Genomic DNA, 243,793 nt, shown 5'->3' with positions numbered 1-243,793 from the left:
GGCTTGTGTCCTTTTTTACTATTTGAAAAATACTTGGCATGTTTAATGTTTCCTCCTACTTTTATTAGGCCAGTTATAATGTAACCTAATGATACTTATCACGGGTTGGGTTTTCCAGAAGCAGACGCTGAAACAAAGTTTGGGGTGTGAGATCTTTATAGATATCAATACCTGTGAAAGCATGTGGGAAGAACTGGCAGAGGAAGAAGATGAACTGTAATGCCTGATACAGCCCCTGGACCAGTGGGGAGCTCTAGAGCAAATACTGCCTAATCATGTTGTCCCCCTTTGGACTGAAATGGCTGGTCCTTTATACCCCAACTCTAGAAGCGGGCTGCCCCAGGACGGGCATGGTCTCAGACCCAGCTGTTGTTTGCAACCCAGGCAGACCCTGAAGGAGCCATCAGCTGACCACACTCCCCACAGCTGAGCAGTGAACCTGCCCTGAGGGGAATCTGGGTTGCACATCTCTGTATCTACATCACCACTGACCTGTGATAGTTAAATGCAAAAAGCATCTACCTCATTACGGAGAAACATGTCTGGTAAGCTGAGCCTGTGGTTAGCTGTGCTGCGTCCCACAGCGGCTATGGGAAATGGCTTTGTAGGGTACTTCAGCCGTCCTTACTTTTGCTCAAAAATTATCTTAGGATCCACAGCTCCAAGATCTTGGAAACGTCCTCTTTTCATCTTCTGCTGACTCTGCCTTCCATGGCTTTGCATCTTGACTCTCCCTCCGTACTGAGCCTCACGTGATTCACAGCCTGACTTTGTTACAACACTGCCTGCGGGAACCTCACAGGTAGAGAGAGTAGGTAGGCAGAAACCTGCAGATCACCAGACAGTTCCGTAGCACCCCACCTTATTTGTCAGGAGCAGGGTGTCACACATGCATGACACCAAACGCCGGGCAGGTCAGAGAATGCAGCAAAGACAAAGCAAGTCTGCCCCCAGTTGGAAGTGGTTTGAGAGGTCTTTGAGCCCACCACCCGTTCATCAGTTGTTTCTGCCTGCAACCCTGATTTTCCTTAGGGGAACACCACTCCCTTGCTCAGGTCACGTGGGTTGAGGCTGACCCAACCCCTGTGTGCTTGAGGAGGTCCTGTGGTCCAGGTCTGGCCAATCAGCCAATCTGGATAGAGCGACTGTGTCAGAAATGGACACTCGACCCAACCATGGCAATAAAACTCTACTCCAAGGCTTCAGACACATTATTGACAGGGTGCTTTCTCTCTGTGGCAAATGCTCTGTGTAAGGCTATTTTAAACCTCAGTTCAGCCATGCCTGAAATGGGCCTGTCAGCCACGGCGGCCAATAAGTTCCTTTCTATGTCTCAACTCATTTGAAATAGGTTTTTCCATGTACCCCCCGCAAAAAAGCCTGGGCTAATACAAATCCTCTCATCACCTCCTTACTAAGTGCTGGTCCGGTTAATTTGATGGGGAACTCACCACTCCTGCTTACACCAAATCAAAAGCCCCTTCGTAAGCGTGCCCTTTATTGGGGCCCGTGGAGCTTCGTGGGCACAGGTGTTCATCCAAGTGTTTTGTCTACATCAGTGCTTCTCACACTTGGCAGCACATGAGAATCAACGGGGAGACTTGAAAATTGGAGATTCCCGGGCCTCATCCTAGGTCTACAGAATCAGCATTTCTGAGTTTGTGGCCAAGGAAAGTGTGTATTTTACAAAGCTATGCAGACAGTTTTAATCTAGTGCCAGACGTAAACGTCACTGATCCACGTGATGCCAAGTAATTGTTCTATTAAAAGCAATAAACGGGTCAGCTGGGAAACAGTCATATACATGCCCCCTGTTTGCTTGCCTTATATTTTTTACAGGTCTGGTCCTTAAGTTCAAGAAGCAAACACACATCCTTCCTAAAGAAACAGCAGCAGCTCTGGTGAAAGCAAATTTGCGTGGAAGAAAATTGAGAGGTGGATTTGCCATGAGACTCATAAAGCTTAAGTTTCAGGGCTCCACACTTGAACTTGTAGTGCTTCCACGGCCATATGTTCTCGTAAAATTTAAGGAGTACAATATTTTAACTACAAATGGTTGAGAGCACTGTCTCTTTCAACTTCTCCTCAGTCGTATTTCCCTTGTGTTGGTGGCATGGAAGGAGGAGCCACGGGTATTTCTGGACCCTGACTAAGGAAGCTGATGAGGTTGCATGTAGTTCTTGTTTAGTGTAATATTTATGTGGTCCACAGCCTCTTCCATGTATAGTTTAGTTACTGCTAGCTGCCCGAGTGCAAGAACAAATTTTAGGAATGATCCTACCACTCACTATACCATCCTATTCTACCTTGTAAAATGAAAGTTCAGGGTCCAACATGACCCTCATAATATGGTACAACATCAGGGACACCAAAGACATTTGGGTGAATTTTTCCTAAAATTGACAACAATCCTAAAAATGTACATGCCAATACCAATAATAAGTGGTGAAGCCAAAAGAAAGCTTTCCACATTATCAATCATAAAAAACAGCATTCGACCCATCATGCTACAGGGGAGTCTGATTCCTCCCGTTCTCATAGTAGAAAGTATGACAAAATCATTGGTGCAAGAAGAGGTAATCAAACACATGCAGACAATAATCTTATTTGGTGTATCAGATAGCTAATTATCAAAAAATGATATTTTCTAAATTTTGAGATCTTCCCAGAATTTGTCAGCTTTAAATATTTTGCTGTTACGGTGCTGGTTTATATTATAATTCTAAATAAATATTTAATTTCTTATCTGATAATTTGAATTACTTTTCTTAAAAAGGGCCTCCAAAACTGTATGAGCTTCAGACCCATAGATTTGCCCCTGGGTTGAAGTGAGCACCCTGCCCCTGCATGCTGGTAGTGGATGTGATAAAACCTAATGGATTTGTCCTTTAAGCTGCCTCAGTCTCCTAAATGTCAAATCTGCTTTTTATTAAGTCAGTGAATGTGCTATTGATGGATTTAATGACTCGGTAGGAATGAGTCAATAATGACTCTGAAGGAATGAAGCTGTGTGGCCAGACAGATAAATAATACATCATTTAAAGGTTTTTGAACTCTTACCATGTTTTGGAAGAATCTATTCTTCAAATAAATTATGAAGAAGGATGTATCATGGACACGGAGAAAAATATATAAACAACCAATTATGAGTAACCAAGCTAGAGGAAGGGTGATTTATCTCTTATTTCCCTTTATAGGAAATACTACAAAATCATCGTCATGGCAAGATGTGATTAAGCAGATCTTGCCTAATAGTGCAGGTCTGGCTTGGCTCAGTATAACCTCAGAATCCATTTCTTCTTTTTCAGCAAGGGCATTGCTGCAAATAGGATGGTACATGGTTTCATGTAGATGATATAAATAGCATACGGAAGTTATTACAAACACACCCAGGTCTCTGTGCGTGCTGAATCTCACTCCCAGCTTTAGCTCCTTATAGGCATTAGGGAGAAATCAGTTCCTATGATGACAGATATGCTCCCTTGCCCTATGCATCCTATTTCCTGTACCACTTTGAATAATCTCAGTGTTTACAAAGCAGCATTTAAAAACTGTTCATTTAAATTCTCTGCTCCAAGTATTTTTAGTCATACCTTAGATTCATGGGATATTAATAGGTTTACTAAGAAGAAAACTGCAGCCATATAAGTTTGGTAAACAGTGGTTTATACAACATTGAACTGATTTCTTTACTATTTGCAGCAGGACTTCTTGGAGCTTTTAATAATGAATCTCTCAGTGCAGAGTATAGAAGAATGTAGTTTGCAATGCTTCCCAAATTATATGATCACAAAACCTTTTTTTTTTTTTTTTAATGAGGAAAATGAGCTATAACATTGGGAAATGCTGCTTGGGACTAAAATAAAGGGAGATAATGGAAAGTAAATGCTTTTTACAACATAAAAGCTAAATAAATTATATGATACTTTTATAATCTCTATTATTATTATTATTATTATGACCACTATGCTCAAAGGAATCAGTTGATTCTCTCATTTCTTTCTACGGGACCATTTAAGCTATCTATTTAGATGTGAGGAAAAGACAAACTAAGACAAATGTATTTACTTGCATAATCTTCCACTGTGACAGTTTTATTTTACAAAGAGGCTGAGAAAAATTATATAAGCTTCTAGTTATCAAGCTTCTGTCTGCTGCTTCTGTAGCTTTCACTACTTTTTTGAGATTTGCCATTACATTTATTAAAGAACAGTGACTGTCAATGCAATCCCTATCAAAATCCCAATGGAATTTTTCAAGAAATAAGTTCATTCTAAAATTCATATGGGGGGCTTCCCTGGTGGTGGAGTGGTTGAGAGTCTGCCTGCTGATGCAGGGGACACGGGTTTGTGCCCCGGTCCGGGAGGATCCCACATGCCGCGGAGCAGCTAGGCTCGTGAGCCATGGCCGCTAAGCCTGTGCGTCCGGAGCCTGTGCTCCCACAATGGGAGAGGCCACAGCAGTGAGAGGCCCATGCACTGCAAAAAAAAAAAAAAAAAAATTCATATGGGATCTAAAAGCACCCTGAATAACCAAAACAATTTTGAAAAATAAGAGCAAAGTTGGAGGTCCACATGTCTTGATTTCAAAATATATTACAAAGCTACAGTATTAAAAGCAGTGTGGTATTGGCATAAAGACAGACAAGTAGACCAATGGAATAGAATAAAGAGCCCAGGAATAAATCCTCTTATATGGCCAAATGATCTTTGTGAAAGGTGCCAAGACCAGCCAGGGGGTAGAGGACAGTCTCTTCAACAAATGGTGTTGGGAGAACTGGATATGCACATACAAAAGATAGAAGTTGGACCCTTATATTGCACCATATACAAAATTAAATCAAAATGGATTAAAGTCTTAAACGTAAGACCTAAAACTGTAAAAATCCTAGAAGAAGAAAGGGGAAACCTTCATGACATTGGATGTAGCAATGATTTCTTGGATATGACACCAAAGCACAGGCAACAAAAGCATAATAGGCAAATGAAACTACATCAAACTTAAACTACGTCAAGCTATTGTGTATCAAATGACACAACCATAGCATGAAAAGGCAACCTATAATGAGAGTAAATACTTGCAAATCATATATCTGAAAAGGGATTAATATCCAGAATATATAAAGAACTTCTACAACTTAACAATAAAAATCAAATAATCCAGTTTAAAAATGGACAAATGACTTGAATAGACATTTCTGCAAAGATGATATACAAATGGGCAACAAGTATATGAAAAGATGCTTAACATCACTAATTATCAGTGAAATGCAAATCAAAACCACAATAATATATCACCTCATACCCATTAGAATGGCTACCATAAAAAAAAAAGCAAAAACAGAAATTTCTATCATTAAAAAAAAGCAATAACAAGTACTGGTTATTATGTGGATGTGGAGAAATTGGAATTTTTGTGCACTGTTGGTGGGTAAAGTGGAACAACTATGGAACACAAATTGTTTCCTCAAAAATTTTTAAAAAAACCTACCATATGAGCCAGCAATTCTACTTCTGGGTATATATCTAAAGAATTGAAAGCAGAATCTTGAAGAGATGTTGTATCCCCATGTTCATAGAAGCACTATTCACAATGGTCAAGATGTAGAAGCAGCCCAAATGACTATTGACAGATGAATAGATATACAAAATGTGGTTCGTACATATAACAGAATATTATACAACCTTAAAATGGAAAGAAATCCTGACACATGCTACAATAAGGATGAACCCTGAGGACATTATGCTAAGTGAAATAGGTCAGTCACAAAAAGACATATACTATATGATTCCACTTGTATGAGGTATCTAAAGTTGTTAAATTCATAGAAATTAAAAGTACAATAGGGACTTCCTTGGTGATCCAATGGTTAAGACTCCAGGCTCCCAATGCAGGAGGTCCTGGTTCAATCCCTGGTTAGGGAACTAGATCCCGCATGCCATAACTAAAAGATCCCACACACCACAGTGAAGATCCTGAGTGCTGCAACTAAGACCCAGTGCAGCAAAATAAATAAATAAATATTTTTTTTAAAAGTACAATAGAATGGTGGTTGCAAATGAAAATCAAAAGAAAGCCGGGGTAGTGATACTTATACTAGACAAAATAGATTTTTAAATAAAGACTGTTACAGGAGACAAGAAGGACACTACATAATGATCAAGGGATCAATCCAAGAAGAAGATATAACAATTATAAATATATATGCACCCAACACAGAAGCACCTAAGTACATAAAGCAAATATTAACGGACATAAAGGGAGAAATTGACAGTAACACAATAATAGCGGGAGATTTTAACACCTCACTTACATCAATGGACAGATTATCCAGACAGAGAAATCAATAAAGAAACACTGGCCTTAAATGACACATTAGACCAGGTGAACTTAACTGATATATAGAGAGCATTCCATCCAAAAGCAACAGAATACACATTCTTTTCAAATGCACATGGAATATTCTCCAGGATAGATCACATGCTAGGCTGCAAAACAAACTCAGTAAGTGTAAGATAATTGAAATCATATCAAGCGTCTTTTCCAACCACAATGCTGTAAGACTAGAAATCAACTACAAGGTAAAAATGTGCAAAAAACAAACATGTGGAGGCTAAACAATATGCTACTAAGCAACTGATGGATCACTGAAGAAATCAAAGAGGAAATTAAAAAAATACTTAGAGACAAATGAAAATGAAAACACGACAAGCCAAAACCTATGGGATGCAGCAAAAGCAGTTCTAAGAGGGAAGTTTATAGTGATACAAGCTTACGTCAGGAAACAAGGAAAGTCTCAAATAAGTGACCTAAACTTACACCTGAAGGAACTAGAGAAAGAAGAACAAACAAAATCCAAAGTTAGTAGAAGGAAAGAAATCATAAAGATCAGAGCAGAAATAAATAAAATAGAGACTAAAAAGAAAAAAAGAAAAGAAAAGCTCAATGAAACTAAAAGCTGGTTCCTTGAAAAAATAAATAAAATTGATAAACCTTTAGCCACACTTACCAAGAAAAATAAGGAGAGGGCCAAAATCAATAAAATCAGAAATGGAAAAGGAGAAATTACAGTCAACGTGACAGAAATACAAAAGATCATAAGAAACTACTATGAACAACTATATGCCAATAATATGGACAACCTAGAAGAAGTGGAAAAATTCTTAGAAATGTATAATCTCCTAAAACTGGACTAAATAGAAAATATAAACAGACAAACTACCAGTAATGGAATTTAATCTGTAATTTAAAAACTCTCCTCCCAACAAACAAAAGTCCAGGACCAGATGGCTTAACAGGTGAATTCTACCAAACATTTAGAAAAAAGTAGATACCTATTCTTCTCAAACTATTCCAAAAATTGCAGAGGAAGGAATGCTTCTGAACTCATTCTACTCATTCCAGGGTGACACCAGCACCACACTGATACCCAAACCAGACAAAGATATCACAAAAAAAGAAAATTACAGCCCAATATCACAGATGAATAGAAATGCAAAAATCCTCAACAAAATACTAGCAAACCAAATCCAACAATAAACTAAAAGGATCATACATCATGATCAAGTGGGATTTATCCCAGGGATGCAAGGATTTTTCAATATCTGCAAATCAATCAATGTGATACGCCATATTAACAAACTGAAGAATAAAAACCATATGATCATCTCAATAGATGCAGAAAAAGCTTTAGACAATATTCAATATCCATTTATGATAAAAACTCTCCAGAAAGTGGGCACAGAGGGAACCTACCTCAACATAATAAAGGCCATGTATATAACAAGCCCACAGCTAACATCATACTCAATGGTGAAAAGCTGAAAGCATATCCTCTAAGATCAGGAACAAGACAATGACACCCACTCTCACCACTTTTATTCAACATAGTGTTGGAAGTCCTAGCCACAACCATCAGAGAAGAAAAAGAAACAAAAGGAATCCAAATTGGAAAAGAAGAAGTAAAACTGTCACTGTTTGCAGATGACATGATACTTACTACACATAGAAAATCCTAAAGACACCACCAGAAAACTACTAGAGCTCATCAATGAAATCAGTAAAGTTGCAGGACACAAAATTAATATACAGAAATTGGCTGTATTTCTATACACTAAAAATGAACTATCAAAAGAGAAATTAAGGACACAATTCCATTTACTATCACATCAAAAATAATAAGATACCTAGGAATAAACCTACCTAATGAGGTAAAAGACCTGTATTTGAAAAACCATAAGACACTGATGAAAGAAATTGAAGATGACACAAACAGCTGGAAAGATATACCATGTTCTTGGGTTGGAAAAATTATTATTGTTAAAATGGCCATACTACCCAAGGCAATCTACAGATTTAGTGCAATCCCTATCAAAATACAAATGGAGTATTTCATAGAACTAGAACAAATCATCTTAAAATTTGTATGGAAACACAAAAGACCCCAAATAGCCAAAACAACCTTGAGAAAGAAGAAGAGAGCTGGAGGAATCACGCTCCCTGACTTTGGACTATACTACAAACTACAGTCATCAAAACAGTATGGTACTGGCACACACACAGACACATAGATTAATGGAACAAAAGAGAGAGCCCACAAATAACCCATGCACTTATGGTCAATTAATCTATAACAAAGGAGGCAAGAATATACAATGGAGAAAAGACAGTCTCTTCAATAAGTGGTGCTGAAAAAAAAAAAAAACCCAGATAGCTGTATGTAAAAGAATGAAATTAGAACATTCTCTAACACCAAATACAAAAATAAACTCAAAATGGATTAAAGACCTAAATGAAAGACTGGAAACCATAAAACTCCTAGAAGAAAACATAGGCAGAATACTCTTTGATATAAATTGTAGCAATATTCTTTTGGATTTGTCTCCTAAAGCAGTGAAAATAAAAGTGAAAAGAAACAAATGGGATCTAATTAAATTTAAAAGCTTTTGCACAGGGCTTCCCTGGTGGCACAGTGGTTGAGAGTCTGCCTGTTGATGCAGGGGACATGGGTTCGTGCCCCGGTCTGGGAAGATCCCGCATGCCGCGGAGCAGCTAGGCCCGTGACCCATGGCTGCTGAGCCTGCGCGTCCAGAGCCTGTGCTCCACAACGGGAGAGGCCACAACAGTGAGAGGCCCGCGTACCGCAAAAAAAAAAAAAAAAGCTTTTGCACAGCAAAGGAAACCACTGATGAAACAAAAAGACAACCTATTGAATGGGAGAAAATATTTGCAAATGATATGACCAACAAGGGCTTAATATCCAAAATATGTAAACAGCTCATACAACTCAACATAAAAAAAAAACCCAATTAAAAATGGGCAGAAGACCTGAGTAGACATTTCTCCAAAGAGGACATGCAGACGTCAACAGGCACATGAAAAGATGCTCAGCATTGCTAATCATCAGGGAAATGCAAATCAAAACCACAAAGAGAAATCACCTCACACCTGTCAGAATGGATATCATCAACAAGAAGACAAATAAGAAACGTTGGCAAGGATGTGGAGAAAAGGGAACCCTTGTGCACTGTTGGTGAGAATGTAAACTGGTGCAGTTAATGTGGAAAACAGTGTGAAGGTTTCTCAAAAAACTAAAAATAGAACTACCATATGACTCAGTTTTCCAGTCCTGGGTATGTATCCCCCCCACAAAAAAAACCCACTAATTCAAAAAGATACATGCACCCCAATGTCCATAGCAGCATTATTTACAATTGCCAAGATATGGAAACAACGTAAGTGTTCATCAACAGATGAACGGATAAAGAAAGTATTGTATATATACACAATGGACTACTACTCAGCCATAAAAAGGACAAAAATTTGCTATTTGGAACAACATGGATGGACTTGGAGGGTATTATTCTAAGTGAAATAAGTCAGACAGAGAAAGACAAACACTGTATGAAAGCACTTATACTATGTGGAATCTAAAAAATACAACAAACTAATGAATACTAAAAAAGGAATAGACTTGCAGATACAGAGAACAAACTAGTGGTTACCAGTGGGGAGATGAAAGGGGGCGAGGAGCTATAGGGGTAGAGGATTAAGAGGTACAATGTACAAAATAAACTATAAGGATATATTGTACATGGGGAATATAGCCAATGTTTCATAATAACTATTAATGGAGTATACCTTTAAAAATTGTGAATCACTATATTGTGCACCTGTAACATATAATTTTGTATGTCAAGTATACTTCAAAAAAAAAAGTAAAATCGTGGTTACCAGGGGCGGAGGGGTGGGGAAGAGGAGTTGGTTATGGGTATAGAGTTTCAGTTTTGCAAGATGAAAAAGTTCTGGAGATCTGTTTCACAACAATACTTAAAACTACTGAACTATACGCTTAAAAATGGTTAAGATGCTAAATTTTATATTATGTATTTTTTATCATAAATAAAAACAGTGAATGTCCTGGAGCTACTCAAAGATGAGTTGAAGTCATTTACATCTAGACCTTCTAGTACTACTTCTGTTCACCTTTGTTCTGATCAAATGTAGTTCTTTTAAAAAATTCCCCTTGGAGCCAGAATACTTAAGAGATTATAAAACCAGAGAGCTAAAGAGTGAGAATTTCACGATGGGTCTGAAATGTTCTTATTTGAAATTCCTTTCAAATTTCGCAATTGGTGATTAAACACATCAAGGACTTGCTTGGCCCATATAGGTCTGGGAAGCCTTTCATTACAAAGATCTTTGCAAAGTATCAAAAGAGTTTCAGGGGCTGGGCCATCTCCTCACGCCCCACAGTCCATGGGCACCTGTAATACCTCTTCTTTCAGTCAAAGGGGTGGTTACTGTGTGTATAGACTTATACCATCTTTGGCCTTTATTCTCCCTAGAGGTTAAGACAGTCCTGCTGTTAGGTTGGGAACTCAAATGCCCTTAATATTTCACAACGTTCACAACTCAGGCAGTCTTTAGAGTTTGGGGATTCATTGCTGTGTTAGAAGCGTCAGAACAAACCATAGTAAGAAATGCAACATGACTGCAGTTTCATTTACTCCTATTTGTGGCATCCAAGAAGCTGCTTTTCTTTTTATTAAAAATACTGTACCTTACTTTTGTTCTTCAAAGAGAAGATTCATAGCCTAAAGAGAAAGAGCTTTTATTTAACACATTTTCTACCTAGGTATTTTTTATAACATCTAATCAAAGGGCAGACTTGTCAGAGGAGAAATTTTTTTTACTCTATCAACCGTACAGACTTGATTAAAAGGGTCCCAGGCTGCAAAGACATTTTGAAGAAAAGGAGTCCAGTTTACCTTGCCTTTGTCATACAAAGGTTGCCAAATGATAGGAGGGGGAAGAAGTTGTTTTAGAAGTGAGCCTGCAGCAGGTTGCCTGGAAGGCACAATCTCTTGAATGGCTTCCACTGGGGGCAATTTTAGCCTCATCAACTTCCCCAGGTGACGAGAGGCCCCATCTCCAAGACCTACATCTCTTTGAAAAGATCTGAGTCACAAAAAGCTTCACAGACCATGTATGGAGGAGAAGCAGGTCTTTAAATCCACTGCAAAGGACGCTCCTGTTTTTCCATTTTGCTCATAGAGCATTAATTGATAATCTCCTACCTCTGCTCTTCATCTCCCTTGATCCACTCATTCTGGGTTTTGAGGCAATGACTCACAGATGTCTGGAATGAGAAGGATAGGGCTCTGGGCTCTGACTTCTGAGCAGCGCCTGGAAAGAAAGACAGGAGAGAAGGACTCCTAGGACTCAAACTGAAAGCTTTTTCCTCCCTGTTTCCGAAGGAACCCCCTGGGCTCCTGCCCCCCCCCTTAGCTGTTCCTTGATTTTTAAAAGAAGTCTGCGAAGAAGAAAAGAGTAAAGAAAAAATAATGCATAAAAGAGCTGCATTCAAGATCATTTTATCCAATCCCTCAAAACTAAAGTGCTTAATGAGACCTTCAAAAATATAAGCAGTATTAGTGCTATTTTTATAAGAATGATGCCAATATGGAGTCTGTCTCTAGATTAACAACTGAAACGAACGTTTTCAAAGATCACAAAGGAAAGCAGCATAACAAACAGCTGAGTTCCTATCACTGAGCTTCAACAATTTTCATATATGTGACAAACTTATTTCTTCTCTCCCCCACTTTTGAATGTATTTACTTATCTTTATGTTTGCTTGAGTATATTAAAGCAAATTCAATATATCACGCTCTTTTCCTATAATAATTCAGGATACATTTATAGCAGATAAGAACATTTTCCCTGACCCCACTGCTATTAGTATAACAAATAAAATCAACAATAATTCCTTCATATTGCCTAATAAGTTCTGGAGCGCCACCTCACCTGCACAGGTTCATTGGTCGGTGAAGGAACGGAGGAAGCCAGGACACAACACAGCTGTGTGACACCCTACTCTTCCGTACCCCTTCTCCCTTCAGACCCTTCCCAGGTAGGGCTAGTTTTACCTGCACTCCTCATGAGTCCATCTCTTTTCCAGGGTGGTACTCACCCTCCCATTTCCTTAGAGCCATGAAAGCACAGAGGCTCAGGGGAACGTTTGCACGCACGCACATGAGCACGCCTGCACACACACGTGTGAAGACTGGAAAATACATTGGTTTTGGTTTAACAGGTGTATGTTACTCCACATTATCCAATTAACCTATTGTTCCCTAGAGCTATATTCATGGCTCCATGTGAATGAATGGTGGACCAGTTAAAACAAATAATGGGAAATGAAATACCTTCTCTAATGGTAGGTGCAATATTTTATGCTACCAATTTATAAGCATCCTCCTCCCCATTTTTCTTGATTAACAGCAAAAGAACAAACTTAATTTTGCCAACAACTCAGTCACCTCTCTTGCACTTTAAAAATCACCTTTTATGGGGGCAACCGCTCAGTCACGTCGGGACTGTGGTTCTCTTCCTCTTCCGCTTCCTTTCACCCTGAATGGAATCCGGGTTCAAGGAAGGCAGAGGCAGGAGGTGGGGAGGAGCAAGTGGGTCCTTCGTGGCCCCTGCTCAGATGACTGTCATCCTTCCTTGCTCCCTGCTGCACTTAATGCCGTGATGCTGGGACTTCCGCTCTCGGGTCCACCTGCCCCCTCCCCCTCCCAACCAGGATCTGCCTCTGAACTCTCTCGGACACTTCCGCTCCCCCCTCAGGGCTTTGCAAGTTTCACGTGCTGTCCTGGAGCGCTCTGGAGCAACACGGAACTGGGTGGTGGGATGAGCTGTGTGAATCTCTCTGCACCGATCTGCCCTACCACCGTTGTTACTCCCTTCTCTGGGCCTTTAGGGTCTGGAATCTCCCCAGGATACATTCTGAACATGAGACACAAACCTTCATGCCCTGGAATCCCCTGAAGTATATCTATGAGTTCCTATTACCTCCCCCTCCAGTTTGCACTTCAAGAGGAGTTCAACAAGAAAAGCTTTTGCAAATGTGTCTGAACATTCTTTTTCTGCTCTCCCTCCCTTTCAGAGCTCATCCCCACATCTTAACTTGGGTTCCCCCAGAAGCAGACCCTGAGGTAAGAGGTGATCCCAAGGAAACACCAGTAAGGGAGTAGGAACAGGAAGCAGGGAAGGAAACACACCCACTAAGGGGTGCACTGCCAATCCGGCCATCACTGAGAGCAAAGAGAGAACACGTGCCTCAGAATTAACTCACCAGAGCGGGGAGGGAGCTGGGACACACCGACCCCCATTAGTCAGTGGTGGAGGGCTGCTGCAGGAGAAAATTGTCAGGAAAATAAATACAGGTGCCAGCAGTCCCTGTGACAAGAAATCTTCTTTTACATTATTTTAAATTTTTTTTTTTTTTTTTTTTTTTTTTTGCGTTACGCGGGCCTCTCACTGTTGTGGCCTCTCCCGTTGTGGAGCACAGGCTCCGGACGCGCAGGCTCAGTGGCCATGGCTCACGGACCCAGCCGCTCCGCGGCATGTGGGATCTTCCCGGACCGGGGCACGAACCCGTGTCCCCTGCATCGGCAGGTGGACTCTCAACCACTGCGCCACCAGGGAAGCCCCTATTTTACATTTTATGGTAAAGTTTCCGAACTGGTGTACTGCAGCCCACTGGAGGACCATAAAGGACCGGGAGATACTGACCTCTCAGCCGTCTTGGCAGCTAAGTGGGGCCTGGGACAGCTGCAATCTAAGGGCCAGTCACCAACTGCGAGCAGCCTTTTGGGGGCTGCAGAGCTGCTGTGGTCAAGAGAATAATGGCCCCTAAAGATGTTCACATCCTCATCCCAAGATTAGTGTCCTTACAAGGGAGACAGGAGGGTCAGAGTCAGAGTGAAGGGGATGTGATCTCAGAGTGATGTGGCCACGAGCCAAGGAATGCAGGCAGCATCTAGAAGCTGGAAAAGGCAAGGAAACACATTTCCCCCTAGAGGCTTCAGAAGGAACACAGCTTTTGATAATAGCTAAATTTGCCAGATGGTCCTGGGTAAGCAAGTTGGACCTTTGTATTCTGTATTAGCACCTTCATCATAAAATGGGAGTAGAAAAACAAAGGCACTGCAAAATACTGCTGCAAGATCTGCAAATCTAAGAGCATAAAAGCCATTTTCAAATTTCTTATATAAAAAATGTTGACACAAGAGTTTGTGAGTTTCTCACCTGTCTCCCATCTTGTTTAGACTTGATTCTGTTTAGCTCTGGTATGTAGACACTTGATCGGCCTTAGTGACTGTCAGCTGACACAAAATCCAACCGTAGTACCAATCAATCTTCCAGCTGGTATAAGCTCTGGGGCATTAAACACTTCACAGGTCCGCATAAGTAATGACAAATACACAGGATTATGAACAACTGGAGCCTCCGGCTTTTCTCTTCTGGTGGTACCTCTAATAATTACACGTACAAAGAGCTGAAAATTTTAAAATGCAACTTCTAATAGTCCCTGGGAGGAGCAACAGACATGTATTTTCTTGCATAAACTACAGTTTAAGCAGCAAAACACAAAGTAGTCACAAAGTATTGAAACATCAAAAGTCCAGTGAAACAAGAAAACCTTTGAGGAAATGCAATGAATTTATTTTATGAAGTATAAAATTGACCTAATTATTCTTTTTTTAACTGATATCTCACTGAAACAAAATTAAAACAAGCAATAGGTAGAGGAATGGTTTCAATACTTACAATGACATTCTTGAGGAGAAAAAAATTCTTTTTTAAAAAATTTATGCATTCATAAACATGAAAGTTAACAGACCAAAAGCACTCTCCTGGGTGATAAAATGTGTTCTTAAATAAAAAACGCAAATTGTCAAAGGCTAAGTAATGCTTAATATGATGTGAAGTCATCAGCTAATAGTATTTTGTAAATTATATTTTTTGAGGACAATGGCCTACAAAAATTCTGAGAACTGGCTTTGTGGAATTAATCCAAAATATAGAAAAGGCTATATGATGAATTTTTTTTTTTTTTTTTTTTTTTGCGGTACGCGGGCCTCTCACTGTTGTGGCCTCTCCCGTTGCGGAGCACAGGCTCCGGATGCGCAGGCTCAGCGGCCATGGCTCACGGGCCCAGCCGCTCCGCGGCATGTGGGATCTTCCCGGACCGGGGCACGAACCCGTGTCCCCTGCATTGGCAGGCGGACCCTCAACCACTGCGCCACCAGGGATGCCCTATATGATGAAAATTTTAATTGCCACATGATTTGTAGTAGCCAAATATTTTACCCAAACATCCATTGATGGAAGAATGCTTAAGGAAATTATGGTAGAGTCGTTGGATAAAAAGTTAATCAGCCGTTAAAAATCATTTCTTTATCCGAAAATATTTATTGAGTGTCTACTATAGGCTGGGTACTATTCTAGGTGTTGGGGATATGCAAGGGAAGAAAACACAAAACTCCCTACCTCCACAGGCTTACATGAAGATGAGGAGGGATACACAGTAACTAAATCGATGAATTTAGTACATGGCATGTACAGGCAGGGCTGGCTTCATGGGCTTGCGACAGGGCCCTGTTCTTATCAGGGCCTCCCTCTTGTTTTAATGCTCTGCTGGCAACCTTCTTAAAATTCTTAATAAGTTTTTTTTTTTTTTTTTGGCGGTACGCGGGCCTCTCACTGTTGTGGCCTCTCCCGTTGCGGAGCACAGGCTCCGGACGCGCAGGCTCAGTGGCCATGGCTCAAGGGCCCAGACGCTCAGCGGCATGTGGGATCCTCCCGGACCGTGGCACGAACCCGCGTCCCCTGCATTGGCAGGCGGACTCTCAACCACTGCGCCACCAGGGAAGCCCTCTTAATAAGTTTTAAACAAGTTTCCCACATTTTCAATTTGCACTGGACCCCACCAATTAAGCATAAGTGGGACATCAGGTGGGGAGGAGACTGAAATTTTTTAGATCAGATGGTCAGAAGAAGCATCCCTGATGTGATATTTGAGCAAGAAAATGAAAGGTGTCATGGTTACAAAAAATTATTATAATTATGGGAAAATGCTTATTATATATTTGTTAAATTAATGATTGTTACTGAGTAAAAAATATAAGCTTGGGGTTTTTGGATTCAGGACAAAAGCCTTGGAACATGCTTCCTCACCCTCTCTCCCCACACCATAAAATCCTGTCAGCCTCAACTTCACATATGGAATCCAACCAGTCTCATCCAATCCAAGCACCTTTCTCTCTGTGGTTTGTTAACTGGAGCCACCTACCCAGGTTTCCTGCTTCTAAACGTGTCCCCTCTAAGCTATTCTTCACACAGCACTAACAGTGATTCTTTTCAGACCTAAATCGATTATGTACCTCTCTGCTCTAAACCCTTCAATGGCTTCTCAGTTTACTCTAATTAAAAATTTAAAAAACCATTAAAATGATCTTCAAGTCCCTATATGATCATCCCTGCCCTGACCCCCTCTGTGGCCCCATCTCCTGTCGTTTCCCCTAGCTCACTCTGCTTCTGCCATTGGCTTCCTTGCTGTTCCTGGAACACATCGACTATGCTCCCACCTCAGGACCTTTGCACAGGTTGTTCACTTTGCTTAGGGCATTCTTCCCTTGAAGAGCCACATGGCTCTGTCCCTCACTTCCTTAAGGTCTTTGCTCACATGTTACTTTATTAGATGGGCCTTCCTGGCCACCTTATTTAAAAAAGCAAACCATCCGTTCACACCCCAGTACTCCCTGTCTTCCTATCCTACTATATTTTTCTTCGTAGGACTTTAGACTTATTATCATATTATATATTCATTAGTTTTTTTATATCACTCACATACACATACACTTGAATATAAGCTTCACGAGGACAAGCATTTTGTTTTGTCATTGTCTGTTTAATATCACCAACCTCAAAAACAGTCTGGCACAGAGTAGACACCATAAATAGTAATTTGAATGAATAAATCAAATTAAAGTGAAGCAAGTACATGCATTATTATTACAACTATGTAAAAACATTTGCTAATAAGAATAAATTCAGTGATGGTAATAGCTATGCCCAAGTGTTGGGTTATAGGAGATTTAAAAATTCTCTTTTCTGAATTTTCTTTAAAGTAGTTGCACTGTTTCTATACACATTTAAAAATCACCATGATCTGCACATTGTAATAAGTATTAATGCAATATCCTAATGCAATAACTACTAAATGAGATGTCTTTGGAAGGTTTTTTCAGCTTTGCTTAATGGATTTTACTTGAAGTGATTTTACTTGAAGTGATACAAATGTATAGTGAGCAGATATGTCTTTTTTTAAATTTTTATTTATTTATTTATTTATGTTTGGCTGCACTGGGTCTTCGGTGCTGCGTGCAGGCTTTCTCTAGTTGCCTCGAGGCGGGGCTACTCTTCGTTGCGGTGCGCAGGCTTCTCATTGCGGTGGCTTCTCTTGTTGCGGAGCACGGGCTCTAGGTGCGCAGGCTTCAGGAGCTGTGGCTCACGGGCTCTAGAGCGCAGGCTCAGTAGTTGTGGTGCACCGGCTTAGTTGCTCCGCGGCATGTGGGATCTTCCCGGACCAGGGCTCGAACCCGTGTCCCCTGCATTGGCAGGGGGATTCTTAACCACTGAGCCACCAGGGAAGCCCAGACCAGATACATCTTAATCCAGGGAATTTTAGTGGCCTGTGATTGCAAATCCCCATGTTAAAAAAAAAAAAAACTTTAATTCTAGAAGAGTTTTAGATTTACAGAAAAATTGCAAAGATAGCACAGAGAATTCCCATCTCCTCCACCCTGTTCTGCCTATTAATAACATATTTCATTAATATGCCCCATTTATCGTAGCTTATGAACCAACATTGATACATGATTATTCACTCAAGTCCATGCCTTATTCAGATTTCCTCAGTCTTTACCTAATGTCTCTTTTTTGGTTCCAGTCTCCCCTCCGGGATGTCATAACACATTTAGTCATCCTATCTACTTAGGCTGTGACAGTTTCTCAGACTTTCCCTCTTTGATGATGTTGACAGTTTTGAGGGGTACTTGTTAGCTATTTTGTAGAATGTCCTTCTATTGGGATTTGCCTTGTGTTTTATCCCATGATTAGATGGCTATGGGATTTTGAGAGGAGTATCACAGAAAGTGTCATTCTCAACACATCATATCAAGGGTATGTGTGATCAACTGGAGTTACGGAGTTATCACTGTTGATGTTAACTTTGATCATCTGGTCAGGATAGGTTTTGTTCTGAATTATTTTTATTTACCAGTAAAGAAATAATAATCTCCGTAGAATAAGCATCTTTTGAATCACTGCAATTTAGGCCTGTTTGGGTAGCTTCTTTTTTAACATTTTTATGGTACTTACCATGCACTAAGAACTGTTTGAAGCTTAACATCTATCAACTCATTTTAACTCCACAACAACCCTATGAAGTAGATACTACTCTCCCATTTCACAGAGGAGAAAACTGAGGCAACAGAAAAGTTAAGCAACTTGTCCAGGTATTGCACAGCTAGTGTCACAGGCAGCGTGGCAGCAGAGTACTTGTTAACCATTAGACCGCACTGCCTCTACACGATGAGCCAGAACTTATTGCCATAAACAGAGAACATTCATTCTTTTTTCATTTGCTCTTTATTTATTTTACTGAAGTATATTTGATGTACAGTATCATAAGTTACAGATGTTCAATAGTGATTCACAATTTTTAAAGTTTACACCTTTTATAATATTTACAGTTTTATTGTAAAATAGTGGCTATATTCCCCATGTTATACGATATATTCTTGTAGCTTATTTTATACATAATAGTTTATACCTCTTAATTCCCTACCCCTACCTTGCCTCATTGTTAACCACTAGTTTGTTTTCTATATCTGTGAGTCTGTTCCTTTTTTGTTATATTCATTTGTTTGTTGTATTTTTTGTGTGTGTGTGTGGTATGCGGGCCTCTCACTGTTGTGGCCTCTCCCGTTGCGGAGCACAGGCTCCGGACGCGCAGGCTCAACGGCCATGGCTCACGGGCCCAGCCGCTCCGCGGCATGTGGGATCTTCCCGGACCGGGGCATGAACCCGTGTCCCCACATCGGCAGGCGGACTCTCAACCACTGCGCCACCAGGGAAGCCCTGTTTGTTGTATTTTTTAGATTCCACATAGTATAAGTGATATCGTACAGTATTTGTCTTTTTCTGACTTATTTCACTTGGAATAGTACCCTCCACGTCCATCCATGTTGTTGCAAATGGCAAAATTTCATCCTTTTTATGGCTGAGTAGTATTCCATCATATATATATATATATATATATATATATATATATATATATATATATATATATCTCACAGCTCCTTTCTCCATTCACCTGTTGATGAACTTAGGTTGCTCCCATAGCTTGACAATTATGAATAATGCTGCTATGAACATTGGGGTACAAGTACCTTTTTGAAATAGTGTTTTTGTTTTTTTGGATATATACCCAGGAGTGGAATTCCTGGGTCATATGGTAGTTCTATTGCATTAATTCTTTAAAAAGTTTTATCTTTGCAGTATATAGTAGTGAGATCCAGCTCCTAAAGTAACCTCTTAATTGCCATGCTTTCTCTTGATGAAGACAATTCCAATCCCAGCCAACCCAGCACTCCCACAGGCCCTCCTGCCACGGCCCTGACGTGGAGCGTCCAGTTGTCTACAGAATTAAGCCCAGCCCTGCTACCGTGGTTCTGAGCTTTCCTGGACGGCAAGTCACTGCTGAAGCAGGCTACTTACCACGTCCTCCACACACCTGCTTTCCCTGCTGCTGCCCTGAACGTCTTTCTCTCATCATCTTCCTAAATCCCCAATACACTGTCTGTGAATCTGTGCAAACTTCCCACATTCCATGGCAGAAATAACTTCTCTCTCTTCTTTATTCCCACCAGAGCCTTATCCCTGGACTATAGACTTGCTTCCTTCCGCCTCCCAGTTTTGCACACATGATTAATATCCTCTACTAAATTCTTGGTTTCTGGAGGCCAGGTTACCTTATCACACAGCAATAATGCCTTCCAGAATAGGACCTGAATAAATGTCAGACTGAATCAACCCAGTTTCTATTTGAAAATGTCAGCTGTTTGACTGACTCATTTACTACCTGCTTCTGAGTGGCGTTATCTGTCTATACAACTATTCTTTCAACATTACCAATGAGATTTCACTTTATCCTCATGTTTTATACAGAGCTTTATTACAGCTGACAGATCAATAATGTGTGGTGAGGTTCATAGGTCAGGCCTCCTCCTGGCCTTTCTGGGGAGATGCTACCTGTATCTCTATCTTTGAAATAATGGAAGAGTTTGACCACTCTGTCACTATCAGCTGTGTCACCTTGGGCTGGTTACAAGAACCCTCTGGGCCTCTCTCACAGGGCGTTAGAGAGGATTATTGAGATCAGAAATAGAAAATCCTAACATAAACAGTAATGAGTGTTAACAGGGGCTGGGGACTCTTCTGTGTGTGTTATATGTACAGCATGTTCACTCTTCACAACAGACTTACGAGGTAACTATTCTTATCCCCATTTTACAGTTTGGGAAACTGAGGTACAGAGAAGCTAACTAGCAATCCAATGCTACAGAGAGGGTAAGGAGCAGATCTCGAACTCAGACTCAGAGCAGTCAATCCCCCCTCTCTGTGAACATCTGTTCCCTACTAAGTCCTTTGTGAAACAGCTGTCTCCAAAACTTAAACATTCATTTTATTTAGATGGTAGATGGAGGGAATGTATACAAGAGATTACCTGAAACCTCTGCTGTCTCCCATTTACTCAGGTCCTCAAAAAGAAAACGATTCAGCAAATATTGAGTGTCTAACATATTCAAGGCATGAGCAGGATTCTTGCAAAGTCAATTCAAATCCTAACGTAAATATTGAGTTCCTTGTTACTGACTTAAGATCTCTTTCAACACACCCTTCACCACAGTAGAAACCTAATTCCTACTTGAATGACCAAACTTCACTACACACTGTTAAGGGCAATACTACGAGCACCAGGCCTTACAGTCTGTTAAGGTAGATGCCTGTGGCCTGCGTCACGCAAACTCACACTCTTCACGAACGGCCCCTCCTTCCACTGATGGAAACTCCACATGACACCTTGTGAGTCCTAAAAGTGAGGGACTGGTCCTAGGATATAAAGTAATTGGAGATGCTGGCTAACGTACTAGCCAGACACAGAGTAAATTCCAGCATTGTTAACCAAATTTTGGTAATTGTTTAAGACCCCATCAACAGAATGTGTTGTATTATCAACAGAAACCAAACCTGGACCTCTCAAAGGGTCCATGGTATCTAAGTGACCGTGAGCCATGGAAGAAATGCCCGTAACTACTAAATAATTACTTTGACTGGTAACGCTCACTTTGTGCCGTTAAGAGTTGGGAGATGTTTCTGCTGTTGGTTTCACGTTAGCCAAACCAGTGACTTTGGTGTAGATCCTCAACCAGGGGTGATTGTGCCCCGAGGGGACATTTTTGGCTGTCACCGCTAGGGAGGGCTGCTACTAACATCAAGTTCGTGGAGGCAAGGGATGCCGCAGAACACCTGACAATGCACATGACAGCACCTCCAGCAAAGAATTCTCCAGCTCAAAAGGTCAACAGGGCTGAGGTTTTGAGAAACCCTGGTGTGGCCCGGTGTTCCATCTCTCAATTCCTCCATTCAACGGTGAGAATGCATACTAGAGTGAAATTTCAAAATCTTAAATGTTTTGCCCAAACGCACACCACATGCAAATACGCAGACCTTCAGAACACTTTCAGTCCTCTTTGGCATGGAGGTTGCACATGTCCTAGGAACTGGGTGGGTGGGATATAAATGCACACCAGCCCTTCCTGTCTCTGAACTTCTGTCCTCTCCATGCCCTGCTTAAAATTTTTTCCTATATCAGCAGTATCTCTCTTCTCAGCACAGAGTTACTCAGGACTTAAAGTAGAAGAACCAGTTTCAAATTTTGCCTAAAATGCAGTTCCAGGCTCTTCACAATCAAACAGCTAAAGGAGGGAAAGAGAAGGGAGGACAGGAAGAGAAGGAAAGGAACTTAACTCCCTCCAGGTTAGTTTGGTTTGTGAAACTTTGTAATACTCCAAGGCCAGACTAGGGCCTTCTTCTGATGTCCCATCACCCTGCCCTCTGCTCATCACAGTCTCTGCACAAAATGATATACTACCCTAAACCACATTTATAAAATGTGAAACAAGGAAATGGAAAGCTCGTGGTTTTTAATGAGCTTCACCTAAGGTCCCTCAAACTTAAGACATCAATCACATTCACTGTTCACATACAGTAAAAAGTACATGTATTTTCAAATGTCATAGAAACCTAATAGTTATTTATGACAATTCCTCCTCTGGTCTGTACATTGGTGGTTTACTGGTATCTTTCTTTCCTTCTTTCTCTTCCTTCAGCTTGATTCCCATTCACTCACCCTTTCCACCAATATCCCCTGGGTTATCTTGCTGTCTTCTGCAGAGAATCCAGATAGAAAGTGGGAACATTCCCATCTCATGGGGACCCAGAAAGCCATCCTCTTTCTCTTCCTTTTTGGGGCTGGGGAGGCTCATCTCTTCCTAGGGTGAGGACCAACCTGGAGAAACAGGGGAACAGAACTTTCTTACTAGGAATATCTAAACATCACCTCTCAGATAGTCCCCAAACACACCACTCCTGTACCCTACTGAGTGTTCCTTCAAGAAGTGCTACTTCTTGCTAAGCTGCTCACACGGCTTCTCTTGGTTTTAATAAAATCAAGAAGATCTGTCTCATGTTCCTCATGGAGCTTCCAGCTCTCTACATTTGTGTATTAAAAGTTTAAGTGGACCAAGGGGGTGAGTGATGCCAGGGACTAGATGTAAGCTGGACTGAAATTCTGTGAACCGCTTTGACAACATTTCCCCTCTCTGGCTCTGGAACCGCATGCGCACCCACGAAGTACTGAGAGCTACCACCATCCCGTACAGTCAGCGTCGGGAAATCAGCAAGATCTGGCTATGAGTTTGCGTTTTCATGCCTCCTTAAGGCTCAGGAAGCAATATTTCGGGAGGTGGGGGCAAACACACCGTTCAGCTCGAAAATTTCCTCTAGATGGTGAAAGGAAAATGCCATCCGTCGGCTTCCACCCCGAGAAGAACGAGGCAGGGCTGCCTGGGCTTTGCTAATAAAAGCGGAAAGCGTAAATGGTTTGGTGGTGACTGGCTTTAGCCCTTGGCCGGAGAAATGACATCACGATTTTCACAAAGGACAAGAACCGCCGCTGCCGCCACCGCTGAGGCTGCTGCTTCCCCTCCCTGCGCGGGTCCCGCATTACATCACCGGTGAGCTCCTGCGGGTGGGGGGAGAGAAGGCTTTGCCAGGGACTCAGCCCCAGACCAAGGAGGATAAACACGGAATAACAAGGATACGGGGCGGGGCGGGGGGGGGGGGAAGGGAGAAGGAGAAGGAAAAAGCAGGACCAGGTTTCCTACCACGACCCTGAACGTGTGTATGGGGTGGGGTGTTGCACGGGCACCGACTCCTTAAAGCAGCCGCACCCCAAATTCCGTTCCCGCATCGCACACCCCACCCTCCTTCAACTCCCAATTCCAAGTCCAACAAAAACCGACATCCAAAGCGGCCTGGGAAGTCGCGTTGAGAGGCCCAAGGGGGACGGCAGAGAGGCTCCCGGGGACTGGGAGGGACCACGACGCCCGCGCCTCCTTGGGGGAGTGGGGGGAAGGCGGTCGCCGCTGCGCCCCCGCCCGGCCCAGCCAGCGGTGCCTCCCCCGCCAGGCAACAGCGGCCAGAGGGGGAGGCAGAAGCGCCTCCTCCGTGCCAGGAGCCGAGACGGCGGCGCAGGGGGAGGAAGGCGCCTCTCCTTACCCCCGATGAGGGGCGGGTCATGCCATGGCAGCGCCGGCGAGCCACAGCGGCGGCGGCGAGCGGAGCCCAACCAGCAGCCCCCGGAGCTCGACAGTGGCCCGGGACGCCGCGGCGGGAGCCCGGGACGGCCGGGACGTGGGAGCCAGGAGCGCATCGGTGACGGTCCCCGGCCTCCCTCCGCTTGAGGACTACGAGTGCAAAATCTGCTACAACTACTTCGACGCAGACCGGCGCGCGCCCAAGCTGCTGGCGTGCCTGCACACCTTCTGCCAGGAGTGCCTGAGCCGGCTGCAGCTCCGCGCCGCCGCTGCCGCCACCGCCGCGTCCGAGCGCCCGCTGCGCCCGCCGCCCTGGCACGGGCCGCCCAGCGCCATCGCTTGCCCCGTGTGCCGCCACCGCACGCCGCTGCCCGACAGCCGCGTGTACGGCCTTCCCAATAACACCAAGCTCGCCGAGGCCTTCCCGCTGGCCCTACGCGCCGCGCACGACCCGCTGCCCCAGGACCGCCTCCTGCCGCTGCCCGCACGCCACCCAGCGCCCGCCGCGGCCCCGTCGCCCGCCCCGGCCCCGCCGCGGCCGCCGGCCGCCGGGGACGCGGCCCGAGGACCAAGCTCCAGCGCCGGCCTGCGCGCCCCGGGCTCCTACGAGAGCTGCCAGAACTGCAAGCGCGCCGCGCTCACCGCGGGCTGCGTGTGCGTCGTCTTCTCCTTCCTCTCCATGGTGGTGCTGCTCTTCACCGGCCTCATCTTCGTCAACCACTACGGCGGCGGCGGGCCTCCCCCGGGGGGCGGGACGTCCCCTGATGCGGCCCCGGCAGCCGGTTTGCCCTTGCCTTCGCCCGTGGGGCCCATCTGCCTGTCGGTGGCCAGCATCCTGGCGCTCTTCTCGGTCGTCGTCACTTGGGTTATCTGCTGGCTCAAGTACCGGCCCGAGGGCGCGGCCACGGGCTCGGCTGGGGGCGGCGGCGGCGGCCCGAGGGCGCGGGCGGCGGCGGAGGCGGGCGGCGCGCGGAGAAGCGACACGTAGTGGGGACACACGCCTGGCCTCCCTCGCATACCTCCACCGCGGTCCGAGAGGAGGGGGCCTCTGGCCCGGTGCTCTTGAGCTTCTCCGCCCTCTGCGGAGGGCGGCCCCCGGCCGCTCACCCCCTCACCGCCCGGTCACGGCAGAGCTTCGGTTTTCCGCGTCTCTGGCCTTTCAAGTCCACGCTTCCGCGCTGGGCCAGAGAAGGAAACCGAGGAGGCGGGGATGCTGGTGGCAGTCCCATCTCCCTGGACTGTGCAAGGTCAACTTCCGCTTCATGCACCACCCTCATCCTCGCCAGAGTGCACAGCCATCCCTCCCTGGGGTCCGAGGATTTGCAAGAAGACGAGGAAGGAGCAGTGGGATGCCCGCTGCCCCGCCTGGAAGATGGTTTTCTGGATGCTGTGACTTGCGAGTTTCTTTAAGGGTATAGGTGCTAGCTCACGTCTGCAGCAGTTGTGAATGGACCTAAATTGTCCAGAGGAAGCATGAATGAGATGTAAACGTGAACGGTTTCCCTGCTTCCTGGAGGCCATGGCGAGTGAGTGAGCCGGAGCGCTGAGAGTGACGTTCAACCCCCGGGGGCACGGCGCTGGCCTGAGTTGGGAGGCTGCAGCGACCAACAGTCCGCATTAAGTGAGCGATTGGGCAGGTGCTCAGCGCGCGTGCGCGCTCACATCTGCCGCTGGAGTCTTCGGAGCACAGCAAGGGTGGCGCGCACAGGGCGGTGGATCCGTCTGCTAGCGGCCCGACAGAGTCCAGAAGTTACATCTCCTGGAAACTTGTGATTGTTTTATTCACGGTGTTGCTACCAGGAAGTCATTTCATCTTCTGTAACTGGGCTCAGGGAGCTTAACGAGCCCGTTCTCTCTTCGCTTCTCAAAGCTGACTTACTGTTGCCCCCACCTGGAAGATATTGAAAGCTATTCACGCGGAATAGAAACTGTAGGCTTCCCCTGCCTTTTTTCTTAATTTCATTTTTAAAATAATTTATTTTAGAATATATAAATCTGGAAATTTTGTGCATTAAGATTTATGGAAAAGTTGTTTGATAAGCAGTAATATTTCTCCCGTACCTCTAGTCCAAATACATTCCAAAAGTAGGGGCGGCAGTAAAGGCGTGTTGGTAATTGATTCAAGATTTTATACTGTAAAACAACTGACTTTCAATTATCTGATCAAATAGAAAATACTGCTCAAAAAACGAAACTGACAAATCAACTGACAGGTCTTTCATCCTTTGATTACAAATATATATTATACTTATCAGAAAAATATTATTTTGAATTCAGCTGTTTGATATTATTAGAAATCACTGAAATGTTCACATCTGATCACATTAGATGAAAAAGAACACGTACCTATCCGATTTTGTAACTAAAAAGACGAATTGAGAGTGTATGTTGCAGGTGGATTAGATGTTTTAGAAAGAAAAAAACCCTGAATTGTTCCAAATGTATTTTATATGAAAACATTCTTTATTCCATCTTCTGAAATTTGGAATAAGACAAAGTTTTCATGCCTAAAAATCACAGAAGCTACTGAGGGTATGCTGTTATTCCTCATGTATTTATGCAAGCTGTCTGCATGATATCTTGACACTATTAACCGAACTTGAATGGAGCACTTGTATCTATCATAGAGTGAAGTAATTTATGGGCCGCTGATAAGTGGTATGGCTGCAATTTAGGAATTGCAATATAGTATGTTGTGTGTCTGCACTGTCAATAAAAACAAGAAGCATTTATAGAAAAAATCTGTTTTCATGAAACTTATTTCATGGGGAAATTGCTCTGAGTTATTTTGGTGGTGCTTCTTTTCCTGAAATACACAACCTCATCCAAATTCTATCAAAAATTTCACATTTTGAATAGGGCTGAGAGAGCAATAACTCACATGTGGGAGTACACTGCAAAGGCATTTCATGGAATTACTTCTAGGGTTTAACGGAACTCCTGAAGGCCAGGTGAGATCTGTTGTATTTTAAAGACTTACCCAATCCACTACTATAACGTTCCCCTAAAACTAAACTCTGTTGTCAGATTTTGTTCTCAGTTTCTGCAAAATGTTTTCAGTTTCCTAATACTAAGACTCACACTTCAGAGACTGGTTTTAATTTACTTTTACCTCCAACAAATAACTTGTGTTATTTTTATTTCTGTATTCATTTTAACCTTGTATCCTTTGTTTACCTCCAGTGCCGAGATTCTGCTAGTATTCACAACTGTTTAGTTGTACAAGTGCAGTTACACATATATATGTGTAGTTACTAGAATGTACATGCTAGTAACAGAACTTGGCTTTGTGGATGTAACCATGTGTACCTGTGGGCACACACATGTGTTTGCTATTTCATTCCCTTAAATTGGCAACCTAGAAGTTTGTCTAAAGTTACCTGGGGACCAGCTTCTTATAGAGTTTATTTATGTTCCACAGAGGAAGGTACAACAATGACATAAACTGAATTATTCCTCATAAATGAGAAAGAGATCTTTGAATTGCCTGAGTCACGACACAAGCCACATTTTGCTTCTTTCATAGGTTGCAGATGTAAATCTCTTGTAATGAGAAATTTGAATAGTTTAAAATCAAATATATATAATTAATAGCTCAGTACCTGACCATAGAGAGATTATTTTTTTCTTGGCTAACTTTGTTTTATTGCTAATTTCTGACTTCTTTATCAGGAATTGAGTGGCAGGATGAGGCGATGGAAAACATTTTTCCAATTTCTAGTGGTTTTCTGGCATTCAGCTGTTCCCCCATTTTGCAGATGTGATTTCACCATTCCTGCATCACATGGAAAGTCCTGGTATACCAGCATCTTAGAGCATGAATTTAGCAGACATTGTTTAAATGACCAGTGAATTGTCTGAAGGGCTCCTGTGACAGTGGAGTACTTTTGTCTCTTCTCATGGAAATTCTCATCTCCTGGGAAGAGCTTGACTCAACCCTGGGCACATCTCCAGCTCTTGAGTATGAACTACTACTAAAATCACTGCAAAAAGCCCGACCTTGTCTGGCCTGAATACCTGCTCAAGAACTCATGGTTTCCATGGCCCAGGTTCTGCTTGGGTTCTGAGACTGCTGGTTAGAATTATCTTGAGGCTTCTATAGAATCTAAATTTCCAGTGAAAGAAACTCATCTTGTCGGTGATTGATAGATTAAATACTTGGCCTCTAAATGTAATATGTTTTGCTGAACAGTGTCCACATCCATAAAGAACCTTGGTTTGGGTTCTAAAGACCAGTAATCTCACCCAGGAGATATGAGTCTGAATAATGGCTCTTTCCTTTCTTGGAAGGACCTTGGCAAGTTATTTAACCTCTTTGAGCCTCAGGCTTCTCAGCTGCAAAATGGGAACAAAAGGAATCAGCCCTGCTTTCCTTTTGGGGTTGGCATAAGGATTTGTATGCATAGGAGGGTATATGGGTGAAAATGCTTTGGAAACAAGCCCTATGTGGATCTTTAGTTTTGTTTTCATTCAGGTTTGCAAGGGTCTAATATCACCTCCTCAGAGAGGTTTGCCCTCACCACTCTATCTCCAAGGGAATATCTACTGAAGTTTTATTTTCTTCTTAACACTACTATCTGCAGTGGTCTTATTTATTTGTTATATGCTTTATCTCAATCTCCTGCAACCAGGATGTAAAAACAAGGGCAGAAACCTTGTCTGGTCACCCACTCTATCCACAAAGCCTTAGCCAGTTCTTGGCATATGGTAAGTGGCAGATAACTAGACTGCTGACTGGGCTTAATGGGAAACCCTGGACTGAATGTTAAGTGACTTGGCTCCCTTTTCTCACACTTCCCCTCAATAACTCCTGAGACCCTGGGGGACTTAGGTAAACAATTGCTTCCCCCCGACTTCATAAGGAATTTTGAAAGGTGAAAAAATATACCAAAAAGCACCTTGAGTTATGAGAAAAAGCAGTTCTATTACAGCAAAACTCGAACTGCAATGTAGTCAGTGACAGGAGACAGTGGAGAGACTAAAAGACATCTGGCCTCCATTTCCGATCATTTTCTGCACTTTAAGATTTCAAGGTATGAATCCTTTTGGCTACCTTCTTTATAAGCACGTCTGCCCCATCCCCTCCAAAGCTGGCAGCACCTACGTAGTTGGGATAAGCTTACAATGCAGTGAAATTTCCCCACAACATTGAGAGCAAGAGCTATTAAATTTCTCATTATGTGTTACTCCCTGTTTTACTAATTCTTCAATCTTTGCCACTTTAAATAAATTATCCTTCATAGACTTGCTAAATTTATCATCTCAGTAGCTGAGTAATCCCCTGTTAATCTGTGATCCAACTCACCCTCTTTAATCATTTAATTCCCATTAGCTAATATTCGTATTTTAAATTTCTGTTATGATACAAAGATGATTACCTTCATGCCATGGGCATTGAACTGCAACCCTGTTAAAGATAACTAGCATACTTCTTCCTCTGAAACAATATGTTTTTATCATATATGTTATAGAGTAAGTTTGTGGAATGTCAAATATTTACTAAATATTTATGAAATGAGTATTAGAAATGACCGTAGCCGGAGCTTGGTTCCAAGTTATGTGAATGAAGAAATTACGAGAGAGATTTTATCTATCTTTTGCTAGATCTCTTTTCATCGTGCATTTAAGAAAAGCTTTGTAATACATACCATTAGTATTGTTCCTATCCATTGATCAAACTTGCAGCTTCCTTTCTCTTACACAAAACTAAAACATGCCAAAGAGAGGCAAGTTTGCTTCTGTGATAAATTCACCATCATGCTTGATTATAAAATACATTCAGGGAAGTAAGAGTGTTCAATCTCCAAGAATATTCCTAGGAGCTCAGGAAGAATGTGCACACTTCCTTTAGAAAAAATTGTCTTTGCATGTAAAATTGGATTATCTTTGGCTTAGAAATACCACATCTCCATGGGGTGGAAGAGGGGGTAGTGCTGAAGTAGGAAGAAAGAAGGTAGAGAAGATGTGCAAAAAAGTTCTCCTAACCCCTAGTATTACAAACACACATTCCGAAATAAACGGGAGAGAAAGTGTTTAATCGCTGCAAGAAGAGAACACTTTTATTTCAGCAGTTATTTCAAGAACCATGGTAATAATTGAGTGGCTCAGCTATCTCTTACCACAATGACAGTACTCTCTATCACATGGAAATGATACTTTGATAAGATTTATATGTCTACTGTGTGTGCATTTAAAACTAGTTTCTAGTCAAACTTGGGAGGTGGAGAGCAATTGCACCTGACTTGCAGCTTGGGGCTGGGGAGGTGGGTGGGGTGGGGAGGGGAAGGATTAACTTCAAGTTGTCAAGCAGACAGTTTTTGCTTGGAAGAAAATTTGGGACTGAACTCTGCAAGGAAAAGATTTGTCCCTAGAGTCAATTTCTTATTAAATTCACACACAGCAAACTTATTTCCTGATTGGAGCCTTAGCAGAGATTCTCAACTCTGGCTGCAGTTTAGAATTACCTGGAGCGCTTAAGAAACAAAACAAAACAAAACAAAACAAAACAAAACAAAACGCGGAAGCACCCGTCCCGCCCCCGGGTCGAGACATTTATTTAATTGGTCTGGGAGTAGGGGTGGGGGTGGGGAGGGGAGGTGCAGCAGCAGTTTTTAAAAGGCGCCCCAGGTGATTCTACTGAGCAGCAAGATTTGAAAGCCATTATACTTCACAACGTTGTTTATTGAAATGCTACGTTCTCCCCAATCCCAGTTTAATGAACTAAACGCCGCCAGGTTTCTTAGAAAATGGGAGATTGTGGACTATGCTTGGATTTTGGAAACGGCCATAATTTGGATAACTATTTGTTGCTCTGACTGTTCCCTCTGTCTCTACACACACACACACACACACACACACACACACACACGCACAGTTAGGTAAATATTTGCCTCCTAATTGCGGGCGCTCGTGATCTTTCCTAATGTGGCGGGGATGACGGCTGCGCCTCCGCACATTACAGGGCTTTTCCGTGGGCTCCCCTCGGTCCCTCAAAATAGGGGTGTGCTTTCCAAGTCAAAATTCAGTGACAACGTGGGGATTTGAGGGTGGATTATATGGCTAACCAAGAAAGTCTAGAGGTTAAATTAACAAAACCTCGCCAGTTGACAGCTGTGGGTGTCATCGCCCATGACAACTGAAGGGGAAGCTGCTGGTCACCAACAGGTGTGGACATGCGAGCAGATCCAGAGCAGAGAGTAGTGTTTTAAGATATTCGCTAGGAGAGTTATTACATTCTTTCAAAAGACCCTTCCGAGTAGCCGTTCAGCGTACAAATTACTTCCACACTCTTGGATCCAGGTGTAAAGGGATTGTGCGCTGAGACCCAGCGGCCAGCGATGGGAGGAGGGGGATCACCTCGATTTCTGTGCGTTTTAACGCGGACGCCCGAGGTAGCTCGTAGCTGAGCGCAAGGACTATCAGGGGGGGAAAGTGCGGGCGCGGGGACCGCCGAGGGCAGCCACCGCGACAGGTCCCCGGGGAGGCTCCTGGGGCGGGCGGGGTGGAATCCGCATCCTGGGGCTGGCCTGTGCCCGCTCCCGCGGAGTCTCCCGGGCTGGAGAGAACTCGAGGCCGCCCAGGGCGACAGGCTAGTCCCCGCACAACTGGGCCAACGACAACGACTTAAGCGTGTCCCTTTCGCAGCCCCCGACCCCAAACCCCAGCCCAGTAATCTCCAAGCTTGCGATCCCGAAGGGCAGGCCGGGGAGAAGTCGAAGACACAAGGACGCCGTCACCAGCGCATTCGTCGCGCGCGGCGGAACCAGCTGGCACGGTGCCTTACAAACTCAGCCACTCGACATCGCTGCTTAGCTTGTTTATTTGTTTTGTCTTCGTATGCAAACTGGTCTTCAGCCCCTAACTCTCCGGATTCTGTGACGTCCCGATTTCAGGGTCTGAAGGTCTATGATCCAGTGGTGTCCTTACCATCTTTGGATGTCCACGGGCCCTCCCAGCGCCCGCCCCATAGCTCTCGGTTCGCATCTATCTTCCTTCCTCCCTCCCTCCCTTCCTCTTGGCCCCGCTGCGGGGCTTGAGGGATCTTAGCTCCCCCACTGGGGACTCAACCCGTCCCCGCAGTGAAAGCGCGGAGTCCTAACCACTGGACCGCCAGGGAATTTCCCGCATCTATTCTTAAAAAGAGCAGAGAAGCCCCAAATATGTAGGTTAAGAAGAAAGACACCGAGTGCGGTGGCTGCGGGGCGCGGAGTCGCTTGTCTGTCTCGTCATTTCTCTGCTGCTTTTTGGTCCGCAAGCCGGCTTCTCCCCGAATCCCAGCCCCGCGGGGCTCCGAAACCCTCTCCCACCTCCCGCCCCCTTCCGCATTGTCCCCACGGCTTTCAAAGACGCAAAAGGTGTCCTGACAAACCTTCCCATTGTCGGGCGGGCGGGTCAGCGGGACGTGGACGCGAAGGGTTGGGGTTGGAAATACCTTAGGCATCTTCGGGTTTCCTCTTGGAAATTCCTCGCAGTTCCCCGCAGGGGCGGCGCTGGCATCCGACCCCAGACCTTCCACCACCACGAGGCGGTCCTTAAGGAGGAGAGGTTCGCCACACGGCTAGGGGCCTAGGAGGACTTCAAGAAGCCCGGCCCACGCCACGTTCCAAATATAGCGCTGATCCGCAGGGGGCAGGAAGATTTGGATTCTTTCTGCCAACACTCACCAGCTGCCTGCCACGTGCCCGGCCCGAAGCAGGGGCGGCTGAATGATGCTAAGTGTCTCAGGTTCTTCTCTGCACGGAAATACAGGCTAATAAACTCTGGGAGTAAGAAAACGGGGTGTTTAAAATAAGCAAAATTTTAAAGTGGGATTGTTTCATTGGAAGGTTTTAAAAAGGGAACTGAAAGGGAGTAAATTTCCAAATTATTTTCAATCGAGATAAGATAGATCAGTGCCTCCCGGAGGCATTAAAGGTAACTTTTGTTGACATTTATTTACAAGTAGAACAAGGCAAACAATGAGAGGTAAAGTATTTAACCAGCTCCCAGATTCCATCCCTTTGGGGTTCGATGCCAGCGTTAGAAACCTGTAGGGCTTTCTAACTGAACAGGAGTGGCAACACCACATTGTGGGGGGTTTAAATCTTAGTTTTGTTGCTTCCTAGCTGTGTAACCTAGAGCAAGTTAAGTAATGTCTCTGGTCCTTTGTTTTTTCTCATTTTAATTGGGTACAATCTAGGTTTTTTTAAGCAGTAAGTAAATTAATCTTTGTAAATGGCTGAGGATAATGCCAGTACCTATGAAGTGCTCAATACATATACGCTATTACTCTTATATAATGTTTTATTACTATTATTATACAATGATAATGTGCCAGTACGATTAAGTGCCGTTGTTGCCACACAATTTCCCCAGTTCTCCCAAGATGGGGAACCCAAGCCTCTAGACCAAGGAGTGCCGGGCTTTCTGAGGACTCATGCTGCCAACCCCAGGACACCGGGCATGTTCTGAGAAGTCTCCTGGAACGTGTGGTCTGATTCCTGGGAGGGAGCCTGGGACAGGTGATGGAGAGATGGCTCAGCAGCCTGTAGTGGTGGGGAGAGGTTGGTGGCACCAGAAAAGCCTGACCTCCCTACGCTGGTACTTTGATAAGTGGTATCTTAAAAGCGTTTGTTCCAAGTGTTGATTTTATCCATGCTTTCTCCCATCACCCTGCACTTCTGTAACGTGTGAGTGGGCAAAGTCCTGTCCCTATTTCTTGTTTTTAACATAAATGAATTCTAAAACCTTGGGAGCAAACTAAATGACTTATTCTTAAGTCAACTCTCTGCATCCTGGTAGCCCCTAGTATACAAGTATGTCCCCCATGACCACATATTCTGGAACAGTGAAATTGGAGATTCACTTTTCCCAGTGCAAATGTGTCCTTCAAATTAGAAAAAGTCATTTCTTGTTGTCTACAATGAACCCACCTTGACTAACATCAATTAGGTTTTTTTTTTAATCAGCAATATCTTAGTCATAATGTTTCTTCAGTATTTCGTTATTCTCTCTCCCCCTCCCCTTTTCAGTCTTCAAGCAAAATCCTCTTTTCTTCCAGGACTTTTCATTTTCTTCTCTTTTTGTCTGTCTCTGAAAACTTCTATTTTTAGGGTACTTTCCTGCTTTTTGAGCTCAGGAATCTTCTTTGATTTCTCCCTCCTGGAGTGACTTGCCAATCTCTCCACAGAGTCCACCATGCTCCAGGATCTAGCTCCTGCCTTCCTGGGTCATCCTGCCCAAATGAAACCACACCATTTGCTCCTTTCTGAAACTGGGGCTACCTCACCAATCAGAGGAGGAGAGTGTATGCCTCCTCCCCTACTTGGAAATGTGACCTTGTTTGGGGGGACCCTTGATTATCCTTTCTATTACAGGGATGACTCTTATGATCTCATTGTAACAGGACAGCCTGGGCTTTCTGAGAACCTCTTCAGCCTGCTTTGGAGACAGAAAACATAGGTCTGAGGTGCTACAGGGATTCCCTTTCCACGTGCACCTTCTTACCTCTGCTGCAGGTACACACTGTTTCTCTTTTTCTCCCTTACTAAGTAGCTCCAAAATCTAGTAAGACTTTATCAGTAGTTTTCTGACAAGTAAGAACTGCTCCCTTTTGTTGAGTAGTGTTTCTGCTACCATTCTGAGAAAGCCACGGCCTCCTTTCAAGCCCCCACTGCAGGGCTGCATGCGGTTGTCTCTACTTTATCTGCTGGTTCCCTTGATCCCAGACTTTCACAGGGAAAGGTGTTTTCAAAGCCTTCCTATTAATAACATGTGAAGCCTTGTGAAGACATTCTCTCCTGAATGGTCCTGCTTGTTTCCTTCGCGTTTACCTCACAAGGCCGTTAGCTGGGGAAGGATGATTGGTTTCGCTAGGGTCTAGGGCTCCTCTGGAGGAGTCCTTCCTTTCCCCTTCCCCTCAGAGTGGTGGCAGCTGCCGGGAATCATTCAGGAGGGACACGCACATCAGCCCCGCCCTGTGGAGCAGCGCATTTCTAGTCTGCCCAACTTTTCTCCTGCCTGGAAGGACTTTTCTCCAGTTTGGGGAATGGGAATGACAGGTCCCGGTGACTGGGGGTAGACTCCCAGGCTCCTGCTGGACTTTTGAGCCACAGACGTGGGAAGGGAGGCGACAGGGAAATCTCGATCTCCTGACCCTCAGAGGTGACATTACCCCCAGAGGTGGGGTGAGGGATGGCTCCAAGGAAGCCTCTGTCTGTCGCTGGGAAGATTCATCCCCCTGTCACCCCCTTTAGGAGCCTGAATGAAGTGTCTTCAAAAAGAGGACAGTGGGAAACATCTGGAGAGACTTCAAGCCCAAGAGGACCCAACAGCTGCCTCTTTCCAGGCAGAGCACCTCTGCAGGTTTGGCTGCCCAGGCCCGGCCCCGAGTATTGCCAGGACTTCAGAATGCTCCACCCACTGGCAGTAATAACTCCGTAAGGTGTTTTCTATCTACACGTGTTTTTCACTTTCTCCCTTCACCCTTTTCCTTCCTTCAGCAATCACTCCTTCCTACCTCCCTTCTCTGCAGGAATCTACCTCTACGGAACCTGCCCAGGCCTTTTCTGCTGACGTAGCAATGCCCCCGCCCCACTCCACCCCACTCCAAGGTTGAATACCCCCTCTCCCCCTAGGTCCTGCGGGCTTCGCCAGAGCTGAGCTGCACCCTTACAATCAATCTCCTGACAAGTTACATTTATATTCTCTTTGGTTATTTTCTGGAACATCGGCTCTGCCAGGTTGAGGACTGTGGTTTGTTTTCCTCACAAGGGTAGCCCCAGCCCTCGGAAAAGCACGTAGTAGACGCTCAAGAAGTATATGTGGAATCAATGCGAAGCTCTGAGACAGCTCTGGGAACACAGCCAGAAGACAGGCCGACCAATGGGGGGGGGCAGGGGGAGAGTAAGGTAATCAAAACCGCCCCAGGGAAAGGCTTCAAAGGCCAGGCTTGCAAGTGTCTCAGGCCCTGGAGATGACCAGTGAGTAAAGGAGCCTGAACATTTCATGAAAAATTTCAGAGGGGGAATGAATGATTGAGAGAGTGTCGGACACGGAGTATGCCCAGCCCCCGCACGGAGGAAGCCCCAGGGAAAAGGGCGACGCTCCAGGCGCTGCCAAAGCCAGGAGGATGGTGCTGGCCGGCCGCCGCCTCGCTCACCTCTGGGCTCCGCCCGCGCGGCCCAAAGCAGGACAGCAGGTCCCGCTTCTCCTCGGGCCATCGGGTCCCCAGGGCGTGCGCCAAAGCAGGCTGCTCCGGGCACCGCGCTCATGAGAGAAGCTCAAATTGCGCGTTGAGACTTTCCGCCTCCTGGGAAGGCTACGAAAAGCCCGCCCGCCAAGGACGCGGAAGGATGCAAGGGCGGGCAGACCAGTCCTTTAGGGTACAGTAGGCTGAAGGCCCAACCTCCGACGCCAGGCTGGAGGTTGCAAAACCGAGAGAGGCACCTAGGAGCGCACCCTACGTGCTTCGGGGTCGGATCCTCGCTGTCCAATCTCAGAGAGGCCACGAAGAGGGCTTGCGCAGCACCCACCTCTTCCGCTATGGCCTCGGAAATAATTACCCTATTAGGTTTGTGCCCTGAATTGCCCCCCCCTTTTCTAAATCCGGCAGAATCTCTTTATGGGGCTCCAGCGGAAGCATCTCGGCTCCGATGTTCCAGGTTCAAGGTGCAGAGAGGACGGGACCTGCTAGGATGGCGTAGGAGGGGTGGGGGGAGGGTGAGAAGGAGCTCAGGCCGAGGGAATAATGCTGGCCAGGTTGAGAAGGGTGGTCTCACAGACACCCTACCGCAGGACGCTTTCCGGAGTGAGCTCAAGTGTCCCTGCCCTCAGCGGACAGAGTGCAGTGGGGCTGCCTGGAAGGAAACTGAATTTGGCGGCCCCCATCTCCAGCCAGCTTTCCCACACGGGACCTGGAGGCTTCGAGCTTTTCTGGGTTTCTCTGCCAAGAACTAGAGCCCCACCCCTCCCACGCTCTCCTGCCCAATGCAGGCGTCCTCTTGCACCCTCCAGCGCCTGGGAGGGTTTGGCCTCCTGGACAGCTTCTAAGGTCCTCCCCGCCCCGCCCCCCAGGGCAGCTCTCAGGGGCGTCCTCGGGGCGACAGGACTGGGTTTTCTTCTCTCCACCCCTGTCTCCTCGCTCCAGGAGTAAATGAGCCCCTCCCAGGAACGCTGCTCAGCCCGGATTCGGGCCCCGCAGAATCGAGTTTTGTCCGGCTCCTTCTAAGAGCATCCGAGGGAAGAGGAGGGTGGGGAACTGGCTGGGGGGCAGGGGGCTGAAGAAACTGGCCGTGGGGTGTGTTCGAACGAGTCTGCCTGTGAGTTGCTGTGTGAGTAAACGAGCGAGTGACCAGATGCGGGAGGGACCTAAGTGGGGGACACCGGGCTCTGTCGGGGCTCCGGGAACCGTCGGGCGCGCGCGCAGCAGGCTCTAGGCTCGGGGAGAGGCCTGGCGTGGCCCGGAGGGCCGCGTCTCCCCCGGCCGCCACTGCAGCGCCAGCCGGGAAGGGTGCACACGATGCGGACACCGCTGGCTTCTCGGCTCCTTCCCCAAAGGCGCTCCGGGAAGGGATTAGGCGCCCGCTGTACTTTCGCTTTGGGCCTGATTGATGCGCCCCGCGCACTGAGGGCTGCGTAATTAATAAAGATTACGCCCGTTTTGTCGAAACGTCCCTCTTAATTAATGGAGAGGAGGACGCGAAGGGTGATTTATTTGCATGTGGAAAATTCGCTCTGCGGTGCGGGCTTTGCCCTGTGGAGGCGGCCGCTGGGTCCCAGGCCACCACCGGACTGAGGCGTTCTCGTTCCGGATCGAGGTGTCCCCCATCCTGTTCCCAGCGCCTCGTTGTCTCGGGGATCTACTCCCTGGCACTCAACACCCCCTCCCCCCAGTCTGCCATCCCTCTAGCTCGGGGTGGCCCTCCCTTTCCTCAAACGACAATGGGAGACCTGGCGGGCACTCCCCTCTCTCGCTCCTCCCGGCTCGCTCCCCTCTGCACCTCCTTACCGCTCCCCCTCCTGTCCAGAGGGGGCTTCCTTGGGCACGGATCACTGATCCAGGGCTCGGCCGGGGCTCCCGTCGGTGCTCTCAGGGAGGGGCCTGCGGGAAGAAGAGGCCAGCTCCACATCCCTAAGGCCAAAGGCGCGCAGGAAAGGCTGGGAAGCCACCCCCGCGTGGGCATGTGCGTGTGTGAACCCATCTCGGGATGGATGTTTGTGTGTCTGTATGGCTATGTATGCCTGTGCGTGGATTTCTACGTGCCTGTGCGTGTGCGAACACGTGTGTGAACGTGTGTGACTGTGTATGTCCCCGTGTGGGTCTTCTGTGTCTGTTTCTAAGCATCTTAGCGGTGCGTTTTGCTAAAATACCACTCTCTCTCCCGCCTTACTGTCCACCTGCTACAGCCTAGGAAAAAAGGGCCGGCTCTCTCTTGAGCTTCGCTGCATCAAAACACTCCCGCTCTAGCCGGAAACATTTCCTCCGGGTGTGGGGACCGAGTGCTTCCCACCCAGCAGGGGCTGGGGGCGGGCGGGCGGGTGGGGGACGCCGCGAGTGGCCGGCAGCGTGGAGGGCCCAGGAGCCGGGAAGCGGCTTCAAAGGTTTTCGTAACGACTCTTCGGCCTTTATTTATGCCCCTATTAATACAATATCCATCATGTAGATATTGATCTTTATCCTTTAAACTGATGCACTGGGAATCAATTAGCCATGCAGATTACATTTCCTACACATCCAAATGTTAATCTTTCAGACTCTGGTCCAGTGACATATATTTTTGCAGCCAGATAGTATTAGATTTCGTTTAGAAATGAAAAGAAGAAGAAAGGCTTTCTGAAGCCCATTCCTCTCGGGGCTACTTGTCCTAACTCTTGGCCGGGGCTGGGCGTTGGGGGTCTGGGACCAGCATGCCTCTCGCGGGGTTTTCTGGGGGGGGGGGAAGAAAGGCCACGAGGGTGACCTGCACCTGGGACCACCGAAGGGACCCGGGACAGCTTTCTGTGGCAGGGCTCTGGGCAGCCGGTTAGGGCCGGGTCTGCACTTCTGTCCAACGCTCGCTCCAGCTCAGACTTCTCCTGGCCGCCCCTTCCCATCACTTTGAGTTCGAGATGGTCAGTTTTCATCGTTTCAGGGTTTTTCCCTTAGGGTTCTCCTTACTCTAAACTTCTAAATCAAAAATTTTCTTCCACTCCTCGTCCGCAAACCCAAGGTTGGATTAAAGGTTCATCCCCCAAAAGAGAAACTTTGTTTAGATGAGGAAATAGGTGTTTTCCTGGGAGAAGGGAGATGGAGAAAAAGTTTAAGACCTAAGAAGGAACTTAGTGTAAGTCCTATCTAGAGACTGGAAGGGCTGAGGCAGCCTATTTTGGTTGTGGTGACTTCTTTTCTTCTTTCCCTTCTTTCTTTCCCTTCCTTCCTCCTTTCTTTCTTTCTTTGTTTCTTTCTTTCTTCCTTCCTTCCTTCCCTCCTTTCTTTCTTTCTTTCCCTTCCTTCCTTCCTTTCTTTCTCCCTCCTCCTTTCCTCCTCCCCTCCACCTTTGAAAGGGTGGAGGGGGTCAGGAAATGACGTATCCCAGGGCAAGGGACCCCTCCTCTCCTCGTACCAGGTGAGCTCCCAGGGGCCGCCCCGAAGTGGGTGGGCGTGGCCGGGAGGCGGACTGCGCACAACACTTCCTAATCATCTTCTTCCGTCCCTGCCAGTCCTCCTCAGGCTTTAGCCAAATCGCGCCCGGACTCCGCTCACGGAAACCTGGTCTCCTCCAGCTCCCCGCACCTGTTGCGTTTACTCCTCCGACTTGGCTGTGCAGTCCCCGCTCCCGACCCGCTTTTAAAACCTGGGAACCGCAGGCCAGGGACTCACTCACAGCTCTGCCGCCTTAGGCTCCCGGGACCTCACTGTGGCTCAGCTAGATACCCTGAGTTTGAACAGCCTCCCAGATCTTTCTTGCTCCTTGTGTCACCCGCCTCCCGTTTCTCCCTCTAAAATCCACCTGGCAGAGAAACTTGCTGCGGGGGTTGAAGGGATTCAGGCCGAGAGGCGATGGCGGCTCATGGCGCTGGCTCCGTCACCGGGGCCGCGGCGGAGTCCGAGAGAGACCTGGCCTGATCAAAGCGAAAGGCCTGTCAGTCCACCCCCTCCACTGCTTCCCCTTCCGCCCCCTCCACGTGTCTCCCGCCCCACACCAGCGGAACACACAGTCCGGGCACTTCGTGTCCAGAAGCGCCCCCAGGCACCCTGGGGCAGGAGTTCCTGGCGTGGTCACTTGCTCTTCGTTCTGCTCCAGACGTCAAGGAAACCCAGGAGACCTCCCACTTCCCCAGCCCTCACATCCACGTCCACAGCTCTGCTTCCACCCCACTTCAGATCTGGCCTGTGCACTTCCTCTCCTCCTCAAGGCCCAGACAGCCCCCAATGCCAGCCAGCACCCCCTTTCCAAGACCCCTAAATCTTTACCTCCCCTCTCCCACCCCAGGATCCCTTCAAACGCGGCCCTGTGTGCTGGCATCTCATACACACACCAGCAGAGCAGTTACCAAATTTCTCTTGTAAACTTCAACACCCACCCCCCAACACACACACACACACACACACACACTCTTTCCGAGTTGGGCAAAACACTTTTTGAAGGTTAGAGAGTATGTATTCTATTTTTTATGAGACACCTCTCTCCCCTCTCCCAGATTCTGGCATCTTGTCTTCCTTATTTGCATAAAAATAATTTTTGCAGAACCAAATGAACATCTTGTAGGAGACAAGCTGCTGTGAGATTCATTCTCTCCCTCCCTCACTGCCTTTCAAAAACTATATTTTTACACCTCACTTCTTCCTCTCCCTTCTGTTTCCTTTCCTCTTTTTCCTTCTTCCTTCTTTTCTCACAAACCATATGTTCTTTATTGAGAACCCACTCACACGTTCTGGGGCCGCTTCCCTAGCTACAGGGGCACCGCGGGGACAAAACCACTGCGGCTGGCCCACACCACGTTTCAGTGCGATGCGCAGATCCCCATCCAGTCCCTAAATCCGACCCCATCCCGACTAATTTTCCAGTGGGGGAGAATAGCGGCGCCAAAGCTTTTGACAAACAACAGCTGGGGGCCTGATCACGGTCGCTGAGCCAGGCGCTGTGATGGGCCACGGGTTTAACCCCAGCAATCACCAATCTGGTATCCGGCCAAGAAGCGCGTGGTCAGGGTCTGGCGTTTTGATTTCCTCCCGGTGAACGCGGGAAAACCTTTCCGCGGAATTGAGGGTTTCCCGTCGCGTTTGCTCGAACCTCGGACTCCATCCTGAGTGATGCCTGCAACCCTGGGACGCATCCCCGCGAGGCTACACCCTCCAGATAAGGCACCCCCGCCTCCAGTTCAGGGACATTATTTTACACAGCTCATAATTTCCTCCTAAGGCCTGTGTCCGGCTAGAATGAAGTGGTCTCTCTCCTCTCGGAGGCCCAAGAAGTCCGTGGGCCATGAAACTCTTGTGGCCTGGGGTCCACAAGTGCGGGGCTGTGGGCTGAAGGGTGTCACTTGGCCCAAAGCAGATTCCACTCAACCTGACTGGACTGCAGATCCACGCATCCAAGCTGGCCGGGACGGAGGGATTCTAGTGAACCGGGCATTCTCGCCACAGGCTTGGAGGGGCGGCCGCTATCTATTTCACCTGAAGTGCCTCTGTAACCGGGGGCAGAGGAAGCAGCTGCAAGTTATTTTCCTTTTGGGGTCGAATTATCCTACTATTGTCCTCAGGGCTCCAGTTTCATTTTGCACGTGCACGTGCGGGTGGACACTACAGTTCCTTCACAGAACGGTGCTGGAGACCCTCCTGGCTGCTCTCTGGGTAATTTGTCAGTCTGAGGAAATGATACTGCCTCCCAAACCTGGGCTCAGGGCTGCAGGGCCAGGCGCCTGCCTTCCAAACCCCACTGCAGGGTTACTCCTTTGCCCGCGAGTGGAATGGGGACTCGGGGGCCCACAGGTTCCCGGCAGGGGAGGTGCCCTGGTGGAGATCCCCTTCCTGCTCCGGGGAGTCAGGTGTGGGTGTAGCTCCGGCTTCCAGAGAGACTTTGGAAAGAAGTAAGGGGAGGCCCAAGCTCCCGAGATAGGGAAGGAGTGGCTGGAGTGTAGAATCGGGTGCTTTCTTTAGAAACCGGTCTGGGAAACCGGGAACTACCCCGCCCTCCGGTGACCTGTTGGTCACCCCGCCTCCCCTCCCCGCCCCGCCTCCCCCTCCCCTCCCCGCCTGGTCTGGCCTGACTACGAGTGGGCACCACCGGCCGGGGAGTCTCAGCCAGCATCGCTGTCCTGGCCCTCCCAAGTCAGACCTCGGGGATACCAACCTCAGGGAATTTGGGGAATTCGGAAGTGACCCCACAGCCCGACCGGCCCAGCTGCCAGGAGCCTGAGGATGCCCTCCCACCCGTCTCTGGGTCTCCCGGGTCGTCCGGCTGCTGCCAGGCTGAGGAAGAGCTGAGTTAATCTTCTGGCTACATATGTACCTCAGAGCGGTCTGGCAGGGGAGAGGCCAGCAAAGAGACTCCCGGGCTGCAGGCCGCCAGTCCCCCCTCCCCGCCCCCCCACCCCGTCTCCATTTGTACATTTTTATAGCAAGTGGTGGTCGGTTTAGGGATGCGCCTACTGGACGGGCACCTATGGGCCCTCCAAAGAAATCCAGTTCAACCTGCAGCACCTCCATTCAAAGGTCCTCCCGGCTCTACAACTGGGAGGACGCGAAACCCGGGAGAGCGAGTCTGCGGCAAGCGCATCCCTTCCCGGATCCGCGGGCTCTCGAGAGAGAGAACGCCCCGCGGGAGAGCCCCGGGTCCACGGCGAGGGCTTGAAGACGTAGCCCTCGGCTTCCAAACAAATGAGACTCAGTCCTGGACGTTCTTTAAGCCCTCGTTGCCGCGGGTCCCAGGGTTCCTTTGAACTGTGAGTTGAGTCTGCGTTTGCCCTCTGGAAACGCACTTTCGGGTCTCCCTCCTCCAACACGGACGGGTGACCCTAGAAAGTGCTCTGGCCGCTCCACTCAACCTTTGGAGACAGAAAACTTGGAAAAAGTCTAGCTCGAGAAGTAGCTTAGGAAACAGGACACAGACTTTTGTGGCCCCCAAGTGTGCAAAAAGGAACTGAGAAAGTTGTTCCGTTGACAAATTGAATCATTTTATGTAAAACCAGGTTAAACAGGGCTGCATTCTAAGCAGCGTCCCTCCTGTGTACTATGAATGCACGTGGGGCCCTCCCCACTTGGGTGGCTGAGGGCATGTCCAGACTTTTTCTGGTGTCTCCAGAGGCTGGTCTCCCCTTGCTCAGAGGGTCAACCAAACCTTTTGACTTTGGGCAGAGCCGAAAGCTGCCTGCTTTTCCCACTTGCGAGTGGATTTTTGAAGAGCCCACTCGCAGTCGGTTGAGCAGCTATACTCCCCCCTCCATCTTGCCTTCTTAGTTTGCCTTAATTAGGGGTTGGGGAGTTGGGTTTGGGGGCCCGAGTTCATGTAAAAACTGTCAAGTGAGTTAAGGGAAACGGGAAGGAGAGAGAGGGTGGAGAACTCCAGTGCAGAAAAAATTCAAAAATCGTAAAAGGAAAAGGGGGAACTTGAAGTCCAGAAGTCATTGTTTCCTTTATTTCAAAGGGAAAAACCTGCCCGATTCTCATCCTTTTGATTGATTAAGGCCCTGAATACCTCGCAGGCCCCGAGTGACAGTCCTTGAATAGACTCGAGCGAATAAAGCGCGGTGCTGAGCGCGGGGCTGGCACTCGGGGGTGTAAAGGAGGCGAGTTCGCTGGCACTTACCAAGTTATAAATAAAAGACTATGCACAATAGCACCTTCTCTAAGGACAGACAGTCTTTACAACACTCCTGGCGTCATATCCTGCTGGGGACACTTCAGCTCCTAGCCAAGACTTTGCTCCTTTTATTTTTCCAGCACTTTAGTCTGAATACCATAATAAATTCCTGAGAACAAATGCAGCAGCCGGGCAAAACTTTAACATATAGATGCATCTCTGCCAAAGCATTGGGGAATCTATGCCTCCAGACTTAGAGCTGGGGCTTCCTAGAGACGGTTTTTTAATCAAGAAGAGGAGACCTTTTTCTTTCTCCTCCCTTCCCCAGCCTTCAACCAACCAGTACTGGGGCCTCCAGCCACTACCTAAGCTTCACACTATCCCTGCCCCCAGACTGAAGACAAAAGAACTTATCAGCACCCTCTGGACTCTTCCTGAGAGGAACCCCATAGGGAAGACCCTCCTAATAAGCCTATGCCAAGGGGCATGGACCAGAGGAAGGAAGACTAAAGATGTCTGGGGGCTCCAATGCCTTCTTATTGTAATTGCACCCCCTTCATTGGCAAGGAAGCCAAGAAAAGTGGGCGCGAGGCAGAGCCGCAGGGAGAAGAACAGAGACATAGAGACACACAGAGAGATAGAATGAGAGGAAGAGTCAGAGACAGAGAAAGACACACAGAGATACACACCGAGAGATAAGGAGACGGAGAAATAGAAAGTCAAGGAGAGAGACACACATAGAATGACAGACAGACAGACGCGGACCCCTCTCCAGTCTCAGCAGGGACTGTCTCTCCCTGTTTCCGTGGGTGTATCCTTCTCTTTCCGGGGAAGAGGCGCAGCGCAGGTTCCTCTCCGGGCCTGCCGAGGCTTCGGCGCCGCCGGGGATGGGAAGAGAAAGTGGCCGCTGTCGCCCAATCAGCGCGTGTCTCCGCCACCCGAGACGGTCTCCCCGTCGGCCAATCGCAGCTCAGGGCTCCTGACCAAGCTTTGGGTGAAAGAACTAATAAATGCTCCCGAGCCCGGATCCCCGCACTCGGTGTAACGACGGGAGGAGACTCAGGCCGGCCGCGCACCGCCCCCGGCCCCCCCCTCGGCTCGTCGCGGCGCTCAGAGCCCCCTCCCCAGCGCTCCCAGCTGCGGGGCCGCTCGCCCAGCTTCGCACCAAACTTTTCCGCCCTGGGCTCGGGATCCTGGACTCTGGGCCCTCCCTGCCCGCCCCTTTCCCCGGTTCCACCTCGAGCCTCTCTTTGGACTAGGAGCGAGCAACCCCCTCCCCGTGTCCCTCCTCTCGCTCCAGTCTTTTTGGGGAGGGGCTCTCCACGTTCGGGGGAGTTGCCGAGGGTCACCAGCGCCTCTCTCGTCCTTCTATTTCGCCTTCACCTGGATATAATTTCCAAGCGGCGCTGTCCCCAGGATGACCACACTGGCCGGAGCTGTGCCCAGGATGATGCGGCCGGGCCCGGGGCAGAACTACCCGCGCAGCGGGTTCCCGCTGGAAGGTAAGAAAGGGCCTCAGCGCCGCCCAAAACCCCGGGGCCGCGGCGGGGCTGCTCCGCCCAGCCCCGGGTCTCCACAGGCGCGTCCAGGAGCCCATTCCCGGGGTACCCCCGCCCCAGGAGGGAACAGTCGGGCGAGATCCCGACTCGATTTTCTCTGGGCAAACGAAGCGCCTTTCTCTCAAGTCCTCGCGGAGCTTGGCCGTCAGGCCTGCTCCTGGGCCGTTGCGCTTTCCTCTGTTGTTTTGGAAATGCCGTGGTGGGGAGAGGATCAGGCGGCTTCTGAGCACCAGAAAGCGACTTCTCAGCATTTTGTCCACCCGAAGGCATCTCAAAAGTGTCCCGGCTGCTCCCGTGTTTGCTAAACTTTTGTTAATTCCGGAAGGAATTTCTTGCCGCGGCAAAGTTTGGAAAATTTAGTATTAATTGATTTATTAATTAGAATTCCATTCATCTCCAGCGGCATCTCGAAGTTTCCACAACCTGTTTGGGGAACTGCCTTTCAGTTAGCCTGAAGGTTCTGGAATCCCAGGGAGGCAAGAGGATTTGCAAGCCCGAAACTTTCTAGGCAATTTGCGAGGTTGAGGCGCCCGAGCCGGGATGCTGACTGGGTGGCGCCTAGCCTTGGCCCTCAGTCCAGAGTAGGATGTAATATCCAGGGCACCAGCGGAGGCGAGGGGACCTGCGAGCAGACCCGTCTGTCGCCTCTGTCCCGAGGTGTAACAGGTGACACGCACTGACACCTGCGGCTTGCTTTCAGGACCCTCTTTGACCTTTGGCTGCGGCCCTCTTAGCCAGAAACCTGAAGGGCTGTCAGCTTCTCCAAGTGCCTTAGAAAGAAAGCTGCCTCAGTTAGATAGGGTTTCGTGTGACTTCGAGAAGGCCTGGGTGAACACCTTTCTGTCAGGAGGCTGTCCCAGCCTCAGAGTCTCCCCCCACAAGTTGTCCCCTTTCCTGGGCCCAAAGGGAAGACAGTTTCACTGGAGTGAGTTAGTTTGCCCTGGTTGTTCCCTTCACACAAGATTATGTGCCCCTGAATTGCTTAATAATTTGAACAAGTGTAGTTGAAACAGGGTCTGGGGCTGGGAGCCTGAATGGAACAGTTTCAGTGTTGAGGCTGTAACATGGCGATGGGCCAGAGAAGTGAGAAATTAGGTGGGTTCATCTTTTGGGCTGCTCTCTGGTCTCCCGAAGTGACGTTCTGTGCGTCTCTCTCTCTTCGCCTTCTGCTCTCAGTGTCCACCCCCCTCGGCCAGGGCCGGGTCAACCAACTTGGCGGTGTATTTATCAACGGCAGGCCACTACCCAACCACATCCGTCACAAGATCGTGGAGATGGCCCACCACGGCATCCGGCCCTGTGTCATCTCCCGCCAGCTGCGTGTGTCCCACGGCTGCGTCTCTAAGATCCTGTGCAGATATCAGGAGACGGGCTCCATCCGTCCCGGCGCCATCGGTGGCAGCAAGCCCAAGGTGAGCGCGTGGTCCTGGCCCTGGAGGCCTCCTGCCTGCAGTGTCCCAAGTTAGGGAAGAATGGGCAGGGGGCAAGGACTGCCATCTGGGGCTTTCTGAGGAGTTTTTCCAAATCTGAGAAGGTGTGTGTGTGTGTGTGTGTGTGTGTGTGTGTGTGTGTGTGTGTGTATTGGGGGTTGAAGGGAAGTGGCTATAGTGCTGTCTTAGCTGGCGCTCCTTGATGAATGCTAAGGAAAAACTCCAGCCTTTTTGCAAGGGTGATAAGGCATTTGTTTTTTATGCCTCAGAGTCCTGGAATCCCCATCAAATTATTTTAATAGGCAAACACCCAAAGTGTGCAAGCTGCATGTGCCCACCTGTTGCTGGTTTATTCCCCAAGTATCATCCCAGCTCCCAGCCACTGCACTGCCTTTTCCAAAACTAATCCAAGGAGCCACTTTTGGCTTTTAATGGTTTCTCTCCCAGCTCCCATCCCCAGTCGCCTCCAGTCCAAATTGTCTTCAAGGAGTCAAAAGCCAGGGTGATTTGTTTTCTTTGTAATGAGCCAATGACTTGGCTTTTAAAAGGTACTTTGGTGCTATCCTCAAATTATTTTGGTTCTCCTTAAAAAAGGAAAGAGAATCACACTGGCTACGGCTGAGTGGGAGGGGATTGTATACGGTCTGCCTTTTCTTCTGGATGTGGGGAAAATCCAATATAATTTTCTAGTTGCCACAGGGCAAAACCCAAAGGAGGGTTCTGGTAAACTGAAGACTTCCAGACAACCGCCTCTCCTCCTGCCATGCCAGCCCCCTTTGCAACCTCTCTAAGAATCTCTGGAAACTCTTATTGGGAAAAAAAGAGTCAGTCTCTAAAATTATCCATATTTGCTATCCTCTCTAATTTTAAAAAAATCTGGATACTCACGTTTTGCATTTCATTTTGGTCTTCACCTTAGCTAAAATCTTGTGCTCCTTTGGAAAGGCCCAAGTCGCAGATCTAACTTGAGTTTTCTGCTACTCTTTCAAGCATTCCTTTTTTAGTTTCGTTTTCGTGTTGATTCAGTGTAAGGGGTTGCCTTTCTTTATTTCCATGGATCAGAAAGTACACCCCTTCCAATATGTCATACCTCTTCTTATTTTAAGCCGATTGAGGGGCTGAGCTGGGGAGACGAGTACACAGGCTGCTTCCGGGTGGGATGGTTTCCTCTCTGCCCCTTTCTAAAGTACACAGCCTCAGAGAGCAAGGGTCCTTTTGCTAAGCAGAGGGACCTTCCCAGGGGGCGCAAGAAGGAGCGTCCCTCCAGGCCCGAGGCGGTGTGGTCGCCACGTCTGGCCCAGAGGACTGGGTACCAACGCCTGCCTGCCTGTTCTCTTAAAGCAGGTGACAACGCCTGACGTGGAGAAGAAAATTGAGGAATACAAAAGAGAGAACCCAGGCATGTTCAGCTGGGAAATTCGAGACAAATTACTCAAGGACGCGGTCTGTGACCGAAACACCGTACCCTCAGGTACCAGGCTCATTAACGTCTTCCTGGGGCGAGGCGTCAGTCGCTATTATCCGGGCAGGCCATCTGAACCATCATCACCCCAATGATCGATCTGGGCGATCGGAAGACGGCCCCTCCCAGGGCTCTGAAATATTTACGAGCTAGACGTTTTTGGCGTTTTATGGAGGGAGTGATGAGCTGCTTGTCCTGGGGTTGAGAGACCGCCGCTGAGGGCTCCCCAAAGAGGATTTCTGTCGAAGAGGCAGGGCAGGAAACGCGAGGCGGAGGCCAAGCGTTTATTAATATTGATGTTCCCTTTTAAAGAGAAACAAATGTTTTGGTAATCCTAACCGAAGGGAGATGGGGCCGCGCCAACCGAGACTTCACCGTGCGCGCCAAGGAGGGGAGGCTTCGGCAACGGCCGGGATTTTTTCCCGAGAGTCCCAGGGCCCATCCGGCGCCCCCGGCGGCCAGGGGGAGGCGGAGGGAGAAGAGGGGCGAGCGCAGGCGAGGGCGAGGGCGCGCGGGTTTGTTTTTAATTAAAAGGAAACTCCCTTTTCCCCCCTGCGAGAACGAGATATTTCGGAGCATGGATTTGTTTACCAGACTGGAATCTGGAAAAAATAAATGGGAGAGAGTGCATTTTCTTTTGACTTTTACAATAGGAAACGATCCTGCAGTTGAAATTTAAACCCTTTATGGCCTCAAAAAAAAAAAAAAAGAAAAGAAAAAAGAAAAAAGTTGAATTGCAGGGGACGGGTCCGCTCTGGTTCTTCCTGCCTTTACCGCGAACCGCGGGGCGCAATGCCTTCAGGTTGAGGCGGTGCAGTGTGGCTGGCGGGAGAAATCTCTTAGATTGGAGATCTAGAGACCCGTCTGTGGAGTCTAGGGAGGGAAACTTCCTACTGGGGAGAGCGGACCGAGACCGCGGTTCCCGGCCGTAACCTGGAGGTGCGAGCTTTCCAGGCTCCCGGCTCGCTGTTCCTAGAGGCCGATTATGCGATGGGGGGTATGAGTGGGAGGGTGAGAGGGGGTGTAGAAGGACGAGGATGCCCAAAGACGCTGGAGGAGGCAGAAGCAAGCTGTTTAGGGCAGGCCTTCTAGGCCCCCCCACCCATACCCCGACTGGGGGCCGGGGGGCCCCTTGCAGCGCGGCCCTGCACGTCTCAGTCGTAAGCGCCCCCTTCCTCCTTCCGCCCCCAGTGAGTTCCATCAGCCGCATCCTGAGGAGTAAATTCGGGAAAGGCGAGGAGGAGGAGGCCGACCTGGAAAGGAAGGAGGCGGAGGAGAGTGAGAAGAAGGCGAAACACAGCATCGACGGCATCCTGAGCGAACGAGGTAAGCGGCGGCGCGCTGGGCGGCGCCCTGGGGGCCGGCGCCTCCCCGGACTCCGCGCTCTGACGTTGGGGTCCTGAGGGCGGCGCGGCCCCACTCGTGTCAAGGCCCCTTCTCGCTCATATCCCCTGCACCCGGGTAAGAGCGTTCAAGTGAAAGACCAGAGACGGACTTACAGTGAACACAAAAATCTTTTTTCTTTTTCTTCTATTTTTAAACCTTTCCTCCACACCACTCGCAGCCCCACGGAAGGCAGAACTGCAAATTGCAGTCTGGGTGCGGGGCCACCCAGCTGCCCTCTGGGGTACGGGACTGGGCGTCTCTGAGCTGTTGTGAGGCAGGGGGCAGTCCGTGAGCCTCCGGAGGTTAAAGGAACTTTTTCCGCCCTTTAGGAAAGGCCCGGGTCTCCAAAGGGGTTTCCACATCAGAGGAGGGATGCGCAGAGAGGGAGAGGGACGGGAACGAGGACAAGAGAGAGAGAGACTCAAAACTCTTTAAGGCAGTGGGGTCCCACCACACTGATTGCCTTATAAATGTATATCTGTAAGTTGGCTGTTTTTTTGTTTGTTTTAAATCGGTTTTCAAATGCGGTAGGGTTTGAGCTGTGCGTGTCTGGGAAGTAAAACAAGCCTAAGCTCTGGGTTACAAACCGAGGGGGTCTGGGTTCTTGGGCTCGCAGTGCTGGCACCCTTTCTCCGCCCAGGGGTGCGGACCATTGTCTTCTTGTTGGCTGCGATCTGTCAGCCTCAAGAGGAGATCTCCCCCGCGGAGTCATAAGTGCAGCCGGCGGGTTGTCTTCAGACTCCAAAGGTACGCCCACTCCCACAAAAGAAAGCCAGCCCCGTAGGAGTTGAACCTGGAAGGGTTCACGGCAGCAGGAGAGTCTCAGCCGTTTTGCGTCTCAGCACTTTTGGCCTTGGGGATGGTTGCACCTCCTCCAAAGCGCAAAGGGCCGGGAGTTGCCAGGTGCCCCCCTCCCCCATGCGTGGCCTTCCCTCGCCCGGGGCCGGGACTTCGTTGGGCTGAGTTGACTTTTGAGCTGCCCTAGAAGGGCAGGCGGCTCTCCAGGTGGGCTTGGAGCGATCACCCACTTCGACCGGCTGGGTCTGAGCCCTCAGCCGGTGGCATCCAGGGTAGGACTGTGGGTCGGGAAAGTGGTCGCTTCTTTTACCTCCATTGCTCAACTCCGGGGCGGACCGCTGGCCCTCCGGAGCGGCAGCTTTCCAAATCAATGCAAACTCTGTACACAACCTCGAAGGGACCCAGATTGCAATGTTATGTATCCGAACCACAGATTTCAGCGATAAACAGGTGCCTAGATGCCCCGGCGCACACAGACAATCAAGAAAAGACACCAAAACCCACGGCGGGTTGGGCAGGGGAGATACATGTGCTGTTGCTGCCCTCCTTCTAAAGCAGGGGCCTCACGTGGACTCAGTTTAAGCCCTTCCTTTTGGAGAAGTGCGTTTCTGCCCTGGTCTCTGAGAAGAGACCGCAGCTTTTATTCTAGGTCCAGATGCATCACGGAGGTGCTGGGGAGGGAGGAGGGCGAGAAACCAGCCAACCCCAAACCTAACGGGCCCCTGCAGGCAGCGGGGCAATGAGCCCAGGGGTAGGAGAGGCTTGGGAAGGGGGGGTGAAGGGTGGCAAGGCTTTGCTACTTGTTGCTGGTGGCGTCTGCTCCGCAGCTCGACAGCTCCCTCGCAGCACCGGCAACCGAGGCCCAGGAGACAAAACGCCCCAAATGAGCTGGTCAAACATTTGTACAACTTTTCCAGCTTTTACAAAGAAGGCCTTCTCTACACAATCTACACTTGGAGATGAACTTGGGAGACAAAGCCTGGAGAGTCCATTGAAACTCACACTTTAGCTCGGCCCAGACAAAGCTCCGGCCCGCAGCAGCTTGATGTGAACAAAGGAAGGCAACCTTTTTATAATTCAAGGAGAAAAGAAGAGAAAACAGCCCCACAAAGGCCCGAGAATAGACATTATGGGCTTGCAATGAGGGATGAATTATTCAATGAGCCCCAATAGCTGCTGCGCCAGGAAGTTTTATGGACTTTCCAGCGTGGAGAAAGTGGCCATTTCACCTACAAAATGTTTCTAGTCTTTTGGGCCGTCTAGCTGGGCCCGCTGCCATTCAAGGGCAATTGCTACCATTTTCAAAATCAGAGTATTCTCCCCAGAGGGGGCTGAACCGCTGAAAACACACACATACACACAACTCGGGGGCTGAAGTCTAATTTAATTTGGGGCTGTCAGGGAAGATGCAGTGCCAGTCACTTCAGTGCCTCTAGCTCCCTTTCCAGATGAGCCCTGGAGGACAAGAGGGGCCCAGAGAAAGGACAGAGTGGAGTGGAGTTTGAAGGGAAGTTTAGAAACCTCAAAAAAAAAATAAAATTCCCTCTATCCTTTTGTCTGCAAAAGTCCCAGGCTGCCCCGCTTGGAAAATAGACTGTTGATAAACGGCTCTGAGCTCCCAGGCCGGGCAGGAGGAGCCCGGCTGAGGAGGGACGTGTAGGTGTCATGATCAGGGCCGCTCGCTCTCTCTGGAGGTTCCAGCTTCCTTTCCGGCCTGCCGGATGTTTCTGAGACTGGCTTTCCCGAGTACCCCTCTCTACTTGTCAGAGACTGGGACACAGGGAAAGAGGTACCCTGAAAGAGGTCAGAACGGCCCTCGTTTTTCTCTCCAGGGTCTTGTCCTTTCTTCTGGATGGCCTCTTTCACCTTCCCAACTTTGCCGTGTCCCTCGCCCAGTGCAAGAGCAGCGCTTCGGGTCGACGCGGGGCGCTCAGGCCCGTGCGCCCTAGGCGCGCAACAGACGCTGTGCGCCACTTCTGGATCTTTGCTTCCAGCTCTTTTGCCAGGGTGGAAGGAGAGGGTAGGGCAGCCAGGAACATCCCCCAGCACCCTCCTCATCTCCCCACACCCCCACCCCCCTCCCCACACACCATTCCTCTCCCCAAGAGTCGAGCAGGAGCAGCGGTAGGAACCTAGCCCCGGTCGCAGCAACTGGGGCTGTGGGCACTGCCCGCGCTGCGGCCACTCAATAGGCGTCTCTGTTCCTCCCCCGGCGCTGCGGAGCCGGCCCGCGGGCGCCGCCACAATGGGCCGGCCCCCACTCCTGCGCCCTGCGCCAAAGCGCCGCGCCGCCCCCTCCCCTGAGCTCCGGCCGGCTCGAAGTTTAGCTCGCCGGGCTGCAGCCGACTCAATTGCCTCCTTTATGTCCTTCTCACTTTCATCTAGACACAGCCCGCCTCCCCCGCCCTCTTCTTCTCCTCTTTTTTCCCCCTTCCTTGCCTGAGGCTCACATTAGTGAAATTTCTGCAACCTCCCCCATTTTTTTTCTTATTTTAAAGAAAGCCCTTAACACAAAAGCAGTGACTAATCAATAGAAACTGCTCCTTCATCAACTCCTCCTCCAGCGGCAGCAGCAGCAGGGTGACGCTTTTCCTGTTTGTGAGTTTTGGGAAACATTTTTGCTTTGTGCCGTAATGGAATTAGAGCACAGATGAGGACTGTAAATGGACACGCGACTGCAAGACTCTCGCTTAAATATTTAGATGCAAAGTTACAATTACTGACTTGTTGCTGCGGCTTTGAAGTGGCAGCTCGGGAGTGCAGGGGGAGAGAGGCCAGATTGCCAAATTGATGTTTTGATTGGGGCTGGAGATACACTTTCATAGGACTTTACCCCTTTTAAGAATCACCAGTGAGCGTGGGAGCTTTGCAACAATTTCAAAGATTGAGCCAAGAGACCCCAAGCATAGGTAGGTTGGAGCTTACCCTCCTTTTTTTTTTTTAACGCTCCCTTTCAATTTGATGTTTTTGAAAAACAGTGATTTTTTTCTTTTTTTAATTTGAGAAAGTAAAGGTGACCAAAGTTTTGCTTGAGTTTGTAAACTTAGGAGCTTTTCTAAAATTAACGAGGACGACATCAACTTTTCAGCGGGACATAAGATAAAGCAATTTAAAACGTACAGAAGTTTTAAAAGTCCTGGAACTATTTCGTTTCCAGTGGAATCATGAAAAGAACATTTTATCATTAACTGGAGTGCAACTGACATCGAGGGGAGCGGAAGGCCGTTTCTTCCCTCACCCGCCCTCCCCCCCGGACCCCCCCAGCCTTCAAGTTAGCAGGGAAGGACGTTTTGGCGCGAGGCAAAGGGCGGGGGGGGGGGCGGGCGGGGAACAGGCGGGGGCGGGGGAGGGAGGAACTTTCCCACAGATTAAAATCACGGGCTATAAGATCTTAGGTTTGTGGCATCGGAACCTTCATTAAAGTGGACGGCCCACTCTCCGAGTCCATTTGTCAGAATCACGAATTTGACCCCAATGTCGTCTCTGGTCTTTGGGGTAAATTTCATGTTATCTGAAGCCCTTAGAATACTCAACAAGGAAATATCACCCGTTTAGAAATGTATTGGAAATATCAAAACTTGAATTAAATTACAACACCTCGCTGTGTTCTTTTCAAGGAGATAACGGTAACGACTTTCCTGTTGGCCCGATTTGAAAGGAAAGACCCGAGTTCGGATCGTGGTTTTATTTTTCGAGGGTTTGTTCTGTTTGGTTGACTGCTGTGGGCTCACTTTCTAGCCTTATTGGAAACATGCAGATTTTCTAACTAATGCTTGAAATTGTATGTTTATTTTGAAGTTTGATTTGCTTGTTGATAGCACCGGAGCGGGGACGTAGGGGCTTCACGTGGGTAATAATTACTGAAGGGTCATTTAAGAGTCCCCAGGGCTGTGCAGTAAAAGCCATCGGCGCGGTGAGGTGGAACCAGCAAGTGCGCGTCAGTTCAGGGAGTGGAATATGCGGAAATTAATCAGATGAATACGAGCGTTGCCACCGAACTCAGGTTCAACATTCATGAATACATATATTTTAAGGGGAAAAAAATTCCTTCCTAACTATGAGGTTATATGCTCACATTGTACGTAAATAAGTAGCCAATGAATATTAAAAGCCTCAACAGCAGAAATAAACGGTGAGAGAGTTTGGCCAGGGCTGGGGCAGAGAAGGTTGGTTCAGTTCGGTGGAGTCCTATGGCAGGTAACTTATTTATGTGGGTAAATAAAGATTAAAGAACCATTAAGAATGTACATATATAACTAACAAGACAGTAAAAGGCAATTAAGCAGTCAGTTTAATGCCTTATCTCACTGGCTGCTCTGGGGTTGTTTTACAACTAGGAATTAAAATCTGAAAAGGAAGTTTTCAGCAGCTCTGGCCAAATATTGATTAAGTAGCTGTTTGTTGATACCATTGTTACGCATTAAAAGGCCGGGATCCCGGCCTCTCAGTGGCCATCTTCCATTGTGAGGGATTCTTAACCACTGAGATCAAAGCGGGATCATTTCAACTTATCTGTCTTGGAAAATCCTTCTTTTCCTCTGAAACCTCTAAGGAGGATTGACTGAATTCTTTTTAAGAAATAGGAACCGAAACCAGTTACGTGTCCTAAGTTTGCAGAGAAGAGATTCATGGGGTGTTTTTAATTATCCTATGGTGATTTCTTGTTTAGAACTTAGGCTAAGATGGTGAACTTATCATCAAATAAGTTCTCATTTGGGGGAGGTGATGAGAGGCATGGAAGCTAAGATCCTGAATGTCACTAAATTTCTAAATATGGAAGTTTTACTGAAGTTACCTGCCAAGCTGGAATGACGTAAAGGCAAGATGTCAGAGTTTTGTGTAAAACTAGCTGGAGAACAATTAAATACACAGGAAACTGGGAGTTAGATTGACTGCATTTCTCTGCATATGTTTTCACAATTTCTGTGTTTATGGATGGTTAGATGAGTCCCATGTATATTTTTAAACCTCCTACAATGTAGGAGCAGATATGTGTTTGTGTGTATAGTTAAAGTTTATTTATAAGTCGGTCACTATGAGTTATGTTGGCAGTAAACTATACCCAGTTGCGCGCACACACACACACACACACACACACACACACGGATTTATTTCTCCTGTAGGTTACGCTTTCTAGAGTCATGAGAATTTGAGGTAACAGCACAGCTTACCAATTCATATTCAGCACTGCTGTTGAATGCTAGGAAAAATATTTCTTTGAATAATTTTGTGACTTTTTTGGCTGTTGATTTTTCGATGAACTGTTAGGCTTTTTTTGTTTTGTTTTGTTTAAGAATTCAATATATTTGGATAGATTTTTCTTTTATTATGATAGCTAAAATGCATGCAAAGACTCTTTTGGAAATACCATCTCTGTGCTTAATTTGCAAATTCCAACAAGTCACTCTGAGGTTGTGAAATTTATGCCAGATTCAGTTTTGAATATTCAACTGAGCATCATAGATCTGCCTGTGTGCGGGATTTTCTGAATCCCTTTCTCTGTGTTCATTTCACTACTAAATAACTGTGCTTAGGGTTTTATTTTTATTTCATTTATTTTATTTTACTCTTATTCACTCTTTTTTATATAAATTTATTTATTTTATGTATTTATTTTTGGCTGCATTGGGTCTTCTCTGCTGTGCACGGGCTTTCTCTAGTTGCGGCGAGCGGGGTCTACTCTTCGTCGCGGTGCGCGGGCTTCTCACTGCCGTGGCTTCTCTTGTTGCAGAGCACGGGCTCTAGGCACGCGGGCTTCAGTAGTTGCGGCATGTGGGCTCAGTAGTTGTGGCTCGCGGGCTCTAGAGCGCAGGCTCAGTAGTTGTGGCGCACGGGCTTAGTTGCTCCGCGGCATGTGGGATCTTCCCGGACCAGGGTTTGAACCCGTGTCCCCTGCATTGGCAGGCGGATTCTTAACCCCTGCGCCACCAGGCAAGTCCCCTTATTCACTCTTGAACAAGATGAATCTTGACATACAGAGTCAGAATCATTAGTGGGTATTTTCTAACATTTTGTATTATAATCTCCCAATTAGTTAATAATCTATCTGTGCTCAAATGTCCTTTGAAATAGTCCCAGTCATTGCAGTGTGGGACAACTGCCTGAAACAGATTAAGCTGGAAGTGTGAGTCAGTGCAGATCTATTATGACTACCTTGCCCTGGGTCCAGATGCAGTGCTAGAGAGTTCTTTGCTGCATTTTCCATGTATATGTATATTTCATGTTTCATTTACATGTGGAGTTAAAGTGACTTTCCCCCCTTAGATATCAGGCTATGTATTCATATACTGCCAGGGGGACAGCAGAGTCATACTCTGAGTGGGGTCTGATGTCAGTACCAAGGCAGAATTACTGACTCAATAACGGGCTATGTCAATTATATCTCAATAAGGCTGGAAAAAATAAATACTTGATATTATTGTTAAAAAAAAAAAAAAAAGGACTGGCTGCCTCAGTGGGGAACTGTGATCAGAGAAAGTGAAAAGGAGTTTCAGAAGTTGCCACTCTCTTGGAAGATGCACACCAAAGTGAGAACAGAGGACCATCCTCTGCTCCGTTGGGAAAGGTTTTCTCGCCCCGTTCATGCCAGTCTTGGGTAGAGAGTGGCACAGCTCAGCTTTCAGCTCTATCTTGCAGTGTTGGGACAAATGCTGAGCTCCAACAGTGTTGAACTTTTGCTGGAATCGGGACGTCTCTCCTTTTAGAAAACTTCCCCCACATTTCTGTGATGGTCTCAAAGGAATAGAATATATGTACTTCCCAGTTTGTAACTGGAAAATGAGCAGTTATCGAAATGGCCGTTCACGTTATAAAACGTTTATTTAAGAGAGATGAGTTAGAGCTTCACCATTGTCAAAGGGAGCTATGAAAACCATGGAAAATAGTTGTTGAAGACACTTGAGCAGCAAAAGGCCTTATGAATTCATATCTTCAATGTCTGTTTTCCTTCCTTCCTGATAAAAACTGAGAAGAGACTAACGGATAATTTCTGCCCTGGAAATGGCCACTTTTCTTTAAAGGACTAGTTGTATTTTAATAAAGAACAATGGTGTAACATTTCAAATTTGATTTGGTGCACATTTCTCCTGGAAAAAAAAATCCTGAGAAAGAGTTTTACCTTGCACATTGCATATAACAAAGTTCGTAGCATTTAAATTTTAGCTGCAGGATTTTAAGTTGAAAAAATCCCAAACAACAAAGAACCCCTTCTCTTTGCAGTGAAGCAACTCAATCAAAGTAAGTAGTCTGAGTTTTTATGTCCGCCTTCTTACTGCAGTGATTGGGAAATGAATCTTCCCCAGTAATACAAACTAGAACTCATGACAGGCAATAACAAACTAGCCATGTATTTGTCTCCTTAAACCCATTTAGTGATTTGATTTTTATGTATTTTTATTTGGCCAGCTTTACTGTATCTACAATAGCATATTAATATAAACTCTTGATTCGAGGAGCAATTTCCCACTCATTCTGGATCCGATTCCATTGGATTCTATTTTAAAATAGCTGATCAAAATGCTTTGTGACAAGGATGGGAGACTCTTCTTGGCTGACTAACATAGGACTGAGGGAGAGGAAATACCACTGATTTTTCAGCATTAAAAATTTCCAGGATCATATTGAGAATTCAAATAGTATAGTTTTAAGGAGGCTTAAATGTAAATTTTAAAAAATTTATAATCAGATGGTAGGCATATTTCTGGAAACAACTACAGAATTAAATGTACTTGGCTTTATGTCATTACATGCAAACAATAAGTAAGTTAGGGTAGAATAGCTAAGAAAGGAAAGTTAATGGCTGTGTGCAATTTATCTAGCAACATGGAGTTGGTTTTTGTATACTTTCATAGTCAATACTTGTATGGTCACATACAAATTTACATTTTTAACAGAAAGCCTACATTTGTAGGCTTGTGATTTTTATAGGTACACAGGTAAACTAAGAGTACAGCCACTATACCCCTCATATCTTTTATCTTTTTTTTTTTTTGCAAACCCTAATATAGGCATTAACTTACTTCGGCATTGTCTGGGGGTATTAACATCATTTTTGTTTCCTTTATAGGGTCTATCTTCTTTTTGAAAAAAATCTTGGTTTTAAACAATTATAGACTCATAGAGTCTGTCTTCAAACACATATTTTAAAATTCTTCCAGTATTCAAACATATTATCAAGATTAAGAAAATCTTGGCCACAGGGTAGGGGTGTGTGTGTGTGTGTGTGTGTGTGTGTGTGTGTGTGTGTCCGTCCCAATTACCATGGTTGAGCTTAACCTGAACTAAAGAAAATTAATTGGTCCAATTCATTTTATTATAAGAAAAGCAACAGGTTCCTTCTTTATGAATCCCCACTTGGCTGGTTTCCTGACTGAAGTTCACTAATACAAATGAATGTTTCTTGTCTGACTTAAACACACCCCAAAGTCCTTTTTCATGTCTTTGCTTGCCTTATAAGAGCATAGCACCCAAGGTAAAAGTAGTCTGTCTTGCATCACTGATTTTGCTCTAAAATTGAGAACAGCACATTTTGGGTGTGAGCCCCTTGAGTTCTGATGTCTGGTAAGATGGGAGCACATGATACCAATTTCCCAGGGTGATATGAGAATAAAATGAGAAGATGCAAGTTATGTGCAAGTTACACCTATCTCACAGGAAAACTCAAAATCTTGTGTGGAAAAAAGCCCTCTGAACATGCAGAAAGTGACTAGCCTACTGGCAGATGGGCTCTGCCCAAGGGCAAATAAAAGCTTAATTCAGGCTTAGGAGCAACAATGAAGACCAACACACATACATGCACACACCAAAAAATTCACTTTCACTGATTCCAGAAAATTGAGTTTATAAGAAACTCTTTAATGTAATAGACTATATTGATTTAATAGTTTGAAAAATAATAAAATTTGAAAACCATTTGCCGAGATGTCAAAAGATATTTCTTAATTACTTTTTCTCCCGTTCTGTAGTTTACTTTTCTCTCTTAGACTAACTTGGCTGTTTAAAACTCTTCCAAATCAAACTTTGTTTTGTTTGTGTATTTGCACAAGATTTTTTTCCTCCACTGGACTGACAAATAAGTTGCTTTTTGAAAATGGATCTCACACATGCGTTCTTATTCCTGAAATCCTGGTGCAGTCCTTCATTTTGTGGAATTGTGTTTGTGTAATTTCTCATTGCGTCCCTTCTCCAGCCTGCTTCCTTGTTCTTAAATGTCTTTATGGCTCCGCACGTGATATCGTGTGCATTCTTCTTTCTTTCTGCATGATTCTTCTTAATCCCTCTCCTTTAAAATTGGAGTTTAGAAATATTAAGGAAACTTTCCAAAATAGCGTTTGTTAAGCTGGAGGATACATTTCAATGACCTCTCTATTCAGGTTCCCTCTCTATCCAGCCCCCAAAGCTTGGGACTTCTGTATGAGTAGGGTGCAATGCGAGGGTAAAAAAAAAAGTAGCCTGGCTTGTAAGACTCGCGGGGGGCTGGAGAGCTCCTGCCCTGTGGTTCTCCTGCTGGAGTGCAGCCACTGGAGAGAAGGAAGGTTGTTTTCTTATCCCTGCATGCACTGGGCTGACCTGTCTCTGAAATAGGTCAGGCTGGGGCACCGCCAGTTTACGCAGCTGTCACGGCTTAGGCGTCTCAGCGGGCAGCCCGGCTCCTTGGCCGGTCGACCCCCAGTGAATTGATAAAAATTCGCTGGTGAGCCCTGGGCCTTCCTTCTGGACTGTGCTAGCCCCCTGAAGGCTTTTAGAGGCAAGGGGACTCCTGGATTATGGGGGCCAGCTCTTAGCCTAAAAAACGAAAGCGTTCTTTTATTCCGAGGATTGCCCTCCTGTCCACCCCCTCTAGTGAAAAATACATGTGTTGTCAGATTGTATTTTTAAATCGTATTTATTTTTGACCAGGTAAAACCTACACTCTGTGCATAATTCAAAATATAGAAAAGAGCGTACAGTGACAAGTCTTCTTCCCACTCAGGACCCTCAGTATCTTGGCTGTCTTTCTAGAGAGTCTGCATAAACAAGCAATTGTATTTCTCTCTTAAAAATATTCTCTCCTCTTTGTTTGCACAAATGGTAGCCCACTGTAGAAACTGTTCTGTGCTTTGCTTTTTTTTTTTCCACCTTAGAATATATCTCTGCAATCACTCCTCATCAGACTGAGGGTCTCCTCAGCCTGTTTATATAGCTGCATAGTATTCCATCCTATTGGCAAGTGATGATTTACTTAACAGCATTTAGAGTGTTTCCAATCCAACAGCACCATTTGGCACATGTGTGACTTTATTTGTAAAATAATTCCTCTGTGGTAGAGACAAAGGGAACGGCATTTGTGATTTTGATAGCTTTGGTGGAATTTGGGTTCTGCATTGAGAACAAATGGTGAAGGAATGCTCACTAAACATGGAGTGTGTGTGTGTTTGCCTGTGGCCACTTGTACAAGAAAAAAGAGACACTTCCTTCTACCACTGTACATAGGTAGGAGCATAGGTTTTGAAATTTCTGCTTAGGAAATTCCTCCAATATTTTGATATTTCTCCAAATGTAACGTTCTCTAAATTCAAGGAAAGCTTTTTGCTTTGACTTATTGGTTCCCCTTTTTATTCTCTTTTTCTTATCTACTATTTATTTCACTTCGCCTCCATCAAAAATGGTACACTTATGTTAAGCATTCTTATTTTTCTTTCTGTGCTGGAAAAATTATGGATAGTTTTTAGAACAATTCAGAGACAACTTATTCTGATTGTTTAGTTACAAAAGGGAAATTGTCTTTCAGGGTTACCAAATTAGGTTTGAACTAGTAAGAAAGCAGATTATGTCTAATAGAACATGGTCTTGTATTTCTAATATTTGAAAAGTGCTGGCCTGATTCTCTAGGGGTTTCTTGAGTTTGGTAAAGGTTAGTTTTTGATTTTATGAACTTTTAAGGGGTATGTATCCATTCCCTTCTAGGCACAGAAGACTTTTTATGTCTTTGCACATAGCTTGCCTCCCTCAAATCATTTCAGCCCATTTTCCCGTGTATCTGGTGCTCAGGAATTCAGTTGTTGATGCTGCTGTGTAAGCTGGAAGTTCAAGTCCTAAGCTGGAAGTTCAAGTCTGTGGAATGAACCAGAAAGAACTGGGCTCCAACTATATGAGAAAACAACACTCTCCAAAGCCTCCTGAGAAAACTGGAGATGTGAACACCAATACACACACACACACACACACACACACACACACATATTTTTTTTGCGGTACGCGGGCCTCTCAGTGTTGTGGCCTCTTCCGTTGTGGAGCAAGGCTCCAGACGCGCAGGCTCAGCGGCCATGGCTCACGGGCCCAGCCGCTCCGCGGCATGTGGGATCTTCCTGGACCGGGGCACGAACCCGTGTCCCCTGCATGGGCAGGCGGACTCTCAACCACTGCGCCACCAGGGCAGCCCACCAATACATATTTTAAAGTCAGTATTTCAAGTCATTCCTTCTTAGGACTGGGCCTTTTGGAAACAGGAGAACAAGTTAGGGGCTAGGGATTTATTTTTGAAAATCAAAATCTTGATTCTTTTTTTTCAAAATAACAGGAAAACAAAAACAAGTCTTCTTTCTTGACTGTTCCTGCAGCCAGCCCCACAGCATGTAGCACTATTCAGCCAGACACAAGGCAGGAAGGTGTGTTTTCCTAATGCTAGAACTTTTGTCTGTGCTTCGATAGAAACAGCCAGCTGGGAACCCTGGTTCTCTTTCTGTTTCCCCTCTGACTGCCTTACGGAACTCCAGAGGAGTCAGTGGGGATGTAAACAGGCCTGGCATTTAGAGCATCTGCAAAGAGCTGAGAAGAATGAAAAGCAGCTTTTTTTTTCCCCTCTCCTGGCTCTGTGCATAATTTGGATTGAATCAGGCCCATAATTTGTGACATCTGATTACTACCTGCAAAAGTATGCAGCTCTCCACGTAGGAAGGAGGGTCTTGGGAGGATTAATCCCAATGAGGAAGATTGTGATTTGTCAGGTTGCTGTGAGGTTCTCAACAGAAATTTCGACCACATAAAATCAGTGGTTTTCAGGTCCACATCAGCAGAACAACCACTCTTTAGATTCTCAACACATCCTCACATTGTTCTCATCACACAGGTGAAGGAGGAAGCAGGCTGAGGCGTTCTCTGGGGAACTGGCTCAGCGTCAGGGAGCAGGGGTTCCGGTGGGAGAGCTGCCCCTTCTCTTCTGATTTTTAGATTTGTAACTTTTTAAAATAAAAAGAGACCCATGAATTCATCTGGGGAAACACTTCAACTTTCCGTTGTATGATTCCCAAGTGAATGGGATCTCAGTGTCTGGAATCATTGGTTATATGTTGGAAATTTTTAAGACATAAAATCCTCTCAGACCATTTCTAAAGGGGGCTGGGAGTCCATTTCAGGAGGTCGAGCGAATAAATTGGGTCTCCTCACAGAGCAGCCAGGGAACCTGCAATATGCCAGGGCAGAATATGATTTGGGAAGCTCTCCAGGGTGGAAACTTTCCAGGTGGTCGATTTGCTTGACTTTTATGCAGATGGGACACATCCGGCACTTGTACGCATGCAAGACACTTTTATCAGAGGGCAGTAGAAAGGCAACTTCTGTAGCTTCTTCCCAGAAGCCAATGTCTGCTTGTGGTCACTGGCCCTGCCAAGCTCTGAATACTGCTGAAGTTTTGTCTGAAAGAAGAAGGCAAACGGAGCACTAAGTTCCCATTTAGCAACAGGTTAGAAACTACAAGGAGCCTGGCTTAAGAGTGCAGGGGCAAGAGGGGTGCCTGGGTAGTGGAATGTCCCCCATTCTACAGGGAATCAGCTCCAGGTAGAAGGCCAGGGTGCAAACTCAAGGCCTGGCTTGTTTTGAATTAGCTTCCGGGCTTTTGTCAGTGAACTTTTTGGGCCTCAACTTCTGTCTGTCTTCTTCCTGCCTGTGGAAAGTGTCAGCTAGGGTTTCTCGGGGCGTCCTGAGTACAAAGCCAGCTGGGGGCTGGGAAGGCCACCTCGTCTCGTTTTCATCAGAGGCTCAAGAAGTGGGTGTGGAGACAAACAGATCTTGTGTAGGTCAAGTACTCATTCCCTGGCACAGCTCTGTGTCAAGTGGTTTGTCCTTTTTAGACAAATTGAAACCAATGGCCACTATACAGGCTTGCCTTCCCGGTGGAGTACTAGCACATACCTGGGGCAGATAAGGAGAGCAACACTCTCCTTACTACAAAATACAAATGACATAGAGAGCCGAATTTGGTCTGAATCTTTGCTGGCTGGCGAACTTTCATCGTTTTATTGAATTACTATAATTTAATGTTATTTGTTTAAAGTAATGATTTTTTCCCCTGAAATGAATCCTTTTTACTTATTTATTTTTAAAATTGAAAGCTCAAATTAAATTCATTAGGGAAGACAATGATTATCTTTCACATCGATATTTCTGGTACTTGGAAAATCCTTTTGGAAAAACTTTAGGAGACGGTCACTCAGACTGTAGTAGTTTATAGGAAATGATGTTACCGGAACAAGTTTGGGTTTTGTACAGGGATGTTTGATCATCTCCTTGCCCCCAATCTTCGTTCCCAAACCCTGTGAAAATGTTTCTCTCACTTTCTTTTCACAAAGGACTCTATGGGCTGACCTTGGGTGAAAAGAGGGCAGTCTCAGCTGCTGTTCTCTCTTCTTTCCTGTCTCCCCAACCCCCGTCCTGCTTCTACCTGGCTTACCCTCCCCTTGTGCACTCCAGCTCCACACACACATACCATTGCTTCCACCGAGCTCTACCTCATTCACATTGACTCGACCAATTGTCCTTCCTAAGGATGCAGTTTCCAAAAGGGCCCTGGGAGAAATTGCCTGGCATGGAGGAATGACTCCCCAATGGCAGAATTCCAGGTACCCATGTAGGAAAGCTTTTTGGTTGGGGCAAGGTATAGGTTTCTGTTGCCCCGCAAATCGTACTCCAGCAGATCCCAACTTCGCCGTGAATGGGCAGGACTAGTTCTGCTATGAGGAAGCTCTTTGTTGGTGAGCACGGCCTTCCAGGGCGTGGTACCCCATTGAGCTATCTGGGGGAGGCAGAGGCAGGTGGGCACCAAGAGCATTTCTCCTGTAGGTAGATTTTCCACACTTCCTGGATGCCAGGGAAGGAACTTGGCTTGTGTCCTTTGGGTTTCTTGGCAAAAAGCAGGGCCAGAGGAAGGACATACAGCGTCTGTTCTGGCTTAGAGCCATAGACAGGGAGGGCACTTTGGGGCCCATCTTGCCTCTGATTCTAAGGAGCAGATATCTGATCTGAATATTCATGCTTCTAATGGTGCCTGGACCATTGTCAGAAGTCAGAAGAAGTGAGGTTCTCCTCTTCAGAAAGAGTAGGGCCCAAGGGGCATCCATGATGGGTCTACTGGCTAGGAGAGCTTCTGGAAGGCCAGAGCTCCTGGACTCTCAGCGCGAGGGTCCTGGAGAGCCTCAGAAACACATTGCTTTGGAGAATGTAAGCCACGAGGGTCCCAGAGGGACAGCTGGCATTTATCCCACCTGTGATATATGGGCTTCAGAAACAGCCCGCTGTGTTTGTGGACTCTCATGATCTTGAATTCCTGCTGAGCCCCCATAGTTGGCAGTTAGACTTGATGGATGTTTTGTAAGTATTAGGTAATGACAGTAGATACAAGCATCTAGAAACAGCCCACATCTCCCCCAGGCCCTCTCAAGTGGAGGATGAAAGAGGAGTCCTGGGCAGAGGTGGGTTTACCATAGAGCTGAGGAACCTTCAGTTCCAGGGCCCCTCACCTGTGTGTATCCCTTGCAGGGGACCCCTAAACGATAAAAGCTTCAGGTCCCACAGAAATGCATCTACCCTTGTCCTCATTCAGTTTAGGGTGGGGAAGGTAGAGGCTAAGACACATGGGCTCCCTGTGCATGGAGTATGGGCCTGGCACAGCTGTGTGTGAGAGCATAAGGATATAATAATAATACTGATACTCAGTTACCCTCCACTTGTATCTTGGACTTTAGAGTTTCTAGGATACCTCCTCGTTTCTTATGCCTTATCTTGTTTACTTATGGAGCCAAAGCCTGGGTCTGGCAATCCAGAGCTGCTGAGAATTTACCCACGTGACCCTCAGTCCTTGCAAGGAGCCCCTTAGAGGGATCATGGACCAACTCCTCACAAGAAGCTGAGGAACCTCCATCCACTCACTGGTTACAGGCAGGTGGGTAAGACCCTAATTCTGGGGGGCCTTGGTCCCCTCAGCTGTAAAGGTTGTATTAGGCAATTTTTAGATGTTTCTTGTAGGTCTCTGAAACTATCATTGTGACCAGGTTGCTTTCCCTCTCCGGACCTCATTCTCTCTTCCTTTGAAAAATGGAAGCGTTGGCCAGGTGAAGGCAACAGTCTCTCCCAGCTCTGGCAGGTTGTGGCAGCTGCGGCCAGGTCCAGCTCTTGGTAGACATTGGGAAGCCCCAGGCAGCTGTTTGAGGAAACAGTGGGGCCTCCAGGCAGTTGGGGAATCGGGGCAAGAATGGAGAGGCCCCTGGTGGCCCCTCGATGTCTCAGGAGGTGAGCAACTCTTACTTGTCTTATCTCTGGCGGGAAGGATGCCCTTAGGTGCCGGAAGAGTGAGGGTGGGGACTTGCTGCGCCATTGAACAGGTAGGCACCCTGGCTTTTCCCCATCCACACAGGGGAAATGCATGCTTTTTTGTACCTCTTGTCATAGCTGTGGCTTCCAGATGAGGCTGGAAAGGCCTGGGGGTACTGGTTAGAGAACTTCTCCTTAAGTTGGAGTTGCTTAAGCAGGACGGTAACATTCCTTCTTTCAAATCATCTGTGCCTAGACATTTTTTCCTGTGCCCAGAGAGGAACACACGAGATTTCTGGCAACTGATGAAGTCAAAGCTAGGAACTGTCTGGGCTTGAGGAGAGAGAGAATCAGACAATGGTGCATTCACTTAATCGGATTCTGCTGTCATATCTTAAACTTAAATTAGCTCCCTCACTAGTAGTTCTCAGAAACCCAATTGGATAAACAAGATTTGCTTTTTTTTTGCCTCTGAGTTAAAATACATGCAATATACACTTACAAATAAAAAAATCATATTTGAATCAATCAAAAATTTCCACTCAAAACAGAGTTTGTGAGAAAACTTGTAAAGATTAAATGGGAGATATTTTCAAATCTGAAAACTTTTATTGTTTTTTCAAGGACTTTTTTATGAAGAATTTTAGAAACTTGAGGAGAATGTAAGAAATATTTTTCGTTACATTGGAAACAACTCAAAGCAAGATGTCGTAGCCTAACAAGGGAAGATTTTAATAAAGTTTTCCCCTCGCTTATTTAGTTTTGTGGCGGAAAATTATTTCAGAAGTCAACATCTACTACATATCAAGTTTTTAATATATATTCTGAGAATAGAGAATGGTTCAAATGCTACAGTCCTTAATTACAAAGACTAAACGATAAAATTAACAATGTAAAATGTATTGTGAAGTCATTTTTTGTTTGAGGAATTTTTAGAGCATCTAAAATACCCAATCTAATATATGCATGCATAATTTTTCTTATGTATCTGGTATCTGTGGCTTAAATTTTGTTGTAGTTTTCTTTATCTTAAACAAACAGATTTTGTAAGCAAATTCTGAAAAAATATCTACCAATCTTTAAAAATAGAAGCAGAACATTATAAAATGAGAACATCAGGAAGAGAAACTATACCCCTTTATACATTCAGAATAATAAGTACTACTGTTTACCATATGAAAGAGTTTGTTTCTATTTTTTTTAGTGATTATCCTGTACTCAGATCAAATGTATTGCAATTTTGAACTTTGAATGGCAAATTAAAATTTTTATTTGATAAGATTGAGAAAGTCACTACTTGACCTATAGATTAAAGAAGAAATCTGATCTCAGCTACTTTTGGTCAACATTAGAATTTTTGTTGAGTAACTCCACACAAATCAAAACAATTTAAGTTATTGACTCCCTTTCCGTATCCATAAACAGACGGCTGACTTATACTCCACATGAATTGGGTTCCAACAGGTATGAAGAAGTCGAATTTGTGAGAGTTATGGCATTCATTTGTTTAATATAGTTTGAATAGCAAGATAACAGTGTAACTTTTAAAATGGCAGGCATTTATAACGCTTTGCCAAGTTTGGGGTGGTGAGCAGTAGTTGATCTGAGTATTTGATTTCCTTTGCTTATTTTTTTTTCATGTTTTCTTAGGGAAGTGCTAGTTGAGATTTGAAGAAGAGTTGTTATTCTGTTTAACTATATAAAAACATTAAAATATTTTAGGGAATGCAAAAATACATATGCTTCAGGTTAAAATAGTGAGACATCTTGGACATTTTAATAACATTTCCACTATAGAGTAGCAAAAGTAGACTTTTTAAAGCTTTATTCATGAGGTTACATTTGCTGATTAAAGTAATTTGAACACTTTGGAAGGGCACTAACTTTCTAGTGGTAAGACATTTACTGTTTTCCATGCTACTATTAAAAGAAGTGTTTTTTTATTTATAGGTAGAGTACCATTATGATTATTTTTGTAATTGTTCAATTACAAAACAGTTTTGTAATTGTTTCTAAAAAATCAGTGTTAATGTAAATTTATACAAATTAAAGAAAATGAAATCAACAAACGCTAAAACTAAACTGTAGAATGACATTCTATAATATAAAGTAAATATACATTCCACTAAAAGTATTTATATTAATAATACTTAAAGACTTTGTTGTACAATTCAGTTTGGATGTTTGAGATTAAAAATATCCCTTTAGAATCTGGAGAAATTGAAACTGTTGCTCTTTGCCAGGAGAGGAACCAGCAGAGCAGAACATGTTCTAGAGAGTACTTATTCCAAACATTCTTCAAACGCTAAGGATTCTGTATATTTTATTTCATAAGTCCTTTGTGACGTCTCTTTCTCACATTAAGATTACAAAGGTAATTTCCCTGGAAACCAAACCAAAGCAAACCCCACCAAACTCCAAATTCACTTGCAGAGCACATGGCAATTTAGACGTGCTTTTGTTAGAATGATGGGAATTTTCTAATGAAGGAAGTTGAACTGAGGAACAAATTCAAGAAATTACAGCACCTACTTTGTTATACTGTGGTTGAATTTTTATTCTATTATAGTCCCAAGAGCTGTCAAATTACCTAAAGGGAACAATGAGTTTCTGAACAGAAAAAAAAAAAAAGAAGAAAAAAGAAATTACCCAGAGATGCTGCAACTTACAAAACAATCTTTCCTGCTAGGCTTCGTGCAGTTTTAAATACAATTGAATGTTAATTCTATCAGACCTAGTTGATTTAAAAGCTAGGATGGATCAGTAGCTGATTTTTGGCATTCATTCATTTTTCCACTCTTTTGTTCACTTGACACACAGCTTTTATACACTGGCTTTGCAGGAACCACTGGCGTGATCTCTGAACAATCTGTTGGAGGAGGAAAGGGCTCCTCCAACCAGCAGCCAGGGATTTAATTAAATACTGTGCATCCTGTCTATCTCAAACAGCTGAAGAAATAGCTGTTGGCGTAAAGGTACCAATGAACTTATGTTCTCTGGTGTTAATAGGGCAAGGAACCGTCTTGGTGGTTAAAAAAAAAAACCCCTCCAAAATACCCCCAATCACGTGATTATTATTTTTTAAGTTAAGAAGAATCACATGGAAGCAACAGTCCCGTTCTGTGGAGCTAGACTCAGTATCATGTTGAAAGGGACATGCAGGTTGAAGAAATTATTTTGTTTATTAATTCAGGTTACATGTCCCGCCAGGCTGGCTGGAAGAGAAAGGAAAGAGAGGTGTAACTTTTAAGCACACACTGATTTGTTCTTATTACATAACAAAAGTCTATTTCTTTATCATGTTATCATTCAGTTAATAAAAATTAGCTACAATAACAGCATCAACTTAAAAACCCCTCAAAGTCCAGGGGATTTTCTTTCACAATGAACATGAATACTGTTCAGAAATACAAACAGTCAAAGGATAACTTTAGGTCTGAAAGAGAAACCTGGCAAGGGTAATTGAATAAGCCTGGGTCCCTTGACTGTGTCATGGTGAGGGCAGTCAACATGTCATAATTAGGTTTATTGAGGGCCATTCCAACAATCTGCTTCTATTCTTCCTGCCTTATTGTCCACAGCTAGGCAAATAGCCAAGGGACAAAAGGAATCAAGTGCTGACAAAACATGAAAGAGGAAAAAGATTTAGCTGCTTTTATCAAAGAAACTGAGAGGGACTTTGTGTAAATAAAATAAGTGACTGGCCATCCTGCATTTAGGCAATGCCGTTTTCATTAGAATTAATTCTTGACATATTGGAAGAGTTCCAAGGGAAGGATTTCTACTTCTGACAAGTTTAATTTGTAAATTAAAAACAGTTGGTTAAACATGGGCCTCCATCAACAACACTTAACCAAAGCCACACACGGCAAAGGGCTGAGCAGGTGAAAAATAGAATTACTTTGAAAACAAAGTCTTCCCCCAAATTATGCAAATTCTTATTACTTCATAACAAATGTTTCCCATTGAAGCCTACAGCAGGATGTCTGCTCAGGGAGGTTTGTTTAGATCACATTTTCTTCCCCTTTAAGCCTCTTTAGTTGACATAACACTTACGCCCGTGCTTGGGCACCGTGCTGGTTCTTGGGAGGAGTGGCAGCAAGAACAGAAGAGGTAGACTGACATTTTTAAAGAAGTCAAGCTATTACCGCTTTTGTAAGTCTACGAATTTCAGGACGGCTTGTTCTGCTTTTTTCTTCATGGAAGGTGAGAGATTCTTGCAAGTGTGCTTTCGCTTCCTAACGGGGATAAACAGTGGAGGCTACTAGGCAGTGTTTCCTAAACTAAATAATCATCAGATCCCAGGTCAATGTTGTCTGCTTGAAGGGTTGCATGCAACGCCGGCTGCGTTGCTGGTTATGACTTGGTGACACAGAGAAAGTGAAAACCTACAGGAGAGAGATTTAGCCAGCATCTGGACAAAGCTTTCGTCTAAGTCTAGAAAGCCCCTTAATAAAACAGCTATTTGTAAAGTTGCAATACCTTTCCTGTTGCATGTTTTCAGCTTGCAAATTAAGCTTCAGATAGGGGTTTTTCACAGGGGCCTGAATTTCAGAAGCTGCAAGTGAGAAGGTGTCTAGAAAAGAGAATGCTATCATGAAAGATTTGTCCCTTGGGAATACAAATTTTACTTGGGTATCAAGTGCCCCTTAGTTTCATTGAGAGTTACACAGGCAGTAAGAAACCTATTACTTGGGTAGCTTCAGTGACTAGCTGTTTAGATTTTAAAAATTCACATTGCTTTACTTCGCCTGGCATCAAGCATGTTAGAGACTTACATCGCTGTATTCCTTGGCACTTGAAAATTAAAGTGAAAAAAATTCTTTTCTCATCTGAAGGAATCCTTTAATTCCATCGGTTAGTGGCTATGAAAAACACTCCGAGAAGAGTAACGCCCTAGAGAAATGCAAGATATAATCGTTAATCATCAGCAGTACCATTATCATCGGTACCAACACGATTGCTGTCTTTGAATGGAGCTTATCAATGGTTGTATTTATATGACTGTAGCATCCTGGGGAAGCATTGAAATATATATGGTCCGAACAATTTTCTTGTGGCTCATTAAGCTGGATCTGCAGCATCTTGAAGTTTATTTCACTTGAGTATTTTGGTTAAAAACACCCAAAGAAACAAAAACCAACCCCACAGCACGCTGGACTGCTGATCTAGCTCTGCACCAGATGTAACTGTGGACTTGAGAAGGGTGTTTTGGTGAAAAGATTTTGCTTTCGGTCCCAGTTCAATGTCTAGCTAGCTGTGTGATGAAGGGAAACTCACCAGCCGTTCTGAGCTGGATTCCTCCAAAGCGGGGGGGTGACAATAACATGCTCCACTATCTCAAAGGATTGCTGTGATGTGTTAGTGGCCCTGAACACATCTGAAGTTCTGAACGAGTATAAAGTATGATTTACTTATAATCTGCCCATTGCTTTTGTACTCAGTGAAATAAGATCTGGTAGCTGATTCGCCTTAGTGCTTTCCTAGAGTACAGTTTAACGAGAATTAAGTGCGTCTTCCTGTGGTCAGCTCAGAATACCCTGAAATAATTCTGTATCCAGGACATATGGGACTTGGTTGCTGGAATAACATTGCTTTATTGCCGAGCGGCACACTGGTGCACATCTAGTGGAAAAGTCGTTTGGGAGAAACTGCTTTTAAGGGTTTGGATTTGTGCAAAATAGGTCTTTTGATTTCCACATTGTTCCAATGCCTGTTGGCTCATGTCACAAAATTGGAAGGCCCAGCAGGCCAGGAAGGAGTTTCTCTGGAAGGAGTTGGAGATTTATGCAGATTGGCTGCCTCTCTGACATTTATTTGCTGCCCTTTTCTCACTCTGTTTTGGCAACTCTGAACCAGATGGACAAGCTCATGGAAAATAAGGCCAGTGAAGAGAAGATGCTTTTGATTTCTTCAAAGATAAGGGAGAACGCTTTCTTTCCCTCTTTCTTTTAACACAGCAGTGGCAATTGTTTTGTGCACGAATTCAAAACTGGCAAGTCACTTCTGGCGACTGATTAAAACATTTGAACAAGGACTTTCCTTGTTACGTCACTGAGAGTAACATAAACTCTGTTTACCAAGGCATCCACTGAAGAGAAATGTCCAGGCGCTGGTCCAAATATTATGTCTACCAGAAGCCAACCATCTACTTTGTAGCTGCGCACCAAGAATGTTGTCTGAGCTTTAGCTAAGATGATAATTCACCAGGACTGAAATCCTTCCCTAATCACCAACCTCTCGGAAAGGAGAATGATGCAGAGGGGAAGCACGGCTTACTGTTTCACTCTGCAATCATTTATGATTTGAGCTGTATTTTACCTTACAATGACCTCTGGTGCTGTTAGTGTATCACTCTATACTTGCAGCTACCACGGAGACATTGGGCACTAAATGGTGACTTCTCTGGGAGAAATGGAAAATATGGCTTTGGTGAATAAAAAGATACACAGACGTGTTTTACTATTTTAGATTCAAACGACATTCTCTGTACTGAGAGAGTTAGTGAAGACAATAATTTAAGCACAAATGTTCATATCAAAAGTAATTATGTCCTGAGCACTGGGACATTTATTTTGCAAGTTCCATTTCTTTCCTGCATTTTAAAGTCATAATATTGTCCCTCGGTGTTACCCACGGTACAGAATTTCAGACTGAAAATACTTTATCTCAGGCGTGTTGCTGAACCCCATCCTTGGAATTTCAGTGTTGAAATATGGGATTAAAAATGGTGAATGAATTTGCTAATTAGGTGCAGCTTTTCTTTCTTTCCTTTTTTTTTTTTTAAAGGGAAGTATGTGGGGATGGGGATGTGCAGCTCCCGATTTTCGTCTTATTATTTATTGTATGTTGTCGCTGTCTGTAGACTTTTTCTTTTATTTGTTTACTCTTGTTTGTTTGAACTAATCACTACTTAAGGAAAAGTCCTCTCCGGGACTGTCCCCTCTTCCCGAAGCCTGTAGCCGAGGTGACCGTTCAGGCATAAAAACGTGCTTATCTGCAAATGAATGGTAGCTCTTTGCTTCATTAAAGCCCCTTTCTCTTTTGGCACTCGCATTGTGACCCTTTGATATTAATTCAAAGGGCAATTAAAGAATGCGGCCCATCTTTGAAGTAAGGCATTCAGGGCAAGGGTAGGGATGAACCTGGGCCTCTGATGGACTGTGTGTATTCAACAGGCCTTTTCAAGACAGTTTGAAGTGAGTCAAAGAAAATGGGCAGGAGAAGGTCAAAGAGAAAAAAAGGGCTAAAGAAACAGTCTGTATTTGTTCGGAGTATTAGCCAAGCAAACTGCAAATAGCAACAAAATGAAACAGTTAATAGAGCAGCCAGACAGAGCCATGTCAATCACTTAACTTGAACAGCATTAGGCTTGCGGAGCTCCCTCCACTGTGTTACCTAATTATCTTGGGAAAGGCAGTAACTGGAAGTAATGGTATTGTATTTCTTTCTGCTTACTGCCCAGAAAAAGGTGATAAATACTCACTGCTCCATAATTATGCAACATATATACATAAAGGAGTAGGAAGGGGTGGGAGGGAGCTGGACGGGGGCGGAGGCTGATGGAAGTTGCTCTTCCTGGTGAAAGGCCCAAATAGGGCCCAAATATAGCATTTTCAAACATTACATGCTGGAGAATCACTTAACACATTTCATCTGGAGCTGGCTGAAAGGTGCACGATTTCTCCTTTAACAGCCCTTAAAGACAAACACGTTTAGCCATCCAAGAAAGTTCCTCAGGGAAAAAAAAAAATTAACCTGCAAAAGCTGTGCTCAAATAATACGACGGATTGGGCGAAGAGTCCCTGCTGCCTCCGTGGAAAATGAGTGAAGCCGGCACTCGGATCCTAGCTTTCCCCATCGCGCCCGGCTGTTGACACACCCTTGCGGGGAGGTGGCCAGAAAATCCTCAACAGCGAGGGAAGGAGGAAGGACTGGGAGACTGATTGGAGGCAGGATGGGCTTTTATTCTTGCGGTTAGGACGGATATTTTTGGATTCCACTTTTATCGGTCATTATAAAAAAAAAGAACAGCGTCAACCACACGCTTCTTTGAACGCCGAGCAAACTGATTTTAAAAAGATTTCTAACTCTCTCAGGGGTGTATGGGTAAAAGAGGAGGAAACCCCAAGCACCCGCTGGAATGTCTGCAGATAGGTCGAACTTGTCCCTGAATTGCAAAACGTGGCCGCCTTTTAAAGGGCCCCTGAGGACTCTATATAGATCATTTGCAACATGGGCTGTTGCAGATTGTTGTTTGATGTTGGGTTTGTGCATAATGGGTTTTGTTTGGAGGGACTGTAATGGATGTGAAGGATCTGTTATGCAGCTTTTGGACATACTGTTAGAATAGAATGTATCTATTAATTTAAAAGTTTTTGCCTTTGTAAAAAGTCCATTATTGAACTAAGTACTCAATTGCTCTGCATTTTAACACACCATTCATTCACTGGCACTTGAAAACTTCCTTCTTTAAAAAAAAACCCAAACCTGATTTGAGGGTCACCCAGGGTGAATTGTATACAAAGCTAGGAAAACAAATTATATGGTTAATTTTTTTTTTTTTTTTTTTTGGTGCGCGGGCGTCTCACTGTTGTAGCCTCTCCGTTGCGGAGCACAGGCTCCAGACGCGCAGGCCCAGCGGCCATGGCTCACGGACCCAGCCGCTCTGCGGCATGTGGGATCTTCCCGGACCGGGGCACGAACCTGTGTCCCCTGCATCGGCAGGCGGACTCTCAACCACTGCACCACCAGGGAAGCCCTATGGTTAATTTTTGAACATATAAATTGCTTCAGCTATTTAGTAGAGCCAACGCATAAATTCTCTCCTGTCCTGTTTAATGCTACATATGACAGAACAATGTTTGAGGGACTAGGAGGCATTTCCACTTGGAAACAAAGTTAGCAGAGAGTAGTAGCTGCTTAAGGAACTGGAATTCAGTGAAATTTACAAATTTCCTTAGGTGTCCTGGGAGAAAAGTACCATGAAATACCCTAAATAATAATAAAAACATAGTTAAATAGTAATTGTCAAATAAGGGGAAACTCAGGGAATAGAAATAGAATAATCTAGGACATTTTCATCAATAATAACTATGGAAACTTTACCACTTTTAGAAAGAGGACTTTTTTTCAGACTATTTTTGAAAACTTGTTTTATTTTAGTTTTAAAATTACAGAGCTCATTTTTATGTTCTTTTTCAGGATGACTAAAAATCATAGTATCTGGAAATATTAGGAAATGTCCATGGTCTTAGAATACGGAAACATTGACATAACTTTCCGATCAAAATCAGCTCGAAGTCGAAAGAAAGACTGGGAGCATTTTCGTTATTCTTTGTGTTTTTCCTAATCCTGGGTGATTTTGCAAATTTCCACCAACTTTTACCTTTTTAGCCTTTTTTTCCCCACACAAACCCCTGATTTTTGCTGCCAGAAATGAAGGCTGTGGAACAGTGGAGGGGAAGAACAATTTGGGTTCCCTTTTGTCTCCTGTGTTAACTTTGCTTCCTTCCTGAACTCAGAATCGTGTGCAATCTCTAGGGGAGACTGGTTCTGAAGTCAAGATACATTTTATCATTTGCTCTGCCTGTACCTTGGAGAATTTGAATCCAAATGGCTGAATCTAGAACAGTGTTGCAGTTATTACACTTGTAGCTCCTGCTATATTCAGGTTCAATGCCATATCCTTTCATAGGCTTACAATGCAAAGGACCCCATTCTGTCATCCCCTCAGCTGCTTCTTAGAGGTACACAAAGAATTCCTGGAATCTGTATGATCTTTGGGATGTTACGATTTTAATGATTCCCCCAAATCAGAATGTATCCTTGGATCAACCATCAGTCCTTCAAGGGCCAGACAGATTACAACAAAGCAACAATATAACGTACTTCCTATTTTCTATCTAAGGATGCAGGAGTAACACAGCTTGTAAAGGCTAAGCTGGGCTTGGAATCCAGGTTTGTTGGATTCCAGAACATGCACTTGTAACTGCCACACTATGTAACTGGCTTGTGGCTTCTGGGAAGGCAAGTGACATTAAGAAAGTATTGAGAAGGGTGTCTGTTCTCAGGGACTGTGCCAGGCAACTCTGCAGCTAGTAGGTCTATGAAATGGGGCCAAAAATAGTATTTGCCTTATAAAATTGTAATAAAAGTTATATGAGAGAATACACGGGGGCACAAGTGACCCTCAATAAACATCAAGTATTGTCTTTGTTAATCTTATTTTTGGGGCGTGACTCAGTGGTGGATTTCCCAGGAAGGTGATAAAGCTTCAACTTTAGGACTTTTTCATGCATGAACCCTTGGGAGTTTGCTGGGTGCTGTAGAGTGTTCTGGGTGGGCAGAGGAAATCAGGATGTGTTTCCCTGTACGAATTCCTACTAAATTGCCTTGAGAGATAAACACAAAAGTTAGCTCCAGTAACTTACTTTTACATTTTTTTTACATTTTCCCCATTCTAAACAAATATTCACTTTGTACCTGGCTTTTGTAATTGTAAATTTATATTCTTCTTAAGAAGGTCCCCCCAAACCTGGACCAGCTACTGGCTGCTGCCACACTATTGGGTTGGCTCTGCTTTAAAACCCTTGGAGAGATACCCTCTCCAGGCACTGGTGAGCCAGGTTCTGGCGTGAGGTAGGAGATGGTTGCTTTACTGATTGGTTAGTTGAGAGTCTGATTCATTCATAGGCATTAACTGAAAATTCTATCTGATCCTTCAGATTCTATGTGCATGAACTAGAGAAGTCAAAACCACCGTCCTATTCTGGTATTGTTTGAAATCTGGTTTGCTTAACGTTGTAATTGCCAGTAGCCTGAGAGGGTTGGAGGAAAAATCTTGCTCCAAGTATGAAGAATCCACAGGAGACTAACTTAGAACAACTGGGAAAGTATACAACGTAGGGAATTATAATTCATTTTAAAACAAGGGTGACAGAACCTGTATGAATAAGGAGAGACCAGCACTTGCTCAGAAACCAATTCAGACTATTTTGTGAGAAACATACAACAACCAACAAATCAGCTACACTCATCGAATGCCTACTATATGCTAAGTTACTGGAGAGAATAATGATTAATAAGATGCCCCTCGCCTCTCCACGAGCCTATAGCCTGGAAGGGAAGACAGTCGCATGAGCAGATCATGCCAATCTAAGATGTCGAAGTGCTTTTAAAGTCCAGGGCACCGAAGGAATGCAGGGAAATTCGTCTGGCCATCTCCAGGTTCAGAGGTGCTTCCTGGAGGAGAAGATCTCAGAGCTAAGCGTTAGAGGGTGACTAGGAGTTGATCAGCACAAGAAGGGCTAGAGGAAAGGCATTACAGGTAGAGGGAAAAGCACGGGCAGCAAAGGCATGGAACAATCAAACACATGTTGTATGTGGGGACTGCCAAGCAGCTGAGGACAACCAGGGGTCCTGTCACCTCAGTCTTTAAAGGAAGAATAAGCACTCCCTTTTCATCTTTCTTCTGTTGTAAATGAACAAGCGATATACTCTACAACATAATCATATTTTCAAAAGGCTAGGTAGGCTGCTTTCCCCCACCCCCAGCTTTATTGAGATATAATTCCCATATAACATGATGTGAGTTTAAGGTGGTCAATGTGTTGATCTGATACACTTGTATATTGCAAAGTGATTACCACCAAAGCGTTAGCTAACACCTGCGTCACATCACATAATGAATATTTCTTTTTTGTGGTGAGAACATTGAAGATCTACTCTGTTGGCAACTTTCAAGTATATAATACAGTATTATTAACTATAATCACTGTGCTGTACATTTGACCTCCAGAACTTATTCTTATAAATGGAAGTTTGTACCCTTTGACCAAGATCTCCCCTTTCCCCCGCCCCCCTCCCCTACAGCTCCTGGTAACTACCATTTGGGTCTCTGTTTGTATGAGTTTGGCTTTTTTTAGATTCCACATATAAGGGAGATCATACAGTATTTGCTTTCTCTATCTCACTCAGCATAACCCTTTCAAGCCTCCATCCATGTCAAAATAGGTCTCTTTAATATTTGTTGTTAAGTAATTGTTGTTTGAAAAGAAATCGGATTCCATACACTTGAGTTCTTTTTTTAAATGGGACAAAAATTCTCCCACTATGAGTGACCATCTTGCAGGAGCATTTTGGGGAAGAACAGAGCCTGATACACGGAAGTGGGAAGCTCTTGGGAATGTAACAACCTAACTCTAACTCTTCCTTTATGCTGTGTTCAAGGAGGTGATCTGAGCATGCAGTTACAGACTCTTACTATTTTTTTCTAGATTCCTTCATTTTGTGACTTAAATTTGTATCTTGAAATTATCATATAGTAAAATAGACTTAATTTTTGTTTTGTGTATTGAGGTGCAGTTCGTACGAACCACTTTAAAGTGAACAATTCAGCGGCATTTAGTACATCCTCAAAGTGATGCAACCACCAGCTCTACCTAGTTCTAAGGTATTTAGAACTATTTCATAACCCTGAAAGGAAACCCTGTACCCATTAAGCAACCCCCAATCTGTGTTCTGTCTCTATAGATTTAAATATTCTGGTCATTTCATAGAAATAGAATCATACAATATGTGACCTTTTCTGTTTGTCTCGTCACTTAGCATAATGTTTTAGAGGTTCATTCGCGTTGTAACATGTATCAGAGCTTCATTCCTTTTTACGACTGGATAATACTCCATTGTATACCCACTGTTTGTTTATCTCTTCATCCACTGGTGGACCTTTGGGTTGTTTCCACCTTTTGGCTATTACGAATAGTGCTGCTATGAACATGTGTGTACATACATTTGTTCTTTCTTGAAATTTTAACACGTGTATGGGTTCATGTAACGACCATCACGATCAGGATACAGTATAGTTCCATCACCCCCCCCAGATCTCTTCATGCTGCCCCTTTGAACGGACACCCTCCTCCCACTCCCAGCTCCTGGCAGCCACTGGTATGTTCTCCAGTTTTGTTCTTTTAAGAATATCGTATAGGGCTTTCCTGGTGGCGCAGTGGTTGAGAGTTCGCCTGCCGATGCAGGGGACGTGGGTTCGTGTCCTGGTCCGGGAAGATCCCACATGCCACGGAGCGGCTGGGCCCATGAGCCATGGCCGCTGAGCCTGCGCGTCTGGAGCCTGTGCTCCGCAAAGGGAGAGGCCACAACAGTGAGAGGCCCGCGTACCGCAAAAAAAAAAAAAAAAAAGAATATCGTATAAATTGAATCATACGGTATGTAACGCTTTGAGACTGGCTTCATTTACCCCGTATAGTTACTCTGAGATTCGTCTGTGCCATTGAACGTGTCAATATTTCTTTCCTTTTTAAAAACTGGATGTATTTATTTATTTTAATTTAAATTTTATATTGGAGCATAGTTGATTAACAATGTTGTGTTAGTTTCAGGTGTACAGCAAAGTGATACAGTTATACCTGTATCTATTTTTTTCAAATTCTTTTCCCTTTTAGGTTATTACAGAATACTGAGCAGAGTTCCCTGTGCTATACAGTGGGTCCTTGTTGGTTATCTTTTTTTTTTTTTTTTTTTTTTTTTTCCGGTACGCAGGCCTCTCACTGTTGTGGCCTCTCCCTTTGCGGAGCACAGGCTCCAGACATGCAGGCTCAGCGGCCATGGCTCATGGGCCCAGCCGCTCCGCGGCATGTGGGATCTTCCCAGACCGGGGCACAAACCCATGTCCCCTGCATCGGCAGGCGGACTCTCAACCACTGGCCCACCAGGGAAGCCCCGGTTATCTATTTTAAATATAGTAGTGTGTACACGTCAATCCCAAATTCCTAATCTATCCCTCCCCTCCCCTTCTCCCCTGGTAACTATAAGTTCGTCTGTTTATGTTTTATAAATAAGTTCACTTGTGTCGTTTTTTTAAGGGTCTGTGTAGAAGCAATATCATATGGTATTTGTCTTTCTCTGTGTGGCTTACTTCACCTAATGTGATAATCTCCAGGTTCATCCATGTTGCTGCAAATGGCATTATTTCATTCTTTTCTCATGGCTGAGTAATATTCCACTGTATAGATGTACCACATCTTCTTTATTCGTTCATCTGTCAATGGACATTTAGGTTGTTTCCATGTGTTGGCTCTCATAAACAGCGCTGCAGTGAACATTGGGGTGCATGTATCATTTCAAGCCATATTGATGAATACTGTTCTATCGAATGGATGTGCTACAGTTTGTATATTCATTCACCTGCTGAGGAACATTTAGGTTATATCTAGTTTTTGTTCATTGTGAATAGAGCTGGCATAGACATTTATGTAAAATTTTTGTTGCAACACAAAATTTCATTTCTCTAGAGTAAATGCCTGGGAGTGGGATTGCTAGGTCATATGTTAAATGTATGTTTAAGTTTATAAGAGACTGCCAAACTATTTTCCATAATGGCTATACCATTCTGCATTCCACCAGCGATGGATGAGAGCTCTGGTTGCTCCGCATTGGTGCTAGCCTTGATATTGTCAGTGTTTTAAATTGTTTCCTATTCTTAATAGATGTGTAGAGATATCTAATCATGGTTTAATTCACATTTCCCTAATGACTAATGATATTGAACATCCTCTTATGTGTTTATTTATCATCCGTATATCCTCCACATATCCATGTATAACTGAAATATCTGTTCAGTTGTTTTGCTCATTTTAAAATTATTTATATTGTTTTCTTATTGTTGAATTTTGAGAGTTCTTTTTATCTTCTGGATTCAACTCCTTTGTCAAATATGTGATTTGCAAATATTTGCTCTCAATCATTAGCTTGTCTTTTCATTCTTCTAACAGTCTCTTGCAGAACAAAAGACTTTGATTTCAATGAAGTCCAATTTATTGATTTGTTTTTTTATGGTTGTGCTTTTTAGTATCATGTCTAAGAACTTTGTGCATAGCCCCAGTCATGAGGATTTTCTCCTATAAAAGATAGATTTTACATTTAGGTCTGTGGTCCATTTTCAGTTAATTTTTGTACCTGGGTTTACGTTTAGGGCAAGGTTTATTTATTTTTGTGTATGGATGTCCAATTGTTTCAGCACCATTTGTTGAAAAGGTTATCCTTTCTCTGTTGAAAAACATTTGCACTTTTGTCAAAATCAACTGGTGGTGTTTGTGTGGGTCTGTTTCTGAACTCCCTATTCTGTTCCATTGATTTATAAGCCAATTCCTTTGCCAATACCACATCTCCATCACCATAGTTTTGTGGTTATTCTTAAAATCCAGTAATGTGATTCCTCCAAACTTCTTTTTCAAAATTGTTTTTGGCTATTCTAATGGTTTTCCACATACATTTTAGAATCAGCCTATATCTACAAAAATTCCTGCTGGGAACAGTTTATTTTCTGAAAGATGTTTTGTTTTGGTTTTGAAGAGTTTTGGAAATCAGAGAGTGATAATAAGATGAATTTATTTCTATTACATGCAAAATTAATGAAATCATCTACCAAACTGGGGATGCCATTCTATTACAAATTCTTCCTCTATATAAGTACTCGGTTTTAGTGAAATGGTTGGCAATAAGTCAGAGAGATTGAGCAAAGTCATGTCTACACCAGAGATAAAAACTTTGAATCACCACACGTGTTTAACCTGCTTTCTGAATTGGTCACACAGCACTCAAAATCAGTCTCAGAGAACAAGGAAGGCATACATAAAATATTTAATGTATATTCATGAAAAACAGGTCAACCTGTCCTTGACTTGTGTATAATTTATTTAATTTATACAGATTTAGGCCTTTGGGTCCTTTCAGAAACATTTGCAAATGTGCCGTATTATAGGGTTTCCAGACCAATGTTCTGTGCCATGAATTAAAAACTAGAACATCAGGAACTCAGGGAGGAAAATAGAAAGTAGGAAGCTTTGCTTTCTTTTTCTGCTTTGAGGGAAGAAAGAAATTCATCCCCTGCTCTGCTTCAGAAGAGGATACTTAGAAAGATGTTACGATCTTCTTGGTACCTTCTCTGAGCCTAAAATTTCATTGCAAAGTTCCAATGAACTTTGACTGCCATGTTCTAATATTTTATACAAATTGACATGTATGCCAGGTATTTAGCGTGTTTTTCCTACCCATTTTCTAACATTTAGAATAGAATAACATTTAACGCTTACAAAGTCAAGGTGAGCATTATGACAATGAGCTTAAGCTATAATTAAGGATGCAACAAGTAAATCTCAAATCTCGCAGAGGTTGCCTATGAAACTCTTGGTTTTTTGAAGGATGCTGTTAAAATTGGTCATCTTGGACCTCTTGGCACCTTGTTATGTGCATACCAGGTCTGCCAGAATAGTTCAGTTTGTTGATCTAAATTTTGGAAACTTTGGGTTAGATAAAGTCAGCTTATCTCAGGTTACTCTTTAAAAACTGTATATTGAGATGAATATCCAACGTTAAAGTTTGTCAGTTAAGTAATTTTAGGAATTTTGCATTGAGACTGCACTGCGTTGAAGGATGTGATGCTGAACGATTGTGGCTACTTGAATTCATTTTAATTATATGAAGTCTAGGTGGCCCTAGGTTCTATGGTTACAAGGAGAGCATTATTTTTTAAATTTTGTGTTTTCAGAAATACTTTTTTCATTCCTCAACCAAGACCTTATGGTGTTGAAACATAGCCATATATAAATGAAAGTAAGTTCTCTGATTTCTTAGTTAAAGAACAGGTACAAATATAGTCCAGTAAAACTAACACAATTCAGTAAAGGATAATTATAATGCTTTATTTTTACATGGTTCTTTTATATGTAGTTTTTATTTGCTACTTCATGTGGTGATGTGCTGCAGATTGGCATGGCTTTCCTCACCTCAGAGATGAAAGCAAGCCTCAGAGAAGTTAAGTGGCCGATCCAAGGCCACTGAGCTGGTAATAAATAGCAGAATCAGCATGAGAACCTCATTCTCCTGAGAGCGCTTTACTTTTAGATAAAATAAATTCCTACCATATATCTGTGAAAAAAGGTAAAGGATGACTCCAAAGTACTGAATTTCAGATTCTATGGCAAAAGTTATTTGATATTTTTTGATTTTTTCCATTAAAACAAAAAGAAAAAAGACAAAAATGCTGAATTCTGTAGCACCAGCTCTGGCTTTGAAATATTTCAAAAAACATAGGCGTTTGTATTTTTCTTTCTCTAAACACAATCAGTGTTATTTCACAGAGTAATTTCTCTGTTTGGACCAGTAGTTATAAACCCTTGTATTTTGATGTTCTTAATAGATGCTGATTGGTATAATGCTATACCTAGTCTTTATATTTGATATATCATAGAGTACCTGCAAAGTGATTTGCTTTGTACAATCTTTTGGTCTTACCTTTTGATCTAGATATAAAACAGGCAGAAGCAATGTGATTCCTGCCTTTAATGTAATATGGTTTCAGGAATTAGGAATTTCCATTTCAGAATGTATCAGGAAGCGGGGAGTGGGCTTATTCAGCAGTGATGTTCTGTTGGATACATTGTGTTCGGTTGCTTCAGTGTGTGTGTGTGTGTGTGTGTGTGTGTGTGTGTGTGTGTGTGTGCACATGTGCATGTTCATTGAAAAGCAGTAACAGTAGGTTTTTCCTCTCCCAACAAACCACTCTTGGAAGGTAGATCTCAGCAGCTGTAGATGAGGTAAAAGATAAAATAAATTTGGTTTAGGAAAATTTAAATTTTAAGATGATGATGATGATTATTTTTTTAAAAGGAAGCCGCAGAGGTGGAAATCTGCAGGAAGAAGTTTTCTTATTCTAGTTCCCTGGTCAAGGCCATTTTAGCGGCTCACTTCACAGTATGCCTCAGGGTTTGAGATTTTTATAGTGTGTATAAAATCAGTGCCATGCAGTCAATCCCAGATGTGACCCAAGAGAATAAGACTCAGAGAAAAATAATCTCAGCATTACCAATAAGAATTCCTCTCTCTCTTTTTTTTTTTAAGAACTAAATTTCAGATCCACATTTTAGAAAGATATAGTCAGCATCCAATAAAACTCAGATTAAAAAGAATCCTCCATCTGCCCCAAATATTCACTAATTGCAAACAATATGCAAGGGTTAGGAATCAAGTCCAAAGGTTAAAGGTTCTTGCTGGCAAGTGAAAGAGGGAGGAAAGAGGTATATTGATGCATGTCAGTTTCCAGATTCTGGGGTCAAGCTGTTGTGCCTAAAAGGAACAAGGCATCTTCAGAAAAAGTGTGATTATCAAACAACAGGTCAAAGTTTATCTCTAGGTCAGTGAAAAGGGTGGGGGGAGGGTCATCATTCAGGTTCTGAATATAAGCTTTGTATTTAAATAAATTTGTGGCAAGATATTCAGCTTTTTAAAAAAAATTACCCTATTAGGTTTATTAAATATTATTTAATAATGAAATCAGAAAATAGTTCTCACTTATAATTAATATGAAATAATAATGATAATACAGCCTCACATACAGTATATAATTTAATCCTTAAAACAATGCTGTGAGATATATATTATTATTATATTATATATTATTATTCCCACTTTGCAGATGAAATAATTGAAGCTTAGATACACAGACGCCTTTTCTAAGTTCAGAGTAAGGGGCAGATAAATATACTGTTCTTTCCACCACTATAGTTCTCCCCTCGCCCTCCCCCGCCCCCACCCCCCCCACCCCCGCCAACCGGCCCCGTCCCCCCGCAAATTGGATGGTGTGATAGGAATTAGTCCTAATTTGATTCAGCATGAAATAGAAATGTTCTTGAGAGCAGTCCAGAAAATCACTTTGGTTTTAGGATGGAAGGTTGTCTCTCGAATATTCCTCTTCCTTGAAGCGGTTCTTTTTTTCTTCCCTTTTTCCCAGAAGGGTTTGCCGTCCATACCATTACAAAGCCCCTTCTGTCCCCCGCCTGGACGTTGCCCGGCCGGCCGTGGTGGTGGTGGTGCGGGGACTCCGAGCCAGGACCGGACGGGGACGCGGTCAGCAGCGGCGGTCGGGCGACGCGGGGAGACCCCGTGGACACAAAAGCCTCAGCAGGCCCCGAAGTCTGCGCTGCTCTCAGATGCTTACGGCCCTCCACTCTCCAGCATCCCTCGTTGTTTGTTTTAGGAAAATATTGCGGGAGGGCATTTGGACCAGTGACTGCAGGCATTCTGATCAGCATTCAAAAAGATGAACCGAGACAGGTAGTTAATATGATTATTTTTTCTACACAAATGGAAGGATGTTTTTGAAACAATGTCTGGAAAATAGGCAGTTTCCCAGGGTAAGTCGTTGAGAAGTCTCTATAATTAGGGTGATAAAACCTCCAATAATAATTTAAAAAAATTCACAAGCTGTGCTGGTTTTAATTTTTCTGGTACCTGCGGAAAAATACTTGTTCGAGCATATTGCTAATGCTTAAAACGTGAAAGTCTATTATTAATCGGCTGTTTAGCTGTATAAGTTAAAAGCAAAGGAAAACAATATACACCTTGAATTACCATGACGTCATAACTTCAATAGTCAGGCAAAGAGTGTGAGGAATTAGATATTATCTGAGGCCTAAAAGTGCTGAGCCCTTTAGTCAGCAAATATTTTTTGTGTCCTTGTTAATGGACGGCACGCGGAGACATTGAAGCAAAATGTAGGCAGTTTGGGTTTTTTTTTTTTTTCCCATTTAGTAGTTTTTCCTCACAAAAAAAGAGCCTATGGCATGGTGTGTCTGTGTGTGCCCATTCTGTGAATATTTTCCTGATTTTACCAGCAGGCTCTACAGCCTGTTATAACTATTAATAGTTATATTTACTGTCTCCAATTTGCCTTATTAAGCAAAACTGTCTCAGAATTGCAGGGTCCACTTCCCTGATGCAGGCTGAGCTGAAGTTTAATACCTTTAGAAGTAGTGTCGGTCTAGGGACAGCGTAAAATTTCAAAATGGAGAGGAGAACCAATACATCAAATTCGACGCCTGCTTTCCGAGATGGAGTCAGGTTACCGTTCCCTGAAACAAGTTGCGTAGTTGAGGCATAACATTAAGGATACCGTATTGGTATTCACTTTCTGAATTTTTGGAAAAGGAAATTTAAAAGATGATTAGTTTAAACATCGCCGTTACATACAATATTTAATTTTGTATTCATGAGAAAATGAGACTTCCAGGCTACTAGTAAAGAAAAGCTAATTCCTTGCAGTAGAGAAATCAAAGCGCAGTTTCCGAGTCTCCCGGGCCGAGGGCCTGGAGGAGGTTAGGGGGTCTTTGTACCTGGGGGATTGTCTCGGTGGGAGCGGAGAGGGGGAGGTAAAGATCAGGAAGTGCCTGCCTCGGTGTGAGCCCGAGGGATCAAGGAGGGACCGCAGGGGGCTCTGAGAGGGAGGGATGGTATTAGCGGCCGAGAGGAGGTCCTGCTCGGATCAAGGCATCTTCCAGGCGATGGTGAGCAGAGTCCTCGGGTCCTCGGGGCTGGTCGGAGGGAAAGAATGGTTTTCTGTGAGCAGAGAAAGTCCTTCGTGGAAACTCTGAAAACGCTTAAGAGCTCTGTCTCCACTCTGTTTGCCCCCCTGGAATGTGATTGATTACCGCACACTCCCGATCCCGGAAGAAAGAAAAGAGTCCAGGGGCTCTGAGGCTTCCAAGGACAGGGTCCGGCACAAGCCATAGGGAAGGAGCTCCTCATTCTCAAGGGAGGATCTCACAACTGCGAGTAAAGAATGCTACCGGGTTTGTCATTAGTGCTCAAGGGTGGACTTTTCCTTAAGGGCACTTGAGCGCCCCCTGGAAGATAGTGTGCCCTGCGTCAGCTCTCGGCGGAGAGTTCTAGTGCGCTTCTGTGGGGTACTTTATGTGTATAAGAAATGCCATCGTCACAACACCATGCAAAATAGGAATTATTATCCCTGTTTTGAACATGAGTTCCCTGGGGTTGGGGGAGGTTTAATAACCTGCCGGCAACCACACTGCTGGAAAAATGGCAGATCTAGGATTTGACTCCACGTGCATCTTACTCCGAAATCTAGCCCAGTGGTCCAACTTCACAGAACCTAAGAGTCATACATAGAGAACCTGAATTAGTATGCAAAAAATTCTCAGAACTTTGACTGATATGGTAAGTGCTAGGTAAGTGTAGATATTACTACCATTAATTTCTGGGCTTCTTGCATAAGAGAATATTTCTGGGATCATCTTCAAGTGATTTCGACTTTGCAGATCTGGAGTGGAGCTCAGCAATCATCATTTTTAACAAACACCGCAGGTGATTCTGATGTGGATGCTGGTAGGTGATTTGCATGATATCCCCGTGTAATAGTGGTGCTAACTTCACCACCTGATGAGGCCTCTCTAGCTAGGAGGTCCTGCTACTCCTCCCCCCATCTCCTCGAGACTGTGACCATATTTAGGCAGGGCAGACATTTCCTATCACAAAACCTCAAGAGTGGGACTGCCTCACTCATTTTCAGTATTAAAATCAGATCCCATGACTCATGTTTTTGAAGACTACACATTCCCTCTTTCCCCAGTGAAATCTGTAAATGAGTTTGGCTACTGAACAAAACAAAATCTCTATTTCTCTTCAGTTGGATGCGTTGCAACTCGTCCAACTGACTGAGTTGAGAATAGAAAGTTTAGTAGTAAATCTTAAGTACATGAGGGTTTATGACAAATGCATGTTGATATTAACTGAGATGTTTGACATGCTTGCACTGTAAAGTGATACGAAAATAATATGAACAAAAATCTCAGAGATCTTCAAGTGGTCTCAGACAGCGACGATACTTTCTTGCATCCTGGCCTTGATGGAGACATCAGTTTAGGGGCAGACCCTGAGATGGGTCTCAGAGATGACTTTGTGATAAAATAATACTCAGAGACTCTGGGAAACCCAGATTTCCAAAGGTTTTTCTGGGTATCTAAGAGACCCTGACTTTCAGACCTTCAGAGCAACCATATATGTCTGAAGCATTGGACAATGCTTATGGCAGGAGGAAGCATGTCAGAGCAGACAAACGTATTTCAGTACAACAAAGACAATCTAAATGTAAGGTGAGAAAACACTGACAACATGTAAAGTGAAAAAAGACTGTGACAGCTCCCCACCACTACCCGCCCCGCAGGCAAATAATATATCCACTGAACACAAAATGGGATTAGAAGTCCAACTATTATCTGGTAAACCATCTAATATGTCTGACTGAAAACTTAAAGTGAAACTATGCATTAAGAAAAAAAACCTTTGCAATTGGCATTTCCTGGAGACTGGATGTCAGATGTTTTTTTAATTTGATATTTGTTAAAGTGTGAGCTCTGTTCTGTTCACCCTTTTGCGTGTACTGCTTTGCACAGACCTGGACGTAGAGTAGGCACTAAATAAACATTTGGTGAAGAAATAAATGAGGAATTAGAGAAAAATTTTGTGATGAGGTTATTAAAAACTTTGATCCCTTTTTTTTTTTCCTGGGAAAAAAAGTATGTCTAAACCTATGTATGGTACAGGTTATGTCCTGTTATCTGGACTCTGGTTATATCTTTGACAACTTGTTTTATTGCTATTTCTGGTGGTGCATCATCTAGGGTTACTCGTATAAATAGGGTCTTGGCTGGCATGAAGTTTTAGATTCTGAGTCACACCCTAGAATGTCTTCAGTGTTTGAGAAAGCATACTAATGTCAAATGAGGATACATATTTTATACTTCAAAACTATAACTTACTTTTATTTTACCTTTCTGCAGCTCTCCACATTTTTCAAAGTCTATTCGTGCTCCTGTAAATCTGTTCCTTACCATCACCTATGGATTCTTTTTTTTTTTTTTTTTTTTTTTTGCGGTACGCGGGCCTCTCACTGTTGTGGTCTCTCCCGTTGCGGAGCACAGGCTCCGGATGCGCAGGCTCAGCGGCCATGGCTCACGGGCCCAGCCGCTCCGCGGCTTGGGGGATCTTCCCGGACCGGGGCATGAACCCGTGTCCCCTGCATCGGCAGGCGGACTCTCAACCACTGCGCCAACAGGGAAGCCCCGCCTATGGATTCTTATTACCCCTAAACAGATGGTGAATACAATTTAGGCAACTGTTTGCCCAGCTGAAGGGCTGGGTTGAGAATAGAATCCTGGGAGTAAAATACCAGTTCTTTTTTTGTGTGTGTGTGCTGCCTCTAGCTTCCTTGTGTAACAGATAGGTAAATTTGCTGCCCCGGTGGTGGCCACTTAGATAAAAAGGATGCCAGTTGTGTATGGGGCATCAGGACATAGGAGTGGGGAGTCAGGTGACAACTATGGTTCTAGCATTTCTGTGGGTGTAGCTAGTGGCTTGCGTCAGAGGTCACTGAGTTCATGTGGAGATCCAAGACAATCCAATAGTCTGAAGTCAAAGCCAAGGTCAACATTAAGCTAAAGTAACCATAGGTGCAAGACTTCAAACCATCTGGGAAAGCTGATCAATTAAAAGAGTTTCCTGGTTCTCTATCTGCTTGTGAACTGAGTAATAACTTTGGTTCTTGGGTGTGATTAATTCATGAATGAAGTTTGGCACTTGTTCTGTAAAGCTGAGTAACAATACAGGGACATGGGTCCTCACGGGAAAAAATCCCCCACAACTCTGGCTTCATTCATCCCTGGAGATAGGATAAGGCATCCCTCCATGCATACTGCAGAGGGATTGGGACTTGCATCATGCTAGGGAAAAATGAGAGTTTGTGTTTTATATTTTGCTTACCCCTGGGTGATGCAAGTGGTGGTGGGCTTTGGGAGTGACAGGGAATGTGAGGATGAAATTTGGCACAGAATTCATAAACACAAGCATCTACCTGAGAAAGTTATTATGTCAAATCTACTTCCACTTCATTCTAGTTAAGTAACTCTTTCTGTGCCTCAGTTTTTTCATCCATAAAATGGGGAATAGTGTTAATTTGCAGATTAGATGAACAGAAGCAAGTAAAAATGTTTGACATGGTACCTGATGCGTAATAAGTACCCATAAGATGTTGGTTATTGTATAGACCAGGTACTATCGTATAGACCTTTTTCTATAAAGGACTGTATAGTGAATAGTTTTGGTTTTGTGGACCACTGGTCTCTGTCACAACTACTCCTTTGTAGCATGTGGCCATACATAAATGAATAGGCATGGCTATGTTCCAATAAACTTTATTTATGGACACTAATATTTCATTTCGTTTTCATGCATTGATGTTTTTCTTCTTTTAATCTTTTTCAACTCTTTAAGGATGTAAAAACCATCCTTAGATCACAGGGCATGCAAAGACAGGTAAGGTAGTAGGTCGTGTTTGGCTGACCCCTGCTATAGACCATTACGTCTCCAATTTGGAAGTATTATTTTATCTCCTATTGCCACATCTATGTTTGTGGAGAGTCCCATTATTAGAGTTCTGTTGGCAACATCTGGTTCTGTTGCAAAGCATGTGATGGGGTGTCGACAGTCCTTCCTCATTCATCCGAGACTGGTTATACCCTCAAAGTGGAACACTTCTAGTAGACAACTGAAGTCATGGGGTAGATGGTCCTTTAAATGCAAAGTGCATTTTCAATTTCGTGGAGTCTTGGCAAAATTTCATCTTTAAGAAATCTTTCTCAGATGGTAATGTATTAGAACTACTGAGGTCAGTGAAAATTAGTGCTTGATCTAAAGTGAAGAAATATAAAGAAATTTAGTCTTGAATGCGTTATTTGGGGTAAAACTGTGTGAGGTCCTATAACGTATTCAGAATTCAGAAACCTCAGGTGAGAATGAAGCCATATCTTCAGATGCAATTAAAGAAGAAATGCAAGGTAATATTTAAGTGAAATTATAAGGCACCTGTGCCTGAAACAGCCAACCGGTTTTTTTTCCTTGTAACTTTGTAATAGCCCCATTTCTTCCACTTCAATTTCTAGGGTATTATATCTGGCCTAAATCTGATGCAAGTACCTCTTTCTTTTTTTAAAAAAAATTTTAATTTTTTCTATTTTTGGACCGTACCGTGCAGCATGTGGGATCTTAGTTCCCCAAGCAGGGATCAGACCCACACTCCCTGCAGTGGAAGCGTGTAGTCTTAACCACTGAACCAGCAGGGAAGTCCTCCCTCTTCCTTATCATAATAATTTTTTCCAGTTTCTGTGGTGCCAACGTTTCCCATGCAAGATGTGACCATATTAATTAACATGCATAGAATTTTCAGTTGTGTTTATGATTATTTTTCTGATTTTTTTCAAGTTTAAGAGGGTGCTAGTAGCGTCACCTTTTAGGTACCAAAAGATTTCACGTGCTGGTTAAAGTATTGAATTGACTTAAGGTTGTTTGCAAATTCTCATAAAAATACCCAAGTGTTTTTGGGTTACCTCTCAATACTGGAACTATCTCCATTACTATAAAAGTAACACATACTCATTGCAGAAAAAATATTTAAATAATAATTCACAAGTCATTTGAATTGTATTCCCTTTGAGGCTAATGAGTGTAAGGAATAAGCACATGGAAGAACCACACTCATGGTGGTGATTTCATGAGGGTGTCAGCAGCCTCATGAGATCCCTCCCCAGGACATGCCCCGGATTCCTAAGACGTTTCTTTAAGGTTTGAAAACAAAGCAAAATGGCTTTCTGTACTTATCATGAGGTTCTCTGTATTATCCATGACCGTATGGCTCTGTTATAGTTTATGGAATGGGCTTTGCTCACAGGCTGATGAAGTGGCTGCCCCTGAAGGCTGATTTCACTGGAATTGAGGAAGAAACCCCATGTCCCCGTGAAAGAAGTTTACAATCATGAGTATTGATTGACTTGTCTGTCCCTGCTATTTGGGGGGTAAGCTGGGCTTCATTGCTGTTGTTTAGGGATGTTTACACTATGTTCATGGCAAGAAGTGTGGATGTAGAAAAAGTGTCCTTCTCTTGTGCACTGCACTTAGGGCCCCTCTGCTTTTACCAGAGGTTTATGAGCAAAAGTGGATTCACAGTGAAGCTAACTTCAGAGCCCTTACTGGCAAGGAGTCCTTCCAAATCCTTGCAGAGGGCCCTCAAAATGTGTCCCATGGTCATGTGATTTTGTAAAATAGGCAAAAATAAGCTAGTTTTGTGGGTTATTTTTAAAGAACTCTGTCCCCCCAAATTGTAAAAGCTTCAGACCCCACAAAGCCTGGATCTGTTTCTGGCTCTGTATTTGCAGGCTGGGACTTAACTTGAACCTTTTCGGAAGGGGAAAAGAAAAACACCTTTGTTGGGAGATATGTAGAATTCTGGGATTTGAGAGTAAAGGCCTAAGACTGAAGAAGACATTGTGAAAGGAAAGATTTTTCTCAGGGAAAGGGGCATGAAGCTGAGACAGGAATGACATTGCTGTTGTCTTCCTGTATTAAAAAAAATCAGGATATTTGAGAAATCTTGAAGGGCAGATATCGTAAGCTATCAGAAGAGAACCTCATACACTCATATTTTTTATTTTCTGTAGAAGGTGAAAGGCTTAATATAACGCCTCTTTAATTTAATATTGGCTAATAAAGTTTGGTGCTGCGTTATCTATTAAAATAATAACGATGATATGGTGGTAATGACGAAGACAAAAATACATATGTTACATGAATGTTACAGTTTACAAAACACTTTCATATACTTGCTCTCACTGGTAACCACTGAAGCCAAGAAAGAGTCTCTTTATTTCTGGCCTTTGGATGCCTCCAAAATGAACTGGAATTCTGTGAAAAATTGAGATAGAGTGGTCTCCATGCTTCTCTTAATTATTCTTTCCTTATTTTGTGATAAAGCCATGACACCATCTGTCAATTTCTCTTCTTTTGTGAATTCCTCAGCATCAGAGCAGTCTAAATAACCATTGAACTTTGACACACAAAGCAGTTTCCCTTCAGATGGCCTCTCATTTTTCGCTTGCACAACTACTCAACTGGCAAGCAAAGAACCAAGTTCCCTCAAAACCTGCTCTTCGTAAGGCGGTGTTTGCATTGGTTAGATTTGTCTGTATAAACTTACTAGTTGGTTTGCTGACCTCTGACTGCTTGACCCTTTAAATGAAAAGGCACCACTGGGACATACAACTAAATTTATACACATTCGAGGAAGTGGTCAGAGAAATGTGTGGTTGCAAAAGAGTTGACCTGAAAGTTTAGTCAATAGTTCAATTAGGAAGGAAAAGTGTCGATGGAATGGAAAAGATGAAGTGCTCCTGCAGTACAGAGAAAGGAGGGGTATTTAGGATTGGGAGGTTCAGGGAAGGTTTTGTGGAACTGGGTTTTGAGACCTGACATTGTGTAAAGATGGGCAGAAAGGTGGTAGAACAGACAGTGGGTTAAGGTGGCAAAGTCAAGATATGGCCAATCCTTGGTCCATTTTGGTAAGCACAAGGGATTCTGGGAAGTAGATTTGTTTCAGTCCAATGAAAACTTTAAACTCCACTTGGTGAACTCTTTGTAGATATTCGTGTACATGTTCATTAATAGTTTTCTACATTTTGAAGCTGATTTATTCAGGAATATATTAGTCATTATTTCTTGTAAGAATTGGTTATTAGTGCTTGGTATTTGAATATACATGTTACTTGAGCAAAAAATTTGTGAATGATACTAAGAAATAGATGATCTAGAAATCATTCCTATGCATTTTAGAGTGAAGATTGGTGATTATCTCCTTAATTCTGGAACCTTATTGGCTTGCTGAGACTTTGGGCAAGTCCTTTTAAACCCTCTGAGTATCAACTTCATTTGAAAAACAAGGATAGTAATTTCTAACTCACAGAATTGTTACAAAGATATAATGAGGTAAAGAACTTTAATAATCAGAAAAAAACAGAATCATATAATGGTTAAATGTACATATAATGGTTGAGATGCTAGATATTTTTTTCCATCTGAGCCCAATTTGAGCCCAAAGTGCTTCATCTCATTTCATTAATTCTTGGATTCAGTGCATCTGGGAGAAGTTTTCTACCTACCATAGTTGATCAGAAAATAGAAGTCACTTCACCCACAGATCCACAGAAAATTATGAGTTGATAGTGTGATACAGAGAAAAGAACCAGAATTTAGAATTTGAAGACCTAGGTTTGAGATTTAACTCTGTCACTAACAAGCCAGATGATGATAGAGGTACCATTTCATTCATTTGAGACTCAGTTATTATTTTTTTATCAGTAAGGTAAATCATGATGATTTTTAAAGTAATTTCCAGTTTTTAAAATTCTGTGCTAGGCAGCGCATTTAATACAAAACATGAACATCTCTAGCAAATAGTGGAAAAAATATTTTAATATTCCTAATTTTTCCCCTGCAATTTACATTGTTAGTTACCTGGAACGTCATCTTCCTGTTTCAGTTGGTTTTCTCCTGTTGGTTTTCTTTTCTAGCCACTGTCTCTCTTTATGCCCATCTTATGCTCAGACATTCACACACTGATCCTGCTCTGGCTTCTTCTACCAGGAAGAAGAAAGCATTTTAAGGGCCCCCTCTTACTCAATTGCATCATGGTTGGAAATGGGGATGAGGATTTGAGAGGAGTGGTCAGTAAGGACAACCACCTCTGATGACTCAGGCCTTTGACAAGCCTTCTTAAAACTGTGGCTTATTTACTGTGAGAGTGGAGAGAGAGATGTATGACAGTGGCTTCAGTGCTTGTTTGAATGAATTGCATAACTGCATTCACATGTGAACGCAGTGTGAATACACGTCATTTATCTCGGTCCTCATGGGCAAATGCTTATATTTGTACATTCAAATGTATCTACAAGTTTCGATGAGCAAATTGGAAGCACCCTACATAACCTCAGAACTCAAGTGAAATTTTTACATATCAACAATACTACCAACCAAACAATTTTGTTGTTATTCTAAAACAACAAATTCATTTGAATACTTGCTGGAGGAAAAAAATTTATTTACTTTTTAATTGTGTAGCTAATCAAGAGAGGGTTTTTTTTTTTTTTTTGCGGTACGCGGGCCTCTCACTGTTGTGGCCTCTCCCGTTGTGGAGCACAGGCTCCGGACACGCAGGCTCAGCGGCCATGGCTCACGCGCCCAGCTGCTCCGTGGCATGTGGGATCTTCCTGGACCAGGGCACGAACCCATGTCCCCTGCATCGGCAGGCAGACTCTCAACCACTGCGCCACCAGGGAAGCCCAAGAGAGGGTTTTTATTAAAAACTTATATTTCGTTAATAATATACATGGAACAAAAGAATGGAAAGAAATACGGTAAAGGAGATTGGCCAATCTATATCTCTGTCTTGATCCATCTACACATTCACGCATCCATCTATCCATCGATCTATGCATCCGTCCACCCATCCATTTACACAATCTGATCTCTAATTTTAGACACTGCTCAAATTTTATTTTATAATGTAATTTACCTTTATAATGTAAAGTCAAAAATCCACAACAAAATAAGAAATGTATTTTGTCCAAGAAACTCTTCTTAGGAATAAACTTACAATTGGGTGACGAAGAGTAGGGCTTCACTTTGAACTAAATTGGCAACATAGTCTTTAAATGCTGGCATTATCCTTACATATTGATGGGGTGATTTCCAGTTAAAATTACTGGCTGGTGTGGGTGGGAAGGATGAGTAGGACTACATTTGGTCAGCATCCAGGAGGGTCCTTAATTTATTCAAAGCTGCCGAAGATCAGGACACATTTTCAGACCCTTACCCTCTGCCCGCCCCATTCTGTCCGAGCAGGCATTCCTAACTCAACAAGACTTGTCATCAGAGCCTTTTGGAGAAAGGAGTGCCTGGGGTCAACCCACTAACTCTGAAATCACTTATTGTGTTATTACTCTTCTTCATGAGGAAGGAAAGTTGACCCTCTTCTCTTCTGTTCTTTCCTCTTCTGTCCTCCCCTCCCTTACTCTCTCCTACCTAAAACTTCCTTATTCATTTCCTTCCAGCTCTGCAAAATAGTTCCTGGAAAGCTAATGTGGAGAGGAAAGGCAATTGCCCAACAATTCACATAGAAGCCTGCTTTTGAAGGAGTTCTTGATTTTTTTTTCTTTCTTTTCTAGAGTTGGGTACCTGACCTATTCACATTGGTTGTGGCCACTAATCAAAATGAGAAGATAGTGAATTGGTCAAAACTATGCTTCATTTTGCCTGTATAGATTCATATCAGTAGACAAAATTGAAGATGAGAATTTGCCTCCAAGCAAACATACTCAAAGTTCTTCCCCATGGAAATCGAAATGAATGTTGGCATAAAGCAGAGGTCAAGTATACTTAATTTCTTTTAGGCTGTTTGCCTGACTTTTGTTAAGCTCAGCCTTCTCGTTTAAGTCTTGAGGTATCTGGGAGCACAGGATTTATTTACTTTCATAGCTACCATAACCATTGATCCCACAGCACAGACACGTGCCCTGGGCCAGGAGGAGTAGAGTATCCTGGGCTACGTTGTAGATTTTTAAGGGAATTGGAAATGGAGCAAGAACTGAGTATCCTTTGTAGGTGGATATGTATATACTGGCTGATTATGGGCAGGATCTTCAGAAGAGGAAGCAGATGAGAGACAGGATAATGCTCTTATTTCACAAAATCCGGAAATGCTACATACATCTTCAAAGTTTTGTTGATTGTTTTTCTCTCTGAGTCTTAGAACTTAGAGAGCATTTTTATCATGGTATTTTTTTTTTAATGCCCGGTGGGGTTGGATAATATGAAGGTGAAGGGATGCAGAGGGCCACATTTTCGGAGGAGATATTGTACATCAGGAGCTGTTCTGTGCTTCACAAACTCTTCTTTCCTTAAAACCAGTCTTTGAAGCATATGTTTTAAACCACATTTTACTAATGAGAGAACCGAGTCAGAGGGTTAAGCAGCTTGCCCCAAATCAGAGAGGAAGTGGCCAGGTGGGCATTTGAAGTAGATTGGCTTGTCTCTAGAGCCGGGGGTCTTCTACCATGGCTTACTGCTTTGTTTGTCCAAACCTTTGGTATCATCTCTTCCGAATTCAACGATGACTGTTGCTTATGTGCAAAGAGAAGAAAACAAAATTTCAAAAATCGGCCATCCCTATCTGACTAAGGACAGTGATGTATCATTTACCATTATCTGCTTAGTCATCTCGACTGGTTTGCCAGTTCCTCCTGGGGTCCTCTGGTGGGATATGACACTAATTTGGAAGCCAGCCTTCCAAGTCTGAGCATCATACCTCTGCAGGATGGAGAGAAATCCCACTCTCCTCTTCATTATCCCTTTCCTCCCGGCCTCTATCAAAGTACTACTTGCACAGTAGGTCTCCCATGAGTGATTTCTGATGATGACCTTGATGTTGCTACTAATGCGTTTGCCAGGGAGAATTAAGCTCAGCCTTCTCTTTTGCCTCCAGGAAAAGTTTCCTCTTTCATTTATGTTCAGTTATTACCTCTTTCTATCTTCCAACAAGCAATAATTGACCCAGATAAGATTTGGATTTTCAAAACAAGCTTCCCATACTGCCTCTTTTCTTCCTTTTGGAACCCAAGAGAAAACGAAAAGCAAAGAAACAATCTTGAAATACCATATGGGAGGTGTCAGTTAAAGCATTTATGTATTAATTTGATCTCTGTATTAAAGATCACAGGCGCACAGAATCTATGGCTCTGTTATTTAGTAAATAATGTATCTAGGTTTTTCAGCCTTGAGAGACCACTTAATCTTCCTGTTGCTGCAGGGCATGGCTGGATTATCTTCCGTATATAGTGATACTTTACTTTGATTCACTGGAAAGAGCACTGGAGAGGGAGTTAGGTGATTTGAGTTTTACTTTCTTAGTTTAAGCGCCATACATTATTCATATTTGCATGCCTGGTGCCAAGGACAATACCAGCCAAATCTTAGGCACTCAGTAAATGTTTACTGAAAGATGTGTGATTTGGGGCAACCCTACTTGCTCTTTCTGACCTTCAACTGCAAAATGAAGGGACTGGCCAAAAGTTGCTTCCTTTGATTCTGAAATTCTGTAAATGTTTTGCTTTGGTATTTCAGGTCTCTTAGTCATTTTTCTTCTTAACTCCTTTGGTTGGTTTCTGGCACAAAAAGTGTAGTATTTAACTTTCTTCTTTAATCTGCCTTTCTTCTCCTTTCCAAACATCTCCCAGTCATGCTAATCCTGACAAAGTTTAGTTGTTTAGGTTTTGTGTGTCTTGGGTTATCTTGTCTTCATAAGGGTGGCAAAAGCATTCTTTTGTTTTCTACCTGCTGAAAGGCTCTTTGTGTAACTGGTCACCTCTTTTATATATTCAGCCTTAGTTTATTTGTTGACTTTTAAATGACTGATGCACACAATAGCAGAAATATTCGATAGTGGAAAATAAAGGCAGGGTGGTTCTTTGTCAACTGTGTCTTATTTAAAGCTCTGTAAATATAGTTAAGGTTTGGGTTTCATAGCCAGAATTCTTTCTTAGTAACTGTATGTAACATAATTTCACATACACCAACCACCATGGAAAATATCACTCACCTTTTATGGTCATGTTTTTGCAACGGATTTATAGGGTTGACTGTGACTTGGAAGAAAAATGTGACGATACTGGCCTTTTTTTTTCAACCCACATCAATGGTTTAACCGACCTGTTCCTCAAATAACAATGTTACTCATTGATCTTATATTTGGGTAGCCTCTCTTAGTTCTCATTGATCAGGTAGGTTACATTACTCTTGAGACCTCATTTTTTTCTCATCTGTAAAATGGGGATGACAATACTCCAATAGGGTTTTGGTAACGATGAAAGAAAATGCACATCAAGAACGCTGGAAGCAGTGGTTGGCTATAGTAAGCTGTCAGTAAATCAGTGAATAGCAGCTTTTCTTATATCATTATTACTGTTATGGAGGTGATTTTGCCAGAATGTTGAAGGAACCATCACAAGAAGGGCTTTGAGAGATCCATGTTCTGCCTCTAGTTAACCAGTTTACATAAAAATGATTTCAGAATTAAGTTGTTCTACATGGCAGTGGATGAACACTTGGACCAAAAAATATGGTATCAATTCAGATGCAGTAACAAAAACATAAGCTAAATCTCCTCATAAAGTGGGTGTTTTGCAACATGGTTTTTCTTTCCCTATTAGAGAAATATTTTCCCAAAGGAGGAAAAGAAGGTATGTTTGGGAAAGTAAAATGGCTAGCCACAATTATTTCTTAAACTGATATCATTGGTGATATTAGTGGTAAGCCACCCAGAACGAGAGCATTTCCAATATTCTACAGTTGTGCATAAATAAGGTGTAAATGGAAGAAAGATACATAATTACTATATGGAACATGATCTTATGTTCTATTTCATGCATTTTTTTTTCATTCATAACATTTTAGAAATGCATATTTAATCCTGAGAGATTAAAAATGCCTATTGTTCTTTCAACTTGTTTGCTGTGTCCTGATTTTCTTTCCTGACTCAATTCCATTGAATGTCTATGAGTTGTCACACTTTTAGTAAGTAATAACTGTGTCAAGCTGTGCTGACAAAATATCCCAGCATAACTGTTAATAAGCATTGTCATTTTCATTGTCATGAAACAGTTTAGCTGATGATTTATCTCTTATAATGCAGCACTTGGGGCAGATGTATGACTTGTCTCTTTAGCAAGTCAAGTAATTTCTCTAACAAAATGTTAAGCACAGATGGGCCATAAGCTGTCAGTTAACTATTATTGTGTCTGCATCTGCTTGCTCTCAATGCACTGTTTTATGTATTCAGTCAGTTACTTAGCTGCAGCTCCCTGAAAAGCTGAACCTACTCTGATTGGCAAATAAAATGTTCATTTGTCTCTTCTTCCTATTGTTTTGTTTTGGTAACACATGTCAGCAGCTCAATTACCCAGTTCATTAACAGCTCCCAAAGGACATGATGGCCAGCCTGTGATAAGAGGGCAATTGTGGCACATATGGTCAATAATGGCCTCTCTCTTGGCAATTGTAAATAAAAGTCACTTGGCCCTTTTCCTTTCACAAGAACTACTGTTTTCCTGTTCCCCTTCAGTGTGCAAATTACCTTTCTTTGCTCCCTGCAATCCAGTCCCAGTAAACCAAAACCTAGCTTACTGCTTTTAGAGACACGGAGACTTCAGCACTGAGAGAGCTCTGGCTCTTAATTTTAATTATGACTGACTTTTAAGCTCTTGAGGGAGGAAAGTTCTTATCAGGGGAGACTATTCTTAGAATGCTGTTAGCTGACTAATTAGTTAACTAATCGGTTTTCCTAATTGAATAGCAACACATTTTCTTTTTTTCTCTTTGAAACACGCTGGTGGTGGTTACCACGAAGTTTCAAAAAGCCATTGAAAACAAATATTTGCGAGTAGAAATCATTTGCCGGGGTCGGGTAGGGAAGTGTGGCTTCATCTTTGCTTGATGAGAGAGATTCATTTCGTTAAAAGGATTCTTGTTACACACACGTAGATCTCAAAATAAAGGGTTTAAGAAGCCACTGGGTTAATCTGGGTCACTGTCAGGGTCCCCAAAAGTAGTAACGATTCCTTCTTCACTTTATGCCTTTGGAAGGAGGTGCTGAAACAGCAGTTTGGTTGGGATTTTGTGGCTCCTTTAAGCAACATGTTGCTTGTGTCGGGGAAAAGAAAGGGCACAAACATGTTTTTACTTAAACACATCAACGAATACAGCTACTAAAAATAATCACTAGCGGGGCTGCAATAAGTGAAGGAGAAATAGCCTCTTTCTAGCTGTGTTGTTACAAAGGAGGCCTTTTAAGTGACTAATGGTCAGGTAGTGGCTGTTAGGAGGGAACTCCACCGGATTACATTTCCTCAGCGTAACGTGGATTGAGATCCAACACACACCTGAAATTCAATGTTATTAGAACCTCAGGATCCGGGGTCTTTAGGGCCACGCAGCTCATTGCCTCGGAGGCAGCTTGGCCGTTCAGCCAGGCTCTGCTTGTCAGCCCTTATCTTAAATAAACACCCAATGGTCCATGTTGTGCATTTCAAGTCACTCTCGGGCCCCGGAGCACACGCGGCCCTCCTGGACTGCCCCCGCGGCCGGCCATATTCATAACCAATCTGTACTCTCCTCCCAGGGCAGCAGGGACTCGGGGAGTTGTTGAGTGTCAGGGTTTATTTGCGCTATTTTGATTAGCACCAACCTGGCAGGAGCTTATTTTCCTTCTAATGACCCCGTGCTGTGAGAAGGCGGCTTCCGAGGGAAGGGCTTGGGTCAGAGGGGAGGGGACCGGCGTTACATTTCTGCAGCCCCCAGATGGGGACTGCTGGGCGGGAACGAGAGTAGGTGAATGGCTGGAGGGTCTTAATTAGATTTAGAGTTCTTAAAAGAACCTTTCCGAGAGAGAGCCCAGAATATTCTTGCCATACACTGTCCTGCTTTTTTTTTTTTTTTTTTGCACTTGCTAAAGATTTTTGGACTGGCAAATTGGGGGAGAAGTTGTAGAGGCAATAAAAGCAAAACAAGACCCCCTGACCCCCCCCCCCCCCGCCACCCGCCAAGAGGCCACTGATCAGGTTATAAACTATCTCTCCTAGTTTATCAATGATCATGGTCACAATTACTCAAATCCTAGTTCTGAGTTAGGAATTCTGGAAAGTTCCTTAGATAGCTTGAGTTTGTTAGGTCACACCCGCTTTCTAGATCTACTTTAGGGTTTTGTTGTAAATCTTTGGTTTGTTCCTTTCAGCGGGGTCTCTTCTTGTTTCCTTCTCTTGACGTATATACAATTTAAAAACATTAAAAAAAAATAATGTTGCCGATTACTTCTTAGCTTGTGAATTAATGTGGCAGAGAAGCTTCCAGGTGCTGAAGTCTCTCAACTGGCTTGGATTAACCCCTACTGTGCTTCCATTTCAACCTCCCCCTCCTCCCTCCTCTGGAAAAAAAAAAACACCCAACCTCCCCTTTCTCATCCACTCCGGCTTTCTTTGTGTCTGCTGCTCCCTGCCAGGCAGGTGTCAGAGCCCTGAATGAGGGTAAACGCTCCATTGATGGATTCCACAGATGGAGCGTGGAAATCGGTAGAATAGGCCTCGGCCACAGGCCATTTCTTGGGATCCAACAAAAGCCTCCAAATAAGTCAACAAAAATCCCAAAGATCACAAAGGGAAAGTGTCATTTGTCATTTACTCTGGGTCTGTGAGGGAATATCAGACTCTTCCTGATTTTCACCCGAGTAAACACGAGAGAGGTCATTCACATCTCTCTCAGTGTAAAAGGGCTATTTCAGATCAGAAAACAGTTAGTTGTCCCATTGTCCCCTTGGTGTTGAATGGTAAAACTCACAAACACAGGAGACATTCTACAATTAGCCAAGTAAGTACATCCAACTTCAAGTTGACCCGTTAAAGACCTCATGGGATATACTTCTGAAATACCTTCATGCTGTCTGACACAGGGTGAAACCACCTTGTGGGGCTCTTAGGCACGATTTTTATCTGTATCTTGTTCTTTCATCGGTGAAACATAGCTTCGAGTGCCGACGCTGACAGGTTTTGCTTGGAAAGGTTAGTACAGATGGGACGACCATCTGATTTGGTCTGAGGCTGTCTTAGAATAAATGACAGTTGACCAAGGAAGTTCAGCCTCAAAACCTGCAGAGAGAGATTCCCCCCACCTCCTCCCATGTCTGTAAATTGCATTGTGTTATATCTGGGGAAAACATAGAGTTTAAATGGTTGTCATGTTTTGATTCTTTAATTATTCAGATGAAAAGTCTTGCTGAGAAGAAAGACAGTGTGCCAAGTGCATGCTTGTGAATAATTTTGGCTCTCCATTTTTTGCCTGTCTCCCATCTCTGAATTATACTGGTCTGGAAACCAATAATTATAGAATTCCACGTGACTAAATCCCTATAAAATTGAGGTAAGATCTCATGTATAATAGCATTAACTAGGATGAAATATTTCCTGAGGCTATAGAAGAGGTCACAAGGGGTTAACGGACAAAGACATACTCTCTAATTCTGTAATTCCTTCTTTAATTAAACTTCATGGTTGGTCCGCTGGTGGTAATACTTCTGCCTTCTCCTCCCAGTTTGATTTGTTTCCGAAAGAAGAATTTGTAATCCTATGGGGTATGATTGTTGCCTATGCTTGATCTTTTTTTTTTTTTCTTTAAGCAGAAAATGTCCATTTTCCCAAGGTTGATTTGGGGAGTTAATGTGAGATGATTGGGATAACTAAAAATTTTGCTCCTAAGACCTAGAATTAGCTTAACATAGAAAAAGAAGAAATGAGCTTCTTTTAAAATTAAGAATAAAGCACAGAGTTGAAACACTCAGGCACCTGGGTGAGAGGTGACATTTTCCTGGTGATCACGCTGAGGTTTCTGCTGAATAACTTGTGAATATCCCAACAGATTTCAAGTTTTTATTCCTACGCTTTTGCCTAAAAAGAATTTGAGGTTACTTTACAGCTCTTGATATCCTTTCACTAAGGTGCCTTTAATATCAAAAAAGAAGACTTTAATAAAGATATAAACAGAGTGATCAGTTCAACTGCTTGTGAACAGTAGTATTTTCCCTATTGACCCTGGATCTTAGAACTAAGCGTCTGTGATGATTATTAATGGAGACTGCACATGGTCAGACTGACTGCTTTAATTTCTTAAATTCATTCAATATCTTGGAAAATTGATCCATTTCTTAGTGCTTTATTGTCGTTAAACATCTATACTTTGAATATATAAAGAATTCAATAAATATTTGTTGAATTAAATTCAATTGGGAAATTGATTTGGCATATACTATTGATTAAACTGTTGTATTTCTGTCAATTTCATTTGGTTCTAAGAAGTTTTGAAAATTTGGGACAAATAAGAATAGTAGTGGCAATCAGCTAAATGATTTACATTGGGATTCCTGTTTTGGTGTGTTTCCGGTATTCCTCTTCAAAAGGGGACTGTTTGTGTGTGTGTGTGTGTGATAAAGAAACTCAACACCTATTTAGAACACTCCAGGCTAGATGAGAGAGAGTTCTCCGAAGTCCCATAAACCTGGGTCAAATCCCAGTTTCCAAGTTGTGTGACCTGAATAACCTCTCTGAATCTTTCCTTTTTCTGGGGTGAGTATTTACTTCACGGGTTTTTGTGTAGTTACGTAAGGAAAGGAGAGAAATTCTCCACCTCTTGGGAAGGTTTGCTTCAGGTTCATTGGTGACATTGAGTTAAACAAATGTATAAGTCAGAGAATGGATTGTGAAGGGGTTTTGGTAATAGAGTCAAAACTTTCAAAGTCTGATAAGAATATGGATTAGGATAAAATCTGAGAATTTTTATGCAATTAAAACAATAAAATCTCCACTTAAAGGACCATGTATTATGTATTGATATGGATTTTCTTATGAGAACTATTCTGGAATTTCAAATTAGGGGACAATGTCTCTAAAGAACAGTAAAGCAAACTTTGTGAAGGCAGGTGTAGAATGTGACTGAGCAACTTAAATGTATGAAAGTCTCCCTTTAATATTAAGGCCAGGGCTTCCCTGATGGCGCAGTGGTTGAGAGTCCGCCTGCCGATGCAGGAGACACGGGTTCGTGCCCCGGTCCGGGAAGATCCCACATGCCGTGGAGCGACTGGGCCCGTGAGCCATGGCCGCTGAGCCTGTGCGTCCGGGGCCTGTGCTCCACAGCGGGAGAGGCCACAGCAGTGAGAGGCCCGCGTACCGAAAAAAAAAAAAAAAAAATTAAGGCCAGACAGTATAAATAGACTGAAGAAATTATATTTAATCTAGTTGCTATATCCTGGCAATTTATTAGCATTTAGATAACTGTCTTGCTAACACTGCTTGTAGTTTTCAAGTCATAGCTTAAATATTATTCACAGAAAAAAAATAATTTCTTTCTGTCAAGCTGTCTGAAAGAAAGGCCTTGTTTTTACTTTGCTGAAATATTTAGCAAGATTAGATACTTGGTATCTAGTATCGAATTTGTTCCAGTATCTTGAGTAAAGTTAAATATGTAAAATAGAACTTCAACGGATTGATTTAATTTGTGCTATTAAAATGGGATTTAAGTTTTAGACTTGTTTTTGGTAAAAACTGAATGATTCAAATTTAGGACATTATTGTGAACCATGTTCTGTGTAAATAATACATTTTAGGGCTTCCCTGGTGGTGCAGTGGTTAAGAATCCACCTGCCAATGCAGGGAACACGGGTTCAAGCCCTGGTCCAGGAAGATCCCACATGCCGCGGAGCAACCAAGCCCGTGCACCACAACTACTGAGCCTGCGCTCTAGAGCCCGTGAGCCACAACTACTGAAGCCCACCTGCCTAGAGCACGTGCTCCGCAACAAGAGAAGCCACCGCAATGAGAAGCCTGTGCACTGCAATGAAGAGTAGACCCTGCTCACCGCAACTAGGGAAAGCCTGCTCGCGGCAATGAAGACCCAGCGCAGCCAAAAATAAAATAAATTAAAAAAAAAACACAAAAAACATTTTAATTCTATTGAGTAGTATAAGAAATGGTAGTGTTTCCATCTTTAGAAAGAGCTAGTATTTCCTAGCTGGTAGATTAATCTAGGGTTGCTGACTGAACATTTTTTAAAGCCCACATCCTTTCGGAGTTTACAGATGGGGAAAAGTTAGAATTGACTTGTAAGGTTGTGGCTTCATCGTGTCAAAAATGATCAGCTGGTTCAGATAATTTTCTAGCAGAAAAATCAGGCAAATCGTTTCCTCAGTGTCTTTAAAATGATGCTATTTGGAGTTTTTCCTAGTTAGATGGAACCTTTGGATTGCTTTTGAATAAACAGTCTAGGAATAAAAGTAGTAATTTGCTAGCTTGTTAAAGAAAAATTTATTTTTGGTGGTAAAGGCTGTGCTATTGAACTCAGATAGTCTTGAGTCTTGTTTATCACTGACTGTTGGTGGTTCTTCATCTTTTTTTAAAAATCACAATCCTCTTTGAAAAAATTGGTAATTATTTCCTAGAAAAATTCAGGCATGCAAGTACTTGCAAGAATTTCCAAGTAATTTTCAAGGACTCACAACCCCCGCCCCAAAGCTCATCTATAAGTGGTAGTTGGGTGACTCAAAAGAGCAGAATTTCCATTTTAAAGATGTAAAATTGTGACAGAAAAGTGAGTTTTGGTTCAAAACTTAATTTTTCTCCTGTACTTCTAGTCATTCAGCATGTATTTATTGAGCACCTATTATGTTCCAGCAGTAATTCTAGCAATGAACAAGGCAAAGGAAGGGTCTTGAGCTCATAGAGCTTCTATTCTGGGGGATGTTAATTGTTAAGGTGAAACAGTGGTCTTGACCCTCAGAATTAACTCTGGTTGGTACTTGTACATCTAAGCAGCCCTCTTTCTCCAGAAACCAGCGATGATTTTGATTAATTGACCTGACAGTGCATGGCACATCATATTTACTTGGGAGGATTTACTAGCCCCAGAGACTCCCAAAGGAAACATGAAAATTTCCACATACTATTATCCTAATGGGATCATAGTAAGAGAAAGTGCAAGCAAAGATTTAAGGTTCTCACAGGCAGAGGAGAGATTTTGGTCAGTTCTTAAATGCTGTTGAGTTTTTCACCTGAATTCACTTTAGACAGAAGAGTCAGGGCAACAGAAACTGGAAGCATGGAAGGAAAACATTTTATAAAAATTTATTTTCTTCTTAGGGGAATGAGTAATCTGTTTCTTGGGGAGTATATTATTTATAACGGAAAAAAATACAGGTGGGAGCAATTTTTTGGATAAATTGTGGCAGAAAATATTTTATATACTTGGGAATTTTGAGGGGGAAGTGAATAATTAATCTGAAATGTTCTGCAGAGCGTTCTCAAAGTGTCTGTCCAGGATCAGTAACATCAGCGTCAATCGCCAGGGAATGTGTTAAAAATGTGAATTCTCAGAGCCCACCCCAGACGTATGGAATAAGGAGAGGGGACAGCCATCTGGTTTTTAATAGGTTCTTCCAGGGATTCTGATGCTCCAGAGGTTTGAGAACCGCTGCCCTACAATTAGGCACAAATTATTGTTCTTTTAATTTGGTTCACGTTTATTAAAGGTATACACATGTAAGTTGTATTGGCTGCTTTTGAAGTTTATAATGCAATGAATGACATATTTCTTAGCATGTTAATACTCCTGTAAAGTGTTAGCATACTTAAAGTCTATTTTTCTTTCTTTCAGTTAATACTAACATTTCCTAAAATAAGATTTATATTAAATTAGACCATTTTACATTAAATTAGATAACAATTGAAAAACCAAGCTTGATGGCTAGCATACAGTAGAGCATCACATATTATATAATTCCCTTTTGCTTTTATGTGCCAGTATCGGTTTTCTTTGATTTGTCATACATATTATTAATTTACGCTCTTAATTTCACAGTATTTGAATGTGAATAAAATGTAGAAGGACTAAAATATTAGAAAACTTAAAATTATATTTGTGGGTTATTTTGGATGTGTACCTTTTGGGGCAGCTTATAATTTATACTGAAGTAAAATGAAATTTTAAATTTCTATAGGGCAGAACTAAGTTTGAGCTTAAGAGAAAAGAGAATTAGTAGTATAGGAGATACTTCATTTTAGGATCCTTCTTGCACTTCCGGCATTTCCCCAGGTTCTACCAGCCTGGGGGGCGGAGATGAGTTACCTTGACGTTGACATTAGTCATCTACAATTTTCTGGCTTTCTCTCCTCATTTGCTGACAGCACACCTCAGCCTCTTCCCCAGAGGATCCTCCAGTTATTTGGGAAGTTTTGAGAGCATTTGCATGTGTTCAGGGGCAAGGCTGCTCTGGCTCCCACGCTACACTCAAGAGTCTGTGGCCTGGTAGCCCTCTGACAACCTCTGCCACTGTCCTGAGGGCCAGGCCTCTGGGAGGGGGCTGCTCTCCTACCGAGAGCCCTATGTCTGGTGCATCCTCAAGCTGAAGAACCTGCTGTTGGCCAACAGGTACTCTACTGTCACAACTCACAGACGCTAAATTGCATCATTAATGCCAATTTCGACTTAATTTCCCAACTCCTCCTCCGGTTTCTTGGGCGCCTGCATACTAAAACTGGAAGGTCTCCTTCCTGATGCGTGCTCATACAGGCAAATTCAAGCTTTGGTGAGGAGGGGGCCTGTAGCAAGGCTGGCTTCAGGGACGTGTGGCCTATGCAGTCGCTCAGGGCCCCATGTGCAGAAGGCCCCGTGCTTAGTTTTATGCGCTGTAGTTGCCATCTTGAAATTCGTGATAACTTGTGAACACGGGGGTCCTGCGTTTTTATTTTGCACTGAGCTCCTCAAACTAGGCAGCGGTCCTAAGCAGCTGCCTTATCAGACCCAGACTCTGAACTTCTGTTTAGAAACAGTTTAGTAGACTATGCCTGCTTCTTCCTGAGTCTGTTCTTGAGATTTGCATTAACAATGTCTAAACTCTCCTTAAAGCATTTCCTAATATCTGGCAATGAGAGAGTAAATTTAACACGGTGTTTCTTATAGGAGCGGTACAGTCTGCAAATTTATAGGAATCCTGCACTAGTTTACGATTATTGCCTTTTTAGATACGAAGTCAGTTTTGGAATATTAATTTAAAAAATCACTTTTTAACAAATTTTTTCCTGGTCTAAAGGCTGGTGAAGATTGATCAGGAACCAGATTAAATGTGATTCATTTATTAGACAAGAACGGAGTACCCATTAAAGGCTAAGGACATGGGCCAGAAACATGGAGTAAGGCCTGTCTCTGCTTTCTAAGAGTTCATAATGGGCTTAGAATGACAGGTGCAGAGAGCAATTATTTCTGCCTGGGGGCCTTGGAGATGGGATAGGGGAAGAGATTAAATACCATTTAATAATGTAATACTGCAAGGAGGGGCTTTGTGTCAGTGGGAGGACATTGGGAATGTACTTTAGACTAGGATTTGAATCATTATAGCTTGGTCAGACTGTTTTTTTTTTTTTTTTCATATTTTGGCACTCCAAGAAGCTTGTGGCATCTCAGTTCCTTGACCAGGTATCGAACCCGGGCCATGGCAGTGACAGTGCTGAATCCTCACCGCTCAGCCACCAGTGAACTCCCCAGACTTGTTTTTTGATTCACATTTGATCACTTTTGTTCTCCTGTGCTTTTAGCCTCGGCACCCCAATCAGATGAAGGCTCTGACATCGACTCTGAACCAGATTTACCGCTCAAGAGGAAACAGCGCAGGAGCCGAACCACTTTCACAGCAGAGCAGCTTGAAGAACTGGAACGGGCTTTTGAAAGAACTCACTATCCTGATATTTACACTAGGGAGGAACTGGCCCAGAGGGCAAAGCTCACCGAGGCCCGAGTACAGGTACTGACATCCAAACATCCCCTTCCTGCTTAAACCCACACGGGAAACAAGAGTGTCTTCTCCTCTAAAGCATATTTCAGACCAAGAAAGTAAATATATCAGGAATGATCCTTCATTGTGAATGGCAGCCTCTCACATTATAAAGTTCTTCCTTTCTCTCTCATTTCTTTCCTTCATATTTCGCCGTGTCGTGATAATGACGTCATGACCTCCGTTTCCATTTTATTGCATGTGCTTGGTCCAAGCACCTCCTGCCAACACCCCCCCCTCGCCCCCTGCCCCGCCATCTCCCCCAACGTATGTCTGTGGTATACAGCAACATATTACTTTGCTAACCAGTCAGAAAGTTTTCCTTTTCCTCTGAATAGGTTGATAAGTCCAATTAAATTTATTGATGTGATGGCTATATTTGGCTTCTTTTCTATCACATTATTTGATACAAGTATTTTATATGTATAGATTTAAAACTGTGATCCATTTAATTAGCTTTCTTTGTATTCTTAGTATTTTTTTTTGTATTTATGAAAGTAGACATTCTTATTTTAGACTTTGGTTGTCATTATGAGGAGAATGTAATTATATCAGATGTATCACAGAGAAGGGTGTCAATTCACATTATTTATTCACCATTTCAGGAATCCTTGTTATGTACCAAGCACTGTATAGACTTTGGGGGTGGTACATAGATAATAGCAAAATTTTGAGTGGTTACTCTGTGCCAGGCACTGTTCTAAATGCTTTATAAGAATCAGTTCATTTACTCACCGTTAAAACCCTAGGTTGGTGCTATTAATATCCCCAATTTATAGATGAGGAAGCTGAGACTCAGACTATTTAAGTAGCTACCCAAAGTCATGTAGCTAGTAAGTGATGGAGGTAATTGGATTCCATACACTTCCTCCCTATGGCCTTTCAATTCTGAAGATGTGCAACGTTATATAAGGTAAAATCCCTTCCTTTAAGTCTAGAAGCATTGCAAGTAACTATATTATTTAAAGAACATTTAAAATTATCTTTTCAACTCAGAAGTGTTCTGAACCCTCTGGAAAGGCTACTTTGGTGTAATATGTTTCTATTGAGTGATAGAATAATGTTTCATTATGAGTAATGAACTTTCTTCTCAAGGCAGTAAAGCATGGTTGGAAAGGTTACAAATGCCTCAGGGTATCCTGGAACCCCTTACTGCCCCAGGAGTGAAGTTACCTTGTCTGGAAACGTCATGTTATTGCCAGATACTTGACGTTCATAGTTAGAGTGAGGCTGGGGACTCAGCAGCGAACTAGGCAGTTGATGTGGTCTCCAGATTGATCGACACTTTCCCATAAGCATCTAACTACCTCTCCTATCACAGACTATTTTGGAATAGCCTCTCGTAGCCTGCAGAGCCAAGTCAGAGGGATTGTTTTCTTCAACTTGACTTTCTTTCTGATCATCACAGTGCTAGGAAGGCCAAGGAACACTAAGATGAATTAAGACAAATTTCTCAAGGAACTAGTATTTAATGGGTAATAAAGTAAACGCATGAATAATTTAAAAACAAAGCCGAGATGATAAGTGCGTTAGAGAGAGCTGAAGTGCAGTGAGAGTCGAGAAGAGGAAAGGGTGAGATTTTATTGGAGTAAGCAAGAGGGGATCATGAAGAAGGGAGGGTTCCGATGGCCTTTTGAGTTTAGATAGATATTCATTGGACAGGGAGGTTGGGAGAGTATTTTGGTAATACAGAATAATGAGCAAAAGCACAGAGTCGGAAGCACATGAGTTGCATATCAGATGACCTTTCATTTTTCACTCTAGTCGTGTTGAGAACACAGTGAATAGTTCAATTTAGTTAAGGGTAGGGAGTGCTAGGGTGGCAGGAAGGAATATGATTGCTTGAAAATCTATTTGCTCTCTTTGTATTCTTAGTGTTTATTTTTTGGTACTTGTGAAAATGTTCATTCTTAACTTTGGTTATCATTATGGGGAGAATATGATTATGTCAGATATAACATACAGAAGTGTGTCAACTCAGGTTATTCACTCGTCATTTCAGGAATCCTTGTTATGTACCAGGCACTCTGTGGAGTTTAGGGGTGGTACATGGACAACGGCAAACTTTTCAGTGGTTTCTGAAGTAGGTCAGTGGCAGTGAGGATGGAAGGGAGAGAACTGCCTTGAAAGGTGGAAGGTAGGCAGCTGATCGTGTGAGCTGGAGGTGGGTGCAAAGGTGAGTGTAGGGAAGAGTCACAGATACGCTGGGGTTTGCAACACAAGTGTTTTACAGCTGGAGCTATTCGATCCCTCTGCCTATTCCATTGTGATATAGCGCTCCTTCCCAGAAATGACCACCGCTGACCACAAATCATGATATTTATAGACGTATATATAAATATCACATTATTTTATGGTAATATATACAGTGTATGTATTATAATATATATAATAATGCTACAAATATTACATATATCAAATCTATTTGTTTTTATTATAGTTATGTGATCACCTGGTTTAAATGTAAAGTGAGGTCCATTCATTCTTCCATTCTTTTGGCAAACCTTTACTGAGTGCCCACTATATTCCAGGATCTGGTCCTTATCCTCTCTGGCTGGCCAAGCCCACATACTGGGTCTGTCCTTAAGATAGATTGAAGATCAGTTCTGAACTCAGACTCAAAAAATAAACATTGGCTGTAAAGAAATCAAACAAAGAGAGTGACGGAAAATTGAAAAGAGCGTGCTGTGTTGCTCTCCCTCGTTCATTGTTGCTTTTGCCAAAGACAAGGATGGGGGGACAGAGTTAATCTCAACCGCATGCAGCTTGTACAGTGCCCGGCACTCGCATCTGGCTCAGTGAACGTCAAAGGAGAATAAGAATGGCCCATTAACTTCCAGAGGACATGGGAGCAAACCAATAAAGAGTGGTTCATATTTTTCTATACAGTGACCTCCTCTCCGAAGCGGGGCCCTCATTAACCTAACAGCTGTCCTAATGTGGCTTTAACCCGGTGACTCTTTGCATTCCTTATGGCTTCATTAGTTCCCTTGAGACACATCACATCTTGCACCACAGCTATGATCTACAGCCTAACAAATTCCCTACAACACCCGGCATATGGATCTTTTACTTAACCCAGCAGGAAAAAGAAGGGAGTAGTTAATCACTGATTAAAATGCCAGAACAAAATCCTTTAGTTTTTAGAAGGATCTGGGAAAGCAGTAGCAAAGTCAACTCAGTTTGAGTGATAGCCAGAGAGTGTGAGTTATTTTAATTTGGGGCACCTGGGAAAACCCAACACCAAACACCGCACACCCCCCCCCCCACAAAAAACCCAAATGTGTCTACATTCCTTTTTTTTTCCTCCCAGAGGGGGGAAAAAAAAAACACCTTCTAAACCCTTCTGGATAAAAATGAGACTAAAGCTTTAATAAATTAGACCTATGTCAGTATTCCATAAAAATTTGTTTAGACAGTAGCTATGTTATATTTATCAGAGTCAAATCTGAGTACACAATCTAAGAATTATTGTACAGCAAAGACTAATTTGCCTAATTCACCTCCTGGGCAGCTGTTACTATGCAAATAATGGCGAGCACTAAAGTTTTGTAAGGAAGGGTGACTTGCAGACATTTATGATGTGTAAAAGTTTTAGTAAACATTCCATCTAAAACTCCAGGAAGTAGGCAAGCATTGTTCTCTTACCACCCAGGTAATGGAAGACAGGAAAGGAAGCTGCTTGTGGAAAAGCATTTAACTAGGAGTCAGAAGATGTGGGTTTTGGTTTCAGCTTTGCCAAAAATGTTTTGTTGGGCAAGTCACAATTTTGCTGTAATCCTGCTGGACTTCAGGTTTTTCAAAATTTAAATACAAATTTGAAAATATGGGGTTTAGATCAGATGATCTTAGTCTGGGTCCATGGATGACCAGGATAATCATGGATGGACTTCAGGAGATCTGGGAAACTTGAGATTTGTGCACAAATGTTGTGCCTTTGCCTGTGTGTGTGTGTGTGTGTGTGTGTGTGTGTGTGTGTGTGCGCGCGCGCACAAGTGTTAAATAGGGAGAGGACCCCTAGCTCTCATCATATTCCCAAAAATCACCACCTCCTGTTCTTTCTTTCTTTCTTTTTTTTTTTTTTTGGCAGCACCACACAGCTTATGGGATTTTAGTTCCCCGACCAGGGATTGAACCCAGGCTCTCAGCAGTGAGAGCGCGAAGTCCTAACCACTGGACTGCCAGGGAAATCCCCCCCCGTTCTTTCCTTTAATTAAAACCCCCTAGGATGCATGATCTCTCAGGACCCTTATAGCATCAGTAATTTGTGATCCTCAGGGAAGCCCAATGGTGGTTTAAAGCCATCTAACAGATCTGTATAGTTTATTTTTATTTTATTTTTTGCGGTACGCGGGCCTCTCACTGTCATGGCCTCTCCCGTTGCGGAGCACAGGCTCCGGACGCGCAGGCTCAGTGGCCATGGCTCATGGACGCAGCCGCTCCGCGGCATGTGGGATCTTCCCAGACAGGGGCACGAACCCGCGTCTCCTGCATCAGCAGGCGGACTCTCAACCACTGCACCACCAGGGAAGCCCCAGATCTGTATAGTTTAAAGATAGGTACAGAATATTGGTCCTGAAGTCCATAATAAAGCAAAAATGTGGTCATCCTACAATTCTCTGCAGGAGTTTGCCCTTGGGATACATAAAGATGCAGTTAAGTACGCTTTCATGTGTGTCGTGATCCTCTGACATTCACAGGAGCGTGGCATTTCTCCTCATCAGCCTTGCTCATCCTTTCCCCAACCTGCTCTCCATACGGTGGTCAAGGCTGGGTAGCAGCAATGGGAAGAGGGCTGGGCGTGTGAGATATGGGAGAGAGGGAGTGGAGTGAGTGGGAAGGTCCAGGGAACAAGCAGCTTGTCCTGAATTTACCTACTTGGAAAGTACTGTAATTGGCACTTTAGTTTCAGCTCTAGTATTTTTTTTAAATCATTTTTTTTTAGATGTTGGGGGTAGGAGTTTATTAATTAATTAATTAATTATTGCTGTGTTGGGCCTTCGTTTCTACGCGAGGGATTTCTCTAGTTGTGGCAAGCGGGGGCCACTCTTCATCGCGGTGCGCGGGCCTTTCACTATCGCAGCCTCTCTTGTTGCGGAGCACAGGCTCCAGACGCGCAGGCTCAGTAGTTGTGGCTCACGGGCCTAGTTGCTTCGCGGCATGTGGGATCCTCCCAGACCAGGGCTCGAACCCGTGTCCCCTGCATTAGCAGGCAGATTCTCAACCACTGCGCCAGCGGGGAAGCCCCTAAGCTCTAGTATTTAATGAAACATTTTATAATCTTGTTGTGAATTCTCTTTCTAAGGATTAATGATTACATTCTCTTCCCATTTTTTAAATGGCATTTGAAATAACCCATCTGGAACAATGTAGGTTAGATTGCCTTTGAGGACCACGCCAAAAATGTGAACCAGTAATTTATTGACGGGCAAAATTAGGCTTACACCGTGGGACAATTAACACTAATCCATGAACCTTGGAAGCAATTTGGACCTAAGTCTCCATTCAAGCCAAACTGGCGTTCAATTATTTGAGGTGTTATTTGGGTACTTTCCTGTTTGCTCAGGGGCACAAAAGGCTTTGGCTGTAGACCAGAGAGCTTAGAAAACAAAGCAAGTCTCTTAATTCTTGGATTTCTCAGTGTGGTTTGTATTTAATAACTAACATTTACTGAACACAGTATCTCTTAGGTGTTTTGCAAGCTTTGATTGTATTGTCTCATTTAACTGATTATATTGTCTCAATCTTGTGAGGGAGCTTTTTTTTTTTTTTTTTGTGGTACGTGGGCCTCTCACTGTTGTGGCCTCTCCTGTTGCGGAGCACAGGCTCCGGACGCGCAGGCTCAGCGGCCATGGCTCACGGGCCCAGCCGCTCCACGGCATGTGGGATCTTCCCGGACCGGGGCACGAACCTGTGTCCCCTGCATCGGCAGGCGGACTCTTAACCACTGTGCCACCAGGGAAGCCCTGCAGGAGTTTTTTATTTCTCCCATTTAGCAGATGAGAAAACAGAGACCCACAGATATTATGCAAATTGTTCAAGATCACAGAGGTAGTGAGGGGTGGGGAAAGGTGGGATTCAACTATTGCCTGGTCTGCACTGCTTCCATGTGAATGAAAAGTATTACCGTATTTCTTAAAATATTAAGTTTTTTTTACAACTTTCATTGTTGAGAACAAATTGGTACTTTTTTTACTCTTGAAGAGAAAAATTTATAAAGACCTGTTCTTTTGTGATTCATTACCTTTTTTCCCTAGTTATCATGATGTTATATTTTAAATTTTGCTTCAAAAAATCATTTGATATTATATTACTCCAGAATGGATCTAAATATCATGTCCAAAAGCGTGAATATGACTTTGTAGAAGGGCTCTGAAGAGAGACGTACAAGTAGGGAAAGATCCAGGAGCAGATGAAAATGAACCAGGCTGCAGTTCATCAAATGAAATAAAAACTTGGTGCGAGGGAAGGTTCTGATGTAGTGTGATATTATACAGGCAATTGTAAGCAATTACCCACGCCTGGGAGTAGTTATCCACCAATGTATGTCTCCCGCCCCACTTTCTTACCATGCTAAGTGTGATGTGTAAGGCCAGGTAATGCTGCGTGGGGAGAGTGAAATCACATTGAATTAGAGATCGTAGAATGACATTTAATAGGTAGATAGCTTAGTAAAACTTGTTCTTCCTGCCCTTCTGGCTAAGAAATTGGTGGAACACTCATATTCTCCTCCAGAACATCAAAGGCCAGTTTGTCTCTGTTGCAATTGCTACTCTTTTCAAAACAAAGTTTCTCGTGATAGTAACAACTGAATCATAGATGCCTTCCACCCATTTTAGATGAACGTATTCAGTATTCTGCACTTACAGAAGCCATTCAGTAGATTATTCCTTGATTGTCTGTTAGGAATTAGACAGACAATATTGGAAGAGTTGGGTAGGACTTCTGAGGGCAAGGGAATGTCTTTCAGTCAAAGATGGGCTAATAACAGTACCCCAGGATCACTGTGCATAGCCAGTTTGGGTACTTAAAATGAAGGTGATTTCAAGGGCATTTTTTTTTCCTATTAAAAATAGATGTTTATGAGTTTCAAAGCATAAAGAAGGCAAGGGCCGTTTCCCATTTTGCAACTTCAGTATATTTTTCCTTTAGTGCTTCTTTTGGCAGTGTCAGCTGGTTCTAGGAGATGCAGAGGCTGGCAGGGGCAAGATGATAGAAAAATCTGGTTAAGGGCTTCCCTGGTGGCGCAGTGGTTGAGAGTCCGCCTGCCGATGCAAGGGACATGGGTTCGTGCCCCGGTCTGGGAAGATCCCACATGCCGCGGAGTGGCTGGGCCCGTGAGCCATGGCTGCTGAGCCTGCGTGTCCGGAGCCTGTGCTCCGCAGCGGGAGAGGCCACAACAGTGAGAGGCCCGCGTACCGCAAAAAAAAAAAGAAAAAAAAGAAAATTCTGGTTAAATGGCCAGAGACAGGCAGCTCAGTCTTCAGTAAGCCCTGCTTCCCTCAGGAATAGCCCTCTGGATTTATTTAGCCTAAATTTAAACAACATTTAAATTCCTCCCTTTGGGAAACTCTGAAACCTCCTGTTGAAGGTTTGTTTTTCAGTAAAGATTTGCTTCCCAACTATTTCCTCTTCATCTTATATTGTAGTTATAATATATGCTGTATTGTAACTATAAGAATTTTTATCCAACTCCTGGTAGGTTTATTCCATGTCATCAATATTTACTTGTATCATTTTGGAAAAATGGAAATAAAATCCCCAAAACTTTACCCCTAGCCTTTTGGATTTAATGTTTTGAAGGGATTTGTAGTTATGATGTTTCTTCTAATTTATTATCTGAGCAAAGACATTTTTGATTTAAAAAATTGGATTATGGAGGCGTTAGCATGAATGTAGATCAAAAGTAGGTTAAGACTGATCAACTAACCAGGCAGAGCCCACCCACTGGAAAAATCACATTTGGTTTGCTTATCTAAAAGTTACAGCAGGAAGTTGGCACAGAGAGATTGGCAACATGCTCTGATAATGTCAGAAGTGGCAAGCTTCTGAGTTCTTCATAAGGGATCTCACCAGTAGATTTGAAGACAGTAAGTCTGAATGAGTGAAGTCACATCAGAACTTTTGGAAATTCAACTCTCCTCCCAGCCTAGTACATAAAGTTGAAGGTGCACTGCCCATGGGCTGGTCTAGATAAGTGTGGGGAGGAAAAAAAAAAAAAGCAACCCATCACCTGAGCCAGGTGTGCCTCATTAATCTGGAGGTTTTATACTATAAAATATGACACAGTGCGTGGTATGGGACAGTGCATTCAGGCATGAAAACAACCCTAATTTCTCACCCCCAGCCTCCTCAGGCTAACCAGCTTGTTCCAAGCACTTCCCTGAAAACAGTTTTCTTACCCTGATGCCTTTGGGAGTCCCGGTAACAGACGCTTAGACTTGCACTGAGAAAACACAATTGACGCAGACCTGAAATTGAGTGCTGTCAATGGTTCTGTTATCCCAGGTGGCAATTTCTTAAGTTAAGTAAAACTCTAATTCAATTATGTATCAACATGGGAAAATATTGACTTCCCTTCTTTTCCTGTTGGAAACTTAAGGAGTATTAAATGTTAGCGTTCTGAGGAAGTTCAAATAGCTTTCCTTACAACTGTCTTGCATCATGGTTAGAGATGACCAAACTCTTTTCCAGATAAATGCTTGGGTGATTGGCAAAAGTTTAAGCAGATACCTTGGCAAAGTATCTGTTAAACTGGGCTTTCTTGCTACAGAAGGGAGACATTCCTCTCTCCACTCTTTTAAAAATTTTAGGGCTTCCCTGGTGGCGCAGTGGTTGAGAGTCCGCCTGCCGATGCAGGGGACACGGGTTTGTGCCCCGGTCCGGGAGGATCCCACATGCCTTGGAGCGGCTGGGCCCGTGAGCCATGGCCGCTGAGCCTGCACGTCCGGAGCCTGTGCTCCGCAACAGGAGAGGCCACAACAGTGAGAGGCCCGCATACCGCAAAAAATAAAAATAAAAAAAAGTTTTGTGACTTGAAATTTACATTTAAGTTGTATAATTGTTAACTTTGTTCTATAAGGAAATCAAGTCTCAACTTTTCTTAGACATGCTTGTCTCTTGTATCTCTTCCAACTGGCGTGACCACTTTTCGAAATCATATCCAAGTTTTAAAAGGAGTTGAAACTTTGTCTCCACTCTAAACTTCTCCTAATTTCTCTGCATTTTCACACATGGAGTTTCTACCTCCTGTGAGCAGTTATTTTGGTGACCTTGGTTACTCCGTGAGTTCCTAGAGGAGGAGACAGTAAGCTACTGGAGCGCAGGGATCCTATCTTATCCACCCCTTTAGCCCTCTGTTGAAAAGATAGGTGCTTACAGCTGCTGTTGAAAGAAATAATAAATAAACCCACTATTTAAAAGAGCTTCATAGATAAAATGCTTTCATTTCTTGAAATACTTACCTCTTCAGCATCTATTTCCATGAAGACCAGCACAATGTCTCACACTTTGGAAGGGATGGTAGAATAGCTCCATTTATCCTTCTGGTTAATTTATATGACTTTCCAGGAATCGTGCACATAATGTCCATAGAGATACAAACACATTGATAAGACTATAAAAAACAAGGGTTAGTGTGATAGGTAAGACCAAGTTAGGACACGTGTCACGCGGGGGCCAAACAGACTCCTGGATCCTCCCCGTTACGCTGCGGTACATGAAGGTGGGAGGGTGCTCATGGTGATGGCAGGGAGTTCCCGTTGTTCCCATCCCTGCTTAGCCATCCCTTCCCATGGTCACCCCCCGGGCTCGTGGGGGCTCTGCAGGACCATTGAAGGCCCTCGAAGTCCCTCTACTGACCCCTGACCTCTAACTCTCCTTTCTTCCCTGACAATACAACCCAGAAGGTGGACGGCTCTTGTGTCTATTTGCCCTGTCAGTAAGGGGCCTTTAATCTGTTTTAGCATGAAAAATTCATTAAGACTGTACTATTATTTCATCAGTGAAATCCTCAAATTTTAAATTAAATCCATAGGTCTGGTTTAGCAACCGCCGTGCAAGATGGAGGAAGCAGGCTGGGGCCAATCAACTGATGGCTTTCAACCATCTCATTCCGGGGGGATTCCCTCCCACGGCCATGCCGACTCTGCCAACATACCAGCTGTCCGAGACCTCTTACCAGCCCACAGCTATTCCACAAGGTATGGAGGAATGGAGTCGGGGGTTAAGATGCAACGCCCAATCTTGTTCCTTGCTGCTTAATTTATGCAGTGAAATCTTCTGCGGTGTCCTTGTGGCTGTTTGTATGTTCATTACATTACATCAGGTTGTCCTGAAAGTACTGATACCTGTCACATTTCAGAAACATAGTTTGTCCTGTGACCTGTCTGAATCTCTCTAGATAAACTGTGTTGTAATATAATACTGTTTCAGTATTTTAAAACAAAACAAAACAGCATCCCTAAATAAGCATGCAGTTTGCTTTTCATTTGTTAAAACTTTACATTTATACTCCAGTCTGCCATTAACTGAAGTTCTGTGACGGCTCCTAACTGCAGTAGGAATAGAGGGAAGGTAAGCTTTAATAAAAAGTCCCTCTGTCTTAGTGCATAGAGGTGAATGGGATAAATGATAAAACTAAATTAGTTTGCATTATGAAAGATAGCATTGCAGGCATTCGAAACTATACTATGACACTAGTGTTCAGATGCTTTGGAAGTATATTTGATAAGAAGCTTGAGACTTGCAGTTCTTACATGGGTTAATCCTCGTGTTGATGAATAACATTCACTACCAAAATAGGTTTGTTCGCACTGTCGATGTGATTTCTGAATTTCTGTTCTGGGTGAGTGTGCGTTGAAACTATGTAGATAAATTATGTACTTGCACATACGTGCAGAGATGTGGCTGTATTAGTTAGGAGTGGTTCTAGACCTGAGTGTCAAGAAGGACAGTTTGAAATTTACATGTGGCTGACCAGGATATACTGCTGATGGCTTGGTGACTGTGAACTTTTGTACTGAACTTTCTCTCCTGGCCTCCAAAGGAGATTTATGGCTGATGACCTTCTTCCTTGCAGCCGTGTCGGATCCCAGCAGCACGGTCCACAGACCTCAGCCGCTTCCTCCAAGCACTGTACACCAAAGCACTATTCCTTCCACCCCGGACAGCAGCTCTGCCTACTGCCTCTCCAGCACCAGGCATGGATTTTCCAGCTATACAGACAGCTTTGTGCCTCCGTCCGGGCCCTCCAACCCCATGAACCCCGCCATTGGCAATGGCCTTTCACCTCAGGTCAGTCCCGTGTTTCCAGACAGACGATTTGCTGTATACCAGAACCAAATAGTCAATTCCCCGAGGCAGTCATATAATGAATTGCCAAATTTAAACCATAATGTATTCTTTATACAAGCCACATGATTTCAGTTTTCTGGTTTCCTTTCTCTCCACCCTTCCTACGGGCTGTATCAAAAGTTGTAGCTTAGACTTAAAATCCAAGTGACTTTTAATGTAATCACAGAGATTGTGTGTTATACTTAGCTGTCAAGGCGTTCATCTTCTGCACTCCTTGTTCAGGGTTTTGGGTAAGAGGTTCACACACATTTCTTTTTTTAATGGTATTTGGTCAGCTGATAGGGTTGTGAGCAAAAACACTTAATTAGAAAACACCAAAGCTTTTATACAGTATTTGGAGAGGAGGTTCACAAGTTGTGTGGAGAGAGACCCAGCTGATGACTACAGAACTCTAGGATAAATGAGTTATAAACGCACAAATTAGGAGAATTACTGCTCTTTGGGAATATATAGATATTTGAATGTTGTAATTGTTTTTCTAATTTGCATTGAACTATGAGCTTTTCTTGAGAGATTATATTAATAAATTGCCTTGATAATTGCATGTCAGAGGGTTGGTTAAATTTCCTACATGTGGCATCTGTCTGAGGTTGACATTATTAGCAGTTGTTTAAATACAGATCACTTGATTTTATTAGAGAGCACTTGGCCCAGGTGGCGAGGAGAGCTGCCCGCTGAATTTGGAGAAATGTCACGAAGGGGTTGCAATCTATAATTGCAATCGAGAATCTCTTCAGGGCCGAGAGTGAGAGTTTTAACAGCTTTATCTTTTCTTAACCCCCTTTTTCCTCTTGGTGGTTAGAAAAACAGAGAGAAGCTCAGAATGACACAAATGAAAAGTGAAAAGACAATTATACTCAATTACACACTAATCACTGACTATCACTGCTGCCTAAACACCAAGAGGGCATTCTAATAGGCAGAAAATGAGATTTTAATGGCACAAAGGGTGGCCAAAATAACGACTCATATATCTTTGCCTTCTTCGTTTTCTTCAACTTGTGGTCTGCGTCTTGGGAGTGGAGTTCCTGGGCTCTGCACAACGGTGATAACTCCGAGCAGCTGAAAAGTTCAAAGCCGTTGGAGTTGAAAAGAATGAATAGCAAAGGCAATGAAATAAACATTTCTGCCTAAAGGCAAAAGTTCATAAATCCTTTTTTGTAACAGTGAATGTAATTAAGTTTCATAGATTCCTATAGCACATCCTGGGATAAAAAATAAGGGGTGGCTTTAAGCCTCAGCTGAAAAATAACAACATGAAAACAATGGACATGCTTCCTACAGGACTTTAATACATTTAATTTCCAAGTGCTCGCCTCTGTGAATGTGATTTTGCATGAAAATCATGGATTTATATTAATAGATTCATCTTTAAATGTCTGGATCTATAGCATAGAAGCTTCTTCCACAGTTTAGAAGTAACATCAGAAGTAGTTATCTCTGTAGTTTTATAAGTCATTTGGGGCCATAGAAGAGCTTTCTATGAACATGACTTAGTTGAAAGTTTGCATAAAAGTAAACTTCAACTCGAACCACTTCTGTAAGGTGAGACCCAGGATTCTTTTGGCATTTCTTAGTGTTCGAGCATAATAAAAATAATGACACGAACATGTATTCTCTCAGTGAAGCTCCTAGTTTCTTGTATTATAGATGTCTGCTCTTGTATGTTATAGGAAGTATAAGTGTATTATACTGTGTTATATAAGTGGAGGTACTAGCACTTGACCTTGAAACTGTTAATCCTTGATTTCAAGAAGCCTGGCTATGATTCCAGAGTTGGCGGTAGGGTGGGAATCATTCCAATATCAAGCCATGGAAAATTCCACAGGCAACTTCTCCTGTATTTCTTTACTATGCTCTTACACATTATGTTAACTCCTCACTTATTAAATTGCAAATATCCAGGACATCTTGCATTTCTACCATATATTTCCTCCTCAACCCACCACTAGGAACCCATGTTGTCTTAGTTCTCGTAGCATCTCCAGTGAGTTAGAAAAGAAATGAAGAATATGAAGCTCCTCCTTGTTTCCTTAGGCAAAGTTGGAGGAAAAAAGGCTGAGTGAATCAATATCTTGCCAGACATATTTACAGAAAGATGGAATAGGGACATTAGGAGAGTTGGGAATTAAAACAGATTTCTATAGCCTTTCAGATTTACCATTTCTCAGGAATGCCTCTATTTAAGCAAGGTGGGGAGGTGTGCACTACCCTGTTTGTGATTGTTTGGCTTTATTAAAAATATTGTAAAGAAAATTTGAAGAAAAGAGTCCACGTCTAACAGCTGGTTTACCTGTTAACGAAAGAAGAGAGTAAAGAAAGTGTGCTCATGGCTTAGTCTTTTTCCTTGCTATAGAGAAGTGCTTATTAATATACTGGATCATATTACATTAAAAACAGAACTAAACCTGCGACTGCCATTTCTCCTCTTCTCCTCCAACTTTTCCATTTCCTCTGTCTCTATCTGGACGTCTAATATACAGACAAATCAACTGCGGCTCGGAGAGCTTGTGGTCACAGCGCTGAGTGAGAGAGCTGGGGCTGGACAGAGGATTCCCAGCTCCTACTCTCGAATCTCATTCATGATAGCACCCAGTTGGGTGAAAAGGAGACAGGTTTCATAAAAAATAGAGGTGGGGGTCTTATTCATATTTTAAAATCATTTTATAGAAACTAGTTTTCTAAACTTTGGATTTGGCTTAATTAACACTCTTTTTGCTAATGCACTCTTTACATGCTTTTTAAAAAATGTTTATAAATTTATTTATTTATTTTTGGCTACATTGGGTCTTCGTTGCTGCTCGCGGGCTTTCTCTAGTTGCGGCGAGCAGGGGCTACTCTTGATTGTGGTGCGCAGGCTTCTCATTGCGGTGGCTTCTCTTGTTGCGGAGCAAGGGCTCTAGACACTCGGGCTTCCGTAGTTGTGGTACGTGGGCTCTAGAGCACAGGCTCTGTAGTTGTGGCACACAGGCTTAGTTGCTCCACGGCATGTGGGATCTTCCCGGACCAGGGCTCGAACCTGTTTTCCCCTGCGTTGGCAGGCAGGTTCTTAACCACTGTGCCACTAGGGAAGCCCTACATGCTTTTTTGCTTTACACATTTTTCTTATCAATCTTTTAACTTCCCCCAATAATAAAAAGTACTTCATGGTTATTGTAGAAAATGGAAAAAAAATTTAAAAAGGTATCTCTAGAGTAGGAAAAAAATTCCCCTGGGGAGTCACTATTAATATTCTTGCATATTGCCTTTCAGCTCTTTCTGGGTCTTATGCTTAAAAAAAAAAAAATATATATATATATATATATATATATATATATATATATATATACACACACACACACATAATTGAGATAGTATGCATGTTCTATGTTATATAATATGTAACTTTGCATCTTACCTATTCCCTGCCTTTACTCTTCATCATAGGTCTTTACCTACCTATTCATTTAAACTGAATTGGAGCTAAAGTTTTTTGAGTCATTATGATCAATTCATTGTAAATCTCTTTAGTGGATGCTATTTTATTTGATTCTTTTCTTAGTGTCATCGAAATTGATGTGTTGTTTGCCATTCAGACTTGGAAATCATGAGTTAGAAAGTATGTGAACCATTGTGAAATCGGCTTTCTAGTTTCTTGTCAAAGAATTAATAGACACCATTATGATAAGCAAATTGTTTCTCTGTTGGTGTGAGGGATGTAGTTGATTTTCCCTTGGGGTCTCTAACATATCAGCTCCCTTGAGCAAAGATTCTTTTAAAGCTTGGAATCAGGGACTTCCTTTTTGGTCCAGTGGGCAAGACTCCGTGCTTCACTGCCCGGGCCGCGGGTTCAGGAAACTAAGATCTCTCATGACCTGCGGCCTAAAAAAAAAAAAAAAAAAAAAAAAAAATGCTTGGAATCAGAGCCATTAGTCAAATGGTGTTTCTTAGATTCCCTCAGTGCTTTTCCCAGAGAAATTCTCAGCTTCGGGAGGGATGGGTGTGAAGCAGTGAATCAGGAAAAGGTTCCACTGTCCAGCTGGTGGGATTAGAGTAGTAGTAGACTGACAGGCATCTATGACATTCCAAATCTCAGAATCCTGATGAAAACTTTTAGAAGCTTTGGTCGTATCCTTCCTCAAGTTGCTAAAAGTGTCTGTGTGTTACTGAATCATTGGAAAAGTGTGTCTTGTTCTGAGGGAATCCATAACTGTATCTGGGGAATATTCCCATTTTATTTATGCAAAAGCTGAGGCCAGTGCAACACAGTTAGAGTCACTGGCAGAGTTAAAAGCCAAGTCTACCTCTCTTGCAGTTATTACTAGTTCTTTAATAAACGAAATTACACATTTCACTTGCTGAAGGAGCATAATGCTGTAGAAAGTTTTCCATGGGCTCCAGCACTGATATTCAACTTGATTTTCCTGCAGGAACCGTCAAAAGCCTTCACAGATGGAGGGCTGGGCTTCACACTCCCTCAAAAGCTGGATTTGTCAGGGAACTTGAGATTCTCAGGGATAGGTGGGTTGGGAATAGGCTAATTCCCTTGAAATTTTCTACTGTCTCTGAATTTCTAGGACCATTTGAACTATATAACCCTTTCAGGAGATGAGGCTTTTATGATGAATGACAAAACACGATCTGAGAAGGAAACCATTCAACTCCCTCTACCCTGCAGTAGCACCCTCTTTTGAAAAGTTGTGTTTTCTTGGTGTGGGAACACCACAGAAAGAGCAAAGGGAAATAGAGACCACGTATTTCCCCTCCAAACCCAGCTGGTGTGTTCCCAGCACCTTCCTGCATGTGCAGGAGAAAAAAAGGAATGCCGACTTGGACTACGGAGTGCCAAGGAAATACTACCATATTCTCATGCTCAAGACGTGAGACTAATTAACGTTTGGCCCATGTTCTTCTAATTAACTTTCCTTTGCAAGAAACATTACCCTCACTGCTCCCCCCACCTCCCAAACACGCAGAGCCAAACCCCCAAAACAAGGCCAATTAAATGAACACACTTATATCGTTTCAGGCACTCCCCTACTCCTACAAACGCCACGGTTTCTGGTGACAGCTTCTAATGATTTCTTGAGTGAAATACAGTATCAGTGGGTTACACTAGGAAGTTATCTAGGAAGCTTTTTTTTATTGTTATGTAGTATACAAAAATGGGCCAAGTTGGCTGCATTTAGGGTTCATCAACCATTGCAAATGATTCTTTGAATGTTTTGGGTTTGGTAAAACCTAAAACACATTTTGCCAAGCACTTTTCCTCCTTAATTTTTCAAACTGTATATTTTAGGGAAAATTTGATCCATATGGTTTTGATTCATTTACTCTTATATCATTGACATTTTTTTTTCCTACGGAGCCATTTGATATCCAAGAAGCTTTCTGAGCCTTTCCTACGTTCATTTTAAGCGTTTTCCTCCTTAAAAAGAGGAAGTCCTCTTTGTAACCTCAGAGGCTATAAATTTTGAGTACTCTCTCAATTCAGCAATACTTAAAAATACATTTGGTATAAATCTGGATTATTATGAACACATTTTATGTTTAGAACAGATGGGCAGATTTTCGTTTCTGGTTTATGAGTGAAACCAATGATAAAATAAGAAAATCGGCTTAAATTACAAAAGAAAGTTTTGTTATAGACAACTTTTAACTGTTATTAATAAATCCCCACAGTAAGATCTATGCGCAGAGGCCTCATTTCAAATTTTGGCTGGGTTTGTGTAAGATGTAATTGAATAACCAGTACACCTGTCCTATTTCATGGATAATGTACTGAGGAAAGAAAAAATTCTCATAAAGATTTGTGTACCAGGCTTAAACATGCTTGAATGTTTGCTCACCACTCAGCACCTCAGGAACAAAGAGTAGGTCTGCAGATCTCATCAAGTTTATCGACCATTCATCTGTTAAGTCTGGTTGAATCATCACAGCTCTGTGGGGATGAGATACTGCCTCTGAAACAGACCCAAGAAAGAGCAGATACATCTTTCTTTACACTAAGGAGGCTGTAGTTAATGGTGGAAGACGTCAGGATACACTTTTGTTCTTATTCACATTTTATAAAAGAAAAATTTTAACTCCACCACCCATCCAGTTACTTTTAAAGAATAATATTAAAATTGAGATTATCAGTGTGTAATGTATGTAAATTGCATATTTGGTGTCAGCTACGCTTATTAGGCAGCTTCTCCATTTCATGCATATATGTATTAGACTGTTGTGGTTCCATTTCAAATCAGATTTCAATTGCTCAGCACCGTTTCTTTTGACAAACATTTGTTACTCCTGAAACTTACTAGGGAGAAGCATTTAAGCATTAATATGTGTACACAGAACTCAAGACTGCTTTTGATTTTGCTTGTCATTTCCTGGACCACAGTGTTCACAATTATCTCAAATTCCTTAGCTGCAAGGCAAGATGAAGGATTTTTGTCCATCGAAGGTGTGCGATTTACTACACATCAGTTTGTTATGCGAATGGGGTATAGTCATTAAGAATGGTTGTGATGGGTACTTTTCTGTTTCGTATAGAGAGAATATCCTTTTCACTGTGGTATAGCAATTCCTTGGTCTTCTTTAGTACTGTTGATACATGTAAAAGCAGTAAGATTTACCCTGATGGCGGGGCCAGCTCCTGTTTCAGGAGAGCTATTTTTCTGGACATTTTGGGCACACATCCGGAAGCTGCTTGATGCCAGGCCATTTGTTTTGTCCATTTCACACACAGGTTGCAGATCCTGTGCCCTCAACCTACCTTTATCATCATGAAGAACCAGACAAACAGGTGGCCTGCCACCAACTCATTTCCAAACAAAGGCACTCCCTTTTTACAATTTCCAGAAATTCATCTGTGGAAGAAAAAGGAGTGCTTTTGATTAAAGAGATTGATTGGGTGTCAAACAAAGCTTGGACAGAGAGACGTTCTGCAAGAGTGGCAGCCTCTCCGAAGCTTCAGCCTCTTTCTGTTTCATTTCTCAAGCAACTCATGAGCTCACAGCCAGGGCTGCAGAAGCCTTTTACATGTTTATGAAGGCTCAAGGATGTTTATGATCATAAATAAGCCCATTTCAGCTACACCAGAGTAACCACTGGCCATTTGCATGTTTCCATTCCGCCATATTAGGTTTTCAAGATATTCTGCTTCGTGGTGAAAACGTTGTTGCTAATCCATTTGTTGAATCAATGCAGGCTGTAACTGACCTGGTGCCTTTGGTTTTTCTCCAAAGGCTGTGGTTGCTACCCTTAAAGAGCGCGAGGAGAGCCCTGGTTTATGTCAGCTCTAGCTACAGCCTCTTGAGTTAGTTGGAGAATTGTGAGAGAAGCAAGTACCTGGCCAAAATCTCTTTTTAAAAGAAAGGAAGGGAGCAGCAGCCACCAGTGACTGAATCTTACGTCATGTCACTGAAATGAGCCACAAGAAAACCTTTCTTGCTGAATTAAAATTGTTTTGTGAATTGATTTACGTAGAAATTCCATCAGCTACTTTCTCTTGTACATTGGACAAAAAATGTAACAACCCCAAGGTATTTAGGCCCGTTTGAATTCCTTTAGCCATTGAAGAGAAAAAATTGAGTGTGATCGCTTGGTCCATAACTAAGCTACTGGAATAAAAAGGTTTTCTTTTCCGTCAGTAAAACATAGGAAAGCCGTGCTGAATTCTAGTGTGAGGCCAATGGTCTGAATCAACCCTTTATATGTGGTTGGAATGCAATGTAAAGCTTTTAATTTATTACTGCATTTGCAAAATGGCAATATCTATAGAAATCTCAATACTTGCATATTTATTCAATTAGAGGCTGAATGTGTGCTTTGTACTGCAGACACAGAAGACTGGATTCAGTCATTCGTTGTATACTATTTTTTTTTTTTTTTTTTAAAGAATCTGTCTCTGCAAAACAGTCTGGGTTTCATCAGAGGTGTATATTTTTCAATGTATAGTGTCATATTTAAAAATTCCTCTCGACATTTAGCTAGAGTTCAGTAAACTAGAGTTTCTGAGATTAGTGATTGTATTGTCTCCACTGATCAATGGAAAAGATGGTAAATTGGGAGACCCTTTGAGATAGTGCATTTTGTGGAATCAAAGGGTTGTGTTTCTACCTTGCGGGGAATATTTTGGAGCTGTGAGATGACTGGGCAGGCTGTCCTCAGCACTGAACTAATGAAGGATGCAGGCATTATTTAAAGAAATAACCATCTTTTCCCTCCACAAAATGCTGATGTCTCATTCTGGGTAGCTTGCATTACAAAAGCTAATTAAACAGTTGTCGATTCAAAAAGCCTTTATATCACTTCTCGGCCTTTGGGCTAAGATCAAGTGTAAAAACCCTCTAAAGAGCCGACCCTCTATATATAAGATTCCAAGGGAAAATTTCTAGTTCAGTATGAACCCTTCTGTGACACTTGTAGGCAGAATTTCTTACTTTAGTCTCCGTTGATGCTACATTAGTGTGTTTATACCTTGTTAAAATACATACCACACTGTATTATAACATATCCATCCCCCTTTGGACCATGAGCTTCTAGAAGCATGATACTAGGTCATAATCATCTTTGAACACCCAGAAACCAAACAGTGTCTCATAATAAAGGCTTGTTCCCCAAAGTGGGCTCTTTGAAATAGTGGTTTGGGGAAAAAGGATTTTGAGCCAACGATTTGGTAAATATTTCAAATTATATCCCTTTACCTTTCAGAGTGCCAGTGCACATTAGCCTACTAAAGGCTCTGACGAGCCTTGCAGTATAGAAACATGTTTGTTTAACTCAGTGTTCTCTAATTTAACTGGGGATCCCTTTTGTTGAGTATCAGACTACCAAGTTTTGAGGAACATTTCCTAGGAAGTGCTGAATGAAAAAAATGGGTAGAGACCCAACTCATGATTTGTCCATTTCTAGAACTGTTCTTTAATTTTTTTTTGCTAGTGAATGTTTCTTCTATTTAATGTCTGATGTTATCTCCTGCTTCAATACATTGTCACCCTCTGCAAGTGACCTTAGCAGGAAAAAGAGTAATTTTAAAGAAGAAGCTATTAACTGCTTAATAATGTTAAGACAGGCAGAAAAAGGGAGTAAAAACAGAGAGAATTCCTGTTTAGTGAACTGTCGGCCGTGTGGGTATAACTCATTGATCTAAGCAGGAGCCCCAAAGTCAAAAGCACTAGATTCCAGTACTTAACAGCCACTCACTAGCTGTGTGTCTTCAGGCAAGTTGCTTAAACTATCTCAGCTTCTGTTTCATCCTCCTGTTAAACTTGGGAGATATTGAAAAAGAGTCACCCTATAGAGCTACGCTGAGAAACACAGTACTTAAAAGGATTAAATGCATTTTGATAAAGTGATAATACCGTTTGTTGCAACAGAGCTCTCATTATTGTTTGCTGAAAAATATCACGCAGGCCTCTGACAAAAAGACATACTTTTCTTTGTCCCTGATGAATAAGACAAATGTGGAAGCTGACTACCATCAAAGGAAAAGCAGTTTCTTGGTGGACTGGAGTATTTTAAGGTATTCTACTCAGACATTTTAAAGACCTAAGGACACATATTGGTGTCCATTCAGAATGCAGTCATTGTAATGCTACTGGGATATGATACTCCCCAGAAATACAATGTACAAAAATTGGTTTTGTTTGAGTAATTCAGATCACAATAACATGAGAACCCACTACAATGAAAAGAAGAGGCAACCATCCTTCATTCCATGGGGCTAAGAGTAGGGAGGGGACAGGGTTGTCCTGTTGTTTCCTATTCTTATTTTGATTTATTGACATGTAATTTTAAAAAATTATTTATTTATTTATTTTTGGCTACATTGGGTCTTCGTTGCTGCACACGGGCTTTCTCTAGTTGTGGTGAGCGAGGGGCTACTCTTCGTTGCGGTGCGTGGGCTTCTCACTGCAGTGGCTTCTCTTGTTGCAGAGCACGGGCTCTAGGCGCACGGGCTTCAGCAGTGTGGCTCACAGGCTTCAGTACTGTGGCACACAGGCTTCAGTAGTTGTGGCTCACGGGCTTAGTTGCTCCACGGCATGTGGGATCTTCCCGGACCAGGGCTCAAACCCATGTCCCCTGCATTGGCAGGCAGATTCTTAATCAGTGTACCACCAGGGAAGCCCCTTGAAATATAATATTGACATGAACTCATTTTTTAAAAATCTACAGTCTAGCTTTTATGATACTAGATACCTCAAAGGCAGGAGAATCTTATGAACGCTATACTTCTCTCTCACCAGCAAAAGAGAAAGGTAGCTAAAACAACAGGTGCAAGGTTTTAGAAAGTAAGGGGCAATCTAAGTAATTTTGATTTAACTGATTGGGGAGTATTCCTTTTATCACTAAATTACAAAGACTCTATTTTGTCAAGATCTGTGGGAGCAGATTTAATTTCTGTAGGTCAAAGAACTATGTATATGGCCTCACTGTGGGTCCTGGATGTTGCCAGCTACTTCAAGTTGCCTGGGAATAGGAGACATAGCCACTGCCCAATTTATGATCAAGAACACAAGTAAGTTTTCAGGTAGAAAAGCACTGCAACATCTTTATTGGTCCAGTGTCCCTGGAGTCGGGAAGGTGGAGAATTAAAGTAGGTAGGACTTTAGCTTACCGGAATAGTAGCTTCTGGTCCTTAGAAGGTTGTATTCTCAGATGTTGTCCCATATGTATAGAGCTGTTACACATTTCCATGCATCTTAAATGAAAGCTTATTCTGCCTTAACACAAAACCTGTGAAACAGGGCAGAAAACACCTCCCGAACGGTAAGTTCATTCTCAGACTTTTGCAGGGCTGTGCACTGATTTCCCATAGTTAATAGAAACAACTTTCCTGATATCTACTCATTAAATCAGTATCACTTGATCTTTTCAGTTGGCTCTTTGTCCTAAGGACTTATCTTCCTTCACATGAACAGAAGTGTAGGGAAGTTTCTCTTCTGTAATCTTCAGGCGTTTAGAAGATGGAGTCTTATGACATGGACTTTGGGCAGCCACAGAAACATTTGCCTGTATCACACATGATCTGGAAGAGAGAAGAAATTTCACTGTTGAGCGGGGCAAATTTTTTCCTCCCTCAGTAGGCTGGAATGTCTGCCCTACACACAGTTGTAGTATTGGGTGGAAGGGGAAGTTTTTGGGGAGTGAAGATACAGTGTAGCCCAGCACCCCTATGCTTCAGAGGGGCAGTGTGGAGGTCCTTCTTTCGAAAAGGTAATGTGGACACCTAGGTTATTGTAAAGTTCTGTGTGAATCTCAGACAGAACTGGGCAGTTAAGATTCAGCAAGGTGTGCTTTTAGGAATGGTTATTAGGTGAATCAGCCCTGCATTTTCTTGAATGCAGGCTTAGCTTATGGGCAGTTAGAGGTAAAGTTTTAAGCACCATCTCACTGAAGTAGTGGGATGCCCAAGTGTAGAGCTTTTCCCTTTCTGTATTTGGAATCCTAGGTCTCAAGAGGTCAATTAATATTTAGCAAACCTGTCCAGAAGTAGTCATAAAATTAAACCAAGATATATGCTTAATTGTCTACAGTCATGTTTTTGAAATGGTGAAGTCTTTAGAAGGCTGCTGTTGTTTCTTGAAATGAGAAGAGTTAACAGCAGGTAATGTCATTCCTCTCAGAAAGAGTTTGAGACTCTCTGTGTTAAGTGATGAATGAGGGTATCTGACCCACATCTGTTTTACATTAGAATGGAACATTGCCCTGACATAGTTAGGAGCATTTGTCAAGATTCCCTGGACAGAGCTTCTGTAAATTACATGCTGCAAATGTGTCAGGGTCAGATAAGAGGATATCATTAACTCCCCCAAGTTTACTCAGGGCTCTGTCAGTCCATCTTAATATGCTAACGGCCAACAATTTTCCTTGAGCCGTTTTGCTATATTTTTCATTCATAGAAGAAAAAATATGTATGCTACACCCTACCCCCCCCAATATCACACATGTTCTTTTCTCATAAATCATATTAATTATAGACATGGTCACAAAGCATATTAAATGCAGGCATGCGTAAATGAATTAAAACATATGAGAATTTTATTACAGCCCATGGTGGGTCTAACATAGTCAGATACCAACTGTATGAACCATACTTTTTCATTTAGGTGAAAAGAGCTTTTTCTTAATGGGCTTTATTTTATTGATAATAGATGGACACGATATGATTGTTCATCATTGTCTAGAAGTAAACTCTGTATGTGTATATGTGTCTCTTGCAAGCCATTTCTATGCTAATTTTTTTGCCTAGGTTTATATTTTAGTCATCAGTCTCTAAAGAATAGTGCTACCATTTGACAGCTTAGGTCTATTGAGAAAGAGGTATTCTAAAGAATCAATAAAGTAAAATTCATTCTGTAACTTGTCACAGAGCTGGAGATTAAAGCACATATAACAGAGTTTAACTGAGAAGGTACTCACTGTGATCTTTACAAATAAAACTTGGAAATATACGCACCATATGAACCACACTTGTCTGACACGCATACTTTTGCATCATGTGTGAAACATAGCTACTTTAAAATGTTAGCTAAGGATTAAAGTAAAAAATAAGTGTGTATTTAGCTGGACATTTTACATGCACTGGTTTTCTGTCTGGTTAGGTAAAGGTCAGCCATGCCCTTCCCGTAACTCTGGGTGGGTGAGAAGGTCACCATCCTTACCTTGCTAGAAACTTCTGCCTTCGGGCAACTTCCCTCTTACAGCTTTCAAACAGACAGGGCCAAAAAATCTAATTATTTAGATGCTAATCAACTGCAGGATAATTCCCAAGGCATTTGAATCTGAAGACAACATTTTCAGGGAAATCTCGGCTGTTCAAGTTTAGGGTTAGTTACAGCCTCAAAGATACAGTCACTGATATTTAAGCAGAACATAACTCCAGTAGTACCCGTATCGGCAAAAAAACACGTGCATAAACATTTGAATTTTTTGTTTGGTTGTGGGAATAAATTATATCCAAATTTTAAAAGTTTATCATCATTAGCCTTTTGAGAAAAGTGTAGAAGCTATAAAAAAAAAACCCTTTATGTCATACAAAGCTGTAATTCACAGTGGTTTTCTAAAATGCAACTAAATGTGTATTATTAAATGTTAAATCAGAAAAGCATCTGATTACTTAAGAGCAAAAACGTAAATAAAGACATGAACCAGGATTCCTGCTAAGGAAAAATAGAAGCGCCTAGACGTACACCATAATTTGCTAAATCATTTTAGATTTCTGATAAGCTCTGAGCACTTTCAACTGATGGCAACATCATAACACTTAAGCCAAGACGGATATTTTCCAGACACATTGTTTTCAATGTAAATCTTAGCTTGACTCATAGTTTTTTATCTTTTATATTTAATCTTACAATAGGAAAATTAATTCAAGAGAAATATGGCATGAAGCAATTGTAAAGAGTTAGTTTTTCCTGAACCATATAATCTTCCAATCAAGATATAAACAACTTCTTTGGAATTCTGAAACTTGAGAATGAGCTTAAAAAGATCTTCAACCAAGTCTCTAATAAAGGGAATGACTGAGGAACCAGCAGAAGTCCCAGTTCAAGATTCTAAGGCTTGAATTTGTTTTTAAAGGTTAGCCATGAAACAATTTAGAAACGGTGTCTGGGAAGTGTTTCGGAGGTAACAATTTACTGATATACTTAATAGATTTTTTTCCAGATGCCTCACCTAAGAGTTGTACTCAACTAAAAGTTAAAAAAAATAAAAAATAAAAAAATCCTCCTCCCACCTCCATTCCCAAGGAGACAGAACAGAGATCTTTATAAAAGGAAAACTTTTCCTGTTCATTGCAGTTCCTGGACTCATCTGACATTTAATAAGAATGTGATTGATGTTCAGTAGACAGAACTGATTAGCCCTGAGTCTATTTCTTTTCCTGTGAAATTGTTTGTGAAAACCAGGCAATTGTGTTTCTCTTACCTCAAATTAAAAAATAAAATAAAATCAGGCAAAAATGCCATCCCTGTAATAGAAATAGCTTATTAATGGCTTATGAGGAAAAGTCCCCCACTTGGCAACCAATGGAGATTTTATTTTAGGCTTTGAATTACAAATTGCTGTAGGAAAAGCTTATATGAAAGAGATCCTGACAATATTCTTAAAAAGAAAATATGACTGGAAGACATTCCATGACCATATTGGGGGAGTTCTAAGAAGTCTGTTTACCAACTTTGTGCAGCAGAAAGAAATTTCCATAGCTTCCCTTGAACCACATTAAATAGCAAAATTGCTTTTAAAGAAATGTACATACAAATGTAATGGGACCCTTCCATAGAGATTTGAGGTTTTAAATTATGTTAGGGGAGAGTAATGCATTTTGTATTGATATAGTTATTTTTCTTTTCCAACACAGATTTCCTTTTTAATTTTTAAATAAGAAGCTGTTACAACGATGTACATTTCTCAGGTTTTCTCAGTGTGAAATATTGAAATAAATTGCGTTCGTTGTCGTTATTCATTAATTTCCATTTCAGAGCAAATGTAGGGAAGTATTAGTGCTTCTTTTCCCATCCTCATCCAATTCTTGAGAAAGAAGTCATGATTACAATGTGTGACCATCACAGCGGAAAGAAAAACTCGTGGGAGAATATCTGTCTCTAAGCAAGATAACGGGTCTCTCTGGTCCTCTTTATTTTCTCACATTAGCTTCCGCAGGTATTGGGCTGCTGAGCTAAGGGCAGTTGCTAAAGCAGGAGCTGTCACGAGCTTCCGGTGTGTCACAGTCATAATAGTGACACGAAGATCTATCAAGCATCCCTCTTATTCCATTCACACAGCAGCCATCCCTCCTGACTGGATCATGAGCTGGGATGTCTTTAGGACACTGTGCCCTGGCACCTTTAAGGAGCTGTCTTTCTCTTGCCCTAGAATATAGCCTTGGCAGATGGTACTGTATGTTCTCCATCCTCCAACAGATATATTTCAAGGTCTTCCTGTCCTAAGGTATTTTCTAATTCAACAGCTGCAAAAAGTTGCTACGTGAACATCATCAGCTGAATTTTGCTTCTAGGAAGGACTCATTTCTTCTCTTTTAGGATCTTCATGTTTTTTTCCTCCCATATTCAGAATTATTGCGGCCTTCAAAGTTATGCAAACAAGAAATATATGGCAGAGGATTAAAAAAATTTTATCACAAAAATGTACATATAGCTCATGGGAGAGTGTGCATGTTTTGAATAAAATTCTTCTATTACTCTTCAACTGTGGCTGTGTATAGAGTATTCCATTTCTTCCTTAAAGAGGTATACCATTAACAGAATTTCAAGTAAGTATCTTCATGAAGGACACTACTAAAAATATATTTCCTTTTATCCAGTACCACTGCCTATTTTTCTTTGAATTTATACAGTTACAAAGTTGATTTTTCTAAGTGCTTTTTAAAAAAACTTAGCACAGATTATTTACACAGTAAACTATTTGTGCCCTGTGCCATAATCCCCCTTTCATTAAAAATATCACATTTTTAATCTTTTAATTTTCCTTGTCCATTCTTGCCCATTAGACCAGTACACAGAGAGGTACTCCTGATTTGAAAGGAGTGTGTTTGGCACTGAACAACCTCTACTTTAAAGACTTCTCTTCTAATAGACGTTCGTAATTTGGGCTGAAAGAAAATATTTAATAAATTAGTATATCAATTGACATTTATGAATTTTCCAAGTATATACTGCAAAATCATCTACATGAACTCAAAGAAAGGCAAAAAAGAAAAAAATATATATAGATGGAAGAACATTCAGGAAATAAATGCATTTGGGGCTGTGTTCAGGTTTTTTAAATGAGAAAATGAAGTAATTAACTTACTGTAATCAGCAGTGTCTGAGAGCCCCATGTTCTGGTGACTTTTCATTCTCCTTTAGCTGTGACTCTTATTCTTACTTTACTCTGTGACTCTCACTTTCCCCTAATGCCCAATAAAACAAAAGTAGGCTCTGAAACATACAATTTTTTTTTGAATATAAGTAATTTTTAGAGATTTTGAAAAATCTCAAGCTCAAGAAAATTTTGATCCCTTGGCATGTCTTTAAAAATTTCGGTAAGACTGTGTTGCTTTCCCCACACCAGCCCGCCTTCCCATCTGCTCACGCATAGAAGAGCTCAAGGGAAAGGGAGACGAGGAAATGGAGAATAGAGACTTGCCGGGGTGGGATGGTGAGGAGAATCATGGCTTGTTAAAATGGAGGAAGAAAGGGTAATCCATAGAAGGTGGAACAGATTCTGTTTTGTTTTCTCTTTTTCTTTTTTTTTTTTTGTCTTTTGGGGCTAATTGAAGATGGATCCGTTTAAAGCTTTATTTCAAGAAGATTTTGTTTAGCTATGAGGGTTATGCAAACCCTTCCCAAAGGGGATTGTGGCCTCACTGGTTTTGGAATCTAATTTAGGAAGCTTTCTGGAATGCGAGATTCATCCCTCCCTCCTGCCTTGCTGGTACCCCTCCATCCAGGATCCTGTGGCCTGAATTACCTTGGTGGATAACCCAAGACCTACAATCAGGGTTGAGTTTCATTACTGCCCTCTCATCTCGCTCTTATTTGTACACTTTAATCTCCATATGCTTCCAACGTCTTAAAATACAACAGGACTAGGATGGAAATACTGTGCAGTCGTGGGTCCCTGCATTGCAGTACTTTGTAAGCAGGTGATATTTTCTGGAAGCTCTTCACTCAGCAGTCGATTTCTTCTGCGATTGCTTTTTGAGTCCTGCCACTGACTTGCATGAAGTTGAGAAAAATCACTTCCTCTCTTGGGTGGCAGTTTTCCAGATGCAAAATTAATTATCTACTTGCTTCCATCACGAGGTGTTGTAAGGGTCATCGAGCCTGTGTTTGTGAAACTTGTCACCGTGCTAATCGGAAAGTTGTTCTGTTATCACAGTTTTGTTTTTTTAAAAGTTCGCTTGCTCTCCAGGGTTATTTAAAAAACCGAGCAGACTTTTTATAACATGTTTGCTCTTCAGGCATTTTTTTTAAGTGCTTCTTATGAAAATGTTAGTTTAGAGAAGAAATGAAAGGATTAGGTAATAGGGGCAGTTATTTGCAGAATCATTTACCATTCATTCATTCATTCATTCAGTACCTAATATGTGCCCGCCCTCTGTTAGGTGCTGAGGATATGAAAATCGGTAGATTACTCCCCTCAGAGCTCTCGTAATTCAAAGTAGGTGACCAAGTACTAATTACACAGTAAGAGGGCTGAGGAAAACGCAAGGGAATATCAGGGAGGGTGTACTAATTTCTAATTACTGAAGGATGGCCAAAACGGAGAGTGGAGTTTTCGTGAGAGGGAACTCTATGAAAAAAGACATAGAGATCTCAAAATACACAAAAAGAATTAGATTTGGATTCAACTTAAAAAAATATATAAGCAAATGCCTGTTTATAATGACATGTGAGACTCCCAGTTGTAAATATGTGGTTAAACATGATTCGATACGAACAGATATAATTTCTTCCTCCTTCCAACCTTCTGTCCCTGTGTCCCTCCTTCTTTGAATTTCCAGTATGATTTTATCACTAGGGGCACGGTGTCCTCTCTCTCCCACCCTCTCTCCTTCCTTCTTTTTCTTTTCCCTTCTTCCCCTACCCTCCTTCCCCTTTCCCCCTCTCCTTCTTTCTGAAACTGCAGTCAGATGCTATCACTGGGCATGATGGAATATCTCTGCCGCTTTGAATGGAGGTCACCGTCTTCGGGACAGCTCTTTAACAGCAGATTTCCAAAGAAGTGAAACGGCCCTTTTCAGTTATCCTTTCAGCTACAGGCTAGGGTCTGGTCCTCCCTGAATTCTCACTTCTTCCTAATCTGCCTGTTAATTTTAGGTAATGGGACTCCTGACCAACCACGGTGGGGTACCCCATCAGCCCCAGACCGATTATGCGCTCTCGCCTCTCACTGGGGGCCTGGAACCTACCACGACGGTGTCGGCCAGCTGCAGTCAGAGACTAGACCATATGAAGAGCTTGGACAGTCTGCCAACCTCTCAATCTTATTGTCCACCCACCTATAGCACCACGGGCTACAGTATGGACCCTGTCACAGGCTACCAATATGGGCAGTATGGACAAAGTAAGCCTTGGACTTTCTAGGGGGTAATTACTCCTGTAAGGGTGGAACACTTTAACTCTTCCTTGAGAAAGGGGAGCTGCCAGCATGATTAAGCCTTCCATCCTGGTATCAATTTTGTGGCAAAACCAGCTGGTTTTTCCAGCAAGGGCTTCCCAGTATAATTATTTTCTTAACCAATGTCAGCAACATCTTGCGGTTATTAATTGCTGAGACGTGAAAGCTGATTGCCACTAGGTAAAACACAAGGGTTGGCCAAAATGAAATAACCTCTGGCATTAGAAACACATGTTCTTAATGAGGTCAGCTCAAGGATCATATGGGGTATAATCCCAAGGACACAGAGTTCTGTCAAACTTGTCTTAGGAATAAAAATATTCGTCTCGATCCTTTGATACCTCGGTATTAAATATGACATTGTCAGCCTGTAGCTGATTTTGCCCCTTGCTGTGAATTGTCCCAGCCTGACCTGAAAAGCTGCATGTGTTTCCTTACAGGTGCCTTTCATTATCTCAAGCCAGATATCGCGTAAGTGAACTGTCCACTTGGAGCTTAAACTGGCCCTGTTTCCGGTCTCCACAGCCTAGACGTGAAGAATCTTCTCAGAAAAAAAAAAAAATCACCCTCTTGGGGGGCAGGCTCGACAGGAGACAAAGGAGAATGATTGATTTTCTTTCTCCAGTAGTTGGTTTCAAATTCTTTTGAACGTGTTGGACAAAAGCAGTGGAGAAAAGGAAGATCCGGAACAATAAAAGACAAATGCAACATTTTAAGGCAATGATTTAACATGGCTACATATCAAATGTCCCAACTCTTTAGTGCTGATGATCAAGGAGCTAAAACATTCCATCTGTGTGCGTGTGCGTGTGCGTGTGCGCGTGCGCGTGTGTGTGATTTATCTTGACTGGTTTGGGCAAGCAGAATGTTCTGAAGATATAGTCGGAGAATGAAGTATAACAAGTTCGATGTCCAGTGCTGACACTTCTACAACCTGAAAACTGCTCGCTCCCTGAGGCAGGAACGGAGGAATCCTTGACTATTACACACTGGAAATGGGTATAAAAATAAATGCCACCATTTTTAGGAAGTTAAGACTAGATGTAAAGGACCTCCCAAATAAATTATTTGTTATCTTATCCTCATCTGTAATTCAGTTGTCAATACATGTCCTGGATGGACACGTCTTGCGAACAGGATATGGGGGAACCAGAAGAAAAGCTTGTTTTCTTTCTCAGTGTGGGAGAGGTGTGTGACATCTGCCCGATTTAGTTTCATTTGGAAGCCAACCTGGGCGGGGGCAGGGCATGGTGGAGAAGTGACGTGCATTCCCACAGCTGCTTATCAGTGTGCAATACTGTGTACCTCATGGATGCCTTGGCATTGGCCAGGGCCATAGAAACAGAATCAGAACTATATTTTTGCAGGTGCTTTATTTTCGCAGCCCATGATTCATTGTGGTAGAATGCAGTGATGTTTGCCATTTGCTGGACAACCAATACCCGGCTCGCTCCTTTTGATTAGAGACCATGTTTGAGAATAATGCTTTTAAAATGACTTCGTTTACATTCTTCTCTTTTCTATGAAAGGCAGGGCAACACCAGAAATGTCCATGTGGCTGTCATGTACTTTTAAATTATACAATAATACCTGAAATTGAAAGATGATAGGAAACTGAGGTTTACATACGTTTGTGTGGTGACATTTTAGAATGTCAATAAATTTGTTTTTTGAGACGTTAAGAGGAACAGGAAGGTGGAATGCAGTGTTATTTATTTCTTTCTATTCTTGGAACCATGAACGAGGTAGGCACAAGTACATTCCTTTTAGAGTTAAGAACTATGACGTAGTGAGTTAGTGAGACTAGACATAGTACTGAGTTTAGTTCCTACGTTGGTCTTCGGGGGTGGTGGATCAAGAGAAGCGTTACCTTCGTGTTGCAGCCTCAGCCAACAACAATGTGTTGTAAAAATGTCTTTCCTGTAAAAAGTGCAGTAAATATTTACTATTTATAATGAATAAACAGTTATGAAAACTTGCCCAACACTGCTTTTTTGGGGGAACTGGTGAACGCAGTATTAATAAAAACTTGGAAATGGGGAACCAACAAAGCATATACTTCACTTCTAATCTAATGCCTTTTATTTATTTATTTTTTTAAATTAATTTATTTTTTTGTGGTATGTGGGCCTCTCACTGTTGTGGCCTCTCGTGTTGCGGAGCACAGGCTCCGGACGCGCAGGCTCAGCGGCCATGGCTCACGGGCCCAGCCGCTCCGCGGCATGTGGGATCTTCCCGGACCGGGGCACAAACCTGCGTCCCCTGCATCGGCAGGCGGACTCTCAACCACTGCACCACCAGGGAAGCCCTGTTTTTTTAACTTATTTTTTTAAATATTAAATTTCTTTTATTTCTTTACCTAGAAATAATTCTCCATCAAATATTGGTATATACTTTATCATTATCACAAAAGGTTATTCTGGAATAAGAAGGAAAGACAATCTCAAAATTCATCCACCAATTATCAGGACGTTCCAATGACCAAATCAACCTCATGTTCACCTTGTTCATCTGCATAACTCAGTAATATTAATATAACAAAATTTGCCTCACAACTATATATACATATTTTTAAAATTAATTTTTATTGGCCTTTTAGATTAGACTGTCCCATGGATGAATAAGGTTACACAACCCACACTTGTGTTCTCATGAAGAAGCTTGGTTGAACGTACATTTAAGGATTGAAGCTTGTGTTTGCATAGATGTGGAATCTAGAAAAGCCCCTCAAGCCCACCTTCCTCTCTCCCGGTTCTCTCAGAGCTGTCAGCTCTCTTCACTGTCCCTGGGAAGCGTGTTTTCCCTCAGAGTACTCACTTCCATCTTCAGCGCCAACAGTCATACCCACTGAGGTTTTTATTGAAAGCTCTCATATTTTGTTATTTATTTTGTTTTAGAAGCTTTCTTTACGCTTCATGAAAAGGCATTCCTGCCTATTTTATTCATTCTCCTTCCGCCTCTCCCTTCCTCCTTTTCTCCCATCCTCTCTCCTCCCTTTCCTCTTCTTTTCCCTCCCTGTGTTCCTTCAACACTTATTTAATGAGAGTCTAAATGTGCCAGGCATGTTGCTTGGCCCTGGTGTTACAGCGGTGATTCTAACGTAGTGGGTAAGACAGAGAAGCACATACATGGCTACAGTAAAGCAAGAGGACACTTGATTGGGGAAATGATCGTGAAACTCTTTGAAGGTCTTACTTGCATTACCTCGTTTATTCCTCCCAACATCTTATATGAGGCAGGTGATGTCATTAGCATACTTCTTTTACGAGAGGTCACCCAACGGCAGAGCTGGGATTTGAACCCAGGGGGTCCAATTTCAGAGCCTGTGAGCTTAAACTCTCTCTGCTTTCCCAGACTGGTATGAGAGAACCTTATAATAAAGGAGTTCCATCTAATTTGTAGCAACTAGTCATGTATGGCTACTTAAATAAGTTATTGAAAGTAAATAAAATTTAAAAGTCAGATCCTAGTTGCACTAGCCACATCCCCAGTGTGCAAGGGTCACATGTGGCCAGAAGCTACCATATTGGGCAGTGATAGAGAACATTCCCATCATCATGGAAAGTTCTATTGTTCAGCGCTGATCTAAAGCACCTGAGCTCATCTTTTTTTTTTTTTTTTTTTTTTGCGGTACGCGGGCCTCTCACTGTTGTGGCCTCTCCCGTTGCGGAGCACAGGCTCCAGACGTGCAGGCTCAGCGGCCACGGCTCACGGGCCCAGCCGCTTTGCGGCATGTGGGATCTTCCTGGACCGGGGCACGAACCCGCGTCCCCTGCATCGGCAGGCGGACTCTCAACCACTGTGCCACCAGGGAAGCCCCAAGCTCATCTTTTAAAAACTCCAAGGACTCGAAGTGCAGTAGATAAAAATGTCCAAATTCTTTCAATGCCTTAAGGTCTTTTTAGCAATACACTCATCCTTCTAGTCAAATATGTTGCCCCTTTTCTGACAATTATCTATTCCAAAAATAAGAAGAGGAAAGGAAGGTAATCCTTACTGAGTTTTTACTCTTGTTATCTTGCTTAATCTTCACAAAATCCTGTGAGCTGGACATTATTAGCCCCAATTTACAGATAAATAGACTGAGGTCCAGAGTTGTTCATTAGTTTGGGCAAGGTCACACCCTGTCAGAAATAGCAGAAGCAGGCTTTGACTTCTGTTCAGCCTGACGGTGGAGCCCATTACTTTACCTCTGCAAATCCTCCTTGTGGTACTCACTTCATTATGTCAACCTGTCCTCACGCCAAACTCAAGTTGAAAGCAGGCATTTAAAAGAAAAATCATTCACTCTCAACACATGAGAGAAATGCTACCAGGATGTGGGATTACTCAGTAGAAACTGATCTTACATATCACTTTCCCTCCCCTCCTGATCTCAGAACTTGCCATGTGTGGCTCATACCTCTTTTTGATATACTTCTTTATACCCTTCTCTTATTTCTACCTGTCTCTGAGATCTGTTGCTCTGATCATATTTCTTACGTTGAAACTCTCTGTAGATCATTTTTTCGCCTGACTTTCTTTCGGGTATCTAATCCATCTCCAGGGGAGTGGGGATCCGACTTCCTCAGTCCTAACCCTAGTCGGGGTCCCTACTCTAATCCCCTGGAACAGGCAGCCCTCAGGGCTTTGAACTCTTTGGCATTCAACTGTGTTCAAACCTGATTGTGTGTGAAGGGGTTCCCTTTTGTTCGTGTACGTATAGAATTTAATTTGAAAACTTTAAACGTAAAAACTGAAAATGAGAGCTTAAAATTATTAAATAGTGGATGTACGAATGTCAGCTGCTGAGTCATACCTTGACAGCAATTTTCCTAGAAATAGGTATATTTTACATCTGTGATGGAAACAAACATATTGATTTAGGATTTTAACTAGCCCAGTTTGGAAATGCGTTTTCACACACATTGGATACTTGGGGAACCGTTCCATGTTAGGAGGGATCTTCATTAGCATTGGCAAATGGAACCAGTGTAATGGACCAGGTCCCTGGCTTATGGTTGTGAGTTTAGAAAGAGACTTAAATGGGGGAGGGATGGATTAATTAATGCCCTTTGTGTGGACATGCCATGGAAGAATCCCTCCTCAAACTATGTAATTGCCACATGGAACCAGAACCGAGATCTCTATAGAAGGAAATCTATTTGGGGGGTGAAGAGTAGGGCCTCAACCTTTCTGAGTAAATGATGTTTTGGTGTTTAATCACTTATGGGTAAGGAGAGCTGGTGTCAAACATCAAGAAGGAGAACAAGTGACAAGTGGCAGTATTTATGCAAAGAGATCCAGAGACGAGCCTCAGCCCTGGACAAGGACTCGTGGATTTGGAATCAGTGTTAGATGATACGTGAGACTATAGGAGTAAAGGACGCAATTTAGGGTTGTTGCCAAATGCCAGTGATATACATTAGTTCTGTCTTTTTCATAGACCTACTCTTTGGTATTGCTGACCATTGCAACCCAAGTATCTAGTCCCATGTGTGACCCAAAATGAGTACTCAGTGCCTGCCTGTTGAATAAGTAAATGAGTGAAGAGTGACTCAAACTGTCCTAACGTGCTCTTCTGAAGAAGGAACTCAACCTGAAGGGTGTGTGAATTGTAGTTGGAAGGGAATAAGATGAAGCAAGTATTTGGAGGGACTGGCTTTATCCAGGAAAATGAACAGCTTTTAAAACATTTTCTATGTAAGTAAGGGAAGTAAGGAAGAACACAGACATACGTATTGGCAGGTGGGTGAGGAGGCCATGAAGTTGCACGAGGCCACCTCTGCTGCCTCTGTTTTCTCTGGAGCTGAGCGCAACGGAAGGGGACAAGCATTGAAAATGGCCTCAGGGGAGCAGTGAGGGATCTGTCTTGGGACACGGAGAGGCTGTGGAGCAGCCTTGAGCACCCAGGAGAGGGCAGGAAGACTTCTTGTAGCTGTGCTTCGTGGCTCACGCAAAGGGATTGAGTGGACTGGAGACTGGATTGATTCTTTTGGGGGGATTGCAGCGTCACCAGCTAGGTGTGAGTGGTGGAAAGGCTACTGGAGGGGATGGAAGGGGCTGAGTCTTGCAGGACCTTGAAGGCCATTGTAAGAGTTTCCTCCTAAGTACCTATGAGGCTGCTAGACTAAGGTTTTAAAGGAGGGAGAAACACAACCTGACATACATTGTTGGAAAGATCATTTTGGAGAGCTGCAGTTTGGTGCTGGGGACAAGAACCGAGGTAGGATTCACTGCACACCAGAGAAGAGATGACATCATCTCTGCCTAGGGATTCAAGAGAGATGTTGAAAATGGACCCCAAGCTCCCGGACTTGACAGAGTTACAAAGTGTAGGGGACATTCTTCTGAGACAACCCTCTTCCCACGACTTTACATCGTCACATCCTTAAGAATGACGTATTGCTCTGAAAGTAATTTTCTGAAGGCAGTGTAGCCTAATGCTATAGATTTTAAGGACTCTAGACCTAGGTTTTAAATTCTCCATGGGCAGTTTAAAAATTTGTACTACCTGATAAGTCATCTAATTTCTCTAAACTAATTTGAAATACTGTAAAGAAAGAAAAATGGTGATGGTTTCCTTATTGGACTCTCTTGAGGGTTAAATGTTATCTTGCATATGCCTGGGTAAAGGTGGGCAATCAATAAATTTTAGCTATTAATATTATTATTTAATCACATTGGTCATAACGTGCAGACTGTAAAACGTACTCCTGGGCTTTTAAACTTGCACATTAACCTATCCCAGTTACTAAAATAATGGAGGAATTATTTTTAATGACCATGAATGGAGAAGTCAAAAAATAGCTCTTCTATGTGAATATAATTTATTGAGCAGATGTATACATAGTTTCTTTTTTTCTTTGCCATACGTAGTCATAGTTTTTAAATGATTCTCTCTTACCCCGGAGAGTTCCCAAAATAATGGGATTGAAGTCACAAACAAAATAATAACCTGACCTCTGCTCCAAAGAATCCTTACTGATGATGGCTTATTTATCAAGGCAACTTTTGTCATGGAAACAGGTACGTTTCTAAGACGCAAAGGAAGTACAGTAAGGGTCAGTCTGAGGCAGTGGTCTCCAACACCCCACCCCCTGTGCTGACACACAGAGGAATGTCTCACTGCGAGACCGATTCCTAACAGTGTATGACGGCACTGGGGGAGCAGTTACTGGGGATATCAGGAACTTTTTGGAGAGGACCACTTCTAGTTCTCTTTGGTTTGGATTTTATAGGAATGTGTATTTGTAGGGGGAGAAAGTGTGAGTAGATTTTTGCAGGCACAAGTCCGGGGGCTTTTAACCTCATGGTCCAGGGCAGGAGGTGGTCTAGTGTTTGACTACCTAAATGGTGATTCCTATATGTCTTCTTTGCTGAAAGAGGCCCAACTTCGTTCAGTTTTCTTGCAGTCATGTCCTCGGATCAGTTGACACCAGTGAAATCCAGGGTGTAGATGGGGAGGGAAGGAAGAACTGTGTTCCAGCACCCTCTTGAAGATGAGAGTGAGGCAGATACTCAATATTATGCTAACAATTAGAATGTGAATCGGGAGTCATTGAGAACTGAGTTCCAACCCTTTTATTCATTTATTTGGTAAACACCTTTTTGAGAATCTTCTGCTAGCCAGAAATTGTTTTAGTGTCTTTGATGTTTTGTTCAACAAATAGACTTGGTTCCTGACTTTGGAAGCTCATGTAGGGAAGATAGATCTACATGAGTAAAGAAGCAAACGTATAATTAGAAATAGTGCTGAATGTTGGAAAGGAACAGAATGAGATGCAAAGAGAGATTCATGGGACCTACCTAGATTGAGTCTTTAAGGAAGGTCTGACAGGGAATGAGAAAAAATGAGTCTTGGGGAGTGAACAGAGAAGTTTTCTAAGCAGAAGGAATAGAATGTGTGATGGCCTGGATCTGAGAAAGAGCTTTGCTTGTTTGAGGTACTGACATTACGTCCTTGCATCTGTTTTGCAGAGGCGGACTGTGGCATAAGATGAGGCTGGCCTGGGCTGGGTCATGCCCGGCCCCCTGTAGGCCACAGTAAGGAGCTTGGATTTGATTCTCTATGCAAGGGGAAGTGACTGAGGACTTTCAAGCAGAGGAGGGACATTATCTAATTTCCTTCCTCCGTGAAGGTTGTGTTGGAGGGAGACAGGAGTGGAAATCCTGGGCAGTAACATGATGAGACTTGACCTGCGTGTGTCTTCCTGGAGGGAGGATGGCTGTGGAATCACTCAGATGTGGATCCTCATTCAATCTCCTATGATTATTTACTTATGCTCTCCAGGCAGTGCTTTCTCTGAGCTGCCATTTTCAAAATTAAGTGAGTAATAATTCATAGGGTGGTGAGATTAACTGAGTTAATTTTATGTGTCTTAACACAGGTTTGGTGCATATTGTGAACTTCAAGAAACATTCATTTTTCTTTCCCTCCCCACTGGGAGTAGATAAAGGACCTGATACTCTCCTTCTTTTTTTTTTTTTTTTTAATTAAAAAAATATTATTTATTTATTTTTGGCTGTGCTGGGTCTTCATTGTTGCGCGCGGGCTTTGTCTAGTTGCCGCGAGCGGGGGCTACCCTTCGTCGCGGTGCGCGGGCTTCTTATTGCGGTGTCTTCTCTTGTTGCGCAGCACAGGCTCTAGGCGCGCGGGCTTCAGTAGTTGTGGTGCACGGGCTCAATAGCTGTGGCTTGTGGGCTCTAGAACGCAGGCTCAGTAGCTGTGGTGCATGTAATGGGTTAGTTGCTGCGCGGCATGTGGGATCTTCCCGGACAAGGGCTCGAACCCGTGTCCCCTGCATTGGCATGTGGATTCTTAACCACTGCGCCACCAGGGAAACCCTGATCTCTACTTCTTAATGAAGACGTGTGTGCTGCATAGAGGTCAATGGGTTGGTGAAAGTAAGACAGAGAAGAGATGTTAATCCTTGCCCTATGGGGTCTATTATAAGGGTAGTGATGTCTGTTAGTATTTACTTCACAACATTAAAAATTCTGTTTTCACTGTAAAAATACTAAAGGTCCATTAAAGAAAAATTAGAAACCATAGAAAACTAGAAAGATTAAAACAAACAAACAAAAACTCATCTAAAGAGACACGACCCAAACATAACCATGGTTAATAGTTTGGTTTTCTTAGCCTCTTTGCACCGAGGATAACACAGCAGACAATGTCTACTTGTTAGCGGTGCTAAAAGAAAGACGAGCTATTCGTGAAAAGTTTAAAAAATTTTGGACAAAGGATACTATATAAATATAGTGCACTGTTGTTTCATTGTCACTTTCAAAATGATTGTAAAGATTTAAATATCGGGCTTCCCTGGTGGCGCAGTGGTTGAGAGTCCGCCTGCCGATGCAGGGGACACAGGTTCGTGCCCCGGTCCGGGAAGATCCCACATGCCGCGGAGCGGCTGGGTCCGTGAGCCATGGCCGCTGAGCCTGTGCGTCCGGAACCTGTGCTCCGCAACGGGAGAGGCCACAACGGTGAGAGGCCTGCGTACCGCAAAAAAAAAAAAAAAAAAAGATTAAAATATTGGGGTCCTCTTTTGGACTGATAAGCGTTTCAGGGCCTCAAGCATTTCCCCAATATTAGGGAAAAGAAGACATCTTGAGGGAGGTAACTTTGGTATCTCATAAATTATTATCCTAGCAGCTAAATGGATCTTATGCCTTGTAAGTAATTTATTACATTTAAGAAAATGTGTTGACTATGGCAACCTGAGGATATGATGCCCTATTGCTGAAGAGATGAATTGGAATTAATTCATTATTCTAATGATAAGCAATTAAATTGTATTCCTGACAGCTGGTAACTGGAAGATTTTCACGCACAAAAAAGGAATTGGCTGAGTTACTACACACACACAGCATCATATAAATCCCCATTGTCTAAGTGACCAATCTCACGCCACAGGAAATCAGCACTTGGGCATAAATGTCTTTCAGTCTTTGGAAATACAGTGTATATTATCCAGTTACTCAGTCTGTGTCATGAAATATGAAAATAGTTCAGGAAAGACACATCCCACTTGACCTTTGCAGAATGATTTAATAAAGTTAGCTTGATACAAAAATATGAAGGCGTAATTGCTGATAAAAGCAGAATTGTGGCTTCCTTCTTTCAGATCCTCCTTTCTTTGGAAACACTTCACGGGCTTTATTAACTCTTTAATGTTTTTGTAATTGGTGGCATTTGTCCCTGAGGCCATGTTACTAGCCCTGGAGTTGGGTACCATCGGAGCAGGGATTCTGCATCTCCTAGGTTTTCATCCCCTTTCAGCACTCATCTTGATATCTTTGTCTATATAATTAGGCAGATATGTTTTCAATTGTTTTTACGTGTATACACATTTCATCCCTTTTACTGCTATCTTGATTGATGTTTTATGGGATAAATTTTCAGTTGGTGGCCTCCTCCACTTACAGAGGTGCCAACATTGGCTTCTGCATCCACTTAGGACTCTATCAGTTCCATCTGCAGGTGTAACTGAATATGGTCCTTCACTTTCCCAAGGAAGGCTGGACTTCCTGGGTTTTCTAACTGAAGGCTCTATCACCCCATCCTTTTATTCACTGTTATTTATTTATTTTATGGTGTTATTCTGATTTGAAATGAAATATAGAAAAAATGTGGAGACTACAAAGACGTTTAAAAGAAAACTTCCTTGTGGTTTTAGAACTATCATCACAATGGCAGCCATCAGCTGACGTGATTTCTTCCCAGAGGCCTCTCCGACCTCTCGAACTAGTCACCCGTTCCCTCTCAATAACGTTATGCAGCTTATTTTCATCAGAGGGCACGTCATTACCTGATATTTTCTTGCTCACTTATTGTGTTAATTGTGACAGTAGGGATCTTGTCTGTCCTACTTAATGGTACTTCTCCTGCGCCTATAATGGCCTGGGATATATTTGGTCCTCAATAAATATTTGCCTAATTTAATGAATGAACTGACTTATATTTTAAAACATCTTTTTTTTCCCTCTTAAACATCTAAAAATACTAAAAAGTTCTATCATAATTACTAGGTTTATGTTTTTCTTTACATCAGCACTTCTTTTGATATTGTGTCAGCCAGGACAACACTGCCATAACAAACAGCCTCCAATCTTAGTGGCTTAAGACGATGAAGATTTACTTCTAACTTTCTCTACATGTCCAATGAGCTCTGCTCATCGTGGTCACTCAGGAACCCTGGCTGATGGAGGTTTTATCTTTGCACATGCTTTCAGCAAGGCTGGGACAGCAGAAGGGAATAGATGAGTTGAACATTGGCTCTTAAAACTTCTGCCCAGGCAAGACACATTTTATATCTGTTCACATTTTATTGACCAAAGCAAGCCACACAGCCTAACGTCAAAAAAGGTGGAGGATATGCATTCCCACCTTGTGCTTAGAAAGAGATCTAGAATTATTCTGACTAGAGCTCTTGTGATGACTATGTGGGTTAATAGCACACTTGGTAAATGATGAAAAGTAATTCTGTTTCTTAACCTAGATTCCCAGTCCTTCTCTCCAGCCTCTCCACTACTAACATGCTCTGGTATATCATGCTCAAAATTTTCTCTTCATATGAAAATATATGTGGTGTGTATATGGATGTATGCATACATCCCTTTTTTGGTACTCAAATAAGAATATTCAATAACACTCTTCTGTCTTTTATTCTTGGTTGTTGGATTATTTCTACATAATATATTTTAAAAAAACCTTTGTCTATATATCATATAGCTCTCCTGCATTAGTGGCCATTATGTACCACTAATACATATGGCTGTATGTACCATACTTTACATAACCACTTCCTTTTTGATGGCAGGGTGTTTCCAATCTCCTCCTTTGACAGCAATGCTAAGAGCACACTTCGATGAAGCTGCTGTGGTGTAGTGTAATAAGAACCAACCTGGCTTGGCTTCGGAAAGATCTGGTTTGTAATCCTAAATCCCCCTGATTAGCTGAATAGGCAACTCATCCAAGCCTCATAAGTCTTGGTTTTCTCAGCTATGAAATGGAGATATTAACACATCCCTTACGGCACTGTCATGAGAAATAAATGGGGTAATTTTCCTGTAACCTAATGGCCTTTCAATAAAAATTTGTGGGTGAGTGTTCCAAGTCACTGAGCTTGAACTGAAGGGATTATTCATACTGAATCTTACTATAATAGTAGGTAACAGTTAGTGAGCACTCAAATGGATAGATGCCGTGGAGATTCTCTCATTTTTTCTCTATTCTATTGTCTAAAACCTGAATTTTTAAGAACAGAAAGGAAACTGCGATTTATTAATTTTAAGATCTTAAATTTCCAAGACACACAAGTACAAATAGAGGTTTGGACATTAACATGCAAAATGCCACCATCATCAAGATCCTTGAGTACACACAGAAATAACCATGGAACGGGTGGTCGTGACTGCGCCCTTCAGTCCTTTTAATATTATGTATCTCATATAATTTATAAACTGCTATAAAGAAAGAGAACAAGGCAGAAAAGGGTCAGTGAGGGAAAGTCTAGCATTAGGTTATGACCTCAGGATTTTTCTCTACTGACTTCCTATGTCCTAACTGAAAATAGGTACAATGTTAACTATCCTGTTATGGTAAATCATTACCTACTGGAAAGTTAAATGAGATGCAGGTGAGCAAAAGATAAAACACTGTTTTCTGATACAAGCATTCATTACATTTTTCTTACAAACTGTCTCTCTTACACGGCTCATCACAATAGCTACAGGTTTTTGCCAAGTGTACATGTGGTGTCCTTTGATCTATTCTATCGTATCCTATGTGGTTCGATTCAGCTCTATCTTGTTTTATCCTGTCCTGTCCTATTCGATTAATTTCATTTTATTCCAGTTCATGAAAATAGTTCTGGTCTTGATCCCTACATTAATTTCATGGCCAAGATTAACAGTCTGAAAAATCCTGCCCTCAAAATCTTCCTTTTGTTTCGTTTTGTTTACTAGCTAGCCGTCTAGATCTAGATCGTGACGCCACCCAAATTTACATATTCAACAGTGACGCACTTCACTTCCGCTCATATTTCATTAGCCAAAGCAAACCACATGGTCCTTCTCACTTCAAACTTAACGTATCCCAAGTAGAACCCCTCATTCCCCTTCTGTCACAGTCTGATTCAATCATGCTGCCCCTCGTCTCAGTAAGTTGCATCACTATTCACCCAGTTGATCATGCCCCCAAATTGGGAGTCATTTTGACTCTTCTTTTTCTTTCATGCTGCACATCCAAATTATCGGCACATTGTAGTAGCTTTAAAAATATACCTCGGGCTTCCCTGGTGGTGCAGTGGTTGAGAGTCCGCCTGCCGATGCAGGGGACACGGGTTCGTGCCCCGGTCCGGGAAGATCCCACATGCCGCGGAGCGGCTGGGCCCGTGAGCCATGGCCGCTGAGCCTGCGCGTCTGGAGCCTGTGCTCCGCAATGGGAGAGGCCACAACAGTGAGAGGCCCGCGTACCGCAAAAAAAATAAATAAATAAATAAAAAAAATATATATATATCTCTCACATCCAATCACCTCTTAATATTTCTGTTGCTAACAGTTTAATGTAGTCATTGCTCTTTCTCAATACCTAGACAGCCACCTCAGTACTCTCCAAATGTGATCTTTGTTTCCACTCTTACCGCCCCACCAAGTCTGTTTTCCACGCAGCAGCCACAGTGATTATTTTAAACGTAGATCAAATCTTCTAGTGATGTTTTCTCACACCTAGAATAAAATTCAATCAATGTTTTTCAACTGTGGTTTGTGATCTGTCTGTCTCTGTGTGTGTACATGTATGCAACCATGTGCTGGTTTGTGATGCAAAAGTGGTTTTCTTACTTTGAGTGGCAGCAAAAAAAAAATCGCAAACCTATTTTATAATCTGGCTCCTGGATCCCTTTACAGCTTCCTTTGTTGTAATCCTTCTGTTTATCCAGCCCTAACCACACTGGCTTCCTTGCTGTTTCTTAGCACTCCAAGCACCCATTACCTCGGGACCTCTGCACTTCATATTTATTCGTGCTGAAACATCGATCATCCAGATATTCTGCAACTTCAGTTTGCTTTACCTACTTAGACACCCTCTCCCCATTTTCTTTGTCACTTTCAGTGGCCTAAAGGTTGGTTCAAAAAATCAGATTCTAGGGCAAAGGATCCAAAGAAAATGGATGCGGGGCAAAACCCATGTATTTTTTCTCCTTAAGATCCTTTATTAGTATATGTATATAAAATTCTATACTTTTTATAACCAAACTAGAATGAGGCACATATATAAAAAGTTAAGAATCCGTGTAGCTCCCTCCAACTCCCCAAATTAACAGTATCTCTCCACTTATTCTTTATGCTTATACAAATATATAAACCTGTATTGCCACACAGGGAGTTGTTTTTATTTTTGCACTTTATTGTGCTTTATTTTTTTGTGTTGCTACTTAATGGTGCAGAGGGTGGATCTGTCTTAATTCATTACACCATTTTCTGACGGAAGGACCAACATTCAGATTTTTCCTGCTAGTAAATATGCTGGGGTAAATTTATTTATAGATCTCTATCTCTGTCCCTGTCTCTGTCTCTATCTCTCTATTTGTATCTCTTTCCATGTTGGCACTTTTGCTTCTACAGGATGGATTTCCAGAAGCGGACTGCTGTGGTAAGCTATTTCATTTTCAGTCAACTTCCCAGCCCTTCAGCAACCTAGCGCCCCTCTTGCCTTAGCTCACTCATGACGCCCACCCCCAACCGTCCCACCAAAGTGCACACAAGATGGCGACCACGGGAGGTAAATTAGCTGTTGTGGCTCCTGACCTAAGTTGTTTGTTTATAGTGACCCCCACCTCAGAAGCAGGCAGTCTGCTCCTTTTGACCACTGACAAAGGGAGGAATTAATATAAAATTCATGCCCTTTTCTGGATTGTATTCTGTACTACCTGCCTTTAAGGGGACTTTGAATGAAGCTAAACACGTCAGGGAGTTTGGAAAAATTTTACATAGTTCATAAAAGAGGAGGGGATAATGATGCTGCTATTCAAAGTCCCATTTAATGTGTTGCTGGTATATACACCCCTGAGAGTTTAAGAAAGACTATATTAACCGTATCATTAGAGTACCTAATGCAATAGACAGTTTTTTAGATAAATTCACCACATGGTTTAGAATTTAAATCTGTTTTTTTTTTTTTTTTTCTTTCGGTACGCGGGCCTCTCACTGTTGTGGCCTCTTCAGTTTTGGAGCACAGGCTCCGGACGCGCAGGCTCAGCCGCCATGGCTCACGGGCCCAGCCGCTCCGCGGCATGTGGGATCTTCCCGGACCGGGGCACGAACCCGCGTCCCCTGCATCGGCAGGCAGACTCTCAACCATTGCGCCACCAGGGAAGCCCTAAATCTGTATTTTTATTAGAATTCATTTGTCATTAGTGTGATAGAACAGGTTTTTGATTTTTTTCTCTTCATTCTAGCTTCTTTTTCATGATTTCCTAGTTCTCTGCTTTATCTTTTAGAGCTTCTTATTTATTTTTTTGTATTTTTCAAGCAATTAATATTTGGCAATTAAAGGAATTTGTGGTTAAAAAAGCCCTTTAGTTTTAGGTTAACTGAAGTAAAGGCAACAACAACAACCAAAAAAGCCAAACCCAAAAGAAGTATGTGAACCAGAAAAAACATAATGAAAAAAGTGCTGTAAATTCACCAGGACTAAAATAAACTAAATAGTCTGACACACACACATATTGACTGATGAAGTAAGTACTGCTTTTTAAGATGTTCCAATTAATTTTATCGAGTTGATTAATATATACATCCTGAAACACTTTCTACATTTTAAAGTGAATTTAAAGGATTAATTCCTGATATCAAAATGATGTCATAAAAAAGCGAAAAGGTCGTCATCTACAAAGACCATTATTAAATGATGGTGCATGGCAGCGTTGGCTAGCTGGTTTCACTACATCAGAGATCTCAACTCAGAGCCTAGGACACTGATCAAATAAACATCAAGAAATGAAAAGGGATTTCATGACTTCATTATTGTTGACTATGTTCTCTTAGCCTGAGGTTTTTGTTTTTTTTAAATGAAAAAACGGAGAATTTGAATCTAGAAGGCAGTGGGGCTGTGGCACAAAACATGCAACTACAGCGCTATCGCTTCTATTCTGATCTGGCTCAAGTTCATCAGGGAAAATTGACCTTGGCAGCTTATTCAGTGACTAAATCTTGATATTTTTCTGGCTTAATTCATAACATAACTGTAAGCTATTGCTCCGTGTTTATATTTCCCATCCATTTCTCACATTTCCAAAGCATGCTGATATGTGATCCGGGCAGTTTAGCTACCATAATTGGCATTTTTCTTGGGCCAAAAGGAAACAAATTCCTTATCCTCCATACTTTTTTAATTTCTGAAAAACAACAAGTAACATGGTTAATCCTCTTTTTGATCTTTTTTCCTTTTGAATTTTCCTTATATTCTTTCTCTCTTTTAATCTTTTACTCTTTTTAATCTTCTCATTTTGCCCCACCCCTTTTATTTGACTTCTCGTTATGTATTCCTTTCAAAGAATTGGTCCAGTCTATGGAAATGGGTCTTTAAAGGGTGTTCAAAGAGCCATTATCCATAGTTAGAGGCCCCACTATTTCTCTAAAGAATTTCATTGCAGCACTTGCCAAGCTGTCCCAACAGACTATCTTTCACAGTATTTATAGCACATACATCTTGTGGACAAAATGATGCTCAGTGAAATTATTTTTTGTGACAAAAAGTTAAAATGCTTTAGATTTTTCATCTTCTGTATATACGTGTAAGACAAAAGGTTATCCTAAGAGCTCAGAAAAATTGGTAATTGATTTAACAAGCCACTTAGCTTTTTCAATCAGGAGCACCTATATACATTTTTAATTTCTGTTAGACTATGTTGGTGACAATGATGGTAGCAGAAAGGCAGTTTAGTTTCAGATGCAAGCACTGTTGAACTAATCTTTACTTTCTTACGCAATTTTGAAACTCACAGAGCGGTGAAGTTGTTCATGTATAAGGTATACTTTTAACAGTAGCCAATAGTTTGGAAAGAAAGGAATGAAAGTTTGGGAAGTTACAAATAAAAATATACAGGCCTTCTACCTAACTTGAAAGACTTATTTAAAATGAGTTGCCTATTTCTCTTATAAGTCACATTTTCAAAACACACTCATAAGATGTTTGGCTGCTGGTCTAATATTACACCTTTCTCTTTCATCTTTCTTTTCACTACAAACCCTTAATGACAAACGCAGGCAGGCCAGTGATACTGATATACCGCGAGCTTAGCATGTGAATTAGTCATCAGACAATCAGTTCAGGGGTCAGGCTTAGAGAAACAGTGCAAAGTTTGCAAAATGCAGGTCGGCAGAGGTGCTCTCCACTTCAAAGGGGGCGTGCTTGGCCACGAGAATTTAGATCCCAGGCAGAAGCAGCTGGGATTGTCGTTTGTCCAGAGATGGAAGGTTTGTGTGTGTTTGAGCATGTTTGTAGCTGAGATTGGGTTTCACTACTTTGTAAAACAACAATTTACTTTAGGTGGCTGTGCTGGTGAAACACAATAGGAAGTTAGTGTCCACAGAAGCCCAGGTCACTAATATCAAGCAAGGGGACTTGATCTAGGACAAACCACACCAAAAAGACATCTGAAACGTCCCCGTGCGGTTGCCTTGCTCAGGACAGTTAAGGATTTCATTTTCTTAGAAATTTATGAAAGCATTTCCTTTTCTTGGGAGTGAAGTTAGAACATGGTTTTGTTTGTATAGGAACTGAAGTGAAAATATTAAATTTTGAGTCTATCCTGAAGATTTTAGAATTTGCTTTTTCTATCTCTTAGTTTTTTCAAGGGCAAATGTATGAAATAAAAAGTATGACTCAGACTTTTGTTTGAAAGAACTATATAGAAAACCGATGTGTCCTTTTCCACTTCAATTTATTTTTCTTGGGAAAAAAAGGGAAGTCAAGTCTGCATGTTACCCTAACGGTAAAACTTGTTTTAATTAAAGTTGCAATGAATATTTACATTTGTATTCAGTCTGTAAGTGCATTTTAGTTTCAGTTTTAAAACTGAGATTTCTTTTCAGTGTACTTAGGGTTTTAGGGCAAGTCATCCACAGTCAATCAGCCAGAGTTCAGCAAGTAGGGAAGTTGCTGCCTTCCAAGGAGTAAACGTACAGGATACTAGTTTGATCTCAAGTTGATGTTACCATTTTTCATTTTTGAGAAAAGCTACAGCATGAATCAAGAGAACTGGATTCTTGCATCTCTCAGTGTTTTTCAACTACTGGAAAGCGAAGTAAAAAATGCTACAGAAGAGAAAAAAATCCAAAATCCAAACCATATGACAATGCCTATTTCTTCATTTTCTTTGTCATGTTGTTTTACTCTTTCCTGGCGTTAACTGTCTTTTTGGGTTATAGTTGCTCCAAGAAAGCCATTTCAAAGAAAGATCTTTACCAGGAGTTCAATGAGAGTGAGCATTGAAACAAGAATGTGACCCTTCCATGGCGGAGAAGTATTACTTTGAAGACGAAAGTCTTCTTTGAACACTGAAACAAGGATAGTGTGCTAAATACTTGTAGAAGGCTCCTATCGCAGGGGGAACGTAGACACCTCATGCAGCTAATTCCAGCCTGAAAAGCCAAATGATTGCCTAAATGCAGAAAAAAGACCGACTTTCTAAAAAGCTGATTTATTTGCAAAAGAATTTTCAAGAAGCAGCATAACTTATAATGGCTTTCTCTCTTTTTATAAGTCACTATTAACATGCCACTAATTCATCATGGGGCATCTGTAATGGAATGTTTTGGGTTGTGTTCTTTTAAGTTATGGACAGAAAAAGAAGAAAAAACGTTCAAATCAGGTATGGTGAATAGTTTGAAGGAATTTGTCACTTATTATATTTCTGGCTATAAAGACCATGGGTTTCTGCTTTCATTGGGAATGAACTCTGGGAGTACAGGCAGTATAGCAGAACATGTTTTACCCTTCTTTATGAACTAATACCGCTGAATATGGGAATATATCAATTCCCTCCTTGCCCCCTGCCCCCAGCACCCAGTTGAGTTAATATGCAACGGGAAACTTACTAGCACAACATCTGCGGAACATAATTACACTGCTGTTTTATATCCTTTCACTGGAAAGCTAGGAGCTGAAAGCTGACGTTTTTCCTTTTCATGACTTGAAAACATTCATAAATCTTACGAGTGCTTCTCTGATTTTCATTGGTGGCCATTAATGGTCATTTATTTCCACAGGCTATTCCCATGAATGTAAAAAATAAAGTATATTTTTAATACTGATTAAGTTGATGTAAAAACACAGTATATCTAACATGTATTTATTTTCAACGTATCAGGTTGTCTAACTCTTTTGCTCAATAATTTCTTTGATATTTTAGATTGATTTAGAAACCCTTTGTGTTTGTTTTGAACACCAGAAATTTCAGTGGCACTTTTGAAAGTGTTTTAAGAATAATAACAACATCATCTACATAACAAACATTATACTGCAAACATCGTAAGTAAATAAGGATGGTTCCCAACTGTCTACAAAACATCACAGTGATTGTGTTGTGACCAGCTTTCGCCGCTGTGGTATAAATTCATTAACTGAGTGTCTACTATGTGACAGACACATGTCTAGGAGTTGGGGATGTAGAGAGGTGCAAAACAAAATGCTTACCTTCACGGAGATTACATTCTAGGAGGGGAGACAGACAGTAAATAAATGCGAGGTCAGGTTGTAATAGTAAGGAGAAAAATAAAGCAAGATAAGACATTAGGGTTGGGGGAGCTGTTTTAGGTAGGGGTTAGACCCAGTGTGTCTGGGGTTAGACCCAGTGTTCAAAGAAGACTTTCATCTTCAAAGTAATACTTCTCCGCCATGGAAGGGTCACATTCTTGTTTCAATGCTCACTCTCATTGAACTCCTGGTAGAAGACCCAGGTGATATTTGAGGAGATTTGAATGACAGGAAAGAACTAGTTATGCGATGAGCTGGGAGAAGAAGATTCTAGACAAAGGGTCAGAAAGTGTGAAGTCAATGTAAAGGGGAAGAGTTGGTGTGTTGGAGGATAAACTCATCTGGGAAAAAGTGAAAGAGGAGAGGGAAGGGGACATGTGTCTGGGAGAATTGGAAAGATCCGGATCATGGGAGGCCTTGCTGGTCCCAGTAGGAATATTGAATTCTACTCTAAGCATGAAGGGAAGACACTGAGGTTTTAATTGCTGTTTTTAAAAGATTTATCTGGCTGTTGTTTGAATAGACTCGAGGGAGGCAAGCGTGGAGGCAGGAGGCTACTGAAATGGCCCAGGAGAGAAATGAGGTATCTTGGACCCATGGCTGCCCATATAGCTGTGCAGGTTGTGCAAAAGCTAGAATTACCAAACAGAGTTCTACTCCAGCATTTCTATGTGGATCAGTTCTGTTCACGTGTTCATGATTCAAAATTCAGTTTTGTTCAATCTTAGTGCAAACGTCAGCCACACACAATTAAGATGTGAAATCATCCACATTAATATCAGTTCAGATCATGAAATTATCATGTATGATTTTAGCACAATAAGCTATAATGGATTGCATCTTTGGCATATTATAATTTAAATATTCATTTTTCAGATGGGATAAACAGATTTAGGGGAGAAAGAAATAAAATAGATGGATAAAATTAAGATTGGAAGTGAGGGATAAATAGACAAATACAAATTTAGGAGAAAAATTCCCAATACATTTATTAAATCATTGCTGCTGCTGTAAAAAAAAAAATCCCCAAAAGTTCAGGTAGTGATCTGTGAAGGGGTGGTTGTACTTTGAAATAGCAGCATGATGATTTTTTTTTTTATCTTTATTGGAGTATAATTGCTTTACAATGGTGTGTTAGTTTCTGCTTTATAACAAAGTGAATCAGTTATACATATGTTCCCATATCCCCTCCCTCTTGCATCTCCCTCCCTCCCACCCTCCCTATCCCACCCCTCTAGGTGGTCACAAAGCACCGAGCTGATCTCCCTGTGCTATGTGGCTGCTTCCCACTAGCTACCTATTTTATGTTTGGTAGTGTATATATGTCCATGTCACTCTCTCACTTTGTCACAGCTTACCCTTCCCCCACCCCATATCCTCAAGTCCATTCTCTAGTAGGTCTGTGTCTTTATTCCTGTATTACCCCTAGGTTCTTCATGACATTTTTCTTTTTCTTGGATTCCATATATATGTGTTAGCATACGGTATTTGTCTTTCTCTTTCTGACTTACTTCACTCTGTATGACAGACTCTAGGTCCATCCCCCTCACTACAAATAACTCAATTTCATTTCTTTTTATGGCTGAGTAATATTCCACTGTATATATGTGCCACATCTTCTTTATCCATTCATCCGATGATGGACACTTAGGTTGTTTCCATCTCCGGGCTATTGTAAATAGAGCTGCAATGAATATTTTGGTACATGACTCTTTTTGAATTATGGTTTTCTCAGGGTATATGCCCAATAGTGGGATTGCTGGGTCATATGGTAGTTCTATTTGTAGTTTTTTAAGGAACCTCCATACTGTTCTCCATAGTGGCTGTACCAATTCACATTCCCACCAGCAGTGCAAGAGTGTTCTCTTTTCTCCACACCCTCTCCAGCATTTATTGTTTCTAGATTTTTTGATGATGGCCATTCTGACCGGTGTGAGATGATATCTCATTGTAGTTTTGATTTGCATTTCTCTAATGATTAATGACGTTGAGCATTCTTTCATGTATTTGTTAGCAGTCTGTATATCTTCTTTGGAGAAATGTCTATTTAGGTCTTCTGCCCATTTTCGGATTGGGTTGTTTGTTTTTTTGTTATTGAGGTGCATGAGCTGCTTATAAATTTTGGAGATTAATCCTTTGTCAGTTGCTTCATTTGCAAATATTTTCTTCCATTCTGAGGGATGTCTTTTGGTCTTGTTTATGGTTTCCTTTGCTGTGCAAAAGCTTTGAAGTTTCATTAGGTCCCATTTGTTTATTTTTGTTTTTATTTCCATGTCTCTAGGAGGTGGGTCAAAAAGGATCTTGCTGTGATTTACAGCATGATGATTTTATTAGCACAAATCAAATTCCTGGAAAAAGTGATAATGAAAACTAACTTTTATCAAATGGAAATTTTGGTAAGCATGTCACTTGCTTTATTTTATTTAATTATCACAACAATTCCAGGAGGAGATACTATCATCTCTAATTGTAAGAAATTTGTTCAGTGTCTTGATACAATATATAAAATACCCTAACGACTCCACCAAAAAACTATTAGAACTAAGAAATGAATTCAATAAAGTTGCAGGATACACGACTAGTATACAGTAATCCGTTGCATTTCTCTACACTAATAACAAACTATTAGAAAGAGAAATGAATAAAAATCTCATTTACAATTGCATAAAAAATACCTAGAAATAAATTTAATCAAGGAGGTGAAAGACCTGTACACCAAAAACTATGACGCTGATGAAAGAAATTGAAGATAACACAAATAAAAGGAAAGATACACAGTGCTCTTGGATTGGAAGAATTAATTTTGTTAAAATGTCCATAGTACCTAAAGCAATCTGCTGATTAGATGCAAATACCAATGGCGTTTTTCACTGAACTAGAACAAATAACCCTAAAATTTGTATGGAACCAAAAAGGACTGCAAAGAGCCAAAGCAATCTTGATAAAGAAGAGCAAAGCAGGATGTATAAACACCTTGATACAAATTATACTACAAAGCTATATTAATCAAAATAGTATGGTACTGGCACAAAAACAGACATGTAGATCAATGGAACAGAATAGAGAGCCTAGAAATAAACTCATGCTTTTATGATCAATTAATCTATGACCAAAATGGCAAGAATATAAAATGGGGAAAAGAAACTCTTTTCAATATATAGTGTTTGGAAAACTGAGCAGTTATATGCAAAAGAGTGAAACTGAACCACTTTCTTATACCATATGCCAAAACAAACTCAAAATGGATTAAAGACTTAAATGTATGACCTGAAACCATAAAACTCTTACATAGGCAGTAAGCATTTTGACACTGGTCTTAGCATATTTTTTTGGATATGTCTCTTCAGTCAAGGGAAACAAATGGGACTACATCAAACTTATAAACCTTTCCACAACAAAGGAAACCATTGACGAAATGGAAAAGGCAACCAACTGAATGGGAGATGTTTGCAAACAATATATTCAATAGGGGGTTGATAACTAAAATATATAAAGAACTCATAAAACTCAACATCAAAAAAAAAAAAACACCTAATTCAAAAATGGGCATAGGACCTGAATAGACATTTTTCCAAAGAAGATGTACAGATGATCAACAGGCACAAGAAAAGATACTCAACATCACTAATCATCAAGGAAATTCAAATTAAAACCACAGTGAGATATCACCTCACACCTATCAGGATGGTTATTATCAAAAAGTCAAGAAATAACAAATGTTGGCAAGAATGTGGAGAAAAAAACCCTGTGCACTGTTTGTAGAATTGTAAATTGGTGCAACCACTACAAAAAACAGCATGGAGTTTTCTCAAAAAATTAAAAAATAGAACTAACATATGTTCCGCAATTCCACTTCTAGATATTTATCTGAAGGAAACAAAAACATTAATTTGAAAAGATATATGCACCCCTGTGCTTGTTGCACTATTATTTACAATAGCCAAGATATAGAAGCAACCTAAATGCCCATCAATAGGCGAATGGATAAAAAGATGTAGTTTATATATACAATGGAATATTACTCAGCCATAAAAAAGAATGCAGTCTTGCTATTTGCAACAACATGGATGGACCTGAATGGTATTATGTTAAGTGAAATAAGTCAGACAGAGAAAGACAAATGCTGCATGATTTCACTTATATGTGGAACCTAAAAAACAAAACAAATGGACAAACAAAAGAGAAACAGGCTCATAGATACAGAGACCAAACTTGTGGCTGTGGAGGATGGGAGAAATAGGTGAAATGAATTAAGAGGTACAAGCTTCCAGTTATAAAATAAGTCACCAGCTGGTAATGTACACATAGGGAATATAGTCAATAATATTGTAGTAACCTTGTATGTTGACAGATGGCAACTAGACTTATTGTGGTGATCATTTCATAATGTATAAGAGTACTGAATCACTATGTTATGCAGCTGAAACTAATATAATATTTATGGTAATTATAATTCAGCAAAAAAAAAAAGAAATTTGTGCAATGGTAAGTAAAGGTCATCTATATTTTGAACCCATATTTGTTTGACTCCAAAGCTCATAATTTTTACCATTAGTAGAAAGGCCTTATGCCTGGCTCATTAGGACTTACTGAAGAAAGGAAGTTTGTGAGAGTTCAGAGAATGGCAGATGAATATCAGGGCTGACTAAACTTGGGCATTGTGTTATGGTCCTTAAATTCTCCCTGATTACTGGAAAGAGACATTCCAGGGGCTGAGGCAGGGATGGACATATGGGAAGAGATGGGAATGATGGGTGCGGGGGGATCTGCTGACCCAATTGTGGATGAAGGAAGGCTCTAAAGACAGGGACCTTATAGGGAGTTAGTAAAACATTTACTTTTTTTCCCTACATGTCTGCTAAGGTTTTGTGGCCAGTAATTGAGCCTTTTAAGGGACAAAGCTCACAGATGGAGGATTTATTTATGTGGTGCACTTGCTGGTTGCTTGTTAGTTACACTGTTAATGGCCTCCTCAGCACCCATTTCCTCCTTCCTTCCTAATAGAACTGTGATATTATTTGGGTATTTAGTCAACCCCGTACAGCTGTGTGGTCAGGACATGTTGATCCCGCCCCCTACCAGCTCCAGGGTGGGTGTGATTGGTCTAGAGGGAATCTAATGCCCCTTGATGATGATTTATTTAAAACTAATCATGTGACTCAGCGAAAGGGAGTCTATCAGCTGGTTTCCAAGGAAAGTTTTGCCTCCCAAGAAAAAGTCAAAGGAAGAGACAGACACATCTTCTTCCTCCTGACATTGTTTCATGGTGTGATGTTTGTTTGGTGCTAATTTGGCCATTTTGATCCAGCTTTGGGAGGCATCAGATATGGGCAGAAGAGAGGAGACGAAAGAACCTGGATTCCTCTTGATATCATCGGTCTGCTGAATCAACCAACACTGAAGCTTTATTCAGCTTCAGACATTCTGTTATGTGGGATTAAAGTTCTTTTTTGTTTAAGCCAGTTTGAGATCGGTTCTGTTGCTTATAGCCAAATAACATTCTCAGTGGTATAACCTCTTATTACCATGGTACTGAGAAATTTTGACACAGCTTTATTCCATCATCCACATGGCTGCTTGGGTAATATTAGGAAATATCCACGTTTTTGACCTCAATTACTCTAAATGAACAGGGCTTCTAAGTTGGAAGTGATACCATTGGACACCACTTTTTTCATCTTGCCTCTACCAAAAATAAAATGTTTGGAGTTGTAAGAGGTCCTGCTCATTTTTTCTTGCTCACTCATCCTTTATTGAAATTGGCCATTTGCTATAGCCCTGCTAAAAGGGGTGGGCTTGGGTGGTCATGTTTTTCAAGGATCTTGTTACATTCTTTAGCTACCACTTGACTCAAGAGACTGGACAATTGTCTCAACTGGATTAATCATATTTATATCCTAGGATTTTTTTCCCTTAACCTTTCAGTTTTGTTTTTGTTTTTTTTTTAGTGAATGAATGAATGAATTTTTGGCTGCATTGGGTCTTTGTTGCTGTGTGCGGGCTTTCTCTAATTGCATTGAGCGGGGTCTACTCTTCACTGCGGTGAGCCGGCTTCTCATTGCGGTGGCTTCTCTCGTGCGGAGCACGGGCTCTAGGTGTGCAGGCTTCAGTAGTTGTGGCACGTGGGCTCAGCAGTTGTGGCGCATAGGCTTAGTTGCTCTGCAGCATGTGGGATCTTCCTGGACCAGGGATCGAACCCATGTCCCCTGCATTGACAGGCGAGTTCTTAACCACTGCGCCACCAGGGAAGTCCCCCTTAACCTTTACGTTTTAAAATAAAATATAGATACAAAAAAAAAAAAAAAAGAACGCAAATGCATAGCTTAATGAATTATAATCAGGCAAATACCTTTATAACTACCCTCCAGATCATGTAATAGAACTTTGTCAGCCAACTCTGAAGCCCCTTCATTTGTCCAATCCCAATAACTATCCTGACTTTTACATTTAACACTTTCTTGAGCTTCTTTCTTCTTTTATTACTAAACTGTGCATTCTAGACCCTGTGGTTTAGTCTTGCTCATTAAAACAAAGCAAAACCAAACCAAACCAAAAAACTTAGAAGCCTCTCAGATCTAGAAGTCTCTTCTAATCTACAGTTTGCTTTTTAAAATAGATACTGTGGTGGCCTCTCCATTCCTTACTCAGGACTGAGGCACTCATACCTCCAGCTGCCAGGGGCACTGTGGGTGCTTGCGTCCATGCCTTTGTATAATTCTGTCCCCTTCAGCGGACACCTATGACTTGCTTCGAACGCATAGAATATGGTAACGGTGACGGAGTGTCACTTCTGTGATTGTTACATTATAGAAGACTGTTTTGTTAGCACATTCATTGTAGAGATTCTCCTTTCTGGTTTGCTGAAGTAAGTGACCCTACTGGGGAAGCTCATGTGGAAAGAAACTCTGCCTGCTTCGTTTGGTCCTCTTCTGTCAATTTGAATAACTGTGAAGGGCCACCTAGCTCCTGTGCTCTGCTGTGGCATCAGCTGTGTGTCTGTTATGACTAACCCGTAGCTCAACTTCCCCCTCTGCCAGATGCTGCTTCCCTCACCTCCTGACAGATATTGTTCCTTAGTTCACTCCCCAATGAACCCTTCTGCATACAAGTCTCTGTCTCAGAGTCTGTTTACAGGTAATCCCTTAAACTCTTTCTTTTGCTTGTAATTTATCTTTTGAAGAACCCAGGGTGTTTAACCTGTAGGCTTTTTCCTCCATCTGAATTTTGCTGATTGCATGTTCATCAGTCCTCTGTCTTTTCAGAAAATTAGCAGCAGGATGCAGGTGCTAGATTAGACTCAGGTTCCTTCCCTTTGAAAACAGCATAAGTGTTGGTGTTTCATTTACAAAAAAGGGCTATCATATTTATTTTGCTTTTTTGATTTAGGAGATATTGATATGCAATGCCTAGTTGCATTAATTCACTGAGGATTGAAAAATCGTGGTAACTCTAATTTTATTATTTTGTTTTCATTTAGTAGCTAGAATAATTTTATGAAGAGATGCTTGCTTGCCCTCCTCTATCCAGTGGTACAGTTCGTATAGAAAAGACAAGAAAAATATGTGATTCTTTCCTTTTATTTACTCAGTTTTTAAAATAAATTTATTATTTATTTTTGGCTGCATTGGATTTCCATTGCTGCATGTGGGCTTTCTCTAGTTGCGGCGAGCGGGGGCTACTCCTCCTTACGGTGCGTGGGCTTCTCACTGCGGTGGCTTCTCTTGTTGCGGAGCATGAGCTCTAGGTGGGCAAGCTTTAGCAGTTGTGGCACACAGGCTGAGTAGTTGTGGCTCGCGGGCTCTAGAGGGCAGGTTCAGCAACTGCGGCACATGGGCTCAGTTGCTCAGTGGCATGTGAGTTCTTCCCAGGCCAGGGCTCAAACCCATGTCCTCTGCATTGGCAGGCAGATTCTTAATCACTGTGCCACCAGGGAAGTCCTATTTACTCAGTTTTTTTAAGACAATGGATTTGATTCCTGTCATCTCAGATGACTAATTATTAATATGATTTTAAACATTATAATCTCATGGATTTAGACATATTTGATAGACTTCAAACCATTGTAGTTCTTATTTTTGTTGAAGTTAAAGTTGGCCTGTCTCTTCAAATTGGCTTCTGATTCCCTTTAATGTGACCCTAATAGTCTCTGATACCATTTTGACTCTCTGGTACATCCCTGGCTCATCCTATATATTTGTTTCTTCAGACCAATAATAAGCCATTTCTCCAAGAAGTTCTGGTTTCTTTTAGTGTGAAATATTTCAAGACAGCAATATGGGTACTGGGGTGCCCTCACTAATTTTCGGTAGGTCATTGTTCTGGGTCTTTTCAGTGTCCAGAACTAAAGGAGAGAAAAATAATAACACACACACACATATAATATGTACACACACACACATATACATAGATATACACATATACCTGTATACACACAAACACACACATTTACACACAGGTAAATACACACATATACATACACATGTGTAAGCACACACATGTGTACATACATAACATACACATAGATATACACACAGATACACACATATAAATGTGCACACATACATACACAGATATAAACACACACATATGTACATAGACATATACACATACATCTAACCTTGTAAATTCATACTGAAATTTCCAATTCAAATTTAGGAATACAGGGTCTTTACTTCTCCTATATTAATTCTTTATCTTCCCTTTTTTTTTTCTAAGACGTGGAGTAACTTTATTACTTTTTAAAGATTTATTTATTTATTTATTTATTTATTTAATTTATTTTTGGCTGCATCAGGTCTTAGTTGTGGCACGTGGGATCTTTGTTGAGACATGCGGGATCTTTTGTTGTGGTGCGTGGGCTTCTCTCTAGTTGTGGCATGTGGGTTTTCTCTTCTCTAGTTGTGGTGCACAGGATCCAGGGTGCATAGGCTCTGTAGTTGTGGCGCACGGGTTCCAGAGTGCACGGGATCTGTAGTTTGTGGCACGTGGGCTCCAGGTGAGGCGCACAAGCTCAGTAGTTGTGGCACGCAGGCTTAGTTGCCCCACGACATGTGGGATCTTAGTGCCCTGACGAGGGATTGAACCTGCGTCCCCTGCATTGTAAGGCAGATTCTTTACCACTGGACCACCAGGGAAGTCCCCTTCTTTCTTTTTCTTAAGGGCACAGGGGATGTAGAATTAGAATTCTACATTAACTTTATCCTACATTATTCATGTAATGTAATCTCAGAATAACAATGCCAATGATACTTTCACCATTCTGATTACTGAAAACAGTTATTGCTAGTTTTATTTAGTACATGCTATCCTCACTCTCCCACTTTTTTATGGCTGCACTATGTCTTCCTTGTCAGATATATAGCCATTTACTCCTTAGACTTTTTCCCTTTGAATGTTCATTTAGTCTGTGTTCTATAAGTTATTCTATGTTTGCTCACTAGTAGTCCTCATGTTTATGTCTTTTTTGTCGTTTTGGCTGTCTCAAGCTTGTTTTTAGTAGATTCCACAGGACGGGCTCATGGGAACAGTACTCCCTGAAATGTTGATAATAGTTGTTGTGTGCCTTTTGTACTTGAAAACAGCTTTGCAGGATACAAAATCCTTAGCTCACATTTTCTTTTCTTGGGAAGCTTAAATATATTAGTCTATTTTCTTCTCCCATAAAATGTTGCTGTTAAAAACTCTGAAGATAATCTGATTTTTTTCTCTTATAAATCATGTGCTCTTTTTTTTGCCTAGATATTCCTCAAATTTTTTCTTTTTCTTTAAAGCCTAATAATTTTACTAGAATACATTTTAGTGTCAGTTGTTCTGGTCCAATGTTCTCATGAACTTGAGAATTATACTTTTTTTTTTGGCGTTACGCGGGCCTCTCACTGTTGTGGCCCCTCCCCGGTTGCGGAGCACAGGCTCCAGCCGCGCAGGCCCAGCAGCCATGGCCCACGGGCCCAGCCGCTCCGCAGCACGTGGGATCCTCCCAGACCGGGGCACGAATCCGCGTCCCCTGCATCGGCAGGCGGACTCTCAACCACTGTGCCACCAGGGAAGCCCGAGAATTATACATTTTTTAAATTTCAGGGAAATTTTCTAGAAATAAAGTTTCTAAGTATTCTATTCCTTTATTTATTTATTTTTAAAGGAAATTTCTATATCTGTAAATTGGACTTTGCCTGTCTTCAATATCTGTCATGTTCTCTTCAATCCTTTTTTCTCTCTTACTTCACTTACCTTTAATTTAAAATATTTTCTATGGGGTGGGTGAGAGTAAGCAAAATGGGTGAAGAAAACCCCTCCCAAAACCAAAACACAAATCAAAAGACTAAAAAAGTTAAAAAATATTTTCTCCTTTTCACCTTCTGGTTCTCATAAGGCATTAGTTATTATGTGCATTGTCTCTTGTATTCATCCAGTTTAGTCTTCATGTTTAAAGTGATTTTTTCCTTTTATTTCTAATTCTTTCTTGAATTCTGCCACACAGCCTTTGAGTTTTTCTAATGCTGATTTATGTCTTGGTTGTTTTCATAATATCTTCCAGCCCATTTTGAAACAGTCCATGACAGTTTTGATCTGGTTTTTGAGCACATATTTCTGTCATGCTGGATGTTACTGTTCTCCCATTCTCTTTTTTCTTGTGGCACTTTTGTGGATTTGACCTTAATATTTTCAGTGACTCATTTTTACATGAATCTCGTTTTCCTGAAATTTAGACAAACACTGAGCTCAGAAAGCTTTTCAACTTCACAACACTCCTTCTCCTTTCTTTTTCACATGTTCAATGAAATGGAGGCTTGTTTTCTGAGATTTCCAGGCTGTTGTTCCTCTTGCACCTTTTTATCTGAACCATCTCTTTCCTTCATCTCTGTTGCTCCTGTTCTGTTTAGTTTTGTTCTTCTTCTAGTAGTTTCTCTTCAGGCTGGACCTCTGTTCTGGAAGGTAGCCTGGGGGCCAGTTGTGAGAGTTCACAGGGGCTACACTGCCCCAGCCTCTTCAGGACTCCTTGGACGGCTCCTTGTTTGCATCCACTGCTGGAGTAGGCATGACCCCTTCCAGCTGTGGATTTCATATGGACCCTTCACATTTCCCAGGGAAATCTGTCTACTTTTGTGATAGTTTCCTCTTCTCAGGTTTGTCAGATGCCCTATTGCTTCCCTTTGCTTTCATTTATTCAGACACCAATAACTTACAGATCTAGAGGCTGTTGGCAATTTGGCCCTATCCACTTATATTTTGACCTGTAGGACTGCCTCGTCACATAGTTTTGTTTTTTTCTTTTCTTTTTAAAAAAATATTTATTTATTTTAGTGCTTTGGCTGGGAATGTTTTGTTTCTAATTGAGGTGAAATTCATATAACATAAAATTAACCACTTTAAAGCGTGCAGTCCAGTGTCATCTAGTATACTCACCATGTTGGGAAACCAGCACTGCTATCTACTTCCAAGACATTTTCATCACTCCAAAAGAAAATCCCATAGCCATTAAGCAATCTTTCCCTATTCTCCTTGGACTTCAGCCTCTAGAGGCAGCTACCAGTTTGCCTTCTATCTCTACAAATTTGCCTATTTTGGACACTTCATGCGAATGGGCTCATGCACTATATGACCTTTGTGCCTGGCTTCTTTCACCTAGCACAATGTTTTCAAGTTCATCCACTTTGTAGCATGTATCCTTACTTCATTTCTTTTTATGGCTGAGTAATATTCCATTGTAAATACATATCATGATTTGTTTATTCATTCATTCTGTCCCTTAGTTTTATTGCAAATGTCCATGGGCTTTTAGTTTTGCTTTCCAGTTGCTCTGTTAGTTTCTGTGTAGGGGTTCAGGAAGATCCCCAAACTGCCGCTGCCACTTCAGCCATCTTCCTAGAATTCTATGGGGTTTTACTTGAGACGTTAAATGCCTGAGTTTTATTATTAAAAATGAAAGGAACAGCATCTGTTCCTTTCATCTGTTCAGGTGGTGCATGAAAGGGAAGGTCCACAAAATCCTGCTGAGGTCCTAGTGCTCTCCTTTTCTTTATTCTTTTTGAGGTTGATTAAAAAGCTTTTCTTTGGATTTCATAAATCTGTATCTTCATTTCCACCGCCACCACTTCCATTAATTTTAACCAGCTTGGGTGTGTTTCTGTCCTTTGCAGCCCAGCATGTCATGACACCACCCCTCCCCCAAATCTAGCACTTGGGTTTCCTCTACAATTCCATCCTAGGTCCAATTCCCTCTTGGGAAGAATAGCAGAATACCTCTCAGTGGTATTCCTGAGTTGACAGGAATACCAGTTCCTGTCAATTAAGTTGACATATTCTTTAGTAAACTCCCAAAGTAACAGATGACTTTGTATGTATGAACTCATATCCTTTCTTCTGATTTTATATTTGGTCATTTCCTCTGCTGCTCCCTGGCTTTGATTGAATTCCTTAGATGCCAAACCAGAGACAGGAATTCTCGAGCAACAGATTTATTGAAGCAGTTCTCTCAAGTGGACACTGGCAGGGAGTAAGTGTTGCAGACTGAGACAGAAGCCAGGCAAAATGTGGCGTTAGCTGAAGCCCAGCCTCAGTCTGATCCCACATGGAACTCTGGGGTATGAAAGACACCAAGAGTTGTCCTACCTTGAGGACGTGGTGCAGACCCTTTGTCTGGGACTCTAACAGCCTAACATCTTTGGGCAATGCCTCTCCTCTAGCTCGGGGTAGTTTGATGGGGAAGGGTACAGCCCTGAACTATTAGCCCTCATCTCAACCAGGGTTTGGGAGCACCAGTTTAGTAACAAGGATCTTGGTGGGGCACCAACTGTGCCTACTACATTTTCTATCTGGTTTCACACGTCAAGAATTTTTCTTCCCTATACATACGTTTATCTGTATCTATAAATTTCTTGTGCATATAACACACATAAAGGTATACCTATGAACCTTTGTACATATGCATATGTATATGTTGTGCATCTGTATGTTTATAAACACATGCCTTTTAACTTTGGTGATTTTCCCATCCTACTTTTGTTTTATTTAGACAAAGTTGGGGGCTTGAAGAAGGAGTGAGGCAGAGGTTTGTCTACTGGACAGAGTCCAGTAGAGTCGGGGACTCCAGTGACTTCTACTAGGAAGATGCTCCCATGAGAATTGGTACATTAATGGCAGGGGCTGGGTTGTGGGATGGGGGGCTCTGCCCAGCAAGGGTGAGGGGGCTGAGGGGTTCCTTAAGAGGGTTTAGCTTTGCTACTTGTGAGTGTGGAATCAAAAGGGGCAGGAAGTGGCCATTTATACATATGTAGGTCACTTGCAAGTCAAATTTTCTGTAAGAGGCAATTGCTCGTGTTGGGAATTTGTGGTATCTCATATTTTGAGGCTTAAAAGGAAAAGTATCCTTTGGGCTGTGGTGTGGGGTAAAGGTGGAGGTGGCAGGAGCAGCTGAGGGAGGGAGGAATTAACGTCTCAAGGTCAATTTCATCTTTACCACTTGCGGTTCTGCGGTTCCTCTTTGATTTTGTTTCTTTCTGTAGTAAAACTTGTTACAGAGGTGATAGAGTTATGTGGAGCCTTCTATGAGAGCTTCAAGTCAGTGAAAGGCACCATTAAAGGCCTTTTGACAGTTTACAATATTTAGTTCAAATGTGTATTTTGAATCTTTGTGGTGAGAAATTATACATATTTGCCTTTTTAAAGAGATGTTGTATGAGTGCTTGTGACATGTTAAGCCCCCAAAACTGTTTAAACACTTGGATGTATTAATAAATTATCTGTAACTATCTACGTGTAGAATCCGATGTTCCCTGTCCAAATGGGTGAAAAGAAAGAAAAAATTCGCAAAGACATTGCTTCTTTCTTTTTCTACTTTTTAAGAATTGTCAAAACCTCTTTGTTTCTTTTCCCAGCGTGGACCCTGCGGGCAGAAGCGGAGGGTAATTTTAGGAATGGATGATACATAAGGAGGCCAAAACCCAGGAGGTCATGACCTGTGGCTTCTATAAGTGAAGAGTTTCTATTTTGGGAGAGCAGTGCTTGCGATGTTCCCTTATTATCTGCAGATCCGACAGCTTGGGGTGTCACAATTGGCCTCCAACCTCATTTTCCTACTGACTTTCTAGAGACAAAACACAAGCAAGACCCATCTGGTACTGCCTTTCTCTTTCTGCACTTCTGCATTCCTGTTTCTCTCATATTCTGACATGTTTTAGGATATTTTGTTAATATGCATATATGTATACATATACACATATATACATATCTATCTATCATCTATCTATCTATCATCTGTGCCACTTCACTGGAAACTGCTAAAAATTTCTAGCTCATTTTGGTGGTGGGTTTTTTTTTTTCACATTTGGCATAGATCCTGATTTTTGAGTTTCCAGGAAGAACCTCGTTTGAATCATAAGGATCTTGATAAAGGACTTTGTCTCTGTAATTTCTCTTTCCTTCAGGCTCTAGAGCTCCAAAAATTTAACTTTCTGTCTATTGGGCAAGAGCTGTCTTCCCTCACAGAGAATCAGCTCATGTTTTTCTTTAATAGACTTTCAATGTTTGAAGCTGGTTGAAATTAAGAGCTTTCATCATTTAAGAACTGTCAACAGCCAAAACGTCTTAATCCAGCATGAAACTGAAGTAGAGTGTACTTTTAAGTGCTCTTGGGAAAAGGTGACATTTTAAATAAATAAGTGAAATAAATTAGAAGATGATAGCTTCCTGAACCTCAATAGAGGTTCCTGGAAGCCAACTTTTAACCATGTGATATGAGTTAACTTCTTCCCAAAGAATGGGTCCATTTAGGCAACAAGGCGACCCTGTTTCCCACGATCATAAAACACTACGCAATGTTTCTGATCACATGGCTTTATAAATATATTTCACGCCTAAGTGCGTGGGACTGGAATTGGATGGGTAAAGTTTCCTTAGTTTAAAACTGCCACGGCATAGAACTTGTTTTCTCCTGTGGTTTAAGAAGTGTTCTGAGACCCCAATATACTCCCCCTTTGCAAAGCGGATGTGCTGTCAGCAAGGAGCTTGTAGTTCACGGTAACCAGCTGTTGGGAACAAAAAGTCACAAGACAGATTCTCTGACAGCAAAGTTTTTCTTGTGAAGGGTCAGAGAATAAACATTTTAGGTTTTGCTAGCTAACAGGCAAAATTAAGGATATTATGTAGGTACTCATGTCAAAAGAGAGAAAACATTTTCCACAGATTTTTAATTGACAAGGTTAAAAATATAATAATCACCACAGTTATTGTGTATAATCTTTGTCATGCAGATCTACTAATGAGAAGAATGAGGTTTTTTGGCGGGGGGTAACATTTTATTTAATTGGCCTTCAAAGTTAGCTGGCCATCATCAAATCATTTGTAAACGTTCATCTGTCAGAGCCATTCTTGACTCGGGGTGTGCATATGCAAACAGGTGGCAGGCTGGATTTGGCCGTCGGGCCATTTGCTAAGAGAACCCATCCTAGGCACTCTCTCTAAGTGCTGCGTTTGGATTTATTTCTGCTGTCTGAGGAGGCATAACAATAGTAGAGAAGGACATATGTTTAAAATGTGTATGTATGAAGGAAAATAATAGTTCTTTTCCAATTTTTTTTTTTTTAAATTCAAGAAATATGGTGCTCTCTGCATTTGCTCACAGTGAAAGATTCCAGCTCCCTTTTTCCCCAGTGTTAATCCCAGTTCACCCTCCTGCTGGGCATGGCCTTTGGTTGTAGATAATACTAAATCCCTTTCTCAATGTTTTCAACGGCCTGACGCATGTCAGGTGGTGGGGATACAGTGGTGAGAAGGGGTGACAGGTCCTACTCTTAGGAACTTGCGTTTGAGTGGGCAGCTGGACAGTCAACATCTGCTAGACATCTACCAGTGAGCCATGACTAGGCTAAACACTCCACTCTCAACATCATACTTAGTTCCCACAATAATTCCTTGATGTCCTATTTTTATTCTCATTTTATAGACCGGAAGTAGAATGTCAGAGTAATGGTTAATGAAAACTGGGCACTTAGTCTGTGCAAGACTTGGATCTAAGTGCCTCACATACATTTTCTCATTTAAACCCAACCCTTATGTGGTTGGTACTATTATCCTCATTTTGTAGATGTGAAAACTGAGGTAAAAAGAAGTAAGGAGCTGCCCAGGGTTGCTCAGCTGGTAAAAGGCAGAGCTGGGATTCAAACCCAGGCAGTCTGTGCTCTAGCATCTAAGCTCTTAACATTCTGCTTTTTCAATATTAGAAAGATTTTGTTTCTTGCCCAGGATCACACAGGTAGAAAATGGCAAAACTGAGATTTGAACTTCAGGAGTCTGACTCCAGAACGTTTTTCCATCATTTCTTGTACCCAACGGTTCCCATTTTCTGGTTTGTCACTGGGATTGAGCCCTCATTCATGAATGAGTTTGTTCCAAGGTAAAGGGAGGAGGTGGGTGTAGTTCGCCACCAGATAAACACAGGAAATGAGGATGATAGAGCCCTGTTCCTACGTTTCCTGATCAACAGAGGAGAGGGAGAACCACACAGGGTGGGTGTGCCCCATGGATCCTGAGACTGAGTCAGGGAAGCTTAGCTGACCTGATTATTTTTTTGTTGTTGATCTTGGACAAATCAGTTAACCTCTCTAATCCTCAATTTCTTTATCTGTACAATGCAGCTAATAAAACCTTCTTGGAAGGGAATTTAATGAGAAGTGTTTAAAACATTCTTATCTTCTATGATGCTTAGTTTTCTGTGTTCTATGTCAGCTTAGCTAGGCTATGGGACCCTGAGATTTAATCAAACATTAATCAAGGTGTTGGCGTGAATATATTTTCTAGAGATTGTCAACATCTGCAATCAGTTGACCTTAGGTGAAGGAGACCACCCTTGATAATGTAAGTGGGTTCCTTCCAATCAGTTGAAGGTCTTAAGAGCAAAAGGTGAGGTTTCCTGGAGAAGAAGCAATTCTCGTTTAACAGCATTGACTCCTGCCTGAATTTCTAGCCTGCCCATCTGCCCTACCAAGTAGGTTCTGGAGAATTCTCACTGATATATCCTCTCACACGTACCTCGTACATGGTCACTAGATAACTACAGCTATCGACGTCCTAAGGCCTGTAGAAAATCTCTGAATCTTGGTGATACAAATGATTGAAGTATCCATATTTTACTTTCGTGTATTGACACATTTCAGGCCTGTAAAATAAAAACACCCCTACCTTTGAATTTCGTTCCAATTACAACTTGTATGCACAACACACTTTTCTTTGAGTTGTACTGCTGTGGCAAAAATACAGATACGCTTCCATCATCATAAAGCCTGGCTGATGTGCTGATTAAAGGAAAATGGCATGGTGAATTGAAAGATGCTGTAACTACTATATCTAATTACAAAGAAGAACATGTTACTTACCAAAATCCGAATGTGTTCTATAATAAAAAACAAGGGCAATTAACAATCAAACAGGCAACTGCTTTCTTGACAGGCAGATGACACAGAACAGGACTAAGTACATGCAGAAAGTTTTTGCTTGACGAGGAAAGCTGAGATGTGCCTTCGAATTGTAAGGTAAGATCCCCAAAGCACATGACTTTGTGGTTATAAGGCCAAAGAGGGACTCAGGAACACCAGAATTGTTATGCTTGGTTCTGTATTACTGAAGCAAAGTCCTATTTATTTTTAAAATGGAGGAAAATATGTATTTACAAGATGCTCACTATTTTTGCCATAAAATACACTTTATTTCTTTGTAATTTTACTTGGAGATAAACTACTATTGTTTTAAATGCCTATTTTAGTATGTACATTTCTTTACTGTATTATCCTTTAGATTTTTTTATTTTATTTTGTTTTATGTTCAGAATCTCACAGTCTTGTCTTCTGACTAGCCCATAGGAATCTGTATGGTTGAAGAAGTTAACATCCATAAATTAACATGAGCTCTAGAGATGAAAAGTTTTAGAAAAGTTAAAAATTTCCTAATAAACTCAATTCTTTTCTCTTTCAGGCAGGTATGTGTGATGCATTCTCTTTCTCCTGGACATATAGCTGCTACTTTCCCCGACAATTATTCTTAGTAAACCTGAGAATGGGCTAATGGGCTTATCATTGTCAACCAAGGGGATGGATCCTTTATACTCAACCTTTGGTCTCTGGGCACAGGGAATGTATATAATAGCTTAGAGTCAGGCATGATTTTCTTGTCCAGAGGCCCTGGTTTGCAAACTGTAGCATGCACAAGAACACTAAACTGCACCTCTAGAGATTATGAGTCAGTAGTTCTGGGGTGAAATTCAGGAATTTTTATTTTTAACAAACACCCTAGGTGACCCAGAGGCAGGTAGCTCATGGGCCACATTTTAAGAAATACTCACTGCAATGGAGTTATCTACCTCTCTCTCTCTTTTTTTTTTAACCTAAACCCCAGTAGTAATAAATATATTTATTTATAAATTACCTAAAGTTACCTACTGCTTTAATTTTTTATGCATGTACTTTCTGTGCATCATAAAACATATATAAGAATGGAAGTTAAACATTTTAGGATGCTCTCAAGAAGAAGGTTTTTGGCCTCACAGCCAAAAAACCAAAACATAAAACAGAAGCACTATTGTAACAAATTCAGTAAAGACTTTAAAAATCGTTCACATCAAAAAAATCTTAAGAAAAAGTTTTTATACATCTGTCAAAATAGATCATTTAATTTCTTTTAAGAAATATTTCAAAATCAGTCTTGGTTATATAGTTAGTATCTTCATCGTTGGGAAAGCTAAAGTTCATCCTTAATTTAATATGTGAATCAAGTGGTGACTTCCTAGACCTGGAAGGAAGCAATCACAAGCTACATGATGGCTTTCAGAAGGACGCTATGTAGTATTTTTATGTGGGGATCTCTATATCAGAACACATTTAGTTAGATATTCCAAATCCAAGTGTGAAAAGTTTTTTTCATCCTCTGAGCCATGAGCTTTTATTAATAAGATCTTTAGGCCTACAAGAGTCTCATGAAGAGGATTTGTCTTTTTCTCCTTCAAAAGTCTGCCATTCATTCCAGGTTTCCTCAATATAAATAGTTTTTATTTTGGAAAACAAGATCCTTAGGTCTTTTCTCTACTATTCCCCACCTCCTCAAAATGTGAAATCATCTGCAAGCTTGAAGACCGTTGTTGTGGAAATTACTCAGCCTCGGAGAATTTCATGGCCATGACCACAGGCCACACACATTCCAGATAAATTAAGTGTGCATGAATTACTGGAACTCTGATGCTCCACTCATTCTGCACCTTCCATCGGCGCTCCGTGTCATTAGCATATCAGATGTCACAATCTTCCTAATCCGGTGACACACACCTCCACCCAGGTCTTGATGATTTCAAGGCAAACCCAATTTTTTGTTTTTAGATGAAACACTAAGGCATAAAAACAACCTCATAATCTCTCCAGTAGGTTCTGTAGGGTTTAAAAATGGAAATTAACTGGTTTTTATTGTGTACATGTGTTTGAAAACATGAAGGAGATACCCAAACTGGTATCATCCATGTATCTTGAGAACTTAAGTTGTCTGAACTGTCCTTAATTTTCATACTGGATCTCTTGTGAGGGTACATGGGATCAAAAAGCATGTAAGTTGGGCTTCCCTGGTGGCGCAGTGGCTGAGAGTCCGCCTGCCGATGCAGGGGACACGGCTTTGTGCCCCGGTCCGGGAGGATCCCACATGCCGCGGAGCGGCTGGGCCCGTGAGCCATGGCCGCTGAGCCTGCGCGTCCGGAGCCTGTGCTCCGCAACGGGAGAGGCCATAACAGTGAGAGGCCCGCGTACGGCAAAAAAAAAAAAAAAAAAAAAAAGCATGTAAGTTGAGGCAAAGTATAGTTCTTTGAAAAAGAAATAAATTTATCTAATTATAGATATGAAACTGTGTGAGCCATAAAAATGAATCTCACTGGAGCAACTGCTGCAAGAACGTGTCTTCTGTGAAATTTGCTCATGGCTGAAACCATTCTCATTTACTTTAAAGAATAACTACTTGAGGACTTCCCTGGTGGCGCAGTGGTTAAGAATCCACCTGCCAGGGAAGGGGACACAGGTTCGATCCCTGGTCTGGGAGTATCCCACATGCCGTGGAGCAACAAAGCCGTGCGCCACAACTACTGAGCCCACGCACCACAACTACTTAAGCCTGCACACTCTAGGGCCTGTGCTCCGCAACAAGAGAAGCCACCGCTATGAGAAGCCCACGTACCGCAAGGAAGAGGAGCTAGAGAAAAAAAAGCCCGCATGCAGCAACGAACACCCAGTGCAGCCAAAAAAGGAAAAAAAAAAGAGTTAAGAGTTAAGTACTGTTTCCCTATGTTGATTCATATGACGTATCACATGAAAAACAAAATGGATAGAGATGAGTTTTATTGGGGACCCCCATTTCCCCAATTATTCCATAAAAACATGTTTCCAGATGGCTAGAGGAACAAATCGATATACACAGAAATGCTTAAATTATTACTTGGAATTCCATGGGAATTAGCAGACGGTAGACCAAGATTCTGGCCAAAAATGTCATGGTTGGACCATGACTTCCTATGGGTCTGCCATTCATGGCCCGTTTCTTGTTTTTCTTTCTTCAGTGTGAACATATGTCCAGAGGCTGTTTGTAATGGGAGAATTTTAAGAAATTCATAAATTTAAAACACCCCACACATACAAAATTCTTTCTGAATGTGTCATCCTAAAATTCTTCTCCCAAATCCACATAAAATAAAGCAGCATGAGAGCTATCTCTTTGTAATATTGTATCTTATGCTTTATTTTTATTGATCTTGACTTATAATACTAGGTAACATCATGAATGGAGCCATATAAGTTCACCATCTGAATTTAAATGGCAAAAAAGATCACCTTTTCATGTTTATTTCTTGGAAATAAAAGCACCTCACATTTAATTTCAGAGCTATTAAACCTAGTCTAAAGTAATAATGCAAATTTGTATGACGGTTTTAACATAAAAAATATTTATATAATATGAATTAACTAGCTCTGTATATAAAAGAAATATAAACTCTTCAAACAGCAAGCATCTGATCCTTAAGAACAGAGTTCATTGAGGTTAAATTGTGCTCAGAGAGTTTAAGGGAAAAAAGAAAGAAGAAAGAGATTATACCTCTTCTTATGGCAGGAAAAAGCTCATTTCCAGGGTAGAAACTCCTGAAATCCATAAAATATGTTCCAGATCCAAGTCTTGGTGAGCTCATGCATCCTATCTGGACACTTCTGCTATAGAAAGGCTTGGGACCGATTTCCTTTCATATTGATTAGGGATAAAAATGTCCAAAGTATATGTGAAAGACAAGTTTAAAAATTAAGGTAACTAAAATTCTGTTCTATTTAACCCTAATGATCTCCTTTTATACATCCAATCTATGAAATATTGAAAACCCAAAGCTGCAATGTGGGACAGACCCAGAAACACAGAACACTGATGAATATCTGCTAAGCCAGTAGCAAAACATTCATTAATATGCAAGAAGGAAGTAAAATACCTGAACCAGGGGTTCTTAAGCTCTTTCATGCCATGGACCCTTTGACAGTCAGGTAAATGGTCCCTTTCTCAGAATATTGTTTCTAAACGCATGAAACAAAATGCATAGGATTACAAAAAAGATCAATTATGTTGAAATAAAGTGTTGATAAAAATATGTAAAAAAAATGCCAAATTTGTGACATAGTAATATTTGTGTGTTTTTTGTGTTCTGTATGTGAAATTTTTTTTAAATTGAGGTATAGTTGATGTACAATATTATGTAAGTTCTGGTTGTACAACACAGAGATTCACAACTTTTAAAAGTTATATTCCATTTATAGTTATTATAAAATGTTGGCTATATTCACTGTGTTGTATAATATATCCTTGTAGCTTATTTATTTTATATGTAGTAGTTTGTGCTTCTTAATCTCCTATGCCTGTATTGCCCCTCCTCCCTCCATCTCCTCACTGGTAACCACTAGTTTGTTCTCTATACCTGTGAGTGTATTTCTTTTTTGTTATATTCACTAGCTTGTTTTATTTTTTTAGATTCCACATAGTGATATCATATAGTATTTGTCTTTGTCTGACTTATTTCACTTAGCATAATAACCTCCAAATCCATCCATGTTGTTGCAAATAACAAAATTTCATTCTTTTTTATGGCTGAGTAATGTCCTATTGTGTATATACACCACATGTTCTTTATCCATTCATCTGTTGGTGGACACTTAGGTTGCTTCTATATCTTGGCAATTGTAAACAATACTGCTATGAACATTGGGGTGAATGTATCCTTTCCAATTACTGTTTTCATTTTGTTCAGATGTATACCCAGGAGTGGAATTGCTGGTTCATATGGTAGTTCTATTTTTAGTTTTTTGAGAAATCTCCATACTGTTTTACACAATGGCTGCACAAATTTACATTTTCACCAACAGTGTATAAGGGTTCCTTTTTCTTTCCATCCTTGCCAACACTTGTTATTTGTTGTCTTCTAGATAATAACCATTCTTACAGGTGTGAGGTAACATCTTATGGTTTTAATTTGTGTTTCCTTGCTGATTAGCGATATTGAGCATCTTTTCATCTCAAGATGAAAGATGGCCATCTGTGTGTCTTCTTCGGAAAAATGTCTATTCGGGCCTTCTGCCCGTTTTATAAATTTTTTTTTTTTTGATGTTGAGTTGTGTGAACTGTTTATATATTTTGGATATTAACCCGTTATCAGTCACATCATTTGCAAATATTTTCTCCCATTCAGTAATTGTCTTTTCATTTTGCTGATGGTTTCTTTGCTGAGCAAGAGTTTTTAGGTTTAACTAGGCCCCATTTGTTTATTTTTGCTTTTATTTACTTTAGGAGATGGATTCAAAGAAATATTGCTGTGATTTATGTCAAAGAGTTTTCTGCCTATGTTTTCTTCTAGGAGTTTTACAGTATTTGGTCTTACATTTAGATCTTTAATCCATTTTGAGTTTATTTTTTATATGGTGTTAAAAAATGTTCTAATTTCTATTTTTTTTTTTACATCTTTATTGGAGTATAATTGCTTTACAATGGTGTGTTAGTTTCTGCTTTATAACAAAGTGAATCAGTTATACATATATATATGTTCCCATATCTCTTCCCTCTTGTGTCTCCCTCCCTCCCACCCTCCCTATTCCATCCCTCCAGGCGGTCACAAAGCACCGAGCTGATCTCCTGGTGCTATGCGGCTGCTTCCCACTAGCTATCTACCTTACGTTTGGTAGTGTATATATGTCCATGCCTCTCTCTCGCTTTCTCACAGCTCACACTTCCCCCTCCCCATATCCTCAAGTCCGTTCTCTAGTAGGTCTGTGTCTTTATTCCTCTCTTACCCCTAGGTTCTTCATGACAATTTTTTTTCTTAAATTCCATATATATGTGTTAGCATACGGTACTTGTCTTTCTCTTTCTGATTTACTTCACTCTGTATGACAGACTCTAGGTCTATCCACCTCATTACAAATAGCTCAATTTCGTTTCTTTTTATGGCTGAGTAATACTCCATTGTATATATGTGCCACATCTTCTTTATCCATTCATCCGATGATGGGCACTTAGGTTGTTTCCATCTCTGGGCTAAATAGAGCTGCAATGAACATTTTGGTACATGACTCTTTTTGAATTATGGTTTTCTCAGGGTACATGCCCAATAGTGGGATTGCTGGGTCATATGGTAGTTCTATTTGTACTGTTTTAAGGAACCTCCATACTGTTCTCCATAGTGGCTGTACCACTTCACATTCCCACCAGCAGTGCAAGAGTGTTCCCTTTTCTCCACACCCTCTCCAGCATTTATTGTTTCCAGATTTTTTGATGATGGCCATTCTGACTGGTATGTGATGATATGTCATTGTAGTTTTGATTTGCATTTCTCTAATGATGAATGATGTTGAGCATTCTTTCATGTGTTTGTTGGCAGTCTGTACATCTTCTTTGGAGAAATGTCTATTTAGGTCTTCTGCCCATTTTTGGATTGGGTTGTTTGTTTTTCTGTTATTGAGCTGCATGAGCTGCTTATAAATTTTGAAGATTAATCCTGTGTCAGTTGCTTCATTTGCAACTATTTTCTCCCATTCTGAGGGTTGTCTTTTGGTCTTGTTTATGGTTTCCTTTGCTGTACAAAAGCTTTGAAGTTTCATTAGGTCCCATTTCTTTATTTTTGTTTTTATTTCCATTTCCCTAGGAGATGGGTCAGAAAGGATCTTGCTGTGATTTATGTCATAGAGTGTTCTGCCTATGTTTTCCTCTAAGAATTTGACAGTTTCTGGCCTTATATTTAGGTCTTTAATCCATTTTGAGCTTATTTTTGTGTATGGTGTTAGGGAGTGATCTAGTCTCATACTTTTACATGTACCTGTCCAGTTTTCCCAGCACCACTTATTGAAGAGGCTGTCCTTTCTCCACTGTACATTCCTGCCTCCTTTGTCAAAGATAAGGTGACCATATGTGCGTGGGTTTATCTCTGGGCTTTCTATCCTGTTCCATTGATCTATCTTTCTGTTTTTGTGCCAGTACCATACTGTCTTGATTACTGTAGCTTTGTAGTATAGTCTGAAGTCAGGGAGCCTGATTCCTCCAGCTCCATTTTTCGCTCTCAAGATTGCTTTGGCTATTCAGGGTCTTTTGTGTTTCCATACAAATCGTGAAATTTTTTGTTCTGGTTCTGTAAAAAATGCCAGTGGTAGCTTGATAGGGATTGCATTGATCTGTAGATTGCTTTGGGTAGTAGAGTCATTTTCACAATGTTGATTCTTCCAATCCAAGAACATGGTATATCTCTCCATCTATTTGTATCATCTTTAATTTCTTTCATCAGTGTCTTATAATTTTCTGCATACAGGTCTTTTGTCTCCTTAGGTAGGTTTATTCCTAGATATTTTATTCTTTTTGTTGCAATGATAAATGGGAGGGTTTTCTTTATTTCATTTTCAGATTTTTCATCATTAGTGTATAGGAATGCCAGAGATTTCTGTGCATTAATTTTGTATCCTGCTACTTTACCAAATTCATTGATTAGCTCTAGTAGTTTTCTGTTAGCATCTTTAGGATTCTCTATGTATAGTATCATGTCATCTGCAAACAGTGACAGCTTTACTCCTTCTTTTCTGATTTGGATTCCTTTTATTTCTTTTTCTTCTCTGATTGCTGTAGCTAAAACTTCCAAAACTATGTTGAATAAGAGTGGTGAGAGTGGGCAACCTTGTCTTGTTCCTGATCTCAGTGGAAATGCTTTCAGTTTTTCACCATTGAGGACGATGTTGGCTGTGGGTTTGTCATATATGACCTTTATTATGTTGAGGAAAGTTCCCTCTATGCCTACTTTCTGCAGGGTTTTTATCATAAATGGGTGTTGAATTTTGTCAAAAGCTTTCTCTGCATCTATTGAGATAATCATATGGTTTTTCTCCTTCAGTTTGTTAATATGATGTATCACGTTGATTGATTTGCATATATTGAAGAATCCTTGCATTCCTGGAATAAACCCCACTTGATCATGGTGTATGATCCTTTTAGTGTGTTCTTGGATTCTGTTTGCTAGTATTTTATTGAGGATTTTTGCATCTATGTTCATCAATGATATTGGCCTGTAGTTTTCTTTCTTTGTGACATCCTTGTCTGGTTTTGGTATCAGAGTGATGGTGGCCTCGTAGAATGAGTTTGGGAGTGTTCCTCCCTCTGCTGTATTTTGGAAGAGTTTGAGAAGGATAGGTGTTAGCTCTTCTCTCAATGTTTGATAGAATTTGCCTGTGAAGCCATGTGGTCCTGGGCTTTTGTTTGTTGGAAGATTTTTAATCACAGTTTCAATTTCAGTGCTTGTGATTGGTCTGTTCATATTTTCTATTTCTTCCTGATTCAGTCTTGGCAGGTTGTGCATTTCTAAGAATTTGTCCATTTCTTCCAGGTTGTCCATTTTATTGGCATAGAGTTGCTTGAAGTAATCTCTCATGATCTTTTGTATTTCTGCAGTGTCAGTTGTTACTTCTCCTTTTTCATTTCTAATTCTATTGATTTGAGTCTTCTCCTTTTTTTTCTTGATGAGTCTGGCTAACGGTTTATCAATTTTGTTTATCTTCTCAAAGAACCAGCTTTTAGTTTTATTGATCTTTGCTACTGTTTCCTTCATTTCTTTCTCATTTATTTCTGATCTGATCTTTATGATTTCTTTCCTTCTGCTAACTTTGGGGTTTTTTTGTTCTTCTTACTCTAATTGCTTTAGGTGCAAGGTTAGGTTGTTTATTCGAGATGTTTCCTGTTTCTTAAGGTAGGATTGTATTGCTATAAACTTCCCTCTTAGAACTGCTTTTGTTGCATCCCATAGATTGTGGGTTGTCGTGTCTCCATTGTCATTTGTTTCTAGGTATTTTTTAATTTCCTCTTTGATTTCTTCAGTGATCACTTCGTTATTAAGTAGTGTATTGTTTAGCCTCCATGTGTTTGTATTTTTTACAGATCGTTTCCTGTAATTGGTATCTAGTCTCATAGCATTGTGGTCGGAAAAGATACTTGATACAATTTCAATTTTCTTAAATTTACCAAGGCTTGATTTGTGACCCAAGATATGATCTATCCTGGAGAATGTTCCATGAGCACTTGAGAAAAATGTGTATTCTGTTGTTTTTGGATGGAATGTCCTATAAATATCAATTAAGTCCATCTTGTTCAATGTATCATTTAAAGCTTGTGTTTCCTTATTTATTTTCATTTTGGATGATCTATCCATTGGTGAAAGTGGGGTGTTAAAGACCCTTACTATGAATGTGTTACTGTCGATTTCCCCTTTTATGGCTGTTAATATATGCTTTGTGTATTGAGGTGCTCCTATGTTGGGTGCATAAATATTTACAATTGTTATATCTTCTTCTTGGATCGATCCCTTAATTATTATGTAGTGTCCTTCTTTGTCTCTTCTAATAGTCTTTTTTTAAAGTCTATTCTTTCTGATATGAGAATTGCTACTCCAGCTTTCTTTTGGTTTCCATTTGCATGAAATATCTTTTTCCATCTCCTTACTTTCAGTCTGTATGTGTCTCTAGGTCTGAAGTGGGTCTCTTGTAGACAGCATATATATGGGTCTTGTTTTTGTATCCATTCAGCCAATCTGTGTCTTTTGGTGGAACATTTAGTCCATTTACATTTAAGGTAATTATCGATATGTATGTTCCTATTCCCATTTTCTTAATTGTTTTGGGTTCATTATTGTAGGTCTTTTCCTTCTCTTGTGTTTCTTGCCTAGAGAAGTTCCTTTAGCAGTTGTTGTAAAGTTGGTTTGGTGGTGCTGAACTCTCTCAGCTTTTGCTTGTCTGTAAAGGTTTTAATTTCTCCATCAAATCTGAATGAGATCCGTCCTGGGTAGAGTAATCTTGGTTGCAGGTTTTTCTCCTTCATCACTTTAAATATGTCCTGCCAGTCCCTTCTGCCTTGCAGAGTTTCTGCTGAAGGATCAGCAGTTAACCTTATGGGGATTCTCTTGTGTGTTATTTGTTGTTTTTCCCTTGCTGCTTTTAATATATTTTCTTTGTATTTAATTTTTGGCAGTTTGATTAATATGTGTCTTGGCATATTTCTCCTTGCATTTATCCTGTATGGGACTCTCTGTGCTTCCTGGACTTGATTAACTATTTCCTTTCCCATATTAGGGAACTTTTCAACTATAATCTCTTCAAATATTTTCTCAGTCCCTTTGTTTTTCTCTTCTGCTTCTGGAACCCCTATAATTCGAATGTTGGTGCGTTTAATGTTGTCCCAGAGGTCTCTGAGACTGTCCTCAGTTCTTTTCATTCTTTTTTCTTTATTCTGCTCTGCAGTAGTTATTTCCACTCTTCTGTCTTCCAGGTCACTTACCTGTTCTTCTGCCTCAGTTATTCTGCTATTGATCCCATGTAGAGTATTTTTAATTTCATTTATTGTGTTGTTCATCGTTGCTTGTTTCATCTTTAGTTCTTCTAGGTCCTTGTTAAATGTTTCTTGCATTTTGTCTATTCTATTTCCAAGATTTTGGATCATCTTTACTATCATTATTCTGAATTCTTCTTCAGGTAGACTGCCCATTTCCTCTTCATTTGTTAGGTGTGGTGGGTTTTTATCTTGCTCCTTCATCTGCTGTGTGTTTTTCTGTCTTCTCATTTTGCTTATCTTACTGTGTTTAGGGTCTCCTTTTTGCAGGCTGCAGGTTCGTAGTTCCCATTGTTTTTGGTGTCTGTCCCCCGTGGCTAAGGTTGGTTCAGTGTGTTGTGTAGGCTTCCTGGTGGAGGGGACTAGTGCCTGTGTTCTGGTGGATGAGGCTGGATCTTGTCTTTCTGGTGGGCAGGTGCACGTCTGGGTGGTGTGTTTTGGGGTGTCTGTGGACTTATTATGATTTTAGGCAGCCTCTCTGCTAATGGGTGGGGTTGTGTTCCTGTCTTGCTAGTTGTTTGGCATAGGATGTCCAGTACTGTAGCTTGCTGCTCGTTGAGTGAAGCTGGGTGCTGGTGTTGAGATGGAGATCTCTGGGAGATTTTTGCCTTTTGATATTATGTGGAGCTGGGAGGTCTCTTGTGGACCAGTGTCCTGAAGTTGGCTCTCCCACCTCAGAGGCACAGCACTGACTCCTGGCTGTAGCACCAGGAGCCTTTCATCTACATGGCTCAGAATAAAAGGAAGAAAAAGTAGAAAGAAAGAATTAGTATAAGTAGAAAGAAAGAAAGGAGGGAAGGAGGGAGGAAGGAAGGAGGGAAGGAAGGAATAAAAGAAAGAAAGAAGATAAAGTAAAATAAAATATAATAAAGTTATAAAATAAAAATGTAATTATTAAGAGAAAAAAACAAAACAAAACAAAAAAAACGGACGGATAGAACCCTAGGACAAATGGTGGAAGCAAAGCTATACAGACAAACTCTCACACAGAAGCATACACATACACACTCACAGAAAGAGGAAAAGGGGAAAAAATCATAAAGCTTGCTCTCAAAGTCCACCTCCTCAATTTGGGATGATTCGTTGTCTAAAGGAGGGAAGGAGGGTAAGAAAGAAAGAAAGAAAGAAAAAAGATAAAATAAAATAAACTTATTAAAATAAAAAGTAATTATTAAAAAAAAATTAAAAACAAAAAGAAAAACGGACGGATAGAACCCTAGGACAAATTGTGGAAGCAACGCTATACAGACAAAATCTCACACAGAAGCATACACATACACACTCACAAAAAGAGGAAGAGGGGAAAAATCATAAATCTTCCCCTTAAAGCCCACCTCCCTAATTTGGGATGATTCGTAGTCTATTCATGTATTCCACAGATGCAGGTACATCAAGTTGATTGTGGAGCTTTAATCCGCTGCTTCTGAGGCTGCTGGGACAGATTTCCCTTTCCCTTCTTTGTTCTCACAGTTCCCGGGGCTCAGCTTTGGATTTGGCCCCGCCTCTGCGTGTAGGTCGGCGGAGGGCGTCTGTTCTTCGCTCAGACAGGACGGGGTTAAAGGAGCCGCTGATTCGGGGGCTCTGGCGCACTCAGGCCGGAGGGAGGGAGGGGCACGGAGTGCGGGGCGGGCCTGCGGCGGCAGAGGCCGGCATGACGCTGTACCAGCCTGAGGCGTGCAGTGCGTTCTTCTGGGGAAGTTGTTCCTGGATGCCGGGACCCTGGCAGTGGCGGGCTGCACAGGCCCCCCGGAAGGGGGGTGTGGAGAGTGACCTGTGCTCGCACACAGGCTTCTTGGTGGCGGCAGCAGCAGCCTTAGCGTCTCATGCCCATCTCTGGGGTCCGCACTTTTAGCTGCGGCTCGCGCCTGTCTCTGGAGCTCCTTTAAGCAGCGTTCTTAATCCCCTCCCCTCGCGCACCAGGAAACAAAGAGGGAAGAAAAAGCCTCTTGCCTCTTCGGCAGGTCCAGACTTTTCCCGGACCCTCTCCCGACCAGCCGGGTTGCACTAACCCCTTCAGGCTGTGTTCACGCCGCCAACCCCAGTCCTCTCCCGGCGCTCTGACTGAAGCTCGAGTCTCAGCTCCCAGCCCCGCCCGCCCCGGCGGGTGAGCAGACAAGCCTCTCGGCCTGGTGAGTGCCGGTCGGACCTGATCCTCTGTGCGGGAATCTCTCCGCTTTGCCCTCTGCACCCCTGTTGCTGCGCTCTCCCCCGCGGCTCCGAAGCTCCCCGCTCCGCCTACCGCAGTCTCCGCCCGCGAAGGGGCTTCCTAGTGTGTGGACACTTTTCCTCCTTCACAGCTCCCTCCCACTGGTGCAGGTCCCGTCCCTATCCTTTTGTCTCTGTTTATTCTTTTTTCTTTTGCCCTACCCAGGTACGTGGGGGGTTTCTTGTCTTTTGGGAGGTCTGAGCTCTTCTGCCAGCGTTCAGTAGGTGTTCTGTAGGAGTTGTTTCTAATTTCATTTTTTAATACATTTATTTATTTAATTAATTTATTTTTGGGTGCATTGGGTCTTCATTGCTTTGCATGGGCTTTCTCTAGTTGCGGCGAGTGGGGGCTACTCTTCATTGTGGTGTGTGGGCTTGTCATTGTGGTGGCTTCTCTTGTTGTGGAACATGGGCTCTAGGCACCTGGCCTTCAGTAGTCGTGGCACGAGGGCTCAGTAGTTGTGGCTTGTGAGCTCTAGAGCGCAGGCTCAGTAGTTGTGACACATGGGCTCAGTTGTTCCACTGCATGTGGGATCTTCCCAGACCAGGGATCGAACCCGTGTCCCCTGCATTGGCAGACAGATTCTTAACCACTGTGCCACCAGGGAAGTCCTCTAATTTCGTTCTTTTACATATAGCTGTCTGTTTTTTTTTCAGCACCACTTATTGAAGAGACTGCCTTTTCTCCATTGACATTCTTGCCTCCTTTGTCATAGATTAATTGACCATAAGTGCCTGGGTTTATTTCTGGACTCTCTTTTCTGTTCCATTGAGCTATGTGTCTGTTTTTGTGCCAGTACCATGCTGTTTTGATGATTATAGCTTCATAGTATTGTCTGAAGTCAGGGAGCATGATTCCTCCAGCTCTGTTTCCCCTTCTCAAGATTGTTTTCCCTATTTAGGATCTTCTGTGCTTCCATACAAAATTTAAAATTATTTGTTCTAGCTCTTTGAAAAATGCCCTTGGCATTTTGTTAGCAATTGCATTGAATCTGTAGATTGCCTTGGGTAATATGGTCATTTTTACAATATAAATTCTTCCAATCCATGGACCTGATATTTCCTTCCATCTTTTTTGTGTCATCTTCAATTTCTTTCATCTGCGTCTTACAGTTTTCTTTTTCTTTTTTCTTTTTTTAACATCTTTATTGGAATATAATTGCTTTACAATGGTGTGTTAGTTTGTGCTGTATAACAAAGTGAATCAGCTATGCATATACATATATCCCCATATCTCCTCCCTCTTGCGTCTCCCTCCCACCCTCCCTATCCCTCCCCTCTAGGTCGACACAAAGCCCTGAGCTGATCTCCCTGCATCTTACAGTTTTCTGAGTACAGGTCTTTTACCTTCTCAGTTAGGTTTATTCCTAGGTATTTAACTCTTTTTGATGTGATTGTAAATGAGATTGTTTTCTTAATTTCTCTTTCTAATATTTGTGTTTTATTAATGCATTGAATAACATAAGTTAGTAAGAGGATTGATAACAAATGTTATTTTGAAGTAGCGATGAGCATAAATACTGCATTGAGATATTTGCAAAATTATAGAGTGATACAAAAATATCTGATTTCTATTGGTGGCAATATCATAGAAACTACTAATAATACTGTATTTTGTTGAAGGAAATGCTAGATTTCAGTTAGAGGTTAGTGAAACTGAAGATATAATTTCTTTCCATTCAGTTTCACAGACCTCCCTGAGATCTATTAAAGAACTCCAACAGATCTGTGGGCACTAAGTTAGGAAGCCCTCCTCTAAATATAAAATGAAAGGCCATGGCCAGAAATGTATTATTCCATGGGCTTGACTTTGGTTAAGATTTAGACTAATATTTTGGTCATCTTAGCAAGTGAGTAGTGTTTACCTTATGGGTATTTACTCCAAGAATGTAAAAAACAAAAAATCCAACAACTGGCAAATGGTTTATTGTTGGCTTGAGGTTATTTTTTAGAAAGTGCAAGAAGGACAGCTCTCTTTTATAAGACCCAGACCCCATTTAAAGTTTACTCCATTTTGCTTGTAATTATATTCTGTCAAATAGCACTACTTGATTTGTTTTATATTTTTGTTTAAACTTTAACGTGCATACCTATGATCAAGTAAGTTGTTACAAATTCTTCAAGGGAAGAACTGTGTCTTATACTTTTTTTTTTTTTTGTATTTAGAATATGCCTTGCAAGGTGACATGCACAGAGCAGAAACTTAGTATTTGCAGATTGAAAGAAATGACAGGCTATAAAATGTTCATGGTGCACTGTTTGAAAATCTTTTCCTAGAGAAGTTGTAAGTTATTTGGGTTTTTACTTCATTCATCCTTTTACTCTTCAGAAATTAAGATAAGAATAAGAAAGATGACAGATAGATAAGTTTGTCAGATGGGTACAGATAAGTTATTCCATAGAAAACTTATGAGTTTCATGAAACCTTATAATTGTAAATTAAGAATATATTATTTTGCCTAGCTACGTTCCAGATTAATGCCACATTTTTACTCTATGGCCACCTAGCTTTAAAGCCCTATGGCCGGGAACTGACTACTTCCTGAGACATTTTTTTGTAATCATTGTATTGTTAGGAAGCACTTGCTCAGAATGAGGAACTGTTGCCCTCCCCTGACTTTTAGGAAATCTTTATGGAAGAATGATTGCAGAGTACCAGGAGGCAAGAATTTTGCCCTGAAGGGCTCTGTTTGAGGACTGGAGAAAAGAGATAACAACATTGATTCTCACTGTAGCCACAACTAAAATGATGGCAACAAAATAACGTTTAATGATCCCATGTGACTGAGTCATCATCTTTTGAAAAAGAGTCTACTGCAGGGTTTATCATGTGACATGTCTGGAGTCAAGCATAATAGGTTTGAATCATTGTTTTAACTTCATGAACTGCTGTAAATTACTAACTGATTTTTAAGCTGTAAGTCCTCTGAAAAATGGCAGTAGTAATATCTGTCTCAAAGAATTTCTAATGAAAATTAAATAAGATGATGCAGTTCAGTACTTAGCATATTAGTAGGAATGCCTTTAGCTGCAGGTAACAGAAAAATCTAAGTCAAAATAGCTCATATAATAGGGAGGTTTGTTATCCCACAGAATAATACGTTCGGAAGTAGGGATATTTTAGGGTTGGACTTATAGGATTCAACCATGTCATCAGAGATCTAGGTTGTTTTTCATCTTTCTGCCTTAGCATTCTCTTCAGGTTGCTTTTACCCTCAGACTTGTCAAGATGTCCAAACATCATGTCCTTACACAGTAAGGCTCCACAGCGGGTCTTCTCTTGCATCTCCGTGGTCAAGGTGCATCACATGCCTATTTCATAAAACAATTATTGGGAAGGGAATGTGATTACTGTGATTGGTTTAAATTAATCAGGTATTATATTCTGGGCCTGGGAAGGATTACTCTACTCCTTTCTAGGAAGTGGCTACCTGATTACTGAGCAAAAGATATTAACAAGGAAAACATGGAGAAATGCTTGCTTGGAGATTACCAACAGTGTCTGCCATACTGCCCTTTACATACTACATTATTATAAAATCAAGAAAGATGCAGGATTATGGTACAGTGGCAATAACATGACTCCACCAATTCCTTATTGTACATGATCTTGGACAAGTCATTTAGCTTTTCAAGCCCCAGTTTTTCTATCTGGAGGTGAATAATTAATTATACCTATTCCTCAGGGTCATAAGAAGATTATGTATTTGAAAGCCGTTTATCAAAAAAAACTCTTCAATTTTTATTTAAACTTGTAAATAGACAGTATATTATAATGACATTATGATGACTTCTTATGAAGAGTAGAATTACTCAGCTTTTTAGTTTCAAAGCTGACAATTGAAACTGGCTCTTTTACGGTTTCTATGTGATCTTAAAAAAAACTTTTGTAATTGTGTACTATAGTCAACATTTAGAAAAATGCATAAAATATAAAGGAAGAGCTTAATAAGTTGATGTAAAATGAATACTTGTGTAATCCCTATCCAGGTCAAGAAATAACATTTTGAGTGCCGCCAGAAGTCCCATGTCTTCGTAGAATCTTTGAATACCTATATTTTTAGCAAATCAGTACAATTTTTTTTATATCTACTAGTTTCTCACTGTGTCATAACTATCTCAGACTATTTTATGATCTGGTATTGGCCATTCTCTTCTGTATTCTCCTGCAGTAATATTATTGCACAAGAATTTATTGTGTGTATGTTAGGCACTGTGCAGGCATGACTCTGTCACTTCATAAAGACACTCCCAAGTGTAGCATTCTTCCCATGATTAAAAGATCAAATTTTTATAAATGTGATTTCTTCTGCTAAGCTCCAAGTCTCAGATTTTCAGATTATTGTGAACTTAAGCAGATCTTTCACAAAATTTGCAGAATGATCTATCTCTAAGTTTTTGGTTTTTTTTTTAAACATAAAGATGTGTCAATTTTTGCCACTGAAATTTTTTAGAAGATTTAAGTTTTTCAGTAGATTCTCTTTTCTCTATTCACTTAGTCTTTCTCTCTTTTTACTCATGAATATCACCTCCAAACTCTGCATTATGCCTTGATGTTTGTTGCTTTATAAACTTTAAAATAGTTTAGTAATGATTGGACTTGAGGACTTCTCCTTCCAATCAAGATGAAGTAATAGGGATTGGATTTGCCCTCCCACCTGAAACAACTAAACACTGGACAATCAAATGACAACACTCAAGATACTGGACATCGGGCAACCAAGGCCAGCAATCCCTGACAGATAGAAAACAAATGAGGTGATCTTTGGAATTGCCCCAGCTTATTTCCTTTAGGAAGTTTCTAGATTGCAATACACAAAGTAGAACACAAGAAGATGTACACAATCTGAGTTGAAGAGACAGTCTGGGGAAGACAAGCCAGCTAGAGTGGGAAGGGCAGAACACCAACCATGAGAGAGCTTTACAGGGAGAGAATGCTAGAGATTAGCACATGTGTATGAGAAAATTCCTTGATGCTGGGAACCACTCAAGAGGATTAGAAGAAATGATGCCTGAAGGTCACACAAGGCCAGGAATAGTGCCTGTTCCCAATGGCCAGAGTGACAAATCTCATAATTCAGGGGGTATCAGAGTACTAAGAAGGGTCTTTCCTGAGTATCAGGGAAAATAAAGCCTAGACTAAGCACTGCTCTGGTTCTGCCTAACTAAGCAAGATCTGAAGGCCTCAAACTCTTTTCAAGTAATTTATCTGTTAGCAGAATAAAGTTCAAAAATACTTCTAGGAATACAAAAATAACTAACACCCAACAAAGTGAAGTTCAAAATGTCGGCACCCATAAAAAAATTACCAAAATGCAAAGAAGCAGGCAAATACTGCCAATAATGAGGAGAAAAAATCCATCAAAACTGATGCAGAAATGACACAGATGACAGAATCAGTAGACAAGGACATTAAAACAATCATTATCACTGTATTGCGTATATTCAAGAAACTAGAAGAAAGACTGACTATGTTAAGTAGAGACATGGAAGATATACATATCACCCAAATCAATATTCTAGAGATAAAAACCATAGTGTCTGAGATGAAAAAGGTACATGAGATGAGATTAATCACAGATAAGATACTGCAGAAGAAAAGATTAATAAATTTGATGACATAGCCGTAGAAACTACTCAAGAACATACACAGAGAAAAAAGATGGAAAAAAGAACAGATCATCAGTGATCAGTGGTACAATTTCAAATGGACAAGCATGCATGTAATTGTAGTGCCCGTAGGAGAGGATATGGGATGAGGGAGGGCAGAAAATATATTTGAAGAAATGATGGCTGGAAACTTTCTAAATTTCATGAAAACTATAAATTCATAGATATAAACAGATCAACAAATTCCAAGCCAAGAAACATGAAGAAAATTACATCAAAACACAAAACAATTGATGCGCTTAAAACCAGTGATAAAGGGAAAATGTTAAAAGTAACGACTGAACTTGAGACTTTTCTGTTTTCCCCAGCTCATACACACAGGCATACATGTACTTTCAATCTCTCTCTCCTTCATAACACACACACACACACACACACACACACACACATACACACACACACACACACACACTTTAATTAATTTGAGTGAGGTCCTCTGTCCCCAGCATTTGGTTTGATTAAAACTAGCATATGCTTTGTGTAACTACAGAAGGACACTCTTTATTTTAAAAGTTAATTCATGTGATCTGATTTGGAAATAGCATATCTCCTTAACCATAAAAACTTAAACTCAAGTGAGACAGCTGTTTCCATGTTCTTGCCTGGGAATCACTCCCCCAGCAAATGTTTCACATGCATGTACAGTGCCTTTAAACTCTTGATCATTATCTACAGCAATTAGGATGCTTTGACATCTGGTGTCTCCTTGATTAGATCTTTCATGAAAGTTCTAAGTGTTAAGAAATAAAATGGTGAGGACGAGGAGCCTCTTTGATGGGACAAAGGGCCCTTCTTTAGGTCAGACAACTGTCTAGGAGTAGGACAAATATTTCCCACCACGGTTGATGGGGGAAGCGTTGTAGAATCATGAAATGAATCGAAATGAATTCGAGAGATCAGCTTGCCCTCTCCTTTACAGTTACAAAATAATAACAGAAGCCCCAGGGGTATTTGATGACTTCCCTTGTTTCCAGATGAGAAATCACTGACTGATTTAATGGAATCCCAGTTTGACCAAATTATTTGATCATCTCCTTCACATTGGTCGCAGTGGAGCTTGTTCCAAATGTTATTGCCAGGATAGACATCCACCTGAGTTCCAAAGTCCCTAACAGTAACTTATTCTGAGATTTTCAGACCAATTTAAAGTACTTTGGTTATTCCCAATCCACACTCTCTTTATATTCCTCCATAATTTATCTTCTTCTCCCTCTGTCTCTACACTTCTGCAATAGCTGTTTTCATAAAGCCAAATAACGTATCACAAATTCTTTGTGATGTGAAAATGCCATCTTACCATTGAACAATACACATGCCTTTCTTCGTTTTGTTGCTTCATAGTTTCTATTGAGCTATATGTCTCCAGGTAGACGCAGTGCCAACTTTTCAACCATGGTAAGATTACCCATCAGGCAAGAATGTCACATAGCCTACTGCCATATCTAATGACATAAAATTAAAGGAAAATTAAGTTGAGATACTAATAATATCTACAATATATAAAATCACAGCTGAACATTTCTGCTATTTGGAATCCTTAATTACAAAAGCACCAGTTATATGTATCTCATTCAAAGAAATTAAAATTATCACCACAGCAGAATTTTTTTTTTCCTAGTGAGGCTTTTTATTACTGCATTTAAAAAATGGTTTAAAATTAGTACTTCTCCAGAAAAGTTCCTGGGTTCTCATGTCAGTTGCTTCCTAGAGTCCCTTGAGATTTGTACCTTGTGGTTGTTGGCTTTTTCTGTGACCATTAAGAGCTGGGCAGGCAGGGGGTAAGATACATAATTTCACCAGGAAGGAGTCTTGAGCCAAAACCAACATGGAGGTAACTAAGCCAGAAAACACCATAGGTGTTGAACTCAGCTGGAGTCAGGAGACTTGCCTGAACATTGCTGTCATCTATGAGGCAGTCATGTTGCCAGCATAAACCATCACCTCATCCATGCAACCGTCTTGTTCTTTCCACTCACCCTCCCCTTGGCTACACTGCACTGCTGATGAAATCACTGCATTTTGTGTGACTGCAACACGCTCCCATCACGTCTTTCTGACACATGTGCAGAATCGAACTCTTCAGACCCGAGTCCTCTGCCGTCCTGCCAGGGGACTTGGTACTAAGAGTCTCCCGGGTACAGGCCAGTTGGAGGGACTCTTGGATTAGGCCTCTTCTGTCCGGGGTTGGTGGGGGAGAATCATGACATGCACACCAGAAATGTTAATGCTCAATTGTTTTCTGAGCTTTTTTGATGCTTTTCTATACTTTTTAATGCTCAATTTTTTTCTAGACTGGAACCTTCTTAAACTAATAGATCATTATCAAAGCATATTTGAATGTATTATATTCTCAAAAGTTAAAAAAATATCTCTAAGTCCATGTTCATATAAAAGAAAACAACTTGAAACAAACTTTAGTGTAAAGTTGCAGGTGGTATTTCTTGAATACAGAAACTCTAAACATCTGCCTGTAAGAATTGTCCTCTACTAACGATTACTAGGTACCAGAATAATTCTGTCTGTTCTCTTTTATTGCACTTGCCTGTCTGCTTTGCCATACCTCATTGAGGGCTGCTGTGGCTTCTTTCATTGGTTTCAAGCTTTTGGCTCTCAGCTGGCCTTAGTTTGTGTGTGTGTGAGTGTGTGTGTGTGTGTGTGTGTGTGTGTGTGTGTGTGTGTGTGTGTGTGTATGATGGTCATGGGGCTTATTTGCTCTGTGTACTGTAATCCTGTGTGAGAAATGACCCATTTACACATTTATCCAGCCTTTGCCAAACTTACCTGTTATCCAATTCCCTGACAGGAGAAGAAGGCTGTCATAGTAAAGTGCAATGCCTTAAAATACCTGGAAATGAATCAACACTTCTCATATATCTATTTCAATTGTCTAAAGATATTTTTAAGAATATGGTTGATATAGAATACATCAAATGCCGATGCACAAAACAGAAAACAGTTTTGCATTCTGCAGGCTTTGTAGAGCCAACATTCACTCACTCATACACAAATTGATCCACTCATTCACTGAAAAACATCGCGAAAATGTTTTAGGTGCTGTGCTTATTATTGTCATGTGATTATGCCTCTTTTATAACACTTATTGCATTAAGCAATGCTATTTGTGCAGTGGTCACCTCTGCTAGTCTCTGAACTCTTCCAGTGTTGGGATTGTGCAAAGATAAATTAAACAGATTTCCTGAGTCAGTAATCTGATATCTAGTGTTCTTCTCAAGGTTCATTAATATCAAAAGTAATTAATTACCACAATCTTTATTTATTTATGATTTTTTCATGTAAAAAAGATCTATTGATATGGGGTACTCTATTACATAGAAACCTTTGCAAATGGATTATATGAAAGTAAAAATCTATAATGTATTAAAAAAATTTTTTATTGGCGTGCAGTTGATTTACAATGTTGTATTAGTTTCATGTGTACAGCAAAGTGAATCAGTTATACATATATCCACTCTTTTTTAGATTCTTTTCCAATATAGGCCATTACAAAGTACTGAGTAGAGTTCCCTGTGTTATACAGTAAGTCCTTATGAGTTATCTATTTTATATATAGTAGTGTGTAAAATTTACCATGAACTTTAAAGCGTCCACTTTCATAAACATAGACTTTTCAGACAACCACACTTTTCTTTCATTGAGAGGGTATACAATACGCTCTGTAAAATTTCTGCCAAAGGGTACAATTCACATTACATATGCACTAAAATGGAGAAATGCAGCTGGGGCTTCTCAACTAACTTTATGTGATACCCTATTGATTATCTACCCTCATCATCGCCTACGTACCTCAAATAAACTCGATGTCCCATATTTCTTGGTTGCTTTTTTTAAAAATCTTTTTTGGAGTATAATTGCTTTACAATGTTGTGTTAGTTTCTGCTGTATAACAAAGTGAATCAGCTATATGTATACATATATCCCCATATCTCCTCCCTCTTGCGTCTCCCTCCCACCCTCCCTATCCCACCCCTCTAGGTGGTCACAAAGCACCGAGCTGATCTCCCTGTGCTATGCGGCTGCTTCCCACTAGCTATCTATTTTACATTTGTTAGTGTATATATGTCTATGCAACTCTCTCACTTTGTCCCAGCTTATCTGTACCCCTCCCCATGTCCTCAAGTCCATTCTCTACATCTACATCTTTATTCCTGTCCTGCCCTTAGGTTCTTCAGAACCACTTTTTTTGTTTTGTTTTTTAGATTCCATATATATGTGTTAGCATACTGTATTTGTTTTTCTCTTTCTGACTTACTTCACTCTGCATAACAGACTCTAGATCCATCCACCTCACTACAAATAACTCAATTTCGTTTCTTTTCATGGCTGAGTAATATTCCATTGTATATATATGCCACATCTTCTTTATCCATTCATCTGTCTATGGACACTTAGGTTGCTTCCATGTCCTGGCTATTGTAAATAGTGCTGCAATGAACATTGTGGTACGTGACTCTTTTTGAATTATGGCTTTCTCAGGGTATATGCCCAGTAGTGGGATTGCTGGGTCATAGGGTAGTTCTATTCTTAGTTTTTTTAACGAACCTCCATACTGTTCTCCATAGTGGCTGTATCAATTTAAATTCCCACCAACAGTGCAAAAGGGTACCCTTTTCTCCACACCCTCTCCAGCATTTATTGTTTGTAGATTTTTTGATGATGGCCATTCTGACCAGTGTGAGGTGATACCTCATTGTAGTTTTGATTTGCATTTCTCTAATGGTTAGTGATGTTGAGCATCCATTCATGAGTTTGTTCGCAGTCTGAATATCTTCTTTGGAGAAATGTCTATTTAGGTCTTCTGCCCATTTTTGGATTGGATTGTTGTTTTTTTTTTTGATATGGTGCTGCATGAACTGCTCTTATATTTTGGAGATTAATCCTATGTCAGATGCTTCATTTGCAAATATTTTCTCCCATTCTGAGGGTTGTCTTTTTGTCTTGTTTATGGTTTCCTTTGCAGTGCAAAAGTTTTTAAGTTTCATCAGGTCCCATTTGTTTATTTTTGTTTTTATTTCCATTTTTCTAGGAGGTGGGTCAAAAAGGATCTTGTTGTGATTTATGTCATAGAGTGTTCTGCCTATGTTTTCCTCTAAGAGTTTTATAGTGTCTGGCCTTACATTTAGGTCTTTAATCCATTTGAAGTTTATTTTATTTTATTTTATTTTATTTTTTTTTGGCGGTACGCGGGCCTCTCACTGTTGTGGCCTCTCCCGTTGCGGAGCACAGGCTCCGGACGCGCAGGCTCAGCGGCCATGGCACGGGCCCAGCCGCTCCGTGGCATGTGGGATCTTCCCGGACCGGGGCACAAACCCGTGTCCCCTGCATCGGCAGGTGGACTCTCAACTACTGCGCCACCAGGGAAGCCCTGAAGTTTATTTTTTATACGGTGTTAGGGAGTGTTCTAATTTCATTCTTTTACATGTAGCTGTCAGGTTTTCCCAGCACCACTTATCGAAGAGGCTGTCTTTTCTCCATTGTATATTCTTGCCTCCTTTATCAAAGATAAGGTGACCATATGTACGTGGGTTTATCTCTGGGGTTTCTATCCTGTTCCATTGATCTATATTCCTATTTTTGTGCCAGTACCATACTGTCTTGATTACTGTAGCTTTTTAATATAGTCTGAAGTCAGGGAGCCTGATTCCTCTGACTCCGTTTTTCTTTCTCAAGAGTGCTTTGGCTTTTTTGGGGTCTTTTGTGTTTCCATACAAATTGTGACATTTTTTGTTCTAGTTCTGTGAAAAACACCATTGGTAATTTGATAGGGATTGCATTGAATCTGTAGGTTACTTTGGGTAATATAGTCATTTTCACAATATTGATTCTTCCAACCCAGGAACATGGTATATCTCTCCATTTGTTTGTATCACTTTTAATTTCTTTCATCAGTGTCATATAGTTTTCTGCATGCAGTTCTTTTGTCTCCTTAGGTCGGTTCATCCCTAGGTATTTTATTCTTTTTGTTGCAGAGGTAAATGGGAGTGTTTCCTTAATTTCTCTTTCAGATTTTTCATCATTAGTGTACAGGAAATGCCAGATATTTCTGTGCATTAATTTTGTATCCTGCAACTTTACCAAATTCATTGATTAGCTCTAGTAGTTTTCTGGTAGCATCTTTAGGATTCTCTATGTATAGTATCATGTCATCTGCAAACAGTGACACTTCTTCCTCTTCTCTTCCGATTTGTATTCCTTTTATTTCTTTCTCTTCTCTGATTGCTGTGGCTAAAACTTCCAAAACTATGTTGAATAATAGTGGTGAGAGTGGACAACCTTGTCTTGTCCCTGGTCTTAGAGGAAATGGTTTCAGTTTTTCACCATTGAGAATGATGTTGGCTGTGGGTTTGTCATATATGACCTTTATTTTGTTGAGGTAGGTTCCCTCTATGCCTACTTTCTGGAGTTTTTATCAAGAATGGGTGTTAAATTTTGTTGAAAGCTTTTTCTGCATCTATTGAGATGATCATATGGTTTTATCCTTCAATTTGTTAATATGGTGTATCACAGTGATTGATCCTTGCATTCCTGGGATAAACCCCACTTTATCATAGTGTATGATCCTTTGAATGTGCTGTTGGATTCTGTTTGCTAGTATTTTGTTGGGGATTTTCTGCATCTATGTTCATCAGTGATATTGGCCTCTAATTTTCTTTTTTTTTTTTTTTTTTTACAAGGAGAACACCAAACGTACTTTATTAGCACAAAAAAGCAGCCGTAACAAGGCACAGCAAGCAGAAACATACATTAGCAGTCAAAGGGTTAGTGTTGCATACAAATATAGCTTTTCTTTTTTGTGGCCTTGGTGATAGCCATTGGGATGTAAAAGAACTTTCTGTAGCAGCAGGTAAGGAAACTAAGGAGCACTCACCAGTGGTACAGAGCACGTTAACAAAAAGACAGAAGAATGGATTCGACTACTTTAGTGCAAAATGTCCAGGACGGAACTGTAAATTCAGTCCAATACTAAGAAGCAAACACTAGAACTTGGTATTACTTCCAAAATAGCTCACTCAAGTAGTATTGCATACTATTCTAAGTGACAAAAAGGTGCTAAGTAAAGTTATTTACAGATACAATGGTTGTACAGTACCTTTTAAATCAGCAATTTAGGTTTAAGATTTTTCCATTAAAAATTAAGTGCACTGAAATTCTATAACTTGTACTTAAGCAATTCAGCTATGAGAGTTTACAACAAAGAGATAAATACTGCCATCTAAATTATGAATTACAGTTTAACAATAATCTCAACAATCAGCAACCACTGTAGTATTATCTGACTTGTTTGGGTATCGTTTAGTCTCATTTTCTTCATGGTTCACAAACTCATCACGGGCATAGAAAAAGATCCAACTTTAATGAATCAGCGATTTGACTGCACATGTCACCTTAAAAAAATCACACGCAGGCCTACTTTGCAGCAGCTATTCCCAATGTGTTATGTTAAAGCACTCATTAAAAAATGAATACTTAAGGCCTTAAATAAAATTCTAAATAAAATTCTACTACCAACTTTTCATAAGTCTGAAATTTTAAGAACTACTACTTAGAAAACTGGTTTACTTAACAGTACCTTTTGCAGAAGAGAAAAGGAGACTGACTATAGACTATTCAACACTTAAGTGAACTGCACTGCACTATGCCCTTGTGGCCAGAAAATTGCATTTTTTTCTAAAAGGAAGGCAGTCTTTATTTTTTGGACTTCCAAAGCTTGATTTATAGTAACTACAAACATCACTACTTTTGGAAGGTTATAGAAAAATTCTTAGAAAAAATAATAATTTCAAACATTAGTCACACTGTTGAAATACTCATCCAATATTAATAATTTGTTCTTCAGTAAGAAATAGAATTCTTCATAGCAAATGCCCCAGAGTTGCTTCACTCAGTTAACTACAGCCATTAAAAACCAAACTGTCAGCTAAATCGGCAGAATGTTTTTGTAGCCTTACCGAACACCTGTAGCTGTATCCTCTGTTGTCTCAATAGGCACCACGTTTATCTGAGTAAGTAACAGCAGATTGCACCTGACAAATACTAACACTAAGCTTACATACTGTACTGAAGAAAACCTAACACTGATATGTGTGCTTGCTAGAGGTGTACTGCCCGATGCACATAAAAGCAGATCTAGTTAATGCCCTTTGGGGACAGGAGGGTTTACTTTGCCTTGACTGGTTCTCGTTCTAGCCAGCGAACTCTAACTTTTTGTTTATAATGATAGTCTTTTAAAAAATCCTGTAACATTGACGGTAAAGGGAGCCCATCAATTCCATCATACGTAGTGCATCTGCAGATGACTGCACGGCAGATGTACTGCAGGCTAAAAGGGAAAGTCCTATTTAGTGATATCGTAAGCAATGGTTCAAAAAACATGCAAGAACTGGGGTCTTTGTAATGTTCCAAAAGTCCTGTTACAGTGGAGGAGTGAAACACACACGGGTCGTGAGCATCAAAACTAAAGTTGTGATTCCACTGTTCAATTCGGGCATGCAGGGATCTGTTGTAGCGACGGAAGCTCACAGAGAAGAGGTAGTCCTCCTGTGCAGAGTCCCTGAGCAAAAATGTACCTTCAGGTTTCCCTTCCAGAAGGGCTTCTGCTTCGTAACGGTCCATCACTCCCTAGTAACAGGGATTACCTGTGATCTGAAGCAAATCCGGCACGAGGCAGTGTATGTAATCAATCTGTGTATGGACTTTCCAAGCTCCCTGTCTGCTAACGTGGGCATGGCTGTCTCCAGATACCTGACGTTGCTTCTGCCTCCGTGGCTGCAAACACAGCGTGGTTGTGTCCTCTTCAGAGTCACAATTAGCTTGTGGAATTGCAGAATTGTCCCCATTTATTTCAGTCATTCCAGGAGCTAACTTTGGTCCCAGTTTATATAACGGGTTAACCTGTGCAGTGGCTTCAAACGTATGTATTTGTGCGTTGGGAGGGGGGTCAACCCCTTCTTCAATACTAAGCCGCCTTCTCTCTCGAAGCCTATCTTCTTCATCTTCTGTAGAAACCAAGGATGGATCAAATGTATCAAAAAATGTAGAATGTGGGCTCACAGGGGCTGTATGCTGTTTAATCAAATGCCATTTTTGGGCCAAATCCGAGCCAGCAGGAAAAGGGCATTTCTCAAGCATTAACTCAGAAAGGTGTATTTTTCTTTTATTAGAAAAGAGGGGCTTTGACTGCTTGTTGTAAGTTCTCATGGGAAAACACAAGCCCACAGTATCCTGCAACCTCTGTCTCAGAGAGCGACTTCCTACGGCTCTGCTGGAAACGCTGTCCATGTCGTGCACAGAGCTTACACCATATCGCCTCTCTCTCCTTTGAAGTCCACTTCGAGTTCTACCAAACTTTTTATCGGTATCTAGTGAACTCTGTGTCTTTGTAGAACAGGAATGTTTCTTCTTCCCACCCCAAGGAGCATGTCGAGAGTAGGAATCTCTTCTTGCAAGTCTTGTTCCTGGGGTGACACATGAGTCATTATCCTTTTCAATGCTTATTTCAACAATCTGAGGAATTTCAGTGGCACAGTTTCGGTTTCTCCTTGAAGAATTCTTTGAAGGGCTTAACCCCAGTTGTAAGGCAACATTTTCTCTTAAGGGACTGCTTTGTTGCTGAGGAGCTGAGTCTCCTATACTGATGTTTTTGTCTTTGACAGACAAACATCTGTTGGAGTTCATATCCACATTTTCACTACGGCTTCCTCCCTCATGACTGAAGAGATTCTGACACCTGTATTTGAAGTTATTCCACATTTTCCCCACTTTATCCATTGATTATAAGACCGGTCGGGGCGCGCGGGGCGGCCTCATCCAGGGGCACCTGCGGCCAGGCAGGACGGGTCCGGACGGCGCAGTCACCGAGAGGGCGAGTCCGCCCGCCCGCCCGCCGGTCCCGTCCCGTTCCCTCCGACTGCCCGAGCGGGCGCAGTCTCGCTTCCTCCGGACGGAGTCCGGAGACCCCAGCTCCGCCGGATGCCCCCGCCAAGCCCCCACCCCTTTCCCCGGCCACCTCCCCCTCTTCACCCTTTTCCCCTCCCCCCCCAACCCCCACCGGAATGGAAAATACCTTCTAATTTTCTTTTTTTATGACATCTTTGTCTGGTTTTGGTATCCGGGTGATGGTGGCCTCATAGAATGCGTTTGGGAGTGTTCCTCCCTCGGCTGTATTTTGGAAGAGTTTGAGAAGGATAGGTGTTAGCTCTTCTCTAAATGTTTGATAGAATTCACCTGTGAAGCCATCTGGTCCTGGGCTTTTGTTTGTTGGAAGATTTTTAATCAGTTTCAATTTCAGTGCTTGTGATTGGTCTGTTTATATTTTCTATTTCTTCCTGGTTCAGTCTTGGAAGGTTGTCCATTCTTTTCTAAGAATTTGTCCATTTCTTCCAGGTTGTTCATTTTATTGGCGTAGAGTTGCTTGTAATAATCTCTCATGATTCCTTGTATTTCTGCAGTGTCAGTTGTTACTTCTTTTTCATTTCTAATTCTATTGATTTGCGTGTTCTCCCTTTTTTTCTTGATAAGTCAGGCTAATGGTTTATCAATTTGGTTTATCTTCTCAAAGAACCAGCTTTTAGTTTTATTGATCTTTGCTATTGTTTCCTTCATTTCTTTTTCATCTATTTCTGATCTGATTTTTATGATTTCTTTCCTTCTGCTAACTTTCGCATTTTTTGTTCTTCTTCCTCTAATTGTTTTAGGTGTAAGGTTAGGTTGTTTTTTTTGAGATTTTCTTGTTTCTTGAGGTAGGATTGTATTGCTATAAACTTCCCTCTTAGGACTGCTTTTGCTGCATCCCATAGGTTTTGGGTCGTTGTGTTTTCATGGTCATTTGTTTCTAGGTATTTTTTGAGTTCCTCTTTGATTTTGCACTGATCTCTTGGTTATTTAGTAGAGTATTGTTTAGCCTCGATGTATTTGTATTTTTTACAGTTTTTTTCCCCTGTAATTGATATCTAGTCTCATAGCATTGTGGTAGGAAAAGATACTTGGTACGATTTCAATTTTCTTAAATTCACCAAGGCTTGATTTGTAACCCAAGATATGATTTATCCTGGAAAGTGTTCCATGAGTGCTTGAGAAGAATGTGTATTCTGCTGTTTTTGGAGGGAATGTCCTATAAATATCAATTAAGTTCATCTTGTTTAATGTGTCATTTAAAGCTTGTGTTTCCTTATTTATTTTCATTTTGGATGATCTGTCCACTGGTAAAAGTGGGGTGTTAAAGTCCCCTACTATTATTGTGTTACTGTCGATTTCCCCTTCTATGGCTGTTAGTATTTGCCTTATGTATTGAGGTGCTCCAATGTTGGGTGCATAAGTATTTACAATTGTTATGTCTTCTTGGATTGATCCCTGATCATTAGGTAGCGTCCTTCTTTGTCTCTTTTAATAGTCTTTATTTTAAAGTCTATTTTGTCTGATATGAGAATTGCTACTCCAGCTTTCTTTTGATTTCCATTTGCATGGAATATCTTTTTCCATCCCCTCACTTTCAGTCTGTATGTGTCCCTAGGTCTGAAATGCGTCTCTTGTAGACAGCATTTATACTGTTCTTGTTTTTGTATCCATTCAGCCTATGTATTTCTTTGGCTGGAGCATTTAATCCATTCACATTTAAGGTAATTATTGATGTATATGTTCCTATTCCCATTTTCTTAATTGTTTTGGGTTTGTTTTTGTAGGCCTTTTCTTTCTCTTGTGTTTCCTGCCTAGAGAAGTTCCTTTAGCATTTGTTGTAAAGCTAGTTTGGTGGTGCTGAATTCTCCTAGCTTTTGCTTGTCTGTAAAGGTTTTAATTTCTCCATCGAATCTGAATGAGATCTTTGCTGGGTAGAGTAATATTGGTTGTAGGTTTTTCCCTTTAATCACTTTAAATATGTCCTGCCACTCCCTTCTGCCTTGCAGAGTTTCTGCTGAAAGATTAGCTGTTAACATAATGGGGATTCCCTTGTGTTATTTGTTGCTTTTCCCTTGCTGCTTTTAATATTTTCTCTTTGTATTTAATTTTTGATAGTTTGATTAATATGTATCTTGGTATGTTTCTCCTTGGATTTTTCCTGTATGGGACTCTCTACACTTCCTGGATTTGATTGACTATTTCCTTTTCCATGTTAGGGAAGTTTTCAACTCTAATCTCTTCAAATAATTTCTCAGACCCTTTCTTTTCCTCTTCTTCTTGTGGGACTCCTATAATTCGAATGTTGGTGCATTTAATGTTGTCCCAGAGGTCTCTGAGTCTGTCCTCAATTCTTTTCATTCTTTTTTCTTTGTTCTGCTCTGTGGTAGTTATTTTCACTATTTTATCTTCCAGCTCACTTATCCATTCTTCTGCCTCAGTGATTCTGCTATTGATTCCTTCTAGAGAATTTTTAATTTCATTTATTGTGTTGTTCCTCATTGTTTCTTTGCTGTTTAGTTCTTCTAGCTTCTTGTTAAACATTTCTTGTATTTTCCCCATTCTATTTCCAAGATTTTGGATCATCTTTACTATCATTATTCTGAATTCTTTTTCAGGTAGTCTGCCTATTTCCTCTTCATTTGTTTAGTCTGGTGGGTTTTTATATTGCTTCTTCATCTGCCTCATATTTCTCTGTCTTCTCATTTTGCTTAACTTACTGTGTTTAGGGTCTCCTTTTCGCAGGCTGCAGGTTCGTAGTTCCCATTGTTTTTGGTGTCTGTCTCCAGTGGCTAAGGTTGGTTCAGTGGGTTGTGTAGGCTTCCTGGTGTAGGGGACTAGTGCCTGAATTCTGGTGGGTGTGGCTGGATCTTGTCTTTCTGGTGAGCAGGGCCACATCTGGTGATGTGTTTTGGGGTATCTGTGAACTTAGTATGATTTTAAGCAGCCTCTCTACTAATGGGTGGGGTTGTTTTCCTGTCTTGCTTATTGTTTGGCATGGGGTGTCCAGCACTGGAGCTTGCTGGCCGTTGGGTGGAGCTGGGTCTTAGCGCTGAGATGGAGATCTCTGAGAGCACTCTCGTCGATTGATATTACGTGGGGCTGGGAGGTCTCTGGTGGCCCAGTGTCCTGAACTCGGCTCTTCTACCTCAGAGGCTCAGGCCTGATACCAGGCTGGAGCACCAAGACCCTGTCAGCCACACGGCTGTTCGGACCTCTGGGGTGAGGAGCCACTGCTCTGTGACTCTGACTAGAGGGGGCTGAGGAGCCCCCAGGACATTAGGGATTGCGTGATAGGTAGTATGAGTCAAACACCTAATGGACCAGTCTCATCCTTCTTGTTTTTGAAACCTACCATTCTCCCAGCCACTCTGAAGCAAAGACTCAAACTCATGTCTACCCTTTTCTCTCCACGGCTTCCTGCTGAGTCAATCCAGTCCAAATAGTAGGGTCTCTTCCACATTATTTCCTATATTTATACCCTTCCTTTCCATGTCCCCTCTTTAGCTCATTGATTCAGCCATTAATTCACTCATACTTTCTTATTTATTCTGAAAACCTTTAGAGTGTTAGTGTGTGCTTTGCAGAGTAACCTAGCCACTGAAATTTAAAGATTTAAGACTTTTTATTCTTTAGGAGTTTAGAGAGTAGCTAGAGTGACCCGTATATAAAGAGCTATACTCACAATTCAGTGGGAGATAGAGGCAGGGCGGCTAAGAGGTTTGTAGAAATTTAAATTAATTTCCCCTGCTTTAGGAAGTTTCCACAGTGTTTGCACAATTAAATACAAACTCCTCACCCAGGCATTCAAATGCTTCTACAATATGGCATCAATTTAACTTTCCAACTCCCACTTTTCCTGTGCATGTGGTACCCTATGCTCCAGCCAAATCTTCCCTCTCTGATCCCTGAAAATACCTTGAAGTATTCTTCTCTCTTCTTCTTCTGTGCAACCTCTTTCTCTGCATCTTCTGTAAAAATGCCACCCATACATCTGTGCCCCCTTGGAATGTTACCTCCTCTCTTTCCTGCCTTTTTGATATGATCTCTCCCTCCTTTCAATTCACAGAGCATGTTTTTTGCACATTCCTTATGTCATGATGTCAACCCTGTGTTATAATTATGTACATAATGGATTGTAGGTCTTTGAGGCTAACTGTGAACTACTTATTTTTGTTCATTAGAAGCTCAAAAATACATTAAATTTAATTATGTATGTGACAAGAAACACTTATTATATGAAAAGAAGGCTGAAGAGAGAGTGAGAGTGCTAGATTTTTTCCACCCATTTGTGGCAAAGTTTCCCCAATTATTTAACCTCACAGTCTCTATATACTCACCAACAAAATGGGAATATTAATACCTGCCTTATATATCTTTTAGGATGGTGACAAATAAAAACTTAAAATACAGATACGAAAATACTTGAAAATTGTTGAGAAATCTGTTGTTGGTGATGGTACCGAAGATGTTAACAGGGATTTCTGTGGAATGTTTTAAAATATGTCCAATACAAAAAATACATATTTACTAGTTTTTAACTTAGCCTATGATTCAAACCCTTTCAACATCCAGGAGCTGTCATACAGATCCTAAAAGATTTTTGCAGATAAACTTTGATCTGAGAATGTCTGCAACCAGTTCATTATTTCTACTTAGCTATAGATATCAGATTTTTTCTCAAAGTCCAGGTTTCATCTTATTTTATTGAAATAACATAAATTGTACTGTGTTCTGGAGCAGTGTGCCTTTCACCTGAGAATGTTCCATCATTAACAGACTCCCATGTCTTCTAGGATTTGTCATCAGTATTGGTATAACCAGGTTTCCTGACTCCTTTACTGCCTTTTTCTTTTATAATAGTTTTTTGGAGTTCAGCGTTTTTGTTTGTTTGTTTTGAGTTAGCTTTTTCTCAAAAAACCCAGTGTTTCCACAACACCTGCAAGAAGCCTTCCTTTTCACATCACCTCACTATGATTACTTAGGTATAGTTAAGTTGAGAACACTAATAGTGTAATCAAGAAGCATGTATTGAGTAACCACCATGGCAGAGGCTTCATGCCAGACAATTTACATACATAATTGCACATAATCCTCACACCTACCCCACTGAGTAGGTGTTATTATCCCCATTTTATAGATGAGAAATCTGAAGCTCAGAGGGATTAAGTGTCTCTCCCAGGGTATGTCTTGATTCCAGTCCTTAGTTGTCCTTTGATGATTCCAAAGCCAGGATTCTTATTTTCTCTGGTGCAATGCCTCCCAGATTTTCTTTAATTCCAGAGATATTTCTTCAAAGGCTGTCTTAACTTTAGTCTATAGTATGTTTGCTGATGGTAAACTTTGGGATTTTCTGCTTTTACATCCTCCGAATTCCCTAGTACAGCCCTCTTGGATACCAAAGACTCAATGAGTTAATGTTGAATGAAGTGTGTCAAGGAAAAGTCTTTCATCCTTATAAATTGTGCCTCAGTTACATTAAGTATTTTGTTAGCATTGTTCTTTTCCTGGATCAGTTCTTATAGACTAATGGTTAATCCCTAAGTTTTTCTATAATGAGTTATAACCAGTTAACTTTTTCGTTGTTTCCTTGGCCTTGTATTCAAGCATTGATGGTTGCCTGAGGCCATCAAGGATGTGCTCAACTTCATTTGATCTAAAAAAATTCCTGAAACATCTTATAGGCATCTGTGCTCAACTTCATTTGATCTTAAAAAAATCCTGAAACATCTTATAGGCATCTGTTCCTTTGGTACAGGATTTCTCACCAGTGGCACCATTGACCTTTTGGTCTGGACAACTTTTTGTTACTGGGGGCTGTCTTGGCAGGATATTTAGCAGCATCCATGGCTATACCCACTAGATGCTGGTAACCCCTCCCACGATGTGACAAAAATGTCTCCAGCCATAGCCAGATGTCCCCTGAGGAGCAGACTCTCCCACCACCTCCAGTGGAGAATTACAAACATGTAGTAATGGAGAGAGAAAAAAGAACAAAGACTTCTATCTCTACAACAAAACACACACTTCCTATTCACAGATATCTTTTGAAGAAGCTGAGTATGTCAATTCTTAAAAGTGGATTTCATTTGCTTAAATGTGGAGCCTGAAATTAGGTCAATAGCCACCTTTCCCTTAAATTTATATGATACTCACTGGATTGCAAATTAGGTGAATTTTTATCCACCTTAAGCACTTATATTTGAATCACCTGTTCTGTGATAAAGAAGAAAATCCGGGATATTTTGGTTCTGCTTTTCCGCCCACATTGTGTATTTCAATCATATTAGTGAGAGTTGAGAATACGGTTGTTACTGATAGACATTCAGGGATGCCCAGGTCACAATGGCTGTGATTTGTCTCTTCCTGAGTTAACCTGACTTTTTTTCATTCATTATCCCATCTTATTTTTCCGTTTGAAACCATTTTCTACTTGACTTATAAAATGTACTTTACCAAACAGAACAGTTAATTACCCAAAGGGGAAACACCCTACCCAAGCTGAAATCTGGAACGCAAAATAATTAGGTATCTATGTTTTCCCTAAGCTGTCAAAGAAATCTATTTTCTGCCATAATTTTGGCAAACCCTTGATTTTCTGCTGAAGTCTGATTTCTGATTGTAAGATTGATAATGAATGTGGTTTCAGAGTATTAATCCTATCCCTTTCACAGTAGTTGTTCTCAGTGTTTACATGTTCTGATAATAGGGCTGTCTAAATAATTAGGGGATTATCCAATTACACTTCATTTCTCATTCTTCAAGCATTCTCATTCTTTAAATGCAAATAACATATCTTTAGGTAATATTTTAAACTTTGGGCAACATTATTTCATTTAGTCTTCATTGGAAGTCCTGTGGGATCAAAGAGTAAAAATGAAAAGAGGCTTAGACAGTTTAAATGGTGGGTCCAAGGAGCCACAGTACTTATATATGTATATATGGATGGATGGATTTAATAAGTATTGGCCACCTAAAATGTGCCAGGCATAAGTCAAGGTCAGTGGTGCTCAACAGAAATAGAATGTAAGCTGCCTAGGTAATTTAAAGTTTTCTAGTTGTCACATTAAACAAAAAATAAACAGGTAAAATTAATTTAAATATTTTTTAACATTATAGATTGAAAATATTATCATTTCAACAAGTAATTAATATAAAAATTATTCATAAGATACATTCTATTCTTTTCTTTCTACAGAGTCTTTGAAATCAAATATCACAGTACCTCCCAATTAAGAAAAGCAACTATTCAAGTGTTGTGTTTTGAGGTTGTAGTTTTGGGCAGCACCTCTCCAGGGACAAGGATATGGAGGCATCTAAGACAAGCTCTCTGGCGACATGAAGTTTGCCCTCCAGTGCAAGAGTAAGATAGTAAACAGCAATGAGTGAGCGAAAGAAGTAAACCCATGCCTTCTAGCTCAGGATCATCAACATTTTGCGGGAAGATACTGGGTGTGTAGTGCAGCTTTTCAGACTGAGTGTCAGGGCTGAGGCTGTCCAGTGAAAGTCAGCTGCTGAGAAGTGCTAGTGAAGAGCTTGGGTGAGTGAGAATGGGTCCTGGGGCCGGATGGCTTTGGGTTTGGTGAGGAGGGTGATCAAGTCTGAGACTTCAGGGAAGTGACAGGTGGAAATAGGAATGGATATTTAAGAGGAGAACATCCTGCTGGAGGCCACAGAGAGTGGAACACCCTGAGGCTGAGGGCCCTGGGGTGTCGGGGACAGAGAAGGAAGAGCCATCATGGATGGACCCTCTTGGAGAGCCTGGCAGGCTGCTGTGGGCTCCACTGAGCCCTGTTGTCTGTCTGGCAAACCACCAGCTTTCAGTGGACAGCCTGGTGTATACACTCTCAAGGGCTTTCAAAAGAAAAAAAAAGGTTGCTAAGAGTGTGCCTTTGTTTTTTTTCTGTCCAAATCTTTTTTTTTTTATTCAATTGATTTTTATTAAGCACATCCAATACACAGGACACCATATTAAGTACAACAAAGTATACAAAGATGAATGTGACAGGTCCTTTACCATTAATAAGTATAACATTATCTAGAACTGAATTTGAACTATTATGTAACTGGTAGTGAAATATTTGGACTACCTAAAACAAGGATGAACGGTTTTGTGACAAAAGTTTATATTCTTGTATTATGTAAAGGTGACTCTGAAGTGAACAGATTTTTGCCTCAGGAATTATATCAGTTATCTATTGTGATGTAACAAATTATCCTAAAACGTAGCAGCATACTACAATAAACATTTCGTACCTCACACATTTTCCGAGGATCAGGAATCCAGGAGTGGTTTAGCTGGGATTTTTGGCTCAGGTCTCTCATGAGGTTGTACTCAAGCTCTTTGCAGGGTTGCAGTCATTGAAGGCTTGACGGGGGCTGGCCGATGGCGCGCTCCCACGGCTGTGGGCTGTGGACAGGGTGCCTCAGTTCCTTGTTGGCTTTTGGGCTTTTGGAAGAAGGTCTCAGTTCCTGTTATAAAGGCCTTTCCCTAGGGCTACTCTGGATGTGGCAGTTGGCTCCCCCCAGAGCCAGCGATCCAAGAGAACAAGCAAGGAGGACACCGCAGTGCCTTTTATGACCTAGTCTCCAAAGCCACGCCCTGGCACTTCTGCTTTCCTCTGTTCCTTAGAAGTGAGTTACTAAGTCCAGCCCATATCTTGAGAGGAGGCGTATCAAAGACTTCATACATATGTCTTAAAACTACCACGGCAGTGATGTTAACATCTCACTTGCATAATTTATTTGACTTTTTTTTGCATCTAGTAGAACTCTGTGCTTGCATGTACTTGCTACTTTTTTGTTGGCAACTTTTTAATCATAAATTTTCTATTTCCTGTTTACTTCGAAGACATTTCACTATGATAGCCTTTTCTGTACTGAATTTTGTTATTGTTCTTTGAATCTCTCTTTTCTCTTCTTCATCTAATCTTTGAAGGATGGATTCCAGGAGAGAAAAATGAAAGTTAATATACTGAGCCACATCACTGCTAATTTCTTCTGCATCTTTATCCATGAGGAAAATGAGAGCATTCTTTTTGGATGGTGCCTGTAGACGTCTATGCAGTAGCGGAATGTCTGTTTTCTTTAGCCGTCTCTGCTCTCCTGTTGCAAAAATAATGTAAAGTGCAAAATCCTGGGCACTATTTTCCATCTTAAATTTTTGGAGAATTTGCTTTATTATTTCTTCAGTTCTCATATCACTGTTTATTCTGACCTTAGTTTCTGATCCAACGGCTGGAGTGAAAATTGATGTTTCATGGTTATAAAAGTGTCCGTTCATAGAGGCCCTATGCTTCTGTCTGTCCTTTCCGTCCATCATCGGAGGCTTCACCCTTTTTCTCACCAGGGTTGCTTCACTCTTGGTTCAATAGAGCAATGGGGATTCAGGTTCTTCATCTGCATGAAGCTTCAGAGTGCTACTGTGATAAGATAAATAATCTTCCTGGGAATCTGTTGGTCCAGACACTGGAATCTGAGTCCTGTCCAAATCACTAATACGGTAAAGATCATGAAATTCTCCCCAGCGTGTCGTTCCCCTTTTGGAAAAGACATCTGGTGACTTCAGCACAGTGAAAGAAGGGATTTGCTTCTCATCTTGTGTTTTCAGTTGTATAGGCTGCTTTACTCCCCAGAAAATGTCCAGCGTTACTTCAACCATTAGTTTACCATCGTCAGTCTGTCCATATAAGATATGCAGATTTTTCTGGTTCGTATAAAAGATGTTACAGGTCTTCAATAAAGAATGAAGCTGTTTCCTGGTAACGCATGTCCTCTCATTGATGTGGATCCAAGAAGAGGAGAGGTGAGCTGTCATAGTCATTTTCTCCCCCTTTCTGAGATCATCTGAGGCTCCCCTTAGCTGTTGAGCTGAACCTGCTCCGGAGAGCGTGTTCCCCTGCTCAGTTCCAAACTCTGATCATCGTTGGAGAGTCAGTGCTTGCTCACCTGTCCCGGAGGTGGAGCTGGGGTCGGAGACAAGCGCGGGAGGAGGGCCGCACACGCTCCTGCCCGGGCAGGGCTCCCTCTGCGCCTTGTTCAAATCTTTTAAAAGGCTCTTTCATGGTATTGAAGGTGAAGATGCTGAAGAGGCACCACTGACAGTACAAATAAGGACCTGATAAGTCTTTGGGTTTATACCTTTTAAGATGCCCCACCCTCCTTCATTCTTTCTTTCTTGCAGCGTTTTGTTTTGGTTTTCCTCCCGTCACTTGGAAGAGCCCCACTTGTCTCCTTTGGCTCGGACCACACCTGCTTGCGCTGACCTTGACAAGTCTGGCTCTTTAATTGCCATACAGGCTTACCTGCTCCCTGTAACAACCACGTCTTTGGTCTCATTACCGCAGCCTTACCAGAGACGGGGAAGAGACCGTCTCCCATCCCATAGCATCCTATCCACAAGCAGGGAGGGGTGGCTCTCAGCAAAACTGTCCAGAAGTTGTGCTGCAAGTTCTCTTCTTTCCTCCTTACTCAATTCGTCTCTCCCCACGCCCTCCATGGACTTTATCTGATGTGTCTGCCCCTTCCACCGAATACCTTGGCGTTGGCAGAGACTCATACTTGTTTAGTTCCTGGCAAAGTCTAGGCCGAGAGAGCACAGAAGTACGTGGTGGTTAGGCCCGTCTGAGGCAAACTAAGAAACTTAGAGTAAAAGATTTGGATTGAATGTGAAACAGGTGTGAGAAGAGGCCCGATAAGCCCCCCTCTTTTCTCCTGATCAATCTTAGTGCAGTTGAGACCCACTTTGAACTCACTCTGAAATAGTCACACTGGAATATCCTAAGAAGTGCGTATTTCCAAGGCCGTGTGAAGTCCATTTCTTATCTCTTAGAGAGTCTCAATGTTCAGCAGAACTTTAGGCGTACTCCTGGCACACACCAAGTCTCTTATTATGGGCTGAGCTGTTGTGCCAGAGCTGGAGCTGGGCAGATGGCAAGTCCCTCGTTGCCACGGCTGATGGAACAGGTCCGGTGCATGTTTACTTTAGGGGGAATGGCGAGGCTCGTCCTGCCTCTCACAGGGCGGGCTTACACGGCAGCTTCCCTCTCAGGCACACCTGTGTCCAGTTGGGAGCAGGACAGGTCTCGGGAAGGTGCCAGCGATCCTGAAGTGTCTGTGCTGGTCCTCCCCTTGTTTACTATGCTTAGCTACCAGCTTGCAGTATTTTCAAGGTTGCAGAGAAGAGTCATTGCACGACAATGAGATTTCTGGCAACGGGAAACAGAGCTTTCTTTATAAATGCTTCACTCCTGATCTCTCCCTGGTAGAGTGGGTGTGTGTGTTATGTGTGTGCACTGGAAGGGTATTTCTGCACTAGCGGGTCATCTAGTTTTCACTACCATGGACTCATTTTCTTTTTTGCTTCCATATGGAGTCCTTGTTTGGAAAGGTTTACCAAACAAAAGGACCCCCTTGCATTTATTAATGAATTTTAAAAATTACAACACAATTGACACTCATCGTCCAAATTCAAGGCATATAGATGTTGAGAGTAGAAAGCAAAAGATGCTGTTTATCTGTCGCTGTTTTCTTCCCCTTCCTGGAAATTACTGCTGTTACCAGTTCAGGTTACTTCTCTCCACTTCCTTTTCTATTAAAGCAATTTTGCACTTTTCTATTAACGTGTTGAGTACATAGAGAATATGCATATTGCTATCCATGTAATACATATCTCTATCCATATCTTCTTAACCTAGGTGAGAGCATAAGTCATGTAGTATCCATGTAATAAGTGCTGTTCTGTGACCAGCTTATTTTATTCTATATTTTTCTGTATTTTTTTCTATAACATTTCTTGAAGTGATGCCTGGCCTGGCCTATTTATAGTTACATAGTATTCTGTTGTATGAATAAGCTATAGTTTAGTTAGTTATTCCTTTATGGTTGAGCATCTAGTTTCCAGCTCCCACCCCTTTTGATACCACAACTACAGTACTGTAAGAAGCATAAACATCTTGGCACATATACCTTTATGACATTAAGTAATCATTATGTTTTTTGACACTTTTTTATTAACCAAAGACACATGCAACTCCCAATCAGTCTTTCTGCTCAAGATGAGATCATGAATATTATTGCATTGAGCTGAAGTAATTTTGGTCAAGAACTTAGGAATGTGATTATTTAGTTAGCCTGTTCTGCCTAATCTAGTAGACATATTTGATATCTGTTAGACTCTTTGAAATGCTAAAAATAGTCTCCAGACCTTCCCCTGACCCCATGCCACCCCATTTTATGACTGCCTTTGAGAACAGAAAAGTTCTTACCCTGTTTGTGAGTATATTCTACCCATTGGTGTAACTCACAGGGAAATAAAAAATTCGATAAAAAGCATAAACAATTTGACTGACTTTCTTAATAAAAGTGTCTAATTTGCCTGACTGAATTGATTTATTTGATGAGCTTAATCAGCTTTTTTTTGGTACTTTGTAATTACTGACTATATGGACTTAGCCACATATACCAAATATACTACTGATTTTATTATTTTCAATCATAAATATCATGATAACCTAGTAACTTTTATCTTTTCGAACTTTTATAGAAGTGCTTCATAAATTATAATTTTATTGGAAACAATAATCCTGACCTAGAGGAAATAACACTATAATTTGAATCCTAAAGACAGACCTGGGTTTGCATTCTGTTTACACCATGATTAGTTGTATGGTCTTGGGAAAGTCTCTTGATATCTTCGAATCTCAGATCCCTCGCATGTAAAAAATGGGTAATAATGATACTGACTTTAACTAGAAGGGTTGTGAGGATTAAATAAAATGGTGTCTTTAAAAATACCTAGTTTAGGGCTTCCCTGGTGGCGCAGTGGTTGAGAGTCCGCCTGCCGATGCAGGGGACATGGGTTCGTGCCCCGGTCCGGGAAGATCCCACATGCCGCGGAGCGGCTGGGCCCGTGAGCCTGCGCGTCCGGAGTCTGTGCTCTGCAACGGGAGAGGCCACAACAGTGAGAGGCCCACATACCGCAAAAAAAAAAAAACAAACCCAAAAAACCTAGTTTATTGCTTGACATATTAGAGGCTTATTGTTATTATTAAGCTATTATTATTATTAGCTGATAAACGGACCACGTGTTTATATATTTGGAAAATATATGACTGGGCTTCCCTGGTGGCACAGTGGTTAAGAACCTGCCTGCCAATGCAGGGGACACGGGTTCGAGCCCTAGTCCGGGAAGATCCCACATGCTGCAGAGCAACTAAACCCGTGCGCCACAACTACTTAACCTGCTCTCTAGAGCCCGTGAGCCACAACTACTGAGCCTGAGTGCCACAACTACTGAAGCCCGTGCCCCTAGAGCCCGTGTCCCACAACAAGAGAAGACACCGCAATGAGAAGCCCGCGCACTGCAACAAAGAGTAGCCCCCGGGCTTCCCTGGTGGCGCAGTGGTTGAGAGTCTGCCTGCCGATGCTGGCGACACGGGTTCGTGCCCTGGTCCGGGAGGATCCCACATGTCGCGGAGCCCGTGAGCTACGGCCGCTGAGCCTGTGCGTCCGGAGCCTGTGCTCCGCAACGGGAGAGGCCACAACAGTAAGAGGCCCGCGTACCGCAAAAAAAAAAAAAAGAGAAGAGTAGCCCCTTCTCGCCGCAACTAGAGAAAGCCCGTGCAAGCAACGAAGACCCAATGCAGCAAAAAATAAATAATAAATAAATAAAAATTTAAAAACTTAAAAAAAAAAGATATGACTGAAATCAGAAGATGCCTCATTTGGCAAAGTAAGTCTTGCTATGAGAATTTAAAACTGTCTTTACAGTGTCCCTGAGAGAATAAAGTGGTTATTATAATAGTCACTTTATCCATTGGAAAACTGAGATACTGTGAGATTAAGCAAGATCCCGTGGTGACACAGAGTGTCATTCCAGAGGGCTGACCTCAATACTTGGCCATTAGACCCACTGCTTTTTAAAGGATGGTGCCCCTTGGAACCGCCTTTAAAATACCGGAGTTAGGCGATGAGATTTGTGGCCATGAGACGACAGGAGACAATCACTTTATAGAGACAGTCCACTAGGTGACCATGGTTTGGCCCACAGTGCATCTGAATCTTTGAAATCCCTGGCTGTGCTTTAACTAAGGAGGGGCTAATGTATTTTGGAATTCTTTTAAGAAGAGTATGATTTTTCTTTTTCAGGTGGAATCTTTTTAATCTGCCTTTTTGATCTTTCACATTGCATCTTGCAAACATCTCTTAAATGATTCAAATCAGACAATATATGTTTTACTTCTAAAAAATAGGTTTTTTAAAGTTTAATTAAGTTTGTGAGCCAGCAGTGGTCAAGGAACTAAAGACACACACACACACACACACACACACACACACACACACAGATGTTTGCCTATTCCTCAAGCCTCAAGTCTAGCCCAATGTTTTACAAATTACAAGTGTTAAAGGGATATTTATTAAGAATTAGGCTCGCAGAAGGACAACACTTGGACCAAGGCTTTATGCTGGCAAACATCCTGGGACTCAATTTCTTTCAGGCGTGGTGGGATTTGGCTCCCTGGGTTCTGAGTTTTGGAATGAGTGTGGGGTGAGTGTAGAGGAGGGAAGAACAGCTCAAATTCTGTGCATCAGCCTTGGGCAGACAAACAATTGTAGACACACCATTTCTCTGCAAAAATTTTTTCTTTCTCATTTTGGATTCTGAATCACATCTCATTGGCTAAAGGTTTCTTATCAACCTCAGTGCTCCACATTAGAAATTCGCAAGTATAAGACCTTAAAGAGATGTTCCTCTAAACTGCTTTTCAATATTAAGTGGTGCCCAAGAGGACCATTCCTGTGTAAAACATGTGGGTTTCTAGGGTCCCTAGTGAGTATCCTTCAAGGAAACAGAGGACAGCCGCCCCTCACAATAAAAATGGAAGGTCAAAAATGTTTTTTTTAATTAATTTTTATTGGAGTATACTTGTTAACTAGCACTCTGCTGTTTGGATTGACTGCCCATGGGGGTATTTTTAGGACCAGAACAAATATGTCACCCTTCCTTGTAGGGTAGATTGTATCTTTTTTTTTTTTCTTATTGGAGGAATGGATAAAGAAGATGTGGTACCTATATACAATGGAATATTACTCAGCCATAAAAAAGAACAAAATAATGTCATTTGCAGCAACATGGATGGACCTAGAGATTTTCATACTGAGTGAAGTAAGTCAGACAGAGAAAGACAACTATCTTATGATATCACTTATATGTGGAATCTAAAAAAAAGAGGGGGGGACAATTGAACTTATCTACAAAACAGAAATAGAGTTACAGATGTAGAAAACAAACTTAGGGTAGATTGTATCTTAAGAAAAATCCATAATTATTACTTTAAACTTAAGACAGGAAATATTTCCAAAACTAGTCAGTAAACAGAACATTATAATCCAGCTGTTGCTGTATTTGTATAGTTTAAAGAAATGTTGGTCATATATTACTTAAAATTTTAGGGAGTTGGGCACCACCCAAATGCAGAACAGATTAATTTCATGGTTTCTATATGCATTTGCACAAATTAAAATATAATCCCTCACTTGGTTTTTTGAACCTCTTTCTTCAATTAGTTCTATATGCTGAGCCAGTCAGACAGCTGTTTTCAGAAACAGTCCAGTTTCTTCTATATGTTGTTATTGTACAGTTGAATTCCTTTATGTGTGTATGTCAATGTCACAAGACTAATGCCTGAATTGTAAGTTAACCATGCTGTATCAGTTTGCCCCAGTGACAAGTCCTGTATATCCAATTTGGCAAAATCGTTAGAAAATTTTCTGTAGAATTCTTCTAAGAGTGAACATAAACTTCTCATGGGCAGTGGGAGATTTCTCATCCAAACATCGAAGAAATGATTCTTAACTTTAATCTTTTTAAAAGGAAAGCCAATTCTGGGTGAGAATATTTTAATCTTATATTTTAACAAACTTTGAAGAATTTATTGATCTCAGAAAGCTTTCTAATAGCTAAATAATGAACCAAAGAAATCAACTCCAGTGGCCTCAACTTACAGTGAGGAAATCAGAAGTTGGGAGGTTAGGTGAAAATGAACTTAGTCATCAGTTACACCCCGGTCTCCTGCATCTAAGACTAGTTACTTCTCGCTGTCCTTGCTGTTTCCTCTAATAATGGCATTTAACAGATGGACATGTATGTTCTTTAGTAATTCTTAAAGGGGAACAATTAGTGAACTATATTTTGTTTAGATATTTTGCTTGCTTCACTTTCTCTATATAACTTCTTTTTTGTTCACAGATGTATTAAAATATTCTTTAAGAAGTGTAATCGCTTTATGAAACTGGATTTTCACGCATATGACAAAGATTAGTTGTGCATCCAGTTTGTGTTTGGGTTCATGATAGGCGTTACCAAGAGATGGAAAAATGAGTCAGTCTCCTATATGGAACTCAGAAAAAAATAATTGTTGTCTATATATAAAATATTTTCACAGACATGATCTCCTTTATCTGCCAATGTTATAGAAAATCTTTTATGGTTATGGGAGGGTTTATGATGATATTATTATCTTTTAAATTTAAGTATATTTGATTTATAATATATTAGTTTCAGGTATATATCAGAGTGATTCAATATTTTTTAGGTTATGCTCCATTTAAAGTTATTACAGAATAATGGCTATACTTCCCCATGCTGTTCAATATCTCCTTGTTGCTTATCTATTTTATACATAGTCGTTTGCATCTCTTAATTCCATACCCATATCTTGCCCCTCCCCCTTCCTTCTTCCCACTGGTAACAACTAGTTTGTTTTCTATATGTGATGATTTATTTAACCAATTTTTCTGTCATGTTTCTACGTGTTGGGAGAGAGAGTAGAAATTTTTAGAGGGGCTGGTTGACAAATCATTCATTCATTCATGAATAAGCAAATACATTTGAGTGCTCTGTTCCCGATACTGTGCTAGAAACTGGGAAAACAGCTGGTATCCAATAGATATGATACTGCTCTCAGGAACTCCAAGCTGGTGGGAAAGTAAATAGTTTCACAAATACATATATAATTGTAAAGTATGATAAATGCTATGAAGGAAAAGGATGGAATGCCATGAGAGAGTATTACAAGGAGACTCGATTTAGATTGGGGAATTAAAAGAGGCTTCTCCAAGAAGTAAACTTTCAGCTGAGACTTGAAGGATGTGCAGTGCTTAGGCAAGGAGTGGGGAAGGGACCACTTGTGAAGTAGATGCAGAAAACAGGACAGCCTGCTTCAGGTACTGACAAGCATCATTTGTTCAGAGGCTGCGGGTGTGGGAGACAGGGGTAGAGCTGAGGCTAGCAGGTGATTACACAGCCTCATGGATGGGTTCTCAGCCACACAATGCTCCTTCACTTATATGCCAAGTCGTATGTCACTGGGAGAGCATCAAAAGTGTTAAGATGTGGGAGGGCTGACAATGGTTATTGTTGGTTTCTTCTCTTATCCTTTTGACACTGCTGTCTCCCTGTTGCCCTGGGTGTTCTCCAAGTCTGCAACTGGACCTTACAGATCTTGCTTCTGTCAATTACCTCTTTCTGTAGTTACCTGGACCACATCTATTTATACCTGATACATGACAGCTCTAAAGCTCAGGCTTGTGCTAAGTCAGGAACCTGGAAGCAATAGTGGGCTTCTGCTCTGAAATAAGATTAAGTAGCTATTTTCTTCTTATTTTAACAAGGACGACTAGAGTAGTGCAAATCACTCATCAATAAGAGTATAAAAGCAGATAATAAATTGTACCTTGGTATCTTTCCTCTCTGACTCCCTCTCATCTCTCTCCTAACTCTCTTTCCTCTCCTCTCCCCCTCCCCCTTTCTCTTCCTTTCTTCCTTGAGAAAACATGGACAGGGAAACTCATAAAATGTAAATATTCTGCGTAGTAATTATAGAGCAAATATTCCCGCAATCTTCACTCAGAATGCGAGATAGAATGTTACTAGCACTCCAAAGTTCCCAGCAGGTTCCTACCCTAAGTAGTATCCTCCCTCCCTGCCAGACATAACCACTACCCTATTGTGGTATCCTATTATGGGATTATGCTACCTCTATACCTATTATAGTATTTATTTCCTTGCTTATCTTTATAGTTTTACTACCTAATTATGCAGGCTTAAGGAATATAGTTTAATTTTGCCTGGTTTGCAGCTTTGTATAAATGGAATCACTTACAAGGCATTCTGTTCAATCTGGCTTATTTTGATTAATTGTATATCATTAGAAACTTGTATTTGGAAACAATTTAAAATTTTTTAAAAATGACAAAAATAAAATTGTGCCAAGAACTCCCATTTACCTTTTGTCCAGGTTTACCTACCGTTTACATTCTACCTCATTTGGTTTATTATTTATGTGTGCTCTTTCTCCTCATATATACATAATTTTTCTGAACCATTTGAGAGTAAGTTATATACATCATGGAACTTTATCCATAAACACTTTAGTGTATATTTCCTAGGAATAAGGTTATTCTCTTATGTCACCATAGTATAGTGATCAATATATAAATTTATATTGATACAGTACAATCTACTGCCTATAATGCAATTTTATTAAATAACCCTTTATAGCAATTTTCCCCTTTCAGTGAAGATTTCTCTTTAGTATAGGACCCGGTTTAGGATCAATTATTGCATTTACTTGTCATGTCTTTAGTTTCCTCTAATCCTGGATAATTCCTCACCCTTTCTTCCTTTTTTTATATAATAATAACTTTTGTAATACATGCACTTCCCTACTCCTTTTTAAATGAATGTTCCTCATTTTGTGTTTGTTTGGTTCAACATTATTTAAGATTTTTCCATGCTGTATTTTTTGCAGTTTTTTTCTTCTTCCTTTTTTTATATAATAATAACTTTTGTAATACATGCACTTCCCTACTCCTTTTTAAATGAATGTTCCTCATTTTGTGTTTGTTTGGTTCAACATTATTTAAGATTTTTCCATGCTGTATTTTTTGCAGTTTTTTTCATTTTTATTGCTAAATCATGTGTGTAACATTTTAAACATATGGACGCAAATGTCACAGTTAATAATTATTTCACATGTTTTTATAACTTTTGTTAAAGAGAGAAATTAACTGAACTAGTATGATACTGAATTTTCCTTTTATGAGAAAATCCCAGCCAGTACGTCTACAGTGCTGTACCCAGTTTACCTGGTGGAAGCTACCTGATGCCGAAATGATGACCCAGAAGAAATAAACACTCTCTGAATAATCAGGATTGCCAACCCAAACCCACAAAATGACTGTAATCACAATCCTAAGGCTTCAGCTTTAAATATTTGTTCTGAAAAGACACAAAATTATCAGTCACTGAAGACATTGAACTAGGATCAGGGGCTATTAGGATGTGCAGTTAATTGGAAAATGACTAGTGATGGATAAACCTCAGAAACGCTAATATTCAGGGATGCATATGTGAAACTTTTAAAAATACTTTTAATCAAATGGGCTCAAATCCTTTTGGTTAAACCCTTTTTCTTCAATTACTGGTTCTCTTTCTGCTCAAATGAACCAGAATTCATATGTTATTTGCCTTGCCTCCATCAAGATATTCTTTCTCATGTTTAAAAGTGATCATCTTTGTTGATACTTCACTTTGAAGTCAGTACAGGGTTGCAGTATGTGATGACTTTTATGATAATTACCTTACATTTGAGCCAAAAGAATTCCAAGAACTAATTTGGTTCCAGGAAGTGGTTTTAACTTTCATTCTTCCATGTTCAAAGTCTGTATTTATCTGTATCTTGCTTTTTTTTTTTTAACATCTTTATTGGAGTATAATTGCTTTACAATGGTGTGTTAGTTTCTGCTTTATAACAAAGTGAATCAGCTATACATATACATATATCCCCATGTCCCCTCCCTCTTGCGTCTCCCTCCCACCCTCCCTATCCCACCCCTCTAGGTGGTCACAAAGCACCGAGCTGATCTCCCTGTGCTATGCGGCTTCTTCCCACTAGCTATCTATTTTACATTTGGTAGTGTATATATGTCCATGTCACTTCTCACTTCGTCCCAGCTTACCCGTCCCCCTCCCCATGTCTTCAAGTCCATTCTCTACAGCTGCATCTTTATTCCTGTCCTACCCCTAGGTTCTTCAGAACCCTTTTTTTTTTTCTTTAGATTCCATATATATGTGTGTAACTTGCTTTTAAAAAGGTAGATGCTCTTACATTTAATATGTATACTTCCAACTTCTCCAGAACCTTAGCTTTCTTTGTAATTCTTTTCAATTGATTCAGATATTGAGATTATAGACAATATTTCCTTCTTTCTAGATTAGATGCATCTCTTTAAGAAATTGATCACTGATGGTTGAAAACAAAGTGTGGCACTGTGCTAGGTAATTCTGGCCTGATCCTTCTAACAAAGGTGTTTACTGGATTGAGAGATAGATGGAAGGCTGAGAATTATTATAGCATTTTGGTCATAAATAAAAGATTTTGATTTAATGATATGTTAGAATTTTGATTAGGTTTAGAGATTCTAAATTTCTGGGGAAAAATAATAATATATGTAGCTTTTTGCAGTGGGATGGAAGGAGAAGTAAAACATTGTTATTTGAAGATAGCAGTCTGGCAGGCAAAAGGGTTTCCATGTCCACAGATGACTCACATTGAGAATAATGAGAGGTAGGTTCGAACAATGAGGCTGTACGAAGGTATCGGATTTCAAGAAAGTAAATTTTGGAGAATTAAGAAATCTGGTGAGTAAGGTGCCGTAAGAGGAAGTATAAAATTCACGAGCATGAAAGCAGCTGAAGAATCTTTTAAGACACCATAATTAAAGCTCCAAGAACCGCAGGCCTTCTGAGAAAAAGAATGTGGAACCTAACAAAGATAGTATGTGCCTAATACACTGGAGAAAGCAAGGAGAGCTGTGTAAAGATCTGAGAGAGAGAAACAAATCATTTCAGACCAATTGTCCTGTTTGCTAAACGGAAATGATAGGGGAGCCGGAGAGGTCTGCACAGAAGAGAAATGAATACAGAGTAGTCTTTGAAGGTCTCGCTAAAAATAATGGACAGAAAGAATCAAAGTTTGTTATTTTTAGTCATTGATGATGGTTGGGAAAAAGGGTGGTAAAACAATTTTTAATCCAGAATGAAAAAGGAATTTAAAAAACCAAAACCAAAACCAGAAAGACATGCTGCAGAGAATAAAAGCCTGAAATAGCTGAAATGATTGATTTTAAAAAACAATCAGTTTAGCTCTTCAAAGGAGAAACTACACGGGCAACTGGGAACAATTAAATTGCAGTTTAATAAATAAATTATGAGCTTTCTAGATTTGGTTAGATGGATAATTCAAGTGCATAAGGCCGTGAAGTGGAGGATTTGGAGAAAAGTTCAGGAAGATTCCTTCAGTCCAGAGAAACAAATGTTTTCGGTCTAAAAGAGACCCAAGAGCAGAATCAGCATGGAGAAAGCCATTTGGCAGGAAGAAGGAAATGAAGCATTTTTCCCTTGTGATTGAATAAAATAAATGGCGGTTCTTGGGACTATATAGGCAAACAGGGAGACATGTCAGTGGAATATCAGACCAATTTTTTTTTCTTTATGATGAACTTAATTCCACTAAACATTTGTTTGTTCTCACCCCTGGTTAGATGCTACCCATCTCTAAGCTCTCTCTAATGCTGACCCCCAGAGATATAACTATCAGAGGAAGAAGTGGAAGAGCAGGTGATAGAATCTTTGAGGGCTGGAAGGAATCAAGTATTATTGAGACCAACACTCTCATTTACAGACGATGAAACAGACCTAGAAAAGAAGAGACCTACTAAAGATTAATAATTGGTGAGTGTCAATGATGGAATTTTGTCCTTCATTATTTAATCTCCCCTTTTACATTGATCCCCTTCCTCACCATTTGGGGGAAATCTTTCCTTGTGGATAATCTGTCTGGGAGGAGACTGCTTCCCTCTTTCTCTGTGGCACTGCAGCCAAAGGAAGACAAATGACCTGGCCAATTACTCCCTTTTTCTGGGAACTTTGGCTCTGAGGGAGAGATGCAAAGATGTGGGAGGCTTGGAAGTCATCGTAACATCAATGGGACACTGTATGGACCTGACAGTTCTTGTTGCAAGACCTTTGTTGTGGCTCCAGTTGCCAAGTCTTTAGATTTCTCTGTGTGTTGTTCACTTTCTAAGTTGGGTCTTCTGGCCTTTTGACGATTTCGCATCCTTAATGTCCCTTCAGTGATATTCTCTTTTGCTTACCATAGCCAGAGTCTTGTGACCATGAGCCATGTTTGGTACCCCAATACTAAGTAAGTTGAGGAAATAAGTTGGGGAAACACAAACGCCTCTCAGTTTATTTTGCTTCCTATGGCTTAATTATTTCCAACAGACATCAGCATCTGTCCCCCAGCACTATTTGGAGGTGATGATGTAATGAGCTGTGATGTAATGAGCAAAACTATGTGTACAGGAAAAGATTTTCTAGTGGAAAAATGAACAACTCTTGTTTTTTTGCTCTTTGTTCATTGCTAACAAAAGAGAGGTATTTCCCTTTTTAGGTGTCAAGAAGATAGTCCTGGTTTGTCAGATTGAAGGAATTCTCTTGCCCCAAGAGAGAACGCAACAATTTGGATTGTTCAAAGGAGAATGAAAGGATGAAAGAAGAGGGTGGGTTCTCTAAAGGTAAGCACTTGAGTCCTGCTTTAACACGATGCTTTGGAAAGTAGCAGCATCTTTGAAAAGGTCTCATAGATGCTGAGGGACAGAACACCCAGTGCTTTAGCCTTGGCAACCTCCAAAATGTCACTGCCGCTAAATTGGCCAGAGAGATGGATACAGTCCATGAGGTCTTCAGTCTCCCATGGACCATGAAAACTTGTGATACATCTTACACCTGAAGGTTGGAAAAAAAATTCATGCTCATTACCTGTTTCATAATACTAAGCATCCAAATAAAAAGCAATAGCTTCAGACAAATGGTCAAGGAGTTTGTCTATAAGGTGTCAACCAATTGAATTTTGGGGGTCCAAAGTGAGTAGAATTTACCGTTACCATTTGATGTAGTGTGATGGAGCTGGTGTTGGCCCTGGCCCTTGTTGAGAAGACATAGTGGTTTCTTTTTCTTTAGAGAACAGATGACGATGAGTAGGAACTGGGTGCAGAGTAAGGGCAGTGGCTGTTAGGGAAGTTTTCTTTCACGTGAGTATATCAGAAGACCTTATTTTTTTGTATCATTTGGAATTTTTACATCTCATTCCTTACAAGTCATTCACTTCTTCATTTAATGCCCATAAATACTTACTGAGTAAGGCACAGTTGTAGTAGTTTTAAGATTATTTTCTTACTGGGTCCTCACAACACAATTTGCAGTACAGCAGCCATTTTATCTTCATATTAAATCGACCAAGATAGATTGATAACAGTCACACGAGTTGTCAATTTTTATCAGCTAGCAAATGGCAGAGCTGGTCAAACCCAAATCTTCAGATGGCAGGTCCCAGTGTTTGCCAACCTCCCATCCCTGCCACCCTTGAAATTGTCACTCTGACTCCGTAACTGTGAGATTTCCAAAATCATACATAGCACAACATAGCTCTGTCCTTTGTGGCGCCATTGGTTTGTGTCTTAGCTTGTATTCCCTTAGAAGCTGTCCCTGCCTAAGATGAGGATTCAGTGTAAGTGGTTGGTTTGGGAGGTGAATGAAATACTAGGAGGGAAATGGAGAAGAGAGACAGGGAAGGGCAGCCAACAAAGTGTGGGTCACTAAGCTAGTTAGTTACTGACTTGGGCCTTTGGAGCTTAATCCCACTGGGGCATTTCTGAGAGTCACTGTAGATAGAACATATCCTTGAAATTTATCCTACCCTAGGAGTGAGGGAGCTGAGGTATTTTTATACCAACTCCTGTCTGTTCTTGTTGAGAACTGCTTCCAGGAAGGATTAATTCCTCTCACATCTGACCTGCCACATGAGTGGACAAAGTAGGCTTTGGTGCCCAGAGAAAGCAGGTTTGGGCTGTTGGGAATCAGGCCAAAATTCACTGAAGCAGAAAGGGCCTGGAGATATGGGACAAGTTTTTTTTTTTTTTTTTTTTTTACATCTTTATTGGAGTATAATTGCTTTACAATGGTGTGTTAGTTTCTGCTTTATAACAAAGTGAATCAGTTATACATATACATATGTTCCCATATCTCTTCCCTCTTGCGTCTCCCTCCCTCCCACCCTCCCTATCCCACCCCTCTAGGTGGTCACAAAGCACCCAGCTGATCTCCCTGTGCTATGTGGCTGCTTCCCACTAGCTATCTATTTTACGTTTGGTAGTGTATATATGTCCATGCCACTCTCTCGTTTGTCACAGCTTACCCTTCCCCCTCCTCATATCCTCAAGTCTATTCTCTAGTAGGTTTTTGTCTTTATTCCTGTCTTACGCCTAGGTTCTTCATGACATTTTTTTCCCCTTAAATTCCATATATATGTGTTAGCATATGGTATTTGGCTTTCTCTTTCTGACTTACTTCACTCTGTATGACAGACTCTAGGTCTATCCACCTCATTACAAATAGCTCAATTTCATTTCTTTTTATGGCTGAGTAATACTCCATTGTATATATGTGCCACATCTTCTTTATCCATTCATCTGGTGGTGGACACTTAGGTTGTTTCCATCTCTGGGCTATTGTAAATAGAGCTGCAATGAACATTGGGGTACATGACTCTTTTTGAATTATGGTTTTCTGAGGGTATATGCCTGGTAGTGGGATTGCTGGGTCATATGGTAGTTCTATTTGTAGCTTTTTAAGGAACCTCCATACTGTTCTCCATAGCAGCTGTACCAATTCACATTCCCACCAGCAGTGCAAGAGTGTTCCCTTTTCTCCACACCCTCTCCAGCATTTATTGTTTCCAGATTTTTTGATGATGGCCATTCTGACTGGTATGAGATGATATCTCATTGTAGTTTTGATTTGCATTTCTCTAATGATTAGTGATGTTGAGCATTCTTTCATGTGTTTGTTGGCAGTCTGTATATCTTCTTTGGAGAAATGTCTATTTAGGTCTTCTGCCCATTTTTGGATCGGGTTGTTTGGTTTTTTTGTTATTGAGCTGCATAAGCTGCTTATAAATTTTGGAGATTAATCATTTGTCAGTTGCTTCATTTGCAAATATTTTCTCCCATTCTGAGGGTTGGTCTTGTTTATGGTTTCCATTACTGTGCAAAAGCTATGAAGTTTCATTAGGTCCCATTTGTTTATTTTTGTTTTTATTTCCATTTCCCTAGGAGATGGGTCAAAAAGGATCTTGCTGTGATTTATGTCATAGAGTGTTCTGCCTATGTTTTCCTCTAAGAGTTTGATAGTTTCTGGCCTTACATTTAGGTCTTTAATCCATTTTGAGCTTATTTTTGTGTATGGTGTAAGGGAGTGATCTAATCTCATACTTTTACATGTACCTGTCCAGTTTTCCCAGCACCACTTATTGAAGAGGCAGTCCTTTCTCCACTGTACATTCCTGCCTCCTTTATCAAAGATAAGGTGACCATATGTGCGTGGGTTTATCTCTGGGCTTTCTATCCTGTTCCATTGATCTATCTTTCTGTTTTTGTGCCAGTACCATACTGTCTTGATTACTGTAGCTTTGTAGTATAGTCTGAAGTCAGGGAGCCTGATTCCTCCAGCTCCATTTTTCGTTCTCAAGATTGCTTTGGCTATTCGGGGGCTTTTGTGTTTCCATACAAATTGTGAAATTTTTTGTTCTAGTTCTGTGAAAACTGCCAGTGGCAGTTTGATAGGGATTGCATTGAACCTGTGGATTGCTTTGGGTAGTAGAGTCATTTTCACAATGTTGATTCTTCCAATCCAAGAACATGGTATATCTCTCCATCTATTTGTATCATCTTTAATTTCTTTCATCAGTGTCTTATAATTTTCTGCATACAGGTCTTTTGTCTCCTTAGTTAGGTTTATTCCTAGATATTTTATTCTTTTTGTTGCAATGGTAAATGGGAGTGTTTTCTTGATTTCACTTTCAGATTTTTCATTATTAGTGTATAGGAATGCCAGAGATTTCTGTGCATTAATTTTGTATCCTGCTACTTTACCAAATTCATTGATTAGCTCTAGTAGTTTTCTGGTAGCATCTTAGGATTCTCTATGTACAGTATCATGTCATCTGCAAACAGTGACAGCTTTACTCCTCCTTTTCCGATTTGGATTCCTTTTATTTCCTTTTCTTCTCTGATTGCTGTAGCTAAAACTTCCAAAACCATGTTGAACAAGAGTGGTGAGAGTGGACAACCTTGTCTTGTTCCTGATCTTAGTGGAAATGCTTTCAGTTTTTCACCATTGAGGACGATGTTGGCTGTGGGTTTGTCATATATGGCCTTTATTATGTTGAGGAGAGTTCCCTCTATGCCTACTTTCTGCAGGGTTGTTATCATAAATGGGTGTTGAATTTTGTCAAAAGCTTTCTCTGCATCTATTGAGATGATCATATGGTTTTTCTCCTTCAATTTGTTAATATGGTTTATCACATTGATTGTTTTGCATATATTGAAGAATCCTTGCATTCCTGGAATAAACCCCACTTGATCATGGTGTATGATCCTTTTAATGTGCTGTTGGATTCTGTTTGCTAGTATTTTGTTGAGGATTTTTGCATCTATGTTCATCGTGATATTGGCCTGTAGTTTTCTTTCTTTGTGATATCCTTGTCTGGTTTTGGTATCAGGGTGATGGTGGCCTCGTAGAATGAGTTTGGGAGTGTTCCTCACTCTGCTATATTTTGGAAGAGTTTGAGAAGGATAGGTGTTAGCTCTTCTCTCAATGTTTGATAGAATTTGCCTGTGAAGCCATGTGGTCCTGGGCTTTTGTTTGTTGGAAGATTTTTAATCACAGTTTCAATTTCAGTGCTTGTGATTGGTCTGTTCATATTTTCTATTTCTTCCTGATTCAGTCTTGGCAGGTTGTGCATTTCTAAGAATTTGTCCATTTCTTCCAGGTTGTCCATTTTATTGGCATAGAGTTGCTTGAAGTAATCTCTCATGATATTTTTTATTTCTGCAGTGTCAGCTGTTACTTCTCCTTTTTCATTTCTAATTCTATTGATTTGCGTGTTCTCCCTTTTTTTCTTGATGAGTCTGGCTAATGGTTTATCAACTTTGTTTATCTTCTCAAAGAACCAGTTTTTAGTTTTATTGATCTTTGCTACTGTTTCCTTCATTTCTTTTTCATTTATTTCTGATCTGATCTTTATGATTTCTTTCCTTTTGCTAACTTTTGGGTTTTTTTGTTCTTCTTTCTCTAATTGTTTTAGGTGCAAGGTTAGGTTTTTTATTCGTGATGTTTCCTGTTTCTTAAGGTAGGATTGTATTGCTATAAACTTCCCTCTTAGAACTGCTTTTGCTGCATCCCAAAGGTTTAGGGTCGGCATGTCTCCATTGTCATTTGTTTCTAGGTATTTTTTATTTCCTCTTTGATTTCTTCAGTGATCACTTCGTTATTAAGTAGTGTATTGTTTAGCCTCCATGTGTTTGTATGTTTTACAGATCTTTTCCTGTAATTGATATCTAATCTCATAGCGTTGTGGTCGGAAAAGATACTTGATACAATTTCAATTTTCTTAAATTTACCAAGGCTTGATTTGTGACCCAAGATATGATCTATCCTGGAGAATGTTCCATGAGCACTTGAGAAAAACGTGTATTCTGTTGTTTTTGGATGGAATGTCCTATAAATATCAATTAAGTCCATCTTGTTTAATGTATCATTTAAAGCTTGTGTTTCCTTATTTATTTTCATTTTGGATGATCTGTCCATTGGTGAAAGTGGGGTGTCAAAGTCCCCTACTATGAATGTGTTACTGTCGATTTCCCCTTTTATGGCTGTTAGTATTTGCCTTATGTATTGAGGTGCTCCTATGTTGGGTGCATAAATATTTACAATTGTTATATCTTCTTCTTGGATCGATCCCTTGATCATTATGTAGTGTCCTTCTTTGTCTCTTGTAGTAGTGTTTGTTTTAAAGTCTATTTTGTCTGATATGAGAATTGCTACTCCAGCTTTCTTTTGGTTTCCATTTGCATGAAATATCTTTTTCCATCCCCTTACTTTCAGTCTGTATGTGTCTCTAGGTCTGAAGTGGGTCTCTTGTAGACAGCAAATATATGGGTCTTGTTTTTGTATCCATTCAGCCAAACTGTGTCTTTTGGTGGGAGCATTTAGTCCATTTACATTTAAGGTAATTATCGATATGTATGTTCCTATTCCCATTTTCTTAATTGTTTTGAGTTCATTATTGTAGGTCTTTTCCTTCTTTTGTGTTTCTTGCCTAGAGAAGTTCCTTTAGCAGTTGTTGTAAAGCTGGTTTGGTGGTGCTGAGCTCTCTCAGCTTTTGCTTGTCTGTAAAGATTTTAATTTTTCCATCAAATCTGAATGAGGTCCTTCCTGGGTAGAGTAATCTTGGTTGCAGGTTTTTCTCCTTCATCACTTTAAATATGTCCTGCCAGTCCCTTCTGCCTTGCAGAGTTTCTGCTGAAAGATCAGCTGTTAACCTTATGGGGATTCCCTTGTGTGTTGTTCGTTGTTTTTCCCTTGCTGCTTTTAATATGTTTTCTTTGTATTTAATTTTTGACAGTTTGATTAATATGTGTCTTGGCATATTTCTCCTTGGATTTATCCTGTATGGGACTCTCTGCTTCCTCGACTTGATTAACCATTTCCTTTCCCATATTAGGGAACTTTTCAACTATAATCTCTTCAAATATTTTCTCAGTCCCTTTGTTTTTCTCTTCTGCTTCTGGAACCCCTATAATTCGAATGTTGGTGCGTTTAATGTTGTCCCAGAGGTCTCTGAGACTGTCCTCAGTTCTTTTCATTCTTTTTTCTTTATTCTGCTCTGCAGTAGTTATTTCCACTCTTCTATCTTCCAGGTCACTTATCCGTTCTTCTGCCTCAGTTATTCTGCTATTGATCCCATCTAGAGTAGTTTTCATTTCATTAAATGTGTTGTTCTTCGTTGCTTGTTTCATCTTTAGTTCTTCTAGGTCCTTGTTAAATGTTTCTTGCATTTTGTCTATTCTATTTCCAATATTTTGGGTCATCTTTACTATAATTATTCTGAATTCTTTTTCAGGTAGACTGCCTATTTCCTCTTCATTTGTTAGGTCTGGTCGGCTTTTATCTTGCTCCTTCATCTGCTGTGTGTTTTTCTGTCTTCTCATTTTGCTTATCTTACTGTGTTTAGGGTCTCCTTTTTGCAGGCTGCAGGTTCGTAGTTCCCTTTGTTTTTGGTGTCTGTCCCCCGTGGCTAACGTTGGTTCAGTGTGTTGTGTAGGCTTCCTGGTGGAGGGGAGTAGTGCCTGTGTTCTGGTGGATGAGGCTGGATCTTGTCTTTCTGGTGGGCAGGTCCACGTCTGGTGGTGTGTTGGGGTGTCTGTGGACTTATTATGATTTTAGGCAGCCTCTCTGCTAATGGGTGGGGTTGTGTTCCTGTCTTGCTAGTTGTTTGGCATAGGGTGTCCAGCACTGTAGCTTGCTGGTCGTTGAGTGAAGCTGGGTGCTGGTGTTGAGATGGAGATCTCTGGGAGATTTTTGCTGTTTGATAATACGTGGAGCTGGGAGGTCTCTTGTGGACCAGTGTCCTGAAGTTGGCTCTCCCACCTCAGAGGCACAGCACTGACTCCTGGCTGCAGCACCAAGAGCCTTTCATCCACACGGCTCAGAGTAAAAGGGAGAAAAAGTAGAAAGAAAGAATTAGTAGAAGTAGAAAGAAAGAAAGAAAGAAAGGAGGGAGGGAGGGAGGGAGGAAGGAAGGACGGAAGGAGGGAAGGAAGGAAAAAAACAAAGAAAGAAGGAAGATGAAGTAAAATAAAATAAAGTAAGATAAAATAAATTTATTAAAATAAAAATAATTATTAAGAAAAATAAAAAAAATTTAAAAAAAAAAGGACGGATAGAACCCTAGGACAAATGGTGGAAGTAAAGCTATACAGAAAAAATCTCACACAGAAGCATACAGATACACACTCACAAAAAGCGGAAAAGGGGAAAAATCATAAATCTTGCTCTCAAAGTCCACCTCCTCAATTTGGGATGACTCCTTGTCTATTCATGTATTCCACAGATGCAGGTACATCAAGTTGATTGTGGAGCTTTAATCCGCTGCTCCTGAGGCTGCTGGGAGAGATTTCCCTTTCTCTTCTTTGTTCTCACAGTTCCCGGGGCTCAGCTTTGGATTTGGCCCCGCCTCTGCGTGTAGGTTGCCGGAGGGCGTCTGTTCTTCGCTCAGACAGGACGGGGTTAAAGGAGCCGCTGATTCGGGGGCTCTGGCTCACTCAGGCCGGGAGGAGGGAGGGGCACGGAGTGCGGGGTGGGCCTGCGGCGGCAGAGGCCGGCGTGACGTTGCACCAGCCTGAGGCCTGCCGTGCGTTCTCCGGGGAAGTTGTTCCTGGATGCCGGGACCCTGGCAGTGGTGAGGTGGACAGGCTCCCCGGAAGGGGGGGTGTGGACAGTGACCTGTGCTCTCACACAGGCTTCTTGGTGGCGGCAGCAGCAGCCTTAGCGTCTCATGCCCGTCTCTGGGGTCCGCGCTGTTAGCTGCGGCTCGCGCCCGTCTCTGGAGCGCCTTTAAGCAGCGCTCTTAATCCCCTCTCCTCGCGCACCAGGAAACAAAGAGGGAAGAAAAAGTCTCTTGCCTCTTCGGCAGCTCCAGTCTTTTCCCGGACTCCCTCCCGGCTAGCCGTGGCGCACTAACCTCCTGCAGGCTGTGTTCACGCCGCCAACCCCAGTCCTCTCTCGGCGCTCCGACCGACCGAAGCCCGAGCCTCAGTTCTCAGCCCCGCCGCCTCGGCAGGTGAGCAGACAAGCCTCTCGGGCTGGTGAGTGCCGGTCGGCCCTGATCCTCTGTGCGGGAATCTCTCCGCTTTTCTCTCCGCACCCCTGTGGCTGTGCTCTCCTCCGCGGCTCCGAAGTTTTCCCCCTCCGCCACCCGCAATCTCCGCCCGCGAAGGGGCTTCTAGTATGTTGAACCTTTCCTCCTTCACGGCTCCCTCCCACTGGTGCAGGTCCCGTCCCTATCCTTTTGTCTCTGTTTATTCTTTTTTCTTTTGCCCTATTCAGGTACGTGGGGGGGTTTCTGCCTTTTGGGAGGTCTGAGGTCTTCTGCCAGCCTTCAGTAGGTGTTCTGTAGGAGTTGTTCCACGTGTAGACGTATTTCTGGTGTATCTGTGGGGAGGAAGGTGATCTCCGCATCTTACTCTTCCGCCATCTTCCCCTCCGTCCTTGGGACAAGTTTAATAACAAATGCTACAGTTTGTGATGGGGTTAATGGGACAAAAATGGTAATAATAGTAATACCTAACATTTATTGAGGATTGGGGTAAGTTTTTTTTTTTACTTGAAGTATCTTATTTAAACCTAGTAACGAACCTAGTTTTCCCGCTTTACAAATGGGAAAACTGAATCTCAGAGGGGTTAGGTAACTAGCCTCAGCTGCCATAGTTAGCAGGTGCCAGAGGGAGGATTCTAACCTACTTCTGCTTGGCTCCAAAGCACCTACTATTTCCCATGGAAAGATGTGGTTGTGTTGATTTAAGGAGTTAGAGGCATTCACCTTCCCTCAGCTTTAGTCCAGATCTGAGGCCAGCTATTAGACTGAGGAAATGGTATGAACTGACAGAGAAAGACTAGACATTTTCTAGAAAATAGATTTTTTTGGCATCATGAAGATCAAGATTTTCTGATGTGACAAAAGCTAGCTGTCATGGAGAAACGTGCTGCGTTCGAGTGTTTCTGTCTAAGTTGTGTGCATTACCTCACTCCTGAGACAAGGTAAAGGGAGATCAAATGTGATGATAGTTGGGAAATCAATCAGGTAATTACAGTGTGGACCACACCCAGCAAATGAGTGCAGGAGACATGCTTCCATTGCCCTCAGGCATAGAAGGGCACCCCTGAGGCCCTTCCTATTTTAGAAGAGGGTAACCCAGCTTTCCAACTCCTTCACTGAAAGTTGCTGGGGAATTGGGGGACAAGAATAAGCAGATAATGTTTGAAGAGTTTAGTGGTCAGAAATGATACTCTCCAACATGAAGGCCAGTGAGCCAAAGCTTCTCTCTCTCCAATTGTGAGATCTGTCTTCTGGCCTCCAGTAAAACTCAACAGGCTAAAGCAGGATTTAGCAATTGCAGGTAAAGAGGGATTTATCCTGGGTAAATAATTAGATTGAGAGAAAAGACCAATAGATAAGAAAGCTCCTTGAAACCCATCATGTACTACAAATTCAAAGATTTTGATGTGGTTGGACCAGAATTATAAACAGCTTCAGATCTTGTGAATACTCTGTCCCAACACACACATGATAGCTCAGAGTCAAAAGTAATTTTAGTTTTCAAAGAAGATCATATTTTTAAGAACCATTAGAACACACTGTGTTCTCAAAATTTCTTATCCTTTCATTTCTCCAAAGTTCCCTGGGCATCACCTTGCACTCTACCTTAAGATGGGTACTGTTTGAGATGATTGTGTTCCCTGAGGAGAGGATGAAGCTGTTCCTTTTGTTGTGTCTCCCAACATCCTGAATGGTGACTATTCTCTCGGTTTCTGGATTCCCTTAACAGAGGTGTGTACCACAGGAAGTGGTCTGTGTAATGCGCGTCTCAACTCTGTCTGGAAATATAAGAAAACCTGTCTATCTATCATCTATCTATTTCTCTATCTATCAGTCATCTATCATCACCTATCATCTATCTATCTATCTCTCTCTCTTTATCTCTCTGTGTGTATGTATTTGTATAGATTGATATAAATTAAGATGGCTAGATACTGTTGGACACGGTTCTCTTCAAGTGCTATCTCATTCAATAGATAAGGAAAATGAATCTCTGTCAAACTTCACCAAGTGAGATCCAGTGTTGGGACCTAAACATTCTTCAGCCTTGTGTCACATCACTTGATGAAAACACACACATACACACACACACACACACACACACACACACACACGCACACTGCTTCCCCACATCAAGTTAAAATTACAGTGCAATATCACTACTTACCCACTAGAATGGCTATAGTGAAAAAGACTAAGAATGTCATGTGTGAGTGAGGATAGGATCACCTGGAACTCTCATGTACTGCTGGTGACAGTGTAATCACTTTGGAAAACTGTTAGAATTTATTCATTATAAATGTATGTTCTCTGTGACCCAGCAATTCCACTTCTAGGTATAAACCCAACAGCAGTATGTTCATATGTTTCTCAAAAGGTCTGTACAAAAATGTTCATAGCAGTACTATTCAAACTGAAAGTAGCTCCAAACTGTAAAAAAACCCAAAATGTCCATCTCCAGTGTAATACATAAAAAGTTGTGGTATAATCATACAGTGGAATAACTTATAGCCTGAGAATTAATGAACTACAACTATATCAACAACATGGATGAATCTTACAATGTCCAGTAAGAGAGTCAAGCACAAAGGAGTACATAGGGTATATGATTCTGTGTATATGAAGTTCAGAAACCGGTATAATTAATTGGTAGTGTTAAAAGTCAGGCTAGGATTTATCGTTGGTGGGGGCCTGTAGTGATTGGGAGAGAGTACGAGGAAGTTTCTGGGTACTGATAATGGTCTGTTTGTTGATCTGGCTGCTGGTTATATAGGTATATCCACTTCATGAATAGTTATTGACTTGAGGGTAGAATATGTGTCTTTTTCTGTATGTGTATTTCAATAAATTACATTAAAATTATTGGTACCTCTGAAATTAGGTCAGGACGGTAGGTAATAGGTATAATTTCAAGAAAATGTATATTATTTAGACATGTATAGTGTGGCACGATCTTTTGTCACAAATTAAGGTGTTCACATCTTTGTATGTTATAGCCAGACTACAAGAGAGGACAAATGGGAGAGTGAGAGATCCTCCCGAATACATCAGTTAAGGTTGAGCTGGCATTATACCCATGTATTAGAAGTAAGCTCATTTGATCTTTTCTTGCTTTTCCCATTTCCTTTTCCTCTCGTCTCTGTTTTCATACCACATAACCTATTGCTAATGTAATAGGAAAACTATTTTGTGAAATATATTCCTGTTCTTCTCTTCTTTGCATTTCCTGTTCCTTCTCTTCCCTAATTCTTTCAGACGTGCCCATTTATTTGCCTTGGGGAGGTTTAGGATTGCTACAAAGGAATACAAAGCAAAGACAAAACTTAGATTTTTCAGCAGGCCAATAATCTTGAAATCGAAGCTTATCCCAGACAGAAAGGATTTTCTAGATTCTTTTAACTCCTGTTAACATATCAAGATCAAGCCCGGAAGACTCAGATCATAGACCCAGGACTCAGCTTCTTCTATAGTTCAGGATGGACACTCCTTTTTCTGCCCTCTATCTTTGATGTTTGGACTTGAGGTGTGCTGTTCTGGGGTAGAAGGACAGGAAGGCTTAGAGGAAGGGGATGGTCTACCTCTTCTGGCCCTTGAAAATTATAGGAAGAAGGAAGCCAGAAGTAGAACAAGTAGGTCAGATTCCAAAAGTCTCAGCCAATCACAATCTCTCCCTTCATGACTCCCACTCTGAACTTAACCTCCATGACAACTAACTTCTTCCCTTGAAATTAGTTTTCAGGTGAAACGAATTTAACTGCCTAAGGAGGGAATGATAGCTTCTTGAAACAAAAGGTCTTATTGGAAAATGGGGTTTTAATAAGGATATCTCTGCCTCTCTTCCCTAGACTGGAAGGTTGGGAGAGACCTCCAAGATCATCAAGCCCGTTTCCTTTATTGTCCAGATGAAACTGGAGTGTTTAAATGGTTTATCCTAGGTCTTACTTATAGGTAGAAGCAAATCTCAGCCTAGAACCAGGACTACAGACGTCTAGAATCGTGTATACAAGCCTACCAGGCTGTGTCTGCATTCTCATTTGACTTTTCTGTGTTCTGCAGACCAAGACTTGAGGCCATGGACTTGGTTATGATTTCTCTTGGCATTATATCCTAGTATGTGAACTGTGCATGTGAAATAAACTAGCCACTAGGATCTGTTGACAGCATGTACCCAAAATAGACTTGTGCAATGAAATTAATGCTGTACAAAAATCCTCAGCCCTTTTAAGAATGTTTCTCTATAAACTCTTTGGAAAACCATACTCTTAAAAAAATCCAATTCAGTCATCACGTTTCCAATTTGGAGAATTCTTTATCTATTAGTGTTTTTACAGGGCATAAATTAAGATGCATAAAACAATGGTTTTTATTTTCCCACACCATTGAATGGGAAATTAACAGAGTCTAGGGCTGAAAATAATGGTGTAACATGATATAAACCTACTTTTTCAAGAAAATGAATATAGCAACTGCATAAGGTTCTATATCTGGAAATTCATTAAATTCATCCATACACCAGCGAGTCTTCATCCACTCATGTACACAATGAAAGAGCATTCTTCCTAAAAAAATAAGTTAGGAGGGGATTGTGGGTTGAGGGAAATGGTATGGCAAAGAAACCAATGAATGAAAAAATGAGTAACCAGCTAGGACAAAGGAAATACTAATTCACATTCATAGAAGGAGCTCTGGAATTCTCAGGAAATGAAGCTTCTCTTGTCTGTCTACCTTTAGCTCCTACAGTCAAAGGCTGGGATTTCAAAATGGTTCATGCTAGAGAGTAATCACATCTACTGAGAGGTCGTCCTTATGGTTCTGTGCCTTTGTACAGGCCCGACAAAGTTATGCCTATGATGGCTGGCAAAGTAATTCACCACACTTCTGCGCTGTCATGCTCTAAGTCGGTTTAGCAGCCTTCCTACCTGACCATAACAGTAGCTGCTCGAACCTCTGAGGCTTAGTGAGTGACAGTGATAAATGGGGTCTTTGTGGCCTGTGAAGAGTTGATCACAATGGAAATGAGTCTTACAAAGGGACCATCAGAAAGACAACTCAAGTAAAACTACAGTGGTTTCCCTCTAGGCAATGAGCAGGAAGGACAAAGTATGGTGGGAGTTTCTAGACACCTTTCCCCATCTCTGGGCTCATGGAAAGACTAACTTACCTAGAAAAGCCAAGGAAAGCCTTCTTTTACTCAAAGCTTGCCAAATGCAAAAGGAAACCACAGTGGCGTGAGTGGAAGGAGTCCCATAACCCTCTTAACTGTTTCTTGCTTGTCCTTCCAGAAAAGGTTTATGCAAACGCTAGTGAATATATCCAACTATATCTATGCATATACCTATATTTCTCTCTATACTTGTTCTTTTCTTTGTTTGTACAGATGAGATTACAGACTATATATTTCTCGTACTTTGATCTTAGGAGATTCTTTTAAAATAACGTATGTAAATCTAATTCTCTTTTAACAGCTGCTCAGTACACTATTGTATGGAGGTATCATAATTTCTTGGTGCAAATTAATTGTTTTAGAAGTTTTTTGTTATAGATACATATGTTTATTCAGGAGACTATATTCATTGCATTTGTTGGGTCAAATGCATGTATATTTAAAATTTTGATAGATATTACCAAACTGTTCTCCAAAAATGTTGCACTATTTTATATGTTCATCAACAATGAGAAAACCTGTTTCCACAAAACTATCAGGCATGTCAGATTTTCATTAAAGTTCTAAATATTAAAAACTTTTATTTTATAATTGAGAAAGTAAAAGCATCCCATTGTTTTGACTTGCATATATTTAATTATGTGTGAAATCAAGCATCTTTTACATATTTATTAGCTATTTGTATTTCATTTTCTTTGAACTACCCATTGATAGTATTTGCTCATTTTTCTATCAGGCTTTTACTCTTTTTACTGATTTGTTAAAGCCCTACGTACACGATGGCAAATCTTGCCTTTTTCTGTTTTTCATTTTTTTTGTGTGTGCTATTTACTTACATACACTCATAAACGTAGGTATATATATTCCTTTAGATGTTTCATACTTTTTCTTTATGTCTTCTAGATTTTGTGGACTGCTAGAAAGTTTTTAGGATTAGGGAATTTAAAAACTGGATTTAAGTATATTTCGATTGTTATTTTTGGTCTCTTTCAATTTTTCTAAAATGAAGTTCCATGGGCTTCTCCAAACAATGCCAATTTTATTTTACCTTCACGTGATAAAGTTCTAGAGGTGAACCACTATGGAGGTGCAGAATGAAAATACACATCTCTTTTGGGAATGCTGATTAAATTCATTAAGGAAGGGATGCTTCCCCTCTTCTACAGAGAGAACTCCGCTGTTCTAGGGGGAAAGGACTTGGGCTTAAAAATTATCACACTTAACCCTACAAAGAAGGGGTCAGCAAAGGTGCCATCTAAACTTGAGCGAATTTTCAGTGTTCTCTCAAGGAAGGATGGCTTGCTCACAGACAGGCAAAATGGGGACAGCACCACTCAGGGTGAAGAAGGGCTCTGTCATACATCAGGTTTACATTCCAGGAAAATAGCTTATAGTGAGGAGATTTAGAGAGTTGGTTATTTTCCCATAAGAACTAATATAAAAAGTTTAAATGTGTTCTGACAACCACCATGCAACAAACACACATACCCATCCATACTACTCAAACTCATTAAATAACATAACATTTATATAAAAAACAAACATTTTGAAATTTTATAATCTTTCTGACCTTAGCATAATTGTTTCTGGGCTTGATGAAAGAATTAGTGGGACATCTAAGATACTGGATGAAAGGCAAGGGCTATGTAAGCTATTATAGAGACTAATGGTCATGGAAGGATGATCCACCCCCATCCCCATCAATTCCACACCTACATCCGGATACTGATAGATGAGGAGAGGTCTAAGGTAGTTGTAGCCTAAAAGTCCTTGCTCTGTCTCCTCTTCACCCTTATCTGAGAGCTTAAGCAGTGTTTCTACAATAAATCTTATTGTTTGTAAAGTTTGGAGATTAATCCTTTGTCAGTTGCTTCATTTGCAAATATTTTCTCCCATTCTGAGGGTTGTCTTTTTGTCTTGTTTATGGTTTCATTTGCTGTACAAAAGGTTTTGAGTTTCATTAGGTCCCATTTGTTTATTTTTGTTTTTATTTCCATTTCTCTAGGAGGTGGGTCAAAAGGATCTTGCTGTGACGTATGTCATAGAGTGTTCTGCCTATGTTTTCCTCTAAGAGTTTTATAGTGTCTGGTATTACATTTAGGTCTTTAATCCATTTTGAGTTTATTTTTGTGTATGGTGTTAGGGAGTGTTCTAATTTCATTCTTTTACATGTACCTGTCCAGTTTCCCCAGCACCATTTATTGAAGAGGCTCTCTTTTCTCCATTGTATATTCTTGCCTCCTTTATCAAAAATAAGGTGACCATATGGGTGTGGGTTTATCTCTGGGCTGTCTATCCTCTTCCATTGATCTATATTTCTGTTTTCGTGCCAGTACCATACTGTCTTGATGACTGTAGCTTTGTAGTATAGTCTGAAGTCAGGGAGCCTGATTCCTCCAGCTCCATTTTTCTTTCTCAAGATTGCTTTGGCTATTCGGGGTCTTTTGTGTTTCTATACAAATGCAGCTCAATATCAAAAAAACAAAAACCCAATGCAAAAATGCAGAGAAGACTTAAATAGACATTTCTCCAAAGAAGATATACAGATTGCCAAAAAACACATGAAAGGATGATCAGCATCACTAATCATTAGAGAAATGCAAATCAAAACTACAATGAGGTATACAGGCTTCCCTGGTGGCGCAGTGGTTGAGAGTCCGCCTGCCGATGCAGGGGACACGGGTTCGTGCCCCGGTCTGGGAAGATCCCACATGCCGCGGAGCGGCTGGGCCCGTGAGCCATGGCCGCTGAGCCTGTGCGTCCGGAGCCTGTGCTCCTCAATGGGAGAGGCCACAACAGTGAGAGGCCCGCGTACCGCAAAAAAAAAAATCTACAAACGATAAATGCTGGAGAGGGTGTGGAGGAAAGGGAACCCTCTTGCACTTTTGGTGGGAATGTAAATTGATACAGCCACTATGGAGAACAGTATGTAATTTAAATTCCCTAATCCTAAAAACTTGCTTTAATTTTTTATTTCTAACTTTTTTTTAATTTTAAAAATTAAAAAAATACGCAATTTTAAAAGGTTACTTTCCATTTACAGTTACTACAAAATATTGGCTACATTTCCCATGTTGTACAATATATCCTTGAGTCTATCTTACACCCAGTAGTTTGTACCTCCCTCCTCCACCCCTATATTGCCCCTCCCCACCTCCCCACTGGAAACCACTAGTTTGTTCTCTGTACCTGTGAGTCTGCTTCTTTTTTTGTTACATTCGTTAGTTTGTTGTATTTTTTAGATTCCACTTATAAGTGCTTTCATACAGTATTTGTCTTTCTCTGTCTGACTTATTTCACTTAGCATAATGCCCTCCAAGGTATCTATGCTGATGCAAATGTCAAAATTTCATTCTCTTTTGTGTGTTCTTTTTCTTTTTTAACATCTTTATTGGAGTATAATTGCTTTACAATGCTGTGTTAGTTTCTGCTTTATAACAAAGTGAATCAGCTATACATATACATATATCCCCATGTCCCCTCCCTCTTGCATC

The 243,793-nt window shown here is 41.6% G+C and overlaps 4 protein-coding genes across 6 annotated transcripts; 2 read left to right on the top strand and 2 right to left on the bottom strand.

Moving 5' to 3' along the window:
* The first annotated feature begins 24,285 nt into the window (after window positions 1–24,285).
* LOC125965060 (RING finger protein 225) lies at window positions 24,286–27,055 on the top strand. Its single transcript, XM_049712642.1, has one exon. It carries the CDS (start codon window positions 24,286–24,288, stop codon window positions 25,285–25,287), a length of 1,002 nt encoding a protein of 333 aa, XP_049568599.1. The 3' UTR covers window positions 25,288–27,055.
* Window positions 27,056–45,420: 18,365 nt separating this feature from the next.
* PAX3 (paired box 3) lies at window positions 45,421–140,849 on the top strand. 3 transcript variants are annotated; one of them, XM_004262659.3, is made up of 10 exons: window positions 45,421–45,561; window positions 46,795–47,030; window positions 48,390–48,519; window positions 49,702–49,836; window positions 109,182–109,387; window positions 119,454–119,619; window positions 120,498–120,712; window positions 138,571–138,817; window positions 139,312–139,342; window positions 139,500–140,849. In XM_004262659.3, the coding sequence occupies exons 1-10, from the start codon at window positions 45,477–45,479 to the stop codon at window positions 139,564–139,566; spliced, it is 1,518 nt and encodes a 505-aa protein (XP_004262707.1). In that variant the 5' UTR covers window positions 45,421–45,476; the 3' UTR covers window positions 139,567–140,849. The 3 variants fall into 3 exon arrangements, with proteins under 3 accessions (XP_004262707.1, XP_004262708.1, XP_033282716.1); XM_004262660.3 differs by having other exon boundaries at window positions 48,393–48,519; window positions 139,312–140,849; XM_033426825.2 differs by having other exon boundaries at window positions 139,312–140,849.
* A 60,229-nt stretch (window positions 140,850–201,078) lies between these two features.
* Window positions 201,079–204,394, bottom strand: LOC125960289 (suppressor of cytokine signaling 5-like). The gene is given in 1 exon segment (XM_049712041.1): window positions 201,079–204,394. A coding segment is annotated over 1 exon segment (1,611 nt). The 5' UTR covers window positions 204,171–204,394; the 3' UTR covers window positions 201,079–202,559.
* A 7,827-nt stretch (window positions 204,395–212,221) lies between these two features.
* Window positions 212,222–214,140, bottom strand: LOC101279851 (ras association domain-containing protein 6-like). The gene is given in 1 exon segment (XM_033423162.2): window positions 212,222–214,140. A coding segment is annotated over 1 exon segment (1,005 nt). The 5' UTR covers window positions 214,117–214,140; the 3' UTR covers window positions 212,222–213,111.
* Between the last annotated feature and the right edge of the window lie 29,653 nt (window positions 214,141–243,793).

Source organism: Orcinus orca, chromosome 7 (assembly GCF_937001465.1).
Source record: "Orcinus orca chromosome 7, mOrcOrc1.1, whole genome shotgun sequence".
In the NCBI taxonomy this organism is placed as follows: domain Eukaryota; kingdom Metazoa; phylum Chordata; class Mammalia; order Artiodactyla; family Delphinidae; genus Orcinus; species Orcinus orca.
The sequence above is the reverse complement of the archived record's forward strand: the minus strand, read 5'-3'. Positions and strand labels throughout refer to the sequence as shown.

What these genes read in the sequence shown, in the direction of transcription:
- LOC125965060 (XM_049712642.1), top strand. Translation starts at nt 24,286, where the DNA reads ATGGCAGCGCCGGCGAGCCACAGCGGCGGCGGCGAGCGGAGCCCAACC.
- PAX3 (XM_004262659.3), top strand. Translation starts at nt 45,477, where the DNA reads ATGACCACACTGGCCGGAGCTGTGCCCAGGATGATGCGGCCGGGCCCG. An exon ending in ATATGGGCAGTATGGACAAA is followed by an intron (nt 138,818 to 139,311) that starts GTAAGCCTTGGA and finishes GTTTCCTTACAG; the next exon opens with GTGCCTTTCATTATCTCAAG. An exon ending in TATCTCAAGCCAGATATCGC is followed by an intron (nt 139,343 to 139,499) that starts GTAAGTGAACTG and finishes TTTCTCCAGTAG; the next exon opens with TTGGTTTCAAATTCTTTTGA.